Source organism: Heteronotia binoei, chromosome 10, assembly GCF_032191835.1.
Source record: "Heteronotia binoei isolate CCM8104 ecotype False Entrance Well chromosome 10, APGP_CSIRO_Hbin_v1, whole genome shotgun sequence".
Lineage (NCBI taxonomy): Eukaryota > Metazoa > Chordata > Lepidosauria > Squamata > Gekkonidae > Heteronotia > Heteronotia binoei.
The window spans coordinates 43,730,950-44,019,307 of NC_083232.1; the positions used below are offsets into that span (position 1 = coordinate 43,730,950).

Sequence of the window (288,358 nt, forward strand, 5' to 3'; positions counted from 1 at the left end):
GAGTCCCTGGACCCAGAAGCACCCAGATGCTTCCCCCACCCCCGCTCAACCTCTCCCAGGCTCTTCAAACCTACCTCTGAGCAGAAATGGCATCCTGGTCTACCTGGCTCACCTGGCAGTGATGCCATGGCCAAAATGGGTACCACCGACATGGCTACCTCTGCCTCATAGTGATGGTGATGGTGGCCTCCTTGCTTGTCTACCTGGGCTCTGACAGCCTTGCAGGGATCCTGTACCAGACACTGGCCTATCATGGCCTATCTGTCATCCTCACTCCCTATAGTTGACCTGAACAGGGGGATTCAGAAGTTATGGTTCCCCAAGGCTACGGGTCTATCAGTAGCTTTCCAGGTGGCCATAATGGCTAGTCTACTTCTGATCCTAGACAGAAAGGTTCAGGGGACAGATATTATTTTGTCAGGAATCGGTTCAGTGACTCAGCTGAGCTCCAGAGCCTCTTACAGCTCCCATTCCTTCCCTAACAATCCAGACAAAGACTGCAGGCACATTTCCTCCTCTATCTACCCAATGAAAAGTGCAAGAGACCTTTTTAATGAAATGAAAGCTGGGGATTCAGAGGGACAACATCATTTATTGAGAACACTGCCTGCATATGCCCTCTGTTGCTGCTGGCCTGCTGACCCTGAGGGGAAGTGGGGGCTTGGCCTCTCTAGTGGACATCAAACAGAGACAGGCAGCTGCCTAGCCTGAGATTTCCTGCATAGCAGGAGATGAGACTAGATTGCCTACAAGGCCCCTTCCAATTCAAAGATTCTAGTATAGGAAATAGCATTACCTTCCTCTGACAGGCAGTGATCTATACATGAAGATTTAGTCAAAAATCGATTTTTATTTCCTTTACATCCTCTGTAGTTGAATTTCTCACAACTCATTGTATTTAGGTTAAAGAAATATCTTGTAATGTAATGTTCACATTTTCCTTCATCTGGTTCCAGTCGGCATTTTTTGGGAACTCCTAAAATAAAAAGAATGTGTGTCAATCAAAAGCCCAGGTTAAGGTCAATTTATGAGCCATGCTGTCTGATTGGGCAAAGCGTCCACCCCTTAAGGCTTCGGTATGGCTGGTAGGACCAGTGGTCCATGGCATTCCTCAGTCCTTCTATCATCAGTCTAAACACAGTTACACTGGCATCTTCACAGACATGGAACACTGACCACATGCTAACCATTAACAAAAAGGTTATGAAAAGTACATGGTCTTTTAAAAATGGAAGATTGTGTTCTCAGTAGTCACAGGCTATTTATTTCTATATTTACCCTATTTTTTCTCCACAGTGAGGACCCATGATGGATTACAACATAGGGCTTTATTTGAACCCGCAAAACATCACTGTGAGGTAGTATCGTGCATATAGCCAGGAATATAGGGGAACAGTTATTAGACTTGACCCAAAATATCACAGAGCATGTTCTTTACAGAAATATGGATAGCCTGGCCTCTCAGTTACACATGCCAAAAAGGGAGTTCAGAGACCCAGCAAAGAATAGCTTTGGAGTGGGACAAGAATCAAAGTAGTAACACAATTATATGCCCTTGTGTTGATTAGAAGCTGCGGTATCCCTGTCGATATTGTTGAGGCCCAGGTGCAAAAAAGTCTGAGAATGGCAAGAATTTCCAACTTCACATAAGTGAACTTATGGATCAAAGATGGGATGTATTGGTTGAGGACCAGAAGATATGTCTATGAGACGACACTTGTAATCCTTGTTTTTAAATAGGCCTTATTAAAATAAACAGTAGCAGGGCTTTTTTGAGCAGGAACGCAGTTCCGGCTGGTCTGGTGCCAGGGAATGTGGCCTAATATGCAAATGTATCCCCACTGGGCTTTTTCTATGTGAAACAACGATGAAATCAGGGGGTGTGGCCTAATATGCAAATGAGTTCCTGCTGGGCTCTTTCTACCAAAAAAGCCCTGTGAACAAGCATCTCTTATACAGTATATTTTAAGAAGGCTTTTCATGTACAGATAACCTTGTATGGTGTTTGAAGGTATGTAGTTAGTGAAGAATGTGTGCCTGCATCATGTGGGGAAGCTAGCTTTTGTTAGGAGATTATGTTCAAAACCTACAAATATGGGATGCTGAATTGACTGAGTTTCTTCTCAGAAGGGGCTACTTGCTTGTGACCTACTTATATTTGGGGAAATCTCTCTTTCTCTCTCTCTCTCTCTCTCTCTCTAATTATTTGTGTAACGCTAATAGATGGTATAGATTTCTGAAGATTTGTTGTGAATGCATCATCACTTTAATAAAATGTTTAATAAAAGATTACCATGGAGGCATCTCACGTATTATGAGCAGAACTCCAAGACAGGAACTTATTTCTATCTGCTCTTTAGCACCCTAGAAATAGCACAGGACCCATAATTGGGCTGCCCTACTTATAAAGTTGGAAAAACAACAAAATACTATCCCCATGTACAAAACTATTTCTCAATGTAATATATAGTCACAACAATTCGTAATATTTTTACAATACAGATATGCAGTTAAATGTCTTGTGCATGACATAGCTACTGTCCATAAATTATAATATTTTCTGAATCCAGTCCGATGATAAAAAGAACCTGTCCAATTTCATTTTGGGTGTGGGCCACCCTTCTTCTAGGGGCCGTCTTCCAAATTCATAGATTCAGTAGACTTGTGCTACAACTATTCCTGGCTTCCTCTGGGTTTTTTTTTACATTTTATTCATATGAAATGAATGCCACTGTGAATTTCTATCTATCAGTACACTGACAACAATCCAAAATTCATTTGGGATCACAATTATAAAATTAGTTTACTTACTCTTGATCTCACCACACATCTGCTCACAATCTTTTTCACTTGGGAATTTATTTTTATTCCCTCCACATTCACCAAAATTAAACTTCTTACAAGTCTGTTTGTATCGGTCGTAATACCAACCAGTCCTTGGAGCATTTTTAGATCGGCAAAATGCTCTGTCTTTTGGCAGTAGGCAGATATCCCTGTTGTCTGTAAGAAAAAGGAAAAGAGAAGGCGCTTCAGTAAAATCTGATTGGAAGAAGGATATTGGATTTATATCCCGCCCTCCACTCCAAATCTCAGAGTGGCTCACAATCTCCTTTTACCTTCCCACAACAGACACCCTGTGAGGTGGATGGGGCTGAGAGGACTCTCACAGTAGCTGCCCTTTCAAGGACAACCTCTGCCAGAGCTATGGCTTACCCAAGGCCATTCCAGCAGGTGCAAGTGGAGGAGTGGGGAATCAAACCCAGAGTCCACACACTTAACCACCACCAGACTGGCTCTCTACTCCAAACTGGAGTGTGTTTGCACCTTGTAAACAGATCCCACTTCAACAAAAGCAGTCTTGGCAGCAGAGTACTATGGACAGTTAGTTCCCAAGCAAGAGATAATTGTCTCATGGCCATTGTGCACAGCCTTCCACCAACTTCCAGTTGCCCATCAAAAGTCAATTTGGCAGAGTGGTTACAGGGATGAGGGAGATGAAATTCAAATTCCCGCGCTCTGCCATGAAATTTGCTGGGTGACTTTGAAAAAGTCCCCTTCTATCTAGTTTACCTCAAAAGGCTGTTGTTGCCAATGAAAGGGTAATCATATGATAGAATGAAGGAAACAGAGGCAAATTTTTCTAGAAGTTTGCGGGAGGACAATGGCATAGTGGCAATCTTCATGGGATGCAGAAGTTCTTAGGTTAGGTACCCTGTCTCCCCTCCCCCCCCCACACGCACATTTCTAGCTAAAATGATCAGATAGTATAGCAGGTAATGTGAACGACTTCTCTGCCAGAGACCCTGACTAGTACTTGGCTGTGTCAGCAGAAAATGCCAACTTTGACAGACTAAGGGTCTGACTCAACATAAGGCCGCTTCATGTGTTGAGGGCTGACCTTAAATGGGACAAGCGTGACCGTTTGTAGCAGGTTAAACTAGGGGCAAGCTGCAAGTGTCCTATCTATAGAGATGTTTTTTTGTAGACTGGACATTTCACATCCGGGTTACTTTGGTTGTGGGAATTAATATGGGTAAAGAAAGACTGGCATGTACCATATAGACCCCTGAATATTGGGTTGGGGGAGTAGTTCTAGAGCAGTCGTCGAAGAAGGGGCGCTTCTCACGCTTCTGGTACGGAGAGGAAAGGAAAAAGCCGGCGGATGTCTGGACAGGAGCACCACGCCGTGCAAACGCACCGACCCGTCGGCGACTGCATCCCCCCTCGGTCGGTCCAATGAAGCAATGACCAAAGCAACCCGAGAAGAGCCCGGGAGGGCCACCGCGAAGCCGCTCCTCAAGCCAACACCATTCACGGGGTCCCTGAAGGGCCAGGCAAGGTGGCCCAGAAGCAGCAGCCAGAAGCAGCCTGCCAGCAAGGCGACCTGTCGGGGTCTGGGGCGCAGCGCCATCACGAGCAAAGAGAATCTGGGGCGCAGTCGCGTTTGCCGGCCTCAGCCCCGCTCAGGCCCTTTTATAGGGGCCCAAACTCGCCTCCCGCTCCGCTGGGGCGCAGGGAGGAGGAAGGCCGGTCATGACTGCTGGCTCCGCTCTTCAGCCGCTGCCTCAATAGGATTCTCTACTAAGGGGAAGGGGAGCGCGAGGATTGGGTGGAGGAGAAAAGGACACGCAGGTTTTTCACGCTAGATTTGGGGGCTGGAAAATACCTGAAAGTTTGGTGGCGGAGCTTAGGGAAGGCGGGGTTCGGGGAGGGGAGGGAGGCTCAGAAGGATATAATTCCATTGCCGTGCAATCTAGCTTCCAAAGCTGCTATTTTGTCTGGGGATCATCGGTTGTACTTTTGGACGATCTCCAGGCCCCACTTGGAAGTTGGCAACAACCATATTCTCTAGCCACACTCGTTTTCTCCACCACTTCCACTGAGGGAGTAGAAGTGTTCTGTCTTCTTCCAGTTCACCGTTCCCTAAATCTCATGGTTTCAAGATACTAAAAAGTATGTGTAATACTTAAAACTCTACTTTCTTGGAATGTTAAAGGTTAATCTTTATAGCTGCAGCTTGTCAGCCGTCAGAACATGATTCAGCAGCCTTAGATACTTTGGAAAGCAGAGGCTGAAGGGCTGACCTTGGAAGGTGCAACTTCTCTTGTTTTTATCCATGGGGATTTTGAACTGGGAGAGCTGGACATTTTAAGAGCTACCATTACAGACACAAACTGGCACACCAGAAATGGACTCAACACCCTCAGATCCTTTTGTAGAAAAATTATATTGGTTACTGAAAATGCTCAGAAGCACCTTTTCCAAATTTTTCCACAATATGGCGGGGGAAGAAAGGAGAAGCTGTGTTGCTGCAGCTTCAGTGTTCCTGAACTAATCCCAGTCTTGGATGCAGCAGCAGGCAAAAACAAATAGCAATGGGGTAAATCCTTTGGCAATTTCATTCTATGCTTCAAAACTTGACCTTCATTTTGCTTTCTGAGGTGTTTGATGAAGCAAAACCACAGTCAAGAGGGGTTGAGATAAAAATATGGAGCAGAGGTCCATCAGTGGCTATTAGCCACAGTGTGTGTGTGTGTGTGTGTGTGTATAATTTTTTTTTTTTGCCACTGTGTGACACAGAGTGTTGGACAGGATGGGCCATTGGCCTGATCTAACATGGCTTCTCTTATGTTCTTATGAAGATGAATTGACTGCCATTGGTTAGACATTTTGGATGATTATTTTTAAAAATGTTCATTCTCTTCAAAGCAGGGCCAATTTAAGACATGTGAGGCCTTAAATCTTGAGACACCTCGTATAGCATTAACCCTATAATGGAAATATAGTAATCTGTAAGGATTTTTTAAAATCCCTCATAACCAATATACTTTTGTGTATAAACCTAGCTGTGGTTCAAGTAGTCTCCATTCTCTAATGTAGGGTGTGTAGGTTATCACAACCCAATTTGACTGGCAATCCAAAATTTTGTATAACAAAAAACTAATTTATCCAAGGATCCTCAGATGGGAGTTCATTCAGTATAGTTGGGTAATCTGACACTTTGATAAAAGAAAATGTTAGATTAAATTAGAACAGTGTAAGAACATAAAAGAGATATTCTATTGGACTGTGATCCTTCCAGCATCCTGTTTCACACAGTGGCCAAAACAGTTGCCATGGAGGCCCAACAAATAGAGTGGAGAGGCCAAGGCCTCTTCTGATGATCCCTCAAGGCAATGGTATCCATAGCTTGCTTCTTCTGTGTATGGCACTTCTCTTTAGTCACCATGGTTAGTAGCCACAGACTGACCTATTCTCCATGAATCCCTTTAAAAAGCATCTTACACTAGTGCCCACCAATTACATGATTGAATGGTTTGACCTTGGCCTAGGATCTGGGACATACAGGTTCAAATCCTCATCGTATCATGCAAGCTTCCTGAGCCAATCACTCACTTCCCATCTGAACTACCTCACAGAATTGTGAGGATAAAATGGAGGAGGGCAGAATGTTGTAACCCAGTTTGGGTCTCCATTGTGAATAAAAGGGGGCATAAATGAATTGAATAAATGCATTCACTGGTCTGAATTCTACAATGTATATAAACTGTCTAGGATACAAGGAGTATCTGTGCAGGTGCAATAGCAGACTAATCTGGAGCTTTGTGGCACTTTAAAAATTAACACATCCTTGTTCCATCACAAGAGTATATCTGCAGAAGTGAACCATAGTCCACAGAGGTTTATGTTGTTAGTCTTTTAGATGTCATAAAAGTCCTGTTTTCTTCCATTGAGGCTAATGGGGCTATTCCTCTGTGAAATAGTTCTCAGTGAAATAGGATCTAGTATAACAGCAGAGGAGGAAGTTTGTGGACATTCATTTGCCAGATCAACAAGAACTTCTGTTCCTCCTCTGTTATGGGTATTTAAACCTGGGCGTGGCCAGAGGCATGAGCCTTTGGCATGAACCAAGCCTGTGGCATCTTGCCTGTGGCCTTGAGTGAGCCAAACTAGTATAAACAGTGCCAGCGATGGAACATTTTGTGAGGTGCTTTGAGTTCCCAGACAAATAGAATATGAATATGTAAAACTTGTGGTTCAGGTGCTGTTGGAAGCCATTATGCATATATGCTCAGAAAGGTAAAGGTAGTCCCCTTTGCAAGTACCTAGCCATTACTGACCCATGGGGTGACCTCACATCACAATTTTTTCATGGCAGACTTTTTGTTATGGGGTGGTTTTCCATTGCCTTTCCCAGTCATCTTTGCTTTACTCTCAGCAAGCTGGGTACTCATTTTACTGATCTCAGAAGGATGGAAGGCTGAGTCAGCCTTGAGCCGGCTACCTGAACCCAGCTTCCACGGTGATAGAACTCAGGTCATGAGCAGAGCTTGGACTGCAATACTGCAGCTTGCAACTCTGCACCACAGGGCAACCATGTTACAAAACAAGGGTAGAAATAAACAAGAGCATAAAAAAACCAGGTACTGGAGCACAGATGAAGTACTGAGATATAATATAAATAAACTTTCAATTTTATTTTGTAACTCATTTAAATAACAGGTTGACACATGTTGACATATTTACAAGGGAGTGAATTATATTTGCACTGAACCATTTAGTATATGACCTACACCTTCATCAACTGCTAATATTTTACCCGGTACAGGTGCAAAAATACTTGACACATGAAGACTTAGGGAGAGGGCAATAAGGAGGTGAGACAGGTGAGTGTTCCCTGGTTTAGAGCAAATATTCAATTTAGCATAAGGAGATTAACAGAGGCATGTATAAATGCATCTGTTAAAAAAAGAGATGTGATCTTATTTCCAGTCTTTAGGAATTTCAGTTTCCTATGTAGTTGCTTTGGATCTGTTGTTCCTCATTCATCACTAGGAATAAATTAATGATGAAGAGAAATCCTATTGTTTTACAACCAAAATCAAATGGTGGGGGAAAATGTAACCATTATTTCAGTCACCGGTACACAACCTTAAATAGCTTATTGGTCTTATTTGCTAATAAAAAGCTTACAAGAGCTAGATTTGAGTCTATTCCATTTAATTTCGAGAAACAACACTTTTGGAGATAACAGGCTTTGAAGAGTCAAAGCTCCCTTTGTCAGATACAAGATTAGCTCTGACTCTTGAAATCTCATTGGTCTCTAAGGTGCTACAGGATTCGTATCTAGCTTTTCTATGGGAGATGAACACGGCTACCCTCTAAAGGTAAGTTTAGAGTTAATTGTATTAGCAACACCCATGAAAACATGAACAAGTCATAATAGTTAAACATTCCCCCCTAACCTGACACAAACAGACTCAATAATATGATGATATGACTATTCCTTATCATCTTCATAAGAACTTCACAACTAAAAGCAGCAATATTTATTTTTACGGCCCTGAAAAACTGACTAAAAGGTTGGTGTTTCAGCTGTACAGTGCTTAAGCCCTTCTCCCAAAACAGCAGGACAATTTCTGTATGCCATAAAGAAGGCCATGTTACTACAAGTTTATTTACATTTAGTTTTAAACTTATGAAAATACTCACATACATTAAAAAAGACCTTGGGGATCTTTAGGTTCTGCAAAAGGATTCAAGAAAGCTGGCAATCCTATAAAGCAGTGACATCTTCTCGGCATGGCCTAATCACATATTAAGGCAGAAAGACAAGAGCGTAGCTCTCATTCCCCATATAACAGGATGGTGAAAAGACAGATCCCATCATTCAGAGCGTGGCAGAGAAAGGAGCATACGTGTGTGGAGCATGGTGAATGGAGTCCACTGGTGCCTACCAAGATCTCTGAATGGGGTTCAGCTACCCAGATGCAGGACCTTTGAGTCTAGCTTCTCCAGAAGCTAGGTCACACAAGATCTACTCCAGAACAATGGGTTACTTGAAAATTGCCCGGTCTGAATCTGGTTTGGAACAATCAACAACTGATCATACAGGAAAATTATATATTATCAAAATTATAAATTAAGTTGAAGCATTGGGTTGCTTCCTCAGATAAAAACAGTAGGTGACATTCCATCAGACTGTTGTTGAAAACACCTCTTCCTCATGTCCGGGGTTTTGGTTTTTTCCCTGCTAAAAAGAACAACAACAGAAATCAGATCACAATCCCACATATTTGAACACTCTATTCACTGTAGCAGCAGTTGTTGGTGGGGTGTGTGTGTGGAATTACATTGTTTCTGGAAAAAGACAATCCCACCCACTGTTTGACAGTGGATAGAAGGTGAAGTGAAATGAAACATATGCTTTTACCATTGGAAAAGTCATTAATGTGGCATAATTGCTGAAAACTGTCCAAAGCATGTGCTTTCATGAATAGGTGATTTAAATGCAAAGTTTGCTTCTAGTAGATTTGATTTCCTGCATAAAATGAGCTTGCACAATTTTGTATTTCTGGTAGACAACAAGTTTGACTCTGGTTGATTTGAAGGGGTGGTAGATAGCCAGTCCCCTCATTCTGCTTTACATTTCCCTTCCCAATCTGTCTCCCCATAACATTCACTGTCTTCTTCCTAGAACCACCTTGAGCAAGTCTGGAGAGGCAATGTACCAATTTTCTAGGGAAATGGTGTCATTTGCCCTGCTTCAAAGGACAAGATATTTTTCTGACTTCCCTGGAGCATCTAGCTGGATAGCATCTACATACAACATTCTCAATTTGCTCTCCATAAACTAGCTCAAGTCTGCTTCCACAAGTGCGGATTGTCCATGTTGCTTTCATCACTGTCATTGGTACTGGCAATGGCAGTTTCCATCCGTGGGAGTTTTCTATGCATGTTGCTGTATGTTTTTTTCCAACTTTTCCCCCTATATGTGCTGTACTGAGTCTCAAGAGCATGGTCATTCTGGCTGTCAGGGTAACTTTTTTCATGCATGTGCTACAGCACTATAATGGTTCTAATATGATTTATAACAGACACACAGAAGTAGATTGCTATAGTGCTTTAACAGTTACCCGGTTTTGTTCAAAATGCTGTTGGGTGGCACGGCATGAAAAAAATGCTGGAAAAATGGTTCCTGTGGTGGGCTGACAGTGGAGAAATGGTGATGATCTAGTCAAGAAATGTATACTATTCCTTTCAGATTACGTGCTAACATGCTAGGACTGCCTTTACAAAAAAAAAAATCAGTGTAAACCATGCTTGAGAAAGCACATAGAGAGGATGGGGGAAACTGAGCAAAAAACGATTGCATCATGGGGAAGCTCCCCCCCCCCCCAAAAAAAAAGCTAAGAGTGGAAACTGCAAGAACAGCACTAGATGCTGCTGCATGGGTGCTCAATTGTTCACCACTGGGGAAAACTTTCAGTCCTCCACTCCCTTACAGAATGGGTGGAGTGGTGATGGATAGTCATGTATTCATTACCCCCAAAAGTTGACCTATGATCGTCTTAACACTTTCTAGGGAATTAACATTTAACAGGTCCCTGTGCCATGGACAACCCACTCTTATTCATTTTTACAAGGAAACTAAGTCTCCATGGCTTGGATCCAGAATAAAATTTCTGCTTACACAAGGCGCTTTTGTCAGAGTAATGGAATGTTTCTGCCTTCCCCTGTACTGCAGCCCACTGATCTCCCTGAAATGTTTCTCCTGTGGCACAGGGTACCCTCAGAAACAGCACATGTGTCTAACTGGGAAGGGGGGGGGGGCGCTGCAACAGGAAGAGGGAATTGGTGGAAATTACCCCCATCCCTTCCATGAGCAGGAAATGTAATCTGAATACAACCCACTGAGTTCAACATGATAGCAGTATTTTTTTCCTAGTTGTGAAGCCTTTTTAGTTTCCAAAAATTTAATGTATCCCAAGCATTTAGATTTGAATAAATGACCATAACTCTGCTCTGACCTGAATAGCCCAGGCTAGCCTAACCTTATTGGAACTTGGAAGCTAAGCAGGGTGAGCCTGGGCTAGTGCTTGGGGGGAAGACCCCCACGGAAGCCTAGGGTTGCTAAGCAGATCAGGCCATGGCAAATCACCACTGTTTGTCTCTCACCTTGAAAACCCCAAGAGGAGTTGCTGTAAATTAGCTGCAACTTGACGGCATTTTATGTGCATGCACATACACACACAAATACACACACAAACACAAATGCCTATAACTAGCTATCATGCCCAAAGGAAAGCAGCATACCTTTCTTACAGACTTTGATACAATCTTTCATCCTTGCAAAATTGTTTTCATTCCCACCACATCCGCTATAGCTGAATTTTTCACAGGTTTTTGTCTTTCTGTTGTAGTAAAAGCGAGTTACTGAACTTGAGCACGTTCCTTCATCTTTAGGGCTATAGCAAAATGAAGGTCCATCTTAAAATTTAAAAAATAGATAAGTTGATGAGCATCTCTTTCTTTCATAGTGCATCCCAAACTTATTAACTGGTTGTGAGCCGCCCTGAGTCTGCTTTGGTGGGGAGGGTGGGATATAAAATCCAATAAACCTTAAGGAGGAAAAAGATACCCATTTTCTAAAATTATAAATATTTTCAGACATCTAACACTGGAAACATGGGCATACTGTTTGCCTGATAGTAAAAGCCAACATTCCAGCACAGACATAGGAGAAAATAACTTCAGATTTGAACTTAGGAAGGGCACATAACATAGAGTCAGACATGTGGCTCTATGTGTATACAATGCCATTCTCTATTTTTTGCAATAAGCATGTATGACTTTCTTACTGTACTAATACAACTAGGCTACAGAACCTAAAAGGTGGTACGCAGGAATAAGCCTGATCCTTAATTACTGGACCATCAAGAAGAGGCATTTTCACCTCCTACCCCAATGGAGTTCCCATAGGTAGCTCTTTTGTTTAAATGTTGAGAGAAAGAAAAAATTTCATTCATTTATGGCAGAAAAAAATTAAGCAGGGATTATATTACTATGGCATCAAGCCATAGCTCTGATGCTTGATGGCTCACATATCCTAAAGGGCAGGGCACAGAATGCTTGGTTTGAAATAACAGCTGACAACTCAAGTTTGTAAGGCAGGCCCAGCTGATTTTTAGTTTCTACAGCAGTGGTCTCTAAGATGGAGAGAGGGAATGAAAAAAACAAACCAATGAACACCCTCCAGTATCTCTTCCTTGCTAGCTTATAAATCTTTGAGACCTTTGTAGAGGACAGAGCAAGGGACATAGGAGGGGAGCTTATGTGGGCTAGAGTTCCATTTCTTCCCTACCAATCAAACTAGACAGGCCCTTGCATTGTATTTTTTAAAAATCCTTACTGTTCAGAGGCAGGCAGTAGTCCATACAGGAATCTTCACTGTCAAATCGGTTCTCGTTCCCAAGACATCCCCCGTAGTAAAATTTCTCACAGGCCATTGAACTTAGGTTGAAGAAGTATTTCGATATTAAAGCTCTGCATAGCCCTTCATCAGATTCCAGTCGGCATATTTTAGGAACTTCTGAAGTGAAATGAAAAGAATTTAACAGATCATTAAGATGGCAATCTGAATTATACTTACAAACAGGGCTTTTTTTGAGCAGGAATGCACAGGAACACAGTTTTAGCTGGCTTGGCATCAGGGGTGTGGCCTGATATGCAAATGAGTTCCTTCTGGGCTTTCTGTACAAAAAAAGCCCTGTCTACAGACCTGTGGAGTGTTTGTGCGGCTCAGTCCTTCTTCAAACAGAGGCTCCATCATCTTTCCAAGCACAGAACATTTTACCACATGCTGGTATCGTGTGGTTGTTAGAGTGATGAGGTCGGGGCAGGACTTGCAATGACTGGCTCAGATCCTTGGCTCAACCATGGAAGCCTGCCAAGTGACCTTGGGCCTGTCACAAATCACTCAGGCTAACCTATCCTCACAAAGTTGTCGTGAGGATTAAGAGGAGGAGCAGGAAACAAAGTGAAAGACTGCTTTGAGTCCCTGATCAGGGAGAAAAGTGGAATATAAAAGATAATAAGAATGATTTCATAAGTTCATGGTGTCTGAAAAAAGGGAGATTAGGTTGTCATCTAATATGTTTAGAACAGTTATTCTTGTAGTTTTTCTCATGACCATTTATGGTAATTGTCTCTATGGCTGTCTGAAGTAGCTTCCTTCTGTTGAATTAAAAACTGCCATTTCCCCATTAAAAGGCCTTTACTGCTTCCTGCTCTTTCCAGCCCCAAAAGCTTTCTTGAATTTCCCAGGGTCCTGCCCCTTCAGGTCTGCTCTGCAGTATTCTGTCCGCCTCCACAGACTTTGCCTGTGGCTGGATCTAAACATCCAACAAGAGGATAGAATCCTGAGAAGGTAGAAAATACAGCTTGGGGAGTACTTTCATACTTGAAAATCATTTTTTAATTATTTAAAGACTTAGTAAATGTGGAAACCAAGCTTGTTTATGTGTAGTGTACTGGAATCTGCCTCTCTACACACTGCTATTCCATTTCTGACCGACTCTCTTACTCATTCTTTCCCATAAACTCACACAAAGGCCCGTTTGAGGTAGTACAGTTCAGCTTACCACCCCATTATGGAGCATACATAGATGCAGGGATGGTCTCCCAAGTGCAGAAACAGGAACTTGTTTCTATCCTCTCTTGAACTCTCCATGCACATGACACATAGTTGGCCCACCCTAGTTTATGAGGTTCAAGGACATTTCAGGAGGTTGCAGAACACAGATTTAGAAACAGTGAAATAAAACGCTGCAGCAAAATCCTATTTCTGTAGGGCTGAAATTATACAGCATGAACATCTCGAGTATGATCAACATGCAAATGTTAAATAAGCAGTTTTCAAAATCTGGATTGGCACTGATCAGAAACCAGCGGTAATGTTGAATTAAGCAATGAAAACATCTCTGTGGTCTCAGAGATGGAAGAACATGTCAGAGATGGAAGAACATGTCAGCGGTGGACATGTCTCAAGCCAAGAATGCAAAATTCAGTTTTGGATCACAGTTCTCCAGTGGGGTGACTTACTTCTGATCATCCAGCAAGTTTTCTCACAATCTTCCTCAGTTAGGAAGTTATTGGCGTTCCCCTCACAACCACCATAGATAAAGTTCTTGCAAGTCTGCGTGTATCGGTCATAAAACCACCTTTCATGAAGAGCTCGACAGGGTCCTTTAAGTGGTGGCTGCAAGCAGATCTCTCGGTTGTCTATTGTGAAAAAGACAGAGAAGGTGCCTTAGTTACCACCTGGACCATCAAGGCTTTGTGTGGGTGAGAGGGGAATTCATACAACTAGATTCCGCTTCAACAACAGCATTCTTGGCAACAAAACAGTTTGGGCAAAACTACTAAATGACAAAGGGAGGGGGGAAGGACTATCTCAGACCCCACACAAAAACACTCCAGGAGAAAGTAAGTTATATGAGTGAAACATTCATGGGCTAAATTAGTTTGTAATTAACTTAGGCGTCAGCTGTTAGCCTAAACTTGCTTTTGAAAACTGGCCACTGCATATACCTGAATTTAGGAATAAGTACAGCGAACAGTGCTCCAGCATGCTATAAGTTTGTTTTCAAGAAATATATCCCTATATCTTTTTACTATTGCCCTTCCTCGCTTCAACTTCCATGCATATTTCTTGTTGGGTCGGGAGGAAGTGGAAAGCGCAGAAAGTTGTCTGTAAACGCGCATCGCGCCCTCAGTCCACCGAGCAAAGCAAAGAGAGAAGAGCCCCTTGAAGCGATTACCTTTCTTGACCGCCTGGGGACAGGCGTGCCCCAGAAGCAGCAAGAGGCAGCCTGCCAGCGACACGACCCGCGGGGTCCTAGAGGGCACCTGCATGGCCAAGAGAGGATGATCTCGGAGGGCGCCGGAGACGAAGAGGAGCAGAGAGCGCGTTTGGCGGCCTCTGCCCCATCCAGCCCTCTTTATAGGCGCAGCTCTACTGGCCGTCTGCGCCCTCCCTCGCGGGGACGGCGGAGGAGGGCTGATTCACGCTGCTTTCTGGAAGGCGATGCGAGTCCTTGGCGGCTGCCTGCTAGCGCCCCGCGCGTCATCGCCCTTCTTCCCAAAGTTAACGCTCGTTACTTCGGCTGGGAGCGGGGGAAGGCGAGGTCGAGGGGCAGGGAGAGGAGAGGAGAAGGGAGCCCGGGACAGCCCCAGCTCTGTTAAATCAAACCGGGGTCCCCCCCCCCCCCAGGACACAAAGTTTTACACACTTTCCCCTTTGCGTCTACAATTCCATCCAAGCTAGCAGAACTTGGGCGAAAGCGATTAAGTCCGCTTCAAGAGAATATTGGGCCAAGAATATCGTAAATGTATCAGATGCCATCGCTGGTCTTTTCTGGTAAAAGGTTCCGAGGGTGTCCACAGTAGACTCTCTTATCTGGAAAGAAGTCCCATTGAACACCGTGGAGTATTTCGCAACACTCCAAAGATGAAAATCGACAAGTCTCCATCTCAGTGCCGGCTCGTAGGCATTCTGAGTTCTCGGCTCCATCCAAGGGCTGTATTTACTTCTTTCCCCGCACTGGCTATGCGGTAGCCTAGCCTTCAGTGAGATGGTCACCCAAGAAGTCAGTTTTGATAAGGACAGTGTGCAGTGAATGGTTAGAGAGCCAGACTAGGATCTGGGAGAGAGAGACAGGTCTGAATCCCCAGCCTGCCATGGTGGTACCCCCTCAGTCTCTCTCTCTTAGCCCTACCTCACAGGGCTTTTGTGAGGATATAATGGAGTAGGGGAAGGCACTATTCTAAGCTGCTTTGGGTTCCCATTGAAGAGAAATGCAGGATATGCAGCATAAAGAAGTAAAAATGCCTAAAAAGATAAGCATTCTACAATCCATTCTTGGCATTCAGAATCTACTTTGACAGGTGCAATGTGTGAATCAGTAGGCTGTGCACTTATATGCCCAGAGATGTATGCTAAACGAAAGATGCATTTGCTTGGAAAATCTCTAAGATACCTCCTGGGGAGGGGGGAGTTAAAGGAAAGGTGACTGCCAAAAAGCAGAACTAACATAAAATAAGCACAGAAATTGACCAAGGATAGAGACCACAAAAGACAGACTATTGTAAAGCTAGAGTTAGTATATGAAAGTGGATTTATTTTTGAACAGGGTCAGGGTCCATGGATATTCGACTTTTTAACCATTGCAGTAGACTCCTGGTTAGAAGTTCTTGCACAGAAAATTTGTCTGTTCTAATCCACAGACTTGTGTCTTAGACAGTGTGCTTGCAGCTTTCAGTTACTCAACATGCACTAATATTTTAGGCTATAGGCACAGGACCATTAAGAAGGAGTGCTGAAAGTTTCACAGTGCTCATAGTTTTACTGAGAAATCTATGACTGACCATTATCAATTTAAAAAGTTAGAAATGTCATATTATAAGGCAGTAAGGGCCTGTCAGTTTGTATTATCATATATCTTGCATACCTGTGCCTGTATAAATAAAATAATTATGAAAGAAATACCTCTTATCTGTCATTGCTGTTTTATCTATTCTTGGTCAATTCATGCACTGTTTGTACTATATCCCTCACATTTGGCAGGAATTCAGTAATAGTTTGGAAGAGTATTACTTCATTTTTAGAAAGTGGCTATCAATGAAGATCAGATTTCTTTCTCAATAAATTCAGCCTCAAAATGCCACCTAAACAGCACACTGGAGTAAATGTAGTGGATTTCCTGTGAAATCTACAGAGCTTGGAGACTGCCCTGCCTGAGGCATCTCAATTTCCTCCTTTACTCTGAAAGACAATTATTTCTTTTCCTCTGACCTCTAGCTTCCTTGGAGTTGCTTCTTTCACAGGCTCCATGACGTCAGCACAATGCTCCTGGGACAAGACCACTGAAGGAGCTCCTCCCTGTGCCAGCACAAAACTCATTTTCGGAATATAAATCTAGGTGGGTAGCCATGTTAGTCTGAAGCAGTGGAACAAAGTTAGAGACCAATGGTACCTTTAAGACCAACAAAGTTTTAGTCAGGGTGTGAGCTTTTATGTGCACACACTCTTCAGACAGTTTCTGTCTGATGAAGTGTGCCATGCACCTGAAAGCTCACAACCTGAATAAAACTGTGTTGGTCTTAAAAGGTACCATAGGACTCTAATGTGTTCCATTTTCTGAATGCTAATGATGGGATAGAAAGCAGCTGCAATTCCAGAAATATCAGATTTTACCTCTATGTGACGTCTGATTCTGAAAGCTTAGATGTTAGCAGTAACTGACATCTCTTATTTATGGGTTTAAGTGATAGAGGATTTTATTAACAGTAGGTCTGTTAATAAAGTAATCCATTGCTTTGCAATCAGACTACCATTAGCCTAATACACAAATCTGCAAATCTTCATTTACTTCAGTCATTTACTTCACCTATCTGCAGGTGAATTAATTGGAAGACAGCAATAGCTACATATGGTTGTACCTAATATGTCTTCTGTCTGCATGAAGCTGGACGATCTCCCTAGAATTTAATAATCTCACTATACCTGAAAATAATTCATGGACTTTCTCAGTTGAGCAGGTCACTTAAGAAGAGAGAAGATCACAGTGTATGTGATGTTTATAGTATTATTATCATCACCATCCTTTTACTGCACTGTATTCTACCTTTGTCATGGATAGACTTTATTTTTTTTCCTTTTGTAATCCTAGTTCTATTGCATTGTTTAATAGAGATTCTTGGAGACTGATTTAAAAATAATTGTAATCCACCTTGAGTCTGACAGGAAAGGCAGGCTACAGATGAAATGAAATCAAATATAAATTATCTGCCAATTCTTTGGGGAGAGTTCTCCATACAGCCAGTTTGCTCAAGACATGCCACTAAATGCTCAGATCTTTGCTTTATCCTTTGACTTAGAAAACAGGAAGTGAACAATAAGGAAATTTGCTCAGTTTCTTTTTCTGGTAGACTTCCATGAAGCATCCAATATATTGGCCATCGCTGGAGACAGGAGACTGAACTTAACAAAAGGTGAGCCATATTATAGTTCTGCTATTTATGGAGCTAGGTATTGTTAGTCTTCCAGGAAGGCTGTTGAGCATACTGAAGAGTGTTAGAAGTTAACTCCTGCTGGTTCAGACCCAAAGTGCATCTTGTCCAGCATCCTGTTTCCCACAATGGTTTCCAGATGCCATCAGGAAGCCCACAAAGCAGGTCAAGAGCCATCCTTGCTGGTGCTCCTCCCAACCAGTGATACTCTACAAAGGCTCTACAAAGTGAAACATCTACTCTGAAGTGTCTGCACCCTTTCAACTGATTTGTTCTACTGTGCTAGGTGTAAAGAGTAGCATGGGCGTGAGGAATAACAATGAAAGTAGAATAAGTGGTGTACAAGCCTCAGTTATAAGTCATGTTAACAGGGCAGGAGGTCAGAACTCCTGTATTTATAATGGCCAGTTTAACAACACCAACAAAAGTGAATCCCTGAGAGTCCAAGCTCAGAGCAAGCAGAAGACAGATGGCAGGATATGACTAACTACATCTGGAATGGAATTCCTAGCATTAATTTCCCTAGAACAGATGATGACCTGAGTGAAAGCAAGGAAAGGGATCACAGTCATTCAGGCAAGAGAAGTCTCCAAAAATAACTTCTACAAGAGAATTCCCTGCTACCTCTCACCTTTAAAATGGTCTTTTTATTCTTACCTGCTCATTTTATCTTTCTCTCTCTCATTGCTCTGATCATTTGCCATGCATTTTTCAGCTTATTATCCTCTTTCCTATTACCTATTTGCTTAATTTACAACCCACCTTTCTCACTGAGATTCAAAGTGGATCCCACAATGAAAACAATGCAATAAGAACAGTATAACACACTCCACAAAAAGTGATAGAGCTGCATAACAAAATGGTTGCAACAACTGTCTCCCTTTTAAGGCTTTCTAAGATCTCATGTCTCCTTATTTTGTTCCTCAGATTTCTCCTTCTGTTATCTTTTATTCTCTTAATTGTGAATCCATTTGACCCCCTTTTCTTTTATGTCTCTCTTCCACTTCCATACCTTCCTTGTTATGCAACAGATTGGGTTTTTTTTTTAATCTAGTCAACAACAAGCTGGAGCAAAAACTGCTCTGCTGAAAAATTGCTGGCCATTCACAAAAGAGGGTTGCATAATGGTAACATGTGAAACAAAATGAAAAGCTTACAACCACAGTAGAGAACATCTACCAGGACCAAACAAGTCTGTGAGGTAGATCCAAGAGAGCAGCCGTGTTGGTCTGAAGCAGCTGAACAAAGCAGGAGTCAAGTGCACCTTTAAGATCAACCAAGTTTTATTGATAACATAAGCTTTTGTGTGCTCCCTAAGCACACTTCATCAGACGAGGGGCTCAGGTATTGTGGGCTGAAATACGTGCAGTTTGTTGTTTAAGAGAGCAAAGTGGATGTGGTCACATGATACAACAGTGTGGCTTGCCCATTTGGTCTGGATAGCCATAAAAGGTAATAACGTTCCCTGCCAATTGGAAGTCTGTGAGGTATAGGCTTGCCAATCCCGAGGTCCCAGCGGGGGTTCTTCCGCTTTCCCAGGCTCCTTCCTGCCCCCAGTCAGTTGGCCGGTGGGGGGAAGCCCCACCCCCAAAGCCACCATGTGACTTTCCCGCTCCGGAGGCTCCAGTCTTTGATTGGAAAGGCTTTCTCTTGGGATGGGGTGTCTGTGTTACTTGGAAGAAGTTGGGTGCAACTCGTGAGTAGAGAGGCCAATCCCTCACTTCAGAGTTGCCAGAAAGGGGGGGGTGGGAAACGTCTGCTGAGCACTTCATTATTCCCTATGTAGAGATTGATTCTCATAGGGTGTAATGGGGTATTGATCTGGAGGTTTTGGGGGCTCTGGGGGAGCTGTTTTTTGAGGTAGAGGCACCAAATTTTCAGTATAGTATCTAGTGCCTCTCCCCCAAAGTACCCTCTAAGTTTCAAAACAATTGGACCACAGGGTCCAATTCTATGAGCCCCAAAAGAAGGTGCCCCTATCCTTCATTATTTCCTATGGAAGGAAGACATTTAAATAGGTGTGCTGTCTGTTTAAATGTGATGACCAGAACTCCCTTGGAGTTCAATTATGCTTGTCACACCCTTGTTCCTGGCTCCACCCCCAATGTCTCCTGGCTCCACCCCCAAAGTCCCCAGATATTTCTTGAATTGGACTTGGCAACCCTAGTGAGGTATGAGGGCAAAACTAGCCAAGACCAGGCAAGCCATTACATGATTTTTTGGGGCCATTAATAAGTTTAGCTAGAATCTATTAATAACTACTACAGTGGAAGTGTTCATGTTTATATTCCATTTATTCCTAGAAAGTTCAGAGTAGCTTAAATAGGGCTTCCAATGTTCTGCTCTCAAGTAACTGATCTGCTGTTTAGTGCAGTCCTAAGCAGAATTATACACCCTGGTGGAACACTCTTCTGAGAGAGATCAGGGCCCTGCAGGCCCAGGATTTGTTGGAGTTCTGCTGGGCCTACAAAATGAAATTGTTCTGCCAGGTATATGGCTGAGGGCAGTGATCAGCTCCATCTTGATAGTTTCCGTCTTGGTTTGGTCTCCCCCCTTTCTCCCTCTCTCCCCTTCCACCTCCTCTTTTTCCTTCTAATTAGACAACTATTCCTTATTTCCCCCTGAGATTACACCATCTTTTAGCTGTATAGTGGGAAATATTTATTATGTATTTTATTGTAACTATAAATGAATTGAATGTTTTTACAAATGCTTTGAGCCTGATTTCAAGGGAGAGTGGGTTGTTTATCATCATCTTCATCTGACTGCACTGAAGCCTTAGAAGGGTTTAACTTTGCACTGCAAGTCCATGTTCATTTAGCTAATCATTATGGCCTTCTTCTTATTATTATTATTTAGAAAATGTGCATATTTCCCCTTCACACCAGCTCAAGGTAGCTTACTATTAAAACAATTACAGCAAAATGAAATGAGCAGTGATGAATTCCATAAAAACAAATCATACCAGTAAAACAAAAAATCCAGGTAGGAAAAAAATAAATGACAAGTCAATAAAAAACACCAATAAAAACTGATCAATAAAAGCCTTGAACAGTCAGAAATGATAAAATGGAACAGTCTGAAATGATACTGGTAGAACAGTTCTCAGGCTATCAGCACTTAAAAATTCAAAGTCTGGGTGTGGAGAAGTGTTTTGAGCTGGCATCCAGAAAAAAAATTTCTTCCCTGGAGCCTTGTCTGCATCTTAATACTAAACATTGCAGACGTGTTATGTTGTTGTGGTTGTTATCCCATCCTCCCCTGCAATCAGGCTCAGGGCGGATAACATACATAGTTAATAAAATGTATGATGGTGAACCAATAATTTAACAGAGCTCCCAGATACTTGCTGTATGTGTGCCCCAAAGGGCCAGCATATTGAGCAAGTGGGGGAGAACTGCCATCTATGGCACAGGTTGACATAGTGCACAACACAGGGGTGGACTGAAGCAAAGGAGGAAGATGTAATTGGGAACAAAACAAACCCCAATGGTATGCTCTTGGAAAGGCATTTTTGTTAGGGTTGCCAGACTCCAGGTGGGGCCTGGAGATCTCCCACCTTTACAACTGATCCCCAGGTGGCAGAGATCAGCTCCCCTGGAGAAAACAGCAGCTTTGAAGGGTGGACTCTCCCCTCCCAAGCCCTATCCTTTCCTGCATACACCCCCAATATCTCCAGGTATTTGCCAACACAGACCTGGTAACCCTAATGTGCGCTCAGTGCATGGATCAAGACAAATCAATCTTAATATAAATGTTGAAAGAACTAATGCATAAATATGCAGTTGCCAGAGGGTTTCTTGTCTTCTTTGGGAGAAAGTCTGCCCTAATGGTTTTTCTAGAAGCTTTTTTTTGTTTTGTTTTTTGGTAAATCATTCTCTGACCCTCCTCCAAGCCCTCCTATTGTTTGGCCTCTCCAAGCTGGCACACAGAAGGACCAGGCATTTCCTTAGCAAACCTGTTTCCTCTTGACCACTCTGAATGGCTAGCTTTCCCATTGTAGAGAAAGTTAAAAGCAGGCATCCTGTCTCTGACGGCTTTCCTCCATCCAGTCCCCCTCCCTTCACTCCACGCACTGCCAGCTCTGTTCAAGTACGTTAGAGATGATAGTGAGGATTTTTTTGCCTATAGGTGTACTAATCCCAGATTAACAATTCTAGGATTTCAGTGGATTGATCAATGATGCTCCCCAGAATCTTGCTGGTGATCATCCACTATTCTATGTAGTACAAAAACAGCAACCCTGATTCTTATGGTTGTACTTTAGGAAGGTTTGAAAACTTTTGGAGTGCTGTAGAGACAGAAGAGGATGGTTTTCCAAGCACGTGTAATAGCAAGGTCTGCTTGAGACAGTGGAAGGAGAGAGGTCAAACTGTGCGGTTTAATCAGCTTAAGACAGATTCTGCTGATGAATTAAAATCTTGTAACTAGTTACCAGGAGTCTGGAAAGCGGGTTGGCTGGAGAGTCTGCTACCATTCCAGGCAATCAGGAGACACTCACAACAAAAGTAAGGATTTGGGGCTAGGAGTGGAGTGGATGGAAGAGAGGGAGAAGGGGAGGGGGGCTTCTTATACAGCCAGCTGCATTCTTCAACCCACTGTAATGCCTCTGTGTGTGTCAACCAGCGATGCCGGCGATTAATATGGAAGATCTGAGCGAGAAGGATAAACTGAAAATGGAAGTGGAACAGCTCCGGAAAGAAGCAAAGTTGCAAAGACAACCGGTGAGTGCGTACCTGGCAGCGCTTTCCCCTAGATTTTGGAAGAAGTATTTGGAGTAGCTCCTGTTTCCCTGGCAGATTAGTCTCTGCTGGGCTTTTGGAGGATGGAAGGGGGGAAGAGAAGAGGCATGTGAACAGCTGAAACAAGAGTTGGGGATGTTGTAAACAGAGCTGGTACCTTTAACAATTTGAAGTAATTTGCCTGAAAAGAGGTTTGTTTTAGTACCATTTCCCTTCATTGCAAGCCACCTCCCCCCCCCCCCATAGTTTATTAGGAAAACTGCAGAACTTTCCAACTTTCTAGACTGATACACACAAAAATCTCCCTTTGCATATTAAGCTTAAAAAGAAGGGGTAAAGCCTAAGTTTATTCTGTTGTAGAAAGTGACCACAGCAGGGATGCTCTCTAATGAGTAGCTCATTAAATTCCAGAAATTGTGGAGGAGGGCTTTGGAAAAAAATGCAGAAAGGATTAATTTCCATACTAGGTTACCCATGTCCCCCTTTTTGCTTGGTTTCTGCCACCTCCTTACTTTCAGTGGTAAAACAGGAAAAAATGCAATAGGAAAATGTAAGTAAATGAAATACTACAGGAAGATTTTGTTCAGTGATCCTGCCAAAAAGACCAGGCTCTGTACTCCCAACATCCAATGTCAGGCTCTTTCTCCTTACTGCAGTATAACTCCTCCTACTGTTTCTAAATCTCTTGCAGTGCAGCTGGGGGGAGAGGTACCTCAGCTTGAAATCAATGGGTTTAGCCTGGAATAACTCTGCATAGTCTCACACTGTTGCTAATAACGCTGCCAAGCTTCACCATCCCAACCATTAGGCAGACTGTCTGTTATTTAACTTATTATTATACTTTTATAGCCCTGAGGGTGGGAAGAACATTGAATTGTCCTCACACACCAAGTGTCTGGTGTTATCTCCATCTACCCTTCTTACCTCCCCTCCCAACAGAAGCATGATGCTTGGGAACCACTCCTGAGAGGAAATGGCTATTGACATGAACTGTAGAGTTGATGGCAGAGCCTGAGGAAAAATAAAAAGCCTATAATTCCAAGGAAAGGGAGAAGCGTGAACAGGCTAATTGCGGGGTACGAAGGGCTACATTTGGAACCTTTTATTGCTGTGGTACAGCTCAGAGGAAATAAACAGTCTGATGACTCAGGAGGGAAAATGGGCACCTCTTGGAATTTTCAGCGCTGTGAGAAAATGTTTCCATATGGTACACAATATGGTGCATTTGTTGCTGTTGGATTTTTAGAAATTTGGGCAGCTTCCTGACATATCTACTTTACAGCCTTCAGAGAAGTAAAACAAACTGCAATTTTGTAAAGTTCATTAGATGGAATAGTGTGTAGCAGGAATGTCATGTCAACAATATGAAACACTATGATGCTGTGTCCCTCGAAGAACCAGGCACCACAAAACAATGACTACACCACTCAGTGTGTCATGACACATGACCCATTTAATTTGCGGGGAAAGTGCTGTCAAATCACAGCTGACTCCGTAGGATTTTTGAAGGCAAAGATGTCCACAGGTAGTTTGCCATTGCCTGTCTCCACATTACAATCCTGATATTCCTTGGAGGTCTCCCATCTAAATGCTAGCTAGGACTTGACCCTGCTTAGTTTTGGAAATCTGATGGAATCAGACTAGCCTGGGCTATCCAGAACAGAGCCTCTTTTTATTGTGTGTGTAAAAATGACATATTCCCACAACAAAAGCATTGTTTGAGAAACGTGTGAACATTTTTCCCAGCAAAAATTATGATGTAGCAAGTTCCTACTATTTAAAGTGTGTTCTCACATGTAAAGGAGAGCCAGTTTGGTGTAGTGGTTAAGTGTGCAGACTCTTATCTGGGAGAACTGGATTTGATTCCCCACTCCTCCACTTACAGCTGCTGGAATGGCCTTGAGTTAGCCATAGCTCTTGCAGGAGTTGTCTTTGAAAGGGCAGCTTCTGGGAGAGCCCTCTCAGTCCTACCCACCTCACAGGGTGTCTGTTGTGGGGGAGGAAGATATAGGAGATTGTAAGCCACTCTGAGTCTCTGATTCAGAGAGGAGGGTGGGGTATAAATCTGCAGTCTTCTTCTTTAAATAAGTTTTTGGCTGTTTCATGGCTGCACAGCAAGGTGTGCATACATGTGTGTATAGCTTTTGGTACTTTCATGAGGCATGGCAGCCAAAACAGCATGGGTAGGTACAGCCAATTTATGCTTTAACGCTGGAAAATTCTATTTTGCCTTCTTCCAGTGGAAAATGTTATCCCTGCATATAGAAACCAGATGTGTTTTTTCCCCCCTCTTAAGGTTTCTAAATGTTCAGAAGAAATTAAAAATTACATTGAAGAAAGATCTGGAGAAGACCCTCTTGTGAAAGGTATTCCTGAAGACAGGAATCCTTTTAAAGAAAAAGCAGGATGCATTATTGCTTAGAAGAACCAGACCACTTTGTAATGGGAATTCAAAATGTTAATGAAAAAAGAAATCTAGTCCGGGTTAAATTCCAGCAGTTTTGAATTGACTTTTTATGAGAACAGAAATGCTTGTTTATAATTTCATTTCTTGATGTGTTCCTGTTTCTTAATTTCCTGTACATGCTAATTTGAATTTGAAGAAATCTATTTGTATAACCAACTTCAGTGTTGTTTTGGTAATGCCAATTTAACATACATGATACAAAACCTTCCTTTTCTTTTGCAGAATACAGAATTTAAGTTCAATAGCATCACAATGTTGCACTGTATTTAAAAATAGGATTTTGTTACAGTAAGCCATGAAACCGTGACAATGTCAATCTGAAGAAGTGTATATGCAAAGGAAAGCTTATACTCAGAATTAAACTTTGTTAGTCTTAAAGGTGCCACTGGACTCAGACTTTGTTCTATTGTTTCAGATTAACACAACTACCCACCTGAATCAATGGGATGGTTATTTTTAAAACAATATTATTCTGTGGGGTATGAGGTCACCAATGCAATAATTGTCGGAAGAATATATCATTTTAAGGTTAGAATCTCTCAATTGCTCATATTAGGAAATCAGTGAAACTTGACTTCCAAATCTGATATTTAGGTAAATGTGCTTAGTTAAAAGTTACCAGTTAAAACGTCAATAAAAGTGTATCCATTAATTTAATGTATCATGCATATATTTTATTAAGCACTTTTTAATCATCTACATTACAGAAAATTATAAACATTTGAAACTTGCTGCCCAAAGGTATGCAATCTAAATAAATGAGATGTATCGGACAGAAGGGATGGGAGAGCAGAAAAACAAGTATGCAGTACAAATATTTGCCTCTGTAAAAGCCTATGACATTGATAGAACATGCCTGTATAATGCATAACTAGCAAGCATGAAAGGCCCATTGCCAGATATTCCCAAAATTATGCCCAGTATTGCAGCTTTAAGGAGGAAAACACAAGCACCAAGGTGAGAAGACTTAGGCTGCATCCTAAAAACACTTTCTCAAGAGTAAGAGCCATTGAATAAAATTAAGCCCTTTTCACACTCACCTTACGCCGCTCTCACGATCGTCTTCTCAGTGCAACTTCCTTCTGATTTCACACTATCTGCCCCGAGGCTGCAGCAAGCATTGGCATTTTCGTGCAGCAAACAGAAACCGCTAAAAACCAGTTTTTGTTTGTTGAGTGAAAACGCTGATACTTGTTGCAGCCACGGGCAGATAGTGGCAGATAGTGTGAAATCCGTAGGAAGTCCCGCTGGGAAGAGGAACATGAGAGCAGCGTAAAGAAAGGGGAAATCAGTCTGAAACTTACTTTTGAGTGGATCTGCTTAGAAGTGCTTCCATAAATTGAACTGTATGGTTTCCAACACTGCTACATAAATTAAAATTATTTACTGAGATGCATTGTTGTCAATTATGCAATTTAGAATATATATATTTGCTTATATTTCATAATTTTGCAAATCTTTTATTTTGACTTCACTACTCAAGAAGAGGGGCAAGAATGGTGCATGGCACAGAAACTCCACGCACTGTGACTCAGAAACCTATACTGTCCAATAAATTCAAAATCATATCTTACATAGCTGTGATACAAAGATCACAGGATCTTTGACAGGAAACAAAAACAGCTGGCTACCTTAAAGCCAGCGGAGCAGCATGCTGCCATTTCTCTAGGAGAGCAGTCAAGTGTTGTCAGACATGCTTCTTTGGCTGTAATCCTAACAACACTTTCTTGGGATGGGAGTAGGCCCCATTGAATAGCATGGGACATACATCTGAGTAGACCTGTTTAGGTTTACTTCCTTTGGAATTTAAGGTATCCTAAATTTGATTAAGGGTGCATTCCTAAACACATGTACTGAGAGTAAGCACCACTGAACTTCTAAGGAAGCATTTGCCTTGACATGCTAGCTTTCTAGATGTTGGTGGTTTCTTCTCATATTTATGTGCTATTCATAATATGCCTTTCTCACTGAGCCTCAATGTGGATCACACAATGTAAGTCAGAAGGCATGTTCATTTGGGTCTGCAGTCAAGCTATTTCTGTATGTTGAATCAGATACTGTCCTGCCGGTAAATGGTCAAAGGAGGAGCAAGAAAAACAAGCTAATACTTTGCTAGTTCTTGCTTCTCCATAAAGCAGATCACATTTGATAAACTTGTTTTTACATGGCACTCTAGGGGTGGTGATTCAAAAAAGCACACAAGCCCTACAAGAACTCTCCCCAGAGCTATCTAGCAACGTTTCTTTACTGTTATGTAGATTTCATTATCCATGTAATGAAATCTACATGCACTTGCTTGTATATCAAAGAAACCTCCACTTTTCTTGTTTTTATAAGATGCATATGTGTGTGTTGCAGTATGTACAGTGTATAAGTGAAATATAAAGTTAAAACAGACAAGTTCTCAATGGGCTATTGAGGTTCTCCTAGATAGACACTCCCTGTTCTTGTATGCATGAGGCAAGGTTCTTCTGCTAAAAATAATGAAAAGGGTTTTTTTAACATGTTCTGCCTGAGTAATGGCTTAAAAGATTTTAATCAACCAATCTAAATCTGCTGAAAAATAATTTCTTTTTTAAAAAGGAGAGAAGGAAGTGCACAAATTGCCACCTTCATAACCCAGTCACTCAGACCTGAGAGCTCTTTATGGAAGGCTATGTGTAGTGAAAACAGAGGCATATGATTGGAAACACTAAGTGATGGGTACAGATTGTTGGACAATAATACTTAGCATTTCATGCTTTCAGGGTTCAAAGTACTCAGTGCACATTTCCCTTGTAAGCATCCTATGAACTAGACCAGTATTATTCCCATACTGCAGATGTGAAATAAAAGATGAGATAAAGTAGTTTCCCTAAAGACACCATTAGTTTACACTTGAGACAAGATTTGAATTGCCTTTCCCTCTGCAAGTCAATGTTTTATAATGAGTACACAAATTCTCCACTGTCCACATTGCCAACTCTGGTTTAGGAATCTCCTAGAGATTTGTTGACAGTTCCTGGGAAGGGCAGAATTTGGGGGAAAGAGGGAACTCAGTGATGTTGAGTCCAACTTCAGGTGCCATTTCTTCCAGAGCAGGGGTGGGCAAACTGTGGCTCGGGAGCCACGTGTGTCTCATGGAGATTGAGGAGAAACTTAATGCAGCTTTACTGTCATGGAAGCATGCTCAACATCAGGACCTCAGTCAGCCTCTGAGTGGTGACCCATAGGTAGACAACTATTTCCACCGTTTGTAAAGCAGGGAAGGAGGGGGAAATAGACAGGCTTGCAAGCTCTTCTCCACCACAAAGGTCACCCAGAGACCTAGAGTGAGGAACAAAAACACAAGAGCTGAGGCAGCCCCTGGAAGAAGGGATGGGATTAAAGAGGGTAGTGCAGAGTTCCCCCTTAGTTTCATAGCTCTTAAAGGAGCTGTATTTATTAACCTTGATGTCAAGGCAAAGAGAGATGCATAATGATGCAAATAGTAGTCAGTGATTTATATAGTACATGTGTGTTTCCAGGGGTCGTTTTGTAGAAAAATAGGTGGTGGAGCTCATCCAGGGATTGTTATGCAGCTGCACCTACTATTCAATGGACAAGGAGGTGGAACTCTCAGGAGGAGGAGGAAGAACTCTCAGAAAGGCTCAGGAACTGTGCTCCTACGAGCTCCCACTGAATCCAAGTCCTGTTTGTTTCCTTCTCCCACAGGTGCAAAAAAAAAAAAATTCCCTAACCTTTCTCTATGTTAGTTTTATGGGGACTGTTATTTCCAACTTTTTTTTTTGTTTAAGTCTCCTTCTAGCATAGTTGTGTTGTAAAGTGCATCCATATGTATTTTATCTTCCTGTGCAAATAAAGTATTGAGTTTGAATAAAGACGTGTGGGTGATATTTGTTCATGTCTGGCAGCTCTCAAACATCTGATGTTTATCTATGTGGCTCTTACCTTAAAAAAGTTTGGCCACCCCTGTTCCGAAGGAACTGAACCCTGTAGTCTGAAGATCACTTAAAATTCTGGGAGGACTGGACTCTTTCAGGAGGTTGGCAACGCGGCTCCTAAGCTGAGCGCTACGACCCCTCCCTCGGGCCAAATTAGCTCCTTTTTTTGTTCAGCACCAACTACCAGTAACAAATATGTAATCAATAAATACGTTTCACGAGCCTCAGGTCTGAAACCCCGACGCCTTCGCCCTCCCTCTTCGTTACAAGACCTGTTAATTCAGCCAGGGGGATCAGCTTTGGAGACGCTGAAAAGCAAGCTGCAGACTCCTTGCCCTTCAGGGCCGAGATGACACCGACCTGATCTGGCTTTCGTGAAACTTTCCCACCCTTAGTTGGAACTCGGAAGTCACCTTTGCCACACATTCATCGTTGGTAAGCGAACAGCTCTTAAGGATGCGCGCGGCCGGAGTAAACAAGTTGTTTTGTCTGCAGCCGCGCATGCTCGACGTACTAAGTAGCTGCCCAGGCATGGCTTCGCGTTGGCTCGGTCTCCTCGCGCGCAAAGGGCAGGCGAAATGGCCGCTGCTGGGCTGTGCCTCTTGCAAGCCGAGCAGCACGGCCGCAGCAACAAACCACCTAATATACACGCAGGAACATTTCGCCCTGAGAGCGTCGCTGAGAAAGGTATGGGCAAGTGGCCTGCTCGGAGTTGAAAGTACAGCCGATTGGGTAATTGTGCCCGTCTGCGCTTTGGGACTCTGACTTCCATGCCAGAGGGGGCGGGCAAGCACATTGGCGAGTCCCCCGTTGCAAAGGCACGCTCGAGAGCCTGTCATCCGCTAGGATTGTATCAACCTAATTTTTCGAGCATATACGCATTTTCCGGGAACGTCTACGGTTTCCTTTTTGTTGGTTCAGTTTAAACATCCCAGCTGTTCACTGAGGAAGATAGCTCTCATTTCGAGAGGAGCTACACGCCTTTCACTAGGACATATTGTTAAAAGTTCTTCACGGCCTGGCTTGTGCGGAGTCCCTTGTTTACGCAGCAGTAGTTTATTGGGCGATAGTTTAAAAGTCAAGTTAAAGAGTTACCGTATATCTTATCATACCGTATATCTTGTATAAAAAAGTGCCTTAGCAGCTGTGGAGTTTGAAATAGTGGTCAGGTGGTTTATATGTAATGTGCTTTAAGAGGAGAAATGCCTCCACTTCTTGAATCCGGAGCAAAACTCTGAAGAATGAAAATGCGTGAATAAATTTTGACTCCAGTTAGAATACTTCCCTTGGAGTAACCTCATTGAATGACAGAATTTGATTAGACCTTTTTAGGATTGCTCTCAGAATTAGTTTTCAGGGCATGACTGGACTCCTGTTTCATTCTAGTTCTTTTTTTTTTTTGTACAATATACTTTTATTAACATATAATTAAAAATTACACTTACATTTATAATACAATGTATCTAGGAGACTTAAGGAGGTGTACTTTTCGTGTATTAATATATAATCTAAATAAGCAAATATCTCATTACTTAGTTCAATAAAGCTGTAATTAATATTTGGTATCTCAGTCCGTACATGTAAATATTCTAATATTGGTAACCAGATTGCTATAAAATCAGATTGATTTTCCACATTAGTTATTGGTTTCATTTGATCATTCAATTTAGCCATGACATATATATTCCAAATGGTTTTATACCAGAGGTTGATTGTTAATGTTCTTTCATTTTTCCAGTTACTCGCGATTACTGATCTAGCTGCAAATATAAGTAACATACATTTTTGAATAACGTTACATGCTTTAACTTCATTTCTGAGATTCAATAATAGTGATTCAGGTGATAAATTTATTTTTTGTCCTGTCATTAAATGAATTTCTTTTATTACTGTTTGCCAAAAGGATTGAATTTTTGGGCATTCTAGCCAACAGTGTATATATGACCGTATGTTGTTACATTTTCTCCAGCAATAGGGTTGAGCCTCTTTATTTAAATATACCAAATTCTTGGGAGTCATATACTAAAAAGTTAAAATTTTAAAAGCTTGTAGGCGTAAAGAAATAATTGAAGCTGTATGTTCCATATTATGCCATATTTTATCCCAGTTTTCTGATGTAATTGATGTTGTACATATTTTTCCCCATTTAGCTTGATATGTAAGACCTGAATTCTTTGTAGTATTATCCAATATTCGATAAATTTCAGAAATATTTCTTTGTTTATTCTCATTAACCAAATTAATCAATAGTTCAAAACTTGTTAATTGTTGTTTCATTATTTTTGGTAGTTTTATTTTCTTACACATATTTTGTATTTGAAGATATTGATACCAGGATAGTTTCATTCTCGTTCTAACCAGTGCACTAACAGCCCTTTACAGTTTGAGTCCAGTGGCACTTTTCAGACCAACAGTTTTATTTAAGGTATAAACCAGGGGTGGCCAAACTTGTTTAACATAAGAGCCACATAAAATAAATGTCAGATGTTTGAGAGCTGCAAGGCAGGCAGGCAGGCAAAGAGATAGGGAGAGGGAGAAAGAAATGCATTCTGTAAGCCACCAGCTGGCTTGGCTTGGAGGAGTGGTTTAAAGAGAGAAATGCTTTCTCCAGGCTGGTCAACAGGGCATTAGGGGCGTCAAGAACCACACAATATGTATGGAAGAGCCACATGTGGCTCCTGAGCTACAGTTTGGCCACCCCTGGTATAAACTTTGGCAACTGAACAAGGAGGCTTGTTCAGCTATCTGGACATAGGTGTCCCTGCAGACTTCAAGGTTCCCCCTCCCCGCCAATATCATATTAGAACTGGGGTATTGGTACATTAAATCTTCAAGTGTAGATAATAAGATTTTGTTTGCTTATACCTTGAATAAGACTTCGTTGGCTTGAAAGGTGCCACCGGATTCAAACTTTGTTCTGCTGCTTCAGGCCAACATGGCTACCCACCCAAACCTTTTAACAAGAGCTTATAAAGCCAGCAAAAACAGGGTCAGTTATTTACCAGACAGGAACCAGAAAAATGGGGAAAGTTGAAAAGAGAAGAGATTGGAGCAGGATTTAGGATAATCAGGTTCAGATCCCAACTCTGCCATGGAAGATTACTGTGTGACCTTAGGCCAGTACTATACTTTCATCCTAACCTTCCTTACAGGGTTATTGGGAGAATAAAATGGAGGAAAACTATATATGTCACTTTAGTCCTAGACTGGAAGAAAGGCTGGGTAAAATCAATACATAAATAGGGTCACCTGACAAGGTTTGCTAATTTAAAGCAGAGATACAGTGCCATCCTAAGTATACCGTCCTTTACCCTTCTTAGTTAATTGAAGTGAATGGGCTTAGATGGGTAGAACTCTGTTTAGGATGGCACTAATTGCTCTTTTGACCCAGCAGCTGAATTGTTAAGTTCCACTTGATACATGGTTATGTCAAAAGGCAGTGCACAGTGGCAGAAACAAAAGCTATTTTGTGTTCAACTGCATTGCAAAAGAACCATTGTAGTTTATAGCTAAGGCATGTATGAAGATTCCAATCATTGCAAAGTCTTACTGTTCTTCTTGCATATGACGACAACAAAGTTTACAAGCAGTCACCACTGAATGACCATTTTCATTACCAACTATGGCAAACTTCCCTCACACAAAGGATTTTCACTTCTGTCTTTTTTTCCCTGCTGAACAACCCCAATATATTTTCTTCTTTTTTTTTTCTGTGGCTGTCCCACCCAGTCACTTTATTATCTGTCTGTCTGTCGTCCGCTGACCCAGTCCAGGGTAGAAGAAGAAGAAGAAGATATTGGATTTATATCCCGCCCTCCACTCCGAAGAGTCTCAGAGCGGCTCACAATCTCCTTTACCTTCCTCCCCCACAACAGACACCCTGTGAGGTGGGTGGGGCTGGAGAGGGCTCTCACAGCAGCTGCCCTTTCAAGGACAACCTCTGCCAGAGCTATGGCTGACCCAAGGCCATTCCAGCAGGTGCAAGTGGAGGAGTGGGGAATCAAACCCGGTTCTCCCAGATAAGAGTCCGCTCACTTAACCACTACACCAAACTGGCTCACTTAACCACTACACCAAACTGGGTACTGAGGGAAGAGACAAAATCACCTTCTTCCGCTTTTGAAATGGCGCAGAAGAGGCTTTTGAAAGTTCAAAATAAACAAAATGTTTTATTTAACTTGGAGGAGAAAAGGGTCAGCTGGAATCAGTTGTAGGATGTATGAGGTGAACTGATAATAAAACTGAGGTAACTTTGTATTCACACAAATACCAGATAATTTGTTGCCAACAAATAAGTATTTCTGCTATTCTGCAATGTCTTTATCACTTTAGGAGAGAGTCCTTCTTTTGTGTTTCTGCTTAAATACTCAAGCATAGCTTCCTGAGTTTAACTGACATGTAAAATTAAGAAAACATGAATATACAGCCAAGTTCCCCAAATAGTTCTTTATACACAGACCAGGAATCACTCCTCTTCCCTAGAAGCTATTTTCCTTCTTAAGTGGGTAGGGATCATTTCTTTCCTAGAAGCTATTTGCCTTTTTGACTTGAATGGGGATGCTCCTTGATCCACTCACTCTTTCTTAGCCTCTTTCCCAGTCAACAGTCAGTGATTAACTGTCTTTTCTTCAGTTTTCAGTTCCCAACTGTGATTCCTTAACTGACTCACAACAGAATTCCTTTGGAATAACCTGTCACTTAAAAGTTCTCGGAATCAGGCATTAACTCTTGACAGTTATCATAAAAACATAGCTGAAAATGTGCACTATCTACCTTTGGAGGTTTTAGGACATTGTGATTTGGAGGTGTTTATAGTTACACTCACTACTGCTCATATGCTCTGTTGCCAGGGGCGGATTAACCATTAAGCAGACTAAGCATGTGTTTAGGGCACCAGGGCCAAAGGGGGCACCACAAAGTTGAGAAAAGGGTAAAAAGAAAAAAAATGAATGAAGATTTGTAAAAAAAAAAAAAAAATTGATAAAACTAGTGCAAATTGATCATGGTGCACCCTAGGGTTATCTTCTATTTTTTGTTGATGAGGTGCAGTGTCATAGCCTATGTTTAAAAGTAAAATGCACGTGTTTAAAAGTAAAATGATGGAGCCAAATTCAGTTGTCATGACAGTCATTTCAATGACCGTCTCTGCCCCTTTTTAATCTCAGCCCCATGTAAATGTCAAAAATGAAGTGTGTTCAGTTGAATGGTACGCAAAAGAGAAAACGTGCAAAAGAGAATTAGCAAAAGAATCTGTCTGTTGTAGCCAAGACAGGAAAGCTGACAGATTTCTTCTTACAAACTGCAGAGAAAGATGATCCAGATCAAAACCAGTGTCAGTCTTCAGAGACAGGAAGTGAATCAAATCTATCTCCTTCATCAGAAACAGGCAGTGTTGGTGCAAGGCCAGATTTTCATGATGACGTTGCATATGATGAAGTGCCACAACCTGGACCTATTTCCATGACAAGATGTGTAAATGCTTTTGAACTGACCAAGGATGAAATGAACAAATCTAAGGACCCAGGGTTATGGGATGAATTTTATGGTGATGATGTGACTTATTGGGTTGCTTGTGGACCCAGTAAATGCCAGCACCACGATGGGCCATTTGACAAATCGTGTCGCAATTTCATCAGTGGGAAGCCAAAGAGATACTGTTCACAGAAGATATTTTTTGGAATAAAAGCGAATGGTGAACACTACAAGAGAGAATGGCTGTTGTACTCTCCTTCAAAAGGATCAGTTTACTGTTTTGTTTGTAAACTATTTGTGCCCAAAGGGTCAACACAGTTTGCTGGTCTGCCAATGATGAATACATCTTTCACTCACATGGAACTTTACAACACAATTACAGAAGACAAACTAGAGAGTGCCTTTCCAAATGTTGAAATTGCCTTAAGAATATTTTTAACATTAATGGTCACCAACAGAAGACAAACTGCACAACAGGTTACCAACTGCACAACAGAGAGGTTTTTCTCACAACTGAAACATGTAAAAAACCCCAAATAGATCAGTTATGCTTCAAGAAAGACTCAGCCCACTGTGTATATTAACAATTGAAGCAGACATTCTGAGAAATATTAATCTCGTGGATGTTCTCGTGATTTTGTGAAAATGAAATGTAGAAAAATGCCTTTCAGGTCATGAATATTGGAACTTTGATACATTAAAGTGAAATATTAAAATAGATGTTGTATTGCATTTTTGTAGAACTTTATGTAGCCCAAGCTTGGCTTAGTTTGTACAGTATATTGTGTTATCATATGAATAAATTTTTGTTTTGCTGCAACCTGCATTGTATATCTGGTCGGACAGGTCAACAACTAATATGGACTGGGTCAGTGTGGAAAGGAGGGGGGCACCAAGATTGGTCAGTGCTTAGGGCACCAGTGAGCCTTAATCCGCCCCGTCTGTTGCTTATGCTGTCTCCAGCTTCTGCCAGCTCTTGAAATTAGTTGTATTGCAGAAATTCAGAAGTCTAGGAATCTATGTGCTTTCCTTATAGCTAGTGGTATTGGAGCATTCACAAGGCAGTTTCTCCTGCTCTTTCCTTGCTTTAGCCCCACCTCCTGAGTGCTTTTTAAAATGTATCAGCAATTACTGAATCATAACACAATAATGCTATAAAACCTATTGTCATAATCCACTAGTTCTTCATGATCTACTAATTCTAGATTTATTAAGTTTATAACTCAGCGGTGTTGAACTTGTTTGTTATGAGGGCTGAATCTGACATTAATGTCACTTTGTTCGGCTAGGCCATGCATGCCATAAAATGCAACATGAGGTACTAGAGAGATAAACTTTGTAAAGATGATTTCAAATGTTGAATGGCAATAGCAGGTGGATGACAACAGCAGGCTTGATTAGTGCGATATGCAGAGGGTTAATAGGCATGGAGATACCAGCATTGGTAATGAGACAGGAGACCTAGGAAACCTAGGTCTCAGTTATGTCCAGGAGGATTCAGTCCAGGAGGATGCAAAGAATAAATGGACATAAGTCTGATGCTAGAACATTCAGCTGCTGACCTAAGAGTAGCTGTGCTTTTAAAAAGGAATTTCAAAAGGAGATTAGAGACTGTTGAATTGTAATTGATAATTAAGCTGAAGACAGTGCATCCTCCTGGACTGAGAGCTAGTTTTCCTGTCTCCTTACTAATGTGTGCTATTATCATTTTAACATCTGAAATCACTCCACTCTCAAAGATATAAGGACAAATCCAAGTGTTCTGATTGCTAATCAGGATTTTTTTAAAAAGAAAATAAATCCAGATAGGAACATAGAAATCCATTTTTTTAAAAACAACATTTCAGAATAATCCAAAATAATTTCCCTAATATACATTATGCTTGTCAGAAAAATCCATCCAACCAACCACTCTCTCAACCTCCCTCCCTCTGTCCAAAGAAATGTGCTTGTACATAAAAGCTTATAGCTGGAATAAAAAGTTGTTGGTCTTGAAGCTGACATCATGGGACTCCAGCTTCGGTTTTTCCTCTCTCACTTTCCTCCCCAAAAGAGGAGGAGCAGCCCCAGAGAAGGAAAAGGCTTGTTTTTGTATCTCTCCCGAATGAAGCAGGAAGCAGCTATGGAGCTTTCTTACTGCATGGGCCAGATCCGTTCTGCATGTCACACTTTTGAGGCTCCTGCTCTAACCCCTTTTTAATAATAATAAAGATAGAAACATGCGCTCTCTCTCCCTCTCCCTCTGATTATTGAACACATATAAAGCCACCTTGCACTGAGTCAAACCAATGGGCTATCATAGTATCAGGGCTTTTTTAGTATAAAAAGCCCAGCAGGAACTTATTTATATATTAGGACATACCCCCTGACATCACCATTGTTTCACAAAGGACTTTTTTGTAGAAAAAGCCCAGGAGGAACTCTTTTTTATATTAGTCCACACCCCCTGACACCAAGCCAGCCGAAACTGCATTCCTGTACATTCCTGCTCAAAAAAAGCCCTGGCCAGTATTTGACTTGCAGTTGCTCTACAGTGTCTCAAGTGGGGATGTTTCACGTCACCTACTACCTGATCCTTATAGTGATTGAATCTGGTACCTCCTGCTTGCAGAGCAGATAGACCACTGAGCTAGGACTCTGTCCCATAACTTTATAATGTAATTGTGTTATACCCAACTAGCAAGTGCCATTTGTTGTTGTTTTTTAAAGTACCCCAGTGTTATCCAGTATAGGTAAGAAAAACGGTGTAGATGCAGGCAAAAAATGCATGTCTTCTCATGGCATGCAAAGGTTTTATGGATTATGTCATGTAGATGACATTGAATAGAACAGAATAGAAAGTGTTGTGGTTTGAATGCCAGAGAGGAGCAAAGCCTCCGTCTGGAAGCAACCAAAGCTGGTGAATGAAGGATTTAGTGCTGGCGGAAGCTGTAGCTAGGATGAGAAACAATTTAAATGAAACACTTTCCAATAAATGCTCAGAGAAGAAATTACATCACCCCAGTTACTGAGCATAGTGTGTGCTTTTCTGATGTTGAAAGGAGCTTTCACTTAAAAAGTACAAGAACATTACATTATTTAATCAGCATTAATGAATACGTTTATCATCCTACTCTCCCATTATTATTTTTGTAATTCTGTCATAAGATTAGGAAATAGTATTTACCTTGGTAACATGTTTCTGTAGGATGGAATTCTGAACTCAGCAGCATTTGTTATATTGAAAGGAAACAGCTACATATTTTCTTGCTCTTTGTATAAACATCAACATCGCTTAGAGCCCTGCTGCCTGGGAATGTCTCATCATAATAGCACATACAATATTGCTACCTACGATCAGGCAAATTGAATGGATTTTCATATTATTCAGCTCCTGGAAGACTTTGATCCAATTCCTGTATAATTGAAAGAACTCACATTGCATGAATCCAGTGGGACAAATGATGCGCCCCCTTAAAGAGCACATTGCATGCCACATCACACATGGCTTTTGAAATCCTTCAGATCAAGTGTGCCATATGGCATGAAGGGCTGTTGTCCAAAAGGCTGCTAGAATGCTGTGAGTTGAAACAAAAGACTTGTAAGGAGGCTTGTCAAGAAGCTCCAGTCTAGGGGTTCTTGACATCAGTTGGGAGAGCACAAAATTACAAAGCCCTGGGGTGTGTGTCCACGCACTCACCAATTCTGGTATCTACTACCAGCCCCTTGTACCATCCACAGTCAGAATCTAAGGGACAAGCTTGCAGTCCTGCTGAAATTAATCCAGAAATTAATCCAGAAAGTCAGCTCTGCAAGATAGGTCACTTGCAGAATGAATTTCCACAATTAACCTTAAGGACTGATGTACAAGATTGGAATTGAAGCACTTGAAGTATCAGACACATCAAATATGATCAAAAGATATTTATTAAAGTGTGTAAGAATACTTCAAAAAAACATAGCAGTAAGGACTAAAACAAAGAAGCTACATTTAAAAGGCCATCTTCACAGTAAGACATTAATTCAAAGTTACCAGATGTTACCTTCAGGGCTGAAGTCAGGCAGCATTCCATACCTCTCTGTTTAGAGAGCAGCTTGCTCCCTTCCAAGCTAGCTCACCACATCATGATAATTGGGGCTAGTTAAAAAAAACAAACCCAGAGTGGGCTTGGCCCCTGTCCAGTCAAAAATCAGACCGTTGATTATGTTAACAAGAACCTGTTATCTGCAATCTAACCCATCCTTTGTATAGTGTAAATCCCAGCACCAACTGAAGGATGCATTGGCACCAAGTCTTGTCCTGGTAAACAAATGGTTTGTCTCTGTACTTGAGTTGTTGTCCAAAAGTCAAGGTTGATTTGCCAACCCTTCCATATCAACAGCCTGTTATTTTCCCATTTGGTCACCCATTTGCAGGTCTGATGTTTGATTTGAGGCCTGGGTTTGCTGTTTAATGAAAGAACAAGGAATTGGGCTAAAGGTCCAATTTCTTGACAAGGTGAGAGCTACCATAACTGTTGGTGCTCAGGCACAGAAAGTAATAAGGGCACGTAACATTGACACCTGTGACAGTTTAGGCATATGGAGCTTCTGGAGTGGCTGGGTTTAATGTAACAATTGGAAATCGTCCTTTCTACCCTTATTTGGAAATGGGAGCAATAGAGAGTCAGCATTATATAGTGGTCAGACCAGGGCTTTTTTTGAGTAGGAAAGCAGTTCCGGCTGGCTTGGCATCAGGGGTGTGTGGCCTGATATGCAAATAAGTTCCTGCTGGGCTTTTTCTACCCCAAAAGCCCTTGGTCAAACTATATAACTAGGATCTGGGAAACTAAAGTGCAAATCCTCACTCTGCCATGGGAGTTTGCTGAGTAACCTGGGACTACTCTCTCTGATCCTAGCCTGTCATAATAATGAAATGGAGGAGGGGAGAATATTGTAAACTGTTTTGATTTCCTTCTACTGGGGAAAAATGCAGGGTATAAATATCATCTGCTTGATCTTCTGAGGGCTCTATCTTCATCCAAAGCCATATTTCAAATATTTCTAATGAACTTTCTGCATTGAAAGTGCCCCTCGTGTATAGGGCTATAAATGCCAAAGCAGACATGTGAGAAGATGATAATGTACCTGTGGTTGGTTGTATTTCATGTTTGGACTTAAGGTTTGAATTTTAATACAGATTTTATTATTGGTAGATTGTATTTTAACTTGGCTGACTGAATGAATCTGGAAAAGAAGAATACTTTTAAATAAGCTACAATTGATCTTGGTTCTCTGAGTGGAATAGCAGCTCTGTCAGTCATTATTTATTATTCTGGGCCCTTTCACTTCTGGAATTTCTCTGCAAACATTTGTGACAGGAATTTACTCTTTTGTATTTATAAAGGTATCCTGAAAATCTAGGCTTAACTTGGTTTCCATGCAACCCTCTTTATTTTTAGTCACTAAGACTTTGAGAACACTTTCCTGGTAGTGAGACCCACTGAATAAAATGGGGCTTACTGCTGAGTAGACCTGCTTAGGCATGTTCCCTAAGTAACCAGGCAGGTAATAGCTTAACTAAAATTGGAGTTGATTGGAAAATCTGTGTATTTTTTCCCTCGCCAGAGAACTGTAGGTAGCATATTTGTAATGGCTATTATGGATATAATAATGTCAAAACTTTAATTGTGCCAGTGAAGGTCACAGAACAGATGCTTGAACTTCAGATAACCCTTTATGTTAAATTTTCTCTTGCCATGAAAAATACTTTTGTTGGCTTTTTTCTTAGTACTTTCCTTTAGGCAGCACAGGAAGTTCATTAGCTATTGAGTGACATCTTTGTCATGTCTCTTATGTTCTTTTCATATGGTTGCCTTTGGCATCACAAAATGAGAGGCTGAACACATTATAACCAACCTTGACTGGTGCCTGTATATTGCTAGGAATGCCAGAACCAGTATTGTGGACTTTTGTCAAATCAGAACTAGGGCAAGGCAGATATAATAGTTAATGGGAGCATTCATCTATAACCAATGCTGGGCAATGGATGGTAGTCTGAAGTGGTCAAGTGGATAGGTTTGTGCTATACGATGAGCTTCCCTAAGTCAAAGTCAAAGGAAACAGTGTTTGAGATTCCCCAGGAAGTAAAGAAGCAAGACTACGCACACTGGGATGTACTGAACCATGCAGTTTTGCTAATGGAACGGCCTTTCTGATTGGGGGTAGTGGTGGTGTCTATTTTTGTTGATTTCTCCTTCCACTGCAGAGCTCCACTTTGCTCCCCCCCATGGTGTACCTGATTGTCTGCTGTGTATCTGCTGTCCCCAGGAACAGAATTTCAGGGAATCAGTGGGGACTACAGCAAGAGGGGGAAGCTGTAAAGTTCCACTCTGTGAAATGGTTTGATACATGACAACATTTGGTGTGGCTTTGAGGCAAACTAAACACAACAGTATCCACAGATCTGACCCATGGACACTGCTGCCATTTTATAGCCCAGGAGGTGATTTAAAAGTACCATTGAGGGCCTGCAGCGTAGCAGGATGAGCTCTCTTGTTCCTCCTCTCTACTCCTTTTCAAGTGTGGAAACAGCTGTAAGTTAGGCAAGCTTTGGGACTTGAAAAGGAGAAAGGAGGGGATAAGACTGCAGCCCCAACCGGGATAGGGCCCTTGCAGCATTTTTTAATCACCTCATTAGGCTTTAAAATGGAACATGGATGCCATCAGGGCTTTTTTTTGAGCAGGAACACAATTTTGGCTGGCTTGGCCTCAGGGGGTGTGACCTGATATGCGAATGAGTTCCTACTGGGCTTTTTCCTACAAAAAAGCCCTGTGTGAAGCAATGGTGATGTCAGTGGGTGTGGCCTAATATGCAAATGAGTTCCTGCTGGGCGTTTTCTACAAAAAAGGCCTGGATGTCATCATGTCTAGTCTGTCCCTTAGATGTTCTTTCTTGGTAAAGAGAGTGCCTTAAAGGTGTGTGAACATTTGAAGCAGAAAGCTTATAAGTAGTCGAAGGTTATGAAAAAGCTGGTTGGATAGGGTTGCCAAGTCCAATTCAAGAAATATCTAGGGACTTTGGGGGTGGAGCCAGGAGACATTAGGGGTGCAGCCAAGATCAAGGCTGTGACAAGCATAATTGAACTCCAAAGGGAGTTCTGGCCATCACTTTTCAAGGGACGGCACACCTTTCAATTCCTTCCTTGCATAGGAAATAATGAAGGATAGGGGCACCTTCTTTTGGGGCTCACAGAATTGGACCCCCTGGTCCAAGCTTTTTGAAAGTTGGGGGGTATTTTCGGGAGAGGCACTAGATGCTATACTGAAAATTTGGTGCCTCTACCCCAAAAAACAGCCCTCCCAGAGCCCCAGATACCCACGGATCAATTCTCCATGATTTTCTATGGGAATAAATCTCCATAGGGAATAATAGAGTTTCCAGCAGACATTTTCCTCCCTCCCCCCGCTTTCTGACGACCCTGAAGCAGGGGAAGGGCAACCAAACCAGGGGATCCCCTGCCCCCACCTGGGGATTGGCAACCTTATGGTTGGATCCTGGTTGTTTTTTCTGCTTTTCTTGTTACTTTTATTTTCTCTAATTAAAGTTCTGGCTTTAATTGTTTTGTCATGAGGATATCTTTAATTATTTTCCCTATTGCTTTTTTCTTGCTGAAGTTACAGGTAAAGCCAGAACCCAGTGAATATCATAACTAGGGATGGGCATGAACCAGGAAAATTGAGCTTCGTTTTGGTTCATGGGCCCCCACAAATCATGAACCTTCTCATTTACCAAACTAGTTCATTCTGTGTGATTCATGATGTGGTAGAACAGCCCCTTGCAGACTAGGGATGCCAAACTTGCAGCTACTCTGCAGCTGACGCTCATGTACCTGCCCTCCAAGTTTGGTGGGGGTATTGTGGGGTGAGTCATGGGCCCCCAAAGCAGTGGACCTCTCCAGAATGCCCTTCTACCTGCTCTCCAAGTTTAGTGAGGGGGGGTGGAGTAGCAGCTCCCCAAAGTAGGTGCCCCCCAGAAAGTGCTCTCTGGTGAAATGACAACTTCAGGTCCAAGAGGGTATAGAACAGAGCCCCTGGATGCCAGAGGCACCAAACCTGCAGCAGACCTCCCCAGAATGTCCCTGTACTTGCCCCCTATAGAGCAGAGTATTGAGATTTGGAGGGCTACTATTGGAGTTTCCAGGGGTGCAGAAATCCATCCCCCCATTCTTTGACAATTGTAATGTATCTGTGCCATACACCATCACAAACTGCCCGAACCTCTGAAAGCGACATGGAGAGTCATGGGAGGTTCAGTTTATGAACCTCAGCTCATGAACCACGAATCAGGTGATTTTTGTCACAAATTTAGGTTTATGAGCCAGTTTGTACCCATCTCTAATTATAACTCAAATGTACTGTATTTATTGGATTCCAAAAGGCGATTATGCATCTTATTGGTACAAAATCTCTGATTTCACTACCTTCTTTTGTCTTATACAAATGCTCAAGTGGTATTTCCAGGTATGAACAGCACTTGAAGAATCCAAATATGCAAGAACACTTCTGTAATCAATATCTTGTATGCCAGGTCACCACTGAAAATAAATTTAGGGTTTGATTCACTGGCATAAATATCTTGTACAGTTAATTATGTTTAATTATAGATAAGAGGCAGCACTTGTAGTAAAAAAATGTTCTGGTCTTTAAAATTCTTATTTCAGTTGCAACCTAAAAACTGACCTTTTTCATCAGGGTGATTCTGTATATAATATAAAGATTTATCCCAGCTTTCCTAATTCTTAACAATCTTGTGTATGTGTGTGTATTCATATATTCCATGCTTATTCAATAAAATATTATTTGTTTTGAAAGTTTGCCTTAAGTGCCATTTCAATAAAAATTAAATATAAGGCAAGACAGCGGCTGTATTTTCCCTCAAATTCCTGTGCTGAGTAAAAGCCTAAATCTCTCTCTCTCTCTCTCTCTCATCACTTGGATTCCTATCTAAGCAAAGGGTATGACTATTATATCTGTTGTTTATATATATAAAACAAAGGGTGGGACAGTTTAAGTTTATTTCAGTATAGAAGATAAACACGCTATGTAGGGCAACTCAGTCATTTTGGTGGGAAAATCTGCCTGGGAGCTGGGGCGATACAGATGTCCATCATGCCACATACACACAAAAAAGACTCACTAAAACTCCAGTTGTTAGTTTGCATTCTGGTTAACAGAACACCCACAGTTTGGCTTTCAGGGATGAGTACAGTTATATATTTACATTGAAAACCTGTAGTGGGGAACATAGTATATTCTGATTCCTTTTTACATCAAAGAACAGTGCAGTTCTACACAGAGTTACTCCAGTCTTAGGATCATTCATTCCATTGATCTTAGACTCAAGTTACTCTGCATAGGATTGCATTGTTTTATTGTTTCGCAGGGTGCAGTGTTGGAGGGGCAAACTAAAGGGTATTGATTGATTCTGCTTGATGTGAAGTGTTTTGTCATCCAGCTGAGAAGTAAATATGTTTCCTAAGCATCTACAGCAACTTACCGTCTCCGTGGAAGCTTCACATGGCTTCATCACCACCACTAATAAAATCTGTATTGAAAGAACAAACTGCCAGCTGCTTGAAATTAGAAATATCTGTTGCTTGTTAATTTGGGCTTGAGAGTGCAGTATGAAAGCAAAATAGAACAGTCTCTTAAGTCACATAGGACCCCCAAAACTGTCACATCAGTCCCCCAAATCTAGCATCTGTATTTGAAATTAATTGGACATATTTCTATTGCAATTAATTGGACATTATATTTCTATTGCAATATTCAGATTTTTATACCAAACTCTTATTAGTAGTGGCAGAGCTTTTTTTGAGCAGGAACGCACAAGAACACAGTTCCGGCTGGCTTGGCATCAGGATGGTCAAGCCTTGCCCTGACATACAATGCTAGTATACTAGCATTATATGTCAGGGCAAGTTGTGAATTATTGAACATGAACATATGAAGCTGCCTTATACTGAATCAGACCCTTGGTCCATCAAAGTCAGTATTGTCTTCTCAGACTGGCAGTGGCTCTCCAGGGTCTCAAGCTGAGGTTTTTCACACCTATTTGCTTGGACCCTTTTTTGGAGATGCCAGGGATTGAACCTGGGACCTTCTGCTTCCCAAGCAGATGCTCTACCACTGAGCCACCGTCCCTTCCCTATTGGACCGTTGCAACATACTTTGAATAGATGGAAAATGTTGATACTAGAGATTTATAAATTTTGCATTGTTATATTTGTTACTAAATAACACACAAGAAACAGAATAATTGAGTCATTTGGTATTAAAATATTTATTGCATAAGAAGTTGACAACTGTATATTGAGCATGGTGAGATTTTCTGGTCACTTTATATTTTCTTCAGAGGAGCTGATCTCTGACAGTTGGATATCAGTGGTAAAAGCAGATCTCCAGGCCCCACCTGGAGGCTGAAACCCTATTACAGAATGAAAAAAAACATTAAAGCTTATTTTAGCTGTATATACTGCTTGCTAAAGAGATTATGCTAACTACTCTTGTTGATATTAGTGCAAAGAAAAACTAATGCTTTCCTTTGGTCTTGCACTGATCAAAAGTACATTTGATGGAAGACATCAGGGAACTTTCAGCTAGGGATGCCAACCTATAGGTGAGACCTTGGGATCCACTGGAATTACAATTCACTTCCACACTGCAATTCCCCTAAAGAAAGACAATTTTCTTTTCTTTCAGCCCCTTCTGCCATCATTTACCAAATCAGAAAAAAACCCTAGAAATTAAAAGAACCCTCTAGCCTTTTAAAAAAAGTATTAGTTTTTAAAAAGTATCAGTGATGAGAGGCTTAATCCTCAGCTTGTGTAAATTAAAGCATTTATTTTAAGATATTTTAGGTGCACTGAAGATAAAGAAGACTGAACTAGTTATACGTTTTATTGAATGAAAGACCCAACTCTGATATCAGATCTGTCCGAATACTTACAATTCTATGGAACAGCCTTTTACTCCTTTTTTTTTCTTTTTCCAAATACAGATTATTGACAAAGAAATTAACCCATTTGTGGACCAATGGGAAGAAGAGGGCCAGTTTCCAGCACACCAAGTGTTTAAAACTTTGGGGAAAGCTGGGTTCCTTGGAGTGAACAAACCAACTGGTAAGGCAAGAGACTGCTTAATCTTTCCTTGTAAAGTAATGCATGACTTCTTAGCATTGGGTTTGGATACTCAGCAACAGCTGCATTTCAATTAATCGATTGGAGCCTTATTTATTTGTTTTATTTATAGATTGCCTAATCCTTACAGTTGTGGAGCTCTAGGCGATGTACATCATAAGACCAGTAATAACATAAACAAGATTTAAAACATTCAGTACATTAATTTAAGTTTAAAACAACAATAACTATTATTATTATTATTATTATTATTATTATTATTATTATTATTATTTACATCCCACCCTTCCTGCCAAAACAGGCTCAGGGCGGGTTACAACGAGTGGTGAGTTTTAACTTCCCTTCCAATTCCAGTCTGGGTGCCTTGTGGGAATGGAGGGAGGAAATTAAACAGTCATGAGGGTGAAGAGCTAGGGAGGGTGGCAGCCATGATGTAAACTATTGCTGTCCTCAGTCACATACCTGGCAGAACATCTCAGCCTTACAGGCCCTGTGGAGTTGCCTGAGATCCCACAGGGCCCTGATGTTACTCAGCAGAGAGTTCCACCAGGTTGGGGTCAGGACTGAGAAAGCCCTGACCCTCGTCAAGGACAGCCGGATATCTCTAGGGCCAGGGATCACCAGTAAGTTGTTACCTGACAATTGTAGCACCCTTCCAGGGATGTATCAGAGGAGGCAGTCCCACAGATATATTGGTCCCAGACTGCTCAAGGCCTTTTGACTTGGGGAAGAGGCAAACAGAAATATGTTGTTGGGTTCTGTCACCTTTTTTTCTACAACAGAAAAAAAAGAATGTTTTCTCTGGTTTTATTGCTTGCATCTTTTTTAAATTTCCAGACATGGAAGAACAATGTTTACATATCCTTCTAATGAACAGCATGATACTTCTGGATTACTATAGAAGCAAATAGCTGTTTAGAGGCATCGTGATGGATGCATCAGCATAACGTGCTGTGTGTTAGCCTGGATTGTAGAATTAACTTAATAACTGGTTCAGTCCCATGAAGCTGAGAATGCTTTTATTAGGGTATAGCGCCAGTATGGGATGTTGTCTTTTTGCATGCAAATCAGGAATACTGTACTCAGTCAGGTTCCTGCTCTTAGCAGAGACAGACTTCTGATAGACTGTCAAGGGTTAATGCCTTACAGAGTCTGAGAACCTTTGAGTGACAGGCTGTTCAAATGGAATTCTGTGGAGAGTGTCAGTTAAAAAATGACAATTGGGAACTGACAGTTGAAGAAGAGACAATTTAGCTCTGACTGAGGACTGAGAAGAAGGTTAAAAGAGGAGTGGGAAGATCACAGAAGATCCCCATTCAAGCTGAAAAAAAGTCAGACTTTATATAATAATATAATAGGGTGGGATAGCCATGGACCAGCAAATAAGAAAAAAATAGATATAGGGGCTGCTCAGCAAGCAAGCAAGAAGAAACAAAGGGAAAATCCTGTGTGTGAGGGAGGGAAGAGGGCAAGATCACCAAAGATATGTTCAAAACAGCATCCATTTATTACTGAGAATATATAGGGATGGGAGGAACTGGTTTCAAGATAAAGGAACTCATGCAGTCTACAGTACTAGCAGACAAGTCTTAGGAGCATGAACTCCACCTCATGACACTACACAAGTGCGCATAACTATTGCGGGGGGCAGACTGTTCCATACAATAAATATATCACAAGTAGATTGCTCAGAGCGTTGACTTGGACGGCCCAGGCTAGCTTGACCTCATCAGATCCTGGAATCAGGGTTGGTCTTGAGATTAGTATTTGGATGGGAGATCACCAAGAAGAAGATACTGGATTTATATCCCGCCCTCCACTCCAAAGAGTCTCAGAGTGGCTCACAATCTCCTTTACCTTCCTCCCCCACAACAGACACCCTGTGAAGTGGGTGGGACTGGAGAGGGCTTTCACAGCAGCTGCCCTTTCAAGGACAACCTCTGCCAAGGCTATGACTGACCCAAGCCCATGCTAGCAGATGCAAGTGGAGGAGTGGGGAATCAAACCCAGTTCTCCCAGATAAGAGTCCGCACACTTAACCACTACACCAAACTGGTTCTCCAATATGTCCTGGGCTGCTACACAGAAGCAGGCAGTGGCAAATCACTTCTGAATGTCTCTTGCCTTGAAAACCCCATGGGATAACCCTGTGGGTGGCAGCTTGAGAGCACTTTCCACCACCAGGTGGTTCAGAGAGAGTTGATAGCCAGGGGTTATATGAGGAGCAACATCTCAGTGTGCCATCCTAAATCTGTTTCTCCTTTTGAGCTCAAGAGGACAGCTAGCTTTAGGAAAGGCCTCTCCTCTAGAGTAAGGTAGATAGGCTAGCTTTGAACAGGAGAGGAGGAGAGCCTTTAACCCAGTGTGAAACATCTTAAGATCATAGTTTGAGAGCTACTGGAGGGATTTTAGGGTAGACGAGTCATTTGTGTTTAGAACAAGAACAATTATTTCATTATAAAAAAAGCAGTGGTGACTGAGACCCCCCTCCCATTGGAGTCAGTGCTCCAAACTACTCATCTGACCTGCCTAGCTGGACATGCTCAAGATTCCCCCCACCCCCAGCTCAGGAATGAATTTTTCAAAATCAGTGTTGCCCTTTCCATGCTTAAGTGATTCTGAAACTCATTCACAGTCATAATAGGCAGGTAGGTGAGTGACAGGGTACTTAAAAGGAGTACATGATGATTTAGAGGGCTTTGAAAATTATTTAACATTATCTCTTACTTTTCTGAGGTACTCTGCTATATTTGCATTTGAAGTGGCTAAAAACTTGATATATACAGCCCTTTTTGAAACTGATGCTTGGCACTGATAGACTCACAAAGAATGAATACCATGCTAGTCTAGCTAAACTAGTTAAAATGATTATATGCAGCATCACAGCAATTGGTATCTTTTGAGATCAAGATGTAAGACTGGTAGTACTGCTATAACTGTAATCTCAAGTATGTGCCTCTGATAATATGAATTAGATTGAACTGCACTAAAAATCTTAACTATTTGCTTGTTTCATCAACTCCACTACTATGAATTGCTGCTGTTTTAAACCACAGTTTTGACTAAAACATACATATGGGGTGGACAGATAAGTCTCTAATAGCACTTAATTTGAACCTTGGTAATTCCTGATGGACAAGATGAATCCTAAACCTATTTAACTCATATGTAAGTGCTCCTGAATTCAGTGGGACTTTCTTTCTAGTACATAAACATTAAATTGTAGCTGGAATCCTAGATTTAGGAGTTAATTGTATGGCTCGTGCTTAAAATTTGAGTTGTCAGACGTGAACACTTGTGTGTTTATGTTTAAGAAATGCATTTTTCTCTACCAAATTACAGAGTAAAATGGAACAAAAGCTTTGTAATAATGTGATGCTTATCTCTTCCTGCTGCTACTTTCTGGGTAGCGCAGCTTTTAGCATAATTTAAATGTTAGCATTACAATGTACTGCATATTTAAATTATAGAAAATTAGGATTCTGTCATTATCCTGCACCTTGGGTCACATTCAACTGCATAAGAATGACATGTCACTATGAAACTAGCAGTGAACACTCTGAAGATATTTTCAGAATTTATTGAGCTATGGCTACTTGCATGTTGTTCACATAGGAGTGTGGGGTTTTGTTGTTGTTTAATTGTCATGACATCCGTATGCTTTACAATGCAATCCTAAACTGAATGATTAAAGTCAGTGAGGTTAGAAAGGTGTAATTCTGTTTAAGATTGTGCTATGGGTTTCACTTATATTTTTAAATGCTCCAAAACTTGGCATTTGTGGCTGTGATGGACAGCTTAGACTCTCCCTCTCCCTGAGAACAACTGACGAGAGCTGATGGAATGTTGGAGAATGTCAATTGGAAAACAGCAGTTAAGAACGTCGTAGATAGTTGGCACAGCTAGGGAGCTGAGATGGAGAAGAGTGTGTCTGGCTTAGGGTTGCCAAGTCCGAATCAAGAAATATCTGGGGACTTTGGGGGTGGAGCCAGGAGACTATGAGGGGGAGGGTGGAGCTAGGAGCAAGGGTGTGACAAGCAAGATTGAACTCCAAAGGGAGTTCTGGGAATCACATTTAAAGGGACCACACACCTTTTAAATGCCTTCTGTCCATTTGGAATAATGAAGTATAGGGGCATCTTCTTTTGGGGGTCATAGAACTGGACTGCCTGGGCCATTCTTTTTTGAAACTGGAGGGGGGGTGTTTTGAAGAGAGGCAGCAGATGCTATGCTGAAAATTTGGTGCCTCTATATAAAAAAACAACCCCTCCAGAGCTCTAGATACCCACAGATCAATTCTCCATTATATTCTATGGGGATTTGCCTCCATAGAGTATAATGGAATGCCCAGCAGACTCCCCCCCCTTTCTGATAACCCTGAAGCAGGGGAAGGGCCTCCAAATCAGGAGATCCCCTGCCCCCAACAGGGGATTGGCAACCCTAACCAAAAGTGACCAAGAATGAAAACAAGACATTGGAGCTAAAGATAGCTGGAGAAAAGTTGCTTAGAATGGGCTGAAAGTAGTCAATTTGTAACCAAAGGATCCCAGTTATGGGAATAGAACCACAGTTCAAAAGTTCAAAGGAAATGAAACACTGTAAGTTCTACCTACTTTCTTCTGTGTCATCATGTTAACTTCTTGTTTTGGTTAACCCTATGGGCTGCAGGTCTAAAGAAAAGAAACACACACAGACACGCACACAGAATTTAATGTCTTGGTCTATATATGCAGGGATTTTTTTGTAGAAAAATCCCAGCAGAAACTAATTTGCATATTAGGTTACACCCCCTGATGGCAAGCCAGCCAGAACTGCGTTCTTGTGTGTTCCTGCTAAAAAAATGCCCTGTATATATATGTATTATAGGATATGAATAAATGGTGGCAACGTGTGAACCCCAATAACTGTAAGGGGGGGGGGGTACCCTGTCTGCAGATGTCTCTGTGAGTGAGAGAGGAAATAGTTAAGGCTCTCTATGTTTTAAAAGAGATGAGAAGGGTGTCAAATGTAATGTGCTGATCTACTTGTAATCCCAGAACCTGAGATAAAGAAAGGTTGTAGAGCAGAGGTTCCCAAACTTATTTGGCCTAATGCCCCCTTTTCAGAAAAAAAATACTCAGCGCCCCCCTGGAAATCTTCAGCTCCAACTAGCACAATGGGAAGGTGCCACTACCGAGCCTCTTTCAACCCAAAAGCAGCAGGTAGCCGTAAAATGGGGCTTCAAAGGAAGCCTCCGACAAGCACAGGCCATGTTTGCCCTGCAAAGAAAAGCAGTGGTGCAGCAGCGCCATCCAGGACTCTTGGCTTGCCTGCCGGCTGGCGCAATCGTGCCACATGGGAAGGGGAATAAGGTGGTGCCCACCCTAGATGGTCGCCTACCCCGCCTACTCCCACGCGCTGGTCCTACAGAAGACACTCTGTGTCTGGGGCATTGCAGTTGGCTGAAATCAACAGAAGCAACCACCAGTGGTAACCAGAGGACTGTAAGAAGCTTGACGCTCTGCAGAAAACCTTGTGAGGAGAAAACTGCAGATTGGAACTCTTCAGAGAAGTTTGTGCAATTGCCTCAGTGCTTCCACTGTCCTGACTTGAACTGTATTGCTAAGAGAGAACCTGCAAGCAACCTTGAGAAGCTGCTAGCTGTAGCAAGTATTGGCTAGGATAGACTAGTAAGGTTTTTTGTTTTTGTATTTCTTGTTTGTCTGTACACCTCTTTTTTTAAAAAAAAAATCTGTCTTGTAAATAAACTGCATCCTTCTTATATTTTAATTGGAAGGAGTTTTGGCCCTTATTACTAGTCTAATTGGGTGAATTCACACTAAATAGCAGACAAAAATGAACCCTCTATTTTTGTTAATTGGAATTTTTCTTTAATACCTCCCTCTCTTCTCTTCTCTTCTCTTCTCTTCTCTTCTCTTCTCTTCTCTTCTCTTCTCTTCTCTTCTCTTCTCTTCTCTTCTCTTCTCTTCTCTTCTCTTCTCTCCTCTCTCTATGCTTTCACCACCCCTTATTTTTATTCACCATCCCTCAATTGCACCCAAGGCTACTACCGCCCCCCTGGATCGTTCCAGCGCCCCCCAGGGGGAAATATTGCCCACTTTGGGAAACACTGTTGTAGAGGATAGTAGGCCCTCTCTGTGAGCAGAAAGGGATTGTCATGGTGCTTTCCCATTTTCTGCTCCCTTGTAAGAATTCCGTGTTAGTAATTTTTAAACTGAGGGTTCTTCAGCTTGATTTGACAGATTTTTAAACTGAGGATTCTTCAGCTTGATTTGACAAATTTTATATTGTCTGTGTGCTTATGAGGTTTCACAAATTCAATACATTTATATCCACTACATGTTACACTGACAAATTCATCAAGTATTTACATTTAAATGATTGTACTCTTTTAAAATATAAAAGAAAAAAAATAGAAGTACTCCCTCATTACAAACATTTCTTAAGTTTTCAGCACACAAAGTATTTTTATATACATTTTCTCTTGGTGAATACTTTGCTTTGTGTTGTATTTGTTCTCATTTTATTTCTTCTTTGGTTTTGTATTTCTTCTAATTTACTTAGTGAACTTTATGCATTGTGAATGATTTAAACCAGTTTTGTATTTTGAAGAAATAAATATATATACCTTATTGAGTCAGACCACTGGTCTGTCTAATAGTTTGCCACATCTTTGAATACTTACATCTGGTGACTGGAGCTATGAAGGGGCAAGACATATCTTTCTACAAACGTGAAAAGGGCTCCAGGTTTGCTGAAAAATGTGAAACCTTAAAAAAATTACTTTGGGTGGTTTAAAAAATGATAAAATTACCACCTGTAGCTTTAAGCAACAGATTCCTTCAGTAGCAATTGCTGCACAACCACAGAAACCTAGTTTCAGTTTCTGTGAGTAAAAAGGCTTGGGAAAAGGGCAGGCTCCTTTCCAGGCATATTTTAGCTTTTGAGGGAGGATTCATTGGGGCCAGGCCTAACTCGGGTCATCAGTTTCAGGTTGGGAATTCCTTAAAGATTTTTACCAATTTTCCACTAGCATTGCTCTGCCCCCAGGCTTCTGTTTTCCTTGGAGCAAGCCATTGATTTCCCATCGGTTGCTCCATGGGTGCATTCTGAGTCAGGGCAACCTCCAGTTCCCTGCATGGCAATGTAATCCTGAAAAGACAGCATTGTTTGATCAAGCATGGAACTGGAGGTTGCTGCAGCTCAAAATGCACCCACGGAGCAAATGATGGGAAATTTATCACTTGAGCAGGAGGAAAACAGAAGCCTGAGGGTGGAGCAACGCTAGTGGGAAATCAGTCTTTGCGTTAAAATCTGAAGAGTGCAGAGCTTGGGGAGGGAAAAGGCCTCAGCATGGTATAAAGCCACAGAGTCCACCCTCCAAAACAGCCATTTTCTCCAGGGGGACACAGATGTCTGGAGTTTAGTTGCAAATCCATGCGGATCTCCAGGTCCCACCTGGAGTTTGGCAAACCTTGGCCTTGCAGCAACTTCTGAGTGACTTGATACAACCTGACCTGCATGACTTAAGTAGGCCTGGCTGCTTACTAGTGTTCAACAGCAGCCACCTTATGAAAGCTTTCTTTACCCATCATTAAATTAACAGAAGATGATGACCTGCAGTCCTGCAGACTGAGATATCTTGATTTGGGGTACCTCCTTTTCTGCTGCCTTCCCTTATCTTTCCTATCCCTTTCCTTTTCCTCTTGTTTATTTGGATTGCAAGCTAGTTGAGCCTTGACTCTGTGTTTTTTTATTGTACAGCTCCTTGTTTCTAAAATAATATTGATAATTAAGATTCTGCTCAGGAAGAGAGTTCGGTTTTGGTACTTGCTGTTGTAAGTATGCGTATAGAATAACATGACCTAGAGAGCCAAATACAATGCTTGTATATAGTTTGTTGAATATTCCTGCTGAGAGTGGGAGCTGCACTCAAGAGCAAAGCAGCGTTTGAGATAACAGAGAATAGGGTTTTTCACAAATTTATCTTGCATTTTGATCAGGCCTCATTTTGGGCAGGAGCTCACAGGAGCGGAGCTCCGGAACCTCTGAATTCTGTTGTGCTCTTTCTTTCTTACCCTCCCCACCTTTAAATACTTGCTTCTGGGCTCCATTGTTCAAACCGCCTGTGATAATTTTGATGAACTGTAATATAGTGGGTCAAAGCATTGAGGAGACGAGGCAACAGTGATAACAGCTTTTTTTTTAGAGGCAGCATGGTATAGGGCTGCCAAACAAGACTGGAGAATGGGCCCATCATGGGCCAAACCTATATACAATGACTGGTTCCCACACAAGCACGTTATTCGGTCATTCAAACAGGCAGGGGGTCTGTGATTGGTGTAGGGCAGCAGGTATTTGTATCCTATGGTCCATTGTTCCCAAGTCCCCAAGCTCTGCTCTCATGGCTCCAATGGGCCAGACAGGAATCACATACTAAAACCATATACATAACATGAACTCTAAGATTTGATAAATTTTCTAATATCCCTCCCCCCCACAAAAAAGGGAAAATAACCAAAACATATAAAGCAGACAGAAGGAAATCTTCATCATGCCATTGTGGCCACACAGGAGAAAGTTATTTAAAAAGTATGATGGGAGTCAGGTTTTATTATGACAATTCTAATTCAAGTAGCATTTTAAGGTAGATGCTGAGCTGATATAATTTAGTACACCTTCCAGTGATGTCAGGGGTGTGTGGCATATGCAAATGAGTTATTGAAATGAGTTGTGCTAATGAGGTCTGGGCTGGCACCTCTGTTTCTACAAAATGACCCCTGATCTTGATATATATCAAAAGGGTATGAATATGTCCCTAAATCTTTGAGAAAAATGGTAAACCTAGGAATACTCATGGGCTGTGCCAAAGGATATGGAATTGGTAGCAATTTGCACACATTTTTGCAAGGCTTACACTGAATATTGCAAATTTTATAAATCTGAAATTTATTTTATAATAGTATTTTGCTAAAAACCACAACAGAAAACAACCTTTCTCCTCTCCCCACATGTACATGTAGGCTCTTAATTTGTCAATACATTATTATACCTTTTAAAGTAAGCTCCTGTAGATAGTTTACATGAAAATAACTATACTATGAATTGTTCATCACATAGGGTTGCCAACCTTCAGGTGGGGCCTGGAGATCTCCTGGAATTATAACTGATCTCCAGACTAGAGAGATAATAAGTCTGAGAGAAAATAAGTCTGTTAACTCTGGGTTATGAAATTCCTGGAGATTTTGGAGGCAGAACCTGGGAGGGGTGGGGTTTGGGGAGACTCCTCAAAAGGGTGTAGTGTAATTGAGTCCACTTTACACAGCAGCCATTTTCTAATAGAAAACAGAAATTATCTCTCTAGTCTGGAGATCAGTTATAATTCCAGGAGATCTCCAGGCCCCACCTGAAGGTTGGCAACCCTATGAGATGAACAATTCATAGTATAGTTATTAGTGCCTAGCAGTTTGTGTGTCAGATTAGGACAAGGGAAACCCATTTTCAAATTCCACTTGGCCATGAATCTCATTGGTTGGTTTTCATTCTATCAGAAAGGTCATATTTTTGTTTTTTGTTTGATCAAGCATGGTGCAAGTCAAACTCATCACATGATTATTCTACATGACTATAAATGATTCTCTTGGGAGACTGATCTTAATATCATAGCTAGTGTTCATTAACAAAATGACTTAGAAGTATGGTTCCTAGATCCCCTTGCCAATGCGGCAGGGGAATTTGGGGGGCATTCTGAGAAAGTGATGTCATCATGTTGGTGATGTCACACATGACACTGGTTTGTAGGCAAAACTCTGGGGGTTTTGCCTTCAAAACCATAGAGTTTGCCCAAAAACCAGAGCATCACCATGCATTTTTCCTGATGTGATGATGTCACCTGGAAGTGATGTCATTGCATTGGGGACATCGCATGGTGACATCCCTGTTTTGGGGTTGGTTTTTTGCCTCCAGCCAACTGGCTGGTAGTGAATTGAAGCCCTCAAAAGTGGAGGAATTCCGCCCCCCCAGGACTTTGTGGCTGGCAACCCTACGTAGAAGAAATTCAATCCTTGCAATGTATGTAAAAACTGTTTTAATTAACAATTTAGCTTGTTGTGATACATTCATTGTTAATTTATGTGATAAAATTCTGTTTTACATTATTTTTGAGCTACTTTATTGGATCTTAGCCTTTGGCTCAACCTAGGATTACCAGCCTCTAAGATCTGGAGCTCTCCAGAAATTATGGTTTCCCTGGAGTGGTTTCCCGGAGCAAACAGCAGCTTCAGAGGATGCACTTTCTCATACACCGTAGAGTCTCAGAGACATGGAAATTGTAGAATGATGTCACATTCCCACAGCTTCCCTCTCCAGACTACATTCTGCAGAGGGGAGTTGTTATCACGGTTGCTTCATAATGGTACTCAGAAAAACAATGGCTGTCAAGTTGTTCAAACAACATAGTGGTAGCCATCCTACCTGACCACAGAATTGTCTTGTAAATTACTGCAGACTTTTAGAAAATATCTGGACCTTCATTCATTTGTGTCTTTTACATGAATGTTGGAAGAGAAAATGAATAATAGATTTCAAGACAAATTAAATCAAGCATTGGTGCAATCTCTAGAGTATACAGTAATCTAGAAAAGGCCTGTGTTCATTAAAATTCCTTAATACCAACATGGTATGAAACCACACAAACTTCTAATTAGGGGAGTGATATAAGCAGAACACTTCAAGCTGAACAGAAGTGCACTTTAGTCTAAAATAGAAGAAGACTTCCCTGCTGGGTAATCACACTTACCATTGACCCAGATGTGCAAAAGCATCAGCAGAACCCTCATGAGAATTTCAGAAACAAAGCTTCATTTTTGAAACCTTCAGAAGAAGTGGCGATGAGAGCTCTTGAGAGAATATGAGCTGCAGTTTGCATGACCTCTAGCCCTTCAAGCTATTGTCAAAATACTGAAAATGTAAAGTCAACATCTGATTTAAGAGTGTCGCTTAATAAATACCAAAAAACCACATATATGTTTTAGCAACTTTGGAAACAAAGCTCAAAGCATTTGGGTGTAGGATTTTGTAACTCGCTATAGCCCATAATGATTTCAGGCAACAGTTAGGGGGCTTTAATCCTCTATTCCATGGATGCTTTGGAGTTTTGGAGTTTGGATTCTGTGGCATCCTATCCCTGCTTAGCTCTGTCTCCCTCCCAAGATTTCACCTTCCTCTGCCATCACATCGAAATCTTCTGGAATTGCTTGAGCCAGAGTTGGCCAACCCTATTGTAGCTGAATATGGATGAACTCTGCCCACTTCACTTTAGGGTTGCCAAGTCCTAACGGCAGCTGGCAGGGATCCCTTTTTGGGATCTTCTGCCACTCATGCTTTGTGCACATGATGTGATGACATCACCTGGAAGTGACGTTATTACATTGCCAATGATCTTGCTTTTGGGCAAAACTCCTTGGATTTTTTGCCTTCAGAACCATAGAGTTTGCCCAAAATCTAGAGTGTTGTGACAAGATGATGTCACTTCTGGGTGACATCATCATATCAGTGGCATGGTGTGGCAACATCCCTGTTGGAGGTGGGGTTTGGGGGTAGTTCAAAGCCCTCAAAAGTGGGGGGACCCCCACTGTAACCTAGGGGCTGGAACCGTACTTCACTTCCTCCTCTTAGCTCATTCTAGGAAACATAACTTCCAGAATGCTTGATGTTAATGAAGAAGGGGGCCCTCTAAGACTCTTAAAGTTCAGAATCTGAGATAACTGTACCACTGAAAAGAATTCCTTGTGTAGCAACATTCATTTTCATAACTATTTGAGTAATTCCATATAAACGGCACTTCCATGTAATCAAACTTTTGATTGTCTAAATATTTTGGAAGCTGCTCTTAAGTTATTTGGATAAACAAGCTTGTGCTTTATTCTAAATGGGAATTTGTGTTTTATCAGTATTTTTGTGTTTCTTCTTTATAACTTAAAAAAACCCAGACACCTATTTTTTCAGACTAATTCTCCATATTTAGTCATTGACAAGAATTAATGAAATGTATTTAAATGACTTAACATCTGTTAATGATCTATATTTTGTCTTTTCTAGGGATATGCCCTAGCCTCAAGCTATGCACTAGTTATAGACTTCATGAGACTTAAATTCAGTCTTAAGTAGCATAATTACTCAGCTGATTGCTTTCATAGAGTTAGATACCAAAGTTTAATGGCATTTCTGCATGGTTGTAGAATGGTATCTTCTTGTTTTGCTTTAGCAAAAGCTTTCCATGTTCTGTTGGCTATAGGCTTGTGAGTTTGTTTTGACAAAACCGTAAGATGAGGTTCAGCTTTCCTTAATAGATTAAGTTTGGAAGGTTAGGGTGGCGTCTTCCAGGATACAGCCTTATTAATAGATAACAAGATAGAAGCCCTACTAGGAGCACCTTATTAAAAATTACAGTTTCCCATTCATTTCAAATCTGCTGATCTAGCTATGTTGCTCCATACTAGTGTCACCTCTGGATTAGACTACTGTAATGTGCTCCATGAGGGGCTGCCTTTGTAGAGAGAAGCTTCAATTGGTACAAAATGTGGCAGCAAGTCTTGGGTTAGCAACTTAGAATCCTTAACCCAAGTTCTGCACCAGCTGCACTGGTTACCTATTTGCTCTGGTCCTAATTTAAAGTCTTTCATGACCTAGGCTTGAACTTACTGAACAATATCACACAATATGCTCCCACACCACAATTATGCTTTACAGAGCCTTCTTCTTGTGGCACCTCTCTTATTTATTGCCTTTCTAACCAATTCAAGGTCCTCAAATTGACAAACATTTCAAACATTAAAACATTTCATAACAGGGCACCTTCTCTTTGAGCAGGAACACACTGGAACGCAGTTCCGGCTGGCTCGCTGTCAGGGTGTGTGGCCTAATATGCAAATGAGTTCCTGCTAGGCTTTTCCTACACAAAAGCCCTCTGTGAAGCAATGGCAATGTCAGGGGGTGTGGTCTAATATGCAAATGAGTTCATACTAGGCTTTTTCTACAAAAAACCCTGTTTCATATTAATGAATATTTGAAATACAAATATGGAAAAAAATGTTTAAAACAATTAAACAAAATGAATATAAACACCCAGGCAGGAGGGCTAACTAACTACATTTAGGAAGAACACAAGAAAGTTTAAGTTGAGAGGTTTAGGGTTAGGATTAGGGTGGAGGATAAAGTGCTTTTGGCACTGGTTTGTATAACCCAGACTAGCTTGATCTTGTCAGATCTCAGAAGCTAAGCAGGGTCAAGTTGACCTGGTCAACCCTGGTTAGTCTTGGAAGGGAGACCTCCAAGGATGACTGTAGAGGAAGTCAGTGGCAAACCTCCTCTGCTTCTCACTGGGTTGGAAGCCCCTTGCTGGAGTCACCATAAGTCAGTCAGTGCATGAAGATTCCATGGAAGAGATGGTAACATTAAAGATGTCATGAAAGTGTAGTAAAAACTGATTAATAAAAGGCAAAGTTTGATTAATACCAGAGTCATGACGTGGAGGCAAACCAGCTTTGAACATCTCTTGCCTTGAAAACCCTACAAGTTCACAAGTCAGCTGTGACTTAACAGCCAAAAAAAAAAAATGCTGTGGTTTTAATTTGTGTGTTTGTTTTTACTGTGTTTGTTTCTAATCTTCGCTTCTAATCTTTGTTTTTCATTTTGCGTAGGTTTTTAATTTTAATTTTTAGCTTGTATTTGTTTTTATCCTGTTCATGGATTCATGTTTTTGTGGCCTTGCAACTTGTTGTTGTATTGCTTGTTGCCTTGAGTCTGAGGAGAGAAGGTGAGATACAAATGTTTTAAATCAGTCAATCAATAATTACATGAACAGTGTCCCATTTTGTTTCCAGGGTGTTATTTCCCTTATCATAAATTCCAGATAGCATTTATGTATGAACTAATGGCCTCTCTGAAGCATGCAGCAATTTGAAATAATGCAGCTGAAAAAACAAACATTGCAAATGTGGAAATATGTCACACAAAATACTACTAGTGACTTACAACCTGTCTCAGTAAACAATAAAGTCCTACAGAAAAATATATATAAATATTTCTATATTTACAGTATTAAACCTTTTCTCTGCCTCAGCATATTGACTGAGTTATTACCTTATATCTTTTACAGAAACAGACCAATATATATCTAATAGCTATGTGTGACCCCCCCCCCCATCTGTGCATGTGTAAATCTATATATTGGGACAATACCAAAAACTAAATGTATTTTTTCTGCAAACTTGGGGCATTTCCCAGGTTTGCAGAAAAATCCAAAAAGTCTGCAAAAAATTGGGGATTTAAATTCCCTCCAAATTAAAAAAAATGTGCATGCATGTACAGACAGTGTGCTTAGCTGTTGAACTGGCAGCCAGCCACCACTGGAATTGTCAACCATGGCAGAGGATGTGTTAGTGGACTCCAGGAGCAGCTTGGTGCCTGGCTGCAGTAGATACTGTGAGAGGTTCCAGGCCTGGCAGCAACGAACAGCAGAGAGGCTCTAGGGCCAGACATGGCACACTCTGGGAGCTGCTCCTTGCCTGGCTGCCATGGCAAAATGCTCAGGGAGCCACTCTGGGCCCAGCTACACAGAGGAGGACTGCTGGAAGCTGCTCTGGGCTCAGAGTGAGTCCCAGGTACCATTGCTGTTGCCACAGATGGGTGGTGGGGTCTGGAGTCACAATGGGGGAGAGGAGAGAGATGGGTTTTCCCCTTCCATGAGTCTCATGGGTTTCTCTGTCTTATGTTTCTGCAAAAAGGAGCTAATCTGCACTTGGAATTGCTTACCAATATTTTTATTATCAAAAGTGTAGACCAGAAATGGTTCTGTCCAAAAACTGTCAACAAGCTGTGAATCAGCAAAGTCAATATTTGATTAACGGTTTACATTTGAACAGCTCATTTTTTAGTATTGGTGTGGGGAAGCTGACTCTGGACATGCATATTCTCATATTGCTTTCCTTAGCAATGTGGCTGCCACCACCTCCATCCCAATCTGTCCACATTCTTCAAGCAGGTAAAATATTTACATTTCACAGTGAGTGATTTGTAGATGTGCGTGTGTGAGGGGGATCTCCTCCTCTGCCTGATTGCATGACCTGGTGTTGGTTGATATAAATAAGACAGACCTTCCAGATAGGGGATAATTTGAGCATGTGCTCTGTTGCAGCACTATACTACAACTGTTTCCTCCCCCAAACCATTTCCTGTCAACGAATCCAGTTCCTCTGCCCACAGAGCCAACAGACAGCTGGGGGCCCCTTTGCCTCCCCAGAAGGAGAAAAGGCTTTGACACACAACACTCAGCATTGCAACGCCATGCTAGATAGGGACAGAATTAAACTCAATCTGGTGTCTCCTCTTTCTTCCAACTGTGAAAGGAGGGTTGGAAATATCTACTTGCAAAAGAGGTCAATCTGTTAGAAACAGCCAGGGTTTTTTTTAGCAGGAACACATAGGAATGCAGTTCCAGCTGGCTTGGCATCAGAGGGTGTGGCCTGATACGTAAATGAGTTACTGCTGGGCTTTTTCTGCAAAAAAAGCCCTGGAAACAGTACCCTCCCAGAAAGCCTCGATGAATTCATCTTCAGGGCACTGGAAAAACATTCTTGCAATGCAATCCTAAGAAGAGTGTGATTCTGCTTATGACTATAACTATTAATTTGAAGAAACACAGTCTGAGCCTGGGAATTGACATGAAATGGACCATGCTGCTCTTAGCCATGGGAGCACACCATCATGAAATATAGAATGATGACAACAAGAAGATAATGTTTTCCACTGATATAGGAGGGTAGGTGAAGAGCAACCTCAGAACAGTCTTTAACAGGGGTGTCAAACATGTGGCCTGGGGGCCGAATCTGGCCCCCGAGCAACTGGCTGTCATTTGCTTCCTTCTCCCTCTCTCTTGCTTCATTCTTCATAACAGCTTGCTTTGCCAGGCTTGCTCAATCGCAGAGGAGCTACAGAGCAAAACCTATTTTCTCCATTGGCTGAGGCTCCTCCTTTTGAGAGGAAGGGATAGTTTGCTTTGCCAGGCTCTCTCAATTACACAGCAGAACTACTGAGCCAAGCCTCACTTCCTTCTATTGGCTGAGGCTGTTCCCTTTCCTGGTCCCCTGGGGAAAGAGCTTCCTTTGCCCAGTTCCCTGGATCCCATGGGAGAAATACGATGAAAGACCAATGAGTGCTAATGTTTTAAGCATGTTTTATTTTAAGCTTAAAAAAAATCTTTGTGTTTGTCTGTGTCCTTTATAAGGTTTATATCTCTGCTACCTAATCATAAATAGGTACACACATGGCTCGGCCCAACCCGACACGGCTCAGCCCAACAAGGTCTCATTTATGTCAGGTTTGCCCCTCATAACAAACGAGTTCAACATCACTGATCTTCAAACATTTTGTGTGTGGTTCCAATGTATTCCTTTCACTATAAAACTGCATCTCCAAATGGTCAATATTGTAGACATTTAAGGAACATGTTCTCCTATAAAAACGTGTTTTAAAAAGATTGCATTGGATGTTTTATATAATTTACTAATTTTTTTCATGCAGAATGGGATGTGCTTTCATAATTAGGAGAATAATTAGTTTAGAATTATAGGTCTAATTCTGTGTTCAGTTGCATCTACATATAGATAGTGCAAAGTTTTTCACTCATTTCTATCCATGTCACAATGGTAGAAATCAAAGTTGTTCTTGAACATAATAGTAGCGCAAATTTCTTTGTTCATCTCTGATCAATAATGCTTAAACCTATATTTATGTTTGTGATAGAAAGAAGTAACAATAAATAGAATAATGAAATTCTGACTTCATTATATGAGTAGATAGTTTCTCAGCTACTAAGTAGGATTCACTGTGCCACAGGGTTGTTGTTTATTCAGCCACTAGCAGGGCATTCACTCTGGAATCTATAGATGTAAACACTTTTTCTAAACTTTTCTTCCCATTGATCTTCTGAATGTTTATCCTCCTGTTTGGTACTTACAGGCTGCCAACCTTAGAATACTTTCCAGGGAGTAAGCTTGATTGAATAAAATGGGACTTGCTTCCTAACAGACTTGCTAACAGACATAGTCACTAATTGCTGGGACCAATGTACTTGGAAAAGGGGGGAAGAAAACAGTATTATAGTGTCTCATCCTTGTAAGGCCATTGAATTCAGTGGACTTAGGACTGTGCTCAGGATTGCATTGTTTGTCTTTCAGGCATCCTACCACATGTAGATAAATGCAGCAAATGTTAACTCTGAGGAATGAATCTGGAGCAGTGTGAATTCTGAAGACCTCTCTCTACACCCATGCAGCCATAACAGAAACTGAGTATGAGGCACAAACAACCCATGACATTCTAATGTCAGGGATTGTGTAGATTCTTGTGGAAACCAGAACCCATTTGTTATTTTCACACCTACTGGAATAATAGTTGAGCATCTATCTGCTACTCACCGCTGAACACTGAACATGACTACACAAGGAGAACCCATCATTTCATGAGATATACAACACAAGTGACAGGAAATCAATATTTCCAACTTTTAATTATCCTCATGGGAATCTTAGCAGGTTTCTAGAAGCACTTCCCAACAACAACAAAAGCCAAAGGCTTTTGTTTATGATTTTACTTTGGAACAGTGTGACTAGCTCTAACCTGTCTGCTTTGCTGAATCCAGCCTGACAAAGAGAAGAATTTGTCAACTGAAGGAAAATACCTGGGAGAAGACTGTACTTTTGGGGTTTCTTGCCCACCCCCCAATTACTACATAATATTATCAAATTTTTCACTGACTCTAAACCCAGAGCTTCATCAGTTTTGTTAATATAAATACTGCCACATTTTCTCTCTGCTGTTGGCCTTTTAAGGGAACCATGTGTTCTGTTTGGTACTAGTGGTCCATTGGAATGCCTGCCGGCTTTTATATTTCCTGCTGGGGGAATCCAGTTCTCCCTTTACAGAAGGCAAAAGTTCAACCAAATACCTGTGTGCCATGCAGCATCTTTTTATCTATTCAAATATGTCTGTCATTCTGTGCAAGCCATAAGATGAAGTCTTGGAATATCTGCTCCCATCCATTTAAGAAAAACTCCAGCCTGAACAGCTTGAAGACTTGCACACTATTTTGTGTTGTTTTAATTGGTCTTAAAATATATTATATGACTTTTTAAAACTGTACCTGCTGCTTTTGTTGCGATGTTCATAAAGACAATAATGGTCTCCATGATTACATTTATCTTAATGGCATGAGGGGAAGCTTGATGCCTGTAATTATACATATTTGCTGGCCACTCCACACTTTTGCTGGGAAATTCAGTTTCTTGAAAATTCGATTGACCTGTAGGATATTTAAGTGGAAACTGCAAGATTTCAGTGTTTGACATTCACCAACATGCAGATTGTTTGACATACACATTGGTTGACATACACTGACATACACATTGATTATACACTGTCTATTCTACAGGCCAGTACCCTAAAATCCATAGTAATTATCTGTGTTAAGTCAAGCAGTCTTTTCCCTGTGTGCTTTGGCAACTGGAAGCACGAAATGGCACTGCAGCTTAAATTTTTAATGAACACGGCCTTGCTGCAATGCTCATTAGTCAGCTTTAATATGCTTTGATTTGAAATTAATTACAACAACATGTTTGCAATTAATCATCAATGTCTGCTCAGACCAACGACAGTGAGTTAACTACAGGAAAGAGTTTGATAGTATTCAGTCTACCAGGAAGTACAAGTGTAAAGCAGACTTTGGTTTGCTGCTATCTGTGCCATATGTTTCATAATTGGCCACAGGGTTCTTTGTGCTCTGATTTTAAACACTAATATGACTAACAGTTCAATCCTAACAGAGTAAGAAGGGTATAGCTCTACTTAGGATTGCACAGTAATTCTTCTTTTGTTACTGTTGAGGCTGTGATTCCATTCTTAGGCGTTTTAGTTGCTTAGAATTGACTGCATACTTGCTAAACCTTTCAAACTGATGATTGCTGTTAATTTCTTTCCAGAAAGACTAATAATATGCATCAACTAAATGTGTGCCCTAATTCTGTTTTGATTTTTAAAAATATGCTTAAACGTCTAGTGTAAGTCTATGTGATGTTCTTCCTGAACATATTTTTTTGCAATACCCATGGACAGGTGTAAAGTTGCCTTTTATTTTAAATTTTTCTCATCCTTACATTTATTAGGAGAAAATGGTCGTTCTTTTCCTTCCTTGTTTTTCATATTGATGAAACAAACTGGCATTTTAGGTATATTATTTGTTTTATTTCTGTGCTGCCTCTTCAGAATACTGCTCATGGTGACTTACAATTAAATCAACATCACAATATAAAAAACAAGCCATTGGACATAAACAGTACAAAAATGATCCATAAAGTAGGAACAAACCACTAAAAAGCTGGCAAAATAAAACTCCTAGCTGAACACCTGACTAAGAGGATGTGTTTCAGCTTGGCAACTAAAAGTGAAGTAGGCTCAATGCAAGCCTCAAGACAAAATCCCAGACATGTATACTCTGAAGTTAGTTCTATGGGACTTTTCCTCTGACAATCATAAGAAAGTCTCTGACGTTAGAAAAAATGCACTGCTTATCCATTATCTTGGAGCAGAATTGCAACATATTTCCCTACCTTTGTTTAAGTATGAGGTTGCATTCACATTCAGACTAATTTCTACAGATTTTGTGTGTGTGCCAAAGGTGCACATGCTAGCTAATTACTACAAATTCAGCCACCATTTACAGAAATTAGTGGGACCCAAATTACCACTGATTTCTTTCCCTGAGAGACCATTTTGATTTGTGAGACTTGGAAATATGGAACACTTGCCTCTAGAACAAATCAGTCATTGGAAAAAAAAGTACTCATTATAGCTAGGATTGCCACTGGCAGGAGGGCTGTAGGCAGGGATGTGGGGGGTACATAAGTGACATTACCCTGCAAGAGGTGTAATGTTACTTACAGTGAGAAACTAGAAGTGGCATAGGTAGCTCTGGGAATTACTAGAAACTCTGAGCAAGGTGGGCAATGGGAGCAGGTGGCAGGGGATCCCCCACCGTGACTGGAAGCTTAGAGCCCTAATTACAGCTCAAATGGATACAGCTCTGGCAAAAGGCAAAATTACTTTGGATAGAGGAGGTTCAGTTTAAAGTGCAGATTTGTAAGAAATTCCAGTGGAACACCAAATCCTTATGATTATTAAGTGAATGAAACATAAATGGGGGGTGGGGGGTGGGGGGGCAGCATCCTGGATGAATTTTTTTTAAAAGAAAAACTAAAGTCTCATCTACCTACAGGAAGTTCTTATCATAGAGTTTCAAGCAATTTCTCAAATTGGCAGGAACTCTATGGTAATAATTTCTTATAAGTTGATGAGGCCTTAGTTTTCTTTTTAATTTTTCTCCTGCTTCCACCTCCAATGGCAGCAGGCAACAGGGTTTGGGAGCGGGGGATCTCTCACTCGTCTGGGAGCTTGGCAACTGTATTGAAACACCTCAGATCCAGCTACAAGCATAGACAGCTTCAAGAGGGGATTGGATAAACATATGGAGCAGCAGTCCTTCAGTGGCTATTAGCCAAAGGGTTTTAATGGAACTCTCTGGGGCAGTGATGCTCTGTATTCTTGGTGCTTGTGGGGGGCAACAATGGGAGGGCTTCTAGTGTCCTGGTCCCACTGGTGGACCTCTTGATAGCACCTGGTTTTTTGGCCACTGTGTGACACAGAGAGTTGGACTGGATGAACCATTGACTTGATCTGGCAAGGCTTCTCTTATGTTCTTAAATCCACTATTCAGAAAAAAATATATTTTGGGATAGGTTTGTACATCATTTTGTAAGCCAGGTTAGGATGTCCTGCAAAGGCTGCATGGGGCAATGACCATCAAAAAAGGCTAGATGTTTTGCTGAAGGATATTGAGGCAACCAGCCCAACACACAAGTACATGCAATCCAAGTGTTTTTCTGAGTGTGGATCAGTCCCATGTATATTAAAGAAAAATAATAATGTGCACTGTTGAGCTTTCTGCAACAGCTTCAGGAAAGGTTGTGTTATCACACTAATGTTAGAGACAATGACTGAGCAGTCTCTGAATTGAGATCACACACACTAAATAATGCACTTTCAATCCATTTTCAATGCACTTTCCAATTGGATTTTGCCAGTTCACACAGTAAAATCCAGTTGCACCAGTTGCACTGAAAGTGGATTGAAAGTCCATTATTTATCGTGTGTGATTACAGCCAGATTCAGGTGGCATAATCTGTGTTACTTTAGAAAACTGCTACATAAACTAGCCAAAACCATAACCAATGCAGGCTCCTTGGGTGCTTCTAAACTCCCTTTTACTAGTAGAGCCTAAGAAGTGGGCCCATGTAGTGATATCTTTGTACCAGGAGCAGCTGTAGCTACACTGGAAGCACAAGGACTTAAAAGTGAATGTGGTGAGTTGAGTGGGATTCTTACTGGTCCAAGCTGCACTTAGAAGGAATTCAACATTGCTGTGTGATGGCAAAAAAGAAAAAAAAGCATAAGTTAAAACAGCCCCTGTTAGGGACAGGGGATTCCTTGCGCCCAGCTTCCATTTTCAGAGAAAGAAAATTTAAAAGGCTCTTGGGCCAATAGTGTGACATCACTTTTGAGGAAAACCCAGAAGTTATGTTAGTCCTCTCTAGTCATCATTGGAAACTCTGTGGTTCTACCATAATGTTTCTGGTGGTTCCTAAAAAGGCATCATGGATTTTCCTGGAAAGTGGCATCACACCATAACTGATGGCCATCCTCCATGTCCCTCCCCAGTCTCTCCCTAGTTAAGACACTTGTTGAATTTAATTTGAGAGACCAGTGCAATTGTCTCCATTTCCTTTTTTTGGCTACCACAGCCAATGGAAAATAGAATTGCAGAGAATAGAATTGCAGTTGATTGCATCATCACCCCCCCCCCCCCAGGTGTCTAAAAGACGGAACAAGGAAATATGGTCTGCTGCAGGGCTGTTTCAGATGTTATAAGCATACATACTGGAACCCCACCAGCCACACATAATAAGTCAGGCAACATACATATTTATCAAGTGTGTACAGGCTTGGTACATGTTAATGTGAGTCCTGAAAAATCCAGTGATTAGTCATGTGAGTTAAGAGTACAGCAGCTAATATCATTTTTAATGCAATGACTAACAGAAAAAATGCACAATAATTAAACATAGCTCCTTTCAATACTTTCATATATAACCCTATTATATTATATTATAATTATATATATATAACCATCAACTTTCTGTCATGTTATCATTACTACTCTATAAAAGCACCACTGTTCTATAAAAGAGTACATTCAAATGAAATAAGTGGGAAGATTTTTATTTGAGTGAAATTTGAAATGTTCCAAATGGCCAAATGTTTCATTTTCAACTTAAAAGCCTTTCATTTTGTTTCCTGCCTTGGCACTTAAAAATAGAATGTATCTGACAGGTTCTTTTTCTTTTAAAAATGCTTTAGTAAGCTGAAGGAGAATGTGCTTGAATGTACTGTGTAATACATAGTGTGATATATATGAACAAAGGCCTTTTAAAATCAAAAGAGACCCAAAGCTATTTTTCTGGAGACCATTTCATGTAAAATTGTCAGAAATGTCATATCTGAATGGCTGTGGCAGACTTTATAATACACAAATAGGGTCAACCTACATCTTTTTTCTTGGTGTTTAATTATGGAAATGTGAGGGGAAGTTAATTGTTCGGACACCCTGCCCTATCAAAAAACTTCTGCAGCATTTGGGATTCTTAACAGTTTTAATTCTGTACAAAGGACTGCTAGAGAGATTGCAGGTGGTCCCTTGATGTCTGGCCTATGCATACAGCTAGGGTTGCCAGGTCTGACTCAGGAAATGTCTGGGGACTTTGGGGGTGGAGCCAGGAGTGTTTGGGGTGGACCCGGGTGCAAGGTTGTGACAAGCACAACTGAACTCCAAAGGAAGTTCTAGTCATCACATTTAAAGGGACCATGCTCCTTTTAATTGCCTTCTCTGTGTTGGAAATAGTGGAGGATGGGGATACCTTCTTTGGGGGCTCATAGAATTGGACCCCCTGGTCCAATCCTTTTGAAATTTGGGGTTTTCTTTGAAGAGAGGCACCAAATGCTATACTGAAAGTTTGGTGCCTCTGTCTGAAAAAAACAGCCCCCCCCCCCGAGCCTCAGATACCCATGGATCAATTCTCCATTATAGCCTATAGGAACCAGTCTTCATAGGGTATAATGGAGTGCCCAGCAGACATTTAATCCCTCCCACCCTTGCTTTCTGATAACCCTGAAATGGGGGAAGGACCTCCAAACCAGGAGATCCCCTGCCCTCCAACTGCAGATCGGCAACCCTATGCCCTCCCCAGGGTCCACCCCTAGACGTCTAGGAATTTTCCAACCAGGAATTTTTTGTAGACAAATTAACTCTGTCCTGTGGTACAATCACAATCAATAAACACTCCCTCTGAATTTATTTACCTCTTGAGTTCCACCCAGGAATGTGCAGTGTGAATTTAAAATCATGCTGCCAAGCTATCACCATAGAAACCTTGGAAGGAATGTAGAAAGACCAAATCCATCAGAATCGTCCCTAATTGTACTTTAGCCTCATATTTACATATGTTTTCCTCACATTTCTTGCTTGCACACATACTTTTTAAGCTTTACATATTGCCTTCAAAGTAAATCCACCAACTGTTCCTATTTAGCGGACATAGTGCTGATTTTCTGATATCTGGAAAATCACTGCTGCTATTTTTGCCATTAAGAACATAAGAGAAGCCATGTTGGATCAGGCCAACGGCCCATCAAGTCCAACACTCTGTGTCACACAGTGGCAAAAAATTTTATATACACACATACACTGTGGCTAATAGCCACTGATGGACCTGTGCTCCATATTTTTATCTAAACCCCTCTTGAAGGTGGCTATACTTGTGGCCGCCACCACCTCCTGTGGCAGTGAATTCCACATGTTAATCACCCTTTGGGTGAAGAAGTACTTCCTTTTATCCGTTTTAACCTGTCTGCTCAGCAATTTCATCGAATGCCCACGAGTTCTTGTATTGTGAGAAAGGGAGAAAAGTACTTCTTTCTCTACTTTCTCCATCCCATGCATTATCTTGTAAACCTCTATCATGTCACCCTGCAGTCGACGTTTCTCCAAGCTAAAGAGTCCCAAGCGTTTCAACCTTTCTTCATAGGGAAAGTGCTCCAGCCCTTTAATCATTCTAGTTGCCCTTCTCTGGACTTTCTCCAATGCTATAATATCCTTTTTGAGGTGCGGCGACCAGAACTGCACACAGTACTCCAAATGAGACCACACCATCGATTTATACAGGGGCATTATGATACTGGCTGATTTGTTTTCAACTCCCTTCCTAATAATTCCCAGCATGGCATTGGCCTTTTTTATTGCAAACGCACACTGTCTTGACATTTTCAGTGAGTTATCTACCCCTGACCCCAAGATCTCTCTCTTGGTCAGTCTCTGCCAGTTCACACCCCATCAACTTGTATTTGTAGCTGGGATTCTTGGCCCCAATGTGCATTACTTTGCACTTGGCCACATTGAACCGCATCTGCCACGTTGACGCCCACTCACCCAGCCTCAACAGATCCCTTTGGAGTTCCTCACAATCTTCTCTGGTTCTCACCACCCTGAACAATTTAGTATCATCCGCAAACTTGGCCACTTCACTGCTCACTCCCAACTCTAAATCATTTATGAACAAGTTAAAGAGCATGGGACCCAGTACCGAGTCCTGCGGCACCCCACTGCTTACCGTCCTCCACTGCGAAGACTGCCCATTTATACTCACTCTCTGCTTCCTATTACTAAGCCAGTTTTTGATCCACAAGAGGACCTGTCCTTTTACTCCATGACTCTCAAGTTTTCTAAGGAGCCTTTGATGAGGAACTTTATCAAAAGCTTTCTGGAAGTCAAGGTAAACAACATCTATCGGGTCGCCTTTGTCCACATGTTTGTTCACCCCCTCAAAGAAATGTAACAGGTTAGTGAGGCAAGATCTTCCCTTGCAGAACCCATGCTGAGTCTTCCTCAATAACCCGTGTTCATCAATGTGCCTACTCATTCTGTCCTTGATAATGGTTTCTACCAACTTTCCCGGTATTGAAGTCAGACTGACTGGCCTGTAATTTCCCGGATCTCCTCTGGAACCTTTTTTAAAGATGGGGGTGACATTTGCTACCTTCCAGTCCTCAGGAACGGAGGCAGATTTCAATGAAAGATTACAGAGTTTTGTTAGAAGATCCACAAGTTCAACTTTGAGTTCTTTCAGAACTCTCGGATGTATGCCATCCAGACCCGGTGACTTATTAGTTTTTAATTTGTCTATCAGTTGTAGGACCTCCTCTTTTGTCACCTCAATCTGACTCAGGTCTTTCAACACCCCTTCCAAAATTAGTGGTTCTAGGGCGGGCAAAAAGTTCTCGTCTTCCACAGTGAAGACGGAGGCAAAAAATTCATTTAGCTTCTCAGCCATTTCCCTATCCTCCTTCAGTAATCCTTTTACCCCATGGTCATCCAAGGGCCCCACTGCCTCCCTGGCTGGTTTCCTACTTCTAATATATTTGAAGAAAGTTTTATTGTTGGTCTTTATGTTTTTTGCAATATGCTCCTCATAGTCCCTTTTTGCCTGCCTGATCACAGTCTTGCATTTGATTTGCCACAGCCTGTGTTCCCTTTTACTAATCTCACTTGGACTGGTTTTCCACCGCTTAAAGGAGTCCTTCTTACCTTTTACAGCTTCCATTACTTTGTTAGTTAACCACGCAGGCCTTTTCTTATGCCTGTTTGTGCCTTTCCTAACTTGTGGTATGTATTTTATCTGAGCTTCTAGGATTATAGTTTTAAATAGCGTCCAAGCTTCCCCAAGGGTTTTGACCGTATGTACCTTTCCTTTCAGTTTCCTCCTCACATGCCTCCTCATCTCAGTGTAATTACCCCTTTTAAAGTTAAACGTGGTTGTGGCGGTCTTTTTGGACAACTCCCTATTTATACAAACGGTGAAATCAATAACATTATGGTCACTGCTCCCAAGCGGCACAATCACTTTTACATCTCTCACCAAGTCTTGGGCATTACTTAGGACCAAATCCAGGATCGCCCCACCCCTGGTAGGTTCTGAGACCATCTGCTCCATAGCACAGTCATTGAGAGCATCAAGAAATTCAATCTCTTTCTCTCGACCAGAACACATATTGACCCAATCAATCTGCGGGTAGTTAAAATCACCTATTATGACACAGTTTTTACGTTTAGCCGCTATCTTTAAGCCTTCCATCATATTATAATCGTCCTCTCTCTTTTGATTTGGTGGGCGATAACAAACTCCCATTGTTAAATTTCCTTTTGGGCCCTCTATTTCAACCCAAAGCATTTCTAAAAGTGAATCTAATTCTCTGACCTCAGTCTTACTGGACCATATTTCCTCTCTGACATACAGAGCCACCCCACCTCCAACCCTTCCCTCCCTATCCTTCCGATATAGCTGATATCCAGGAATCACCGTGTCCCACTGATTCTCCTCATTCCACCAAGTTTCTGAAATTCCCACAATGTCTATGTTTTCTCCCAACACTAAACATTCCAATTCACCAATTTTACTTCGAACACTTCTAGCATTTGCATACAAACATCTAAAATTTCCCAGGCGAGCTAGGCCCGCCACCTTCCTCCTGCCACCTCGAGACTCTGGCAGACAGTCCATATTGTTTGTCGCCATTGAGAAGAGCTTGTCAAAACGTTTTATCTGTCAGTTTTCAGGTTTCCATTTCCTCCTCTAGAAGTTAAATATCCAAGTGGGGAATGTGTCTTTTTTTTTTTTTTACTGCACTGCACATATATAAAAGTGTGTGTGATTACACTAACAGCTGGCACATAACTTTCCAGTACCAGTTTTCCAGCCTGTCAGGGTCATCCTATATCTTGTTTCTGTCTTCTTCTGTGTTTGCATGTTGGGAAGTACATATACAGAGTTTTGCCCTCAGCTCATTCTTGTAGCCAGAGGCAAGGAAGCCTTAGGTGCTGAAGGCCCTCATTGCTGGGAAGGGTGTCACCTTCTGCACAGGTATGCATCTAGTTTGGGTGTGGCAACAAAGATTCTTAAAGCTCTTTCAGTCTGTTGAGAAATCACAGCTTGTGAATTTGATAAAAATCAGCTACTAGAAGAAATACTAACTCTGATGAACTTTAGATCAAATATGAAATGGGTAGCTTACAATGAGAAGATCCTGGTTCATAGGGTTGTCATGTGCCTTTTGGGTCCTAGACTGCTGGCACTTCAGCATCTGGTCAGATAAAAAGGGAAAAAAAGGTCATCAGCGTTGATGTGATGATGCCTCTGGGAAAATTCAGATGTCACTCCTCTCTAGAAATCACCAGAAATTCTATGGTGTATCTTTTGGTGATTCCTAGAAAGGACTGGTATCACTTATGGGGAAAACTTGGACATGATGGGAGACTCTCTCAGAATTATGAGGACTCTCTAGAAATTGTCAAAATTGGTATAGTTTTACCACAGAGTTTCAGGTGGCTCCTAGAGAGATGTGGCATCACTTCCGGGTTTTCCTGGAAGCAACATCACACCATTACTAACAGCTGCACCCCAATGTCCTTGCCTCAACCAATCTCCTGCTGGTTCCTAACCATGCTGGAACTCTCCTTGTAGGGAGTGCCATGGTATGTAACTTAAATGAGGCAACACTAATTACTTACTGTCTTGGCAGGCTTTTGTCAGTCTTCAGTCTTGTGTAGCTGAGAGCAGAGACAGAGAGGGATAAAAGCAGCACTTTTCTAAAGCCAGCACGAGTAGAGAACAACCCTAATAAATTCTTAAGGGCCCAAGGAATATCATTTACTCTGTTGACTTCCTTGGCTATGTTGCAGTACCCTATGAAAGATGTTGCAGCTTTGCAACTAAGAATGAGTTTAGGGTGAAGATTCTTTCAAGTAAAACCCTTTTACTTTCAGGCACACAGAACAGCTAACAGGTACGGTGCAGACTTCTCTCCTGACCTTCAGCAGATTCAGCAAATATCAGCAGAAGGAACAATCAAAAGAGAATCTAGAAGAAGAAACTTCCAGGCCCCAATCAGTTACTAGATTACTTTGCAAGTAAATTAACCCTTTAAATACCTCTCCACGTCTGAGTGTGCAATCCATTGCTGTTGCTAACACCCTGTTTATAAGCTGCCCCATATGAATAAGACCACAGGCCATCTAGCTTAGTATTTTCCATTGGCAGCAGTTAGCACAGAGATTGGGGATCATTTTCAAGAGCTACACCCCTTCTCTGTTTGGCCAGAGCTGGCTGAATTACTTCATGACAGTTTCCTGTACAGATAAGCTAGCGGGAAAAGAAGGAAAGGTTTAGTAAAAGAAATCCTTTGATGGGACCCTTACATCTTTCAGAGTTTTGGTGGGTTTTACATTTAGAGGATTATTTTTGCTTTTAGAGGTTCTTTAGAAAAATATGAAGCGCTCTGTGTTAAACTTTAGGTGATTTTTTAATGGTTTCATTTGTTGTTCCAGATCAACCTTCTGGCCCGGTTTTTTCCAAATGTCTGTTAATGGTATGCTGTCCATTTCATATCTGATTGAAAAGTATGCATCTTTGGTTTACTGTACACAGTCAAATAAGGTTTCCTAACATGTTAATAACAGAGACCTTGATAGTCTGTTGAAGTCTTGATTGAGCAGCCAAAACCAGATTTTTGTGTGTGTGCTGGTAGATGGAGGGTGGCGACAACATTCAGTCTGATGGCTTCTTGATGCATTTGGTTTATCATCGTTTTGCTGGAAAAAAATAGTTGCTGTGTTTGGAAACTGCGGGTTGGACTTTCTGAGTCCCTTCTGCTGAGTAAAAGGAAGGCTTCCTGTAGAAGATTCTTTGTCCACCTTGAGTCCATTTGCAAATAAAGCAAGGGAATCCTGAGTCTGCTTCTATAAGTTTGAATAACAGTTTTATCATTTTAAACACACACTAATTTTTTCATATCCAGAATATGGCGGCCTGGGATTGGACTTTTCCTACAGCATGGCAGTGGCAGAAGAGCTGGGAAATATTCGCTGTGGAGGAGTGTCCATGGCCATTGGAGTGCAAAGTGACATGGCTACTCCAGCCCTAGCAAGGTAAATCTTTCCAACAAGAAACTCCAGCTCCCTTTTGTTTGCCTCCACTTAAGTATAGTTTTTCTTCTGGGGCTGATTCTGCACTCACCTTTCTCCGGGGCAGGCTTCCGTTTCTGGGTGGAGCAAACTGGCGATTTCACACCAGTTTAGTTTTTGTTTATTTAGTTTTAGTTTATTTATGATTTATATCCCGCCCTTCCCACCAAGTGGCTCAGGGCAGCTCAGTTGCTCCGCACCGGCATTTTGTGCGGGGCAAACCCGCAATTTGCCCCACTGCAGCCTAAACCTGAAACAACAGGTTTACACTGCGACGAGGCAAATCGCCAGTTTGCCCCACGCAAGATGCCGGTGTGGAGCAACTGGTGCAAAATCGCCAGCTTGCTCTGCCCAGAAACGGAAGCCTGTCCCGGAGAAAGGTGAGTGCAGAATCAGCCCTAAAGTCACAGGACTTCAGCCTCCTTGGAACAAAGGATAACAGGAGTTGTACAGTTTGGTTGTATGAAGAATAATAGGGACTTGACAGATTCAGCAAGAACTTGAAAGTCCCTGGTTCATCTCATTCGCTCTGTGACTTTTAAGCATGCCACTATTATTTCTTCCACACAACAGTTTGTAAAGTATTATATTGAAATAATGTATACAAAACACTTTGAACATGCAGGAAAAGCACTTTGAACTTGCAGGAAAAACATTAAATACTAAGCATTATGACTATAACTCCAGTACAATCCCTATACGCAATGAATAGCTTGATGGGGAAGTTCTTTCCTATACATTTTATGATGCAATCACATTTATATAATCCATCTAAAAAGATTCCAAATTTCTTTCTGAAGGCCCAGACAACATGTTGATCACAGGGATCAGCTCAACCATGGAAACATCTCCCATTCCCAGTCATATCAAGTATTACTCACAGCATGATTCATGGTTATTGTGCAGAGAATGTTTTCACCTCTGCTGGTATCCCCCATGACATATCAGGGGCTGGTTTTTGATGAGTAGCCATGTTCTGTAGTAGTAGAACAATTTTTGAGTCCAGTAGCAGCTTAAAGATCAATAAAATTTCCCAGGGTATAAGCTTTTGTGGGCCAAATCTCACTTCATCAGATGCAAGTGACAATGAAAATCCATCAGCCATTCTATCCAGCTCAGTGGATGGGAGGGGGTTGCAAAAAAGAGCCAGTTGGAGTCAGGATGAAAATGCATAGTGCAAAAAGTAATCAGCTTGAATACATGATCTCTTTGCTTTTGGTCTATTTAACGAGGTTGTTGTGAAGGCAAAAATGCAATGAAGGTCATAGAGCACTTTGTAAATGAAGCAATAATTAGTAATAGTATAGTACTGTTCCAGTATCTGAGTTTCCTGATTACTCTGTTTTTACTTTTTCAGAATAGCAAAAACTACTGTAGTTTTTCCAAACTTCTGCTTATCATATTTGGAAGTCACAGGCTGGTGAGATAAACTATTTATGGTATGTGTCAGTGAGATAAGCCAGCAAGTTAAAAATGAGCTCTTCAGTATATAATGTTACCACCAACTAAATGGAGGCAAGAACAAGATTGGATACTTGATTATAAAAGATGAATGGAAGTAATTCAATGAGAGAGATTAATTCAGCAAGAGAGATTAATTCAGCAAGCGAGATTAATATGCAAGTATCAGCAATTTAGCATTTAGACACTAAAATCAAAAAGACTATAAAGGAAAATCTCAACAGGATTTTTAGCATGCCATTTAGAAATTGTTTACCTAAGAATTAGTGTGTTAGAGAATAAGCCCTTCTATGTAAAAAAAAAAATAGAGCTAACTGCACGTTTACATAGAGATTCTGTGACTGGAAATCCCTATTTATAATTTGGCACCAAAAACAGATGTGGAAAGGCGGAATCCCCCATTCTACTGTCCTAATCCGTATTGGTAAGGCATTGGCTCCTTTGGTGGTGATGGTGGTTGGGATCAGAGTCAAATTGCACAGCAGGAAGGTCCAGTCACAAAACACAATGTGTAGTTTGGCCCAATATGATGCACATCCAACTTAGGACTGTCAGATGGCCATCTAGCCCCCTTAAAAAACCTTCAAGGAAAGAGAGCCCATCACATCCTGAGGAAGCCTGTTCCACTGAGGAACCGCACTATCTTATCAGGAAGCTATTCCTAATGTTTATCCATAAACTCTTTTGATTTAGTTTCAACTTGTTGGTTCTGGTCCGACTTTCTGGGGCAAAAGCAAACAACTCAACACCATCCTTTGTATGATAGCCCTTCAAGTACTTGAAGATGGTCAATGTATCACCTCTCAGTCATCTCCTCTCCAAGCTAAACATACCCAGCTCCTTCAGTCTTTCCTCATAGGACTCAGTCTCCAGACCCCTCACCATCCTTGTTGCCCTCTCTGGACACGTTCCAGCTTGTCTATATCCATCTTAAATTGAGGTGCTCAAAGCTGAACGCAATACTCTAGGTGTGGTCTAACTAGAGCAGATTAAAGTGATATCATCACTTGTCTCTGTGGAACTGAAGTAATGCTGGCTTGTGGCTCTGAGGTCCAACTGGAAGTGAGGAAGCAAGTGCCTGAAAAAAAAATTAACCGCATTACAAAATGTCTTTACAGTATTACCCTGCATGGACGTTACACCTGCCACAATTCTTCTGATTTTCTGTAGGAAACAGCATCACAGAGCACTGCTCTCCTCCCGAGGAAAAACTCTGGTTTTGTTGTTATTATGAGAATTCTATGGCATTTTTAAAGGACAGAAAATCAGCATCCTCATGCACAAGAGAAGAGTTTTATGGCTAAGTCACTGAACCCAGGTCTCTCAAGTTCAAGTCCAGTCCTCTAACCAGCACTGACATGCTAGATGTCAGAAATCCACTGTTATAAAGGAAACAAATAGCTGTTGACTGTAACACAACTGAGAGCTATATGCAGGATATTCTATTTCCTTCCCTGCTGAATTAACACCACACCTCACTGTTATCTGGACAAGGTGGAAATGGAGATACTCCTCTGTGATTTATTATGTACCAACCCTTAGTTCAGATAGTTGTAAACTTGAAGGTTTTCTCCTGAGAAATTGTTCCAAAGGAATATATATATATATTCCTGTGCCTTAAACATGCATGGAATAAACCTACTGGCCGCATTCGGGAGCCATAGTTCTACACTTAATCACCTTCTCCAGAATCATAGTCCATTTATTGCACTGCAGAGGATAAAATGGCAGCTTTATGCAATAGACTGTGGAAGGTAGTTCCCAGGACAGACTTTTATTATTTTTAATTCTTCCCTGTGGCTTTAAAATAAATCAACAAATAGCTGAAGCATGACTTAATTCCCCTTCAGTGTTTTGGCTTACATTCAAAGTGTTTTTCAACAATGTGGCAAAGACATCTTCTAAGATACTAATCAAAGCAATTCACCAGCTACACAAAACCATCACAAAAATGGTGACATTCGCTGAATACACTCTAGCATGGGTGAGACTAGGAGAGAAAAGGACACGGACCACCCATTTATAGGTACCTGGTTCCAATGCAAGGAGCTGTAGCTCAGTGGAAGAGTATATTCTTTGTATATTGCAGATCCCAGGTTCAATTGTGGCATCTCTGTTTAAAGAATCACAGCTATCTGGGCCAGCAAAAACTTCTGTCCAACACTATACATCATAGTAGACAATACTGAGCTAGATAGACCAATGGTCTGATGGTACAGGGCAGTTGGTACAGCCACCCTGAGCCTGCCCTTGCGGGGAGGGCGGGATACAAATAAAAAGTATTATTATTATTATTATTCATATGAGACAGGGATTTCTGCAGCAAAATGGCAGACTGTGTTGAGAAATGCTGGACTGAGAGGCTTATGGTGTTATGCTAGAACTCAGTAGTGGAAACTCAGTAACTCAATATAATATGACATTTTGTATGCCAGAGAGAGACAGCATTTCAAATGAGCAGTTCCTGTATATGAACAGTATATGCTGCTGGTGTGGATAAGAGTTTTAGCTCTAAGGAAGTAATGAAAATGGAGGCTGGAGAGAGTCTTGAGCCTTGGAAATATACTGGCTTTTCCCCTTGTGTGTAACTGGAAGAATAAAAATCTAAACCAGAAACCCCCCTGATCTATGTGGGGCTCCATACCAAATCTGGCTCTACAACCTCTGAGCTGTAGGCTGTAGCACCATCTCTGTGTATGAAGCATTCTGCAGTGAATGTTTTACTCTTCGTTTCTGATTTCCCTGAACTATTCAGATGAAACTAGAGAGTGTTCTGAGGAGGCTTAATATAGTCACTGGAAGCTGATGACCTAAAAGAGCACAATTAATCACAATGATGAGTGAACACTTTGGCAAATTAAGCAGAGAGTTATTGCTCATAGGCAAGCTAAATAAACAACCTTGGTCTTGGGTATTATAAGAAAATGCATGTCTTTATGGCTTGTGTTCAATGAGGTGTGGAGGGGGTATGGTATATGTAAATGTTTTAAGAAATGCTGGGTTAGGTCCAAACTAAATTTTCCATTAGCAGAATGAAACACTCCTGCCTTTCCCCCCTCCCACTACACCCCACTGATTTCCACAAAATGCTATTCCCAGGGATGCGGGGGGGAGTTAGCAGGAAGGGAGAATCAGTGGAAATTGCCTATTTTTGTTTGGATCCAACCCACCGTTAACTTCTTGAGGTAGCTTGCATTATATTCAAAGCAGTAAAAGTAATCAATTCATAGTTTAAAATAACCAAGCAGCAGTACTGAACCATAACAACTCACAAACCACCCGAAAATAACACAACCAGAAAAAGTATTTATTTATTTTTTTACCTTAAATTTCTATCCTGCCCTCTCCGCAAGCAGACTCAGGGTGGCTAACAGTCCGTTCAGACATTTATATTTGCAATTTAAAACCAATAAAATATGATTACAATTAAAAACATTCTATGGTGCTGCACAACTTTGATATAAGCAGGCTCTTTCCTGATGGTGATCATATAATAGTCGTAGCTTTTAGCGATGTGGGGTGGCAGTCCTCTCCCAGCTTAGATGTTAAAGGCCTGTCGGAACAGTTCAGTTTTGCAGGGCCTGAGGAAAGTAGAGAGATTCCGCAGGGCCCTTAAGGCCTCCGGTAGTAATAATAAGCAAGAATGAACAAAATAACAAAAATTAAAACATCCATAAAAACAAGACAGCCAGATAAAATAAAAAGGTAAAGGTAGTCCCCTGTGCAAGCACCAGATAAAATAGTGATAGGTAAAATCTGGGGCATGGAAAGGTGGCCATGAGAAGCTCAAACAAAAGCCTGGGCAAATAAGAATGTTTTTACCTGACACCTAAAAGACAATAGAATGGGCGTTTTCGCACTCACCTTCAGCCGGCACGACCCCCCTCTTCACCGCGCAGGATCTGCGCGGATTTCACACTAAAAGCTGCGGAGCAGCTGGAAGAGCCGGAAACTCCCAGCGCAAAAGCCGAGCAAACGGAAACTGCTTTTTGGCGGTTTCCGTTTGCGCCGCAAAAGCGCCGGGAGTTTCCGGCTCTTCCAGCTGCTCCGCGGCTTTTAGTGCGAAATCCGCGCAGATCCTGCGCGGTGAAGAGGGGGGTCACGCCGGCTGAAGGTGAGTGCGAAAACGCCCAAAATGTGCAAGTGAACCTTCAGTAGGAAAGCTTTCCATAGACATGGTGCCACAACTAAAGCCCTGTCTTTAGTTACCATCTCTTGACCTTTGTAGATGAGGGCACAGAGAGCAGAGCCTGAAATTAACACTGAGCTGTCTGGCCAAAGAGTTTGGCAGATGGTGATCCTTCATGCAATTTAGGACTTGAAGGCAATATAGCATGGCCAATGGCTGGGGCTGACGGGAGTTGAAAGGAAAAAACATCTGGAGAGCTACCGTTGGCCACCCCTGCAATATAGGATAAGATGAGAACTAATTCTATAATGGTCTGTACCCAACCCTTGACATTAACCTAGCTACAGCATTTGGTATTAATTGAACTTCTGTGGTTTTTATGGGGCAACCTCTTTTAGAGAGCATTAGAATGTTGTGACCTGGAGTAGATCAAAGCATGGGTCCAATTTTTGCCAAATTGCAACTGTGGTGGTATTTTTGATCAGCCTTGGTTATGTGCTATATGCCAAGAAATGCTGCCCCACTTGTATGTTTAGCATAGAGCATGTCCTGAAAGACTCAACATCTTCTTTCAGGAGGTCCTGTGACCAGAAGGGCAGGCAGAAGAGTGGTAGTGTTGAAAGGGGACATGCATAGCATGTCTTAATAAAATGAGCATAAAGAATCCAACTGCAGCTGTTCATACTTGATGCAACTATTTTAACAATATGTCAAATAAACTGTCAGTCCTAATTAGGAAGTTTTCTCCACTTGTAATTAATTAATTCAGTTATCTGACGTGCAGCAAATCTTCTTCCCCCCTGTGAAGTGCCTAAGAAGAATTGAGTACTATAAATTCCTCCCCCCCTCACCTTAAGAGAGTGGGGCGTTGGCCCCATTAAATCAGAATGAAGTGCGTGCATTAGACATGTTTTTATTCCGTGAGGGAAGACTCCCATCTGTCAGAAAGCAAATTGATTGCTCTTTAAGAGGAATTAAGGAAGCATTTTCCTTAGATGCAAGGATATTTAGATGCAGAAACTGAGAGTATCTCTAGTCAACGTAATAATGATGTTTAGACCCTGCTGTAACTGCCCCCCCCTTCCAGGCATTTAAGACTATTGTTGGAATTGCTTTGAAGTTTTGTTTTATTTAAGGTCAGTGTTAGTGTTATGAGGGTGATGCTGTCTGCTATACAAAGGGGAATAACTCTTCATAAGAGGGGAGAGAACTGGAGAGGCTGGGGCTCAGTGGTGGCAGTATGTAAAAGGCTTGGCATATAGAATGTCTCATTTTCAGCCCCCAGTGTTTCCAGCTAAAAGGATCAGGTGATAGGTAATATGAAAATCCTCTACCAAAGATCCTGGAGACCCACTGCCAGTCTGAGCAGTCAGTCCTGCTCTTGATGGATCAAGGCAGCTTCATGCATTCAACAAATGATTTTCCATGTGTGGACATGGTCTGACATTTCCTATTGTACAAAAGTCAGTGAACATTGGAGAAGTAATATATGCATTCATTAACAAAGACTACAGGAGTGTCTGGTACATAAAGAAGCAAAGTATAAGCCTGTTTCTTTACAGTAGTGTTTTATTTGTGTCTAGTTATGAGCAGGGGCTCCTTTCATTGTCCATTTTAGGAAGTATTTGATTATCTATTCTTTCTTGGTAGCCCAGAGTGTCTCTATTCAGTTTCTCACAAGCAGCTAGTGAAGGGGAGGTCACATTATGGTCAGCATATCTTTTATACCACAACGTCCCCAAAGTAAATAGAGCACTTTCCAGATGACTCCCCCTCTTTAAACCCCTTAGGAGCAATCCAGGATTAATAGTCTGTGAGCAGCAATCTTATGATTACTTGAACGTACATTAGCAAATGAGATGGTACAAAGGCTCTGTGAGTAGATTTGCTTGTACCAATAAGGTTGTGGGCTCTAGTATGAGTAGTTTCCAAGAACTCATTCCCAGACTACTCATTGATTGCAGGTCACCATCCTTTTCTTTAATGAGAGCTACTTCTGAGTAATGAAAAATATCCCAACTTACTTTGTACCCTGGAATGTTACCAAGTTTTGTTCTATCCTAGAAACAGCACCAGAAATAATGCCATCAGCGAAGTAGTACAATGGAAAATCCTATGAAACAAAAACTTTTTATAATACATATAAAAGCCTAGAGCAACTCTTTTGTGATCTTTATTGGAGTCTTCTAGGGGATGAGTGCTACTGGTGTGGTGTGCTATTGGTGGATCCCTACTTTAGAATATGCATTAGGAAAAGAAAAGTCTGTGAAACCCCTTTCTGTAATTCTTTGGCAAAAGTAGTACTCTGATGTCTGAAACAGACTATCAAACAGAGAATTAGAACTGACCTGTGGAGCTTGTGACTCATCAGACTGAATATAGCTCACCAGTCAGGTATGGTGGCCCATTATGAGCTCAATAAAACTATTTTTGCTACCTGTGTGGGACTGCAAACCCAGGAGATTCTTCAGGTATTTGGCAAGCCACAGTTCATGGTTGATGGGCTGCATTTGACTTAGAGGTCAGTTGGCTTGGAAAAATGGCAAATGGCTGCCCTTGACTCTGTTCAAATATCACAAGTGAATCTCAATTTGTTCATGTAAAGAAGCCTGAAATGCTTTGGATCACACACTCCCTTCATGCTTAGAGCCAAAATGGAAGATTTCCTAGTTTGGGAAATCATCAATGTAACAGTTTATTGTGATTTCCAAATCTGAGGGCTTTTAACAAATAAGGGTTGTTTCTTGTCCACAAACTGTGATTTCAACCACAGTTTGTGAACAAGAAATAAACCACAGTTTTTTAAACTTCCCAGGTTCAGACATAGCAAGGAACTGTAGTCAGTTGGAAAACTCCCTACGTGCGTACACACACACACACACACAATGTTCTGCAGAAAGCAGGGCAAGAGTGCATGAACCCAAGAATAAACTAAACTTCTGCTGTAAATATAGCCCTTGACTGACATTCTTTGTAATCAGATTGTGACTGTTATGATTTCTTCTGCTTTTTTAAATCTGAAGTAGTAGTTTTATTGATTACTGTTATTAAATGTAGGAAACATTGAAAGTGAAACATGTTGCATTTGTATTTTTAAAAAGACCCATGCAAATAATCCCCGCCCCATGTTTTTCTGTATGAAAAAGAGGCTACCAAAGAATTCCTGTTCATAAATCTTTCAAAAAATCAGCATATAAAATGATCTGAATATTTTACATTGCAGATTTGGCTCTGAGGAGGTGAAACAACAGTTCCTTGCCCCCTCTATTGCAGGAGATGTTGTGGCTTGTTTAGGGGTCAGTGAGCCTGAGGCAGGCTCAGATGTTGCTGGTAAGTGCCTAGAATGTGCTTAGAACACCATACATAAGTCACAGTAAACTTGCCCTGCAAACCCTAGAATTACTGTCTTCCATTGATTCCAGTACTGAACAGAGGAGGAGTGTTATGCAGGCACTGAGCTTGCTAGCTAAAATGCCTCTGATAAGTTTCCTTAGTTCTTCTACTATTGCCACTTTTAAATGCCTCCAGGAAAAAAGACAAAAGAGTCAGGGCTCCAGCATAATACTTCCATCAGAAGTAACCTCTTTTGTGTTAAGATAGATTCAGGGTATGATACATAACCCTGCTGCATAACAGCAAGCTCAGGCAGTCATTTCTAAGCATACCTAGGAGTTAGGGTTCTGCATGGCCTGTCAGCTCCGTGACAACCACGTAGTATGATTTAATTATTTGAAGCAATATGGATTGTATGGCCTGTCAGCTCCATGACAACCATGTAGTATGATTTAATTATTTGAAGCAGTTCATGTTTGGTTGGTAAAGAAACAGTGCTATCGGCTCACAGCTCTTGGCTTGGATGCTCTTGCAACCATTCTGACCTCTTATATCAATAGCTGTTATGGAGCTACAGTGCCAAGTGGTATCCTGAACTCAAAAACACTTAAGGTTTACCTTAGCTTGAGAGTTTGTACAGCAAGAGGTAGCATGAGCACTGTACAAGAGTGCATCCTTAATTTGCAGAATTTGAACTTATTGTATGTTGTCATTATATAGGTTGCAAAATATGGTCACTTGCTATTACAATGCAAATAATATCCAGTGCTCGGTTGTTCTTCATTGTTTGTTAGAAGGTGAATGATACATCTGCATGGAATAAGAGATTGCTTCATTTCCTATTTCACTCATAAGCATCAGTTAGCCAATTTAAAATTTATAGGCGTTAGACTTTCCCCAGATATCTCATTTGTCTTTGAATCCTTCTGGCAATAGAGCAGATTTGTGAAACTTTAACAGTTATATCTTCATTTGTGTATTCCTTCAGTATGAACTGGAGATGGTATCTTGACTTTCTGGCAGTGTCCTCTAAGCCCATAATAGGGATAAACCAACTAAAAAAAATTGAAGCCATGTTTTTTTTAGTTTCTCCATGCTTTAATGTAGCTGGAATTGAAAGGACCCTAGAAATTTGGCGTGAGAAGCTATTACTATCAACTGAGGTGACTCACACAGCCTCCTATGATTTTAGGGGAGATCAGGTTTATTTTAAGCTATAAACCTTCCACTCAGATATCAGAAGTTCTAAAGGTAGCGAGTGTCTAGACTCTAGGCTTTAGGGTTGCTGCTGTGAGGTGGCTTTTAAGGTGCAGAAATAGAATATGGAGGTCACTGAGGTGGGAATTATATATTAACCACAAAGATTTATTTATTTACAGATTGGTTTCCAGGGATAGATCAGCAGCACAGGTCTCCAGATAGGCAAAAGAGAAACCTGGCAGAGGCACATTAATTTAGAGAGTAGTTTCAATTTTCTTTAATACTTCCAAGCATAAACAGGTTTTTACCAATTAGCCACTAGGGTAGATCCTAACAAACACACAGGATTCCACCCATACCATTGCCCTTTCCCAAAAGTCAGACTAAATGGAACAAGGCCTGCCAGTTTGGTGTAGTGGTTAAGTGCACGGACTCTTATCTGGGAGAACCGGGTTTGATTCCCCACTCCTCCACTTGCACCTGCTGGCATGGCCTTGGGTCAGCCATAGCTCTGGCAGAGGTTGTCCTTGAAAGGGCAGCTGCTGTAAGAGCCCTCTCCAGCCCCACCCACCTCACAGGGTGTCTGTTGTGGGGGAGGAAGGTAAAGGAGATTGTGAGCCGCTCTGAGACTCTTCGGAGTGGAGGGCGGGATATAAATCCAATATCTTCTTCTTATTATTATTATTACCAGAGATGGGCCTAGGCAGGGTTGCAAGGTCCCACTCAGGAAATATCTGGGGATTTTGGGGGTGGAGCCTGCAAACTTACCCATTCCTGAAAACAAATACATAAAAATACTGCAGTGCAGGACCCCTGAATACAGTCTTCATTTCCTCTTCCTCTTTTTTTGCCTTTAGAAGGTTTCCCAGCAGCTGCTCTTCCACTAAATGAAAGTGTAATTTATCATACCTCACAAATCCCTTGTCAGGCTTTGGTCATACCCCACATACACACACTCCAAGCAGCCAAAATAAACAGTGAATCCTTTCCCAAACACCAATAATTTGCAAGCCCACACTTTTGTGATCTCACTCGAGTAATGGTATAAATTGCTTTACTCACAGGAGTTGCTGAATGTAACAATCTGCTTTATTTCCACCAGCATTTTCAGACTAACACAGAAAAATGAAAGTGAATAAGAGACCAGTCTAGGGAGTGGAGTTTTCCTCCATCCCATGATCAAGTTCTAGTTAACTCTTTACTATCCATTCATGACTTATGAAACAGATGCAAAACAAACAGAGGGATTATGCTCTCTTCTTCTCTTACACACTCACCAGAAGAGCCATGTTGCTCATGCTTGCTTGCTGCCCCAATGCAACTTTCATCCTGCTGCGATTTAAAGGCATGCACACATTCCCAAATACAGTTTGCAAACTTCTTCTAAAATGTCCTGCTGAGATTTAATGGCACATCATGGCTGTTGGGGCTGGCAAGCCTATCAATAGGGTACTGTGTTCTCTGTCAAAAGTAGAACTAAACCACTCTGTTACACTACCAGGCAGAGTTACCCTTCACTCTGTTTGCTGTTTTCCTGAGCCAGACCTGAATTCTCACTGCTCTCTCCCTGTGGCAGAAATTAATTTAGCCCCTGCTGTGTTTCACTACAACGTTCCATCCCCCTTCTCAAAGGGGATTGGATGCTGGAGTAGCATTCCCAAAGGTTCAAGTATGTGGCTGTTTTTCCTTTCAGGTGTGGGGCAGCCTTCTGTCCATCATATTTGGAGCAGACAGAAGCATCTGTGGGTACAAGTCAAAAACCCATGCGCTCAAGCAGATGCAGAATGGCCTTTTAACTTATAGTAAATTTCTGGGTGGCCACTGGAGGCCACTGTTGGCCAAGAGCAAGTTTCTTGGCCAGGGTTCAGTTGGTTTAAATCCTTTATCAGCAGCAGTAAGTGGTGTCAGTTCCCCAATTGTGTTTTCCTGCAATGGGTGAGCTAATGCCTATTGTTTGCACTGCTGAACTGAGCGACCCCTGCAATTCTGACCTGTAGTGCCAAGGCGCCTCTCATCATGGTTTTCTCCAAGGCCGTTTTCATCTCACAATCCTCTCCTGTTCTCGACACTGTAGTCCCTTTCAGATATTATGCCCGTTACACGTCCATTGGTGAACTCCTGGTATATATAATTGTAACATCTGAAAGGAAGCAAAATTTGCTCATTAGAACACTTTATTATCCACAGTAGAGACCAGGGAAGCCCCAAGCACAAGAATATGGCTTTTATGTCTCTTCTGTAATATTGAAGGATCATCAGAATTTTCAGATTTCTGACTCTAGAAAGAACCACCAACCTGTCTCTTTGCTGTCAAATAGGTATCAAGACCAAAGCTGTAAGGAAGGGCGATGATTATGTTGTAAACGGTGGCAAAATGTGGATTACTTCTGGGTGTCAGGCTGATTGGATGTGCCTGTTGGCAAACACGAGCGATGGACCACCCCACAGAAATAAATCTCTTCTATGTCTGCCACTGAAGCTACCAGGTAACAAAGCAAATGTTTTTATGAATGTTCTCTTACACATATTGCATGTGGGGTATATGTCTACCCAAGCCAAATGTCTTGTGATAGAAACACTCACAAAACCAAAAATGTTTGTGGTGGTAGATATTGTTATATTTCACAGTACTAAAACATCCAGAGCTTGGAAACACGCTTTGACATGAGACAGAACACCCTGAAAATCTTGTCAGTCTTTGAGGTGCTACTGGACAGAATGAGGCAGAATGTTTCTCTTGCATAGATTACCTCTTCCGTTTTGCATGTGGTTCCCTTACAAAACTACATTAAAAAAAAATTAAAATGCATAGCAAGTACTTCCTAATTTTTCCAATGATGATAGACTTGTCTTGAAACAATGTTCTCTTTAAGTAACCAAACAAATAGGCCTGGGAAATATTGGAGGGGGGGGAGGGTTTACAGGGACAAAAGAGATAGAGCAGGGGTGGCCAATGGTAGCTCTCCAGATGTTTTTTGCCTACAACTCCCATCACCCCCAGCCAGCATGGCCAATGGCTGGGGTTGATGGGAGTTGTAGGCAAAAAAACATCTGGAGAGCTACCGTTGGCCACCCCTGAGACAGAGAAACAAAAGAAAGAAACTACATGTTTTTCAGACCACCTTTGGTCTTGGTAGATTTAAAAATTATTTCCAGAAGATATCTCTTGGATCTTTCAGTTTGTAACCCAATGTGAGAACAGATGAATTAAGGAGCAGCCAAAGATAAAAATGAATACTTGTAAAAACATCATTTGAAACAGCCAAATAAAACTGAACAATAGCACAATCAATCTAGGATGTCTTAGTCTTGGAAGGAGTCCACCAAAGCTGTAGCCAGCTTGTTTCTTTTGAAATATACACTGTGAGGTCTTGCAAAGTACATGATGTTTTTATCTTCATATAAGACCTGGAAACCTAATGAAAATAACTATGTTGTATATTTCCAAAATATAGTTAAACTCAGGATCAGTTTCAGAAGATCACAAAAATACTTAGGATTGGGCAGAGACTGTGGAAATTGCTTGAGTAGTGGGTGGAAAGTATATAGGTTGCCTGTTGAATTTGACTTGCAAAGGTTCCCCCAAAATTACATAACTAAAGACGCTTACGGAATTACAAAATTACAATTTTTTTTGATAGAGAATTTGACTAGCATGGTGCATCACACCAGATCTGTCTGCTCTTGTTTTGTTTCCTCATATTCCCAGCTATGAAATGTTTATTTAAAATGTGTTTACTTACATACTTCTTTCCATATCCTTTGATGTGATGTCAAAGTGCAGAGAAGCCTGTTTGTGCATTCTGGGGAAAAGCAGTTGATCTCAGAAGTTAGTGATTCATGTATTGCAGCTGTTTAAATGACATATCTTTCTGCCTTAGTATTTCCCCAAAGTGGCTAATATTAAAAATCAAATCCAAAAATATGAATGATGAAATTCAGTCAAAAGCCACAGTTATAGCTGTTTTACAGCTGTTACATAAAAAAATAGGAAAGGATAACCAGCTGATTCTGTCATCAATATATTTCAAAGGCTTTCTGGAATTAAAAAAAAGTCTTCAGTTTGTTGTAAATGGACTATAGCGGGGTGACCAAACTGTGGCTCAAGGGCCACCTGTGGCTCTTTCACACATATTGTGTGGCTCAGATTCCCCACTGCCCTGTTGGCCACCTTGGAGAAGGCATTTGTCTCTTTAAATCACTTGGCCAAGCCAAGCCAGCCATTAAATTTGCTTTTTTCCTATGTTTCCTCCCCCCATCCAGGGGTCATTTTGTAGAAAAAAAGGTGCAGGAGCTCAGTAGCATAACTCATTTGCAGTATATGCAAATGAGTTATGCCAATGAGAGGATAAGAGAAAGAAAGTTATAACATATGATAAAGGAAGGAAGGAAGGAAGGAAGGAAGGAAGGAAGGAAGGAAGGAAGGAAGGAAGGAAGGAAGGAAGGAAGGAAGGGGGAGGGAGGGAGGGAGGGAGGGAGAAGGAAGAAATGAAGGAAGGAATGACGATGGAAGCTGCAGAGCCAAAAATGAAGGGAACTGGAACACCCTAAACCAGGTTATCTTCACAACGGGCAACATGTAACAAGAGAGCTCTTAGGCAACCTGCCACTGCCAGACCTAATACTCAGATCCTCAACCTGCCACTGCCAGACCTATTTCACAGAGTTGTTGTGAGGATAAAATGGAGGAAAGGAGAACAATGCAGCTTTGAGTCCCCATTGGGGAAAAAGACTGGGGATGACATTTGATATAAATGTGTTGAAGTGTATGCATAGGAACAATACTAAAATGAATCTGAAAAATTCCCCGTGATGAAGCTGCACACAAAATGCATAGGGGTTGTATAATTATTAAAGATTCTTTTTCCTTTGCACAATTTCATCATTTTCTTCTTCATTTGTATTGATCTGGCCCCCTTTCTTCAGACTAATTATGTTTTATGGCACACATGGCCTGGCCCGACAAAGTCACATTTATGTCAGATCCGGCTCTCATAACAAATGAGTTCAACGCCTCTGGGATGGAATATTGGAGACAACCTTGTTAGCAGGCAGCAGGCTGGCATCAGCCACGCTTGCTTGTTATGTTCCAGTGCTGGCTTGGTTCATGGGCTTAGCATAATCGGTTAGGCAAGTTTGCTTCAGTCTTTCAGAAAGCCAAGTCTAGCTGACAGAGTGCTCTTTACTGTACTCAGAATTCCCTGTGTCTCTAGTGGCTGCACTCAGAACTGCATTAAAAGGAAAATAGGAAGATATTCAGATGGATGCAGCATGACCCTGGCTTCAGGGGCCCTCCAGTTGACATGGGCCCCCAAAATATTTTCCTCCCAGCCCCCTCTCTCGCAGCCCTGGCAGATGGCAGTCAAGCATCTTACTTAAATACAGAGTCACTCAATTCCTCTCCACTGTTAGGAATCATATACTAATCAGGGGTGGCCAATGGTAGTTTTCCAGATGTTTTTTGCCTACAATTCCCATCAGCCCCAGCCAGCATGGCCAATAGCTGGGGCTGATGGGAGTTGTAGGCAAAAAACATCTGGAGAGCTACCATTGGCCACCCCTGAATACTTCATCAGAGCAAAGCCTTCTGAAGGTGCCACCCTGAAAATAGGTATGTGCCACCTTGCAAAGAGGTATGATTGGCAACCATCACACAGATTCTGTGTGTTGGCTGCCACATTATGAATGGTCTGCCTGAGGCTATTGCAAAGGCTCACATACATGTATTGCTTTGTAAAATGGGCGAAAAAAATTGTTCAGATGGACATTCCTGTACAGGGAGTAGAGCTGAGGTGTAATGGCTTTCTTTCTTTATTGTTTTATTGTTTTCTCTTGTTTAATTTCAATATATTGTTTTAACTCTGAACTGTATGTTTTTATTGTTGTACTGTATTTTGTGATCCGCCCTGAGCCCATTTACGGGAAAGGGCGGAATATAAGCCTTCTAAATAAATAAATAAATATTTTTTTTAAAAAAATGGATCACCTTGGGTACATGACCTTTTCAGTTTTTCATTCCCAGGCCCCCTGCATTGTGTTGTTTTATTAAGTATCTTTACTGTTAGCCTCAAAAGTTATCTTATATTGCTATACACTTGCTGATTGACTGAATAGCTCTCTTCAACTAGGAATCTTTGGTTTTGTCAGTAAATTATATTTTGTAATCCATTTGCTCATTAAACTTAATAGTTCTATCACATTTGTGATGCCCCATGAGTCCCAGTGAGAAAAGTGGACTGTAAATGAAAATAATAAATAAGGTACCACCAAGGAAGAGGAGCAGGTGGTAGTGAGAGGAATACAGAGGCCAGCCAGTGGGGGAAGCTGGCTGTAGCATGTCAGCATTTAGTTTTCTAATATGCTCCAAATAAATGTAGTTTAGAGAGATAGCTTTTGAGTATTTTTATGTAATGTGAGCTTCTTCTAGATGTATGCCTATCCTTCACCCTTGAATACTGACTAATTGGATCGATTGCTATTAGAATCATATTCTTGGAGCGAATGAAGGGTATTTTTGAACTTGGTTATTCAGATATTTAAATGAGAAGTTGAAGGCTGAAATGTTTCAGAGTAATTTTTAAAAAAATTCTTTGTCTTTATTGCATTATTGTTGTTTGTTAAGAAAGTGTTTTGCCATTCAGTAGTTACATGCAACCCTGATTGGCTTGACATTTGCAACTTTTAAAAGTCATTTTACTTTAAGTAAGAAATTATTCTAATTTCCTAATTAACAACAACAGGGATATTTTTATATATTAGATGGAAATGGAAACATTAACCTTACCCTGGAAATTTTAAGACATTTGCACAAATCCTGAAACGTAACATATTATTATACTAAACATAGAAAGGAGTCCATTACGATTATTTTGATGAAAACACACTTCCAATTGAGACTACTAATTATTTCTGGTAACTTTCTTGATGAACATTTATTCTTAGGTGTTCATGTTGCTAAGAAAATAGACAAGATTGGCATGAGGTCATCAGACACAGCACAAATATTTTTTGAAGATGTCAGAATTCCCAGGAAATACCTCATTGGGGATGAAGGAATGGGTTTTACATACCAGATGTTGCAATTCCAAGAGGAGCGCCTGTGGGCTGCCGCCAACAGTAAGTCTTTAGTTGCATCTTTGGCAGTGATACAAGCATGCCTCTTACATAATAGTTTTCAAAATTGATTTGGGTAGAGTAGAGCCATATCATCAAGTTGGCAGTTTTAAAAACCAGTTGCTTGCTGAATACAAACCTATGTAGACAGCTTGTTTCTCTCTTGTATGTTTCTGAGATATGTGCAAAAGACACACAACTGAATTGATTAACGCATGGAAATCACAGGTGGAACAAGGACACTATTGCAATATTAACTGAACAGAGCGGACATACATTTTCCAGGGGGATTTCTGAATATACCGGTAATAAAAATAGTTGTATATTTTGTCTGCATATTCAAAGGGCACAGTTTTCTTTCATTTGTTCTTAGTGAGAGCCAGTTTGGTGTAGTGGTTAAGTGTGCGGACTCTTATTGGGAGAACCGGGTTGATTCCCCACTCCTCCACTTGCACCTGCTGGAATCGCCTTCGGTTAGCCATAGCTATCGCAGAAGTTGTCCTTGAAAGAGCCCTCTCAGCCCCACCCACCTCACAGGATGTCTGTTGTGGGGGGAGAAGATAGAGTTTTTCCAAAAGCTCCTAGAGCAGCTGGCACACGACATCGCCGGCGCGATGACGTCACTTGCGAGTGATGTCATCATGCCAGTGATGTTGGGAAGGGATCCCTCCGCCAGTCCAATGAGAGCAGGCAGGTTGGGGACCTCCCGAGTGGGAGAACCCCCACCTGGCCCTGGAGCTTAGCAGTCTCTATTTCCTTGGAGGTCTCCCATCCAAGTACTAAACAGGGCTGACTCTGCTTAGCTTCTGGGATCTGATGAGATTGGGTTATACTTTGCCACTTTCCGCCCCCTTCATACATTATACATACTTGGGGGGGGATGTGTCTGTGTGTATAAAAATCCTTACTGGAAAATGCTAGTTTTACAGTTTTACTTTAGCAGTCAGTTATGATTTATTCTTATAATTAGTATAATAAAATATTACTTGGTTTCTACCTCTGCAGTCTAATAAGACTTGTTAATTTAAGCTTAAAGCTCAACTGTTTCTCTACTGAATAAAAGGTGAAAGGTGCAGGAATGAGGAATTGTTCCACTTACTTGAATAGCTGTTTGCCCTTTAAAGATCTAGTAGAAGGGTCCTTCAGAAGGTAAAAGTAGAAATTATGAAGTGAGCTAATAAATAGCACAGAAAAAGGCTGAGAAAATTTTCAAATGAATGCCTAGAAGAAATATTTTTAGCGGCTGATTTGTTGTATGAAAGCAACTTTTCCAACCGTTTAGGGACTAATGGAGTAAAGAGTAATGGAGTAAAGAATAATGGTGAAAGTCAACCAGATTTTTTAAAATAGTTGTCATTATTGATATATTTTAAGTCCACAAAGTAGTGTTTATAGCATCATGGTGAATTAACTAGAATTTTGCTCATTTATATGGGGTAATAATCATAATAATAATGCTGTGTTTGACCATGATCCAAAGTCCCACTGATGTTCTAATGCATTTGATCTCCCTAACTAAGACCGTACCATTTCCTGGGCCAAGTTTTACTTCTTGTATGCCTTCCTTCTGCACATATGGCAGTGCTTGAATTACAGCTGTATTGGTGGAGGGAATGCTTGGCCCTCCTGCCTTTTGTGATGGTTGTGGCTTAGGCCCAGGGGAGGCATGATTTGGCCCCTGCCTCTATTCAAGGCCCTGCAATGGCTCCACTCCCTGTACTTTTCCACCACATATTTCTTTGACTGTGTGCCTGGCTGAGGGGACAGTGTGGTCTTCAACTCTGCACTGCTTTGTTGACTGTATTCAGATCCACCCCCATGTTAAGATCTGAGTCAGGATCTTTCTTTAGCCAGCTTTACTATGCCCACACAGTTCTCTTGCTGTTTCCTCAAGAGTCCCAACTGCTTCAGAGTCAACTGTATACACTGGTGGATGGAATTTTCCAGTTGAGTGGAAAGTGACTTCCTTTAAAATTTCTGTTGTATCTGGGCAGAAGTCAGGAGTCATAAGAATCCTGGCCAGTGCCAAGGTGAGCAGCAGGCCTTGGATTCAGTGGAAGCTCACAGGAGCACAGCTCCTGAATCTTTCTGAGAGTTCCACCTCCTCCTTCTCACCTTGTCCATTGAATAGTAGGTGCAGCTGCATAACAATCCCTGGATGAGCTCCGCCACCTATTTTTCTACAAAACAACCCCTGGTGAGCAGTACATATCCAGAGCCAGTTTGGTGTAGTGGTTAAGTGTGTGGACTCTTATCTGGGAGAACCGAGTTTGATTCCCCACTCCTCCACTTGCACCTGCTGGAATGGCCTTGGGTTAGCCACAGCTATCGCAGAGGTTTTCCTTGAAAGGGCAGCTGCTGGGAGAGCCCTCTCAGCCTCACCCACCTCACAGTGTGTGTGTTGTGGGGGGAGAAGACAAAGGAGATTGTAAGCCGCTCTGAGTCTCTGATTCAGAGGGAAGGGCGGGGTATAAATCTGCATTTCTTCTTCATCATCCTTGAATTCTAGCAGAGGAATCAGTACCTACACAAAGGAGGACTGGGTCCTGCTTGTTTGTCCCTAGACCAGGGGTAGCCAAACTATAGGTCAGGAGCCACCTGTGTTTCTTTCACACATATTTTGTGTCTCTCAAAGCCCCCAGCACCCCATCAGCTGACTTGGAGAAGGCATTTATCTTTTAAAGTCTCTTAAATCACTTCACAAGCCAAGATGGCCAGTGGTTTAGAGAATGCATTCAAAGTTAAAGTTGGTTTCTTTCTACCTCCTCTATCTATCTATCTATCTATCTATCTATCTATCTATCTATCTATCTATCTATCTATCTATCTATCTATCTCTCTCTCTCTCTCTCTCTCTCTCTCTCTCTCTCTCTCTCTCTCTCTCTCTCTCTATCTCCTTCCTTCCTTCCTTCCTTCCTTCCTTCCTTCCTTCCTTCCTTCCTTCCTTCCTTCCTTCCTTCCTTCCTTTCTTCTCATCTCAGAGAGGCCTGAGAGGAACAGAACAGAGCAGAGCAGCTCTGATAAGCTGAGACAGCTGGAGAAGTTGCTAAGAATTTCTGCGTTTTGAAAGACTTCATTCTGAGGCTTGGGTGACTGCTGAAAAGGCTGAGTTGTGATAGCTGGGGAACTGCTGTACGTTTGGGTGAGTGGGCTAAAGGTGAAAGTGATTGATTGAGAGTAATTGTTGATGATTGCTTAGGAGTGGTCTGCTCCACCCTCTTTGCATTTTAAGCTGCGCCTGTGGCTCTATGCCTGGGGGCTTCCTAAGGACCAGGAACCCAGATCCCTGATTTCCTTGTTCTCCCAATAAGGTAAGTTGACCTTCCAGAAGGGGAGCCACGTAAACAACAGCATTTAAAGAGGACTGTATATTTAATATATATATCATGAAGGTAGAATGCCAGCAGGGGGGTGGGGGCTTTCCAGTGTTTTGCACTGAGTGTCACATATATGACTATCTGCCCACAGGACAGAAGTCTTGGGTGTGTGCTCGATGCAAGGAGCTCCTGGTCCTCAGGGAACGAGTTCGTACCCTTGAGGCCGAGGTGACTGCCCTGGAGAAGCAGAGACGGTCAGTTAGGCAATTGGGGAAGACTCTTGGGGGCGTATTAGATGAGCCCCACTCTGAATGTGGCAGCCCCGTTGCTGCCAGAGAGCGTGAGGGTCTAGAGGGAACAGGGCACCTTGCTGAGGATAAGGGGAATGCGCCCTCAGAAGGGACCTCTTCTTCGGTTGGTGAGCGGGTATCCTTTCGCGCCAAGGAACCATCCCTGGGCAGGGGGAGAGGGGGGGTCTTGGTAGTTGGTGATTCGATCCTTAGGCAAGTAGACAGCTGGGTGGCGAAACCGCGTATTGACCGTATGGTGACTTGCCTGCCTGGTGCGAAGGTAGCGGACATTACGCGTGTAGTAGATAGGCTGATAGACAGTGCTGGGGAGGAGCCTGTGGTCATGGTGCATGTTGGCACCAACGATGTGGGGAAATGCAGTCGTGAGGTCCTGGAGGAGAAATTTAGGCTGCTAGGTGGGAGACTTAAGGCCAGGACCTCCAAGGTGGCCTTCTCGGAAGTGCTACCTGTTCCACGTGCAGGGCAGGAGAGACAGGCGCAAATTAGAAGTCTCAATGTGTGGATGAGACGATGGTGTAAGGAGGAAGGGTTTAAGTTTGTTAGGCACTGGGATGCTTTCTGGAACAAGCCGGAGCTGTACAAAAGAGACGGTCTCCACTTGTCTCCGGATGGAACCAGGCTGCTGGCGCTTAAAATCAAAAAGGTGGCAGAGCAGTTTTTAAACTAAATCTTGGGGGAAAGCCGACAGGAGATGGAATGTCTCTGGTTCGGGAGGACTCGTCTCAAAGAGATGAAGGGTTGGCTTCTATTTTTCTACCGAGTAACGGATCAGAGTTGTCCACTGTGATGGTGACAAACAGTATGGACTGTCTGCTAGAGTCTCGAGGCGGCAGGAGAGAGGTGGCGGGCCTAGCTTGCTTGGGAAATTATAAATGTTTGTATGCAAATGCTAGAAGTGTCCGAAGTAAAATTGGTGAATTGGAATGTTTAGTGTTGGGAGAAAACATAGACATTGTGGGAATTTCAGAAACTTGGTGGAATGAGGAGAATCAGTGGGACACGGTGATTCCTGGATATAAGTTATATCGGAAGGATAGGGAGGGAAGGGTTGGAGGTGGGGTGGCTCTGTATGTCAGAGAGGATATACGGTCCAGTAAGACTGAGGTCAGAGAATTAGATTCCCTTTTAGAAATGCTTTGGGTTGAAATAGAGGGCCCAAAAGGAAATTTAACTATGGGAGTTTGTTATCGCCCACCAAATCAAAAGAGAGAGGACGATTATAATATGATGGAGGGATTAAAGATAGCGGCTAAACGTAAAAACTGTGTCGTAATAGGTGATTTTAACTACCCGCAGATTGATTGGGTCAATATGTGTTCTGGTCGAGAGAAAGAGATTGAGTTTCTTGATGCTCTCAATGACTGTGCTATGGAGCAGATGGTCTCAGAACCTACCAGGGGTGGGGCGATCCTGGATCTGGTCCTAAGTAATGCCCAAGACTTGGTGAGAGACGTAAAAGTCATTGCGCCGCTTGGGAACAGTGACCATAATGTTATTGATTTCACCATTTGTATAAATAGGGAGTTGCCCAAAAAGACCGCCACAACCACATTTAACTTTAAAAGGGGTAAATTCTCTGAGATGAGGAGGCATGTGAGGAGGAAACTGAAAGGAAAGGTAAATACGGTCAAAACCCTTGGGGAAGCTTGGAGACTATTTAAAACTATAATCCTAGAAGCTCAGATAAAATACATACCACAAGTTAGGAAAGGCACAAACAGGTATAAGAAGAGGCCAGCATGGTTAACAAACAAAGTAATGGAAGCTGTAAAAGGTAAGAAGGACTCCTTTAAGCGGTGGAAAACCAGTCCAAGTGAGATTAATAAAAGGGAACACAGGCAGTGGCAAATCAAATGCAAGACTGTGATCAGGCAGGCAAAAAGGGACTATGAGGAGCATATTGCAAAAAACATAAAGACCAACAATAAAAATTTCTTCAAATATATTAGAAGTAGGAAACCAGCCAGGGAAGCAGTGGGGCCCTTGGATGACCATGGGGTAAAAGGATTACTGAAGGAGGATGGGGAAATGGCTGAGAAGCTGAATGCATTTTTTGCCTCCGTCTTCACCGTGGAAGATGAGAAGTGTTTGCCCGCCCCAGAACCACTAATATTGGAAGGGGTGTTGAAAGACCTGAGTCAGATTGAGGTGACAAAAGAGGAGGTCCTACAACTAATAGACAAATTAAAAACTAATAAGTCACCGGGTCCGGATGGCATACATCCGAGAGTTCTGAAAGAACTCAAAGTTGAACTTGTGGATCTTCTAACTAAAATCTGTAATCTTTCATTGAAATCTGCCTCCGTTCCTGAGGACTGGAAGGTAGCAAATGTCACCCCCATCTTTAAAAAGGGTTCCAGAGGAGATCCGGGAAATTACAGGCCAGTCAGTCTGACTTCAATACCGGGAAAGTTGGTAGAAACCATTATCAAGGACAGAATGAGTAGGCACATTGATGAACACGGGTTATTGAGGAAGACTCAGCATGGGTTCTGCAAGGGAAGATCTTGCCTCACTAACCTGTTGCATTTCTTTGAGGGGGTGAACAAACATGTGGACAAAGGAGACCCGATAGATGTTGTTTACCTTGACTTCCAGAAAGCTTTTGATAAAGTTCCTCATCAAAGGCTTCTTAGAAAGCTTGAGAGTCATGGAGTAAAAGGACAGGTCCTCTTGTGGATCAAAAACTGGCTGAGTAATAGGAAGCAGAGAGTGAGTATAAATGGGCAGTCTTCGCAGTGGAGGACGGTAAGCAGTGGGGTGCCGCAGGGCTCGGTACTGGGTCCCATGCTCTTTAACTTGTTCATAAATGATTTAGAGTTGGGAGTGAGCAGTGAAGTGGCCAAATTTGCGGATGACACTAAATTGTTCAGGGTGGTGAGAACCAGAGAGGATTGTGAGGAACTCCAAAGGGATCTGTTGAGGCTGGGTGAGTGGGCGTCAACGTGGCAGATGCGGTTCAATGTGGCCAAGTGCAAAGTAATGCACATTGGGGCCAAGAATCCCAGCTACAAATACAAGTTGATGGGGTGTGAACTGGCAGAGACAGACCAAGAGAGAGATCTTGGGGTCATGGTAGATAATTCACTGAAAATGTCAAGACAGTGTGCGTTTGCAATAAAAAAGGCCAACGCCATGCTGGGAATTATTAGGAAGGGAATTGAAAACAAATCAGCCAGTATCATAATGCCTCTGTATAAATCGATGGTGCGGTCTCATTTGGAGTACTGTGTGCAGTTCTGGTCGCCGCACCTCAAAAAGGATATTATAGCATTGGAGAAAGTTCAGAAAAGGGCAACTAAAATGATTAAAGGGCTGGAACACCTTCCCTATGAAGAAAGGTTGAAACGCTTAGGGCTCTTTAGCTTGGAGAAACGTCGACTGAGGGGTGACATGATGGAAGTTTACAAGATAATGCATGGGATGGAGAAAGTAGAGAAAGAAGTACTTTTCTCCCTTTCTCACAATACAAGAACTCGTGGGCATTCGATGAAATTGCTGAGCAGACAGGTTAAAACGGATAAAAGGAAGTACTTCTTCACCCAAAGGGTGATTAACATGTGGAATTCACTGCCACAGGAGGTGGTGGCGTCCACAAGCATAGCCACCTTCAAGAAGGGGTTAGATAAAAATATGGAGCAGAGGTCCATCAGTGGCTATTAGCCACAGTGTGTGTGTGTGTGTGTATATATATATATATATATATATATATATATATATTTGGCCGCTGTGTGACACAGAATGTTGGACTGGATGGGCCATTGGCCTGATCTAACATGGCTTCTCTTATGTTCTTATGTTCCTTCCTTCCTTCCTGCCTGCCTGCCTGCCTGCCTGCCTGCTTTAGACATCTGATGTTTATTCTATGTGGCTCTTACATTAAGCAAATTTGGCTACCCCTGCCCTAGACATCCTGCTGGGGGGAGGGAGAGAACTACTGCTACAGGAAAAAACGCACACTTTCTAATGATTCCTGGCTTCTTCCTAATGACCTTGTTAAAGTCAGTTGGAAGCAAGAAGTATATAGAATATTAAACTAATGGTGCCTCAAACCAAGGTCTTACTGCATACCAAATACATTGCAATGACATTATGCCATAATTTCAGGCAAAAACATTAGCATTGTGTTGGGATTTAGCTATATGGATCCTAATACACATAAACATCATGGAGTCTCCTGTCCCCCTCATAGGCTAATAAATTTATTGTGGTAGAAGCTCTCATGAGTCAGAGTTCACTTCATCTGGTCAGTGATACATGCCTCTGGCAAAATAGACTCTTGCTCAAATAAAGCTTCTGCCAAAATAAATTCAGAATCAGAATCAAAACCTTTTAATGGCATAAAAGAATGAAACAAAAACAGACAGGATTTAAAATGGGTGAAACCAAGAAAAAATTACACTGACTAGAAAGGCAATCAAGATGAAACTATGGGAAAACCAATCAAATATTCATTGCCCTTGCACAAAATTATGATAGCCCCTATACAATACAACAGTCAAACACCCAGCCACCAGCTCCATCAGTCTGGGGGGTCCACCAGCGAGCAAACACTGGGCAACTCCCACTGGAGAGCTGGAAAGGTCAGAGGTAACAGGATCAAGAAGCTGCTGACGGATCTCACAAAGCACCCAAAATAAATTAATTAGATGTTCAGGTACCACAAGACTCTTTGCTGCTTTGGCTCAAATAGCTGTGCCTCTGGAATCGACATAAGTTATAATAATAATAATAATAACATTTTATTTATATCCCGCCCTCCCCGCCGGAGCAGGCTCAGGGTGGCTTACAACATCTTAATCCATACAGTAAATTATACAACAAATTTTAAAAACACATTCACCTAAAAACATTCCAATTTTAAAATTAACATTTCTGGTTCTATTCTGTTAAATATTATGGCGAAGTCACTTGAGGCGAATCCATCAGTCGTTCGGTTAGGTAAAGGCCATCCTAAAAAGGATGGTCTTGCAGGCCCTGCGGAACTGTTCAAGGCTCCACAGGGCCCTCACTTTTTCCGGGAGCTGGTTCCATAGGTGTGGGGCTGCAATGGAGAAGGCCCGTGTGCAAGTGTTCTTTAATTTTGCCTCCTTCGGCCTGGGGATAGTCAGTTGGTTCTTCCCCACTGACCTCAGTGCTCTCTGGGGTTCATATGGGGAGAGACGGTCCTTCAGGTAGGCAGGTCCTCGACCATATAGGGCTTTAAAGGTGATAACCAGAACTTTGTAACAAACCCGGTATACAACTGGCAGCCAGTGCAGTCCCCGCAGCCCCGGCTGTATGTGCACCCACTTTGGGAGCCCTAATAACAGCCTAGCCGCTGCGTTCTGCACCAGCTGCAACTTCCAGGTTCGGCACAGAGGCAGCCCCATGTAGAGGGCATTACAGTAATCTAATCTTGAGGTGACCGTTGCATGGATCACTGTTGCTAGGTCCCGATGCTCTAGGAAGGGGGCCAACTGCCTTGCCCGCTTCAGATGAAAAAACGCTGACTTGGCAGTGGCTGCTATCTGGTCCTCCATTGATAATGAAGGCTCCAGTAGAACTCCCAAGCTCCTGACTTGGTGCGCCGCTTTTAGCGGCACACTGTCAAAAGCTGGGAGAGGAATTTCTCCTCCCAGAGCGCTGCAACCCACACAAAGGACCTCTGTCTTCATCGGGTTCAACTTCAACCCACTCAGCTTAAGCCAACCTGACACAGCCTGCAATGCCAGGTCCAGATTCCCTGGGACGCAGTCAGGCCGGCCATCCATTAGCAGATAGAGCTGGGTGTCATCTGCATATTGATGGTACCCAAGCCCATACCTCCGGGCAATCTGGGCAAGGGGGCGCATGTAGATGTTAAATAACATTGGGGAGAGAACTGCTCCCTGCGGCACCCCACAATCTAGTGTGCGCCGCTGGGACAGCTCACCCCCAACTGCCACCCTTTGTCCCCGTCCCTTGAGAAAGGAGGAAAGCCATTGTAAGGTCGACCCCCTAACCCCTATGTCGGCGAGGCGGCTGGTCAATAACTGATGATCGACCATATCAAATGCGGCCAACAGATCTAGCAACATCAGCACTGCCACCTCGATCCAGATGCTGCTGGAGGTCATCTACTAAGGCGACCAGCACTGTCTCCGTCCCATGACCCGGGTGAAAGACGGATTGGCAGGGGTCAAGGATGGAAGCGTCATCCAGAAAATCCTGCAACTGCAACGCCACTGCCCTCTCTATAATTTTACCTAAAAATGGTAAATTAGAGACCGGTCGGTAATTTGCCAATTCGGCCGGGTCTGCTGTACTCTTTTTCAGGAGGGGACGGACCATAGCCTCTTTCAAGGATGTTGGAAAACGCCCCTCCGAGAGGGATCTATTTATGATGTCCCGTAAAGGACATCTAAGCTCCCTCTGGCAAGATTTAATCAGCCAGGAGGGGCAAGGGTCCAAATCACAAGTTGTTGGGTGTGCAGTCGAGAGAATCCTGTCAACTTCCTCCAGGCTGAGTGTGTCGAAGTGATCCAGAACTAAATCAGAAGACAGGCACAGAGCCTCAAGTTCATGTACTGTATCCAATGTGATAGGCAAGTCCTGGCGAAGCGACGTGATCTTATCTGCAAATTTTTTTGCAAAAGCCTCACAGCCTATCTCTAATTCTCTCACATTTGGTCTGCCTTGAGGCAGTGTAATAAGGTTTCCAGTTATTCTAAATAATTGTGCCGGGCGCAAATTTGCAGACGCAATCCTGGCCGCAAAGTAGTCTTTCTTTGTGGCCTTGACTGCCATCTCATAAGACTTCATAAATGTTCTATAGGATGTTCTCGTCGCTTCGTCACGAGTATGCCGCCACTGCCTCTTTAGCTGTCTGAGCCCTTGTTTCAGCTGTCGTAGCTCTGAGGTGTACCATGGAGCCAGCCTCACACGAGGGCGCAGAGGGCATCGGGGTGCGATCTCGTTGATAGCCCTGGATAGCTGGTTTTGCCAGGTCATCAAGGGAATCGCCGGGGGCAAGGGATCCCGTAGGGCCATTTGGAACCGTTCCGGGTCCATCAGGCTCTGCGGGCGAGCCAAAATAGGCTCTCCACCCAAACAGGGTTGAGGCGGCGTCTCCATATGGGCCTAAAAGATATAGAAGGACCAGAGAGGGAACTAATTTTGCTTCTTAACACATCCTACTAATGCTTTTAATTGGAGTCAGTTCACATATCTGCTGACAGTAAAGTGTTGAGTAGGAGTCCTATGGTATTCCAGCATATACCATGCCTAAGGAATTGGCTGTCACATGCTCATTTAAACACAGACCCTTATTCCAGGTTTTTTTTAGAACTTGTGGTCATTCTAACCTTGCCACTCTGTACCAGTTTAGAGAAGTTTTGCTGCAGTTTGTGTATATGTTTAAAAAGCATGACTTGGGTCACATGGCCACTGCAACACCTATTCAGGCATAGTTTATATACCTCAGCCCGCCTGCTTTTAGGGCTGAATGTATTTATCCCTTTCATGATTTCTTCAAAGATATATATTTTATTAACATTTTTTAAAAGAACTGAAGGTAATTCACTTGCCTGTTTTTGTCCTTGATTCCTATAGTTCTGGCACCACTTGAAAATGCGATACAGGAAACAATTGATTATACTCGTCAGCGTAAGACGTTCAACCAGCCAATACTTAATAACCAAACAGTGCACTTTCGTCTGGCCGAATTAACAACTGAGTTGGAGCTCCTCCGTTCCTTGTTATATCGGGCTATTGGTGGGTGCAGTACAGTTTTCTTTTGTTTGTTTTCCACATTATGATTGGATGTGAAAATACACATTCTTTATTAGAACTGGCTATCTTGATCAGCAGCTAAACATGATATGTGTTTTTATTATAGCTCTCTACGTACAGGGCAATGACGTGACCAAATTGGCATCCATGGCAAAACTAAAGGCAGGACGTCTTGCTCGGGAACTAACAGATAGTTGCCTTCAGTTCTGGGGAGGAATGGGATTCACAAATGAGGTGCTAGTGAGCAGACTGTACAGGTGAGTGAATGCTTAGTGACCAAGTAGAGAAGGCATCACCCCTGCTTCCATTTTTAACATGCATATATATATATATATATATATATATATATATATATATATATATATATATATATATATATATATATACACACACATATACACACACACACACACACACCAACTGAAATAAGATTTTTAGGTTCACTGAAAGGTATTGACATAGAATAAACTTTCTCTGCAGTCCAAAGAGTAGCAAGTAATAAATAATAATACTGTAACAATATTTATTGTTCCTGGCAGAGCCTCTTCCTAAGGTTTATTAAAATACGATTTTTTTTTGTCTGGGCCCAAGTGGCAACAAGACATACAAATTTTTGTCTTTGTTGAGCCAAGATCACAGCAGAGACTGAGAACTCCAGGGAAACCATATACTTGATATACAGACGGCAGATTCAGGATACTTCTTATGCGTAGGCATTTGCTTTGGCCATCCACTAGAGGAAAAGTCATTCTTCCTCAAATCAAACCATAGCTTTGGCTTCAGTTTTATTATGAATTATTAACATTTCATCTATTGAGTAACATTAAAAATACTCAAAGGAACTGCCAGGAAAGGCTTTCCCACAACTTTCCCTATTTTTGCTGATATTTCATTGCAATATTTTAACTTTAGCAGTGACGTTCATTCGACAGAAAGTTTCAGTCACCATAACTGCAGGTCATGTCCGTTCTGTCACACCCAGAGGCTGATCTGGCTACATAATCTTCTAAGGAGAGTTTAGTATTCGATGATACATAGGTCAGTTTGCTATTACAGCAACAAGAATTACACGCCACAGCATCTGTTGAATACATTCAGACTGCACGTTGCTTCATAGAGAAGGATTTTAGTCATGCCCATGCAAGTTGGACAGCTGGCTTAAACTTAGATGAACCTTCTCTAAATTACTTTCATTAGAAAAGTATTTTTCCAAATGCAGTTGGAGAAAGGAATGTACAGAAGGCAACTTCCTTCTAGCTGTCCATGCTCTGCAGCATTTTATTATGTAAGAACTTATTGCAATATATCACTTTTTACAATGCAATTTTTACTAGATAAATGACTTATGATTTTATCTCTACAGAAAAGAAGCGATTAAACTCATTCGCTGCAATATTTGCATTTTTTCCATGTACAAGTTCATATATGAACATTTTCACACATGTATTTAGATCTTTTAATTGATTGGGTTTTACAGTTACAAATTAATGAATGCCACATGATTCCACCAACTCCTAGTGTGGGGATCTCCCATTAATTTCATCTTTATCTATACTTATGTGTTTTTTCACCGTAATAAAATACATGTACATAATATGCTAAGATGCATATATCAGGGGCTTTGCATCAGGCTGTCTGTGTATGTAGTTCTGGATCTAATTAACTTCAAAAGTAAGGTATAACCACTATTAAGTCTCTTCTGTTTTTAGATATCTTCCTAATTCTGTTGCTTCATTAAATCCCTTCACAAATACTGGCTGCTTGCAGGATAAAAAATGACTGTTTTTGTTAAGGAGCAAACAGAAGTCATTTTAAGAATATTAGTGTCAAGTCTGATGTTTCAATAACGAGACCTTCTTGATAAAAAAGTTTCTAGTTTATTGTAACATGTTGCAAGACTGTAGAAGCAGATTGAGAGACTGGCGAGCATGCACAAAGAGCAAACATTTAAGGTATACATCAAAGGGATTCCTGAGGGTGGGGACACTCTATGCAGGGTACATTCACACATTGTTATTATTTTATCGTTCTCAAGCACCGGCTGGCCTTGAGGCGCTTTCTTAGCCCCGGCTATCTCTGAGAAGGCACCACAATCTTGTTCCCATATTCTCGTTTCCCGCTGCCTCCTCCAGCCACGCTAGGTCGGCCAGCTCCGCGGACAGGAGTACCTCCTCCTCCAGGAGTTCCTCTTGCACCACCACCACGCTGCTTTTCGCCGCATCCTTAGGGCGGCTGGGGGCTTTCTTCGGGACCGGCGTGGCGGGCTTGGGGGGCCCGGTTGGCACACGCGCCGGTGGGGGCTGTGGGCAGTTGGAGGCCAGGTGGTTTGGGTCCCCGCATCTGAAGCACCGGCGGGGCCCCACCGGTACTGCGGTAGCTGGTTTCTTACCCTTCGGGGGTTCAGCCTTCGCGGGGCTCTTCCTCGCTTGGGCTTTCCCGGACTGGTGCTGGCGCAGCATGGCCACCCGCTTGAGGTTGTTTTCCACCTCCCCGGCCAGCTGGATCCACCCCACCAGGGTAGTAGGGCGAGCCTGGGTGAGGGCCCGATCCAGGATGCTCGCGTTCAGCCCATTCGTGAACTTGTCTAACTCATCACCTCGTTGCACCCTCACACCCGGGCCACGTTGGCCTGGAAGTCAGTTGCGTACTCGCGGATGGACCTGGCCCCTTGTTGCATGTCGCGCAGGGCCGCCAATGCCCGCGACTCCTGCAGCGGATCTTCATACTGGGTCAGCAGGGCTTGTAGGAAGGTGTGCACGTCATCCAGGATCGGGCTCCTGGTCTCGCACAAGCTCACGTACCACCTTTTTGCGGCTCCTCTCAGCTTCGAACCCAAGTAGTCGACCCGGCTGAACTCATCAGGGAATGAGTGGCCCCAGTAGTGCATGTAACTGTTCGCCTGGATTCCAAAGTAGTTTACTTCCTCTGGGTCCCCATCGAAGGTAGCGTCCAGCTCTCTTCCCACGTGGCGCGGCCTGGCTAGTGGGGCCGGTGGCTGGGGGGTAGGAGCCACCGCGGCCCCTGCCCTGGCGGGGGCCGGCACCGCCACCGGTGGGCTTGGCTGGCTCCCGCCTGGGTCACCGTGGGCCTCCGGGAGGTTGCCCCCCCCAGAGCCCTCCCCAGCTGGACCGTCAGGTTGCGGACCTCGTCCTTCAGAGCCCCGAGGGCCCCGTCGATCTCTTTGCGGACCATCGATCGAAACATCTGGTAGTCCTCCTCATATGGGTCCTTGGGCTTCGGTTCCCCGCTGTCCGCCCCTTGGCGTCCCACTCCGCCATCCTCATCTTCCCCGACTCACACAACGAGGATGCTGTCCGCCTCGCCCATCTCCCCCGAGCTTGGGGTGGCGGTCTCCATCCCTGACCCCTGGGTCAGCCTGGTGTGGCGGTTCAGGATGGCTTCCCGGCGTAGAGGGGCCTGATCCATGATGGTGGTCGAGGTCCTCGGTTGATACTGCCGGGGGAATAACACTAGCTGGAACTCGGGGGGAGATTCTGCGGCTCTCCTCGGATCTAGGACGTGCCACGGGGTTGCTCACTCCAGACCAGTGTCGGGTGGGAGTTCTCCATTGTCCGGAATCTGGTCGGCTATTTGGCTTTTCAAGTTGCCGGAAAGGTTGAACTCCAAAAAGGGAGTCTCTCAAAATGTCAAGTCTGATGTTTCAATAACGAGACCTTCTTGATAAAAAAGTTTCTAGTTTATTGTAACATGGTGCAAGACCGTAGAAGCAGATTGAGAGACTGGCGAGCATGCACAAAGAGCAAACATTTAAGGTATACATCAAAGGGATTCCTGAGGGTGGGGACACTCTATGCAGGGTACATTCACACATTGTTATTATTTTATCGTTCTCAAGCACCGGCTGGCCTTGAGGCCCTTTCTTAGCCCCGGCTATCTCTGAGAAGGCACCACAGTCTTGTTCCCATATTCTCGTTTCCAAGCATTGCTACATAACAAAGGATGGGGGGGGGAGGAGAGTCCTAGCTAGCAGCATCTGAATACAGAATGGTTTTACCCAGGATCCATTTCCTGAACCAAAGTTACAGCTGAATCGCTCAGACATTATAGCAGACTTGACAATTAGCTACGTGAATGGTAAGAGAACTATGTGGCTCTGGCCTTTGGCATCGTAGAGGAGTATATTGTTGCCTTCCATTGCTCCAGTGTTACTCTGGATTATGTTGTCATTTAGCCAGTAGTTCCACCACTATCCAGACAAAATAAAAATGACAGAAAGTTAGTTCCATTTTCCTTTCTTGCCTGCCTCTCCACCCTAAACATTCAAACCTTTTCCATCTATTCTAATGTTAAAAACATGAATTTTAGGGGAGGAAAAGAAAACCTTACCAACTATTTCAGAATCCTTTTGCTCCTCTTCCAATGGCAACAATGAAAGGGACATGAATCAGTCACTATCTAGGAAAGGTGCTTTGAATGAATTCCCCCCTGTGCAGATTGCAACAGCACGTTATCTGTGAGGTTTAAGGGATGATCATCGTTCTCATCCCAATTATGGCTGACAGTGTTTAACTTTTATGTAAATTGTTTAGAAATTAAATTTGGCAGCAGAAACCCTTTACATAAATGATAAGCACCTGTGCCTCTTGTTTCTTTAGAGTTTTTTTGCTTTATTGGAATTCACAAAAATACAATTTGAAGATGGATCTAAAACACCAGTCATGTATAGGAACTTTTCAGTTGTGCCTTCCTGCTGGCAGCCAGCAGAATCAGAATAATCTCAACAGAAAGGGCTACTCAAAGTATGGATTTCCTAACCTGTGTGCTCATAGGCTGCTGTGGTTCCAGACTATAAATGTCTCTCTGAAGTCCCAAGATTGGAGAAATAGCCATATGAACATGCCAACATGTTTTAACTCTCTTGGGTATTACCAATATAAAGACTTGGGATATTAGTGTTTTCCATCCATCCATCCATCCATCCATCCATCCATCCATCCATCCATCCATCCATCCATCCATCCTTCCTTCCTTCCTTCCTTCCTTCCTTCCTGGCTTAAGCATAAGCATTACCTTGAAGACTACTCTAATTCAAATTAATACTTTAGGGCAGTTAGAGGCCAGGGCACACAAATGAAAATATATAGTCCTACATCTGGCTTTACTTGTAACTGTTTTTATTTTGTGTGCTCTGTTCCAGTCTAACCTGCCTAGCAAGAAAACAGTCCAAGGTCCCACTTATTATTCCAGTTACAGAAAGGATTAGTATTAGACTTCAGATTCTCAGCCTTAGTGAGGTTGCGTTTGCACGAACAGCGTGCTCAGTTGTGGAATCAGCAAAAGAGCTTCCGCATCTAGTGTAAGGTTATTTCGTGCAAGGAATATTTAGTCAGACCCACTGCTCACTGCATGTGCTAACTCCACTTTAGATAGTGCCCATTCCAACCCCCTTCCACACTTGACTGCTACCCCGCCTTTGCAAAGAGATACTAACCTGAGCCTGCTTTGGTGGGGAGGGCGGGATATAATTCAAACAAACATAACATACAATACCCAAACAGAGCATGTAGCATCAGAGTCTCATTTAAAGGATTCTGTGTGACCCAGACCTCAGCATGGTCTATCCTTCATTAGGATGATTGATCTTTCATTGTTGGTACTGTTTAGACATAATTAATTTAAAATGCATTTGGTGTGGTACATGGTAGAAGTGAGGCAGTCACTCATTTTGTCTCTTTTTTGCCTCGTTTTTCTATCTTGGCAGGGACACAAGATTGATATCAATAGGAGCTGGTTCTGATGAAGTCATGCTTTCTATTATATGCAAGTACATGAAGACCTTACCCAAGAAGCAGTGCCCATAAACCCTACGTTTCCTCATATGTAATGTGCATCAGGTGGATTGTCTTCTTGAGGAAACCATGTATGGTACAGCGATTCTGAAAGTCAATAAACTTGAATTTGATTACGGTTCATGTTGCAGGACTCTTGCATTGCTTACAGACAAGAGCTTATATATAACCACTTCTTTGTTGTTCAGTCGCACAGTCGAGTCCGACTCTTTGTGACCCCATGGACAAAGTCATGGCAGGCACTCCTGTCTTCCACCATCCTTTGAAGTCTGCTCAAGCCACTTCACACACATAAAAAAGCATAAGCAGGTGCCCTCTTTCCAGAAGTATGCTATTGCCTGTCACCAACTTTTAACTTCTGTCACACAGGGATGCAGCCAGTTTATGCCTAGGTTATTCTTACAGTTCGTTGCATCTAGCACAGAAGCGACCTCCCCTTTTATACTCAGTTGATAAAACATGCTGATCCCAAGCCTAGACTACTGTAGTGTACTCTATGTAGAGCTGCCTTTGAAGACAACTTGGAAATTGCACTTTGTCCTTACCATGTAAGTGCTCTCTAGCTACAACTGACCTGTGGCCATCCTAGCAAGATGGTCTGCCATTACCTTCTTCTGCTCAGAGGTCTCTCATTCAAAGTCTGCTTAGTGTCCAAGATCTGATGAGATTGAGCTATGCCATGCCACCTTCCCTCCAACACAGTTACTACCTGCATTTAATCACTTTGTATTCTTTACACATATTTTGTCCATTGGCAGCCTATTACAGAATTTTAACACCTGGTCTTCAGCACAGGAGAATGTTATACCAATCTACCCTGTGTCTCCAAGAATCTTATTACACTAGGGCCTAGAAGGACCAGTGAGACATGTCTGGGCTGATCAAGAGTCATTACTTATGTTTATTGTTAGTGCAGCAGCGTTCAGCATGGAAGTAATTAAGAAGGATAATTCACAGAATATATTGCAGAACAAACCTGCTAAAGTTCCATCTGGTTGCATAAATTAGTGTAATTTATTACTGACCACCAAGTAGTAGTAATTTACTAGCAGTAAGCTGCAAAGACTGGTTTGTGATAGACCCTATAATTTTACTCCATTGTACAGCAAGAACAAAGCCTTCCTGTCTCTAAGAAATAGGAGTTTGAGCCATGGAATTTCTGTAATTGGCAGTGTGTCAAGTTACATTTTCCCATTTGTGAACTATGTATTGAATCCAGCCAACTTTTTAATTCAGTGTCATCCAGTTTCCCTCTTTACTACAGCCACTATCACACATGGCTTTTGTCCATCCAGGTCCCACAATTCCCTACAGAGCATTTTTTACCTCAGTGGAGATCACCCTTCACATTTGCTCACCAGTGGTAAAGTTGTTGGATCGAACCCTGTGTCTTAAACCTTTTTTGCTATCTCAGCAGAATCTTGGGTGGTATTTAAATACTGTTCCCAGGTTCAGGTTTTTTCCCAGGTTCTATACCCTGAATCTCAGAGCTGTGGATTACATGTTTCTTACCTAAACTTAGCCACAGTACAAGATATGTAAATATGGTAGAAGTTTATTTGTTTCCTTACATAAGAATATAAAAGGCTTGATAGATCAGACCAGTGGCCAACTAGTTGCCCTGGAAACATGGCATGATGCTAAGCCCTCCTGATGTTGCTTCCTAAAAGTGGGTTTCAGAGGTTTACTGCCTTTGAATATGGTATAGTCCCATCCTAAAGTCGCCTATGCTAAGTACTATGCTGTTCCTAGACAAACAATTTTCACACCCTGAACCATAAACAGGTTAAGGGGCAACCCTTGAGTCTAGAGAAGCTTAGTATAAATTTCTACCTGCCATTTTTGAATACCCAGTTGTACAGTTTAGTTATTTATTGGCAGTCTTAATCAGAGATTTTGAATTATGGTACTTTATGTATGTTTTATAATAATTGTTTTATTTATATTGTAAGCTGCCTGGGGTTCCACAAAGTAGAAAGGTGGCTAGTGATTGTTTTAAAAAATAAATAAGTGGAAGTTACTATTTCCAGGCTTTCACTGATCATGAAACTGCAATATGTGCCAAAATCAGCTGCACTGGTGACTTTCTGCTGCACTCTTTCCTGGATTGGGGGTGAAAGTACTCTGTTTGGCTACCAGTGACTGAGTAGTAGGAACAACTACAGGGCTTCTACCACCCTTTCATAACCACATAGGAACTGAGGGAAGCAGGGATTGCAGTAACACTGTATTTACATAATCAAAAACTATAGGCAATTACTGCATGCAATTTCAAGCACCACAGTGTGTCTTAAATAGCTACTGCATGATTATTGGTTCTGTTTCTACTCTATATCCCGCCCTCAGCCTGCTTTGGCGGGGAGGGCGGGATATAAATTAAAAATGTATTATTATTATTTAACATGTTATTAAATGTCCACATTAACATGAGTTAACATAAGTGACAATTAATCAGGATTTGAAAACCATCTTCAAACCCTGGTTTCAGATTGTGGATGTTTATTATGGTTATCTCATATACTTCTGTAGTATGTCTCCTGATCTTCTGTATGAAATCTCCAAAATAGCTCACAAGACAACATTATCAATAGGAAAAGGTTCAAATACAAAAATAAAATACTACTAATTTAAATGAGCACATGTACCATTATAGATTTCACCGAGACATAAATCAGCAACAAAATGTAAGGATTAAAAGCACCAAGTAAAAAGATTTAACCTAAATCAACACAACAGAAGTATCTCAGAAATGGGTCTGGGGACAGTATACCATGAACAGCCTGATACCCATTCTAAGTCCTGAGGACAGGAGCATGCAGTGAAGAGCCTCTGAGGCACATCTCAAAGCTTGGTCAAGTTTGTGTTCAGCAGTGATGCAGAATGCAGATCTAACTCTACATCATGATTATTACTAAAAAAAGCAAAGAAAGGGAAGCTCTCAGGGTTGTCCATGTATCTTAATTATGGTTACATTACATCTTTATCATGACTGAGCCTCCACTGAAACTAGTATAAGTGGTAGGCATATTCTTGATAATACAGTTTCATGTAAATTGAACGTGGATTTTAATAATACATTCATGTTTGCATTTCTAAAACCTTCAATAATGAAAAAACGCATTTTCAGTAATAAATTCATACCAGCTAAAGATTCCATACATGTTTTTATTCTATAAGAGATGAGAAGTACAAATCCTGACATGTTTCATTAAACAGTATTTAAAGAATGTAGCCGAGTGTGACAGTAAGTCCTCATATTGTGAAAGATGGTGTTATAGTATAACAGCAGCATAATAGTTTTAATGCCTGCAGAATAAAAACATTCCATGTGGCTTAACAGGATACCAGTGGTCAACACAAGTATAGTAGCGCTTCTAATTAGAAGGCATCTGGTATTTTTCTGGCATCACAAAATATTCTTTAGTATAAAATCTGTAATACTATAGGTCCCTATTTTCAAAAATGCTTTCACAGTTATATGAATCAAAAATTAAATGTAAGGTCATCAATGATGCAGTAATCTTAATGAACTAAAAAAAGTAATGCACCTTAGCAATTGCAGCCATTTCCCCCAACCTAGATATATACTCACATTTCAGCTGGATTACCTGTTAGTGCTATCAAAACAGTAACCAACCTCACTATGCTAACACTAAGCACATCATCTTGGTTCACCAAGAGGAACCAAATGCAGGACTCTGGCACAAGACCAATGCTGATTCAGAAAAGGGGGGGGGGGGGTCACTAACAAAAGCTTACTTTCATGATAACCTCTGCTAAATTGGATTGAGTGTTGTCTCCCTACAAGCAATCAACCCGCAGTTTAAGGAACTGAGCAGTAGCAGTTCTGCCTCTCAATCATTTTTGTTAATTCAAAGTTAAGACAAATCCTAGCTGCAACTAAGAATAAGCCTCTGTGGGCACAAGCCAGCCAGAACCTTCATTAATTTCACTGAGAAAGTTAAAAGCACATGCTTAAATTTTCCACTGAACTCAATGAGGCTACTTTGCCTGGATCATGCCTAGATTTAAATCTAATTTAAATGAGATTGCTTTTTACAGTGCCTGTAACTCTGATAGGGAAAAAAAAATCTGCAATTGCAAAGTGGAAATTTTATCCCGGACAGGAACACACTCCCCTTTTTGTTCCTTTGCAATGTTAAAAAAACAAAAAATGAGACATCTCCTCCTGCACCACCCCAGTAGCTATTTTTGTCTTTAGAGTGCTCAAACTTGAGCAAAATTCAATGTAAGAACCCTAGAAAACAAGGATTTATTTAACAGAAAGGTTTCTAGTCTGATAAATACTAAGAAATTCATAGAACAGTCCCAGGTGTGTTAATATTTATACAAAAAAGAGTTTCCTGTTTTTCAGAAAGACCTTTCTACAAGTCTGGTGCCATGAATTAAAATGTCATAATGGAGAATTTGCATCACCTCAATTTAATAATCCAGTAAATTACAAAAAAGACAAACAATGAAAAGAGCATCATGTAGCACAAAAGTTTTGTTTGGCTTCCTCTGGAAAGAGTTTTTAGTCTACCCATTGTCGCACCAAGAAATCCACCCGTTGAATCAAAATCATTATCCTAAAATAAAAAAGGGAAAATATTATTTGCATTGTTACTTTATTGTAAACATTTTTATGCTGCTTTCCCACCAAATCAGGGTGCCTAACATAAGAACATTAACAATTTGAGCTATTAAAATGTAAAATATAAAAATATAAAATTCAGTTAAAAACACAGATAAATAACAGTAGAAAGAGGGCCAATAACCATTATTGGGGGTATGCCAGATGAAAAAAAAAAGTCTTTGAAACAGTGACAGAGGGAGACAAACAAATCCCACTGGGAAGGAAGTTCTAAAGTTTTGGTGCCATGATGGCAAAAGCCACCTGTCTAACCTCAGGTGGTGAGAGCAACCGAAGCAGGGCTCCCAAGGATGACCAGAGTGAGCAGGTAGGTTTATATGGGAGAATGTGGTCCTTAAGGTATAAAGGGCTTTAAAGGCCAATACCAGCAACTTGAATTGAGCCCAGAAGCCAGTGGAACAAGACTGGAGTGATATGGTCGCTGTGACCCATTCCAGTCAACACTCCAGCCAGCCCCAGGACCAGGCTGGTATTTTTTACTAGCATTTTCCTATTCTGGTCTATTAAACCCACCCCCCATTTGGGATTTCTGAAAAATCCTGGAGGGGGGGGGGCGTCCAATAGACTTGAACCAAAAGGTGCCGGATATAAAAAAAAAAAAGCACACCCCTAGGCACCTAGATGCAATCATGTCAACTGCCCAGGGCATCCACAGGAGCGCTGATCATATCAGTAGGAAAATACTCAATGCCACTTGAAAACTTGTTGGATCACTTAGACTATGCAGATGGATCACCTTAATCGATCCCTCTGTGGAATCTTGGTACCCCTATAAATCTAAATGCCAGAAAGTGATCTGTCCATGATAAGGCAACCATCTTCAATGCTTCCACCTTCAGATCACCTTCTGCCAGATCAAGAGTGTGACCTGCCCAGTGTGTGTGCCCTGTTACTACCTGAGAGAAGCCCATGTGTAACTTTATTATTGCTAGCTTAATGTAGAACCAGTATAATTGATGGTTGGCAAGTATGCATAGAGTGGACCTGAGCGTTGAACCAGACCGACCCCATATTGTAACCTTTCTTAACCTGAAGTGCCTGAGTAGTAGTTAACCCTGCCCCGATGGTATCCAAAGTATTTGGGGGCTGTAGACTGAATAATGTTGTATCTCTGTACTTTCTCACACTGACACCCTTTGAAGCCGAATCGTGTGGCCTTCAGAGTAAGGAGGCAACGTCTTTGTTGATAGCACTGGTGGGAAGACAGATGTGCCTGTAACGGTGTGAATTAAAGCTTTGTGGGTTGTTTGTTTTACTATATAAAACTGGGCCAGTGCTGGCTCTCGCCATCACTGTTATCTTGTACCTTGTATCTAACAGTTCTTAGTTCTCTCTAATAAAATCCTAGCTTGGAAACTAAGTATGGGATCTGCCTGGAGTTCTTAAGTTCTGACAGCCGCTCCTGACAAAGTGGCCTCAACATAGATGTTGAATTCTCCCAAGAATACCAGCCTAGGAGTCCTCAGCACCACATCCAAAACCACCTCTACAAGCTCAAGCAGACAGACGGTTGGACAGTGGGGGAGGCAATACACTAAGAGAATCCCAGTCCTTTACTGCACTCCCACCACTAAATACACATTCTCAAACCAACAGAATGGAGGCTGCCTGGGGTGCCACACGCCCTAGGGCCAGTACTGAGTATATTAGAAACAAGAACACATAAACTTCAGTAAGGCTACATTTGAACAAAGAAAAAAAGGAAATGCACTGAGAAGAAAACACATTCTGAACTCATAAAGCAAGTGAAAATGTGGACTAAATACATACCATTTCAGCTAGCATTTTATTTTGCTGTTTAACTTCTGTTCCAATTTCAATAGAAAGCTGTAATGGGGAGGGACAGAGAATGTAACTCGCACTGCTAAACAGAATATATTATGCAAAAAACATTTGGGGAGAACGAATCACAGCTAAGAAACTTCTAAACAATGCTTCCCACCTTAAAGAATCAGCTCATAGAAAAGTATCCAAAAAAGTATTCTGTAAGAGAATCAACAGCAGCCTATACTTCAGCTTTTTCAAACAAAAATTATATTTAAAAATAACCATTTCCCTTATTTTAGTTGTATATTTACTATATTTACAGCCCACCTTTCTTGCTGAGACTCAAGGCGGATTATAAAGTATAAAATAATGCAACCCAGTAGCAGCAGGCATCCAATACACAATGCAATAAGACTAAAATTACAAAATTTAAAAACAATGCAAAAAGTATCAGATATATGACACAAACATGGACTTACAAAAGTAGAAAACAAAGTAGGAGCAAGATAACACATTATTTTATTCTATTGCCTTTACCAAAATGCCCTCATGAATGATTCCATTTAAGTACAACTCTGTTTCACAGTGTGCAAATGACAGACATATGGGAATGTGCCTCTCCCCTCATCAGGCACGCCATTCCAAGAGAAAACGAGATAGCAATAGCTTTGCTCAATTTCTAGTAACAAGTATTTTGTTTGCATTCCTCTTTTTTAGTTTCTCTTTTTACTTTAAAACCGTATCTGTGGATATTGGAGAAAAGCTTTTTTAAAATTTTATTTTATTTGATTTTTTTAGCCCGCCCATTCCGTAGAACGAGCTCAGGGCAGGTTATATCATAGAAGAAGAAGAAGAAGATGAAGATATTGGATGTATTTCCCTCCCTCCACTCCGAAGAGTCTCAGAGCGGCTCACAATCTCCTTTACCTTCCTCCCCCACAACAGACACCCTGTGAGGTGGGTGGGGCTGGAGAGAGCTCTCACAGCAGCTGCCCTTTCAAGGACAACCTCTGCCAGACCTATGGCTGACCCAAGGCCATTCCAGCAGGTGCAGGTGGAGGAGTGGGGAATCAAACCCGGTTCTCCCAGATAAGAGTCCACACACTTAACCACTACACCAAACTGGCAATCAACAGTTAAAACCAATTAAAATATGTAAGATCTAAACTTACAAACTAAACAGTGGAGGCTAAAATGACAAATTCTGCCTCATAAGCATGGCCTATTCTCCAGGTCCAACAGGTCCTAAAGCACTGAGATGAAATGAAAGGGGGGGGAGGCCATTAGCAAGTGACATCCGCTGCCTTGGTGGAAAGCCTGGCAGAAGCGACGTTATAACACAGATTCCCACCTACTTATGCTGTGCTCAGCTGACTTGAGTCCATGAGGGAGACCACTGTGCTTCACAGCTGTGGAACAGACCAAGTGGTTGGTCAGACTCTACAGTTCTATTGTGTTTGACAAAGCCCACTGTACAGTTTGATTAAAGTTCAACTATGATTATTTCCATGGCATTGAAAGAGTCTAGTTTGATAGCACAACTTTCACTGGCCAGGTTTGCTACTGACCCAGTTGACTTATAACTCCCTGGGTAATGCAACGCCAGCTCACAGTGTGCCAACGAAGCGGAGCTTCTGCTGTGTCCCAACATGCAGCATGAATCTTGATTAGCCAAAAGGGCAGCTGGACTTCAAATCCAATTAGAGGAGGAATTTGTTCCATGAATGAATGAGCTAGGCTTTTTGATGGGCAATGTTTTGCCTGAATTCAATTAAGCAGTCTGAATTTTTACTATATTGCCGCTACAATGATTGAGCAAGTATTATGTACACCAATAAATTTTAATGCTGTTGCCATAATGATATACTTACTGATTTTATGGCAGTGACTTTTGAGCGCAAGCTTTCAGTTAACCTTTCATTTTCTTCCTCATAGACACTGTATCCACTATTGGCATAGCCATAATTGCCACTAGCCGTTCCTTCACCTGAAAAGACAATCAGTTTAGGCACCAGAAATAAAGTCAGAGCATAGAGATTCTGAGAAGATAATTCCCTTTCATTTTTACTAAGCTATTAGCCACATTTAAAAGATTAAGGGAAGTATATTGTTATTCAATATAAACTCCTAGTCACATTCACAAGTAAATGTACATAATCCACCAAGTTTTTGCTCCAAGACTTTCTATCTCTGCAATCTGAAATCCATTTTTTTGCTCATAAATAGTTTAAGAACAGCTGAACAATCTGAATCTTTCCTTAAACTGTCTTGATTTTCACAATGGTAAGCATTCAAGGAAGAGGGAATAAACACTGTTCTTAAACCTGGATCCTCTTTGTCACATAGAATATATCCTTGCTCATGTATTACAATTATTTCAGAGCCTTGTGTATGTGAAGAAAGTATGCACAGCATGAATTTGTATTTCCAACACATATGCAACAGGTCCGTCCTGTCACATCACACCATTCTACCAAATCACCTCTTCCAAACAGCAGATCTCATAAAGAAAGTCTTTAGGGATTCTGCTCTGGAGTTGAAAGGTAGTTCAGGGTCTGGCTTGCCAGAGCTACTGTTTAAATTGTGTTCTCATATTACATTTCAGTTTTATTAGTCTTGCAGTTTGTGATCCACTGCTTTTGGGACACAGCTGGAAACACTGCAAAACAAGCTGATTAAGAGCAGTGTTCCCTCTAAGCTGAGTTAGCGTGAGCTAGCTCACAGATTTTTAGCATCTAGCTCACACATTTTTGTCTCAGCTCAAGAAGGATGACCCCAGAGCACGCTAATTTATGCAGTACCTCACAACTTTAATGCCAGTAGCTCACAAAGTAGAATTTTTGCTCATAAGGCTCTGCAGCTTAGAGGGAACATTGATTAAGAGCGTATACTCCAACTTAAAAAAAAAAAGAAAAGTAAAGGTAGTTTGCTGTGCAAACACCAGTCGTTTCCGACTCTGAGGTGACATCACATCAAGACGTTTTCACGGCAGACTTTTTTATGGGATGGTTTGCCATTGCCTTCCCCAGTCATTTATACTTTCCCCCAAGCAAGTCATTTACACTCCCTCCCCCCTTCCTCAGCCTCGGAAGGATGGAAGGCTGAGTCAACCTTGAGCCAGCTACCTGAACCCAGCTTAGAACATAAGAGAAGCCCTGTGGGATCAGGCCAATGGCCCATCCAGCCCAACACTCTGTGTCACACAGTGGCCCCCCCAAAAAAAACAAGTGCCATCAGGAGGTCCACCAGTGGGGCTAGAAGCCCTCCCTCTGAGTCCCACCCCAAGCACCAAGAATACAGAGCATCCCTGCTGCAGGGATCGAACTCAGGTCGTGAACAGAGCTTAGGACTGCAGTACTGCAGCTTTACTACTCTGTGCCAAGGGGCTCCTGGCTCCCTGCAACTGCTCCCCAACAAATGAGAATACTTCTAAACAGACAAGGTTGATAGAACAGACTGGGCAAGAGATCAAGAGCACAATCCATCGAAAGTTAGTCATGACTGATATCCAGAGAAACCACTGGAATTGGACTGTGTTGCAGTTGGCATGCTGTCACTGGGCCTAATTAACAACCTCCTCTTAGTGAACAGTTTCCTACTATTTGGATCAAAAGGTAAAAGGACTTAGGTGTAAAAGTGATTGGCTGTCCCAGGATAACCTGCAGGGAATTATCATTATGTCAGCTAACACTGAGATGTCATCACTCCACTCTAATCAATTCCTAATGGTGACTCGCCTTGCTTCAGTGTCACAGGTGAAACAGAGGTAGCATCCAAGTGTCGTAAGTACACTTTGCATTAGACTGCAAGGGCTGCATATTTTCAGGTCAATGTTGGTCGTCTTTTTTTAACAACTTGTCTTTAAGGTGCTTCAAAGACTAACTGGGCAATCGGCAGGAATCCACCTGCAGAACCACTTCCATAGAAGGAGCCTACTGAAATAACCCTCATGTTTCCATCAACAGTTCCCTACCACATCTTCATTTTAAGTCCTGCCCTGTGTGACCCCATCTGAGGCAAGGCTGGTGGCAGCCCTAGACATGGCTTTTTCAGTGGTGGTACTCTTTTTAATGCAGGTTTTGGACTGTTTTTATGATTTTTAAAATTCATTTATTACATTCCGTCTATAGGTCACCCTTCCTTGGAGCAGGGCTCAGGGTGGCTAACAGCACGATAAAAATATGAGATCTTAAATAATTTTGTACTATTGTTGGAATAGTTTAAAAATTACTGACTGCTTACTGAAGAAGAGTTGGATTTATACCCACACTTCAGTCGGAGTCTCAGAGCGGCTCACAGTCTCCTTCCCCTCCTCTCCCCACAACAGACACCCTATGAGGTAAGTGAGGCTGAGACAACTCTCTTGAGAACTACTCTTAAGAGAACAGCTCTGCTGAGAAGTTTTTAATCAGTACACCAAACTGGCTCTCTGTTTTATTGGCATGCTGTTTTATCCAGACTTAATTTGCTGAGAGTTGCTTCAGGGATTTCTCTGGAAAAGTGCTTAAGCCATAAGTGATATAAATTAATGCCTTTCCTGACTCCCCTTTCCAGCTGCATTCTCTACGCCTCTTGAAAAGCTGCTCCCGTGGATCAGGGGACCATCAGAAATAGGGTGAGACGCGCAGGCATAACACTGGTAGTGGATTACAGGCCCTGTCCTGTAACACATGGTGCTGACAGCTCATCCAAACCCTGCCCTGAACCTCAAAGCCATCTCCTCCTCAGGAACTATTCATGTCCCTCTCCCCTAACTTTTAGCCTCCATGCAGCAGAAAGCTTTGATGCAGCCCCACCTTAATGCAGCATGGTAGGGGGAAACGTCAGGGGTTTTTTTAGCTAGGCTCCTTCTATTCAATGGGAGGCAGCTTGGAGTACAACCTCAAAATAAAGTGACACAGGTCCAGCCTAGGCAAGAATATTCCAAGACCTAATTGCCTTTGTTGCCAGCACAGTCCTCTTATACATGCAGTATTAACTTCAGATCTTTCTCATTACCTGGTATCTTTCAATTCAAACAATACAAATTTCAGAAAGTAAAGTTTTGTTGATTGCTGAATAGCAGCACTGTGTAGTTATGTTTTGACAAGAAAAGCAAAAGCTGTGCATAATGCATTGTTTCTAAATGTGAGGTTTATAACCTACACATAAAGTGGGAAAGATCAAAAAACATTCTTTACACTTTGCTAGATTTGGGAACAGTAAAGGAAAGCAAATAACTTGAAAAAGCTGTTTTACTCTTTTGGTAAGAAAACTGAGAAGGAGCTTTGCTTATTTAAAGAAAACATCCATACAAAATCAGGAAAGAAAATTAACTAGAGGAATCTTCTCATCCAAGTAGTCACAACAAGTGAAGTGCCAAGATATTACTCATGCCACTTGTACACCAGATCACTGATTTAGTCAGCAGGTCACATACGAAAGAACCGCTTGACACAATCAAAGTCCAGGAACTATGTCTAACACAGCACTAACAGTTGCCTGCTTGACGCAACATGCAAATGATGGTCCTGTTCTTTCCGCAGAACCAGATTCCACATTTTTTTAAAAGGACAATTTTTCAATTCTCTCATTCATGTGGGAATTAAGCTGGCCAATTCCTGGTCTATACAGACAATGACTCGAAATGCTGATACAACTGAAATTACAGGATTATTTCCTAGAGTGCTCTTATGACATTGGTTCTGTAATATTAGCTCTGAACAGCTGCAAGGAAATCAGCTTCCCAGCTCTTCCCTGACTTCTGACCCACACATCCAGCACAAAGATACCCTCCCCCTCTGTCCTCAGATCCACACTGAACTGCGTGGCCTGGAAGGAGCTGTATGAAAATATCCCTCACCCCCCCTCTTCTGTAGGTCACAGAAAATTCAGAAGAGTGAAGGAAGAAAGTTTCTCTCCCTGCTGGAGATGCAGCAGGCAGTTCCTACAAACTCTTAGTTTGTGAGAAAGCAACCACCTCACATTTTCTCTCTTATGGCTAAGTTTCTGCAGAGATACAGCTACTACTTTCTGCAAAAGGAACAGTGTGAGGAAGGAAAAAAAGACCCCTTCCTTCAACTTTTTGGCACTTGCGAGAGAGGAAGAATCAATGGCAACCAAAATGTATGGCTGGCTAATATCCAAGTCAAAATACATGGCTGTCCTTGTGAATAGCTGATCAATTTTACATGGCCCACAGCAGACAGAACTTTTGAAAAAGCAGCACAGAGGAAATATGGAAGACATATAAGGAAGAAGACCGATGGAACCAAAACCCAGAAAATCGATTGTTGGCTAAGTTCAAGTGCAGACAATTTTCTGTGTGGAATTTCCTAATTTTTCTAAAGGAAAGAAAGACTTGTAAAAACATTTCAGTTTTCTACCTCAGAGTGCTAACCTGAAGTTAGCCAGCCTCTGTACATGTTTCATAACATGATCACAGTGACCACGGATCTCCCACCTGATCCATAAAATTCAACACTTAGCAAAAGAAAAGGTCAAGGTCAGATAAGGGAAGTTTCAGGATACACTCTATTTTCATTTAGTGTAGTGAAAGATTCAACTGAGCTCAGTGGCATTTACTCCTAAATCAGACTAGGATCAAGTTTCTTGTAAGACCATTATGGATACTACACATCTGTTTCCCAAAATACTCATGGTTGCCAGAGCATGTTATCTGCCCATGTGACGAAGTGTATGTAGACCTTGTTATATAATTTGAAGTAACTTCAGTGTCTGCTACTTAATTTCTGTATCAACCTCGCTGGATCATCTCCTGCTCTTTGCTGTCCTTTTCAAGTGCAGCACCCTTCATATGAAATAACTCTTCACCAGGCTCTTCACCTGATGTTGCACCTGTTGAGTTTCCAATGTCAGTTAAAAGTATATTTACTTGCTCAGGCCTTTTGTTGAGTCATTATTAATTGATTTTATCATCTTTGATTAGGATGTTTGCTTTCTGTATTTTTTTTAAATAACCAGGTACATATGAATTGGTTTTATTTGGCTTTATTTCTCTTCTATCCTGCTTTAATTTTTTTAAATGCTGCTTACTGTTATGCAATATATATTTCAATTTGTTTATTACTGTTATTTATCTGTTGTGGGAATGGGATTGGTTCTTTTATAATATTGTTTTTGTTGGCTTATTGGTTTCAGCTGCCCTGAAGGCCTCAGAGAAAAGATGTCGGGTAGATATTTATCAAATTAATCTGTCTCCTGCACCAGAGACATTGGTACTTTCTTTTTAATAATACATGTGGAAACTGGTTTAACTAGCCTGTTAGGAAACTTGTCTGCAAGGAACAGCACCAAAAATCCTGGGGTAAACAGTGTTAAAACAGCAGTACAAATAGTCTTGGAATACAAAATGTACATGCTCGGCTTCCCAGAGGATGAAAAAAGTAGATGGTATACCAAGTAAAGCAGACTTTATGTCTATGGCTTCTATCCTACCAAAAATATCTGCTGATGGAAAGATTTCTGTCAACAGAGTGAAACTTTTTCACCTCTACACTCCTGCGGGAGCTCAAAACATTCCCCAAAATGCTGTTCTTGGGGGACAGGGAACAACATAAAGGAGGAACTGCAAGGGAGAACCAGGAAGGAAATCAGTCCTCCTTCCGTCCCCAGATATCTGTCTGATCCAACCCTGTATATTTTAAACAGATCTTCTCTAACATTGTTTATTGTCAAAGTCCAATTCCAAAACAAAACAACCAGTGATTATTGATCCAGAAAGTCTTACTTGACTTCTAGTCAACAGCATGATATAACATTCACACAGCCAGTCTTGGTAACTGAATTTGTTTTCAAAACTTGGTTAATACAATCCATGCAGCAATTACCGTAATTGCTTTGTTCTATCTTAATATTTTTTTATAGTTTTATGAAGCTGTATAACAAGAAAAGGTAAAAAACAAAGGTTGTTCACGTAAGGAAACTATTAGTAGAAGAATTACAGAAATGCAAACACATATAGGGATTTATCATTTGGTAGCTCTATATGCTGCTCTTCCAGGTGCTTTGTGACATCAGCAACAAGTAGGTCTTTCCTGGTTCTGTGGTGACTTTTGCTATGACAGTGGTCTTTTCATTTTGATTCTGTTGTTGTGCTATGGATCTGCTAGCATTTTATTTATTTGTGAAGTTAACTGCATATTGTGTTTAGTTGATCATTAGCCACTTTGATAGTCCTCAGACAGGCAAGTGAGGAAAAACACTTTCATTATAAATAATTAAATAAATATTTACACGTTAACACCAAAGATTGTTTCAATCATTTGGCCATCTTGTGATGAAGCTTAACGAAAAGGACTGCTGTCTTAACGGGGGCCTGGAAACATTAGAATTCTTTCAATATAAGTAATAAAGGAGTACCAGTTTTATTTACAACACATCTGATTTGACTTGTTCCTCATGAATTTCATACACATGTACCAAAATCTATTTTCCTTTTCAGAATGTGTTTGTGGCATGCTGGTGCCATAATGTGCTTGATACTTGGTTTTTATGGTGCAGTCAGGGCTGTGGCTCAGTGGTAGTACAGCATCTGCTTGGCATGAAGAAGATCCCAGGTTCAATCCCTGGCATCTTCTGTTGAAAGGGCCATACCGTAGGTGATGTGAGACCTCTGCCTGAGGCCCTGGAAAGCCACTGCCAGCCTGAGTAGATAACATTGACCTTAGCGGGCATTGATCTAATTCAGTATGGCAGCTTTATAGTGATCTGTGGGCACAGACATGTGTGATTTTAACTTCTATTTTGGTTCCATGCAAAAATTATAAGGATCCACAGAAATCCTTGTATGTATATGCATTTTTTTCTTTTTTTTGCACCATGCAAGCTACTGCAAAGTTCAGAATCCACACACACACACCCCCTCCGGTACTGCTGTCCATGTGATGTAATTTGACAGTGAATTTTGGGAGACTTCATATAGAAATCACAAGGATCCACACCATGGGTACACGTTTTCACAACATGAAGCACTATTTCTACGTTTTTATGGCAGTGTTCACCAATAAGCATATGTTTTGCAATATGGTGGTACTTCTACTGTTGTTAAATGTTGACAGTTGTCAAACTGCTCCTAGACTTTTATTCAGGATAGAAAATCATACCAATACCTGAGGACCCAAATTTTTCCCCAATTCTCTCCCAACAAAAGTTTACACAACTAAAGGAGCACGTTATTACACTATACCAATTGCCACAGCCTCCGATGCAGGGCGGAAGAAAGAAGTCTTGTCTCAACACGGCCCCTACCTCGACCGTACTAAGACCTTTTACAGGCTCCTTTCAAAAGATTTCTACTATCGCCGGCAGAGTGATCATTCATATCCTGTCCGAGTTCAGCCGGGAGAGCACAAACGTGGCAAGATGGGAGAGGGTCTGGTCCCTGACAACGAACCGCGGCCTTGGCAACAGGCCTTTTCCCTTGCGGTGCCTGCGCCGGCTTCCCGCATCCCTACCGGCCCCGCATCCCCAGCTCGCCCCACTTACTCAGCCCGGCCCGCCTCATCGCTGCGGTCCCTGAGCTGCCCCCTCTGAGCGCGAGAGAGGAGAGGAGAAGGGAGGGGGGTGTCTGATGAAACCTCTTCCAGCGACACCCGGCCAGAGAAGGGGAGCCCGCTAAGAACTCTGCCGGCGCCTAGCAGCGCCCCACAAACGCCACGACATCACTCCGCCTGCGCACTGCCTTCTGGGAGGCGTAGTTCTGGTTTCGATTTCGCACGGTCCTCTGGGTAGCGTAGTCCCTCACGAAAAGAACTTGATCGTCGGGTTTTCTGGGTAGTGTTGTTCGGAAGCACGGCTGGCGGCTTCTTACGTTGGAAGTATTGGTTTCATATAGAATTCGAACTAGGGATGTTTAGTTGTGGGGTGTAGTAGACCCGCGATTCGCTGTCTAAAAACCAATAAGTAAAAGCACTTTTTTTTAAAAAAAATGTTATTTATTTTAATCTCTCCCCACCCCTTTCTAAGCATCTGGATTTATTATTCAACATTTATATGCGCCCCCTTGCCCATATTATTCAACATCTATATGCGCCCCCTTGCCCAGATTGCCTGAGGTTTTGGACTGGGTTGTCATGGGGAGGGAAGGTGGCTCAGTGGTAGAGCATCTGCTTGGGAAGCAGAAGGTCCCAGGTTCAATCCCTGGCATCTCCAAAAAAGGGTCCAGGCAAATAGGTGTGAAAAACCTCAGCTTGAGACCCTGGAGAGCCGCTGCCAGTCTGAGTAGACAATACTGACTTTGATGGACCAAGGGTCTGATTCAGTATAAGGCAGCTTCGTATGTCCATATGACCCCTGAATAATTAATGAATACCTCAATAATAATAATAATGGGAAAAATGGTTGTGCCTTCAAAAGAGAATTTAGAGTGACTGTTAAGAGGCCCCTCACAGGAGCTTCTGCTAAACTGTTAAAACCAGACAGTCTTAAGGGTGTGAATCCAAGATAACAAGGGCCCTGCAGAGAAGGAGCGTCTTGCTGATAACACAGAGGGACAGAGCAGGGGAAAAGTACAAGAAATTACTGGAAGGAAAGCAGGAGGTGGAGCATTTGAATTAGATAAGAGGGGGCTTGTCTGCTTGTTTTGGGGATGAATAAAAATGGTCAGAAGGCTGATGATTTTAACTTAGTCATTTTGAGCTTATGCTGACAAGTTCTACTTTGATGTCAAAGTAAAATACCTCGCTTCAAACCAAGCAATGTGTGGGCCTTCATTATTTACCTGCTACAGTCACCAGTATGCTGATGACACTCAGCTCTATCTGTTGATGGATGGCAGTCCGTCTTCTGCCCTTGAACATCTGTGCGAGGCATTAGAGGCCATAACAGGATGGTTGCAACAGAGCCGACTGAAGTTAAATCCAACTAAGACAGAGGTCCTGCACCTGAATTGATGGGGGGCGGGTTTGTGCACCCAGCTCCCAACCTTGGACGGTGCTGTGTTAGTGCCAACCCAACAGCTGAAGAGTCTGGGAGTGATCCTGGATGCCTCACTTTCTATGGAGGTCCAGGTCACGGCAGCTGCTGGGTCTGCGTTTTTCCATCTACGACAGATCAGGCAGCTAGCACCATATCTTCCCCCCCAAGACCTGGCTACAGTGACCCATGCAATGGTCACTTCCAGACTAGATTACTGTAACTCGCTTTACGTTGGCTTGCCCTTGAAGCTGATCCGGAAACTATAGCGAGCACAGAATGCAGCTGCTCGCCTGCTGACTGCATCACCTGTATGGGTGAGCATGCGGCCTGCGGCCTGCGCTGGCTGCCTATAGAGTGCCAGATTCGCTTCAAGGTGTTAGTCCTGACTTTTAAAGCCTTACACAGCCTGGGACCAACATACCTGTGGGACCGTCTCTTCCCGTATATGCCCCGGAGGTCGCTTTGTTCGGCCTCCCAAGATCTTCTGACTGTCCCCAGCCCAAGAGATGCCTGTCTTGCCTCTTCAGTCCTGGCCCCAACCTGGTGGAATCTGCTCCCTATGGAGATCTTGGCCCTACCTGGCTTGCTAGCCTTTTGTAGGGCCTGTAAAACGGAGCTGTTCCGCCAGGTTTTTGGGTGAGGCAGCGGGCATCTACTCATTAGATTGGTTGGCCTCCCCTGCTGTACTATCCTACTGCACTGTTTTGCTGCATCATATTGTTATGCCATCTGGTCCTGCTGAACTATTCTGTTGGATGGTATATTGAAATGGTTTTAATGTAATGCTGTTTTATTGTTATGTTGATTTTATTGTGATTTTACTATTCATGTTGTACTCCGCCCTGAGCCCCTATGGGGAACGGGTGGAATATAAATAAATAGATGATCCTATGGGGAATGGGCGGAATATAAATAAACAGATGATGATGATGATGATGATGATGATGATGATGATGATGATGATGATGATGATAACTGCGAGTTCTTTTTTCCATATGTGCAAAAATTGCAATCCAAGATTGTCCCGAATAGCAAACAGAATGCAGTTGATAGGCTTGCCATCCTCAAGGTGGGGGCTGGAGATCTATCACTATTACAACATCTCCCTGCTCAAGAGATCAGCCCTCCTGGAAAGTGGGCTCCACCATTATAGCCCATTAAAGTCCCTCCCCTCCCCAAACCCTGCCCTCTACAGGCCTCCAGGTATTTTACAACCCAGAGCTGACAACCCTAGTTGGGAAATTATTTGTAGGGCAAAGGCTTATCTGTATTTTCACCATGATCTTACAGGGATGTCAAACATGTGGCCCGGGGACTGAATCAAGTCCCTGGAGGGCTCCTATCAGGCCCCCGAATAACTGGCCTGATAGGAGCAACTGGCTCTTATCTCCTTCCTTCTCCCTCTCTCTTGCTTCCTTCTGCATCTAAGCTTGCTTTATCAGGCTTGCTCAATCACACAGGAGCTACAGAACAAAGTCTCTATTTTCTCCATTGGTTGAGGCTCCTCTGCCTCCTGGTCTCTGGGGAGGGAGGGAAAGAGCCAGAGTTTCCTTTGCCCATTTCCCTGGACCCCATGGGAGAAATACAAAGAAAGCATCTTTAAGACCAACGAGTGCTAATGTTTTAAGCATGTTTTATTATTGTTATTTTTTTTAAAAAAAATAATCATGTTTGTCTGTGTCCTTTAAAAAGCTTTTTTGTTGTTGTTCAGTTGCACAGTCGAGTCCGACTCCTTGCGACCCCGTGGACAAAGTCACGTCAGGCCTTCCTGTCTTCCACCATCCTCTGAAGTCTGCTCAAATTTGTTTGTTACATCTTATGTCTCTGCTATCTAATTTTAAATAAGTACACGCATGGCCTGGCCCAACAAAGTCACATTTATGTCAGATCCGGCCCTCATAACAAATGAGTTTGACACACCTGATCTATACTTTTAATTATATTTCTGTCTTCAGTTTAGGGTTTCCAGACCCAACTCACAAAATATTTGGGGACTTTGGGGGTGGAGCCAGGAGCAAGGTTGTGGCAAACACATTTAAAGGGACCATGCTCTTTTTAAATGCCTTCGTTCCACTGGAAAAAATGGAGGATAGGGTCATCTTCTGTTGGGGCTCATAGAATTGGACTCCCTGGTCCAATCATTTTGAAACTTGGGGTGGGGATTGAGGATAGGCACCAGATGCTATGCTAAAAAATTGGTGCCTCTACCTCAAAAATAACAGCCCCCCCAAGCCCCAGATACCCACAGATCAATTCTCCATTATTCCCTATGGAGTTCAGTCAATGATATGCCCAGCAACATTTCCCTCCCCCCCTTGCTTTCTGATAACCCTGAAGTGGGAGGGCCTCCAAACTGGGGAGTCCCCTGCCCCTAACTGGGGAATGTCTTGCACTGAATGCTCATTATTTCCTATAGGCTTTTAAACAACTTCCTTTGTGACAACCTCGCTGGCTTTTTGTGTGTTTACTTAGGCTCGTTGGCAATCCTACTAGTGATAGATAGATAGATAGATAGATAGATAGATAGATAGATAGATAGACAGACAGACAGACAGACAGACAGACAGACAGACAGACAGACAGACAGACAGATAGATAGATAGATAGATAGATAGATAGATAAATTTATTGTCATTGTTCTCAAAAAAGAAAACGAGAGCAACGAAATGAGGTGCTCTTCCACAAACATACCAACACATCAACACCCACAAAAGGACATATACATAGAACATTTAAATGCATCTAAAAACACATAGTGCTGAAAACAGTGGCATCCCATTCCCCATAAAAGGGGACACTGCTTGAATGGCCCCTCATACCTGACTGAATGGTCTACTGGGACACCAATATTTCTCAAGACAAGTCTATGCTAGGAATAAAAAATGTGAATAGCATCATCATGCAAACTCCTCTAAAAATGCGCATGATAGCCAGGTCTCTCCTAGTTATAATTAAAGGCAACATTGCTGCAAGTAGTGCTATAACACTTCTGATCACTGTGTTATTAAATTCATAGTGGGCTTGGAATGCACCAAAATTAATTTGCAAAGCTGACTGATCTCCCACAACTTTCCTCCATGAGGAAGTTTTATGAAAATTGAGGTTTATCATCTTATATTAAGAATGTGACTCATTCCACATGCAACAGGATTATAGACTTATTTCCCCCAGGGATAACCTTGAAAGAAAAATACTGCATTTTTAAGGAGTGAATCACATGGGGACTAGTTTCTTCTTTTTATAATTTTGCACAAACTCTTACAAAACTGTTCTTATTAGTTTCTGTGTCATTCATGGCACAACTCAGTTTATTACCATTACAGAATAAAGATACTGGATATCACAATACAGTAGAAGTAAGCAGGGCTTTTTTTGCAAAAACTCATTTGCATATTAGGCCACACCCCCTGACCACCATTGTTTCACATAGGGCTCTTTTTGTAGAAAAAGCCCAGCAGGAACTATTTGCATACTAGGCCACACCTCCTGACACCAAGGCAGCTGGAACTGCGTTCCTGCTCCAAAAAAGCCCTGGAAATAAGCATACAGTAGGACACAGGGTTGCCAAGTCTGGGTTGGAAAATACTTGGAGACTTCCAGGGGTGGATCCAAGAGAGGGCGGGGTTTGGGGAGGGGCTTCAGCCATTTTCTCCAGGGTAGTTATCTCTGCCCGCTGGAGATCAGTTGTAAAAGTGGGAGATCTCCAGGCCCAACCTAGAGGCTGGCAATTCTAGCACACACACACACACACACACACACACACACACACAGACATAAAATGTAACTTGGCCATCTAGCTGTCCCTAGTGGAACTGACAGTCATGAGCCTTGTTTTTTTCACATTCAGGCAAAAACCCTGCATTTCTCTATTCCTTCCAGTTTTCCCCGCATTTAGGTTCCATTTAGCCATCATGGCTAATCACTGACGTATCCATGAATTTGCCTAATCCTCTTTGAAAGAAATCAGAATCAGTACTCGTTACATCTTATGGCAATAGAAGAGCAAAGTCTGAACCCAGTAGCACCTTACAGACTAGCAAGATTTTCAGGGTATGAGCTTTTGAGAGTCAAAGTTTCCTTTGTCAGATATAAGTCGAAGTCAGCATTGACTCTCAAAAGGTCATATCCCAAAAATCTTTGTCTTCAAGGTACTGGACTATATAGCTCAGGGGTGTCAAACATGCAGCCAAGGGGCTGAGTCAGGCCCCCCAGAGGATTCCTATTAGGTCCCTGAGCAACTCATTGTCATCTGCTTTCTTCTCCCTCTCTCTTGCTTAATTCTGCATAACAGCTTGCTTTGCCAGGCTTGCTCATTTGCACAGCAGCAACAGAGCAAAACCTCCATTTTCTCTATTGACTGAGGCTCCTCCTTTGGGAAGGAGGGAGAGCTTTCTTTGCCAGGCTCTCTCAATTACACAGCAAAGCTACGGAGCCAAGCTTCTCTTCCTTCTATTGACTGAGGCACCTCCCTCTCCTGGTCCCCTGAGGAAGGAAAGAAAGAGCCAAAGCTTCCTTTACCCAGTTCCCTGGATCTCATGGGAGAGATACAAAGAAAGCAACTTTAAGACCAATGAGTGCTAATGTTTTGAGCATTTTTTATTTTAAGGGGTGTGTTTGTGTGTGTGTATAATTGTTTTTGTCTGTGTCCTTTATAAAGCTTATATCTCTGCTATCTGGTATTACATTTTATGACACACATGGCCCAGCCCGACAAGGTCTCATTTATGTCAGATCCGGCCCTCATAAAAATGAGTTTGACATCCCTGATCTAGCTGTCCTACTGCAGACCAACACAGCTAGCCTCTGAAACCTATCTTGTGATGGTGAATTCCTTATGTTAACTACATAGTTTGTGAAGAAACACTTTTGTCTTTGTGTCCTAAACCTACTGCCCATCACTTTAATTGGATGCCCCATAAATTCTACTTCCATAAAATATTGTTATTATACTTTTTATTTATACAAAGGTGGCAATAACTTCTAAGCAGAGTGGCCCATGCAACAGTAATTATTGAGCCACTTCACAGCTTCACAAATCATTACAGTGGTACCTGAAAATATGAGGCAACAGTATAATAATTCCAATTTTTGTAGCCTAAACCACAATTCAGTTAAATTGAAATATTTAGATTTAAACATATATTTCAAAATAATTTCTTCCCCATCAGCTAAGATATCTTTAACAAAGAAATTGCATGCCTATGAAGTCAATTTTATTGCCCAAGAAAGCCCCAGAATACCATGGCCTCTAAAAAAGTGAACATGCCACTCTGTTTTTTCAAATTGCTGTATGTTCTCTTAACAATGCCTCTTCAGTCTGTTTTCCTCCAGTATATTACAGATGTTGGCTGACATCATTAGTGAGTTACCAAGCTGTTGTTATAGGCAATTATGTGGAGAATTCGAAATGTTCACCGGGTTTGCTTTTTTGTAAGAGACATTTCTTTCCTACCCGCGCCCCCCCCCCCATTTCTGCTCAAGACTTGCCTGTAAATGGGTGATGCATCAATGTAATTATATAATGGCTGACTGAGATTTTTATAAGCACAATCTATGACATCAGCCACATAAAAGCGAGGGCACATCCCTTTCAAACAAGCTCTTTCTCTTTCCAGAAGGGAATGATGAACATTTTCTTTTCTTCTAATTTAACATTGTATAGCTGTTACTAATAGAACCTGGTAATTGCAAACACATAAATCACTTGGTTGGTTCAATATGAATAAATTACCGTAATCAGCTTTAGAATGCTAGCTTCTGTGCTTTTTACTCAGGCATGATGTCCATTGACTTTGCAGCATTCGGTAGCCATTCAAATGATATTGGCTGCAGTCCTAAAGTAATTTGCATTGAAAGAGCCCTTCTGCCTTGAATGGAAGTTCTTGCTGTGGATAGAACAGAACTGTCTGTAACCTCCAAGAGGAATTCTGGGGCTTCTTGCTAACATATAAAATGGTGGAAATGTTTATGAAAACCATCTCTACTGCTCTGTTTTACCTTGATCAAAATGCTCAGTCTCCCCCAAATCTCTCGATTTAAAAAACAAAGCCATGAAAGTTTTCCATACATAAAAAAGAAGAAAAGAGTTAAGAGGGGGGAGAGGAATAAAAAGAGAGAGAAGGGAAACAGTCAATAATATAAAAAAATCAGACAAATCTTTAGAAATTTCAAAAATTTTCTCAACAACAAAACAAAATATACTCCGTTATTGTTACTATTACAGTACATACATGACCACTTACCCATAACTAACCCACCTATTATCCTTGTTTTCTAAAATTTGAAGTTCTCTTTACTCCTCAAATCCACAAATCATCAACTCACTTTTTTATTTGCATACAGAAAGTCCATGAGAGGCATCTAGCTGGCAATAAAGATAACCAAAGAAGTAAGTTTAGCCATTTCTGCAAGTTCCAGCATCTTTAACCCCCAATCTTCTACTGTGGGTATCTTTAAAGATTTCCAAATCAGGGCATAAAGTAGCCTTGCAGCTGTAGTCATATAGAAACAAAGTTCCATGTTCATAGATCCAGAGGAGTTAGCTGAATTAGTCTATTGCTGCAAAAGAGTAAAGAGTCGAATAGCACCTGTTAGACTAACAAATTTTATTGTAGCATGAGCTTTCAAGAAACAGAGCTCTCTTCATCAGGTGGTAAGGGGAGGGGTGTGTGGATGCAGGAAGTACATGCCATGTAAATGCAAAGCAGTGCAAAAGTCATGAAAAAGGTATGATGCACAATCCAGGCTGGGTGTGATCACTTCCTCTGTTGATGAATCTGAATGGAATACCTGAAAGGAAAAGGCAATTATTTCTGGTAAAAAGATAACCATCCAAAATCCCTATTCAATCAAAGTATTACTGAGTCAAATTTACATATGCCTTTCAGTTCAGCAGCTTCCTGCTGGATTCTGGTTTTAAAATGTTTCTGTTGGACTATGGTGACCTTTAAGTCCTTGATGGAAAGTCCTGGTAGACTAAAGTGTTCTCCTACAGGTTTTTGGATATTGCCATTTTTGATGTCAGATTTGAGTCCATTTATTCTTTTGCATAGAGGTTGTCTGGTTTGTCCTATGTACAGAGCAGAGAGGCATTGTTGGCACATGACAGCATATATCACATTGGAAGATGAGCAGGTGTAAGTGCCAGAGATTGTGTAGTTGAAGCCAATGGATCCTGTAATTGTATTTTTCTGAGTAGATGTGTGGGCAGAGTTGGCATCTGAGTCTGTTGCAGGGTCTGGTTCCTGTGCTGCTATTATTATTTCTTTTATTATTATTTGTATCCCGCCCTCCCCGCCTAGGCAGGCTCAGGGCGGCTAAAATCATTCAATAAAACATTATACAAAATACAGTAATTAAAACATCATTAAAATTATACATAGTTAATACATATCTTAAAACTAACCCAGCATATATAGTCTATAATTTAACTTAACAGCAGCAGAGATGTTCCGGGCGCTATTTATCCATTTACATATTTAAATAATGGCAAGAATCATTAAAGAGTTACTTTGTTGGATCCTCTATTCGGCCATCCTCTGTCAGCAGTCTGGGAAGGCCTGCTTAAAGAGGATGGTCTTGCAGGCCCTGCGGAATTGGTCTAAGCTCCGCAGGGCCTGCACCTCCTCCAGGAGTTGATTCCACAGGCACGGGGCTGCCACAGAGAAAGCCCGTGCCCGAGTGCTCTGTAATTTTGCCTCCCTTGGCCCAGGGACAGTCAGCTTGTTCTTCCCTGCTGACCTCAGTGCTCTTTGGGGCTCGTATGGGGAGAGACAGTCCTTCAGGTAGGCAGGTCCTCGGCAATATAGGGCTTTAAACGTAATAACCAGCACTTTGTAGCGAATCCGGTGTATAACTGGCAGCCAGTGCAGTTCGCGCAGCCTTGGTTGTATATGCTCCCATTTTGGGAGTCCTAATAAGAGCCTGGCCGCTGCGTTCTGGACTAGCTGCAGCTTCCGGGTTCGACACAAAGGCAGCCCCACGTAGAGGGCATTACAGTAGTCCAATCTTGAGGTGACCGTCGCATGGATCACTGTTGCTAGGTCCCAGCGCTCCAGGAAAGGGGCCAACTGCCTTGCCCGCTTCAGATGAAAAATGCCGACTTGGCAGTGGCAGCTACCTGGGCCTCCATCGATAGTGAAGGCTCCAGTAGAACTCCCAGGCTCTTGACCTGGTGCGCCGCTTTCAGCGGCGCACCATCAAAAACCGGGAGAGGTATTTCCCCTCCCAGAGCACCGCGGCCGACGCAAAGGACCTCTGTCTTCGTCGGATTCAGCTTCAGCCCACTCAGCCTCAGCCAGGTTGCCATGGCCTGCAGTGCCCGGTCCAAATTCTCTGGGACACAGTCAGGCCGGCCATCCATTAGCAGATAGAGCTGGGTGTCATCTGCATATTGGTGACAACCCAGCCCAAACCACCGGGCAATCTGGGCAAGGGGGTGCATGTAGACATTAAATAACATCGGAGAGAGAACCGCTCCCTGAGGCACCCCACAATCTAGTGTGCGCCTCCGGGAGAGCTCACCCCCGATTGCCACCCTTTGTCCCCGTCCTTTGAGGAAGGAGGAAAGCCACTGTAAGGCCAGCCCCCTAACCCCTATGTCGGCGAGTCGGTGGGTCAGTAGCCGATGGTTGACCGTGTCAAACGCAGCCGACAGGTCTAGCAACATCAGCACTGCCACACCGCCTCGATCCAGCTGCCGTTGGAGGTCATCTGCCAAGGCGATCAGCACTGTCTCCGTCCCATGGCCGGGGCGAAAGCCGGACTGGCAAGGGTCTAGGATGGAAGCGTCATCCAGAAACCTCTGCAGTTGCAACGCCACTGCCCTCTCAATAATTTTACCTAAAAATGGTAAATTAGAGACCGGTCGGTAATTTGCCAATTCGGCCGGGTCTGCTGTACATTTTTTCAGGAGGGGACGAACCAAAGCCTCTTTCAAAGGTGATGGAAAACGCCCCTCTGAGAGGGATCTATTTATTATGTCCCGTAAAGGACATCTAAGCTCCCTCTGGCAAGATTTAATCAGCCAAGAGGGGCAAGGGTCCAAATCACAAGTTGTTGGTCGTGTAACAGAGAGAATTCCGTCGACTTCCTCCAGGCTGAGTGGGTCGAACCGATCCAACACTAAACGTGAAGACAGGCACGGAGCCTCAAGTTCCTGTACTGTTTCAAATGTGGTAGGCAGGTCTTGGCGAAGCAACGTGATTTTATCTGCAAAATATTTCGCAAAAGCCTCACAGCCTATCTCTAATTCTCTAACGTTTGGTTTGCCTTGAGGCAATGAGGTAAGATCTCTAATTATACTAAATAATTGTGCTGGGCGCGAATTTGCAGATGCAATCTTGGCTGCAAAGTAGTCTTTCTTTGAAGCCTTGACTTTCTTTGAAGTCTCATAAGACTTCATAAACGTTCTGTAGGATGTTCTCATTGCTTCATCCCGAGTATGCCACCACTGCCTCTCTAGTCGTCTGAGCCCTTGTTTCAGTTGACGTAGCTCCAAGGTGTACCATGGAGCCAGACTCCTGCGAGGACGCAGAGGACGTCGGGGTGCGATCTCGTCGATAGCCCTGGATAGTCGGCCTTGCCAGGCCTCTACCAGGTCATCGAGGGAATCGCCAGGGGGCCAGGGATCCCCCAGTGCCATTTGGGACCGTTCCGGGTCCATCAGGCTCCGGGGGCGAGCCAAAATAGGCTCTCCGCCCTTACAGGGCCTTGAGGGCTAGGTGATCCGACCATGGTACCACTTCAACCACGATATCGTTCACCAGAATCCCGGACGCGAAGATCAGGTCTAACATATGCCCGGCCTGGTGCGTGGGAGTCGTAACAAATTGAGAGAGTCCCAGTGTCGCCATGGAAGACACTAGATCCATCGCCTGAGTGGAGGCCATGTCATCGGCATGGACGTTGAAATCCCCCAGGACCATAAGCCCTGGGTACTCCAATGCCCAGCCTGCCACCGCCTCCATCAGGGATGGTAAGGCGCTGGCCGGTGCGTTAGGCGGACAGTACACCAGCCAGATCGCCAACCCCTCTCCGACATCCCACGCTAGACCGGTACATTCAATACCTACGATCTTTGGGTCCGGGAGAACCCGGAGGGAGTAACCCTCCCATATGAACAATGCCACCCCCCCCCGCCCGCTATTCCACGATTGGTGAAAGACCGAGTACCCCTGGGGGTCATCTGGGTGAGAGCCACTGTCTCCCCATCTCGTACCCAGGTCTTGGTCACGCAAGCCAGGACCTCTAAATTTTATTGGGCCCTCAAATATACGCTTCTGGGCTCCATTGTTCAAACCCCCTATGGGAATTTTGCTGAACACTAAGATTTGACAAACTTTCTAGTATTTTTCCCCACAAAAAAATGAGAAAACAACCAAAACATATAAAGCAGACAGATTGAAATCTTCATCATGCCACTGTGGCCACATAAGAGAAAGTAATTTAAAAAGTGTGGTGGGAGTAAGGTTTTAGTATGACAATTATAATTCAAGAAGCATTTTAAGGTAGACACTGATCTGATATAATTTAGTACACTTTCTGGTGATGTCGGGGATGTGTGGCATATGCAAATGAGTTATGCAAATAGGTTGTGCTAATGAGCTCTGGAACATCTTTTTCTACAAAACAACCCCTGAGGAGAGGCAATGATCAAGTTCTCTATTTGAAAAACAACTAGCTGCCTTTTCAATGTGAATTCACATGTAAAATAAATATGAAGTAACTATTTTGTTAGATGTGATATAATCATGGAAATACTATAACAGCTTCATTTCCTTTTCAACATGTTGGTATCTGACAACCTTGGTATCTGACCAAATATGCTTGCAGGTAAATATGTTCATCACAGCATGCCATGAATCACTTGGTATGTTATTTCAGTATTTCTGCCTTCCACAACACTAACAGAAATGCAAGCAAGAAAAAGCCCAGCATATAGAAGAAGCATCAGTTGCCCCTCCCTGTTCTGCCTACTCTCCTTTCCTTGTGAGCCTGTTAGCTTTCCCAGTCCATGGCCTGTTAGCAACCAGGCCATGAGTTGTATAATTATTTCATTATATATTACAATGTAGTAGTAATATTAAGAAGATGACAACGACATTGGATTTATATCCTGCCCTCTACTCCAAATTTCAGAGTTTCAGAGCAGCTCACAATGAGAGAGCTCTCCCCAGAAGCTGCCATTTCAAGGACAACTCTGCAAGAACTATGGCTGACCCAAGGTCATTCCAGCAGCTGTAAGTGGAGGAGTGGAAAATCAAACCCAGATAAGAGTCTGCACACTTAACCACCATGCCAAACTAATCGAAATAAAGTGCATAATTCTATCATCCCAAAACCACCACCACCCCTAGTCCCTGGAAAAATTGTCTTCCACAAAACTGGTCCCTGGTGTCAAAAAGGTTGGGGACCACTGGTGTAAAATACAGTGGCTTGCTTGAAGGACAGGGTTCCTACTAGCAGATAATTGGCACTGTTTTACTTAAATATTTGTGCTCCCACTTTTCTTCTCAAAGTAGCTGATGTTACAATGTGAAAGAATACCAAAGAAATTAGCTAGGAAAGCAAAAGTCTGTGTCTTGGGCTGGTCCTGGATTCAGTGGTTGGCTCATACAAAGGCACAGGCTGAGAGTTCAGTGGTTGGCTCATACAAAGGCACAGGCTGAGAGTTCAGTGGTTGGCTCATACAAAGGCACAGGCTGATAACAGCCAAAAGGCCAGGAGCTTGCGCCTCAGCACCATGACCAAGCTTCATAGCAACTGCAACAGAAAGAGAAAAGCAAAGAAGTTACAGCTGGCAAAGATGTTCTTCCAGTTCTTCCTTCCCTGCTCTTAATCCTTCCTTCTATCACACACTAAGGCTGTAATCCTTGAACACTTTCATGGGAGTAAGACCCACTGAATAAAAAAGCCTTACTTCTGAAGAGACCAGTTTAGGATTGTACCTTGAGTTTTTTATATGTTATCATCATCCAGATCTTTTCCAAAAGTGTCTTGGTGGCACAATGAGCTTCACTTTTCCCCCCTCCTCATGTGAACTGATATTTGGGTGAACTGTTAGCTTGCTGGAGAAAATAGCTACATTACATGAAATGGCTGCATGCCTCCCCCCCTTTGGGGCGGGGGTATTTTCCCCATTAGCAGGTTTTCTGACAATTCACGAGTCATTCCAATTCTGGTATAATAGGACTGAGAAACTATAAAACATTAATAGAGTCATGTACCCAGTTTAATCAGAGGATTCCTATTAACCTTGGGGACACTTGATTGGCACACAATTTGACATATATATTATTTGTGAAAATGACGTGAAAATGCTCTGAACAGCATTACAGGAGAAGCAGTTTTAGTGTCCAAGTATGTCTCAAAACAGCAGTGGAGAGGAGTCCTCAGACTCAGTGCCATTCACTAACGTCCCGCAGCACATTGCTTCTATAGTCACCTCTTGTGATAAATGACAGATACAGAATTAGAGGTCCCAAACAAGATTCTCCTTTGGGGTACCCCTTACACCATGGAGACCCAACACAAACAAAAATATGGACTGTTGAGAAAACAAAATGGTTAAGCCAGCTTGGAAATAAAAATATATATATGACTTGCTCAGCTTCATAACAGGAGTGTCAAACTCATTTGTTATGAGGGCCGGATCTGACCTAAATGAGACCTTGTCATGTTTGGCCACGTGTTACATAAAATGTAATGCCAGGTAGCAGAGATACAAACTTTATAAAGGACACCAACACTCCCTTCCTCCCCAAGTGAGGAACCTCAACCAATGGAGAAAATAGAAGTTTTGCTCTGTAGTTCCTGTGTGATTGAGCAAGCCTTGCAAAGCAAACTGTTATGCAGAAGGAAGCAAGAGAGAGGGAGAAGCAGACAACAGCCAGATGTTAATTGTAGGAATGTTTCTTCATGTGTGACTGTTGTAGTATCTTTTGTACATACTGGCCATGGGCTGTTAATAAATCAATCAATCAATCAATCTATCACTCCATCTCTCTTCAGATTCTGTAATTGATCTGTTTTTCAAACAGGTTGTTAATTTTGCCATTACTACATAGTTTGCAAGCTTATATTTCCCATTCTTCTAAATTTGGACAGATGTCTAATTTCCATTTTTCTGCATAGATAAAACACTGTCACCATGTATTTGACTATCTCTTCCAAAAATGTTGGTAATTTATTAGGCAGTATACTTAAAAGCATATTCTTAGCTTCCATAGGAAATTTAAATTGTAATATGTTCTGCATTTTCCATGTATTTTCTTCAAATATCCTTTTAAAAAAGAGAGGAAGGTTAGCAGTTCCTTATATAAAATTATATTACCAATTGGCAGGCCTAGTTTGGATTTCACACTGGATTAAAAAAAAAAACCAAGCAAAGAATAGTAAAACTTGAATCAGCAGACCTAGATGAAGGCTTATACAATTATTTATGGTTTAAGAAAACAATTAAAATGAACATAATACAAGAAAGGAATGATAGAATTAGAGATGGACTTTTGAGAATATCGTTTACATACCAGAATTTATGAGCCCTCCAAATTCTCAGCTCATGTCCCCTGTAGAAACTTATCATGATAAGAACATAAGAAAAAAGTGTTTTTCTAATGTATGGCAATATGGTAAATGCTCAGGAGAAAAGAATGTCCTAGCAGGATATTAGAGAGGAGGAATAAACATTCAATGGTTGCTATATTATCAATCACTTTCAAGTCTACAGAAGATTATCAAAATGGAAGGTGGAGCTCTGGGAGAGGTGACTGTGTTTGAACAGCTGATTATAAAGCAAAAAGACCATTTACTATGATGGATATATAAGCTATTACTTCAGTTAGAAACAGAAGACGAACAAATGAAAAAAAGTTTGATTAAATAGATGAAGAATTTTAGAGAGCAGATAAGTATGCATCAAGGGGAATGGTTATTGAGGGGGGCGGATTAAGTTTATAGCCAGCCGGGTGTTAAGAAAAAACTTGTACAAAACGTTTTAGATGATATATATATACCCAAAAAAGGAGATTGAGAAAGTTTAAAAAAAACTGCAAAGGAAAATGCTGGAAATGTCAAGGTATATATGAAACTTTTTTATAATACTGGTGGAATTTAAAAAACTGAACAATTATTTTATCTGATCCAAACAGATAGGCTTGCAGTTCTTCTGAGCACTGGAAAGCACTGACCTTTCCACAGGTGAGATCTACAAATGGAGATTCCTGGAATATTCACATATGTGAGAAAAGCTGCCAGTTCCAATTTTTCCATGGAGATTTTCTGTTTTTTTTATATTAAGAATACATCAGCCCCTTGTCATCTTTCTTCTCCATCTGGTGGAATGTTTCCTGTGCTTCCAAATAACATTCTGACACAGCTTAGTTGTTTGAATGTGGGTTTTATAGCAGTAATTATTCATTCACTGGGGTTCAGCAAGCAAGAATCTTTGCTACTGTGTTATGGGCTTTGGGGTCAGAATATTTATATTCAAAATCCACAGGAAGCCACATTCTGATTGCTACCTAGTTTATACATAATGTTGTCCTTGTGTAACCTTAAAGTCACATTCAGATTGTCAGGTTTGACAGATTAATAATCAGGTGAGTGGGTGATATGAATTCAGCACAAGCCCTGAAGCTTGAGTTTTAATGAGCGCAGAGTTGAAAGAGGAGAAGGACTTGAATAACACTGACTAGCTTGTATAAAAGCCAGAGCCTGTGTTCAAAAGTGGTTCGTAATATGAGGGAAATGGGCATGTGTAACAATAATGCAAGGAACACACCACCCCAAATTCTTCCTGAAAGACGTAATTAAATCTTGACTTGCTAGTTTGACATCTGCTTGTATTGACCTTTGTTTTGATTGCTGAATTTCTTCCTTTTGAAAATACCAGATGTATAAATAAAGTGTTCAAGTGTTAACATATATTCTTGTGCTGGGGTCTTGTTACAATTTTTTTAAAAAAAATTGCATCTAAAAAAGTATGTATGAGTAAGAACATACAGGAATGTAGTTCCGTCTGGCTTGGCATCAGGGGTGTGGTTTAATATGCAAATTAGTTCATGTGGAGCTTTTTCCTATAAAAAGCATTGTATAAAACAATGGTGACACCAAAGGTGTGGCCTAATATGCAAATGAGTTTCTGCATATGAGTGAAGCAAACATGTGCATCGTATAAGTGCACTCATCAGACAACTAAGACTGACTGCAGTTCTCTGCCAAGGGTACACTCAGAGACATACCAGGCAAGATACTGGAAGCTCCAGAAGTAGAGTGTTCCTTTTTCTTTCAAGAGTAGGTACATGGGATCCAATAGGGTCTATGCTGCAAAGGAGAAGGGGGTTTAAGACTTCTACCCCATGCCGGTTTCCTGGTCAGAAACACTACAGTTTGCTCCAAACAGATAAGAAAATGTCATGGGGAGAAGGTTTAAACAGACTCATCTCTCATGTTATGGTCCTAATTCAAACTGAATCCTCCACTTGATCAATCGGCTATGTTCCCAGTTTTAGCCCCTTTGCCTCAGACAGTCATCTTTCCATTTTGGTCACAATTCTGTGCCAGCTCTTTTCTATGAGGGGCGGGGGGGAAGGAAGTGACAAAATATTCTTAGGAATGTGTTCAGTAATAACTGTACTGGCTTATGGGCTATGAGTACCAAGTTTCAGAAGTCAGGCAGGGCAGGGTCATTCAGACTAAAGTCAGGATTCCAGAAGTCAGACTAGGCAAAATTGTTCAGTCCAAGGTCAGATTTCCAAGAATTAGGCAAGGCAGAGTTGGTGACTTAGTGTCTATTGTACAAATTATGCCCATGCCTAACAGCCTCGCTTAGCTGGTTTTTATAGCTCCATGCCTAAGGGTCATGCCAGCCAGCTGCTCAGAAGTAATCCTGCAACTACTCATCATTGTCATCAGCAAGCAGCCGGCATTCTGCCTTCTTGCCTGTAGTTTATTCTCAGCTTTTTTCTGCGGGACTCTTAAGGAGATAGGAGATACTGGTGGGCTGGGTAGGGCTGCCAGGTCAAGAAGTATCTGGACTTTGGGGGTGGAGCCAGGAGACTTTGGGGATGGAGCCAGGAGCAAGGTTGTGACAAGCACAATTGAACTCCAGAGGGAGTTCTGGCCATCACATTTAAAGGGATGGCACTCCTTTTAAAAGACTTCCCCCTATTGGAAATAATGGAGGATGGAGGCACCTTCTTTTGGGGCTCATAGAATTGGACCCCTTTTTGAAACATGGATGGGTGGGTTGAGAAGAGGCATTAGATGCTATGCTGAAAATTTGGGGGCATTTACCTCAAAAAACAGCCCCCTCCCAAGCTTCAGATACCCAAAGATTGATTCTCCATAGGGCATACTTTTCCAGCTGACATTTCCCCCCACTTTCTGATAGCCCTGAAGTGGGTGGAGGGCCTCCAAACCAGGGGATCCCCTGCCCCCAACTGTGAATAGGCAACTCTAGGACTGAGAATGGCTAGCTGAGGGATGGAGGGTATTGGTGGCTCTGGACCAGCTGTTGGCTATGAATCCTGACAAGTCTGCATCTTGTTCTCTTGCTGGCCAACGTCTGTTAATTCAAGGCTGACTACACAGGGCTCCTCTTCTTCTGAGGAGTCTTCTCTATTGCTGAGACCTGGCTGACCCACAACAAACTGGTAACAGTTGGCAAAGCCCCCTTGATCTTAGTTAACATCTGGTTTCTCACACAACAACTTTTCAGTATATTTTGTAATATAATTAGGCTGTTTACAGAGTTCCCTTTCTTGGAATGGAAAATACAGCAACAGTATTCATTGAACAGAAGTCTGAGTCATTGTGACTGTCACCTGTAAAGCACAGAGACTGTCAAAATCCATGTCAATCCTGATTCTTGACAGGCAGCAGGAACTGAGTGGGTATTGCCACCCCAAAGTACCTTGGTATGAAATCCTTGCAGTAGGTATCATTTCTGGTTTGGCACTGAAGTGCTGTATCAGCCATGGAAAAGCTACAACCTGATCTTCCCACACACTGAGGTAACAATGAGACAAATTTAATTTTATCACATCAACATTATTTCATGGTGAAAACTGGATATGAACCCAAATGGGTGGGGTAAATGTGACAGATGAGGGAAACTTGTTAAACAAGGAGGGAAAACCAACAATGAAGATGGTCAGTTTCCATATAGAGGGTGAGAATGGTGACAGGGCAGAATTCTGAAAACATCTCTAGGTATACATAGCTTGCTGAAATCAATGAAATTATGAATTTGCTTGCAGATCTTTTGAATGGTTACTTATAATAGTATTTCCCGTTATCGTAATGATTTAGCAAAGTGATACCTTTCTATTTAAGCTAATGGTTTTAGGATATTCAGCTTAGAATACCTCTGTAACTGCGCAGTCCTGTCAAGAGTCACTCCATTATAAGCTCACTGAAATCAATATGTGGCTGTTCAACTGAAATCCCACTTTAATAACTTACAAAGTTGTAGAAGCTACATGAGGTGGAGTGGGAGTATAACACAGCTGAATCCATGGTGGTTGGAAGTATGATGCATTTGTAATTTCTTTCAGCTACTTGGTCCATCCTTCCCCTCACCCGTTTCTGTAATGTTCATCTACAACGAATTACAGCACTGCTTCTAGGAAGTTGATGCCTTTACACAGGCATTCCATGACTTACATGAGGCTGCTTTCAAAGGTGACAGCTAAATTAGATTTGAATTTTCCACATATGAGAAAGTGGTTGCCTGCATCACCAAAGGGCAGTAGATACCTTTTGCTCATGGCAGGCAGTGCTTTGTTGTTAAAGGATAGGACTCTTGCATTCTGGAGATTCAGACTCTCTCAGAGTGTGGCCTATGTGTAACTTTCTAGTTTCCTTTTTCATTGTTCTTGAGAAAATGTTTTGGAAAATGTACATTTAATTTTAGAGTCTTGTTGACTACATGCTGTGCCTTGTCTTCTCATGCCACATTAGCACTGAGAAAGGAAAAATTGCTTTTTAGCCCATAGTAAAAACACCTCTGTCTCTCTTTAGAGAGACAGTTTGGTGTAGTGGTTAAGTGTGCAGACTCTTATCTGGGAGAACTGGGTTTGATTCCCCACTCCTCCACTTGCACCTGCTGGCATGGCCTTGGGTCAGCCATAGCTCTGGCAGAAGTTGTCCTTGAAAGGGCAGCTGCTGTGAGAGCCCTCTCCAGCCCCACCCACCTCACAGGGTGTCTGTTGTGGGGGAGGAAGGTAAAGGAGATTGTGAGCCGCTCTGAGACTCTTCGGAGTGGAGGGCGGGATAGAAATCCAATATCTTCTTCATCTTCTTATATTTGAAAAGTGGTTGCTCTTATTTCTTAGTTAGTAAACCTAATTTTTTATCTATTGCATAGTGTTCCCATGGATTTACACTCTCTGTGCCCTATCTAGCCCTCTGGCTGAATTACTACTTTTTAAACTTATGGGAAGAATACACACATACACACCCTGGTGTCTCTATATACCTTGAAATGTAGATGAAACTCCATTTATATAAGATCACACTGGTGATCTTATATGGTGGAAAAGACTACTATTTTTGAATTCTTGTGACTGAGCTGGAAACTATCTGAAGTTGGACATGATAATAGCTTGGCCCATACCCTCTGGAAAAAAAATAAGACCAAGGAAAATCCCTCTGAAAGAGCTATACATCTTGAAATATGTCAGGCTGAGAAGAAAAATTACTTTTTATAACACCTTTGGATGCCTTCCTTGTTCTGTTACAGATTGCTGCAGCTGTCTTGCCTCTATAATGGGAGCCAACCCTAGTCTAAAAGCACTTTCTTTTATGCTTTCTGCAGGCTGCTGGCTCAATTCTGATAGAAATCATACTTCTCTAGTAATTGGCTGGCTTCTCTTTGCTTCTCAAAAGCCTTAGGATTTTAAAAATTATTTATTCAAACTTTTGTATGCTGCTTTTCTTCCTTGTAACAGCCAAAGTACAGAGTCAGTTTGGTATAGTGGTTAAAAGCAGCGGACTCTGATCGGGAGAAGCAGGTTTGATTCCCCACTCTTCCACATGCAGCTTTTGGGTGACCTTGGGTCAGTCAAAGTTCTCTCGGAGTTTTTTTTTTTAAGAGCAGTTCTGGAAAGAGCTCTCTCAGCCCCACCTACCTCACAGGGTTTCTGTTGTGGGGACCGAAAAGGAAAAGAGATTGTAAACTGCTCTGAGACTCCAAGTGAAGGGCAGGGTATAAATCCAACTCTCCTCCACCTCCTCCTCCTTCTTCAGAAACCCTCAGGAAGGTGTAACCAGTTTCCAGGCAGCAGAGATCAATTCATCTGGAGAAAATTGCTGCTTTGAAAGGTGGACTCTCTTGTGTTATACCCCATTGAATTCCCTTCCTTTCCCAAACACTGCCATCCACAGGCCCCATCCCAAAAACTTCTGGATATTTCACAACTCAGAGCTGGCAACCCTACACATCGGTGATCTTTCATATTCAGTATATTCACTCTTGTCTGTGTGCTTTTACTAACTATTTCTTTCTCTAAATTACAAAAATTTAACTATTACATTTCAATCTATCTTTTCTCCAAGACAGCTGCATTCTGTCTTCAGATCAGTCCTGTGGGATAGGTTAGGAATGGACAGAACACTAGGACAATAAAGAGACAGATGTCTTACACTATCTGCCTGCTTCCACTTAATAGAAGTACATGTTACTCTTTATTATTATTACTGTATATTATTATTTATAATATATACTATAACATTATTACTATAATATTCTGTATTATACTATAATATAAATAATATTATTTATTATATCAGAGTTACTGCTAAAAAAAATAATAGAATGACAGAGCTGGAAGCTGCCATACAGGCCGTCTAGTCCAATCCCATGCTCATTGCAGGATCAGCCCTACAGGTGTCTAGCCATTGTGTTCTTTGGCAACCTGTTTGCCACAGTTTAAATAGTAGGGGTATTTGAAATGAGATTTGGCATAGTAATAACTTCTTTGAAATAGTCAGTCAGGAATATGTCCTCTGTTGCTTTTCAAAACATGGTAATAACCCTATTATATCTCCTTAGCACCATATTATACAATACTCTGTCCAACAGAATGAAATAAATAAAAAAGTTTAAAATATAGTTATTACAAGGAAACAGAACAATTAGTTTGACATCAGACCTACCCTTCTAACCTCAATTAGAAGACAGAAGTCATACTATGAATCTTTCTCTGAAATGAAGAATTGTCAGCTACGTCAAGAGCCTTGGTAGAGCATTCTAAAGGTGAAATTGCTTTATGTCAATGACCCTGAGCTGAAACATGTAAGATGTGAAGAACAAGGAACAGCAGAGTAAATACACTGGTGCTATGATGCATAGCTGAAGCTGAATGACCTTAAATAAAATATGGAAGTTTCAGGACTAAAAAAAAAAAGTATTAGCTACCAAGGCTTTCTGCAGCCTTAGTCAAGTGAAATATATCATTCTAATTAATTTCTCTCCTGTGCCATATTATAAGAAAATTCCAACATTCTACAATGAATGGCATGGAGTAAGAAACACACCGCCCAAGGAAAGACTGAGTGGGTCAGTCTCCCTGTGGGGAATTGTCACACACCCCAGTCAAGACTTCATTCTGTGACTTCCTGAAATCCTCACATTTCCAGGTCAACATAGACAACTGCTGTTTGATTCCAGTCTAGTAGAACCTTAGAAATTGCTGTTTGCAATACAATAACCTTACACTGCATTCCACCTAATTCTCCTCATCCAATGACTGCCCTATTGGTACCCTCCACTTAGAATGTCAGTTTTCTGCCAATGTCAAGATTTATGATGCTCTTCTAAGCCAGCATTTTAGGTCTAGTCCTACCTTCTACCACCCTGGTAGGAGGAGGATTTTTTGGCCTGTCTCATTCTCCTTCCCACTTCAGAACTCTACAACCACATTCCCACTACAGGATCAAAAACAAACAAACCCTATAGCAGCGCCCGCCTCACTGGATCTCTTTAACTTAGTCTCTTCGGGGTATTTTACTTTGTTATTTGATGGAAACAGAATTCTCTTCGTAGGGGACCACAGCAGCTTTGCAGTTTTTCCCAAAAAATATAGGCTCTCAAGAACTTTAACTCAAACCACAGATTTATTATAACACAAAGTCTTAAACTGGGGATATGGGAGATATTTACACAGGCTAACACGCTGCTCAGTTGTTTCAGGCTTTACAAAACCTTTTTCTTCCTTTGAGGTTCTCAGTCACACATTTCACAGTTTCCCTATATCTTGCTCTCTCCACCTCTAGCCAAGGTCTGGCCTCTTGGGAATGATGTGCCAAGTCTCACCCCACGACTGGAGCCACTACTACCAGTCCTCCTGGTGTCTCAGACCCACATCCGCTCCCTCAACCACCTCTCTAGATCTTCAGAGTTGTCTATAGGTGTCTGTGACCGTTCAGGTCTTGACTGACTCACACTTGTTCCTCACACACAGCCCTCTTGGCTGGTTTTGTCGAGCTTGCAGCCTCTGGAAGTCTTTCCCGTCACTGTCTCAAGCTCCTTCACAGGATCAGCTGCCCTCCCAGCCTCGGTCAGGCACGAACTGACCCATTCAGTCTCTGTCAGGCCCCAACACTGACAGACTTCTGACAGGCACCAACTCTGTCAGACACCAACTGACTGAACGACTGCCTCAGCAGATTCTGTCACTCAACCACTTTCCCTCCCTGAGAGCTCCGAGCACTCTGCCCCCACCCTCAGGTCACCTGACGCAGGCCCTGTGCGTCTTCAGTTTCTGGTCAACCCCTAGCTTTCCGTCACAAACCCCAAAACCAAGCCCAGATTCATTCATAAACAATATACAGACCTGTCTGGATGGGCTTCTCATTTCTGAGGTGAGGGCAAAAAGCAGAAGTCAAAAGATGCCATGTAATATAACACCTTTTAAAAATCCTGTATCATAAATAAAAAATCAAGAAACACCCATCCCCACAACTCAATAGCACAGCACGTTTTGCATTTAGAAGTTCCTAGGTTCAAGTCATGGCAGCTCTAGTTAAAAGTTTCAGCCAGTGATGTGTCAAGAATGATCTTTCTCTGCCTGAGAACCTGGAGAGCCAGCACCTGTCAGAAAATACTGAGCTAGATTGCCTGGTGATATCTCTAACTTTTCTTGATTAAAAACTGAAATGGAACTCGGAAAGTTGTCAACAATGTACAGTTAGTTGCATTTGATTACATATAAAGAGAATACCTAAAAATACACCATTCCATTTGGAATATGTCCTTTGTATTCTTTAGAAATCCAGCAAGAACATGCTCAAATGTCTTTCTAAATGTCTTTCACAGATGCTGTGGTTGAAGAATAGTCATCAGCCTTCATTAAGAGAACCATGAATTCCTGAATGAGATGAGGGATGAGTTAGCTGCATTGTGCTGATTTGCTGTGAAAACCAAGCTCATTACAATACTGGCTCTTTTCTTTAACTTTCTGCACTGCCTTGCTAGCACAGGTACAGTGAAAGGGTTGACGCCCTTTATTTTTTTATTAGCACCTCATTCATTTCTGGTCCTTCAGAACTCCATTGTAATATTTCCTTTGCCTAGAAATATGGCATACAAATTGTAATTTGACTTCCCTTGTTCCTCTCCCTGCAATGTTTTGTTGAAAATGCTGTTCCTTCGGGTGCTACAGGATAAGAGGTAGATATTTATCTGTGGAATGGAAATGAGTGAAGCAAAACTGCATACAAGACTATATTCATGCCTGGCTCTCTGAGAGCCATTTTATACCTGACTTCAGTTATATGATTGCAGTATCCCATGGCCAGATCTCATGTTCCAGTGGTAACATCTAACCCTTGTTATAACATGGGAGGACCATATAAGATGTTACTGTCACATCTTACTGCTTTTTTCAGCAGTGTACTTTATGGCAGCTGTGCAATACTGCATGCCGCTGCTAATCATCTAAAAGAACACAGGAGGACACTAGGGATCCACAGATAATCAGATACAAGAATGACTTCATGGTTGTTGTATTACACCAAAGAACTGCAAGCAGAGTTCCACTGGTGGAAAAGATCCTTTCAGCCTCCTCATGTCTTCTGCAGCCCTGGTCACCAACAAAGCTGCACCTGAGGTGTAAAGAAATCTCATGCACAGTAGGGAAGCTGACTGCAGCTTGAGTGGAAAATTCCTGAAAATTGCAGTTCTTCTTGTGGTACACAAAGTGCGGGGGGGTGGGGGGTGTACTTGCATACCTGGAAGTCATAGTTGACTTCTTGTGACTCCTACTAGAGCTTGGACATTTTTTAGAGAGGTGGCTTGATATACCTGCCTCTGAATCCCAGTCCTGGTATTCCTTTGGAGGTCTTTCTTCCAAGTACTTGCCAGGGTCAGCCCTGCCTAGCTTTCAATTTCTGACATGTTCAGACTTGCCTGAGCTATCCAGGTCAGGGTAGAAAGTCACCTTTTGATCTGGCCCTCAGTTTTTTTTCTCCTGAAAACTTCCAGATCATTTTTGCAAAGAAAAAGTTCCTATTACTCCCTAAAGAGGTATAATACATTTCTGACCTAGGAAGGAAAATGGGAGATTTGGCTAGGATTACCAACCTCAAGGTAGGATCTAGAGTTCTCCCAGAATTACAACTAATCTCCAGACTGCAGATATCAGTTCCCCTGGAGGATATGGCAGCTTCAGAGGGCATTTGGCCTGACAAAAAATCTACAAAAAGCAACTGTCCTAGAATGCCATCATATGCTCACTAAGATCTCCCTCCCACAACTCTGCCTTCTCCAGGCCCTGCTATTCTTCTATTGTTTATTGGAGGTCTTTGCTGTCTGATTAAATTGCTTTTCATATTTGCAAACTGCCTTGAGTCTCAGTGAGAAAGAAGTGTTATAATTAATTTAATTAAAAAGAAATAAATCTCCAGAGGTGGTAACCTTAGAAGTGAACCACATAGGTTTATGTGTGCAAGAATAATGGCGAGGATGGATTTGAAAAAACAATACACAAAACTTTGTATCCCCTCCTATGTTGACCTCCAAAACCTTCTTTTCAGTCCACATGAATAAAATATAATCTGATCCATCGTTGTTTTAGGTTTTCAGTTCTGCATTAAGAGATTGCAATTATCAATACCTTAAAAAAAGTCTATAGCTAGATCTAACCATGTTGCTATATATGGATCATTTGCAAAACCGGGTGTACAGCAACAGCAGCATCACTCGGTGGATATTTGACAGGTTGAGGATCTGGCTACTCCAGAACTCATTTGTGTTATCACGTTTTCTTCTCTTGTTAGTCTGAGGTATGGGAGTTTGGCAGCTATACTGGACAGCTGGTGACCTGTTGCCCTCTGGAAGTTGCTGGCAAAGATGATCCAACAATTATACAGAGTTAATTGACTGCTGAAGAGAGTATAATTTTGGATGCTCCTAAATACCTTTTCATTACTGAATTTATATTACATTTTGCTGTGTGTGCATGGGGCTGTTTTTGAATTTTCCACAAATTTCTAGTTCATTTTGTGGCAGGTCCAGTCTTGAGCATTTTCTTTCAGTCCAAAGAGATACTATAAAGTGTGGGGAGGGGGGTGGTGTTATTCTGCAGCATGAATTTTCACAGGTGACAAAGCATCCATTCTGCTAGAAAGGAAACTGCAACATAGATCCTATGCAAACATTTAGAGCTTTTAATGTAATATATGCTCCATTACAGGAGCGTACATTTCCCAAGAGAAAGATCTAGGACAAGTGTTACTTTTCCTATTGATTTTAAATGGGTTGCTTAAATATTCATGTTTTGTATTTAAGCCTGAGCCAAACAAATCAAAGTAGAGGAATTAAAGTTGTCGTTGGGGCCATGGAAGCTGAGGTTTTTTATGCAGTCACCAAATTGGCCTGCTAAGAAGAGAGTGAACAGTAGCAGGGTAGATTCCTTCACTGCATTATGCCAGTTCACTGCTAGGAAATGCACCCTTCTTCCAGCCTCCAGTTCCTTCTCTGCTCTGTGCTGTTGTCAGTACCTTTTAAAATAGCAGGTACTAAAACTGATGAAAACGCATTGATCTTTCTCTCCTGGTTGGAGATCAGTTGTAAAAGTGGGAGATCTCTAGGCCACACCTGGAGGCTGGGGACTTACCTCATATACAGAAAATATATTGTTTTATGCATATTTATTTCTTTTCAGGGTAAACCTAGATTAAAACCTCAGCTGCTGAATGTCAAATTTGCCTTCCAACATATTTGGTCTTGCACATACTCATTATTTCCCACTTAGATGTGTCAGAAGGAATTGGCAAAACATTTTCCAATATACTGGTATCTCTGCGGTGAGCTTTATGGACTGTAATGTTAACAATTAGCATGTTTTGGCACTAATTGTTTCCGCAATGAGATTGCTAGTAAGTTCTTGTGTATAAACGTCAAATAAATCAAATTTAACAGGTTAGCTATAAAACCTCATATGTTCCTTTTTTTGCTCAAGCTTCAGCCGAGCAGCACACAAAACGATGGGAATAACAGGCAGCTAGAGAAGAGGAGGCGTTTGGCTAATTAAGAACGCGTACCATCAGTATGCACTCTAGCAGTACTGGAACTGGTGATATGTCTGTATTGGATTCAAAGTAACAGAAAAGTGAGATGGGTTGGATGAGGTTAAGAATACTTTTTTAAGCAAGAGGAATGCTCTTTTGTGGTACAAACATGTGAAGTTGCCTCCTGCTGAGTCAAACTATTGGTCTACCAGTACTGGCTATTCAGATTGGGAGTGTTCTCCCAGATCTTGAGCAGAGAGAGCGTTTTTTTCCTATCACCTGCTACTTGTTCCTTCTGTATGCAAAGCAGATGCTTTTGCAATGAGCCATGCCTCTTCCTCTTTAAAGATTCTCCATGGGTCTGTTTTCATTGGGAAATGATCCATTTACCGTCAGGGATGGTCAAATTCTGCCCACCCCATTTACATAGTGCAGAAAAATCCCTGTTCTCTTTCCAGAGAAATTGAAGCTCTGGGAATGATCAATGCATGGATGGGGAATGGGATAGTGTAATGCACACACACTCACAGGTCCGTGCAGAATGCCACACCCAACACATGGAGGTTGGCAGCACAATCAGCATGCTTCAGACTGACCCCACTTGCACACATTGATTTTTCTTGAACTGTGGCCCCTTCCCAAACTATTTTGCTTTGGGATTAATATTTTTTAAGTAAAGAATGTAGTCTTTTTGATTTGTGTGGAAAACAGTTTTTTACCATTTTGGACAAAAAACTGACAACTGGGGCTAGACTTGGCCTGGCTGCAGACTGTCATTACTCAGGCACAGTTATCTTCAGGTACAGAAAGGTGTAAGATGTGCAATATGTAACTGACAGTATGGGAGCATGGTGGTTGTGCTGCCAACCTCCATGTGTTGAGTGTGGTAGTATGGATTAACCAGGCCTGGTATTTCCCCCACCCCCCTATTTAAATACATAAGTAAGGCCTGGAGATCTCCTGGAATTACAACTGATCTCCAGAGGCCAGAGGCCTGTTCCCTGGGAGGAAATGGCTGCTTTGGAGGGTATGTTCTATGACATTATATCCCACTGAGGCCCCTCCCCTCCCCAGGCTCTACCTCAAACTCTCCAGGAATTTTCCAACCCAGTGTTGGCAACCTCATCAGTTGTAATTACAGGCTATCTCCAGGCCCCAGATGCAACCATCCAAAGTCCCTAATATGGAAGACAACATGGTCGAACTCTCTTGTAGTTGTTGCTGACAAGGCTTTGCCTGTGCAGTGGCCTCCTGTGTGATAAAAACTTGGAAAAGCTTGGCCTATGGGCAGAGATATATTGATGATACAAGCAGTGTTTCTGCTCCGCAGTCCTAAGCAGATGGTGCCCCAGGCCTTACACTGCCATGAAAAAGAAACTAACTCCCCTTCCAACATCAGCACTATGTAATGACTTCTGATTGGCACGACACAGAAGTACCAGTGCTTGCTGCTGTTCCAAAGCAGAGGATAGGAGTAACTTTCAATATCAGAGCAAGGGTCACCTAGCTCCATTGATGGAAATTTTGTACCTTATCTGAATACTTGTACAGGAAATGTGTGATTCCAAATAGTTTTGAATTTTGTAGCAATGAATGGAGGCAGAAAAGATTAAGAACAGGTCTGAATCAAAGGCAACTGGAGAGGAGAAGTTCAAGTTCTGTAACATGGTATTTTGACAAAGAAATTGGAAAACTTCTCCAAAGGCCAATGCATCATCAAATATGACACACAGTCCCTCAACTTATATTCAGCAGCAGAATAGGCTGAATGTGCCCATGGTAAAGCAGCCACCAACCACTGGAACATTCAATTTGCTTAACACATATTTTCCCCTTGGACCAAATGCAACTTTGGCTATGTCCATCAGTCCCGAGTCTCTTTTCTGGTTTACGACTCCAGCAATTACCATATGTTTGTTTTTATATTCTTTTCCAAGACAACTCTCTGAGATAGAAGTTTGCTCCCCTTAAAATTCTCAGGAAGGCATAGAGACTCACGTTTAGAAAAGAAACAAATGTGGTTTTCTAGAATGGAGCAGCTGGTTTACTGCATTTCATTCCTCCTCAAAAATATACAAGGGGCAGAATCACAAAAATAGCAACTTTGAATCTGAAATAATGTAATGAACTTTGCATCAGGAATGAATTTAACTATTAAAATTGGAGTGGATAATGGTAGTAGTGGGTAGGCTAGTATTTTGCTGCAGCTGGTCTTAACCAAATTTCCTGCTTATTGTTTGGCACAATGAATGTGTACTCTTATGAATTCATGAGCTGGATGAAGTACATTAAGAGAGTTTCATTATTCTCCTTAGTTCATAATGGCACTTTCCTTCTTCCGTGCAAGAGAAATCCATTTAATTTCCTGACTAAATGGGTTTAAAGGCATAGGTTCCATTCAGATTTCATGCCAAGCCATGATCAAGTGACCTTAAACAATGTTTGATATGACATCCATACTGAAAAAAATCCATACTTTGCAATTGGTCAGCAAACTAGAATCTGAAACCATGAGGTCTGAAGTGTTTCCAAATTGTGCTGGACTTTTATGTCTGAATGGATAAGTTATGTTCCTCACAGAAAATTATTAAGTAAAACCATATCGTAATTTTCCGTTCAGTTGCCTTGGGTATCTCCATATTAATATAGCTAGAATGTACTCATTATTTGGACAGGTCTATGTAGGAAAGGATACCTGTAATGGCCAGTTTAGAGGATTCATTAGTTAAAGTATGTCTCATGACACTGGCCGTTTTCGCACTCACGTTTTACTGGCGCCACGACCCTCCTCACGCCGGCGAATCTGCATGGATTTCGCACCAGAAGCGCTGGCGCACCCAGAAGCGCCGGCTACTTCCGTCGCTAAGCCAGCGCAAACGGAAATCGCAAAGATGCAGGAAAACGTTTGCGCTGGCTTAGCGACGGAATACGTGAGTGCGAAAACACCCAGTCAAGTCCAGTCAACTAACAGAATTTAAGCCACCATTCAGTTAGCTCTTTGAATGACAGTATATTTGTATAATTTCAAAGCTCAAACTTATAGCCAGCACTGTCAGATTTCTCATTGTTTACAGTTTTTACCAGGTTGAAAGGTTTTTTTTATTAGCACGATACCTCCAAGTCATCTTTAATCTAAACATTTTTTCAAGATATAGAAGCACATATGCATGCACCTCTTGAAAACAAAAACTCTTGCATTTAAAGATAGAAAGGTCCATCCTTAATTTTTAATTCCAGACAGTCTTGTTGCCATATATTGCTTTTGTAAATCTCCTTCTGTGTTCTACTTTGTGCCAAGGTTGGCTTAGCACATGGGAAGAGTGGCAGTGCCACCAGGGACTGGACTCTGGATCTCTGATTTACATCTGTTATTCTCATTAATACATCTAATTATGCTTGTTAGGGACTGTATGCCAGCCAAGAGCAAGCACAGAGCTCTTCTGGAATATTCCTAGTGTGCAAGCAGGGAAATGGCACCAGAACGTGCCATATAGCTTTTATGCTGGCCAAGAACTCTTCTATGACTGAAAGCATTTTATCAAGACAGTTACAAAAGAATTCAAACTGTTTTAGTGATGGATCTTGTCAGGGCTTTTTTTTTTTGTAGCAGGAACTCATTTGTATATTAGGATACCCCCTGCCCCCGATGCAGCCAATCCTCCTGGAGCCTCTGTACCAAGAGCCCTATAAGCTCTTGGAAGATTGACTACATCAGAGAGTGGCCTAATATGCAAAGGAGTTCCTGCTACAAAAAAAAGCCCTTGATCTTGTGTCTTTTGAAACATATTAGTGGAAAATAACATCTAATCACAGCTGATTTATGATAGCCCTATTGGATTTTCAAGGCAAGAGACAAAAAAAAAAGTGGTTTGCCGCTGCCTGCCACTCTATAGCAACCCTAAACTTTGTTTGTGACTTCCCATCCAAGTACTAAGGAGGGCCAGTCCTACTTAGCTTCTGAGGAGTGATGAGATTGGGCTAGCCTGAGCTACACAGGTCAAGGCTTGAAATAGTAGGCAATATCCATATGGCCCTTCATGCACTTTTACACTGCATGATCTACTAGAAGTGTGGGAAACGGCAGAGTGGGGATATTCCTAAATATAAATGGCAAATTCAGGGGGGGAAACTGACTGAGTTAACAATTTAATAATCTGGGTATTATATTTCAAGCAAATTTAAACTGGAAATTACATCTGAAAATTAAGCATAAAGCAAAAGTAACCAGTAATCCTGTTCACTTTAATTCAGTTACTCCCAGGATTACGTTTAAACATTCAGTTTCTTGTTTTCCCATTTCAAGTTCACCTGGATTCATACTTCTCACAGATTGAACAGCTTTGGAATTTCCTTTTGCATATCGGCCCTTAAATGTCCTTTCGGCTTCAGTTCAGTGGCATCATTAAGGACAATGCTATTTGTACTTGTCCTCTCCTCTTTCCCAGTAGCTAATTGAGTTCCATCCAATCTGGAAGTCCTGTCTTCCAGCACTATATATTTTCTTTGTTTTGGATTGTCTCATCATAGGGTTTCTGAGGTAAGAGATTATCAGAAGTGTTTTACAGTTGGCTTCTTTTGCACAGTACTAACCAAGGTCAGCTGAAGTGGCACTGATGTTGTCTATGATAGATCCTCCCAGGGCTTTTTTTGCAGCAGGAACTCCTTTGCATATTAGACCATACACCCCTTATGTTGTCAATTCTCCAAGAGCTTACAGGGCTGTTACTGTAAACTCTTGGAGGATTGGCTACATCAGGGGTGTGTGGCCTAATATGTAAAGGAGCTCCTGCTACAAAAAAGCCCCAGATCCTCCACTAGTGTTACTATTGCTGCCATCATTTCAAGGATTCTTCCATCCCATCACTATTGGAACTGTTCATTCTTTTCTGCTGATGTGCTGATTCATGAAGGAAGTAGATGCAACTGAGTCTGGTGTCTCAGCTTTGACCATACTGTTTTGAGTTACTCTGCTAGGAATTTAGTCTCTTGATGGAGTATAAACTACCGACAGTTTCACTCTCAGGTTTGCTGACACATTCAACCCCCTCCCCCAGCGTTAAGGTGTGAGTCCAAAATGGGTCTCATGTAGGGGTGTGCAAATGGACATCTCCAACCTGATAAAATGCCTGATATTTCAGGTATTGAATTAGATCAGTAATATTTTAATGAGAAAAAATTCCCCACTGATTCCCAGTTCTGTTATTTTCACTCCCAATCAGGGCTTTTTCTGAGCAGGAACGCACAGGAATGCATCTCCAGCTGGGTTAGTGTCAGAGGGTGTGGACTAATATACAAATGAGTTCCTGCTGGGCTTTTCCTACAAAAAAGCCCTGCGCAAAACAATGGTTATGTCAGGGGGTGTGGCCTAATATCCAAATGAGTTCCTGCTGAATCAGAATCAGAAATGTTAGAGAGGCAGCAGGAGCAGGGAAGGACAGGATGTGCGCCGCTAGCTCCCAGCTACTCCACAACCCATTGGCACTTTAAATTTAAGGGCCATTATTTTCTATGAACAGAAAACCTAGCTTCCACCTCTCATATACAGTAATAGCCTTATAAAATTTAAAGGGCCAGTGCATTACAGACTAGCTGAGGGCCAGGGTGCACTTCCTCCCTCCATCCTTGCTCCTGCTGCCTCTGAGGTGGGAGGCATATCAAAAATTATCATTTTTCAGAAAGGGCATAATTATGATTTTTACTGAATTGCAATAATTGTCCTGGTATCTATTAAAATAGATATTTTCCTGACCCAACTTGCCAGAACAATTACAATACATCCCATATATAATGCAAATTGTAACCATGCCCTCACTGAGGCTGATTCTGCATTTGGCATTTGCCCTCCTTTCGCTCCGGGGTTGTTCCATGCGAGCCAGATTTCCTGATTCCGCATTAGAGGATTTCCCCCGGATTCAATTCCCAATCTGTTCCATGTTTTCTGATTCCACATTACCGCTGCTCCCGGAGTTCCCCCTCCCTCATACGTTTCCCTTTTTTTTTTACACACGTGCGTGTTTGCATTACAACGTAATGCCAAAGGCATAATACTGGCAAAGTCACGTCTTTTCCTTTCGCCCTGCCATTGACAGGTTAAGCACCATGAAATCTGAATCGGCGATCCACCGTTTTTATCCACACATGCTGAATGTTAAGCACACAGTTTTCCGTTAAAACCTATAACAAATTACAAACAGATGCATGAAGGGGGGGGGAAGAAATATGCAGAGGGGTTAAGGGAGAAAGTTTCCCCAACCTATCAAAAATATAAAGCTGTAAACATAATCAAATTTCCACTCCCGTTTGAGGCCATGGGGTGGGGGGGAGATCGATAAAGGTGGCAATCACGCATGTTTAAAGTAGTTCGTGCAACATCGCTTTTTATTTAGTTGCGTTGCAACGATCTTATCTGGAAAAAAATGTAGCAGTCAGGATTGATTTCTTTCGGAGGGGGCAAGAACGTAATCACAATGCAATGGCACATTATCAAATTCACGTGGAATATAGTAAAGAAGGGGGACGAGTGCAAGTAAGTGATGCATTCTGAAAAAGAAAATAGCGTTATATCATTATATTGTTTTCGCGTTGTTACACGAAATGAGTTGTTTTTTTAAAAAAAAATTAATCCATTTCAGGAAAATATTGCATAATTTTCAAAGGGAGTAAAATTGCGGAAGTATGACGAAATAACTGGGCAGAATCATGGGCGTGGAGTTATGTGGGTGTGGTCTACTGATGCAAGAAGTTTGACAGCGCACTGGCTCGCATTCCGTACATAAAATTCTGAGCCTCGGAACCGCAGCAAAAGAAAGATCTGGTATTTTGCCGATCTCCTTAATCCGGGGCAGCACCGCTTCGGAGGCGGGTCAAACTGCCGCCCCCGGTCAAAATGTGCAGAAACCAACATCTGCCCCGGGGGAAACACAGCGTCGGAGCCAGAGCAAAGGCTAATGCGGAACCACCCTTATTATAATCTTTGATCTTACGCCCCTCATCCCACACTTGCCACAGTTACAGTCAGACAAATATAGATGGCCAAGATGTGGGAACAACATGAACTTTAGTTGATAATGCTTACTGTGGAGGATGAATGTACAAGTGATACATATAATAATATTTAGCATCTAAATAGTACTTCCCCCTTAAAGAACTTTTACTACATTTTCTCAGTAATTCTCTCAATACACCTGTAAGGAAGGCTGATGTTATTACATCTAAAGTATAGTTAGGAAAAAGGCAAAGAGGTGTGAAAAACCTCAGCTTGAGACCCTGGAGAGCAGGGGAGGGACGGTGGCTCAGTGGTAGAGCATCTGCTTGGGAAGCAGAAGGTCCCAGGTTCAATCCCTGGCATCTCCAAAAAAGGGTCCAGGCAAATAGGTGTGAAAAACCTCAGCTTGAGACCCTGGAGAGCCGCTGCCAGTCTGAGAAGACGATACTGACTTTGATGGACCGAGGGTCTGATTCAGTATAAGGCAGCTTCATATGTTCATATATATGCATCTGAAAGAGAGTGTTTGCTATGCAATGAGTTCCTAGCAAAGCTATGGTTCGAACTAAAGACAGACTGCTTTCATAGCAGGACACTTTGGCACTGCTCAGTTATTCTTGTTCGATAACCTGTTGCAAGCAAAATTGAAACTGAGCTTTCTTACTGCACTTATATCTAATAGCCAAGTATGACTCCTCCTGAAGATCAAATGCTCTGCAAGGGGTGGCAAACAGTGCTGTTTCTGCAGGTCTTGGGAAATGCAAAGTTTGCAAAAAAAATTAAAAATCAGTGGTGCTAAAATAACTTCCTGAACAGTAAAGGTCATGTCTGCACATGTGCAGGCATCATAGGGTGTGTGGCTTTTTTGGTTAATCTAGTAACCAAAAATAGTGTCAGATAGTGAAAGGACGTGTATAGGGGATAAACAAGGATAGGGAGACTAGAGGAGGAAAGGAGAAACCATTAGTGTTGTGAGGGGAGAAGAAGAGCCAGAAAGGTGGGAAGAAGTAGTGGATATGGTGACTGGCCAGGAGGAGGAATGATCAGGTGGGCAAAATGGAAAACAGTACTTAAACTCCTCCCTCCTTCAATACCAAGAAATGACAATTAACATCTGACTCAGTTATGATATGGCCATGATGATGATGATGATAAAAATAATTAATCAAGCTGTAAATAGAAGGGAAGGAGAAAACAGAACAAAGTAGGAATCCAGTAGCACCTTTAAGTTTTATTCAGAATGTAAGCTTTCATGTGCATGCACACTTCTTCAGACGAGGAATGAGGTACAGAAGGAAGGAGAAAATGTAAAGATTCATGTCTCCAAGAAAGCTCAGTACCCCTTGACTGTTCACACTAGACAACTGTGTTTTATATTTAAAATCATTACAAATCAGGTTTGAAAAAAAAGCATGGGAGGTTAACACTAGAGTGCAGAATCACTGATCAGGTTACCTGGATTGAGTGAGTGAACAAAGAATGGCAACTGTAGACTAGACAACTAATGCTTTCCATTTAGGTTCCCAAACTTATCACTGTGATATATCATCTCTATTATCATCTATATCCTTCTCTTTTCAAAACCTCAATTTATTTATGCACATTGAATCCTGGGAATCTTGTACCTTCCAGTCATTGTTTTGAAATCTGTGGAAGATTTGCCATTGATTTCAGAGCAAGAAGGTTTTCCTTCTTTGCCACCTTTATATGGTTTTAGGATAAGTGTCCTGCAGTTGACCCCAGCTGTTATTTCCAAAGGCTTTCAGTATCTGACAAGAGCTGGTCTTTTTATCGAATAGGCACACAGGAGCTGGAGTTCTATTAGTTTCATCCCTCTGACATTCTCTGTCAGGTTTATAGCTGTGACTTGAGCAGTGGACCCAAAATCATTGAATTCTGAAAGCACAGGAAAGAAAAAGGTGCAACACTGCAGAAGACACAAATCGTTGTAATGTGAAAGAAAGGGACATAAATTCCATTTTGAGGTTGTACTGGAACAAGTGTTCATTCTCTGCTTTTTGAGTGCAGTTTCTTCCAAACAATTCCGTAAAGGTTACTTTTAATTGAATGTGACTCATGGACTTCTTTGTATCCTAAAGCTGAAAAGCCAAAGCAATTTTCCTTTGGCTGAAGCAAAAATATTTTGTAACTACTACTTTTTGAAAACCTGAGATGTTTTTATTGTTTCTTGCATATTACAATTAGCATTTATTGGATGAGATGGTGGGCAGTATATCAATATGAGTATGCATGGTTGGTAGTTAATGCTTTGTCATATGCAAAAGCTTGGTGACAACCAGTGTCCCCCCTAAACTGAGTTAGTGTGAGCTAGCTCACAGTTTTTTAACCTCCAACTCACACATTATTGTCTTAGCTCAGGAAGGCTGGCCCCAGAGGAAACTAATTTATGCAGTAGCCAAATTGCTCACTCATAACTTTAATGCCGGTAGCTCACAAAGTAGAACTTTGGCTCACAAGACTCCATAGCTTAGAGGAAGCATTGGTGACAACTATTAGTATTTTTACAAGAGCTTCCTAAGAACTTAAGGAGATCCACTTTTGGGTCAGAATCAATGGTTCAACTGTTCTAGCATCCTATTTCCAACAGTAGCTAATCTAGGCTTCCCAATCCCCAGGTCCCAGCGGGGGATCCCCTGGTTTTACAGGCTTCCCCCCTCCCCCAGCCAGCTGGCCGGCGGGGGAAGCTCCACCCCCATAGCCATTATGCACCTCCAGGAACGATTCCCATAGGGAATGATGGGGAATTGATCCGCGGGTGTCAGGGACTCTGGGGGGGCTGTTTTTTGAGGTAGAGGCGCCAAATTTTCAATATAGCATCTAGTGCCTCTCCCCAAAATACCTCCCAAGTTTCAAAAAGATTGGACCAGGGGGTCCAATTCTATGAGCCCCAAAAGAAGGTGCCCCTATCCTTCATTATTTTCTATGGAAGGAAGGCATTCTAAAAGGTGTGCTGTCCCTTTAAATGTGATGGCCAGAACTCCCTTGGAGTTCAATTATGCTTGTCACACCCTTGCTCCTGGCTCCGCCCCCAGCATCTCCTGGCTCCACCCCCAAAGTCTCCTGGCTCCACCCCCAAAGTCCCCAGATATTTCTTGAATTGGACTTGGCAACCCTAAGCTAATCAGAATACTTTCAAGAAGTATACGAGTATGGTATGCATGCAACAGCCTTCCACTGCCACTTCCCCCCTACCAACTGGAATTTAGAGGCACATTTCGATCTCTAAATGTGGATGCTCCATTTAGTTATGTCCTATTTTAAAGCCATCTGAAACCACTGGCTTCATAGTCAATGGCGATGAACTATGTATTAGAGCTTTATTTGTTCATCCAGAATCTGTTGCTAATCAAGGCAGAGTTATCATACAGCGCAGATTTAATTCACTGCTACAATCCATTTCTATCTGTATGCAACAACAGTTATTGACCCTGAATGGAAAACTGCTGCCAGATATTACAGATTTAATTATTCACACATTCCAACGCCAATATCTCTTCCCCTCCTCATCTCAAGCACATCACCCCTCAGGCCCAATTTTTGTAGTAGGTTTCAAATCCATCCTTTTATCACAGCCTTATTGTTGGTGTCACATCTCTCTGAACTCGTTTTGCCCTATGGATCTGCCACATGTTTCTTTCCCCCTGTCTAGTCAGTTTGAGCTCCCCAAACAGCTTCTTGCCTGCTGAGGACAACCCTTCCTCCCTCCTCCCCCCTTCTCTTTAGGAACAATACATGAAACACACACTGATAAAAAGAAAACACTGCACCAGTCTAGAAACTAGTGTATAATGAAAATATGTAATATAAGTGAATAATATCAGCCACTCTACAAATAATTACAAAACTATATATGCAGTGGCAACAAGCAAATGATTTGGACACAATCATCCAGAGAAAGCTGTTGCAAGGTAAAATCTTAAAATCTTAAAGAGGAAGTCCTCCAACTGCATATGAAAATACAGTCAATAACAGCAGAAATCCATAAACTGTCATGGAGGGCTCCTTTGCACATTATGGCCCTGACTCATGTAGACCTATTTGGGTAACAAAGCAGGGTCAATACTTGAATGGGAGACAGCCCAGAAAGGCTTTTTCCAGGAAGGCAATGGCAAACTACCTCTGTTTCTCACTTTCCTTGAAAGTCCCTTGCTGGTGTTGCTATAAGTCAGTTGCAACTTCATGTCACATATGTACATAATTCCTTTCAGTGGGTTGGAGGCACCACTATTTTATCCTTCTCATCCTTCTCTCCACCCTTTAACCATCCTAAATTCCATAATTTCTTCTCTTGGTGGGAGGAACTGGAGTTATACAATGTGTAATTGGTCTGTGAATGGCTACTACATTACTTTTCCTCCTTTCAGAGTCTACAGCTGCAAATATTGTATTTGTTCTTTGATGTTCAGATTCTTTTATCGATTCTGCAGCATATCAGGTTGAATTACTATGACAGCCTGAGAATTGGTAGCCTAACACCTACAGTTCTGAATGGTTAGTTTCACTTACTTTTAAATACATTCAGATAATAGTGCTTGCCAATTCTTTGTGCCTTCTGTCGTGTAGGTCAGAAATTATTTCTCTGTGAAGTTGGCTTAAGGCAAAGGCTCAAAGCATTCATAGCAAATCAGGTCAATAATGCCTTGAAAGGTGGCACTGAAAGTGCCATTTTGGGTGGACACGAGACAACAGGGTCTGAGACACTGATCTACCTATCATTTTTATGCACATTTTTCTTGTTGGCTGCTTATAGAAGTACCACTGAGTCCATGGATGATTATGACAGTTTGACAACAGTCTACCAGATGTGCACTGTTATACTGTCAAACTGTACTAAGCACCTTGGGTGATCCTGTCATGGAGTTTGCAGAGTCATCTGTCATCAACATAAAGTGGTATTCTGTGTTCATTGAATCTCATTCTATACTCATGACATCTTATTAAATCTTGCCAGAGGGAGCTTAGGTATCCTATACGGGATATCATAAATAGATCCCTAATGGAAGGGCAATTTCCAACACCTCTTAAGGAGGCAGTGGTCCGCCCCCTCCTAAAAAAACCAACACTGGACCCGGCCGAATTGGCACACTATCGGCCGGTCTCGAATTTACCCTTTTTGGGTAAACTCATTGAGAGGGCAGTGGCGTTGCAATTACAGAGCTTCCTGGAGGATGCTTCCGTCCTTGATTCCCATCAGTCGGGCTTTCGCCCGGGTCATGGGACAGAGACAGTGCTGGTTGCCCTAGTGGATGATCTCCAGCGGCATCTGGACCGAGGCGGCTCGGCGGTACTGATGTTGTTAGACCTATCGGCAGCGTTCGATATGGTCGACCATCAGGTGCTGACTTGCCGTCTTGCCGACGTGGGGATTCAGGGGTTGGCTTTACAATGGCTTACCTCTTTCCTCAAGGGTCAGGGACAAAGAGTGGTGATTTGGGGTGAACTGTCCTGGAGGTACCCGCTGGATTGCGGGGTCCCTCAGGGAGCAGTTCTCTCCCCGATGTTGTTTAACATCTACATGTGCCCTCTTGCCCAGATTGCCCGGAGATATGGGCTGGGTTGCCACCAGTATGCTGATGACACCCAGCTCTATCTACTTATGGACGGCCGGCCTGCCTGTGTCCCAGAAAACCTGGACCTGGCATTGCAGGCCATATCTAGATGGCTCAGGCTGAGCCGGCTGAAGCTAAATCCGTCGAAGACAGAGGTCCTTTGCCTGGGTCGCCGTGGTCCGGGGAGGGAGATTCCCTTACCAGCCCTCGATGGTGTGCCTCTGTCAGCGGCGCACAGGGTTAGGAGCCTGGGGGTGCTATTGGAGCCTACTTTAACTATGGAGGCCCAGATAGCAGCCACTGCCAAGTCCGTATTTTTTCATCTTAGGTGGGCAAGGCAGTTGGCTCCTTTCCTGGAGAACGATGACCTGGCAACAGTGATCCATGCAACGGTCACCTCGAGGTTGGACTACTGCAATGCCCTCTACATGGGGCTGCCCCTGTGCCGAACCCTGAAGTTGCAGCTAGTGCAGAATGCCGCGGCCCGGCTGTTGTTAGGGCTCCCTAGATGGGAGCACATTCAGCCGGGGCTTCGGCGACTGCACTGGCTGCCGATAACATACCGAGTTCGGTACAAGGTGCTGGTTATGACCTTTAAAGCCCTTTATGGCCTGGGACCTGCCTACTTTAGGGACCGTCTCTCCCCACATGTTCCCCAGAGAGTGCTGAGATCGGGGTCTCAAAACCTTCTTACAATCCCTGGGCCAAAGGAGGCCCATCTGAAAGTGACCAGAGACAGGGCCTTCTCGATTGCAGCTCCCTGTTGGTGGAATCAGCTCCCGGAGGAGGTGAGGGCCCTGCAGAACCTTGAACAGTTCCGCAGGGCCTGCAAAACAGCCCTCTTCCGGTTGGCATATAATTAATTGTTATTGGAATGCCTGAACATTCAAATCTCGAACATCAGATTATTCAATACTGGAATATTGAAGAATTGTTCTAAGGAAGGTAGCATAGTGCATACTGAAGCGTGCTTTTATGTATTTTATATGTATTTTATTGCATAATTATAATTATTAATGTATTATTAATGTATTTTAAATTGACTTTGTTAGCTTTTTGTGTTGTAAGCCACCCTGAGCCCACCTCGGTTGGGATATAAATCGAATAAAATAAAACAAATAAATAAATAATAAATGTTAAAGGATAATTTCAGAATGTGACTCTTAGCTGCTATTTCACAACAGATTATGTTCTTTACAAAGAGCATATTTGATTTCCCATAAAATCCCAGCATATCTGATTTCCCATAAAATCCCTGCTGCGGCTGCACCTTCTCCCTAGGTACCAAAATCAGCTGAGGATGCTCTTCCCCTGAACCTTAAGAACTCAACCAGCTTGGTAAATGGGGAGGTTTGGTGTTTGTGTGACCTCACGAACCATGGACAAACCTCCATTGGCCCACGTTGTGCCCATATCTACTCCCAATTGATCCCTCATCAGCTAGGAATCTGGTTCTAGCTGCAAGTCACCTGTTCTTGTACATAAACATAAACAGATTGTGACCAGTGAAATGCCTGTTGATTAATTCACTCCCTGATCATTACTGGCAAACAGGAAGTGAACTGATTTGGCAGGTGTTTGAGCATTCCTAGGTACAGCCACAAATGAGGCCAGCACAGCTTGGTAGGCAAAAATTATCTTCCTTCTTCATCTCCGCCAGCATTCAGATGGTCTTTCTTACACGTCCCAGACATTGCACCTCGACGCATTCTTAGAAATGCCACAAACTTTCTATGCCACAAACTTCAATATTAGAAAAGGGAGTGTAATAACAATACAAAAATGAAACTATACAAAAGGTACTTGCCACCAGCAGAGACGCTCATTGACCTGAAGTTTCCATTCACAAGTTGCAATCAGCAGCATCACTGCCTATGTTCAAAGAATTTGCATATGCTCAGTCATCCCCTCCCCCCCCCCAAAAAAAAGCATGTTGTCATGCTGCTTTCCCACAGCTTCCTCTTTTATTCTGCAGCCTTTTGTGGTGGTGGTGGTGGTGGTGGTGGGTTACTTGTTTGCTGCTTTCATGGGCTTTTAAAACTGTATTTTCAGGATTTGAGTTTTGCTATCTGAGTTTTTATATCTGTAATTGATGGTGTTGCTTTGAGCACTTTCTGGGGGCATATATAGCAAATAAATTCATTTGTAGATTAATAGCCATAGGAACAGATTTTTGTCAGGCCATTTTGACAATGGAATTATTGTAGCTTTCCATAGGGAAGCATCATCATGCTCACAGTTTCCTAGATTAAACCATTGATCAATATGACAGCCCCTTCGCATGTGAAGGATGCAAAGATGCATGGAATGAGAACTGTAAAGTAATTTTCATATTGGGAATAGAAATGTGAGATCGTACTTTTTATCTGAGAAAGGTTCTGAAACTCAAGGAAGCGTATGTCACTGATATGCATTACTTCATGTTTGTTTAAACACCGCCATTATTTCATGTTTGTTTAAACAAACTGCAACAGCAGCAGTTACTGGGCTGTGTTGTCCTGTCATCCTCTTATGGCCCAAGCAGGAAAGGAGACAGAAGGTAGACAGCAGTGAAAGGCAACTAACCTTCGGGTGCAGCAGCCCGGAACAGGTGGTAAAGTGATGAGAAACAAACCACAAGTGAGGTGTAAAGTACCAGACTTGGAGACGAGCGTAGGGCAACATAGTTTATTCCATGGTACAATACAAGATGGAGAGAGCGAGCACGCGGGCCGGATCCCGCATATATACAGTTGCCGGACTATTCTCCCTGCGGGCCGGTCCAATGCCGACCAGCCGTATTTCCCGCCACAAGCTGTGATTGGCGGATCGTTGCGCCCAGCGCGGAGGCACCTGGATGTTTCTCAGTTACCTCCGCGGCTGGGGTGGACTGATGTCATTCTGCTGTTGTGGCCATTATGAACTGGTTGCGCTCAGCGAACGCCATACACTACACTCCTCCCCCCTTAGTTAGTGACATAGTCCTGGAGGTAGGCGGGAGGCCGGCGCTCCCGTGTTGAACGCCTAGGAGTTGCTTGTGGTGCCGGGGCTACTTCCGCATCTGGGGTTTCCCCGGGGGTTTGAGCGTTGGTGGGTTGTGGGTCGGGGTCCGAGGGTTGGTCCGCCTCTGCCGGTGTGTGTGGCCGTGGTGCCGGCGCAGGTGTCGTTGGGTGCCCCTCGGACCCTGCCTCCTCCCTCGTTTCCGTGGGTACCTCTGGGAGAGTCCGGCGGCGTAACTGGTCGATGTGCCGGTGTAGGATCTGGCCCCCCTCGGTGGATACCTCGTAGTGGCGGGAACCCACGACCCGTAGTACCCGCCCGGCTACCCACTCTGGGCCTGAAGCGTAGTTGCGGGCGAACACTGGGTCCCCCGCGAAGAACCCCCTAGCCACGTCTCTGACCTCCGGGGACCCTCGCACGTCGGGGGCTCTGTCGGGGTTTAGCCGATCTAGCCTTGTGGTGAGCTTGCGTCCCATGAGGAGCTCGGCTGGGCTGACCCCGGTGACTGGGTTTGGAATGACCCGGTTGTCGAAGAGGAACGCGGCTAGCCGGTGGTCCCAATCGCCTTGCACTATTCTGCCCAGGGCCTCTTTTGTTGTTCGGACCATCTGCTCGGCCTGGCCGTTGGTGGCCGGGTGGAAGGGAGCTGACTGGATGTGTCTAATGAGGTACCTCTGGAGGAACGCCTGGAAGTCCCCCGAGGTGAACGCTGCCCCGTTGTCCGAGACTATGGTGTCCGGAATACCGTGGGTGCACAGGACCCTGCGTAGTGCTCTAATGGCTGCTGCTGACGAGGTAGACCCTATGGGGATGACCTCTAACCATTTTGTGTATGCATCTACAATGATTAGGAAGATCTGTCCCTGGAACGGCCCGGCAAAATCAATGTGGAGCCGGGACCACGGTTTCCTTGTGGTCTCCCACCGTGTAGCCGGGGCGCTGGGTGGATCCGGCCGCGACTCCTGGCATGTGCTGCATCTCCGGACCCAGTTCTCTATCTCCCCGTCCATCCCCGGCCACCATACGTAGCTCCTGGCCAGGGCCTTCATTCTCACTATGCCTGGGTGTGTTTCGTGGAGTGATTCCAAGACCCGTTTCTGTAGAGGGGGGGGGGACTACTACCCTGCTCCCCCATAGTAGGCACCCTTTGTGGGCTGCGAGTTCCTCCCTTCGCATTTTGTAGGGTTTGAACTCTTCCCCCATGTCCCCCTCTGGCCACCCCCTCACCACCCAGTCGAGCACCCGTGCTAGGGTTTTGCTTTTTCCGGTGGCTCTAGCCACCTCCGCCGCGTGGAGGGGCTGCTCCGGAAGTGACTCGATCGACATGACCTGGTGTGCTGGGGCTGGATCGGGGCCTGTGTCAGGGAGCGGCAACCGGCTGAGAGCGTCCGCGTGACCCATTGCCTTGCCCGCCCTGTGTACCAGCGTGTAGGTGTACGAGTTGAGGAATTGATTCCACCTCAACACCCTCTGGGACAGGATTTGGGGAGTTTGGCGGTCTGGAGCCAACAGACCCAAAAGCGGCTTATGGTCCGTCGCTATTGTGAACCGGCGCCCATACAAATAATCGTTGAATTTATGGACCCCCGCTACTATGGCCAGGGCCTCCTTGTCGATTTGCGCATAGTTCCGTTCCGCCGAAGTCAGGGTGCGTGAGTAGTATGCGACCGGGACCTCCCGGCCATCCGGTAACTGGTGCCCCAGGACAGCGCCCACCCCGTACGGCGATGCATCGCATGCCAGGATGACCGGGAGGCGCTCGTCGAAGTGGTGCAGCACCGCGTTGGAGACCAGGACGTCCTTAACTGCCTGGAAGGCGGCGGCTTGCTTCTTCCCCCACACCCATGGAGCTTTTTTGTCCAGTAACCGGTGTAGGGGTTCGGCGAGGGCCGCCTTGTGGGGTATGAACGTGTGGTAGAAATTGAGGACCCCCAAGAAGCTCTGTAGCTCCGCTTTACACGTGGGGGCAGGGGCTTGAACAATGGCCCTAGTCTTTTCCTCGGTCGGGTGGATTCCCTCCACATCCACTGCGAATCCCAGGAACTCCACCCGCGGCACCCCCAGCATGCACTTCTCCCGTTTAACTTTTAGTCCAGCGGCTTGAAAACGGCGGAGCACCTCCCGGAGGCAGTTGCGGAATTCCTCGGGGTCCGGGGCAGCGATTAAAACATCGTCGAAAAACGGCTGGACTCCGGGGATCCCTTTAAGGAGAGCATCCATTATACTCTGGAAGATTCCCGGAGCCACGCTGACCCCAAACTGTAACCTGTTCACCCTGAACGCCCCCCTGTGGGTAACTATCGTCTGTGCCTCCGCCGTTTTGGCGTCCACCGGGAGCTGCTGGTAGGCTTGTGCCAGGTCCAACTTCCCGAAAATCTTAGACCCCGCCAGGGCTGCCAGCACGTGGCTGACCACTGGCACCGGGTATGGGTTGTCTTGGAGCGCTTTGTTAATGGTGCACTTGTAATCTGCACATATCCGCACGTCTCCATTTGGTTTGACCGGAGTCACTATGGGGGTCTCCCACATAGCGTAATCGACCGGCTCCAGGACCCCTTGGGCTACTAGGCGGTCCAACTCTGCCTCGATCTTGGGCTTCAAGGCGAAGGGGACCCTCCTTGCCTTGAGCCGGATCGGTCTGACCGTCGGGTCGAGCGGTAGGGAGATGGCCGGCCCCTTGTAACTACCCAGCGACCCATCAAATACGTCGGGGAACTCTCCGCACACCTCCCCGAACCCTCCTGCTGTGGCTGTGCGCGCCACCTCTATTCGGATTCCCAAGGGGCCAAACCATGCAAGACCCAACAGGGTGGTAAGCGGCCGCTTGACCACCAGGATGTCTAGGGGGCCTTTGAAGGACCCCCGCTCCACCAGCACCCGTGCCCACCCCGCTATTTGGACCGGGTTTTGCTGGAAGTCCCGCAATATGAAATTTGCTGGTCGCAGCTGCAGCCCCTGGCCGGGGCGTAGCCTTCTCAGGGTCTCCTCCGCTATTATGGAGATGGAGGAGCCTGAGTCCACTTCCATGGTGCAGGGGGCCCCGTCTATGAGGACCGCCATCGTTATCTTGTTGGGGGTTGTCAGGGGCAAATTCAGTACCTGAAGTGAGGTGGAGGCTGTGGAGTGGGACTCTGCGGCCTCGTGGTGTGCGGTCGGTCGCGGGCGGTTGGGCTTGGCTCGGCAAGCCCGCGCTATGTGGCCGGTCTTCCCGCAGCTTCTGCAGTCCTAGGTCCGGTACTGGCAGTCCCGCCGATCGTGGGGGTCGCCGCAGCTGGCGCATTTCGCCCTTTCGCTGGTGCGCTGACTCGGCCGCTCGTGGGCTCGGGGGCGCTGTGGAGCTCGGGCGGCGGGTCCCGCGTCGCGTCTGGAAGGCTTCTCCCTCGTCCTGGTGCTCGGGGTCCAGCTGCTCGTGGTGGGCGGTCTCGGTCTTGGCCCGGGGAAACGTCCTGGCGGTCCTCTCCCATGCTACCGCCTCGCTGAAGGCGCCCTGGAGGGTGAGCTCTTCTTTGGCGAAGAGCTTCTGCTGGAGCCTTTCGTCGCGGAGGCCCCACGTGAATCGGTCGGCCAGGGTTTCCTCCAGCTGGGGAAAGTTGCAGTTCCCGGCGAGTTTGCGGAGGGCCGCCAAGTAGTCCGCGGCTGACTCTCCTGCGGTCTGGTCCCTTTTGTGGAACATGAATCTGCGAGCCACCCGTGAGGGCTGCGGCAAGAAGTGGCCCGTGAGGAGCCTGATGATCTCCTCGTAGGATTTCTCCGCCAGGCGGGCGGGCGCCGAGAGACCCTTGGCGATCTCGAACGTGGCTGGCCCGCAGACGCTCAGGAGAACATCCCTCTTTGCTCCGGCGTCGGTGATCTTGTTGGCCCGGAGGTAGAACTCGACCCGTTCCGAGTAGGACTCCCAGCCCTCTGGATTTGCAGGGTCGAAGGGCTCAAGGTAGCCGGTGATTCCGCCCTGGTTGGCCATGGTGGCGGCGGCGGTCGTGTCCGGTCGTTCGTTGCCCAAGATCTCCGTCGTAGCCGATGAGGCTAGAATCCCATCCTCGTCGCCACTGTAAAGTACCAGACTTGGAGACGAGCGTAGGGCAACATAGTTTATTCCATGGTACAATAAAAGATGGAGAGAGCGAGCACGCGGGCCGGATCCCGCATATATACAGTTGCCGGACTATTCTCCCTGCGGGCCGGTCCAATGCCAACCAGCCGTATTTCCCGCCACAAGCTGTGATTGGCGGATCGTTGCGCCCAGCGCGGAGGCACCTGGATGTTTCTCAGTTACCTCTGCGGCTGGGGTGGACTGATGTCATTCTGCTGTTGTGGCCATTATGAACTGGTTGCGCTCAGCGAACGCCATACACTACATGAGGAATAGACTGTGAGGCCAGAGTTTGGGTCAGAGAAACAACCTGCATAAGACCTTGGATAACTCTAAATCAGCAAAGAAATGGTCAATAAGTGGCAAAGTCCTTATATCTTGGTACGGGCCATTAGTGACTGTCTCAAACTTGGATTTTAATCTGTATTGTTGGGGCTCCACACATACTGAACAGGTTCACTTAGTTTTTCCCATCGGGGCAAGCAACACCTCCTGAGCTCATTTCAGCTTTAGAAAATATTGTGAGGTGGAAAGTGTAAGGGTTGCTAGGTCACCTTGTCCATCTATCAGGGGGATTTGGGGGATGTTCTGGGGTGGGCGGTGATATCCCTGTTTAGGGGAGGGGTGGCTGGTGATATCCCTGCCAGCCAGCTGGTCCATGGTGGAGAGGAGCCATTAAAACCAGGGGGGGGATCCCCCACTGGGACCTGGGGGCTGGCAACCCTACTCTCCACACACACTCTAGCCTTGATCAAATTGGCCATTGCATGTCTGGGAATGATTTCCTAGGAAGGAACTCATAATGCATGTTTGACTGAAAGTCCTCACAGCTGACACAATCCAAAGACTTGTAAAATGGAAAATGAATAGGTTTGCCAGCCTCCATGTAGGGCCTGGAGATCTCTTGGAATTACCACTGATCTCCAGACAAAAGAGTTCAACCCCCCTGGAGAAAATGGCTGCTTTGGAGGGTAGACTCTATGGCATTACACCCTGCCTACCCTTCCTTCTCCAAGCCCCTTCCCAGATTCTACCCCCAAATCTGCAAGTATTTCCCAACCCAGAGTTGCAACACTAATGGATTAACAGAATTTAAAGGGTCTGTATTACTATGGTGCTCTGCAGCTTCTTAGTAGCCCTGTTAGTGCCTCAGGTGAGGATTTACAGGGAGCACAGGGCCTTGGCCATTTTGTGTGGTGTTTATTTGTTGGTATTTATATTCTCCCATTTATGTCAGTGCAACATATAAGGAAATAACAGTTGGTTCCCCATTGGGCTTGGGGCTTCTTTGCTGCCTTTCCTGACCCATTGACCCTGTCCACATTATTCCTTCATAGGCACATTACTGAAGTACTGTGAAAGAAGCTGTAGCGAAGAAGCTCCCACATATAAATAGTTTATTTGTGGATCAACCCTTAGACAACAGAAGTTCAGGATTTTTTTCCTTCTGTGTTTAAGCATTCACAGATTTTGCTGCTAGTGGGGGTTATATCAACTCTTCCTGTCATCTCTGGCAAAATTCTGCAAAATAACTTGACATCTATTTGCTATTTTTGTACCCACATTAGGACTGACTGCCTTTCAGCTTTGGTTTTGCACTGTCGTCTGAATGGCTTTCTGCAATGACACCCTAGTAATTTTTGTCTTTAACTTTTGAACACTGTGATCTCATGAATGTGCATATGCTGACATTTGAGAACACTATCCTTTGAAATCTCAAAACAACTAAAGTGGCCTGAGTCCTTCAATTAGCTGAGTTTTTTTTTCTCCTGTTAAAAATAATCACATAATGTGTTGCTATAATGATGTCATGGTGCCTTAATATATTACTGGCTAAATATTTATATGGGCAAAGAGACAAATCTTGCAGCCTGTAAAATAAGTTTATTTAAAACAAAACAGAAAACAAAACTATTTGGGGATTTAAAGACTCCCAGAAGTGCATCCAAAAATAGCATCACATTTCTTCCTACTTTGTAAATTAAATAGTGCAAGTAAAAAGATGTTCTCCATCATCATAATAGCTTCATCTAAAAAATGGGATGTAGAACTGTAAATATCACAAGTCTCGATGGCTCATTATTGTGGTAAGTCTTATGCACTGAGATTTACTATAAAAATAAATATTTGAGGGTTTAAGAACCAGGCTGAAAATGCCAGAAGTACTCTCAGTTTAAATCCATAGGCATGATTTGTGAGATCACTCAACACATGGGTTGTTTCTCCCAGCCTGGTTGCTGTTGGAAGGCTGATTCCCACTCCCTCCATTGTTCCTTAGCCATAGCATTGTAGTGCTTCTATTACAACTCCCCATTTCTCCTGTGAACTTTCCTCAGCCTACTTTACTGCAATGCTTTGGCACCTATGGGGATGTGAAAGTCCAGATCTTCCTGGTTCCACCTACAGTGATGCCATTTTGCCATCATCAGTTCACTGCAGAAGCCATTTTACCCACTATCACCACCACTGGAGATATATGAGAAAAGTCATGTCTCTGCAACAAAAAGAAGATACTTATTATTTTTTTAAAGAAAACTGGGAAGGTCATGGCTTGGTTTAACGCTATAGCACTATAATGATATATCAACTAGTGGTTTGTTTGGGGTTTTTTTTTATTAATAAAATAACATTTAACAATTCTTGGTGATATGTGTGGTGGTAACAAGCAGGGAAGATGCAAGGAAACCTGCTATGTGGGAGCCCCATTGTCACTGTGCTGTATAGACAGATGCAGGAGCAATGTTGAACCCACACAAGCTTGTCTCTCCATGTGGGAAACAGAACGCCATAATGAGCTGAAGAATGTAAAATTCATTCCCCACACAATATGGATCTTAAATATTTAAGCAGTCCCTCTTCTTCAGAAAATCTGTTTAGAATCCAAAGAAAATGCTAGAAATAAAATATGTCCTCTTGATTTTCCCTTTATTTACCTGAGATAAGTCTAAGACGTTATTAGAAATGCCAGAACATTTTTTAAAATCTATGACCTGTTTAACTTTCTACATGCAAAATTTCTTGCAGTTCAAGCAACTCAACCCCACCAAGCCTAGACCTGCTTGATAATCCCTCTTCAAGCACCACAAACCTGACTTCACAGTTTATGACATCTGTATAGTGCCTGACCTTTTTGTTTCGAAAATGCTGAAAGGTTTTTAAAATATAAATATCAGGTTCCCAATCATATTGCATCTGTGGGTACTTTTGAAAATGTGTGTGATGGACAGGAGGCTGTCCTGCTCCAGAAGTAGGCTTGCCAATCCCCAGGTCCCAGCAGGAGTTCTTCCGCTTTCCCAGGCTCCTTCCCACCCCCAGTCAGCTGACCGGCAGGGGGAAGCCCCGCCCCCAGAAGACCATGTGCCTTTCAACCTCCAGAGGCTTCACTCTCTGATTGAAAGGCTTCCTCTTGGGATGGTGTGTCTGTGTTGCTGTGAAGAAGTTCGCAGCAACTCATGAGTAGAGAGGCCAATCCCCTGCTTCAGACTTCCCAGAAACAGGGGGGGCAGGGGGGAGAAACGTCTGCTGAGCACTTCATTATTCGCTATGTGGAGCTCGATTCTCATAGGGTATAATGGAGAATTGATCTGGAGGTTTCAGGGGCTCTGGGGGAGCTGTTTTTTGAGGTAGAGGCACCAAATTTTCAGTATAGCATCTAATGCCTCTCCCCAAAGTACCCCCCCCCAAGTTTCAAAATGATTGGACCAGGGGGTTCAATTCTATGAGCCCCAAAAGAAGGTGCCCTTATCCTTCATTATTTCCTATAGAAGGAAGATATTTAAATGTGATGGCCAGAACTCTCTTGGAGTTCAATTATGCTTGTCACACCCTTGTTCCTGGCTCCGCCTCCAATGTCTCCTGACTCCACCCCCCAAAGTCTCCTGGCTCCACCCCCAAAGTCCCCAGATATTTCTTGAATTGGACTGGGCAACCCTAGCCAGAAGGGGGGAAAAAACCATGCAGCTGAGCCTGTGGGAGTGCTGCTTCAGCATCCAATCACTTTTCAGCAAAGGGATGGAACGTTGGAGGGAAGCACAGCCAGAAAGGAGTTCAGTTCTGCCTCAGGGAGAGAGCAGTGAGAGCTCAGGTCTGGTTCAGCAAAAGAGCAGACAGCGATGCCACTCCCGGAGTCTTGGGTATTCCCTAGAAGTGACATAATGCCTTGTACTGATGGCAATTTTTAAAATTGAGTTTTCACCTGTTAGTTGATGGAGCAATGGCAAATGCTGGCAGGAAGTCTCCTTCTATAAGGAAACCTGGCAACCCTATGAAAGTCATGCATTGTTCTGTGTCTCAGTTGTCTCAATCAGAACCAGGCCCATTTTATACAGGAGTTTCCACTGAAACTTGAACCTGCAATATGGCTATAAGTCCCCGTGATGAACTTGTGTTAAAAGTGACACCTGGTTTGACTATAGATCCAGGTGGGCAGCCATGTTGTATGAAGTAGTTGTCTGAAGCAGTTGTCTGAAAAGTTTTATTCAGGGTATGAACTTACATGTGCAGAAGCCCATACCCTAAATAAACTTTTGTTGGTCTTAAAAAAAGGTGCCACTAGTCTCAAAGCTTTTCACCTAGTTTGCCTCTAAGAGACGGAACTCAAGTGCTGTGGGGTTTGTGTTGTCTGTGGCTGTTGATGTCTGCTACATGGAGAGAGAGAGAGAGAGAGAGTTGGGATCCTTCTTGTACAACCTGAGGGTGGGAGAAAACAAAGGTTTTTGCCTTTCCCATATATTAAAAATCTTGGTTGTGAAAGAGATTTATTATCTCTGGGACTAGAAGGGGTAGCAAATGAAGATTTTCTGGGAGACTCCTCCTCCTCAGCTGTAGCAACCCTTGAATGGAGATGGTATGCACTAGGCTGCACCCACAGAGCTGGTAGTTGCATAGGTACAGATTCTTCTTTCTCATGTGAAATTCAGATTGAATTTTCCCTTATTTCTCTGAGGGGTTTTGAAGGTTATAATCACTACCTATTTGGCTTGTTAAAGTCTCTATTACAAAGCTATGTTTACAAACTTTTTATTATTTTTGAAGTTTCTCTATCATAAGAGTAATGTTTGTTTGTTTTTTACATTATTTATAGTGCTTTTGCAGCCTATTATGGCCTCAGAAAAATAACAATAGGGATATGTTTGTGTCAGCAAAATTAATAAGAAGTATTTGGATACATATTGTTCATATACTTTGTATTCAGTGCATGGATTCACAGTTGTTGTTTTTTTTAAATCCTGGAACAAAACCATTAGATGATGCTTGGTACAATACTGTCCATGAGTCTTTGTTGAAATGAATTTTTAAAAGGGAAATAACACACTCACTCTACAACACATTCCCTTTCTGTTCTAAAGCGACATTTGCTTCAAGCTCTTGGGTTGGATCCAGTCAGCTTCTTTCACTCAGTCTTGTCCAATACCCCTCCTTATTACAGACCCTGTTACACAGAGATGTTGTCCCTGCAGGTTCCATGAGCCCCATCAGAGCCTTTTTAATGGTGTCCCTCTTCCACCAGGGGCAAAGCTGCTTGGATCCAACCCCTCATCTAGTAATTCTACATTGAACACAATCTTTTTAAAAATTTTATATATATATAAATAATTTTTTAAAAAAGATAGACCCATTAATTAACACACAGAAAAATCATGCCTGCATAAAGTCATGACCAGATTTTGTGTGCATACAATATTAATGGACACATTAATGAAGAGTGTTTCCAAAGATGAGGCTCAGAAGCCCATTTCCTCTATAGTTCTCAGACTCTTACAAAAAGATTTTGTCAAGTATTTCATATGGAGCAATTTGAAGAGGTAGGAAAACACTGCCAAGAGGGAAAAGGAAGGAGGGCTGTTGCAAGATTCATGAGCCCCAGAAGGAAACTGCATCTCTGATGAGGGATGCAAATCTCACTTCATGAGAGTCACATATGCTCCTACTTTCAACACTTCTTTAAACCTCATCCTAGGCTGCTACAGGCTAATAAGCTCTCTATCAGCCGTCAGCCATGCAGTTCCAATTGAGGTAAACTGGAATAAATTGAGAGAGGCTGGCTTTGAATGGCAAGAGAATCAGTTTTGGGTCTTGCTTCATCATTGGTTTAAATCTTGCTTGTTCAAAGTGGCACAATGTGGCTATTCATGTGTGTGTTGTGTATGTGGGTTACTGGCAGATGTACTGAGACATCAAACAACTTTATCTGCCAGTTTTGCCAGGTGTGGAAGAAATGTAGATTTGCAATTAATGATTAGCTTTTAAAGTTTCTCTTTATCCAATCTGCTAACACTGAGCTCAAAGATGCTGATGCAGAGAACACTTTGTGAATAAACTGTAATTCCCCTACATTATCGAGGGCCATTCAGATATAGAATAGTTTTATAAATAATAAATAAAAGGAAACTCAGCCATGTGCATTCATGAATGATTCATGGTTTAGAAAAATGGCCAGAATTCATTGATAAAATATTAATTTAATCAGTTTCATTTTTAAAATTTGGTTTATAGTGCAGTCTTAAACAGACTTACACCCTTCTAAGTCCATTGACGTTAATGAGCTTAAATTGGTGTGACTCTGGTTAGGATTACACTGTTGTTTTTGCTTTTGTTTCTGTAAAGCATTTGATTTTCCTTCCCTCCTGGCAAGAATCGCAACACAGGCAATAGATAATTACTGAGTCTGGAATCAACTTGTATTTTCTATATTTTACATCTAATTGTTTTCAGTACTTCCCAAAGTTCCCATCATGTGTTGATTATGGCTACATAATCCCTCCAAATAGTCCAGTGAGTGTTACTATTCATGTAGATGACAAGATACTTTCAAGTCAGTGTTAAAGATTTTGCCTATATGTTGGCTTACAATCTTTGAGAAACTGCTGTCAATGGAAAGCTATATTTTGTTCTCAGACACCCATGTTCCTTGCCTATTTTCTAACATTTGGTGGAGGAGTGATATAACAGAGTCAGATTGCTTATGCCCAAAACAATAATGAAAGTCCTTACATAGCTATTCCGTAGTCTTCAAAAGGTTATACACTGAGAGCCCATGAATGAGCTATAATTGACTGAGGAACGCTCACCCTCTTCAGCAGTGAATCTCATTCAGCGAGCTTGAACTGGTCACCATCACTCCAGATGGAAAAATTCATTATGGGCTAGGTTTTGTGATTATTTGAGAAGATATTTGTTCACTTTTCTTTTTTAAAAAAAAAAATCCATGATGTTACTGTAATTTCAGTGACAGAAACAACTTGGCAACTGCTGACACAGAAGCCTGGTGATTCGCTGGAACAAGAGGACCAATCATATTACTGAGGCCTTTGAAGAACTACATTGCTCTGCCAGTTTATTTCCAGGTTCAGTTCAAGGTCCTTGTCTAAAGCTCTCTATGGCCTAACTAAGCCCCACATCTTTATTGGGCCACCTCACCTCCCATCCCCTCTGCAGGGAAGTTTAGATCTGACGTGGTTCCAACAATGGCTTTTTCTGAGGCAACTATATTGCTATGGAATGAGCTGTCCAATGAAGTGAAACCTGATGAAGACTTTACTGGAAGTAAGCCTCACTGAATAGACCTGAGTAGGATTCTTAGTAGATCTGCTTAGGACTGCTCTCTATGATATCTAAAAGCATGTAGAAACAGGTCCATAGTCTGGAGGTGCTCTTGGACCCAGGCCTACTACTAGAGAAGCAGGTGGCAAAATTATGGCAATTTCAGTATAATCACACAATGATGAGCAAAAAATTAAACACTGAAATAATGAACTATTAAACGTTCCTTAATAATCTAAGTGGTCTTGTCCATTTCTTAACAAATGTAATAACCTCAAATGCACACCTGGTTCCAATTTACATGATAGGCAAAATGGTTCCCTATAGACTGACTTAAAAAAATGCTAGCTACACCCTATGTAGGTTTAAATAGAGCAATACAAGTTTATTTCCATGCTCTATATAGGTTACTGCTAGCACTACAAAGTTCATTGTCCAAGACAAAGATCGACTTTTGATATTAGCTCCAAATTGGAAGCTGTAATTCCTTTGTACCAATATCAGGTATGTAGAGCAGAAATACATCCACAGAGCTGGTGGACAAGTGGCAGCATCAGCACACAACCTTCCAGATTGAAGATGGTTTTGTTTATACTTCTTCAACTTTCTTCCAAAAATGGGTTTGAATTCACAGATGTTTTCTCAGAACCCGGGCTGAGTCTGCATTATTAAAGTTGTATTCACATATTATTCTGTGTTTTGTACTTTTAAACTGCCTTGAGCCAAGAGCAAAGGTAGGATATACATATTTAAATAAATAAATACATAGCAACCTCCGTTTGGAGTATGGCTCTTGTTCTGTAGGACACAAGGTTTGTAAGTTTACTTGCCATGACTTTATGGAACTGAGTGAATGCATTACTACTACTACTACTTGTCAGACCCCAGAGTCAAGGAACATGCAGAAATTAACTTCAAACATTTATTCCAAACATCCTTAAGGCAGTACAAGAGGTTGCTGAAACTGGGATTCCAGCCAGTGGGCTCCACCTATATACCCTCGGTGGGCCGTTACTAATTCAAGCAAAGCGCAGCAAATAAAAGTGGGTACATTTAGCGGGTTTTCTATTCCCCCTTCAGTCCAGGTGTCTATCTATGAGCTTCTCCATCTCCTCCAGCGTGACCTTGGTTACCATGTTAACACGTCTCTAAGATAAGCAATTGGGAATGCGTTCTCAAAGCAAAGCAAAAGCAAGCACAAGCAGCAATTATATAGTTCAGATTGGAATGGAGACAGTTTCACTCATCAGTTACATTAGCTACACCAGTGTTCAGGGCCACTGACAACATTGTCTGAGCAATTCATGTCAAGAGGATGCAAGGAGGGGGTAGACTCTTGACACTACTACTACTACTACTACTTTGATATTGATCTATAATACTTCAGAATGTTTTTTTAGAAAAAAGTACACAAATAAATATATATTGCTCTGACACAGTTGCTGTATTATAGATATTTTGCATATTTTAAAAGCCATAAAGAAAGGCTTCTGTTCTTGTGTAGTTCTGTCAAGGGTAGCAGCTTTGAAGACACAGATCCAAATATCTTTGAAGTCTACTGAACTGGAATTATGAAATTATGGAAAATATGGATTGTATGACTCAGATTTATTAATGGATAGGCCAGAGGCTATTAATTATGCTCTGTGCTGTTCAGCAAATCCATAAATCCATAACTCATTGATGTATAGTTAGTAGCATCTCCCCTCTCTCAGTATCCTAATATACCCATTTGGGTTCTGCTTCTGAAACTGATGAATAAGATGAAACTAGTATAGCGCTAAATGACACCCCAGTTTTCTCATCACAGTCCCTCAGCATATTGAATGGTACAGATGTTCTTATCAGCATGATCTCTGCATTTGCCAGCCATGTTTCATTGCAACGATATTGGCACCATGAAGGCAATCTCATTTTTGAAATGCAAGTAATAGATTATGCAGCTTCCAGTCTCTCTAGACATGCCAAAACAGAGTTCTTCATTTGGGGAAACTTTTTTCACCCCCTATGAGTGAAAAAGTGATTTCAGCAGAGGTGGCAATTTATGCCTGATGACTGATAACAGTTATACATCTACTAATAGTAGGAGGTCAGATAAAACTCCAGCCCCATTTCCTTGTAATATTTCAGGTCTAGAAATGTAAAGAGTTTGTTGGAGCATGCAAAGTTCACATAGGTATGAATTTTTAAATTGTCCTCTTCCACTAATGTTTGGGAAAGCTGCTTCTGCTGTTTGGTGGTGTAATTGGACTCAAGGGAATGAAATGAAGGTTTGCACAAGAAGTCACTTCAGTCTAGAAACTATACTGGGGAGGGAGGAGGAAGAGACATCTGGTCATGGAATAACCTGTATAATTGGCCACAAATATTGAAGGGCAAAATATTACAAGATCTTGGGAAAATATTTAGTTGTTTTTTATTGACAAGAGGGAAGAATGAAACCTCTGTCTGTCTGTCTGTCTGTCAGTCTTTCTATCTATCTATCTATCTATCTATCTATCTATCTATCTATCTATCTATCTATCTATCTATCTATCTATCTATCTATCTTTAAATCAAAGGCAATGTAACTTACCCTTATTCTTAGGTATGTGCATTTTGGGTCACCTGCTCATAGCTTGTCCATGTATTTAAGTAACTGCAGGCAGATAAAACAAAGAAGTCTGTAGAGAAGAACTCAAGTTAGTGGGTCTATGTCAGTTTTGGCTATTACAGAAGTATCATAATCAACAGTGACATGGCAACACGGCTGTGGCATTCAGAGGGGTTTTAAAGGCCAGCACTGAATGGGGCCTGATAGCTTTGGAGAAGGTAAGACTCCATCCATGAATGATGGCAGGGTATAGAGGCAACACCAAGGAGGGAGGTCCCCAAGAACTGCTGTTCCAGCTACTGCTGGCAAATTCAAGTTATTCAGTACCTATCAATTCCTCAAAAGGCAATCAAACACATGGACAGTCATATGGATAATATTGTCAGTCAATCAGAAAGAAGGTATAGCAGTGCCTGAGAGTCTCACCATGCTGGCTGGGGCTGCTGGGAGTTGTACGCAAAAAAAATCTGGAGAGCTACTGTTGGCCACCCTTGGTATATGGTGATGAAGAGATCTGACTACTCCAGCCAAGGCTTTATAAAGGTAGTCAAGTGCTTACAAAGTGGGGCTGATACATGAAGGCTTGGGTTAAAATGAATGCATTTCTGATTCCCCTCCCCACAACCCACCTGCAATCTTGTGGACTTTTAAATGCTTTATAATATCTTAGAAACCCTTTTGGCATTTTCCTTGCCTTTTATTGTCTCATTATAAAGCATCTGTAACTAGATTTTTAGAATCTTTAATCTTCCTTGCTGAACTACAAAATGGGCCACCTGCTACCTATGATGTCCCTCAAGGACTGAAGATTAAAAAGTTTAATACTTCCTGAATGCATTTTTATTTTTAGAAATTGGTTTAATTTCATCCAGAAGGGAGAGAGCAAATAGCTAACATTTCATATGTCTAATGAAGCCCAGCAGGTAAGACAGGCTTGCGTGGCTTTCCAAGAATTTTACACAATTGAACACAATCTTCAGTTTTGTTAAGAGACAAATCTATAGACAAGTGTGCTGTTCTGCTTAAATTCTCTAACTGGCTTTATTAAACAGGTTGCTCTAGACTTTCAAGAACTGCTTAGCTTCATTCTGTTTGCTTATAATCATTTCCCATTTTTCAGCTCCTTTTCCAGGAAACGTCGGAGGAATCAAAATCCTTTTTCACTCCCATCCAGGCCCATAGCTACAAGGGGGCCTGTGGGGGCACAGCCCCCTGACTGCTTGGCAGGGCCCCCTGACTTGCGGCCCCTAACCAGCCTCCAGCGCCTTGGCTGCATCCTTCTCCATTCTGCCGTCGTCTTGCACTGTTGCTTCTGCTTGCTTAGGGGCTGGAAGAAATCTCTGACCCCTCAGCAAGCAGAAACAACGGGGCACTTTTGGAGCCCAGGACTGAAAGTGAATCTCCCTGTTGCTTCTGCTTGCTTAGGGGCTGGAAGAAATCTCTGACCCCTCAGCAAGCAGAAACAACTGGGCACTTTCAGCACCCGGGACTGAAAGTTAAGCTCCACATTGGGCTGACGTTGGGCTAGAGGGCGCCTGCAAGAAGAGGCCATTCTGGCCCTCAAGTGGGGTGGTGGGGGTAGGGGGCAGATGGCTCCATTGCAGACAGGACAGGGTAGGGTAGGTTGGCGCACACAAGTGGAGGTCCCGGGTGCAGTCCTGGGCTGGGGATCACTGGAGAGGTGATGTTCGCCTGCAGGGGTTTTCTGGCCTGGTCTCGCTGGCCACTCGAGCGAGGGTGAGAGCTGCGCTTGGGCAGCCTTGGCTCACCCTCCGACAGGAAGAAATCCAAATTGGAGGTCTTGTAGCCCCAGAAGTCAGTTGTGACTTGGTGGCGCCTTCCACTCCCCCCCCTTGTCTCGCCGGGCTTGTCTAGCTGGATCATGCTACAGGTAAGGGCAGGAGACTGTGTGGCACGTATCTAAACCTCTGAGTGGCTCCCCACCAGAGCTGCTGGAAGAGGGGTGGAAAGGGATCACCTTGGGGCAGCTGTGGGGAGGGGGAGGCTGTATGGCAGCAAGCTGGCAGCTTTCCTCCTCAGCAGTGGTAGGAGAGAAGGCCATGGAGGTTAGGGCCACTATGTGCCCCCTGAAAAAAATCAGGACCCCCCAATTCTTCAAACCTGGCTACGGGGCTGCTCCCACCCACATCCAAACAAGTCTGGATGCTATGGTATTAGATAGAGGATAACTTGGTCTCTTGCTGCAGTCTTCTACGCCTGCTTGGCATTGTGATCCTGTGTGTCAATGGGTCTCTAGGAACACCATGAAGGTTGCAAGTGGGAGGAGACAATTTTCATGAGTAGACATGCTTTCTGAGTATAGGTTCTGAGTCAAAGTTTTTAAACTACAAAGCTATATATGCATTCAATCACATCCCTGGATGCTGTGGCTTACCCATTTCCTGCTGTTGGCTCTCTAAAAGCCTCCTTTGGAAGAGGATTACTCCCTGGTATCAAAAACTCTTAAAAGCTGAGGAGGCAGCATGGGAAACTGAAGAAAATGGGATGCGATTCAGCAACTTTGCAATGGATCTTGCCTAATATATAGGATGTAGGCTAAAGAAGTTGTTTGGAAGTCTGAACTTTTGGCCTTATCACTCCAATCTAACTTTTAGAATTCTTCTGGTTCCACCAAGATATCTTTCTTGCTCCATAACTCAGTTTTTTGAGCTATTGATTTTTGCCTCCCTTTTAATCCCTTTAGTACGAGAACCCAGCCTCTGGATACAGACAAGCTACATCCTTCCATGTCAATTTTCTGGCTGTCTAACCTAACTGAGCAGGAGGTGGGTGGATTTATCATTTTTTCTTTTGTCTTCACTTACTTAAATTATTGACTGTCAGATGCAATTTAATAAAGACGGACTGTTTTTAGAAATGCATTCCAGCAGAGTAGTCAAATTTAATTTGGCAAAGAGCCCCGTGACACCTTGAAGACTAACTGGTTTATTGCAACAAAATAATTTTCTTATGCAACATCCTGCTTTGTCAGTTGAACAAAGTAGGCTGTGAAGGTTCCCAAGAGAAGGCGTGTTCACAGGGAAACATTATCAAAGAGTTTGGGGATTAGTGCAATAAATGCTCAAAAGTATACTCCTTTGTGCCAGTTACATTCTTCAAACAGACTCTTCTTTGAGGTGTCCTTCCTTAGGACTGTCTGTATGGCAAGATCATAGGCCTCTTCCATAGAGTCCTTCAGAGTGACCTGCCAGAAGGGGCAAGAAATGTATCTTCCATTGCTATATTTAGTAAGGCCTATAATGAAGTCCTATTAGGAGGAGACAAAGTTTCCCAACAAATTCACCTGTATGTTTCCTGATCCTATGCCCTTTAACTGTTGTTGGTTTTAAGTCTGATGGATGTTGAATTAGTCAATTGTGTATTTTAAACTGTTTATTTTTAATTGGACTATATAACATATCTTTGCAATCTTGATCTCCCCAAATTCCATCCCTAAATCTTGATGAACTTTCCAACCCAGAGTTGGCAGCCTTTATACATAAGAAAAGTAATTTTTGCATTTGTAAACAGGCCTGCATGTATCAACAACTTTAAAAAATAACATTAAAAGCATCAATCAAGGCTTGATACAACTGTACAGCGCTGTAGTGGTTAAACGTGGAACCTAGTAAGAAAAGAAATAGACTTGCTGATCAGCCGGCCAAAAGAGAAGGGAATAGAGAAGGGAATCAAGCCAGATTCCAACTTCTATTCCTGAACAACTAACAGGGCAATGCACATACTGCTTTAACATCTGGATGCAGGAGGGGAGGGAAGGAAATCATATGCATACTTCCCATGTATGCTCATGGTTTCTCACTAGCTGGGGACTTTTGCTTGAAAGCCTGAATCTTTACACGTGTGGGGGCTGAATTCAAGCAGCTTTTCCACTGGTAAAAAGAGGAGGACAAGGGCTCCTTTAACCATAAAAAACACTATGCTGGGGACTGTGACCAAAAGTTGACTGCGTCCAACATCTAGTTCCTAATTGGACAGGTACATAAATCAGTTGACAGAGATGCAACTAGGATTGCCATTTCTTGAACAGCACAAAATTGGCAGGTAGCATATTCTCCCCAGGAATGGAGTCTGGCCCAGGACCTGAGGGCCACTCCCTCAGAGGCAAGACCAGTGGGAATAAGGAGTAGAATTTAGTGATGTCAAGGAATGGAAGCCCCATGCCCTGGCACAGACCTGAGGAGGTCAAGGGACATAGCCTGCTAAAAATACTAATTAATCTGATGTGCAAAGCATCCTCTCTACATGAGTCTTTGTCTCTCTCCCCTGTCACTTTGTGAGGTGGTATCAAGAGGGAAAAGGAGGCAGAAAAGGCAGCTAAAGACAGGAGCCGGTTTAAAAGAAGCTGATTTTGAGGCACTGGAGAGTCCTCATACACAGTAAAAACAGGCCATCTGGAAGGCCGGGAAGCGCCTGGAGAGCAACCGGGGAGCTGCGGACAGGATGCTTGAGCTTTCCTGATGCTCCCTGGGTGCCCACCGCCTACCCCTTTCCCTGAGTGCTATCTGGAAGCTCCAGGGCGCTCTATTTATGACTGGCTTTATTTGGGGCGGCTTCAAGCCATCCCAAACCGGCCTTCTGTTATCACCCATAGAGTCTCAGATAATGGTAATCAGATCTTGTGTATGAAGTATTTGTTATGAATTGTACAGCACAACCAAAGCTACTCACTTAAAAAAAAATAGAATGAGTACACAAAACAGAAATCCAATGACAAATACATTGAAATTCATGAAAGAAAATATTGCAGATTTTTCATCCAACTCTGCAAGTGTTGGCAGTTCTGAATAGTAAATAATAACAAATTTCAGTTGTAATATTTGTATAATCTATTGGAATATATTAACTGCAGAAAGGCTTGTAGTGATACCACAGAATGTAGATGTATGAAACAAATACGATGAAACGAATGCCCTAGAGACGCACATACAATGAATTATTCTTTCAGTATTATATGTGCAAATTAGACCACTTAAGCTATGAGATGTGCGACCATGTTTCACTTCTAGATGCTAATTAACATGTTGATGGAGTCACTGATTGTAAAACTAATGCAAAAGCAAACAAGCAAAAAGGCAGCATAAAGCAACACATCATTTCCTCCAAAAAACACTCTCCGAAAGAACTTCAAAGACAGTCAACTGGTCCAAAAGAAGTAATTTGCAAATCAGTTGTATTCCAGATATCAGTATGACTGAACAAACCAAAAGATCATGACATGAGAACAGCCTCTTTAGGTACTGCACTTCCCTGTCTATTGTAATATATATTCTTATTAGTTGCCACCTGGTGACCAAGGAGTGTGTGTGTGTGGGGGGGGGGGGGTTGTTGTTGAACAGTCAGACAAGGCATGTTCCTGGAGAAGGTGGGGTTAGTTCAGGCCTTATTCCTAGATGAGTGCCTGGCTGAGACTGAACTGCTTAAGAGGACCTACAGATCCCAGAGGAAACATGATATACCATCCAGATTCCTGGAATCCAATTTTAAATCTTAGAAACTACTAAGTCTTGAAAATGTCTCTCTTCCATTAGATCTCCTGGCAACCTTGAAGGCAACCATTAGAGAAGTTCTAGGTCTACAATTTTATAAATTCTGGCATGCCTCCTAATGACTCACTCAATGGCACCAAGACTCTACCTTCAGCTGCCAGATTTGGAGATACAGAGTCTAGAACAGCCTGTGGCTGCTAGACACATGCATGAAGACATGAAGGTGCTTTATACTAATCCTGTTCACAAGTTACCCTGAACATATATAATCTGTGCAGAATGGATGCTTGATTTTTTCTTTATACACTTGTTGAATAATTGTCATATTACATTCAGTGCATGTACAGCTGAATGTGTGATTGAAACCACACATTTATCCAGGTACTGGAATGAAGTTGCATTTGGAAAATTAATGTGCGTTGGCACTTTCTTACAAACAAGTATATTTATGCATACATGAAAGATGCACAGGGTGTTCACTACTGAGCCAAATCATTGGTCTGTCAAGGTCAGCATTGCCTACTCTGACTGGCAGCGGTGAGTCTGCTACTCGATCCTTTTAACTGATGGTACATGTGCTGGGTGTGTGCAAGCAGAGGGAAGGTGCTTTAGAATTAAATCTCCAAGAAGCTTGTTGCTTTAGAAAATAAATGGATGCTCTGTATCAGGAATGTGAAACATGTGGTTCATGGACTGGAACAGGACCCCGAAGGGCTCCTATCAGGCCTGTGAGCAACTCACTGCTTCCTTTTCCCTCTCTTGCTTCCTCCTGCATCACAGCTTGCTTTGCCAGACTTGCTCAATCAAGCTACAGAGCACAGTCTCTATTTTCTCCATTGGCTGACCAGCACATGAAACAGCTTATGTACAAAAGTTTGCAATGCCCAGCCATTTCATGTTTTCCTCTGGGTCTTAGGCTCAAAGCATTGACCATGAGATTTCTGTAATGAATGTCAATAAATCGAAAATAGGTTTGCAACTTACAGATACACACCTGAACAACACCTGAACAGCTTACACAAGATTGTTACAACACAGACATTGTCTCCAGATTTTGATGCAATAATTCAGAGCAAGAGGAGTCAGTTATCAGAGACTGTTAAATAAACAAAATGTTGCAAGAGTGCTAATCTTTTAAACATGTTTTATTTTAAGTTTTTAAATCTTTAATTGTGTTTGTCTGTGTCCTTTATAAAGTTTCTATCCCTGCTACCTGGCATTACATTTCATGACACACATGGCTCCTCCCAAAAAGGTCTCATTTATATCAGTTCTGGCCTTCATAACAAATGAGTTCAACACCCCTGCTCTACATTAGAAAAATCCATACTGAGATAAAAGGATAGGCAGACATTCTAGCAGACAGCTATTCTGTTAGCCCATGGAGACATTATTCCGTTAGCCCACTAGGATGGAGAGAGATTCAGAGAGTGAATGCTGTTCTCTTGAAGGCTGGAAAGAGAGAACAGAGACAGGAGACTGCTGGAAAGCAGAAGACATATCCCTCCCTGTACTCTGAATCTCAGAGTCTCAGAGTAGTCAGAATCTCCTTTAACTTCCCTCTCCCCCCCCCCCCCCACACACACAACAGATGCCCTGTGAGGTAGGTGGGACTGAGAGAGCTCTCCCACAAGCTACCCTTTCAAGGACAATTCCAACAAGAGCTATGGCTGACCCAAGCCATTCCAGCAGCTGTAAGTGGAGGAGTCGGGAATCAAACCTGGTTCTCCTAGATAAGAGTCTGTGCACTTAACCACTACACCAAACTGGAAGCTCCTTGAAAATGGCAATCTGCATAACAGACAGCAGCCAAAGAGACAAGAAAAAGAATACATAAGGATCTGATCTAAAATTGAGTGGTGAGAGGGAAAAAAATGGCTGGAAAATGGTCTCCATAGCAACGTTCTGGGAATGTCTTTATGATCTTTACTGTAGAGATTGGGGGAAATTCCACTACATCAGTTAGAAGTGACATCACATCTTCCCCAAATTCTCCTCTTCCCAGGAACTGCTCTCAAAATCCCCAGGCATTTGCTGAGGCAGTGCTGGAAACCATAGGTCCCAGGAACATCCAGGACTCAGGATTGATCCTTGCCCATTATGGGGGGAAGTTGTAACCAACCCTAAGGCGGGCAAGGTTTTTGGAGAAATGGTCTTTTCCCAGTATGCATTTGCTAGAACTGCTCAGCCAGTTTGCTACTGTGGGTAGGAAAGTGCACTCTCATGCATTGGTTGTTTGGTTTGATCCAGGATCTGAAGCAAGGTAAAATAGGTCAATTTGGGACCAGTTCAAGCTAGTCCCGTTAAGAATTTTTTGTTGTTCTTTTCCTTCCTAGTTCCCTTTATTCTGTTAGCCCATGGAGATATTTCTCTTTAACCAAAGTTTATGTCAACCATTCACTGTTTTGAAAATTGCAAGTTGTTAACTTCTTGAACTTAAATGCAGGAAATAACATTCCTGTTCAACAATGAAAGCTTATTTCTCTGTCATGGCCAGGCAAAACATGAATGTGATTTTACTACGAAAAGATTCATGGCCAAGATGTAAAATTCTAATACTTACACCTCCAGTCATCTCCTACAACATTCAATGTCCTCACAGGTGAAAAATACTAATCTAAGCGATATTGGATGCTTTCCTTAAAATACTGAGCCCTTCAGCTCCACCCCACAGAAGAAGAACTGAAAGAACTCTTTTTTTCTCCTCAGTGTTTTGGAAGGTGGCCTATCTGCCACAAAGATCCTGAACAATGACAGCGTAGTGTCTGGGAATTGGAGGGCTGCACAAGGCCACGTTGTTGATATATAAATGGAAGACTGTCGGATAAACAATAAATCAAACATCTGAAGCAGGAAATCAGTTTGGCAAATTCACAATTCATATGGGTTTCTCCAAAAGCCAAGGACCATTTTTAAAAAATAATAAATTGTACTTTCTCAGCAGCACACACAATGACACCAGGACAAAACCATATTGTAAATCACAGCAAACAGCCTCTTGGCTTTTTCTCGTAGGATTTTAGAAATTGTTTAAGGGATTATGAGAATAATGACTCCGGAAATTAAAAGCAGCCGAACAAGAAAAAGAGAAATGTCATCAGGGCCAGGGCAATGGGCTATGGAAGAGTTTAGTTTGCCTTGTTTATTGTTTTCATTCCTCTTTGAACAAAGTCAGCACTCAAGACCAGCACCAGATTATAATAGTAAATATTACCACAGAATCCTAGGGTAGTTTCAGACCCTCATTTTCAAGTACATTGAGTAAATATTTTAACTGTTTTAACACTGAACAAAGCAGTGTTCAGATGGGGGGTGGCACTGGCAGAGCCTTAATAAAATCCACAAGCCTGCCCCCTGAATCCCATCAAGGCTGCCTCCACCCACTGGTTGTCAACCACATCTCTGTGCTTACAGGATGCTGTGGAAATTATTGTGCAAATGGTAGACTACATTTCATTATATTAAAAGTAGGAAGACATTTACCTGTTGTATTAAAAGTTTCCCCACATTGTTCTCACTAAGTTTATTTTACCTTTTAAAAATAGTTTTTCATACCAATGCAATACAATATATGATAAAGCACAACTGTACAGCGTACGTCTTATTGAGTCAGTTAGATTATAAATCAAATTCATATATCTTATCTTGTCAAGACTCAGTGAGATAGCAGCCTGTAAGCAATCAATTCATAGAAGGTCATCATAATCACCTAGTCTCAGACAGCTATGATATCACAGCTACATTGAACCTATTTTGTCTACCAAACTTTAAGGTACCCTTGCATACCTAAGACTGATGTTATAAGATTATTTTCTTTTCCCAGCCATCACAATCGAGCCATAACATTGTCATACAAAAACTGCACAGATGAAAACATCAAATTGAATATCCAGTTCTCTATTCCAAAAATAAAAAGGGGCTTCCAAGAATCAGAGATGCAAGCATGTTTACCTCCATCTCCTGACTGAATGAAATGATCATATTTCAGCTTAATTTGGGCTGGAAACTATTTCACTCCTTAATTCCACAATGGAATTTTCAGAAATTTGCTCTTTGCCTTCATCCTACAGCAGACACTGACTAGGCCTAATTCCCCCCCCCCCCTTTTCTGGCAGAAATTTTGCTCCTCCCTCCCCCAAAAGAGCATCCAGCCCCAACAGACAAAATCCAGTCCTCCTGTATTTGATTCCTGATGTCCACTGGAGATGGTCTTCCCCCAACCCTCTCCTATTCACTGTCCTGTAGGAATTCAAGTATGTGCACTGCTCATCTTGGAACTGGCCAGGTTCCTTTGGGCTCTTGATATATCCCCATATTTAAGTGCAGTTTGAAAGCAATTGGCAAGGCACTTTCCACTTGGCTGCAATGATCCCTTAACTAGCAGCTGGGGCTCTTGGAGTATAACAAAAGATTCTGATTGATAGGACAGAGTAATTGGCCAAACCAAATGTATGGAGGGAGAGGAGCAGGCAAGCAGCCACTGGCTGCAGAGAGATCTTATTTGGGATTATAACATGGGTAGACAAAGCAATAGTATTCCTCAGCCAGGAAGTATCCAAATCATGACCTTCTAAAACAGCATCTGAAGGGACTTTTCACAGGAGGTAGAGGACCAGACCCACTCCTTTGATAATGTGTGGACTGGAATAACAAAGATAAAAACAAAGCCCATGTAAACTGTGTTAAACAATCAACAATCTATATTGAACCCAAAGGTATTGTTTTAAATAACTCTAGTAAACATTAGTGTTTCTAGGCACAAAAGAAAGATATTTTAATTCCATGGAAGGCAAAACCCAAGGACCCCCAATCTCCTCACTGCATTTCAGCTAATACCTTTCATTTTAGTAATATTTGAAATGTGTTTTATCTTGACAGTTGATAGGTAAGTCCCACATCATAACCTTTTAACCACCACCACCGCCACCAAGCACATAATTCCAATCATTTATGCTGTGCAAAGATGAGCTGTGCTGAGAGTTACCATACTGATTTGAATCCATTATTTTATTGGCGGAGCCCTTCCATACAAGCAGTCTTCCTTGGGTGCAAGAAGCTTTCCTCCATTTGTGTACCACTGAAGGAGGAGTCCTTGTGTAATAGGAAGCCTCCATTCTTTAGTGAAACAGACTTTGTTGTTTTAGCTGGTCTTTAAGACTTGGATACTTTGAGGTTTTCCATTCTTGGAAATTTTCCTCCCTTGTTTTTCTTTTTAAAATGTCCATGGATTAAAGACACTCTAGCTGTCTTGGTGCATAGTGCATTATCAGGTTTAAAATATATTTCCAGACATTCTCTTTTCCCCTGCTAGCAATATTAGCTAATAGCTATGTTCTGACTATCATTTAGCATTCTATAATGGTGGGAATTTAGAGAACTGTTTATTTATAGGTCTTTAACTATGAAGTTATGGCTGCTGGCTAACTTTTGTTTAGCAATAGCCCTGACTGGTTATCTGACATGAATAAGAGCTAATGGTTGGAGACTGTTTTCAGATACGTGGGGAATCTAGGCAAAGTCTGGAGAAAGTGATGCTCATTCCAGCAGCTGAGTGGAAAGGTCTGTATATGTGCATGACTGTATTTGCCAGTGCACACACACACACAAATGCACAAAGAAGCATCAGTAGGAGTACTGGAAGAGAGAAAGAGACAATTGTGAAGTAGGAATATAGTTCTGTACCTTTAAATGCCAAGATAATGGTGGGATTTGTAGTTTTGGATACTGTAGGTTGGGTGGGCTTAATTAACCCCACTAATTGACTATTGTAGAAGGCTTCTATTCCTCACTGAGCCCAGGAAAAGTTAATTTATTGTTCATTTCCTTTCTTCTCAAGTGCATTTGTTATAATCACCCACTGGCAAGGAGATGCACCACAGCACTTTCTTTCCACCACAAGTGCCTAGATATATGGACTCAGGGGTGGAATTCTAACGTAAGCCAAAGCTCCCTCTTCATTCTATATTTTTATTTATTTATTTTATTTATTTTTATTTATTTGGGATTTATATCCCGCCCTTCCCACGAATGGCTCAGGGCGGCTTCCAACAATTAATCAAACTTAAAATTTAAACAATTTCAAATATAAAACAATTGAATATTTAAACAGTTAAAAACATTAAAAACAGAGTAATTCAGTTTCCTGTAAACAGATGGCTGGCCAGTTACCTCAAGTTGTTATCCTAGCTAAATATAGGCTAGGTATAGGCTAGCCGGAAGAGGGTCGTCTTACAGGCCCTGCGGAACTGCGCCAAGTCCCGCAGGGCCCTCACCTCTTCCGGCAGCTGATTCCACCATACGGGGGCCATAACGGAGAAAGCCCTTTCCCTGGTGGCCTTCAGGCGGGCTTCTTTTGGCCCGGGGATAGTGAGGAGATTTTGTGTTCCTGACCTCAGTGCTCTCTGGGGCACATGTGGGGAGAGACGGTCCTTCAGGTAGGCAGGTCCCAGGCCATATAGGGCTTTAAAGGTAATAACCAGCACCTTGTACCGGACTCGGTATATCTCTGGAAGCCAGTGCAGAGTCTGGAGACCCGGCCGGATGTGTTCCCACTTTGGGAGACCCAACAACATCATGTCTTCTGGCCTAGCTGCCAAGATGCCTGGACTTCCAGTTCTCTCACACTCAGGCATATGCCAAGCTGCCAGCTTCCTGCCAGGCCTATGTGAGCTGTTTGGGCCCCAGTCTTCAAGGCAATGCCCCCACAGACGGGTCCTAACACAGTAAGAAGGACTCCCAGCCTGCTATAATGTGCAAGTCCCCAGCTCTGCAAAATAAGAAATCGTGCTGCTACCATGAGCTGTCCAGCTACGTGGTTTTCAGCCCTCCTGATGGAAGCCATTACTAGGGCTAACAGCATCAGCAATCATCTTTCTGTATCTTTGGGACACCATGAGAGTGAAGCAGGAGCCCCACGTACTCAAGTTGCAACCTGAACATTTCCATAAGATCAAGCTTATCTCTGTATGTATCCTGCCGGCCATTCTAAGCCTGCCATCACACAAAAGACTATGCCAGCCAAGAAGAGTCAATGACAAAGACCAAGCCAGACCTGGAGACTAACACCATTGTGTAGGTTGGGTGTCGCTTTAGATAACAATTCGGCCTTATATTGTCACATTAGATAAGTTTGTTAAATTATGCTAAGCCCATCATCCCTGTTACTTTCCAAATGGAGCCTCCCCCTTTTCTGAGGTCACATGTCCCAGCATCATAGCCCACCTGACTCCTGTGTCACAGGTCATCTGAGCGCAATCCCCTGAGGGTCCAGGGTAGTCCTTAAAGGGTCCAGGGTAGTCCTTAAAGGGAACCCATGGTTCCTGCTGTATAGATTCACTCCCTAAAGCTGATCAGCTTTGGGTCACCAATAGTAAGATACGCTGGCCGTGTCTTGCTCCCCACTCCCTTTTTTGGTCACTATTGGAGCTTCACCTGAAGACTGCGATAGGTAAAGTATCACCTTGTCTGTGTTTCCCTTTTATGTTACCCCAATCAATTTCACCTCTGGTTTTCTTAGGTTTGTATGAGTGTTGAATTTATTTTCTTGTATGCTTGACTGATTTTATAATAAAAACCATTTATATTTTACCAAAGATTCTTCTCATTCTTTGGAGGGAAGTTCTGGAGGTCATCTCCTGTATACATAGGCTCTGCATCCCGCTGAGCCATAGTTGTCCACTACTTTAATTCCTCTACTTCTCATTAAGGGCAATTTGGCTCACACTAGCAGAAGCTCATTTGCATATTAGGCCACACACCCCTGATGTAGCCAGTCCTCCAAGAGCTTACAGAAAAGAGCCTTGTAAGGTCTTGGAGGATTGGCTACATCAGGGGGGTGTGGCCTAATAAGAAAAGAATTTATGTATTACATTTGCAGATTGGCCTTCCTTCAAGAAGTCTAGTATAAAATATTTATTTATATTTATTTTTCAGAGTGGGCTTAGGGTGGATCACATACATACATCCCCCCCTCCACATTTTATCTTCACTGTGTGGTTAGGCTGAGACATAGGGCGTTTTCGCACTGACCTTCAAGTGGAGTGACCACGCTCTTCACACCGGAGGATCTGCGCGGATTTCGCACAAGAAGCGCCGGCGCACCCAAAAGAGCCGGCGACTTCCGTCGCGAAACCCGCTCAAACGGAAACCACCAAGAAGCAGGAAAACGTTTGAGCGGCTTTTGCTTCTTGTGCGAAATCCGCGCAGATCCTCCGGTGTGAAGAGGGTAGTCGCTCCACTTGAAGGTCAGTGCGAAAACGCCCATAGTGACTGATTTAAGGTTCCCCATCAGCTTCATGGCAAAATCTATCCACTACAGCACAGGTTTTGGCCTACAGAGATTCCATGCTTAATTGTAGATCTATTTGTAATAACATTTGGAGTAGCAGGCTCACCTATCATGACAGTCTTGGCAGCCTAGATCCATCATGTATGCTGGAGTAATATGTGGCTTCCATACAATAGAATTTACCTTACATCAGTCTTCCATTAGAAGAGATTGTGCAACTGTTATTCTTAAATCTGCCTTAACTGCTGGCATTCCATTTGTGTACATAAATGATCATCACTTTTGTGATGACCTTTAAGATTCCTCTCCTGAGTGCAGTGAATACAATTTTGTTTCTCAGCTTTCCTCCTTCCTTGTATTTTCCTTTTCCAAAAGGGGGTATTTATGATGAGACCCTTTTTTGCAGATGCTCAATCATCAGCCCTTTGGATTAAGGCTGATCACCACCTAATTTCCAGTGATGAGTTGACTCAGAAGACATTGCTCATTTATGAAAAGTTCACATACAAACAGATTCTTACTTTTGAGGCTTGTCCAAAACAAACAAAAAACCAGGAGAGCTTAACTGAACACTGTGATCTCTGAACTTGGGCCTGCTTCTTTTGAAATAAATTATGTCTGGGTAGAAGACATGGGGAAAGGCATTTGCATCAAAACCAAAAGCATGCAATTCCTTTAATAATGACCAACCCAAAACAACAAAACTTTCAAGTTCTCCAGAACACTCAATCAGGCTGAGTGTTTTGAAGAGGGAGGGGGGGGAGATTTTTCCCAGCCTAATCTGAAAACTTTTCATGAGCATCTTTTATAGAGTGGCAGACAGTCATTAATAGATTAGGTAGTGGGTGAAGCCTGCTAGCATCTTTCACCTTTAGGCTACTGGGAAGGGAAAAAAATGACAGTTTAAAATGCAAAAACACAAGAAGCTGTAAATCTTTTAAAATGCACAATCAAACAGCATCATCCCTATCCATCCTACAGTCATCAGTCTCCCACTGTCACCCCTCTCTGATTCAGTTTCTTTTTGACGCCAGTGAAAGTCCAGGCTTTACCAGGCAGCCAGCTTCATCCTGCATTTCCAGATGTCTGAACTCTCCCATTGTGATCTCAAGCCATTTAAGAAGTCTGGGCCTTCCCTTCTGTTTTCACTCTTTAAAAAAAGAGTTAGTGATGTGTGCATAAGCAGATCTCAACCTCAGGGTCTTGAGGCACTGCTTGTATGTTCACATGCTGGAATGTTTTGTTTGGATCAGGAGTCCTTGGGGAGTGTTTTGGGGGGGACAAATTCAACAAAAAGCTCCCTTCTGATGTTTCTTGGGATAGGACAGTTGTGGAAATAGTCCCTAGTTAGGCTCCCATATCTGTAGCCACAATTCCATTGCCGGAATTTCTTTCTCCATGCTACATCACAGGTTTTATCTGGTGGGAAAGTCTCAAAATGGCTGGTGTTCGTGGTGTGTCATGGAGGTGGGAAGAGACTTTAGATTTATTAGCTCTTTGAGAAGAGAAAAAGGTACAGGATGCACAGAAATACAAGTGTCTTTGAAGAGATTGCCCACCTTCTTCTGAACAGTGTCAACCTCTGGAACTGATGCCATAGGACCATCAAGCACATTTGCAGGCTCCACACTTGAACTCCAAAATATTGTTCCTGAGGATACATCTCTCTCAAAGCAAGATTCAAAGATGAATGGGAAAGAGAGTTAGATTGAGTGGAGAAATACATTTGTGTGAGAACCAATGAGATCACAGGATGGAGAAATATATTTGTATGAGAACCAATGAGATCACAGTACTTGGCGGAGGGATTGTCAAAAAGGAACAGTGGTTCAAATAGGTGGTTCTTCACATGCATGAGGAACACATTAAAAAATTCTGCTTTGTGCTTCAAATACGCATTTATGTGCATGTGCAAACAACAAATTTTTTAACTGCTGTGTGGCATCTGGATCAATCTGGCTGAGCATGTGGTGAAGCCAGTTACAGGTGGATGTTTGATTGAAATTTTCCAACAAATAAAGAAACCTGTGGTATAGGCATTTAGATAATAAAGCAAGGCATATTGAAAAAACTACAGTTAATTGTATTATTTACCTCTGCTCAAGAAATACTTAAAGACATATAACATGAAATCCAATTTTAAAGTCATAAAGAGATTAGACAGGGAAATACAATGGTCCAGACGCAATTCCACACCAACAACAAAGTCAAATCAGAAGTGTTGTATGTACACAGTCTCTCAAATAGGTAACACAAATGCGGAGTTTTCATTCAAAGAGACAATGCAGAAGATTCCAAATTCAATGAAGAACATGACATGGCTCCTAGGTGATGCCAGCATTTTGTAAGTCTTCATCAGGAATTCCAATGCTAAGTGACCATCTATTGGTAAGACATTCTTACTCATCGATGTGCCAATCAACAATATTTAACAATGACCGCAGTTCAGAAATCTGTCAACTGGAAAATTTCTGAACTGCGGTCGTTGTTAAATATCGTTGATTGGCACCTTGATGAGCGAGAATGTCTAGTGCTATCTAGGTGGCCTTGGATTTAGTATTGTTCACACCAGAGATTTTCTTACACATTTTTGAAGTGGCACTGGCTAAAGGTAGCAGTTATAAAAACCAGAGGATGCTGGGAAGGTTGCCTGTAGGATTTAAGGGGAGCTGTGTCGGAAAATTATGCTTGGAATTTGGTGAGTGTTTAGTGGACAGGCGGCACTAGCTCCCCTGCAATTCTGGTCTCATTTGATTGAAAAACAGCCAATGCAGCTCCTCTTATGAAAAAGCCCCATAGGGAGTAACGGTTGCCATTCTGGCAAGCTTATTTTCCAGGGCAGAGCTTTTCCCCCTCTGCAAGAAGGATGGCTGGTAGAACATTGTTTGGAGTCCTGTAAAACTGGACCACCCTAGTCCAGCTCTTGAAACTTGGAAGTGTAATTTAATCCAGAGAGACGACTATGTTCTGTGCAGATGTGGTGCCATTATCTTTAAAGACAGGTGCCCAAGATCCTTGAATGTGCCCAAGACCCTTTCCCATATTTTTTCCAGGGCAGATATTTTCAATTATCATTGAAAATAATGACCCCAAAAATTCAGACACCCCTCCCCCAGCATAGATTTAAAACCTGAACCAGTAATGTCCTACCTCCAGGGGTGGCAAACTGTGGCTCGGGAGCCACATGTCGCTCTTTCACACATATTGTGTGGTTCTCAAATCCCTCATCACTCTGTCTGTAGGCTTGGAGAAGGTTTTTCTCCCTTTAAATCACTTCTCCAAGCCAAGCTAGCCAGCAGCTTGAAGAATGAACTTAAAGTTAAAGTTGCTTTATTTCTACCTCTCTTTCCATCCCCATCTATTTTCCTTCCTTCCTTCCTTCCTTCCTTCCTTCCTTCCTTGCAGCTGTCAAATATTTGATGTTCATGTCTTGTGGCTCTCAAACATCTCACATTTATTTTATGCAGCTCTTACATTAAACAAGTTTGGCCGCCTTGTCCTACCCTAAACCCAGCAAAATTATGGTAAAGTCCCCTACAAATCCCAGATTTGAAATTAGAAATTAATATATATTAGTGGCAAAACAGCAGCTGATTTACCTAAACTTCACTGCAAATATGAAAATCACACTGTGTAAAATGAGAGCCAGTTTGGTGTAGCGGTTAAGTGCGCGGACTCTTATCTGGGAGAGCCAGGTTTGAGTCCCCACTCCTCCACTTGCACCTGCTGAGATGGCCTTGGGTCAGCCATAGCTTTCATAGAAGCTGTCCTTGAAAGGGCAGCTGCTGTAAAAGCACTCTCAGCCCCACCTACCTCACAGGGTGTTTGTTGAGTGGGGGGGAAGGCAGAGGAGATTGTGATTGCTCTGAGACTCTGAGATTCAGAGTATAGGGCGGGATATAAATCCAAAATCTTCTTCTTCTTCAAACTCTGTCAAATTATTATTATGATTAAGAAAAGTTCAATATAACTGCAATCACTTTCAAAGAATTTGTTACAGTGCAAGCACTTAGTGAATCTTAATTGCTATAAATCCAAGTTCAATATTCTACATTCCAATTTTAATTACCCAAAAGTTCTTCTTATACTAATCCATTGACAGTAAACAGTCATATAATGCCAAAACAACTCCAGACAGACTGTGATGCTGATGTGCTGAAACTTGAAGATGTACAATTAATTAGTTGGTAGAACACTGAAGCAAGAGCCATACATTCCAGATGGGCTCTGACGCTGATGTGCTGAAACTGGGGGAGCCGGAGCAAACCAGTAGTATGCAAGCTGAAGCAGGAGCTAAAAGCTAAGATGCATGTCCAGATGCCAACTTTCATGTTTTGAAAAACAACTCCATCACTATCAGTTTTACATTCTTTCTAGAACCTTGCCTGTCAATCTATTCTTATTGTACTTTTCTTAATTGTAATGATAATTTGGCAAAGTTTATTTTACATAGCATGATCTTCATATTTGCTTTTCCCACCATTGTCCATTGTTTTCTCTGCATTACCTAAACTTCTCTTATCATCTACACTGAAGTACAAAGCTAGGCAACAGGGTGAACCAGATGTGTATTCTAAAGAAGTGACATCAACTCCCGATCCGAAGCAGCTTTTCAGTGTCTGATTGTCAAAGTACTGAAGTGGTGACAGCTGCCAATGGGTTTTGAATGAGTTGTGTGGTAATTATTAATTTACAGGTGATTTGTGTTTTCTTTGGCATGAAATGTTCTTTTCCTTAGAATATAAATGTTGCTGTTGCTAATTGCTGGCAATTTTTTCCCATGCATCTTAGACATTTTAATTACTGGGGTTTTAATTTAACTTTGCCCCATAGCACAGAGTGTTAAAGCTGCAGTACTAAAGTCCTAAGCTCTGCTCACGACCTAAGTTTGATCCCCGGTGGAAAGTGGGTTTTCAGATAGCTGGCTCGAGGTTGACCCAGCCTTCCATCCTTCCGAGGTCGGTAAAATAAGTACCCAACTTGCTGGGGGGAAAGTATAGATGACTGGGGAAGGCAATGGCAAACCACCCCGTAAAAAGTCTGTCGTGAAAACATTGTGAAAGCAACGTCACCCCAGAGTCAGAAACGACTGGTGCTTGCACAGGGGACCTTTCCTTTTCCTTTAACTACAGGCTGTGGTCGATTAAGTGAAAATATAATAGACATTTTTATTACTCCATATTTTAGATGTTAAAAGGGAATAAGAGATTCCTTAAACATCTCTGTTAGGGCCCAAAAGACTCGGCAAGGATTAAAAATTGCTTGCCCTTGCCTTGAAGAAGCCTTTCGTTCCACATCAGCTGCTGCTTTTGCATTATAATACACCAGTGATGGGAATAAATAGTAAGCCTTAGGGTGGCATCTCATTATATTGAATAATACAGCTGTGTTCTCTTAAAAGTTGTGTTGCTTGCAAGAGAACTTGTTAAACCCTTTAAGTGACTTTTCATTTATGGATTTAATTTTTAGATTCTTAGTCCACAGTCAAGTGTGCAAGGTATCCTTTGAGGTTTACACAAATTATTATCCATCCATGGAAGGGTTCAAATGAGATCATTCAGCTACCCTTACTTTAGCAAGGAGCCAGATTTGCAGCTCATATAAACATTCATGAAGTTCCTGCAGAAACGTATGCCACTGTGCTGGTTTTGGTTTTAGAAATGAAAATATGGCACTTCATCCTGATCCTTGGATGACTGGGAATATTCAGGTGTTCATGGGACTGACTACCACTTAAAATCAAAATTTACTAAGCATCACACTGGTGCACCTTTCATTCAGTTAACCTGGACTTCTACTGAAAATACAGATCACAGTTAAGACACCAGATTCATAGGGGAACGCTGATAGTTAATAAGATGATGCTGATAATAGTTAATAGGAGAGTTAATAAGTTGGTGATAGTTAATAAGGCTAGAAAACTGGGCTGCTAATAGTTAATAGGATAGTTCATAAGAAGGTGATAGTTAATAAAGCTAGAAAACTGGGCTAAAACAAATAAAATTAACTTTAACATGAATAAATGCAAAGTTCTGCATCTAGGTAGGAAAAATCAAATGCATAATTATAGGATGGGGGAGACTTGTCTTGGCAATAGTATGTGTGAAAAGGAGGGTCTTAGTGGATCACGCATTGAACATGAGTCAGCAGTGTGACACGGTAGCTAAAAAGGCAAATGTGTATCAACAGAAGTATATGTCCAGATCAGACAAAGTGATGATATCACTTTACTCTGCTTTAGTTAGACCTCACCTAGAGTATTGTGTTCAGTATGGGGCACCACAATATAAGAAGGATATAGACAAGTGTCCAGAGGATGGCAATGAAGAGATCTGGAGACCAAGTCCTATGAGGAAAGGCTGAAGGAGCTAGGTGTGTTTAGCCTGAAGAGGAGACGACTGGGAGGTGATTGTGATAATCATGTTCAAATACTTGAAAGAATATAGAAAATGGTGTGGAGTTGTTTTCTGCTTCCTCAGAGACACGCACCAGAACCAATGGGTTAACATTAAATCAAAAGAGTTTCCAGCTAAACATTAGAAAGAACTTCCTGACAGAGCAGATCCTTAGTGGAACAGGCTTCCTCAGAAGGTGATGGGTTCTCCTTTGGAGGTTTTTAAACAAAGGCTCATCTTTCTAAGAGTAGGATGTGCTATTAGTTATGTACTTTATGCATTTTAAAACAATTTTAATGTTTCTAATCATTGTTACTTGTTCTTAAAGAATAGATAATAACAGAAAATATTTTTAAAGGAATATATTTTAAGGGCAACATGCTAACAATATGTGGTTGTGGGCAAATATCTGGAATCAGGTTTTCTTAGCCATTTGTCAGAGAAAGTGTGCAGCCATGTACAGTAGCCTGGCCCAGACTATGGCAGTATATAATTTCCCTGTAACTTAACAACCTACAAGCCGTAAGTCAGACTATTTTATAAATGATTTGTAACTGCAAAGATAAATATGGCTGTCATGTGAATTTTTTTTTAATCTTGCCTAACAATAATAACTTTCTGTTGTTTTGAAAGCAATATATTGGTTATGAAATAAAACTGTTTTTGTATGTTTTTGTCAATATTGCTTTTTGTAAGGGCGGTTTTTATCAGTCATGTCTGTTGTTTACAGTTGGCTTACGAGGAAGCTGCAGGAGCAGCGGAACGCAATCAAAGCCAGAGTTTGCGTGAAGGCAAGAATTTTTCCTTCAGAAGCCAACAAGCAACGGAGGGACTCCTGTGGAACTTTATTACTGAGTCTTAGTACTCTATTTGGAAAATTAAGAGACTGTGAGGGGTCCTCCCTGAAACACTGTATTTGAGACTCTTGTTTGGCTTTAATTTTTGATTGTATGAATGTATGCCTACTTTTGCAGGCTGTTCATTATATGACACAATACAATTTACTGAATTTTGTATAAACTATTCAAGAGTGTATGTCTTGCACAATATTTTTGATATTTTTGTATGTACAGTAGCCTGGCCCAGACTATGGCAGTATATAATTTCCCTGTAACTTAACAACCTACAAGCCATAAATCGGACTATTTTATAAATGATTTGTAACTGCAAAGATAAATATGGCTGTCATGTGAATTTTTTTAAATCTTGCCTAACAATAATAACTTTCTGTTGTTTTGAAAGTAATATATTGGTTATGAAATAAAATATATGGCAGTATATCGTATGCATGTGGGTATGTGCCAGAGATCTTTTTTGAACAGGATGCATCCTGGACATCAAAAGGAAGGGCTCAATGGGTGCATTGTTTGTGTCCTGATTGCCTAAGTTCTGCAATGAATGCACATTCACTATATCTTATCCAGTGAGATCTTCTTATGGCTGGTACACCCTTTCTTATGTAGCAACTTGATTCCAGCTAGATCTTCTGTACACTCCAAAGAGCAGGACCCTGCATCCAACATGGCTCCCCCAACTGCGGAGCCAACCAGCATCTTTGGGTGGGGGCCACCCTTGCCACATCTAGGATGATGGGGCAGTGATGCAGGATGCAATTGTAATTGGAAAGAGGAGCCAGCAGGTAATATAGGCTGGCTCCTCCCTGTCCAGTTCCTCTTGGTGCCTCATGTTCATTTGATTATATCAGAACATTAATCTAAGATTTGCCCTGATCTTCCAGAATTTTGGTAAAAAAGCAGTTTCTAATGTGTCAGATTGTGTTCACAGTTCCACAATATATGAAGATTAGAATGCCCAAGACCTGTGGTACCCATGAATACTTTGTGAACACTGTAAATGGCTAAGAGCAGTCCTGTTCTATAATTTACAGAAACATCCATTCAAAAAGCTTTCAGAACATAGACTTCAAGGGTATGGAAGAGGCCATAGCTTAATTTTGCATGCAAAAGATCCCAAGTTCAATCCATAGAAGTTGTTCTTTTTTTAAAAGGATCAGGTGGTAGGTAATGTAAAAAACCTCTGCCTTGGACCCTGGAAAGCCACTGCCATTCACAGTAAACAATACCAACCTTAAGAACCAATTATCTGACTCAATGTAATGCAATTTTGTGTCTTCAAGGGTAGATTTGCACACATGGTAGATGGCTGACTATGGTCTCCTTTGTGTTGTGAAGTAGAGGGGGCAAGGGTTAGAAAGTTCAGTCTGTGAATCATTAATATCCTCATTTGTGACACTTTATTTGACATTGTCACCCATGCTCCAGGAGGCTTGGGGGCTTATTTCTTATTTAGACTCTCAGTTTGCTTATATAGACTCTGCCTTGAGCAAAAAAGAAATGAAGACATCTGCCTCTTATTACCTGCCTGTCAAAACCAAGCCAGTAAATACAAACACTAGTCACTTGTTTGTCTGATTTTATAGCCTCCTCAGGCTGTCTGATTTCAAATAGTTTCTGATTGCCGGGAAGCCATGGGAACCAGTACATAGCATAACATCTAGAGGGCACAAAAAGCTGAGTGAGCCAGGTCTCTTGAATGTTTCCAAAATGGAATGACCTTTGAGTTGATGAAGATGCATCTGCCTTAAATGGATAGGGACAGGTTTACCAAATGCTGATTCTTTCAACAGAGTGCCATCTACTGGAGCCTGTGAGAAATAATGGACCTCCTTTGCAAAGCCCAATTAAAGAGGTTTGGACAGTACATTACAACTAAAGTAGGTTAGCAGTGATTACACCTAAAGGGCCTCTTCCACATAACCCTTGAGGGATTGCAGCCACCAAGAAAAATGTTAATGTCTTAAAATTATCCAAGCAGGCAGCCGTGTTGGTCTGAAGCAGCTGAACAAAGCAGAAGTCAAGTTGCACCTTTAAGATCAACCAATTTTTATTTAGAACATAAGCTTTCGTGTGCTCTTAAGCACACTTCATCAGACGAGCTGGATTCCTCATCTGATGAAGCTTACGTTCTAAATAAAAATTGGTTGATCTTAAAGGTGCAACTTGACTTCTGCTTTGTTGAACTGTCTTAAAATTAAATTTTCAAAAGGAGCTGGCCTCATTTGAGGGTACCTAGCATCAGATAGAGTTGCTGTCATAGAGGAGGATAAGATCTAGCAATAGTGATGTGATTTTGCCCTGAAGTGCCTTCAGGGGCTTCACATCTACATGCCACTCACATAAGGCCAACCTTATAGACTTACAGCATCACACAAGCTCTCACCTGTCAAGAGCAGGTTTGTAAGTGACACTGCAGATGAAAAAGAAGCCAAGAGGGTGATTTTCTGTTACCATGTGGAAATCAAGACTTGTGAATCTTTCCCATAAAGAAATCTGAGAGCCCTGGCTGACTTCTGAAATGCATGGTTTTCCCTATGGTTGTAACTGTGATGTGTGTCCCACTTCCCATGTTAGAACAGAAGCAAGGAAAGGAAAAGCTAGAGTTACACCTTAAATCTTGTAGTGCAGTGAACGAGGCAGTTAGGGCCATTATCATTAATCAGACATGACAATTGTGCATACCAGGAGCCTGCCATCCGTGCATAGATACTCCCAATATGCCTGGTTGCCATGTTGGGTGAAAGGGGCAACATGCAGATTTCCAGCCTCCATACACACAGACAAGAACCTTCAAACATCAGTTGGGGTGTGGTATCATGTAATGAGGATGTGGAAGGGAAGGCAGCATGGTATGGTATAGCTCAACCGTGTCAGATCACAGAAGTTAAATAAATTAAAAATTATTGTATGGCATTGTCTGTGGAATAGCCAGGTGATCCTGTTTGGCTGCCTGAAGCTGAAGCTCTTTTTTGGCACCACTAGGTGGTGAGCTATGTTTGTTTTTAGGCTAAGAGTGTTGTGACTTTTCCAAGGTCACCCAGCTGGAGAAGTAAGGGACCTAACAAAATCTTCACGTTGTCTCTTTCAGACAACATGGCAACTGCACATTGTAGGTAGCACACACAGTTGCCATGTTCCCAGTATGTACGGCTGCAATGTCTGAAAAAAGCTACTATCAAATCAGAATATAGTTGTTACCAGGGTTTTGGGGGTAGAAAAACTCCAGCAGGAATTAATTTTCATATTAGGCCACACCTAGGGTGGCCATAATGTCTGAAGGCCAGCCAGGGACACCTTGGGGGGGGGTAGGTGTGCGCGCGCGCGAAGCGCGTGTGCGCCGCCGGAAACAGGAAGTGACGTCACTTCCGGTGACGTCACTTCCTGTGACGTCATGCCACCGCCAGGAGCAGGAAGTGACATCACTTCCTGTGACATCATTTTCCCCGCGCCACCTGCCGGAAGCAGGACGTGACATCACTTCCTGTGACATCATTTCCCCCGCGCCACCTGCCGGAAGCAGGACGTGACATCACTTCCTGTGACATCATTTCCCCGCGCCACCTGCCGGGAGCAGGAAGTGACATCACTTCCTTTGACAGCACTTCCTGTGATGTCATTTTCCCCAAATAAATCTGTGCATGGATTCCTGGCAACTAGCATAGAAATTTTTAAAATAAATAATAAATCAAACTCTTAACCTCTTTTTTTGTGTGTGCAAAGCATCTCTTATAAAGTCCTTGAGTCCCATCAAAATCTTAGCCTGCCAGTTCCTTCACATACTGGTTATTCCAGCATCCCAGTATGCCTTCAGTAAAAGATGTCATGTTCTTTTTAAGAGCCATACTTCAGTCACTGAGTGAGATCAGAAGCTAAGCAGGGTCAGCCCTAGTATTTGGATGGGAGGCCTCCAAGGAATACCAGGGTTGTGATGCAGAGGCAGGCAATGGCAAACCACTTCTGAACAAACCTAAGTCAACTGTGACTTGACAGCAAAACCTAAGTCAACTGTAACTTGATAGCAAAAAATAAGAGGAGGGGGGGGGGGTCTGCTCAGCATATTAACTGCCATATCTGTTCTCTGAACGGTCTGCATCACTGAAGTTCAACACATTAGTGCACAGCTGCATTAATGTTTCCAACATTTAATGTGGTGTTCATGGCACAGAACTGATCTGCTGCTGTCTTTTGTGCTAAAGATTTCAAATTAAATAAAAGGAGAGAAAAGTGCAACTGAAACGTCAGATCTCCTTGCAATTTGAAGTTTGGAGAATGAACATCCTGTTTAGATGTGTGTGTGTGTGTGTGTGTGTGTGTGTGTGTGTGTGTACAAGTAGATAGATACCGAGATCAACCCAACAAAAGTCTTATAATAATATTTGGGTCTGTAAAGGAAAAGTTGCGATCAGGACTGTAGGCATGTTTAACTGCACGTTGGAGCTAGTGAAGAGCAGATAAATTATTTATTATGTTTGGTATGTTTTTATCCTGCCTTTCGTCTAAGGAGCTCAAGGCAGTGTACATTACTCTCCATAGCAACCCATCTCTTCCTTGGTGGTCTCTCTTCCAAGCACTAACCATGTCCAGCCCTGCTTAGCTTCTGAGCTCTGATAAGCGTAAGCTATTCAATCAAGAGAGCAACTAAATTTACAGCCACACCTCAGTGGCATCTTGCACAACTCCCCAAACTTCTAAGGTGACCAGAATGCCCCCAGTTTTGTCCCCTTAATCCCTCCCTCTGGTAGTCCTGGAAATGAGCAAACTTTGAGGCAGTTCACTCAAAGGAATTCTGCATTTCAGTTATACAAACTTCCTCAACAAGTCAGAAAATTGTTCTGTGTGGTATACTAATAAGATTAAAGTGGCTGGTCCCACAACAATGAAGCTGCCCACTATTAGGGATAAACAGGCAGCCTGGTGCCTCCATCCTCTCATCTAGATGCCTGGTGCCTCAGTCCTCTCCCTCAGAGAGAGAAAAGCGAACATCTACGGCTCTCAACAACCAGGCGTTTTTGAGCAGAGGCTTCTGATGGGTCCATCACTACTCGTACAAACAGCTAGACTTATTGAGGCCGATAATTTATCCGTCAAGCCAAGCGGAATGTATGCTTTTAATCTGTTACAGCTCTTTAACTCCCTCTCCTATTTTGAACCAACATACCGTTTTAATCTGCCCCCCCACCCCAGTCTGGGATGCCATATGAGGTAGCAGATTGCTGGGCCCAGGATTTGCTGCCTCTTTGGATCCTTTTGAACCTGCATACATGTCAATAAAACAAAGACTACGAAGATGACACAAGTCTCCAGGGCTCTGCCTTCCAAACCAACCTGGGTAAGTAAGCGCTAGTCCCTGGAATTGCTTGGGCAAGTGAGGTGTGCATACATAATATGCATTCACCAAGCAATTCTACCCAGAATTCTTAGGTCAATTCAGTGGAGCTTACTTGCAGGAAATGGTTCTTAGGATTGCACTTAATCAACCCGACACAGCAGTAAAACTGCAGGTAACCCCCCAATTCCAATCCCCAAATACCCAATCTACCATTTCTAGGCTGGATATACAGAGGAACACACACACACACACACAAATACAAGGGAAGAAGTGCCTTACCTTACTCTTTGATCACCTTGGGTAGAGTGGAATCTGTTTTTGTTTAGTTCTATCTGCACTACAGATCTATACTCTGATACCAGTTTAATTCTCATGGCTTCCCTCTTGGGAAATGTAATTTAGCAATGATACTGAGTATGCTAGATATCTCTTGCTGCCCTCACAGAAATAAAACATCCAGGATTCCCTGAGAATTGGGAACATTAACTGATTTGTTTCTATAGTGTAGTTTCAGGGTTAGATCCAATCAATTTTACCACAGTCTTTCCACAGTGTTGCATATAAAATCCAATTTAAGATAAATTACAAGTTAAAATTTACGAATTATAACAAGATGGTAAAACATTAGAACATAAGAACATAAGAGAAGCCCTGTTGCATCAGGCCAGTGGCCAGTGGCCCACCCAGTCCAACACTCTGTGCCACATAAGAACATAAGAGAAGCCCTGTTGCATCAGACCAATGGCTCATCCAGTCCAACACTGTGCCACAGAAGAACATAAGAGAAGCCCTGTTGGATCAGGCCAGTGGCCCATCCAGTCCAACACTCTGTGCCACATAAGAACATAAGAGAAGCCCTGTTGGATCAGGCCAGTGGCCCATCCAGTCCAACACTCTGCGCCACATAAGAACATAAGAGAAGCCCTGTTGGATCAGGCCAGTGGCCCATCCAGTCCAACACTCTGCGCCACATAAGAACATAAGAGAAGCCCTGTTGGATCAGGCCAGTGGCCCCTCCAGTCCAACACTCTGTGCCACATAAGAACATAAGGAGGGAAGGGAAGGGAAGGGAGGAAGGGAAGGGAGGAAGGGAGGGAGGAAGGAAGGAAGGAAGGAAGGAAGGAAGGAAGGAAGGAAGGAAGGAAGGAAGGGAAGGAAGGGAGGAGGAAGGGAGGGAGGAAGGAAGGAAGGAGGGAAGGAGGGAAGGAAGGAAGGAAGGAAGGAAGGAAGGAGGGAAGGAGGGAAGGAAGGGAGGAGGGAGGGAAGAAAGGAGGGAAGGAAGGAAGGAAGGAGGGAAGAAGGGAAGGAAGGGAGGAGGGAGGGAAGAAAGGAGGGAAGGAAGGAAGGAGGGAAGGAAGGGAGGAGGGAGGGAAGAAAGGAAGGCCGCCCCCCCCCCGCTTTCGGCCCCCTTACCTTCTTCCAGGGCGGCGACGAGTCCGGCGGCGGCGAGGCCCGCGCTGGTCGCTGGAGGGCAGCGGCACAGCCAGGCAAGTCCGGGGATTGCTCGGCGCCTGGGCCGGAGGGCCCAGCCGCCGAGCAGGTGACGGGGGGCGTGCGGGGAGGGGGAAAAGCCGTGGATCGGGGGGGGCTCATCGGAGCCCGCGGCTGGGAAGCCGCGGGCCCCGATGAGCTCAGGAAGGTGACGGGGGGCGGGCGGGGAGGGGGAAAAGCGGTGGATCGGGGCGGGGGAGCTCATCGGAGCCCGCGGCTGGGAAGCCGCGGGCCCCGATGAGCTCAGGAAGGTGACGGGGGGCGGGCGGGGAGGAGGAAAAGCGGTGGATCGGGGCGGGGGAGCTCATCGGAGCCCGCGGCTGGGAAGCCGCGGGCCCCGATGAGCTCAGGAAGGTGACGGGGGGCGGGCGGGGAGGAGGAAAAGCGGTGGATCGGGGCGGGGGAGCTCATCAGAGCCCGCGGCTGGGAAGCCGCGGGCCCCGATGAGCTCAGGAAGGTGACGGGGGGCGGGCGGGGAGGAGGAAAAGCGGTGGATCGGGGCGGGGGAGCTCATCGGAGCCCGCGGCTGGGAAGCCGCGGGCCCCGATGAGCTCAGGAAGGTGAGGGGGGCGGGCGGGGAGGAGGAAAAGCGGTGGATCGGGGCGGGGGAGCTCATCGGAGCCCGCGGCTGGGAAGCCGCGGGCCCCGATGAGCTCAGGAAGATGGCGGCGGGCGGGGAGGGGGAAAAGCCGTGGATCGGGGCGGGGGAGCTCATCGGAGCCCGCGGCTGGGAAGCCGCGGGCCCCGATGAGCTCAGGAAGATGGCGGCGGGCGGGCGGGGAGGGGGAAAAGCCGTGGATCGGGGCGGGGGAGCTCATCGGAGCCCGCGGCTGGGAAGCCGCGGGCCCCGATGAGCTCAGGAAGATGGCGGCGCGGCTGGGAAGCCCAGGCCTCCGAGCAGGTGAGCGGGGCGGGCAGCGTCCTGGGCGAGGGAGAGAAGGGAGGAAGGAAGGCTTACCTTCTTTAGTGGATGGCCTCCCTTCTGGCGGGCGGGCCGGCGGGCCGGCGGGCGGGAGGCGCGCAGCAGTGGCTCATGCAGTGCTGCTGGCGGCGAGTGAGGGAGCCAGCGTCCCTGCACGTGCTCACGACGGTGTGGCGGGCCCTACGCATGCGCAGAGCCCGCCACCCCCCGTGCGCACGCGCAGGGACACCGGCTCCCTTACTCCCCGCCTTCCCCGCCCGTGCGCGTGGCCACCTGGCTAAACCGGGACGTTTTAATGGTCCCGGTATAGCCAGGGCGGGAGGCGGGAAACGGGTGGCAAAAACGGGAAAGTCCCGGGCAACCGGGACGGTCTGGCCACCCTAGCCACACCTCCGTTTCACCATTGTTTCACACAGGGCTTTTTGTAGCAAAAGCCCAGCAGGAACTCATTTGCATATTAGACCACACCCCCAGATGCCAAGCCAGCTGGAACTGTGTTCCTGTGCATTCCTGCTCAAAAAGAGCCCTGTTGCTGTCCTTCTATGTGATTATGTATTTGTTTGTTTCATTTATACTCCACCCTTCCAAAGGGGACCCAAAGCAGCTTACATTGTTTTCCTCTTCTCTATTTTATTCTCACAACAATCCTGTGAGGTAGGTTAGGCTGAGAGAGTGTAGCTCGTCCAAACTCACCCAGCAAGCATCCATAGCAGAGTGTTGACCCAAATCTCAAACCCAAATCTCCCATATCCTAACCCAACATGCAGACAACTGCACCACACAGCATAAAGGCCCAGCTACTATGATCGTTGAATTACAGAGCACATACACACATGGGATGCCCACAATACAACTTTCCAGATTCTCAGTTCAATACTTGTGTTCTCAGCCAGAAGCACATTAAGCCACCCAAAAACATTGCTTCAAAATCATATACTTTCCTCTTCAAGTTCACAGTGCTGCTTCTACCATCATGAATCATGCTGGAGAAATGCATGATTCAAACATGGGGGTGGGGTTAGTTAATGACTGTCAGAGGTACACTAGCAATGGATTTGCAATGTCCACTGCCACTTTTAAAAGGGTTGTCTTGATGAGTTGTTACACACAGAGAGAGCCTCAGATAATTACATCTCATAGGAAGGCACAGTTTAACTGAGGTCCTGTACTGTATCATACCAGATAACTGACTTTCTGTTTCCTTTTATCTACCACTCTGGTTACAATAAGCAGGGCCTCTTGAAGATGTTCAGCTTGGAATTCAAAATTTGAAGCAGGTTATTGAGTGCAACAACATAAGGTAAGATGGGGGGCTATATGTATGAACACAAAGAACATTTATGGTACCAAGAGGAGTGATCATTACCAGTTGTGTATCAACTGAAAAGAGAGAGAATCAATCTGATGTGGCATTTGATCAATAGTCTTGTACTTGTAGCTAGTGCTGTTCCATCTGAAAATTCAGCCACATAGTTTTCTCCCGCAACTCTGCACCCATGTAAGATGTAATCATGTCTCAGAATAGTAAAAGTAAGCAAAGAGAAATAACTGATGTGTTTCCTGCCCCCCCTTCTCTTGACTGGTCTGAGAAAGCCCTCTGGAACTGCGCTGTCTGCATACTGAGAACAAAGAGTCTGGAATGAATAAATTTTTGCAAATCTCAGGGATGTTTGGACTTGTTTTTATTTCTTTTTCCACAACTGAAATGGATATAGGAGATGAAATATAATTCCTTACATGTTCATTAATCAGCAGCTCAGCCAATTTTGAGTTATGTAAGGCAGAAAACGTACATCAGTTTGGTTTTTTTCCCTTTCCCATACTGCAGGGACAGCTAAATCCTACAATTCTTTGGAAAAGGGGAAGGGATGCCCATTTTCAAGTAAGGGAATAGGCATATTCACAAGTGCTAAGGCCTACTGGGTAACATATTTCAAGAACACAAACACAATCTATCTCATCTGCATCAACTTTCCCTAAATAAGCTAAGGACACATCTCCATGAAAAGTCAACTTTTCACCCTTCTTCCAGTTTCTTATTCAAATCCACCAACTTAGCCCATTCTTGGAAACAAGCATTCTTGCCAAACAGATCATGGTTTTTTTACATTTGAGTTTGGGAACTAGCTACTTTGAACCTTAAAGGCACAAAGATTCTCCAAAACCACATAACAAACAGAAGCAGAGCCAAATTCACCATCTTATAAGTCAAATTTGACATAACTCTAGAATGCTTGCTGGCTATGGCATTTTAAAAAATCAAATCAAAACAAATAATGGGGAAAATTCTGCTTATGAGATGGAGTTGTGGGGCAATCTTCTTGCCAGTGTGGTTTAATGGATAAGAGTATTTGACCTTGAGCCATGGCAACCCAGAACTTGCACCAGGGCATGGCCAGCTACAGGTTCCAAGCTGAAATATGGGAACAACAGTTACCCACTTCACAGAACTGTTAATTTTTAAACTCTTAATCCTTCTCACAAACATTCTTTGGAGGCATTCACAGTTGTGACTGCAAATACCATCAAAAATTCACCAAAACAGCTGCGGTGAAGAAAAGAAAAGGGGACAAAAGACCAAAGAAAATAAAAGAGGAGGAAGGGTCAGGAATGAAGTGATTTTCAAGGAGACATTCCTGATGATGGGGAGGGACGGTGGCTCAGTGGTAGAGTATCTGCTTGGGAAGCAGAAGGTCCCAGGTTCAATCCCTGGCATCTCCAAAAAAAAAAGGGTCCAGGCAAATAGGTGTGAAAAACCTCTGCTTGAGACCCTGGAGGGCCGCTGCCAGTCTGAGAAGACAATACTGACTTTGATGGACCAAGTGTCTGATTCAGTATAAGGCAGCTTCATATGTTCATATATATGTTCATATGATAATGAGAATCCTCTCACTTCATCTAGGGTGAGCAGGAAGATTACAATTTGCACAGGAAGAGTGTATTCCAAACACTTTTCATTGATTCATACAATATTTTAACAAAAACAGAATATGTTGTATATCTAATTTTGAACTGGGCCACAATATGAGAATTTAAAAATGGGGGGAGTAAGAAATGGAGATAGCTGGGAGAGATTTCTGTACAAACCTGAAGCCCCAGGTTTCCAGGAAAATCTGAAATCTTTAAGAAAAAAAAAGGCATGATTTATACATTATAGAGAACACAGGCTGAACTTCAATTCCTCTCTGCTTGTCTTATGTAATAGTCAATTGCAGGTTCTCTTCAATTTCGATGTGTGGTATTCACTTCACATTGTGACAGCAGCACATGTGGATAATGGGCATCAACCTTCCCCCTGCACCATTTTCTTGACCTAAAATGGCTCCTGGGGGTCCTGTGTGGCTTGTCAGGGAAACCCATGACAGTTCATGTGGGTTTCCCCTCAACAGCCAAACTTTGCACCTCCAGGACATTTTCCGCTTGGGAAAATGACACACTGGGAAGGGAAGACCAAAGCTGCTTCTCTCAGCGTGCCACAGTTATGGTCCAGGACACAGGGCAAGGGCCCAAGACACCACATGTGTACTTTGCAATGTGTGAATTGGCTTTTTGGATGGTGCCAAAATTCTCAACTGTCATCCTAAAGCACTAATAGATTTATTTCTCTCTGTGAGGGTCCTAGCATGAATGAAATGTCAGGGGCCAAGCCTGAAATATGAATAAATAGCACTTGAATGCCTGACTGGTAGCTTTGTGGATTCTCACAGCAGGAATCTAATTCTTCTTGCCTTGCCCCCTCCAAGCACTTATTCTGTGGGCGATATGGATAACATAAAGTTATAAATATCCTAGGCATCAACTGACATCATTTGTTACCAGATGAAAACCTTATTTTATTTTTCTCGTTTTAGATAGCAGCCTAGCAGTAAATATCAATGCGATACGGATCAGTATTTCAGGTTGCAATATGTGCTGAGCTGAACAGCGGTAAACTACATTTGGCCATCTGCCTGAAACACAAATTGTTCATTGATAGCTGAAGAAGCAAAATTAATCTCTCTTTCCTCAGAAAAAGTAAGTGATGTATAGTCATTTATACCAGCAGTGGTTTTGATTCTGGTCCTGTCAATTTTGCATAAGTTTTGTAATATTAAATCATGTGTTAAATATGAATGAATAACTAATGGCCCCATCAGTTGAGCCAGAGCAAGGGAAATGTGAATGTATTATAAGTTCTAAGGGTAAAACTAGATGTTACAAGGGGATGATATCTAACATTCAGAAGGAGGTGATGAACCTTCACACCAGTGTGGTTGGTCTCCACAATCTGTCCCTTGGTGTCTCTTTTTGTTCAGTCCAATTCTATTCTGGAAGTAAGTCCAGATGGGTTAAAAATCACTTTCGGAATGGTAAACTACAGACAGGGGAGCTTCAATGCACACAATAGCCCTATTCAGGCATTATGTTCACATGAACTAGGAGCTCTGGAGCTGCATGTATCAGGGACACTTGTCACCTTCCATGCTTCCATGGCCTGACTGCACCCCACAATCTCCATCAAAGTTTACCACTATAAATAGATCTGTACTTCCTCCAGTCACTAAGGTTTCTGAAATGTCTTTTATTGGCTGCTAGACTTCAGGGAATAGTGAAGGGGGGAGGACTAATTTCCCCAGTTAAAGAGGTCTCTTTAGGAATGCAAATGGATTAACTCTTTAGGAATGCAAATGCATCACACCCCAACCTATCAAAGCTTAAAGGCATGTGTTCCTGTTCCTGTATCACTTTCCCCTAATAGACAAACAGATAAAGTTACTTTCTCTGGAAAATAATTCCCTAGGGAGAGGAAAGGGATATAAAACTCTAGACTGCAAGAGAAAGGGGGCTTTCCTCCATTTTTCTATCCATTGGCCCAGACCTGAGCTGAAATCTATTTGCATATATGAGCTAGGGGAGACTTAAGTCACACCTAGAAAAAAATCTGATTCTTTTTTGGCCTTTTTCTTTCCTTGGAAAGATTTGCAAGAATCAGTTTTGAAAACCTGTGCGGGGCAAATGGTGTGTGTGTGGGGTGGTTCTTTCCCGAAGACATCTTGCAGGGAGAAGAGGGATGGAAAGTTGCATGCATTGCCCTAACTCAATTCTTTCCTACGCATTAATCTACAAAAAAGACATCTGTTTTGCGGCAAAGATTGTCCAAATTTGCACTTTACAGGAGGCAATTTTTCTTTGGCTCTGCAGAAATTCCATAAACTGAGAGGGTGTTCCCTATCGCAACTAAAAAAACAAGGCCAATGTGAGGAAAACTGAGCTCAGGGTGCGCACACACCTCTGGGAATGCATCCCCCAAAGTAAGCCTTTTCTTACTTAGGCACAGGGTGAGCTGAAGCAAACTGCTGGTCACTTTTCTTCCTTCTGGCTGTCAAGTTTAATGATTCCAGCTCCATGCTATCCTTATCCTTCCATGATTCCATGTGCAGTATTTGGTCTCTGTTCCTTTCATTGAAGATCAGGGAGGGGCTTTTCAGAAAAATCTTGCATTATTAATAGGTCTCCCCAATGCACAGGGAACCCTCTCTTTCTCTCTCCCTGTTATAGAGAGTTAAATCTTTTTTGCATAAAGGTAACTAATTTCTGAAAGCTTGGTAATTCAACCAAAGCAAATTAATTGGCAATGTTCCATTTTCAAGCGTGAGGTCTGGGATTTAAATAGAAAATGGGATCAGCCTATTTGCTGAGCTACTTTTAATGAAGTCAATGCCTTTCCTGAAAGGTTACTCAAGTTGTGATTAAAAGCTGTTATGTGTGCTCTGGGTAAAGATGAAAGGAAGAATGGGATAAAAAACTCAGTAAGCAGCAAAGGAATAAAACCTTTATAGAGCCCTCAATTGACCATGTGATGAAGTAATTTAGAACAAAAGCAAAAAGGCCAATTATGAACACCAAAGGAATTCTCCAGCAAAAGCATTGCAAAAGCCTGAATTGGAATTGCTGCAGGCTTTCTGGATGCAAAATGGGGTGTGTCCATTCATCTTCTAAGTGGCTCTTCCTCCAGTTTTAGTGGTTCTGCCTCCAACAGAAGAGCCACTCAAGACGGAGGAAGTTTCCTTTGACTTAGGAAGACCTCAAACTTCAGCCAAGAGGAAAGGTGGGGCACAAATATTTTAATAAATGAATAAACCAACTTTGTTCAGGTGATTAATAGGATAGGGATAGGACCTCTCCAACGTGAACAATAATGTCAGCTAACAGAAGGGCTAACTATTAGAAGTAATTCTTCTCTTAAGACATATCATTGTTGACTGTTTTTTATTGGCATATATGAGTGAAGACTTCCAAGTGAGTGAAGACTTCCAAGTTACAAACAAAAAACAAAGAAACCCTTCCACCTTCTGAATAGTTCTATGTAATGCCAAAGTTTGCGATAGCTTTCGTGACTGTATGTTGGTTTAATAAAAGACATCATTTCATTTATTCATGTATAGGATGAGCACAGCAACAACTACAGGCAGGGTGAGGAAATGCCAGACACAAATCAATGGCTACATAAAATCTATGAATAAATGTATCAATTCTTCAGTATTTATGAGACAACACTGGGAACACTGAAACACATTACAAATAATTGGAAGTGTTTTCTAGAACACTGGAACTCCTAAAATAACAATTGCAGTTTCAGAACATATCTTGTCTTTGCTGCAGCCATTCTTTATTGCGGGGAGGGGAACAATAAAGCACATTATATAAATTACGGTTTTCTTAGGTGTCCTTTATGATTCTTCTTTAAAGGCACTATTGTAGTCACAGCGAGGCTGACTCAAATGTCTTAGTACAACTGAAAACACTTACCTATATGTGACTTTGATTTAGTATGTGCTTGACCCAGCCTTGGACTTTAATTAGTGTCCTTCATTGTTGTAGAATAGAGAGTAATAATATTGCACTAATGTTCAGAGCTAATGTTGTTTACTAAGGATGCTGCAAATTTTGTCACGAACTTGTTTGACAGTTGAACTGAATCATGTTCAAAGGCATCAGTCAGATGTAAGCTAGTCATCCAACCTGCTTAGGGTTGCCAAGTCCAATTAAAGAAAAATCTGGGGACTTTGGGGGTGGAGCCAGGAGACTTTGGGGGTGGAGCCAGGAGACATTGAGGTGGAGCCAGGAACAAGGATGTGACAAGCATAATTGAACTCCAAGGGAGTTCTGACCATCACATTTAAAGGGACAGCACACCTTTTTAAATGCCTTTCTTCCATAGGAAATAATGAAGGATAGGGGCACCATCTTTTGGGGCTCATAGAATTGGACCCTCTGGTCCAATCATTTTGAAACTTGGGGGGTATTTTGTGGAGAGGCACTAGATGCTATACTAAAAATCTGGTGCCTCTACCTCAAAAAATAGCCCCCCCAGAGCCCCCAATACCCACGGATCAATTCCCTATTATTCCCTATGGGAATCGTTCTCCATAGGGAATAATAGAGTGCCTAGTAGACATTTTCCTCCCCCCATGCTTTCTAAAGGGGGGGAGGGCCTCCATACCAGGGAATCCCTCCTCCCTGCCCCCTCCCTCTCTCACACACACAAATACTTGGTCTTCTTCCAGCAGAACTTTGTTGGCTGTGAAAACGAAAGCAAGGCTGCACAGGAAAAGAAAGGGAGGGGCCGTTCTCCATGGAAACTGTTACTGACCCTTTCCCATGAAGCCCTTCCTGTTTCCTGTGCAGCCTTAAAGGGACACATTTTAAAAACAGATCAGAAGCTCTACAATAACATGATGCCTACAGGTATGTTCTCTCTCTCCCCCCCCCCGCCCCCAGATTTTTTGAGAGCGGGGGAGGAGGCTGCAAATTCGGGAGTCCCCCGCCAGGGCGAGAGGGTTGGGAAGCCTAAACCTGCTTGATTTTTTGTCAAACAGCCAGGAAGTTTGACAAACAGGTTTACAGTGGGCTTTTGCACACTAAAGGGTAGGATTTTATTAAAACACTTTTAAATGTTAGGAAATCCTTCCATTTGACAGTATTTTTTCCTCTGCTCCTACAGCCTGATGCTAAAGATCCAGTAACTGATGGCTGCTGTATTTTACTTAGTGGTCTAGAAGAAGCAGTTTTCATAAAAGTCTTCAACAAAATTGTTGAAATCATTTTTCCACTTCTATTTTATTTGTATACTCTTTCTTGTTACATGCACATATACATAGGTCACACCAGACAGTTGGCCATAGCTAGCTTAGAAACCTGGGCAAAATAAGGCCTATAATATTCTTGTACCACTAACTAGTGCCTCATTGCCTGCACACTGCACACCAAATCTACTTAAGATAATTTTGGGGGCAGGTTATAACAACAACACAATACCCAATAAAACATCTAATTGGATTCATTAAATGATTATAATTAAAATCAACTATACATGTTCTATGAACTCAGTAAAATGTGTGCTACAGTGCAATTCTAAGAAAACATTTGACCAGACCTCATAAGGATTCTGATTACACCTGCTCAGGATAGTTTACCAAAATTCTTCAAGAATAGTTTCAGAGTATAATACAGTAGCCTAATAAATGTTAACTAAAGTAAATTTGGCCAGATGTGGCCAGGTCATTATTTCATATACATGTAAGAGATACAAAAATAGGAATGGAGAGAAAGGGTGATACTAAAGACCAATATGAAGAGGAAGAGGAGTAGGAGGAAGATAAAGAACAAGAAGAATAAGAGTTAGTTTTATACCTCATTCTTCACTACCTGGAGAAGTCTTGGAGTGGCTTACAATCACCTTCCCTTCCTCTCCCCACAAGAGACACCCTGTGAGGAAGGTGGGGCTGAAAGAGTTCTGAGAGAACTAATAATAATAAACATTTAATTTATACCCCGCCCTCCCCACCGAAGCAGGCTCAGGGCGGCTCACAACATAATATAAAATACAAAGATTACATAATAAAACAATAATCTACAACATTATACAATTTCCTTAAAATTCCCTTAAAACCATCTAATTAAAACTAACAATTTCATACAATCGTATTTGGTGCTACATTTTCAAAATTTCCGATCTTACTCATATACAGATTTTTTTCATAGTGACAGTACAGCTGAATCTGCATTAAGAAAAGGCCAGCTGAAGGAGGGTAGTCTTGCAGGCCCTGTGAAACTGGGCAACACTCCTCAGAACCCGCACCTCCTCTGGTAATTGATTCCACCAGTGGGGAGCCATGATTGAGAAGGCCCTTTCCCTTGTAGTTTTCAGTTTGGCCTGCTTCAGTCAGGGGATTATCAATAGATTTTGTGAACCTGATCTCAGCACCCTCTGGGGTACATATGGGGAGAGATGGTCCCTAAGGTAGACAGGTCCTCGGTCATATAGAGCTTTACAGGTAATGACTAGCACCTTGTAATGGATCCAGTACACAATTGGCAGCCAGTGCAGCTCCCGCAGCCTCGGCTGTATGTGCTCCCACTTAGGGAGCCCTAATAGCAGCCTGGCTGCCGCATTCTGCACCAGCTGTAGTTTCCGGGTTCAGCACAAAGGCAGCCTCATGTAAAGGGCATTACAGTAGTCCAAACTCGAGGTGACTGTTGCATGGATCACTGTTGCCAGATCGTCACACTCCAGAAAGGGAGCCAACTGCCTCGCCCGCCTAAGATGAAAGAAGGCGGATTTGGCAGTGGCTGCTATCTGGGCCTCCATTAACAGAGAAGGCTCCAGTAGCACCCCCAAGCTCTTGACCTTGTGCACAATTACCAATGGCGCCCCGTCAAAAACTGGTAGGGGGTTTTCTTCTCCCAGACTGCCACAACTCAGGCAAAGGACCTCTGTCTTCACTGTATTCAACTTCAGCCTGCTCACCCTGAGCCATCCTGCCACAGCCTGTAACGCTAGGTCCAAATTTTCTGGGACACAGTCAGGCCTGCTGTCCATCAGTAGATAGAGCTGGGTGTCATTGGCATATTGATGACAACCCAGCCCATACCTCTGGGCAAGGGATCACATGTGGATGTTAAACAACATTGGGGAGAGGACTATCCCCTGTGGCACCCCACAATTAAGTGGGTGCCTCTGGGACAGTTCTCCCCCAATTGCCACCCTTTGTCCCTGACCATCAAGGAAAGAGGAAAGCCATTGCAAAGGCAACCCCTGAATCCCCGCATCGGCGAGGCGGCAGGTCAGTAATCAATGGTCAACCATATCAAACGTTGTCGATAGGTCTAACAACATCAGCACCGCCATGCTGCCTCAATCCAGATGTCACTGGAGGTCATCCACCAGGGCGACCAGCACTGTCTCCATCCCATAGCCCGGATAAAAACCAGACTGGTGGGGATCTAGCATGGAAGTGTCATCCAGAAAACTCTGCAACTGTAACTCTACTGCCCTCTCAATAATTTTGCCCAAAAAGGGCAAATTTGAGACCGGCCGATAATGAGCCAATTTGGCCGGATTCAATGTCACCTTTTTCAATAGAGGGCAGACCATAGCCTCTTTAAGAGGCATTGGAAAATGCCCTTCTGAGAGGGATCTATTTATGATATCTCATACAGGACACCTAAGCTCCCTCTAGCAAGCAGGTCCATGTCACAAGTTGTTGGGCGTACAGTGGAGAGGATTCTGTCAACTTCCTCTAGGCTAAGCATGTCGAAGCAGTCCAGAGATGGTCCAGAAGACAGGCACGGAGCCTCAAGTTCACGTACTGTTTCCAATGTGGCGGGAAGGTCACGGTGGAGCGACAAGATCTTATCTGCAAAGAATTCCGCAAAAGCCTCACAGCTGATCTCCAATTCCCTAGTGTTTGGTCTGCCTTGCAGCAGTATTGTAAGATTCTGAGTCATCCTAAATAATTGTGCTGGGCGCGAACTTGCAGACGCAATCTCAGTCGCAAAGTAAATCTTCTTTGCGGCTTTGACTGCCATCTCATAGGATCTCATAAACTCTCTATAAGATGTTCTAGTCGCTTCGTCTTCAGCCCGCCGCCATTTCCGCTCTAGCATCTGAGCCCCCGTTTCAGCTGCCGTAATTCTGGGGTGTACCATGGTGCCAGCCTAACACGAGGGCGCAGAGCGCACCGAGGGGCAATCTCATCAATGGCTCTGGAGAGCCAACCATGCCATGACTCCACCAGGCCATCGAGAGAATCGCCAGGGGGCCAGGGATCCCAAAGAGCCATTTGGAACCGCTCAGGATCTATCAGGCTCCGTGGGTGAGCCAAAATAGGCTCGCCACCTAAACTGTGATCCAAGGTCACCTAGCTGGTGTTATGTGGAGGAGTGGGGAACCAAACCCGGTTATCTAGATTAAAGTCTGCTGCTCTTAACCACTACTCCAAACTGGCTCTCTGCAAAAAGCCCACCATGAAATAAATCTAAATTACATTAGTGAATAATAGTTTATATTAAATATTTGCTCTGAAAAAAATGCAAAAGACATAAAAATTATTATAACATTTTTTTAAAAAACGCAGAAGAATCCATAGAGGAACTCTGGACAACTAATATAGCACCACAGCTCCTTATGAGGCATGTGCATGTGCTGAATAAAAGACTTTGAAACTTTGCATTTATAATATTGCATTGATGATTCTTCAGTTTGGCCCATGACAGCTTATGACATGTATTTCACCACTCTGCTCAAGTTTCAGCTTTTTTCTAACCCAGGAAAATTTCTTCCAGTTCCAACAAAAGAACTTCTGTTTATGTGTGTGTGTGCACGCACATACGTATTCACACATTTATATCCCGTTTTTCCTCCTGGTTTAAGGCAGCTTACAATAACTCTAGCCCCTCTCCCCTTAAAAGATGCCAGCTATTCAACTCCACTCCAAAGCCATGGCAAACAAGCAGTTTGGAGGAAGCCTTCTTGGGCTGGAGAAAAGCTTCATACTTGGCTAAGCAGAGTGGTGGGATACCAGCAGCTGCCATCTGTTAAGACTTCTGGTTTATGCATCATTAACTTTGACGCATTGTGGTTCAGTCCTGCATTTCTGGAATGTGAATCAATTTATAGGAATTTTCTCTTCTTGGGGTTTTATTAGTTTTATGTGGATTGAGCTTGGGTAGAATTCCAGAAGTTTTCCACTTGTATTAGAAAAAAGTACCCAATTTCACCCGATTCCCCTTCACACTGCATTGTATTTTATTTACTAGTCCAGACCCTCAGCAAAGGAATTCCGGAAGTCATAGCAGGTGCTGGGAAAAGGAAGGTGGGGAAAGAAATGCCTTCACAAGAAGAAGAAGAAGATATTGGATTTATATCCCGCCCTCCACTCCAAATCTCAAAGCAGCTCACAATCTCCTTTCTCTTCCTCCCCCACAACAGACACCCTGTGAGGAGGGTGGGGCTGAGAGGGCTCTCACAGTAGCTGCCCTTTCAAGGACAACACCTGCGATAGCTATGGCTGACCCAAGGCCATTCCAGCAGGTGCAAGTGGAGGAGTGGGGAATCAAGCCCGGTTCTCCCAGATAAGAGTCCGAACACTTAACCACTACACCAAACTGGCTCTTGTAGGAGCTTGTAGGATCAAACCCAGTGCATTTCAACACTTGTCAGATATTTTGTATTGCTTTCAGAGCTAGTTTCTACAGCAAATTATAAAGTGTGTGTTTATTTTATTGTAATGATTACTGGCTATAACTTGAAATGGGACTTTTTGCATGCTGTTGAGACAGTACACAGATCCATATATTGTATGTATATGAGGTATAAGTAATGGCAGTTTTCAACATATGGAGTTAAATCCAGGCAGGGTTTTTTGCTCAGTCTTGCCCAATTCACTTGTTACTGCAACCCCCATTGCACATGCCTTTTCTCCATGCAGATCTCATGATCTCTGGCAATGAGGACCCTCCTGCTCACCTCCCATGGAAAAAAACAATGGGGGAAAACCCAGTTGTAGCCATCCCACAAAGCAGGCTGCTAATCCCCAAATGTCACCTAATAGATTAATGGGTAAGGTTTTGAATCAAGCCCTGTAGCGCCTTAGAGACCAACAAGACTATTTGGGCATGAGCTTTTGAGAATAAACACTCCCTTCATCAGAAAATCTCATTGTCTCCAAGATACTACTAACTTTGAATCTAGCTGTTCTGCAGCAGACTACCATGGCTGCCCTCTGAAATGATGGGTAATGTTTTGTCATTGATGCTTAGGCTAAATGCCCATTCACATCTACTTAATATTCAGTTCACATAGGACAGCCTTTCCTGATCTGTTTGCATGGAATGCAATTAGAGGAATTAGAGCTGCTAGATCTTCCATGTAAATTATCTGGAAGCTGTCTTAACAGGCGCTTATTTCAAAGACACGCTCATTTGCTCCTTATAGTGGAGAAAATCTGTGCATGGACACTGAACATGACTTGACAGTTTCGGAGCATTTGAAAATTTCAAGCCTAAAACAACTTCCCCAACTTGTCCATTTGAACTTTCCAACCTGAAAGTGGTGGTACATTTCACTCCTTCTTACCAAGCTCTCATTAAGAAATTAATATTTTACAAAATGTCTGTCAATTTTTCTTAGGAGCAACTGGACCAATACTAATTTTATTGACAATATTTTAATCTCACCTTTCTACCCTCGCAAGGACTACCAATGTGATGAACAAATTAAACAAACAAATTAAAATCTCATCTAAAAAGCCATTGAAACCAGCACCGAGATATATGGTTAAAACAATTTAAAACCAGAGTTTAAAATAAGTACAAAAGATAAAAACAGGAGCTAAAACATTGGGGAGGAAGGAGAGCAGGAGCAGCCTGGAGCAGAGCTGGTGAAGGGGCAGGGGAGCATGGAAGAAGGCAAGATAATCAAGGGCATGTGCATGAGCACTAGAATTCAAGTGGAGCATTTGGACTGAAGCTTGAGCAGTTTCTGGCATGGCTGGTGAGTCATGGTGAGGAAGGAAGGATGAGATGCGGGAGGGAGGGAGATGGAAAGAAAGCAACTTTAACTTTGATTTTCAAATTTTTATTAAGTTGGGATATAAAAAGGAAGAATAATGCAGGATTACAGAAGCAAAAATAAAGGGGGGAGATACAAGATAGAGAAAAAAAAAACCCAGAGAAAAGCAGCAAATATATCTGTTACAGTTCTACCTCAAAGCATAATACCAAATTCCTTCTACCAGCAAGTCTTTAAATTTTTATCCATTGTTAACTATTAAATTCTACAGTCTTATTATTTCATTATATACTTTTAATTATTCTATTGCTTATGATATAAATCTAAACTATTCATCTTCAGTACATACAAGTGAGAAAAGCAGAAAAGTCAACCATGAAACAGAGCTAACTGGTTAAATTTAGCAATATTAAAAATAAGAGCTAACTAGTTAATTTAACAGTATTAACAATTAACATAAGTATAAAAAATAAATATAGTTTCTTTATCCTTAATACTAACTTACTTGTTTCTAGCAGAGGAAAGAAAAGACGAACAAAAAACACAATGTTTTGTCTATTTCAATATAAACAGTTTCTCCAGTCAGAAATATCAGGATCAGATCTTTAAGATTACAAAATATTTGTGCTGTCCACCTTATTACAAATTGACTCAATTTAATCGTTTGTCTACTTCGAATGTTTAAAATTCTTTAAAAAACTTTTGGAGACTATAACTCCTATTTTCATATTACTCTAAGAAGCACAAGTCTGATATCCAGTAACTGCCTCATCTCCCACACTTGTTTATTTCCAGATTTCAACGCCTCGAGCTTGGTGGTGGTCGACGGAGCTCATCTCCAACGAGGCAACTTTAACTTTAAATGCATTTCAAATGAGAAATGCCTGCTCCAAGCTGGTCAACAATGCAGTGGGGGCTTCAAGAACTATACAATATGCATCGAAGAGCCACATGTGGCTCCTGAGCTGCAGTTTGGCCACCCCTGCTCTAGTCATTCACTGTCCTAAGCCACAGTGAGCTTTACCCTTTTTCCTTGTAGCTGCAGCATCTATAATAACAACAGCCAAGTACGAAGGGAAGGGTTGGCTTGCCTCTGGGTCATTCTGCTCCCAGCAAGAGAGGTCTGAATGCCACCACTAACCCAATTTTGAGTCTTTGATATGAGGATGCCAACCATATCATATCAAATTGATATTTTGATAAATTCTGACAGGCTTCCTGTCCCATGGCTAGCAAGCATTGTTGAAGAGATCAAGACTGACTAACTAACTGACTCACTCACATGCAGTTTGTTTGTAAAGGTGCAAACCGGCATCTCATGCACAGATTTATCCTCATATAGCAACCATAATCTGGATGGGATTGCTCAGGATATGTAGACAATTTTAACATTTCTTTTGCTTGCTTGTTGTATTAGAGCCTTGTGTCAGAGAGTTTGGTCATGTTTCTCCTGAAATCTGATCAACAGTTTTTGAGGGCTCCTTTTTATCAGTGGTCACATATTTTGGCTGCAATGGGGGGGAGTATTCATATAAGCATGGCCAGCCAAACTGATTAGCAACTTTGATAAACATCTAGAAATGTGACTGCTGATATAAACAGCAATAAATGCAAATGACAATCAGTAAACAATCTGTTAATTAGTATTCACTTCGGGAAACATACCAACTTGAACCAAAACCAGGTGCTATGCATGTGCCGTAGGTAAATTTAAGCAGAAGGAATATTTATTTGGTACATTCAACTTTCAAGTTTATTAAGTTTAACAACCTATAGGCCATGCATTAGTTAAAACAGCAACTTGTTTGGTACATTTACAGTACAATTCTAAACAGAGTGATACCGTTCTAAACCCACTGACTTGAGTGGGTTTAGAAAGGTATAACTCTGTTTAGGATTGCAGTATTAAATGCCGCATATCTTTCATTACATTCAAGGCACTTTGCAAATCAAGCTAACTGTCTACAATACAGTAATTACAATGCAAAAGAAAAAAGGGAGACAGAAGAGGAGGAAACTGACTCTCAGATCTATAATAGTTTCATAACAACCTAGTTTCACCTAGTTTCATAACAACCAGGTGGAATGGCTGTGGATGGAAGTAGTTTGGAAAGTGAAAAGACATGTGCCAGTTGGCCCCCACCCAAATTAATTGTTATGTATGAGAGTCAATGTTGTGATCAATGGTGTAGACTGAGCTTGGGGACTGGGGAACAATGGGCAGCAGGATACAAATCCAGCCTGCCCTGCTTCAATCACAGGCCCCCTGCTGGTTTAAATGACCCAATAACGTGCTAGCGCAGGAACCAGGGTTGTATATAATTGGCCCAGCGGGCCCCGTTCTCCAGTCTTGTTAGTGCAGCCACCTACCACGCTTTACTCAATAAAGAGCTTGTTACCACTACCACCTCGCCTCTTCAATGCCTAAGAACCCACTATATTATACTAATAAAGAAAATAATTTTTGTCCTTCTTCCAAAGAGCTCAGGGTAGCCAACATGATTTCCACTTTGTATTACCGTAACAATCCTGTGAGATAGGTTAAGGAGGGGGGGGGAGAGAAAGATCATTTAATAAATATCATGGATGAACAGGGATTTGAACCCAGTCTGATTGAACAGCAACAGAAAAACAGTAACTGTGTTAAAAGGCAGACTTTTCAATCAAAAGCATGCTTATTTGAAGAATGATAAGGCAAGCTTGCTGCTTTAGGCATTTATTCAATAGAACCTATTTTGAGGTTAGTGCCCAAAGGACAGAGCCTCCCTAAACCATTTTGCAAAAGGCGAATATATTTGGCAGCTGTGTGACACCAAACTGCAGCACTGAAACCAGATTAGAGTAATAGGAAAGAGCATTCAAAATGTTGATCCTATTAAATCTGTAATCTATATACATTACTGGGTGGGTCAATTTCTAATGTGCTTCCTGAGCTCCAGTTACCACATCAAAGGTGAAGCTTTGATGTCCAAGAATAAGTTATAACTGTGGTGAATTGAGCATATTTAATGGTGACATTGATGTGGCATTGAGAATTTCGCAAGGGCTCCTGAATGAAATGTGGAGGGTATCTCTTCTACTCATGAATAATCTCTTCTGCAAAATAAAGTGGAATGATGAAGCTGCATCTCTACACAGTAGGATTTGCTGGTTAATTGTCACTCAGGAGAGACAGTAGGCAATTAAGGAATCACTGCTAAGTCTGCTGACAATTCAGGTTTCCTGAGCCACCATCACCACTGGCAGTACAATGAAGTGAAAGGTAGAAGAATGGCAAGGGGTTTGTGAAAGTTATCATCTCATCCAGGGCTTTTTTTGTACAAAAAGTCCACCAGGAACCTATTTGCATATTAGGCCACACCCCCTGACATCACCATTGTTTCACACAGGGCTTTCTGTAGAAAAAGTCCAGCAGGAACTCATTTGCATATTAGGCCACACCCCCTGATGCAAAGCCAGCCGGAACTGTGTTCCTGCTCAAAAAAAGCCCTGATCTCATCTTTCCTGTGACAGTGGTTTTAGTCTCTTCAATGATGTTCACATGTAGCTGGGGCTGGATTATACTAAGTACACATTATATTAAGTACTCTGCTGAAAGACATTCCAGTTCTGGGATAGTTAGCTTAGTTTTCATTTTACAAACATGTGTTGTGGCCAAACTGTAGCTCAGGAGCCACATGCAGCTCTTTCACACATATTGTGCAGCTCCTGAAGGTCAAGTAGGAACGTACTCTTAAGAAAGCATGCTAAACATCAGGACTTCACTCAGCCTCTGAGCACCGACCCATAGGTAGGTGACTATTTCCACTGTGTGTGAAGTGGGGAAGAGGAGGAAATAGAGAAGCTTGCAAACTCTTCTCCTCCACCATAGAGGTTGCCCAGAAACTGAGAGTCAGGAAAAAGAGTGTAAGAGCTAAGGGAATCACTGGAAGGATGGATGAAATTAAAAGGGTGGCCCAGGGTTCCCCCTCAGTTTCATAGCTCTTGTAGAAGCTGTATATACCAGCCTTGGTGTCAAGGCAACAAGAGATGCATAATGATGCAAACGATGCCCAGTGATTTATATGGTACATGTGTGTTTCCTTCTCCCACTGGTGCCAAAAATAATTCCCTAACTTTTTCCTGTGCAGGTCTTATAGGTACTGTTATTCCCAGCTTTTTAAAAAGTCTCCTTCCAGCATGGTTGTGATGTAAAATTCATACATAAGTATTTTATCTTTCTGTACAAAGAAAGTATTAAGAGTTTTTTAAAAGACATGTCAGTAATATTTGTTCATGTCTTGTAGGTCTCTAACATCTCACATTTCTATATGGCTCTTACATTAAGCAAGTTTGGCCACCTCTGGTCTACGTTGTTCATGAAGAATAAGGAGAATAAGACATACCCTAGGAAAAAACTATTTTGTGTAATCAGTTTGATAAGAAAATCATATTTTTCATGTCTTATGTGTGCAGCATTCACAGAATCTGATGTCTTAAAGCCAATCTGCAAACATTTCAGTGGCTCCTTCAGTCTTTGTTGATAATACATTCATTACATGGTTGAGAAGCTTTTGTTGAAAAATACTCTGAATGTTATCTCAAATGATGTTTTTTCTAGTACTCTCTACCTTTGATAGTTTGGTCACATATGATTTTACCCATCATCCACAAATTCACATTAAATGCTGAGCTCCTTGGAATGCTAATTAAATTGGTGTCTAGGAGACTATTAATGAGAATCTGTAAAAGATCTGATACATACATTACGATGCTTCCTAAACTGATGATCACCAGATTGGGACTACTTTGGAAATGCAATATATGCCCTCTGCTATCCTTCTTAGATATGTGTTTATAATGCAGAAAATGACTGACAGCATTCCATCTGTGTATGAGGCTAATTAAATCCAAATGGTTAACAGGTATCTTTAACATTACAGGTTTACAAAAATATTTGATACAAATTGTGGGGGGGAGTCTAAACTGGAAAATGCCTTGAAATGTTCATTCTTTTGAAGACTATGCAACTAATGGAAAAACATATACTGCTGGGTTCCAAACTACATTAGATTATATGCCCTATACAGAGCCATAATCTAGCTTCTACTGTTCTTTCTTTGTTAAACCATAGGCCTTGATCCAGTGGAAGAGTTTACAGAAAGCGTTGGCCAAGAAGATCTTTCCATACCTGCCTCTTCCCCTAGCAACCTGTCATTTGTTCCAAAGGACCTTGCAGATAAAATGTACCACATGACAGGGAGCTGTAGTGCCAAGCAAGAATCAGAGAAAATTACCTCTTTCTCCAGCCCCCAACTCTGTGGGGACCATGCGGTTGTAATGTTACCTGATCATCTGCACCCCACAAAGTCGCACCCCACAAAGTCTGAAAGCAGAAGAGTGGGAGCATAGGCTTTTTATAATCAACCACATTCTTATTCCCCTTCCACATTCTTGTTTCCCTTTCTTGACAAATGTATTTCTAGATGCTGCTAGCTGGTATTAATCTTGGTAGACTATGTAAACACCATCTCCTTATATGGAACAGATGTTTCCTGTTATGCTTTGTCCTCTACTATGCTGTAAACTGGAGTATTTTTGGTACAACTTGAATATGTATAAATAAAGGAAGCTTGCAGAGAAGGTGAGCTTTTCCCCTCTCCTAGCACATGTGTCGAGTGATCATTCTTACACAACCCCATGGTGAATTTTGCTTGCAAAGCTCTCCCAATGCTTAGAGTGAAGTTTTGGGACAAATGGTAGACGGTGTGGAGAAGGGAAGGTGAGGAAGAGGAGCTTCCATGAGATCCAACCCATAATTTGGGCCCTGTTTGCACACAAATATGATAACAGGCAGTGTACACACCAAGAGAAACAACCACCTTCAAGTAAGTTTGCCTTCTGCATGTTATAGTGGCTAGATTACGAGTATTTTAAAATTATATATTAATAGTTCTCATCTTAGTGAACTCATTTAAAATGGATACACTAAGCACAGATGCATGCTTAGTTATGTTATAGCTTTGTGATAAGTTTTACTGAAGGTATACTTAAAAACCATTTCTAAAACTATCTCTGATTAAACATGAGGAGCAGCAGAGCTTTATGGCCAAAGCTCTATGACTTTAAGAAGTTCCAGGGATTACATGAACAATTGCGAATTACATTCTATATTCTGAGGAAATAAAAGGTTTGAACAAAAGTTTAAACCAAAAAGAGAAATATGGGGGCAGCTTTTAACAATATGATGCTATGGTTTCCTGCACCACTCACAAATTAATTTCACAAAAGAAGAAATTGACAGCTATAAAAGAATTTTTTTAAAGCTCCAAGAGCCAAAGGACCACTGACTCTCATATGAGCCTACCTGACCGATATAGTCATCTTCCAAATCCCTGCTTCGGTGCCCCACCTTCTGAGATTAGGTAGTGGGCAACCCATGACAATCCTTCTGGCCATGATACCAAAACAATCCCTCAGTCATTCCTCCTTCTTGCTCATGTTTTAATTGCTTTTTTATATATATGCAGTATGTGCTTTTGTATATGTATTTTTCTTCTGTTTTAAATTATTTTATGATGTAGTTTTATGTTTGTTTTTGTTAGCTGCCATAGTAGCCCTAATTTTGTAAATAAATAAATGCATAGACTTTATGCCAGAGTTTAAAAAACTATATTATTTCTGAAAGTATTACAAAGTACTAACTTCGTGTCTTTTTTTAGATAATAAAAAGGCTTTTGACGGACTTGAAGGGAAATTATTTTCTCTAGCATTTGGTAACAATTTTCTAAAGTGGATTTAAATTACCTATAAAAGTTCAATTACAAGAATCACTTTAGGATCATTTTAGAATATTTGGAATGATCAGGCAATGATTAGGCAAGGATACCCACTCTCAGGTTTATTCTTTGTTATTTCCATTGAATCTTTTGTGTTTTATAATTAGGCAAGATGACAAAAAGCCTCTTGCTGAGGGTGAAAGAGGAGTAAAAAAATTGGTTTGAAACTACATAAAAAAAAACTAAGATCATTGTATCTGGCCCCATCATTCCTTGGCAAACAGAAGGAGAAGATATCTAAGTAGAGACAAACTTCACATTCTTGGGATCCAAGATCACTGTAGATGGTGAGTGCAACCATGAAATTAAAAGACACCTGCTCCTTGGGAAGAAAGCTATGGCAAACATAGGCAGCATAATAAAAAGTAGAGACGTCACACTGCCGACAAAAGTTCATGTGGTAAAAGCGATGGTATTCTAGGGTGGCCATAATTTCTGCAGGCCAGCAAGGGACACCTTGAGGGGGGAAGGAATGTGTGTGCGTGCGCGCGCGCCGCCGGAAACAGGAAGTGACATCACTTCCGGTGACGTCACTTCTGGTGATGGCATGCCACCGCTGGAAACAGGAAGTGACATCACTTCCTGTGACATCATTTTCCCCCGCGCCACCTGCCGGAAACAGGAAGTGACATCACTTCCTGTGACATCATTCCCCCCTGCGCGCCACCTGCCGGAAGCAGGAAGTGACATCACTTCCTGTGACATCATTTCCCCCAAATGACATCATTTCCCCCAAATGCCACTGCCGGAAACAGGAAGTGACTTCACAGCACTTCCTGTGACGTCCCCAAAAATCCCCCAAATATCACCGCCGGAAATACCAAGATTATTTATAGAGAGGGAAAGGGGGAAATAAAGTTAAATAAAACTCTTTTTTTTACTTTTTTCAAAGTGAGAAGACTAGAGAGAACGGGTTCCACGCTGAGAAGCCAGTCAGATTCCAGTGAGATTCCAATGAGACTGTGCTGCATAATGCAGCCTATTTATTTTGTCCTGTTTGCTCTGCTGGCTCTATTTATTTTGTCCTGTTTGCTCTGCTGGCCTCCAGCGACCAGCGCCGGCCTCTCTGCCGCCTCCCCGGCCTCCGCCTGCAGTGGAGGCCTGCGCGCGGGGCCCGGCGGCGGTGGCGGAGGCCGGGGAGGCGGCGGAGAGGCCGGCGCTGGTCGCTGGAGGGCCTCCAGCGACCAGTGCCGGCCTCTCCGCTGCCTCCCCAGCCTCCGCCACCGCTGTCGGGCCCCGCGCGCGGGTGGGGAAGGCGGCAAGTGAGGGAGGGAGCGTCCCCGCGCATGTGCAGAGCCCACCACAATTGCCCTGCGCACACGCAAGGACGCTCCCTCCCTCACTCGCCGCCTTCCCCGCCCGCGCGCGCAGCCCACCGGCTCTCTGGCTGGCTAAACCGGGACCTCTAATGGTCCCGGTATAGCCAGCCCGGGAGCTGGGAATTGGGGGCCAGAACCGGGACTTTCCCGGGTGACCGGGATGGTCTGGCCACCCTATGTATTCCTAGTAGTAATGTATGGCTATGAGAGCTGGACCATAAGTAAGGCCAAGTACTGAAGAACAGATGCTTTCAAACTGTGGTGCTGGAGAAGACTCTTGAGAGTCCCTTGGATAGCAAGAAGATCAAATCAGTCAATCCTAAAGGAAATCAATCCTCACTGTTCCCTGGAAGGTCAGATGCTGAAGCTGAAGCTCAAATACTTTGGCCACCAAATGAGAAGGGAGCACTCACTGGAGAAGACCCTAATGCTGGGAAAGATTGAACGTAAAACCGGGTTTGATTCCCCACTCCTCCACTTGCAGCTGCTGGAATGGCCTTGGGTCAGCCATAGCTCTCATAGCCAGGCCTGGCGCTGAGGTTTCCAGTGTCCCAGGCCGAAATTTGCCCCTGCCCCCTTCTTTTTCAGTTTTTCACAAACTTTCATGCACGGTCCAATGATGTCATGATGACATTATCAGGCTGTGCACAGTGCATGCAGGCCCTATTCTTGGCCCTCTCCCGCTTTGAAGCAGGAGAGACCCAGGCACCCCCCCACACCTTGCTGAGACTTGCAAAGCCTCAGCAAGAGCGGGAAGACAGTGGGCGTGCTCAGAGCCACTGGCTCTGAGTGTGCTTGCTCCCTGCCCTCCAATCTTGCCGAGACTTACAAAGCCTCCATTGCCCACCCCTCCAGGCTGATCCTTACCCCCCGCCCTCCCTCCGTTGCAGTGCTGCAAGCCAGGCCACTCCCCCCCACTGCCACCACTGCTGCCAAGGCTGGTCCTTACCAGCTTCAATGTGGCTGCACAAGGCTTAGATTAGTAAAACCAAAAAGAGAAAACATGGTCTGGTTTAGGATGGCTGGACTGAAGTTATGATTTAGTTAAACAGTAAAATTTCCCCCACCCATCTCCTTGTTTGCCTCAATAGTAGGAAATACAGAATTTAATTTAGATGGCCTTTTAGGCATCTTTGAGAGAAATCTAGAAATATAGCCTAGATAGTTATACAGATCAGATTCTAAGTGATAGTGTCATTTGTTGAGTATCAACATTTACAATATGCACAATACTTAATGTTGAATGTTAAAATGTGTATTTTGTGCTTTCTTTGTGCATTTATAAATATTTTGGTTGTGTAATGTGATGTATTTGATATAAAGGAAAACTAACATGGTACAATGTGTGAGTTGTTTAATCAGTCTACATCATGAAGTGATATTAAGGCCCTCCAACACATACACATACGAAGAATAGCAGCTGTGAACTCTCCTTTGATGCAAAAAATTAATCTGAACAGTTTTGATGTTATCTCAGCCTGCAAACATCATGGAACCCATGTGATGAATTTAAGGAGCAAGATCCCAGGAAGCATCCCAAGCAATTTACTGGTTGAGTGCAAAATAACTAGCTTGAGATGTCCACAACTTTCATTTTCTACAGCTGGATGGTCCTGGTCACTGGGGAAGGTGAAAGCAAGTGAGTAATAAATTCAAGAGGACATCACCCAAAGTTAAAAGGGCATCACATAACAAACCAGCTGTTATACATTCAAAGACATCTGCCTGTATGTATCAGTTTCTTCTCAAGTAGATAGGCAGCAGCTGCTAGCCTCTGGTCAGTTAGAATAACGGAAACAGAGAAGGCCAGGAAAACAACATCTAATTTGTAAGCAGTTGATTGCTTTGGGAAATGTTTTTTTCAGGGCCATGTTTATATGTATACATTGTTCTGCTTCTTCCTTGACTTGTTGGGAGTGTAAAGCAGTTTTTAAAAGATCACAGATTACATGTAAAACCCCACTAACAATCTACATAAGCATAACCAATGGTGTCCTCAAAACAGAACTGGGGTATGACCAAATCCCAAAAGGCAAGAAGAGCCCTTTTTCCCCAGTTACTGTTGGGTCTGGTTCAGGGCCATAGCCAGGATTTCAAGTTGGGGGGGCATGGGAGCATTTTTTGTTTAGCCAGGGCGCCACCCAGTCTGGCCACTGAGGATCCATCTAGCAGAGGCTTGTTTCTGTTCCAAGGAAGGCTTCCTTCCTCTGCACCCCAGTGCTTGGAGGGTCTCTCTTTCCCAGTGCTCGTCTGTGGCAGCGTGGCAAGGTGATCGCAGTAGCCTGTCCCTGGGGCATGAGCTTTGGATGGCTTTGGATTGATAGTAGGATGGATGGCTTTGGATTGATAGTAGGCCATCTGCTTAGTTCAGTTGGGGAGGGACGGTGGCTCAGTGGTAGAGCATCTGCTTGGGAAGCAGAAGGTCCCAGGTTCAATCCCTGGCATCTCCAAAAAAGGGTCCAGGCAAATAGGTGGGAAAAACCTCAGCATGAGACCCTGGAGAGCCACTGCCAGTCTGAGAAGACAATACTGACTTTGATGGACCAAAGGTCTGATTCAGTATAAGGCAGCTTCATATGTTCAGATCAGGAGGAGAGACAGCATGCTGTTCCTCCTAGTGCATGCAAGGAAGATGAAGGAAGAGGAGGAGAACAAGGAAGAAGGAAGTTCCCTGAGATTTCATCCTACTGGTTAGAGAGGGTGAGTGAAGCTGAGTCCTGTCCACTGGGGCCTTGTTGGAGCATGCCTGGCGCACAAGTCAGGAAGAAACTGCTGCCTGACCAGGGCGGCAGCGGCAGCTTGTTTGGAGTGATGTGGCAGAGAGAAGACCGGCAGCAATGCTACGGTAGCCATGCTGCATTTGTTTAGAGTGGCAGTGAGCAAAGGGGGCAGATTGAAGGCCCTCCAATGGAGGGACCATACAGATGGAAGGGGAGTTTGAATGGAGTGGTCTGGCCCTCAGGGTCCCCCTGTAGCTACGGGCCTGGTCTGGTTTAGGATGGCTGGACTGGTCAGGCAGCCGTCCTTCCCTTCCCTTAGTAGAGTGCTCTTTCTGAACTTTAGCGCAGCAGTGTGGTCTAGTCTAATGGTTACCACACTATCTCACAAATTGCACAGAGAGCTTTTGGTTTAAGTTAAGAAACCAATACTGGTGGATTTATAAAGAAACATAACATGTAAGTGTAGTGGAGAGAAAGAGAGACTATCTATTCTAGCTAACTATGGATGGCTTTGGATTGATCATCAGCTTAGTTCAGATCAGGAGGAAAGACAGCATGCTGTTCCTCCTAGTGCATGCAGGGAAGATGAAGGAAGAGAAGGGGAACAAGGAAGAAGGAAGTTCCCTGAGATTTCATTCTACTGGTTAGAGAGGGTGAATGAAGGAGACTGATATTGTCCTAGCTATCTAGCTTGCTCTATGGTGTTTTTAGTCTTGGAGGACTGAGCAAGAAACATCGCCAGTCTGTTATTCTAACAATTACATCACCACCATCTTTACTTTTGACAAGAAGAATAATGTAGCAAAAACCCCAAATTATCTTGTGCTTGAACTTCTCCAGATGTCAACGTTCTGTTTGGAGTAAACTGGAGATGAGAACGACCGGAAAGCAGCTTGGGTTCTCCATGCATGCATAACCAAATAATGTGTCATGCCTAGTGATACAGAAGAAATGCTGTTGATTCTTGGTTCAACCTAAATGACCTTTAATCAGTCTTAGAAATGGGTGAGTGCCCCCCCCTTTCCTTAGCCTGAAGTTCAAAGAATCTAAGTTCTTTCTTTACTGATAAATCAGGAAAAGGTTTTATGGCTTGGAACTTTTCTTCATCCCCTTCTTCATTCAACGTAATCCATGTATAGTTATTCAGAAGTCTCATTTTATTAAAATAGGCTTAATTCTTGGTAAATGTGCATTAATCTGCAGGCTCTCAGGGATTTTCCACACAGCATTGTTGCATTGGTTCTGGCCTCATAATACTTTGATTTATTCCCTGGTTTTCACATGTTCTTTTGAGCCCTTAGTTTTTGCATAGCATTTTTCCGGCCTCTCACTTCTGGTTCTTTTGGAATTGTTTTTAACTTCATTCCTCTCCACCCAGTGACCAAATATGAGTTATGTTTGTTCCTGTCTGAAATATTGCCTATGTTTTTGTCGGTTCCTCCCACTTCCTACCCACTTTCCACTGACTGGATCATAACTATGGGACAGGCTAGGCTTCCCAATCCCCAGGTCCCAGCGGGGGATCCCCTGGTTTTACAGGCTTCCCCCCTTCCCCAGCCAGCTGGCCAGCGGGGGAAGCCCCACCCCCACAGCTATTATGCACCTCCATGAACAATTCCCATAGGGAATGATGGAGAATTTATCTGTGGGTATCAGGGGCTCTGGGAGAGCTGTTTTTGGAGGTAGAGGCACCAAATTTTCAGTATAGTATCTAGTGCCTCTCCCCAAAATACCCTCCAAGTTTCAAAAGGATTGGACCAGGGGGTCCAATTCTACGAGCCCCAAAAGAAGGTGCCCCTTTCATTATTTTCTATGGAAGGAAGGCATTTCAAAAGGTGTGCTGTCCCTTTAAATGTGATGGCCAGAACTCCGTTGGAGTTCAATTTTGCTTATCACACCCTTGCTCCTGGCTCTGCCATCAATGTCTCCTGGCTCCACCCCCAAAGTCTCCTGGCTCCACCCCCAAAGTCCCCAGATATTTCTTGAATTGGACTTGGCAACCCTAGGACAGACCCACTGTGTTCTATCTTTCTTCCACATCAGTAATAAGGAATATGTATCCCCTTGCTTGTGCCTTTATATCCAGCAACTCTTTTACTATTTTTATTTTTTATGGGAATTTGATATTTTGTGGTTTGAGGGACCCATTATCACTTTCTAGTCTAGTGTGGACTGTCACAGATCAGCGTCATTGGCCTTCTTCATTGTTTCCCACCTGCTAGAGAAGTTATTGACTCAACATTAAGTATGGACTATTTGAAAGCAGTTGACAAGATGGGAAAGCACATTCTTTTGCATGGTAGAGGCTGCGGATCTTCCTTGGTATGGCAGTGTCAAGATATCAAGGGGTGTGCTTGCTTAAATGTTAGCTGAATCTTAGATAACAAAATGCCAATTAGCCAGACGGAGTTCATTTATCTAGTAGCAGAATTAAATTCAATAATATCATGCCAGCTCATGGAACCAGTACTCTATTTCAGTTAAAATGTAAAGGTATTGGCTTATTTTAAAAAAGGAATAAAAACAAACGTGTAGGGGGGGAAAGAGTGTACAGAATACAAAGGAACATGGACAAAATAACAAAACTCTCTGAACTTGCCTTACTAATATTTGTTTCTGGTTATCTGCTAATTCAAGGTTACTTCACAGATAGCAGCTGCTCAGCTGCACTGTTTATATTCATCTTAGTGGAAGTCCCAGAGGAACTGGCAAATAAACCTCCCTTTAGAGGACTCCAACCCACAGCCTTCCAGCTTAGTCTCCTGGCTGAGCATCCAGCTCCCTCAAGAGCTTCTTCTCTTGCTTGAATATGACGAACTGCCTCTTGCCTTGTATTTCTTCCTTTTAATGCTGACTGGGCTTCCTTTTATACCCAACTGGCTGTTACTTCTGAAATTAAACAGCCTGTGAAACAATTAATCCAAGATGATCTAGATCTTGAACTGTCACACTAAACCTTAGACTTAGATGGCCAACTGTCAATTAACTTGTCAGCTCCCAAGCAGATGATATTAGAGCTGTTGCTACCTTAGAACTTACAATGATCTTGCTACACGTTCAACAAATACTTACAGACCAGGGATATTGTTTTTTACAGACTTGAAGTCATGGGTACAAACAAACACATACAAGAGCATGATAACAGATCAGTTTCTTGACTGGTAGAGGCTGAGGACCTGCCTCACTATGTGCTGCATTGACCTCTGTATTGGGAACCTAGATATACATTTCTGGTGGCCATCTTAGCCAATCTGACCTGCAGCTGAAGAAAAAATTATATCCCTTCTTGTGAATAAAGACATGCAAAAATATAAACTGTTTTAATTGTGTGATCTTATTGTGATAACTGTTTTTATTCTTCCTATGTTTTATTTAGACCAAGTTTGTAATTTCCTTTGGCAACATGCAATAAATGTTGATTACTACTACTGCATACTGTTCAGATAGTAAACAGACAAGGAATCTGAACCGTTATGAAATGGCAGTATATCACTTCCCCATTCAAATAAATCTTCAGAGGTTGCATTCATTTGCTTATATTCCTTCCCAGATGCAATGGAAAGGCTAACAATTTGTTTTTACTTGTTTGGAAGGAGATATATGTTGCAATTAATACTTTTTTTGTAGAAACCCCCTTCAGGGACTCATTGCATATGATGCAATGACAAGCCAGCTGGAACGGCATTCCTGTGCGTTTCTGCTCAAAAAAGCCTTGGTGATATATGATTTTTTCAGCAGTTCTTGTATAATAAGTAAGGCTGCCCTTCTGCTGTCTTGTAATCAGGGCTGCCAGCTCCAGATTGTGACATTCCTGGAGATCTGGGGGTGGAACCTATGGAGGGTGGAGTTTGGGGAAGGGAGATACTTCAGACATATATAATGCCAGAGATTCTACCTTCCAAAGCAGCCATTTTCTCCAAGGGATCTTTGTAGTCTGGGGATCAGTTGTAATTCCTGGAGATCTCTACCCCCCCCCCCTCACCTGGAGTTGGGCAACCCCAGGGCTTTTTTTTTTTTTTTTTAGCAGGAACACAGTTCTGGCTGGCTTGGTGTCAGGGGTGCAGACTGAGTTCCTGCTGGCTTTTTCTATGAAAAAAAACCCTTGTGTGAAACAATGGTGACATCAGGGTGTGTGCAAATGAGTTCCTGCTGGGCTTTTTCTAAAAAAGTCCTGGGCAACCCTATGTCACCAGAAAAGCATTGGCCGTTTTCCCACTCACGTTTTACTGGCGCCACGACCATCCTGACGCCGGCGAATCTGCCTGGATTTCGCATCAGAAGCTCCGGCGCTCCCAGAAGCGCCGGCTACTTCCGTCGCTAAGCCAGCGCAAACGGAAATCGCAAAGATGCAGGAAAACGTTTGCGCTGGCTTAGCGACGGAAAGCGCCGGCGCTTCTGGGAGCGCCGGCGCTTCTGTTGCGAAATCCAGGCAGATTCGCCGGCGTCAGGATGGTCGTGGCGCCAGTAAAACGTGAGTGGGAAAACGGCCATTGACTACTTCTCCCCCTTTTGTTACCAGACAGAACCTCAGACAAACCTTTACAGAGCATGTGCAGGTGGGATGTTTATTGTTATGTGCTCCCTTTTACTTTCTTGAGGAGTAAGAAGTACTATAGGCTCCATTTAGAGAAAAGAGCCTGGAGACTTATCACATTGTGTACTATTTCCTTTTGTACTAATGCTTAGGTAGAGCAAGAGCCCTGTAGCGCAGAGCGTTAAAGCTGCAGTACTGCAGTCCTAAACTCTGCTCACAACCTGAGTTCAATCCCCAACGGAAGCTGGGTTTTCAGGTAGCCAACTTGGGGTTGACTCAGCCTTCCATCCTTCCAAGGTGGGTAAAATGAGCACCCAGCTTGCTGGGGGGAAAGTGTAGATGATTGGGGAAGGCAATGGCAAACCACCCCGTAAAAAGTCTGCCGTGAAAACGTGAAAGCAATGTCACCCCAGAGTTGGAAATGACTGGTGCTTGTACAGAGGACCTTTCCTTTTCCTTAGGTAGAGCATAGGTGGAAACAAAAGATTGTTGCTACGGGGCAGCAAATCTACTGCCCTATATCAGATTGCTAAGAGAGAAACCTTCAAGGTGCTTCTAAATTGCCTCACACAGACATCTTTGCAGTATTTCCACATTTGCTCCTTAACCTAGTGGGATACCTCTTCCAAACCCTGATGAGTGTTTGGACAAAGCAATTTCCTACCAATTAATACTGACGTAGTATTTGTGATCATTAGGAAACACGCCATTCCTTTTATCATGGACTCTGGCTTCCCCCAGACATGTCATTTTAGACCCAGCCATAGAACAGACTCATTCAGGGTAACCAGAGTCCAAGACTGCAACAATACCATCACTAGATCTAATCATACAGAGGCTGCTACCCATCCCAAGCATGAAAGCAGCAAACCTAATCCACCCCAGCGAGTAGGAATGTCTGCATCTTTAGAGGACTCCTCAGGTATGTGGGGGGAAATGAATGTGCAAACTAACCAAAAGAGAAAAACTGCTATGCATCCCAATGTTCCAGGAATGTTAAGAACAGCTGAGAAGAAAACAGTGATGAAGGGAAATTAACTGGCTAATACCCCTGTAAACTTAATAAATCCTTGAAATTAAGATTGCCCCCCCCCAAACAAAAATTTCTCTCTCCTACGTTTTCCTTGGGGGTCTCCAGTTCCACACACCCCCACCCCGTGCATCACCCCTGTTATCTTACCATGACTGAGTCTTGATGAGGTAGTATCTTGAGCAGACTGGGACTGTGTTATGCATACAAAAGATATATTCATTTTCAGAAATGCATTGTAATACACCAATAGCACTCTGGGACAAAGTAAACAACATACTCATCGAGCTAAATGGCTTTTAGATTGTCATGTTCCTAGCTGGCCAATGTTATAGTATATGAAATCTAATTGAGATAAAGATTAGCAAAGCGTAACACATTGATTACCCGATAAGCTTCACCAGTTCCCCAGACAGACCATTTCTATTTTGATATATCAATTAAAATGGCATTTGATGTTAATTCTATAATACCTTCTTGGTCCTGTACCAAAACCTTAGCAATGATACTGCAGTGTGTGCAAGAGTGGAGGGGAAGGACTTCAGCCGGGCACTCTCCCTGTGTGATTGTTTTGGTTTCCTTATTTGTCACTGAAACAAGTTACTCTTGGGTCCCTTCGAACATAATGTCATCCAGGCCAAGCAGCCTCTTGGCTAGCACAGGAGAAAAGCCCTATTTCAACAATGTCTACATAAATGAGTCCCTGAGGAAGCAGCAGATTCACAGGGTTGTATAAATGGCAGGGAGTGGTGAGGTCCTTCGAAAACTATTTTCTCTTATCCTTTCTGCCATGCTGCACAACTAATCAAAAGTGACATGATAAAATTGCCTTTTTTTCCTCCTTTGCCAAATTCCAAACCAGAAAGTAGAAGACAAGGAAAATAGCTGGGAGGGATGCAGCTTTCTAACCAGCTGACTTGAATCCATGCTTTTCCACCTGTCTGGCTATGGCTCATGACAATTAGACTTGTTGGTTTTGGCACCCTTTTGTTTACTCAAGTGGATATTTCTACAGTTACAGCTGAACTGGGCTGCATGATGATAAACACAACTGAAGCAGGGCTTAAACCTGGCTGGCTCTAACAAAACTAGCATCAGTTCTCTGACATTAGGCTGGGACAGATTATGGTATCAGAGAAATATACAAGCAGCTTCCATGACTCTTCAATGGGTTGCTCTAGTTTCTAGTTTGAAAAATCATCTGGATGGTCCTTGTAACATCACTGTGATGCCCAGAACCACACAGGAATCGTTTTATGTTCTGCTACTGCCTCCTAGAGGAGTTGCATGCCTGAAGAGATGCAAGATGGGACTACACAGCCAAGATCTGAGTAAGGAGACTCTGGAGTGTGGGTGTGGGTATCTAACGGAAGCCAAGCCTTCAAGTAGGCATTCCACCAGTACAGATATTCACACTCACCTTGGCAATATAGCATAATGAAATTATTTATACAAAGCTAAGAGTTTGTTTGTCCAAACATTTATGCCAGAATATGATTTGAATCAAAATCTGAGGTTTTCTTTTTAGTCATGTGTTCTTTTTCTCTTGGAAAGTGTTTTCTTGGAGCAGATACAATGTAAATACTGGCATGACTTGTGCTTCTTAGCTCACATCAACACAAATATGGGCTATGTGGTTTATGCGGAGTAAACAGTAGAGCTGCCTTTTGCTTGAAGAAAGCTCAATTAATCATCTGATCATTATAGTTGATTTACTGATTACATTTGCAAACACTAGCATATATTGATTTTATAATCAAAATTTCTGATAAAGAATGTTTTCTTTACTTTTAGGAATACTTTCAACCAATTCCCCTACTTATTACAGCCTCCAATCACACATGGCTTTTTCCATGCAGGACCCATTATGCCCACCTCAGTCCTTTTGGTAGTAAAAAGGGACCCCCTCCTCTTCCTTCCTCTTTTTCAACAGTGCAAAAGCTGGCTGGATCTAATCCATACTATTATTTAAAAATACTTCCTCCACAATGTCAGATATTCAAACCAGACAGCCTTATGGCTAAGTCAGCTGAGTAGCTGACAACAGGATATGAGCATGGTGGGCCATGTATGCAAATAATAATAATAATAAAACCAGGATGTTTATCCTCAAATGTTCAAAGTAGCACCTCGGTAAAGTGAAGACAAATAACAATAAACCATGTAACAGCTGCATGAAAACTGAATATGTGGTAGTGATACCCATATACAGACACACAGCAAGAGTTCATCTGTAGTCACCAGCCAAGAGTCAGATCCAGTATTCTCATATCATGTGGGGAACTTCAGTCACTGAGAACTGGTATTAACCAACTGACTAAAACAGCTACCATACTGGTTAGCAGTTATCTAGGACTAATCTTAGAATCTGTTTACTAGCGAGCTACATTTACTGTTCAGCACTACTCTTTAAAACTTTCACGGCATGAAATTGTCTAGTGCAGGGGTGTCAAACTCATTTGTTATGAGGGCTGGATTTGACACAAATGGGACCTTGTGGGGCCGAGCCATGCATGTCATAAAATGTAATGCCAGATAGCGGAGAGATAAACTTTATAAAGGATACAGATAAACACAATTAAAGATATTATTTTTAAACTTAAAATACAAAGATGCTTAAAACTCTTATGATATTTTGTTTAAAATGGAAAGATGAGGGATAGTGGGATTTGGCGATGCAATTTTAAAAATAAAACATGAAGAAAAGGCACAAGGATCACAGCAGAAACTAGAAATATAAACTAAAAATATAAAATCCTCTAAGCTTAGGAAAACATTAAATGACTGGGCATTGCAATCTTCTCCCCACACTCCACCCCATCTACTCAGATTGACAGTGTAATGTATTGGCTGAAATACGCGCCCACGCGCAGAGAGGGCTGGGTAATCCCAGGCATCTCTAGCGCGGGGCGCGGAATCCCCGCCTACCACATCTGCGGCGGGAAGTTTAACAGGTCAGGATTGGCCTGACCTGTACAGGAGGCTGAACCGGGTAAATGTACATAAGCGGGGCCCGGCCCGCGTGTTCTCCCTCTTGCAACGTGCTCCTAATAAACTATGTTGCCCTACTCTCGTCTCCGCCTCGAGTACGTTACAGTGGCGACGAGGATGGGATTCTAGCCTCATCGGCTACAACGGAGATCTAGGGCAACCACCGGCCACTACCGCTGACGCCGCCATGGCAAGCCAGAGCGGAACCACCGGGTCCATCGAGACCTTCGACCCAGCGAATCCAGAGGGCTGGGAGTCCTACTCGGAAAGGGTCGAGTTCTACCTCAGGGCCAACAAGATCACCGACGCCGGCACAAAGAGGGACGTTCTCCTGAGCGTTTGCGGGGCAGCCACGTTCGAGATCGCCAAGGGTCTCTCGGCGCCCGCCCGCCTCACGGAGAAGTCCTACGAGGAGATCATCAGGCTCCTCACCGGCCACTTCTCGCCTCAGCCGTCACGGGTGGCCCGCCGGTTCCTGTTCCACAGGAGGGACCAGGCGGTAGGAGAATCAGCCGCCGACTATCTGGCAGCCCTCCGCAAAATCGCCGGGAGCTGCAACTTTCCCCAACTGGAAGAAACCCTGGCCGACCGATTCACGTGGGGCCTCCGCGACGAGAGGCTCCAACAGAAGCTCTTCGCCAAGGAAGAGCTCACCCTCCAGAGCGCCTTCAGCGAAGCGGTGGCGTTGGAGCAGACGGCCCGGACCTTCCCCAAGGGCCGGACAGACGCCGTCCACCACGAGGAGCTGGACTACGACCGCCAGGAGGAGGGGGAGGCCCACCAGCTGCGCCGCCCAGCGGGGCCACCTAGCAGAGCAGCACCACGGCAGCGAGCGCCCGAGCGACCCCCAGCGGCAGAGAGAGCCCCGGCAACCAAGTGCGCCAGCTGTGGCGACCCCCACGACAGAAGAAACTGCCAGTATCGGACCTGGGACTGCCGGAGCTGCGGGAAGACCGGCCACATTGCTCGGGCTTGCCGAGCCAAGGACAACCGCCGGAGGCTGACCACGCACCATGAGTCGGCGGACTTCCACACGGCGGACTCAACAACCCCCCAGGTACTGAACTTGCCCCTCAACAGCCCCGGCAAAATCAAACTGGCGGTCCTCATAGAGGGAAGCCCCTGCCAAATGGAAGTGGACTCAGGGTCCTCCCTTTCCATAATAGCCGAGGACACCCTGAGGGGGCTGTGCCCCGGCCGGCGGCTGCAACTCAGGCTGGCGGACTTAATACTCAGGGACTTCCAGAGAAACCCAGTACAAATCGCGGGGTGGGCCCGGGTGCAAGTCGAGCGGGGCCCCTTCCGCGGGCCGCTGGACATCCTGGTGGTGAAGCGCCAGCTGACTACCCTGTTGGGACTAGCATGGTTCAAGCCCCTGGGAATCCGCGTGGAGGGGGTGGAGCAAACCCTAGCGCCCAAGGGGTTCGGGGAGATTTGCCAAGAGTTCCCGGACGTGTTCGATGGGTCCCTGGGGAGCTACAAAGGGCCGGCAATTTCCCTACCACTAGACCCCACGGTCAGGCCGATTCGGCTCAAGGCGAGGAGGGTCCCTTTCGCCTTAAAACCGAAGATAGAGGCGGAACTAGACCGCCTCACGGCCCAGGGCGTCCTGGAGCCGGTGGACTACGCCCCCTGGGAAACCCCCATAGTAACCCCAATCAAGCCAAACGGGGACGTGCGAATCTGTGCCGACTATAAGTGCACGATAAACAAGGCACTACAGGACAACCCCTACCCAGTGCCGGTGGTGAGCCACGTCCTGGCTGCTCTAGCGGGGTCTAAGGTCTTTGGAAAGCTGGACCTGGCCCAGGCCTACCAACAGCTCCCAGTAGACGCCAAGACGGCGGAAGCCCAAACCATAGTGACACACAGGGGGGCCTTCCGGGTGAAGAGGCTACAGTTCGGGGTAAGCGTCTAATGGACGCTCTCCTTAAAGGGATCCCCGGAGTGCAGCCATTTTTCGACGACGTTTTAATCGCCGCCCCCGGCCCCGAAGAGTTCGGAAATCGCTTGAGAGAGGTGCTCCGCCGGTTCCAGACAGCGGGGCTCAAGGTCAAATGGGAGAAATGCTTGCTGGGGGTCCCACGGGTGGAGTTCCTGGGTTTCGCCGTAGACTCCATGGGAATCCACCCAACAGAAGAAAAAACTCGAACCATCCTGCAGGCCCCGGCTCCCACCTGCAAGGCGGAGCTCCAAAGCTTCTTGGGGGTGCTGAACTTTTATCATTCGTTCCTCCCCCACAAGGCAGCCCTCGCTGAGCCCCTCCACAGGTTACTGGACAAAAAGGCCCCGTGGGTGTGGGGAAAAAGGCAAGCCGCCGCATTCCAGGCGGTCAAGGACATCTTAGTATCTAATGCGGTGCTCCACCATTTTGACGAGGGTCTCCCCGTCATCTTGGCGTGCGATGCGTCACCCTACGGAGTGGGGGCAGTCCTGGGGCACCAACTCCCGGACGGGAGAGAGGTCCCGGTGGCATACTACTCCCGCACGCTTACTCCAGCCGAGCGTAATTACGCGCAGATAGACAAAGAGGCACTGGCAATCGTGGCGGGGGTCCGCAAGTTCCACGAATATCTGTATGGGCGGAGGTTCACTATTGCCACTGACCACAAGCCTCTCCTAGGCCTGTTGGCCCCTGACCGGCAAACCCCCCAAATTCTCTCACAGCGCGTGTTGAGGTGGAACCAATTCCTCAACTCCTACACATACACACTGGTGCACCGGGCAGGCAAGGCCATGGGCCACGCGGACGCGCTCAGCCGTTTGCCGCTCCTAGAAGTAGGCCCAGACCCCGCCCCCGCACACCAGGTCATGATGATTGAGAGCCTCCCGGAGCAGCCCCTCCACGCCGCGGAGGTCGCCAAGGCAACACAGAAACACAAACACTGGCGAGGGTGCTCGACTGGGTGATGAGGGGCTGGCCGGAGGGGAACATGGGGGAAGAATTCAAACCATACACGACCAGGAGGGAGGAACTAGCCGCACACAAGGGGTGCCTATTATGGGGAAGCAGGGTGGTGGTCCCGCCTCCGCTGCAAAAGCGAGTCCTGGAATCCCTACACGAGACCCATCCCGGCATAGTCAGAATGAAGGCGTTAGCCAGGAGCTACGTCTGGTGGCCGGGAATGGACGGGGAGATTGATTTTAAACAATTTATTGGTAGCATATGGTTACAAAGCTTATCTATTCCTTAATTTTTTCTTTTTTCACATTAACCCATATGACATTTCCATCCCCCCTCCCTCCAATGTTGACTTCCCCGAGGTTATAAGTTCAAATCCATACTAAAGGCACTTCTGACTGCTCAAAGTTCCATATATATATTCTTACAACTAAAAAAATGTCCAATATTTCTTTACTTTCCAAGTTTTCTCCATATATCCTTTAAATTTTCTCCACTCCCTTTTGAATATCTCTAAATCATAGTCTCTTAGTGTTCTGGTTAATTTGTCCATTTCACACCACGATAAAACTTTCATGGTCCATTCCCATTTCTCTGGTATTTTTTCTTGCTTCCAAAGCTGCGCGTACAAAGTCCTAGCAGCTGATAACAGGTACCAAATTAAAGTCCTGTCTTCTTTTGGGTATTTTTCTAATTGTAATCCAAGTAAAAACGTCTCTGCAATTTTCTTAAAATCATAGCCCAAAATTTTGGTGATTTCTTGTTGTATCATCTTCCAGAATTCTTTCGCTCTTTCACATGTCCACCACATATGGAAGAAAGAACCTTTATGTTTTTTACATTTCCAACATCTATCCGACATTTTCTTACTTATCTTAGCCAATTTTTTCGGAGTCATATACCACCTATACATCATTTTAAAACAGTTCTCCTTAATGCTTTGACAAGTTGATATCTTCATTGAGTTCTTCCAGAGGTGCTCCCATGTTTCCATTTGTATTTCTCTATTCACATTAATTGCCCATTTGACCATTTGAGACTTTACTACTTCTTCTTCTGTAGACCATTTCAATAATAACTTATATACTTTTGATATCAATTTTTCATTGTCACCTAACAGGACTCTTTCCAGTTCTGTTTGTTCTCGTCTAATCCCCTCTGATTTTATGTCATTTTCCATCAAACTTTTAATTTGTTGCATTTGAAACCAGTCATAATTGTTATTTAGCTCTTCCGAGGTTTTTAATTCAATTTTGTCTCCTTGAATCTTAAGCAGTTGGTTATATGACATTTCTCTTTTTTCTTCAGAATCGGCTGTTATTTTTATTACTTCTGCTGGCACTATCCATAATGGTTTTCTCTCGTCCCCGTATTTCTTGTATTTTATCCAAGTATTTAGTAATGTATTTCTGACATAGTGGTGAGAGAAAAAACCATCCATTTTATTCTTCCCATAGTACATGTATGCATGCCAGCCGAATCCCACCGAGTGGACGGGGAGATTGAGACGTGGGTTCGCAGGTGTCACACGTGTCAGGAGTCAAGGCCTGAGCCTCCCAGAGCCCCCGCCACACGGTGGGAGTCCACCCGGAAGCCCTGGTCGAGGCTCCACATCGATTTTGCGGGGCCATTCCAAGGTCAAATCTTCATGATCATTGTGGACGCCTACTCCAAATGGCTAGAGGTCATTCCAGTAGGGTCCACCTCAGCGGCCGCCGCCATCAAAGCGCTGCGCAGGGTCTTGTGCACACACGGTATTCCGGATACCATAGTCTCTCATAACGGGACAGCATTCACATCGGCGGACTTCCAAGGGTTCCTCAATAGATACCTGATTAAACACATTTGCTCCGCCCCCTTTCACCCGGCCACCAACGGCCAGGCGGAGCGGATGGTCCGCACAACCAAGGAAGCCTTAAGCCGCATCGTTCAGGGAGACTGGGACCACAGACTAGCTGCGTTCCTTTTCGATAACCGGATCACCCCCAACCCGGCCACCAGGGTTAGTCCGGCCGAGCTCCTCATGGGGCGCAAACTCATAACACGGCTGGACAGACTACACCCCGACAGGACCGCTGACGCCAGCGGAAGTCCCGAGGTCCGGGACACGGCAAGGGGGTTCTTCGCAGGCGACCCAGTTTATGCCCGGAACTACGCTAGGGGGCCCGAATGGGTGGCGGGCAGAGTGTTACGAGTAACGGGGTCCCGCCACTACGACATATCAACCGAGGGGGGCCAGGTCCTACGGTGGCACATCGACCAGCTACGCCGCCGGACGCTGCCCGAGGACCCGGCGGACATAGAGGAGGCGGAGCCAGCCAGAGGCCGACCAGACGACGCGCCCCCAACGACGGCAGTGCTGATGCCCGAAGTGCAGGGACCCACCGAGCCCGACCGACCCGAGGAACCAGCCCCGCCGCCTCTGGCGGCACCACAACCCCCAGACGCGCCCGCCAGGGAAGCAGCGCTCCCCCCACAGGACCTTCCCAGACGGTCCACCAGGGAGAGCCGACCGCCCGCGCATCTCAAAGACTATATTCGTTAACTAGGGGGGGGAGGAGTGTAATGTATTGGCTGAAATACGCGCCCACGCGCAGAGAGGGCTGGGTAATCCCAGGCATCTCTAGCGCGGGGCGCGGAATCCCCGCCTACCACATCTGCGGCGGGAAGTTTAACAGGTCAGGATTGGCCTGACCTGTACAGGAGGCTGAACCGGGTAAATGTGCATAAGCGGGGCCCGGCCCGCGTGTTCTCCCTCTTGCAACGTGCTCCTAATAAACTATGTTGCCCTACTCTCGTCTCCGCCTCGAGTACGTTACAGACAGTGACTCTCCAGTGTAATATCCCCTTTTGACTGTGGGTTCCCAAGTTAGAATACCTACTGGGCACCAGTTCTCAGGTCCATTCAGCAGAGACAAGCTGTTTCAAAGCATCAATCCTTTCTTTACAAGCTGCTTTAACTGGCCACAAATGCTGCAAAAGTGAAAGTGCTTTAGGTGAAATATATTGCAGCACAAAGTTGCAAGGGAAACATGGAAGGTCTCTGGGCCTAGATAGAACAGTCTATCTGGGTGCAAAGACCTTAATAGAAAATCCATTCCATGTTTTCCTTGCAGCTTTGCAAGCCCAGAAGAGAATCCAAATGAAGCCAGCAAAGACAAAGCAGAAGGAGCTGGGAACCTGTTTGGCAGCCTCTGAGCTTCAAAGAATGAGAATAGGAGGAGAGGAGAGAGAATTGTCACAGGCCTGATCAAAGCCCTAGGCGGGCCGGTTCTGGCCCTTGGGCCAGGAATTTGACAGCTCTGGCTTAGTGTGTAGCTTATCCTTGGAAGCCATATCCTTCACCTTAAAAGTCCTCCCAACAAATACTTTTTGTATTTACTGCTGCTACACTGGTGTTAGTGTGATGTTCAGCCATGCATTCTGAAACACGGAGGAGCATGGTACGTGTTCCCTCAAAACACATGTACCAAATTGTTTATGAACATTCACCTACCTCTTGTAGTTTTGTATTGAATTGTGGCAAATGTTTGAATAAATTTTCATAAAAACAATTACATGATCTACAATAAATATGGCTTGATATAAAGGTAGTAAATACATACTCATATTTACATCACTTTAAAAATCCTCTATAAAACTATCTACCTTACAACAACTTTTTTTAAAAGTCTGTTTTGTGATTTAAAATTATACAGTAATCCTTCAGTGAAACGAGGAGCACATCCAAATCCATGTGAATATACTCACTTGGCAAATAGGAAGTGTTATGACACAGGAGACCAGAAATGCACGTTTACAATGACACTATTAAGTTCAATTACATTGTGTAATTTGATAATACATCCTGAGTCTTTGTGTTACATAATTTCCCTTGGAAAATTGTTACATTCTTTTTTTTTTCCTTTCAGGCTCCTAATGGGATGTGTTATCAACAAGTATTGCCTTGTCATGTTACAAAAGGAAAATGAATTTAGAACAAATTACTTTCGACATCTAAGTGCCACCCAAAAGGCATTTGTGTTTCCAGATCAGTTCTTCTGTATCTCAAAAGGTCAAACATAAGGGCATTATGAGTTCTGAGAAACTGTGTAAAAATTCATGGGGGTGAAGGAAATATGAACATTCACACACTTGGAATTTCAGAGATTTTACTAAGAGCAGCACTCGCTTGGACTATTTTCTCTTATGTTTTATTTATTTATTTATTTATTTATTATTTATATCCCGCCCTTCCCACAAGTGGCTCAGATATATAATAGATATATATCAATATATCTATAAGTTATTAGAGTCCCCAACTCTTTTATATCAATATATCTAAAAGTCAACATGCCCCCACCTTAAATCCTCACATTGCAGCCATGATAGGAGTAGAGAGATCTATCTACAACTTGGGAACACCTTCCAGGTTTGCAGAAAAAAACCCAAATGATAATGAGAGGCAGGTTAAAACAAAAACAGTTGCCTATGCTTGCACAGGTGCCTCTGAACCAATGCTGTGGGCAGGTAGGGGAGAAGAACCAGGACGCTTCTCTGCAAATCCCTCCCCAGATCCCCAATGCACTATTGATCCATGTGCCTCCACCACCATTTCAAAAGTGAGCAAGGAGGAATGAGACCCTCTGCTCCATCCTCTCCTCTCTGCTGTCATGGCAGCTGTTGCCACTGCCATAACTTGAGCCAAATTATAGGTTGGAAAATGGAGGGAAAGTATGCAGTTGAGTTGTTAGAACAGTGGACATGGGGATGGCTGGCACAGGCAGGCACAGTGGTGGAGAGGGGGTGGACAAGTAAGCCAAACTCCATCCACCACAGAAACAATGATGTCCCCAAGCTTGTGCTGCCAAACCCTGCGCCACATATCAAACTCATTGCCAACCTCCCTACCTCCACTGCCACTTCAGGGGCTAAACAAAAAGGACTGGAGGCCTCCACCATACTCCCACCATACACCCCTCTCCACCACCAATCCACTGCCATAGCACTGGCTGCCATCATCACCACTTGGGCAGCTTGAACAGTAGAAAGGGGGACAGTTGAGGCAGGCACAGTGCTTGTTAGAGGACAGGCAAACAAGTCAAATCCCCCTCTGCTGCTGCCTTGGAGGGTGAATCCCCACCAATGTGAACCAAATGGCTAGGCCACTGGGCAGGTGAGTAGAGTGGTGGGGGGTGGTCACTGGGAGTGGCTGTCAGCTGGGCACCAGAGCAGCAGAAGGGAGAGACAGCTGGGCAGGGAGTCAGACAGAGTGGCAGAAGGGAACAGGTGAGTGATCCAGCCCCAGGTGGGTCTCACAGGGAGAAAGAAAGAGCATGAGAAAGAATGACAGAGAAGGGGTGGGGGAGAGATAGAAAAAGCATGACAGGATAGCAGTGAAGAGAGGAGTGACATAGAAAGGGGGAGAAAGACAGTAGGAGTGAGAAAGAGTGACAGAAAGAGTAACTAAGGGAAGAAATAGGGGAGAGGGAAGGAAGCCAAAGCAGGAGGGGATGGGATGGCTCCTCCTTGCAAGTTTCTTGAGGGTCCCTGCTTGGGTGCCAGTGGGCAAGGGTGGAGACAACAGAGGTTAAAAGGGAGACTCCTGATGATAGTTTGGGAGGAGAAGCAGGCTTAGCTCAATGCTAACTGGTAGCTTCCACCTTTTTCTAAGTATGGCATTACACTTTGACTACACTTTATCAAATTAAGCTCATTTCTATCACGGCTTTAACCACAATCAATTTCTATCTTTATGATTTTTATCTCACCTTAAGAAGTGGTCCTTAGAAGTGCTGTTATTTAAAACATTTATTAGTCGCCTTTGTCCTTTGCAGAACTCAGGACAGCTTACAATATAGCCATCATAAAAAAACACATTAAACTGTACAAATAAAACAACAATTTTAAAAACACACAAAAGATCATAATTTAGTTTTAAAATCTCAAATCAGGTCTGCCAGTAAATAAAAGCTAAATCAATTGAAAGCAGGACTAAATGAAAAATGGGCAGCTCAATCCAGAGAACTGCCGTGTAGCTGTGCTCGAATGCAGAACTAGTGTAGGCAGCCACAGTCTGCTCCCAAAAGGGAAACGTTACGCCATGCATGGAGAGGGAGCGCGGGCCTGACGAGTGAGAGTGAACCCGTCGCCATGGTGATTCCATCCATGCGCACGCCATTGGCCCGCTGCCGAGGCGGGGGTGGGGAAGGCACAGGCTTTCGGGGGACCATGGTATTGGCCAGCCCGTTACATGTGACCGGAAGAGGGGGTGGAAAGCCCACACCTGAGAGGCTATCAATCCCCTCACACCCTCCTGCAGTCAGAGACTCTGCCAATGGCAGACAGATGGGCAGAGGCATGCGCAGAAACAGCTGAGGGAGTGGAGGGGGTGTGGAGTGACATGCATGGAAGCCTCTGTGTTGGATTCCCACCTGCAAAATGGAGACAGAGATCAAGAGCACCTGCAGGGGTGGCAGCTTGAGAAGCAGGCTGTGTTTCAGCTGGGCGTTCTCTTAAAAAGACAGTCTTTGACTCACCTCCCCACTTCAGGGCTGCTGTCCCCCCCCCCCCCCCGGTGCCCTGCCAGGAGTTGGGAACGTGGCTGAGGGCAGACCAAGGGAAGGGAGCAGGCAGCAGCACAGAGGGGCAGAATCAGCAAATGCCCCCTGCTGGAGCCCACTGCATGGTTCAAGTGCCAGAGACGCTCGCACACCAGGTGGTTGAGAGCAAGGGGAGGGGGAGGACAGTGGGGGTGCACAGTGGAAATTACCCAGCCATGGGCAACAGTCCTCACATGCAGAGCCTCCAAGAGCCTGGAACCTGTGAAGATCTGGAAACAAGAGCAGTTAGCCCCAGGGGAGAGACCTTGCTCTCCCCCTCACAAGTTAAAGTAACTGCACAGAGAAAACCCCATCACCAACATGCCTGCCTGTCCCTCACTCTAAGTCCATATGGCAAGGAGCTCCCCAGCAGAGCTTCCCACCATGAGAAGCTGTCCCTAACAACTGAGTTGTGCAAGGCCAGAGTGGAAGTATTTCTAGGAGGGGGGACTGCGAATGGGTGCTGGGGAGAGGGCTCGTCAGCCCGAGGCATGAGGGGATTGGTGAGTCAATCATGCTGCTCCCTAAGGGGCTTGTGAGCTTCCACGGCAGCAGAGACGACATTTGTTTTTGGTTTTAATAAGTGCCTATGGGACATGCCGCTGTTTTTGCAGACATAACATTGCACCTTTCAGGGGGGGGGACTCATGGCCCAAACTACTCAGGGAGCCACATAAGCCTGGCCGCACCCCCAACTCCACCCCCTCCTGCGCCTGAGCACCGTGCTCTGCTGCACTTCCACCAACGCTCGGGCATAGCCCTCAGGTACTGCTGCCCTCAGGCGGAGCGGCACTCTGGCAGCCCCACGCACACATAACTCCCCTCCACTGTGGCAGAGCTGGCCGCATGTGGGCACAAATGCTTCTTGCACCCACGCAGCGAATCGTCTGCTCCCAAAAAACTTTCCGCCCCCCCCCCTTAGGATTGTGCTCTAAATCCATCAAATGCAATCGTAAACTACCTCCTGAAGATCGATAGGGAGCTAAAACTATAATTATTTTGAAGAAGGACTAGAGAGACCTGGGTTCAAATTGCTGCTCATCCATGTCCCTTGCTGCTTGACCTTGGCCTAGTCACAATCTCTTTATTAAGGGTGCTGTGCAGATAAGAGAGGAGGATCATGTGTACTGCTCTGAACTCCCTGAAGGAAAGGTGAGATAAAAATCTCAAAGATAGAAATTGATTGTAGTAAATAAGAGCACTCATTCATAATAAATTTATAAACTTTATGCATAAGTACATACGACACAGAGAGATTAATGGATCTTTCTTTCTTTGAATAAGCCAAAAGTCAGGAAATCTGCCACCATGCAGGATAAAACAAGCCACATATGTAGGTAAAAAAGAAAATACATTAGTATAAAGCCTTTAGCATCCAAACAACTAAATTATGACAGATCAGGAAATTCCAAGGGGATTTTTAACCCCAAGAAGTCACTCTGAAGTCTGGTATCAATGATAATTTGATTTTATTCCCTTAAGATGGCAGTGCTTGGCAGAAACTGTGAGAAATGAAAGGTTAATGTATGGTAGAGATCAGTAGTTCTTTTAATGAGAATTATTGGCTTCCTAGGACATACATTCTCAGGGGAAAACAAGTATTCTGAATTTTGGATTAAATGTGCTCAGAAATTAGAATGTAACTGTGGATCTTTCCTGGTTCCTTCTTGTATATTGTGTTGTAACAGGTTAATACCGCTTACAGCTCTCTATATAGATATAAAATATTCATTAAAAGGGAAAACTAACACCGTGAGCTGTTCTTATAGTCGTTTTATTGACAGGATAGTTGTATTTATATCTGCACTTTCCCCTGTAGATTCAGGGTGGCTTATGGCAATTAGGTCAATCCTCAAAAGGCTCACAAGCTAAATGTTAAATTTGAATGGTTTAAGGAAACAGGGAAGGGCAAACAAAACACATTATTTTCTCTCTTATATACTATAATCAATATCTCACATAATTTACACTTCATTCTTTTTCCTTCCAGTCCCTTCCAATTTTCAGAGCACACATACGTAACAAAAAGGAAATAGAAAACACAACTGCCCCAAACACCCTCACCTCCCACATTTTTAATGGAAGGTAATCCTTAGTGCAATCCTTAGTAAAGATATATCCTTTCTAAGCTCATCGGCTTCAATAGAATTAGAAGGGTGTAATACTGTTTAGGATTGCACTGTAAATCCTCAGGTAACCAGTTATGAAACAGATTGTTTCACTCCCAGATAATAGTTATTACCACTATCTCTATCTGTTAAACTAGTCTCAGCAGAGCAAGATGGTGGTCATGACATTTTGCTTCCGCTTCTCTTCATAGGCCAGTTGGTCCTGACTCCTGAAGATGACCATAGTCCTCGCTGACAAAACAGCAACAGGTAAAATGGGGGCAGCCACACTTCACTTTGCTTGCTTCCCCTTCTGTTCACAAGATAGCTCTAAATTAAAACTGTGCATTCATTGCTGAATTCACACATTAGAAAGAGTAATTATCTTCCCCATCTCTCTGAAAGCTTTAAGCCAGCTATACTCGTCAAGACTCACTGTTCAGAATAGAATAAATGTCTTTTAACGCAATCATCAAGGTAATGGCTGAGGTCACCATCTTGCCCTCTCTCCCCATTCCCAAATTTATGAAAACCATGAATGGAATAATCCTTATTTGTTATGTCAATTACAGTAATGAAGATGAATGAGGATATTATTAAATAAATACTATTTGTTTTATTCATTTCATTTTCCTGGCTCTTGACAGTTTGGCTTAGAGAGTTCAAGGAGTCAGAAGGTGGGAAGAGGGTAATGGGAGATTATGAGATACGAAACTGTCCAATGAAGCTTTCTGGTCCTCAAAGTCAAACAGACGATGCAACTTCCATTCCACAGTGTTTTCACCAACCATACTTCTGAACAGCAACTAGCAGGTCAGTGCAGCAATAAAGCTAGATGAAATAAGGAAAAACAGCCAGTCAGAGAAAGAACATGAAGAATAAGAAATAAATTAAACCAACCAAGAAACAGGCCATAGAACTGAAGTTCCTTTTGAAAGTCCACTACTTAAGAGCAAGATACTGACAATGTATCATCCGCTCACCTCTGTACAGAAAGAACTGAAGGCAAAAACTTAGAGCACATTAACAGCAAAAAAGACAAAGATTCTCAGAACAGCAAGACTCACTGAAAGTATCTATGCAGTAATTGAAACAATTCCTACAACATCACTGAAACCAACCAGCTGATGTATAGTGCAGCAGTTGCAGTAACAAGAGAACTGGGAATCAACATTAAGTAAAAGGTATTTAAGGATTTTAAGGCAAAACCGAACTGGCAAATGAGATTGGAGGAGGCAAAATCAATGAACGCCGTTCAGACTTACATGCCTTAAAGGAATTAAAAGAAAGGAAACTCAAGAAGAAAAGAAGAAAAGCAAACCTCCGGAAGAAATATCAGTTAGATATAAAAGCAATAGCCCAAACTGCAGAAGAAATCAAATTGTTGCAATATCCAATAAGATCAAGAGGTACAACAGTAGAACATGGCAATCTAGACAAAACTTCCAATTCCATACTAACCAAAGACAGTTCTACAAATCACTAGAAGAAGATGAAAAAGTAGAAGTAAAGCCAGACACAGAAATGACAGCAGCCTTTTGCAAAGAACTCTGGGAAAACTCAAAAGAATACAATAAAAAACCACCTGGATCACAGTTGTCAAAGACAAATGAAAGGAAAGGAAATAAAAGATCTTACTATAACTCCAGAAAGCGTGCAAGAACTGAAGAAAAAATGAACAGTGCCTGGAAGAGATTGTCCACAGCTATTGTCTTTAAAAGCGGACATGTTGACACCCGTGATTGGTACAACAGCTCAGTGATGTGTTCTGTTCCAAAGCAGTAGAAGATTTGATAACAGTTGGCAGAACATATCTCATTCTGAAAAAGAGAAAGGAGTAGTGCCAATCAACTTCTATCCCATTACCTGCCTCCCAACAGCTTTTAAACTACCAACAGGAATTGTAGCAGATTCCATTCAAGAATATCTACAGTTCAATTCAATTTTACCACATGGGTAAAAAATAATTCTACAAAAATCTCAAGGCACTAAAGATCAATTACTGATTGATAAAACTGTCTTACAAAATTGTAAAAGATGGAAAACCAACCTGAATTTTGCTTTATTACAAGAGGGCATTTGATTCACTTCCTCGTACATGGATCCTGAAAACACTAGAACTGATAGGCACCAGCAAAACTGTAATAACATTTATTTTTAAAAAGTACATGAGTACATGGAACACCAGGTTGATAGTGTCTTGGTCTCCTTGTCAGGTTTGGATCATTGGCATTGTAATCTCAAGAGACAGCAGAACAGAAAAGAAAGAATAGGAGAAGATCACAAAAATCTATGAATAGAGTTATAGTGCCTCTGGAAGAAAAGGTTGCCATTGTGCCAATTGTCATTGGAGCCCTTGGAGCAGTACCTAGAAGTCTCAAGAAATACCTGGGCATTCTGACCATTGAGCATATAGCATCAGCTCATTTCCAGAAGACACTGTGGCTTGGAACAGCAAGAATCCTAAGATACCTCTGCATTTCCCAAAAACGTAGCTAGATCTCAAACTGCAGAATACCAATTCATCATGATTTTCATCATCATTTGTAGTATTTGTAATACTGTCTGGAATGTATACTCCATTTTACTATCTTTCTTTCTTTTTGGGAACGGCAAATAAGGTTTGATTCTATATCTCCTCTACCTGAATTTCTGTAGGTTGACTGTCTGCCACTTTCAAAATGCTGTCTCCCTGGTGCTTCAAGCATCTGTGCCTCCATTGTACTATTGTCAGTCGTTTTAGCAGAACAAGCAAGTAATCTGCTTTTGTGTCCTCTCCATAACTCTGTTTGCCTTCTTGGGGAATCCAGCACTTCTCTCTGCCTACTTTGTAATGCTTGGAGGTGCCAAATGAGAGCTACTTCCCACTGTAATTTTTTTCTGCTTTCTTAGATAGGTGAAACTCCATGCTGTGCTTCCTTTGCAATGCTGACTGCCTTCCTAGTGTGGTCAAACACCTCCCTATGGGTACAACCAGATGGGTAGGTTGGTGCAGCAGGATTTTGGCTTTTAAAAAGCTACTATATTTTGCACTGCTTTGCACTGGTGAGACGGCAGCTGCTTAGTCAGCATCAAAACCGTTGGGGGCCCATGGTTGGCTGTTCACATAATGCACTGCAAACATGGATTCCCTGCTGGGTTGGGTGTTTTTTAAAATCCTCACTGGGCATGCACAGAAGTAGTCAAATGCACACATGCTCCTGGTCAGTTCTGTGGGGGCACTGAAATGCATCACAGAGTGGGGGGAAGAAGGACACACCAGAAATGCCTGGGAAGCCACCCAAAGTTGCCAATGGATATTTAATCTGCATGGGAATAATTTTAGCGCTAGGTATGGGCAAGTGGGGTATGGGAGCCAGATGTGTACATGTGATTGCACCCATTTAATCCATAGGGGAGGGATGGCTCTGTAATGCTGCCTGATCTCTTCAGATGCCAAATATCTCCCTCTGACCATTCTGCCCTTGGGGCTTTAAATTTCACCATGATTAGATAAGCAGCAATCTCGATGCTATACTGCACCATTTTGTTTTAGATTAATGAGCTGTTATTATAATTGTCTATAGAATCAGAACCTCTTCTGGACTTTTCTGAAATTTAGCATGGATTATTTTGACACTACAGTCCCTGGAAATGTCAATCCTATTGGACAGAAAACTCAGAACGTATAGCCAGAAATTTGTTTCTCACTGAAAGCAATGGAAACAAAACAAGTGTAATGATAAAACAAACCCATTTAATGCAAATGTGGTAAAAATGAACACAGCTTGTCCAAATCTATGTGATCTCGGTGAGAAGAGGACAGGCCTGTTTCCAGCTGGTGAATCTAAGCAGGTGAAGCTGGCGGTTATAACAGTTCACCTTGTCATCTCCTCCTCCACATCTAGCACCTTGCTTCACACACACTTAAAATAAAAGTCAAAACTTGGTGACAGATTACACCATGGCATAGCATACGTTACAAAAGTGGCTGTTTATGCTTTTGCCCTCTATCACCTCAGTCTGTTAATCTGTCCAAACCTGTCACACAAATCCACAGAAGTGTCAACCCAAATGCCATGTTCTATGATAACTGCACTCCAGTTAACTCTGCCAGCAATGTCCATAAAGTCTCTGAGTGATGGGAAGTTCTAAGCAGCCTTCCTAGCACTCATTTCCTTCAGAAGAGAGCGCACTGGAATGTTATGACAGATGTAACTGATGGTGAAAACCAGGGCAATATAAAAGCAGAGCACATAGCAAATTCATCCACTGATGGGTGGGCCCAGTTTTACCGCTGAAATGACAGACAAACATTCCAGCAAATCAAAATGGTGGTTCAGCCACTAATCAGGTAGGCTTTTCACAATCTTTTTCATTTCCAAAAATATTGTGTGAGAGTTTAGGCAGTTATTTCATTTGCTTGTTTACTTAAATCATGCATTTATGCCAGTTTCCATCAAAAATTATTCACCACATGGCTGACAGATTAAAAAAAATATTAAAAAACACCCATAAATTTTTATTAAAAACCTTATAAAAATCCAACCTAGGAGTTGTGGGGAGAGGGAAGAATTTTCATCAAGTGGGGCCAGTCAATCAGCACCATAAACTGCTTTTACCTAGCCCAAAGTGTTGATTATGGGTACATCCTCAAAAGCATTTTTAACCATACAAAACTAAAGGAATTGGACAGTTCAGAGATCTTTAAAATACCAGATGCATGGAAGCACAGTGCCCCAAGGATTTTTGGCTTTAGGAAGTCAAATGTAGGAGAAACATACATTCAGTCTCTTTCCATGCTCTTGATCAAAGCACAGAATTGATTAAAGGCATTCTCAGTGGGGATAGCTCTATCAGCCTAGATACAGCATAGATGCATTCATCAGAGTTCCCTTTTAATCTTCTGAAATCCCTTACACCTTCTTGGTGTATTGCAACATAAATAATCAAAGCTATTTAGATTTTCTTTGCAAATTCAGTTCCTGGAGTACTATGATCGAGCCAAGAAGGAGATTTGGTCATCTCTCTGATACCATCAGCATATCTGTGTCAATCTTAACATCTACCCCAAATGCATTTTGATTCATATACTAGTGCCCCTGTTTCGATAGAACAAGAACTTCAGTCTGTCATAGCCCAAACTTTCCAGTACATACCAATAGAGTCTCAGATTCTGAGTCACATCATATCCCACCAATAATGGTTAGTCTCCATAATTCTGGACAAATGCCAGAAGAAATCTTGATATTGCACTAGTAGTTACTCTCAGGGGTCATTTTGTAGAAAAATAGGTCATGCAGCTCATCCAGGGATTGTTATGCAGCTGCACATACTATTCACTCTCAGGAGGTGGAACTCTCAGAAGGAGGAGGTGAAACTCTCAGAAGGTTCAGGAGCTGTGCTCCTGTGAGCTCCCACTGAATCTGAGGCCTGGTTACTCTTCCTCATAGACGCCCAAGCAAATTCAGGTGCATAAGAGAGGCTCCACAAGCCCTCCATTTTTCATAGCTGACTCCTGTGACAGGCTGTTTCTGAGGGAACCCACACTGGCTTCTATGATTCTGGTAGGGTTGTCAGGTCCAACTCAAGAAATATTTGGAGACTTTAGGGGTGGAGCCAGGAGGAAGAGTGTGACAAGCAATACCTCTAAATTGTGGAGTCTTGTGCGCAAAATTCTACTTTGTGACTATTGGTATTAAAGTTGTGAGCTACTGTATAACTTAGTTTGCTCTGGGGCCATGAGCCAAGACAAAAATGTGTGAGCCAAAGTTTAAAAAATGTGTGCTAGCTCACACTGACTCAGCTTAGAGGGAACACTGGTGATAACAAGCATGATTGAACTCTGAAGGGAGTTCTGGCCATCACATTTAAAAGGATTGTATGCCTTTTAAACACCTTCCCTCCATTTGGAAATAATGAAGGATGGGGCACCTTCTTTTGGGACTCATAGAATTGGACCCCTCAGTTCAGTCTTTTTTAAACTTGGGGGGTGTTTTGAGGAGAGGAACCAGATGCTATGCTGAAAATGTGCTTTGTTTACCTCAAAAAACAGCCGCCTCCAGAGTCCCAGATATTTATTGATGAATTCTCCATTGTACCCTATAGGAATTGGTCTCCATAGGGTATAATGGAGTGCCCAGCAGACATTTCCCTCCCACCCCTTTGGTAGCACTGGACATGTTGACTCTCAAGCTTGCTGCAGAAAAATGTGTGATGATTAAATGAAGTAAACATGTTTCCAGATCAGCCCCACTGCTCTGCAAATGTTCCATGTGTCTTGAGGCTAAGCATATCATCTCCAACTGCTGTTTCTCCCTCATTCTTTCACAGACTGGAATGCATAAACAGTGCAGCGAGGCCTAGAACAATGGTGTCACAATGTCGTTTTCATGAGCAAAATTTTCATATGTTTATTACAGTCTTTCCTTTTAACTATGTATCACCTATGTGTCATCCATCAAGAAAGAATCAAAATGGATGATATACATCACAAATCAAAAAAGGGTATAGATGAGAAGCCAGGTTAGTCCATCTGTAGCAGCAGAAAAGAGAAAGAGTGGTGCTACTGTACTTTTGCTCTTTTCTACCAAGAAAGGGCATACAGAATACCAGCAAATCTACAGAGAGCATAGAATGTATCATGATGGGCTGATAGGGAAAATGGAAATGGTGGTTTTAGCTGTGATTGGAAGTGCACAGACTGGGACTGCACTGTGGTTATGCTGCAACATTGTCCCTGGATAATAGTTAGCATTGCCTTGCGGAATTGTGATTGGTATGTCAAAATCCTTTATGCTTGTCAGTGGGATACTGTGGAGTTCTACTACATAGTAAAATCTCTGTAGCGTACATCCCAGGTGGCTCAATTTTTCTGCATTGCCTCCCAGTGAGACTCATTGACAAGCTGTTAAGAAAAACTTTTGTAATTCCTTTTTGGATTCTGGTTCTAATCAATTCAATTTTGATCAAAGGGAAATTTTAAAAGAAGAGCAGCAGGAAGGGACATTCTACAAAATTTCACCCCACAACTGCTCAGTCAGGCAATGCCTTCCCAGTAGGGTTGCCAAGTCCCCTGCTTCCCATAGTAATGACGCAATGACGTCACCCGGAAGTGACATCATCAAAATGGAGGTGCACATGCAGGGCCGCTCTAGGTGTTTCCAGGAAAACTCTATGGTTTTCCCAGATGCTTTAGCCATTTAGGAGGTAAAAACCTCCCAAATGGCTACAGCATCCGGGAAAACCATAGAGTTTTCCCAGAAATGCCTAGAGCGGCCCCACACATGCACCGCCATTTTGATCACTTCACTTCTGAGTGACATCATTGTGCCAGCGACATAGGCGGAGGTTCCCCCCGCTGGCCCAATGTGGGCTGATGGGTTGGGAACCTCTGGGGTGGGGGAAACCCCGCCCAAACCGGGGGCTTGGCAACCCTTCCTATCTTCCTACTAGAGCACCACCCTATGATGTGTAACATAAAACACATGCAAAGGCTGAATTCATAAAAGTGAGCACTGATTTCTCTTCAAAAAGAAATGAATGTGAGACCCTTCTTTTAAAAGAGAAAAAAAGAGAATAAAAGAAATCAAAACCTATATCTAAAAAAGTGAATTTCAGGAAAAGTAATTCCCCTTCTCATAACAGTGCTAGTGAGCACACTCTCCTTTCCTTGAACCACCACTCAGCAGTAGTCAGTCAGTTCACTTCATCCTTATTTGTCTGTTACTGAACAACTGGATTTTCCCATTTAATTTATGAAACAACTCTTACAAAGTTTAGTTTGCCGATATATAGCCAATGCCACAAAATGTCCTTTTCTAGTTATGGGTACATGACAGCTAAGTCTGAATTAACCCTTTATTTCTTCCACCAGTCAGCATTTGTTATAGACTAGAGTGCTGCACAAATGACAGGTTCTGCCTGTGGTGAACTGTTCAAATAATTCAATTTTCTTCGGTCGGAAAAATCTGGAAAAAAGCTGTCGTCAAAAGTGCCACAAGTGGGCATCTCCACTGGGTTGGTTGTCTATTAGTAAAATTTCCTTTCTCAAAAAGGGAAGTTCTCAAGCTAAAACTTTGTTTAATGGTCTGCCACTGTTTGTACTCTGTATAATTACATCATTAATGGCTGCATTCTATCATTTTACAGTTATGATTTGGTTCAGCTACAGAAAACACAATTTGCATAGCTATTTTACTGCAATTCTGGAATGAAGGATACCACTTTCTGCCTTACTTCATGGAAATGAAATGCTCTTGCTGTGCCTAATGTCCTCCATACACTTAGCAATTTCTATCAGTAGGGGAAAAGAATAGTCCATGGCTCAGCACAACTCTGTCACGTCTAATCTGTCAGGTTTAATGTCAGGCTTGGTATAGCTATTGGCAGTCTGTCTCCTTCACCCATGAATGTCTAGTAGAACACAAGAAGCAGAACCAAGAAAAACAAACAAACAAACAAAAGGAAACTTTGTTGGCATTAATCTGCCACAATGCTTGCATCCTCAGGCCTAGGAGCATGCCAGCTCCTATTGTACAATGCAGCATTGCTCACTTGCCTGAGACTGCTGGGTTTGTTTTATTACAGATGTCATAGGCATCTTCTGCAATACAGTGTTTCCTTCTCTCCCTTGTGGATCAATTTCATGCAAATTACAACAGAGTAGGTGGTAGATATATAAGTTGAATCATGATTCCACAGTGTGAAAAAAAGAGGCTAGTTTGCTTATTGTTTAGGATGTGGGACTGTCCAATGGGAAGGGTCTATAGCTCAGAGGAAGAACCTCTGCTTTGCATACAGAAAATCCAGACCGATTTCCCACTAGTCTTATGCCGCTCTAATGCTCCTCTTCTCCATGGGGCTTCCATTGGATTTCATACTACCTGCCCCAGGGCTGCAACTAGCTTCGCCCTTTTTGCTTGGCAAACAGAAACTGGTTTTTAGAGGATCTTGTTTGCTGCACAAAAGAGGTGGAGTGAGTTGCAGCCCCAGGGCAGATAGTGTGAAATCTGATGGAAGCCCCACAGAGAAGAGAAGCGTGAGAGCGGCATAAGGCTAGTGGGAAAAAGGTCCCAGATTCAGTCCCTACAATCTCTATTTAAAAGGTCCAGGTAGTAAATAATATGAAAGACTTCAACCTGCAACCCTGAACAGGCACTACCAGTCTGAGTAGACAATAGGGTTACCAGCCTTCTGGTACTACTGAACTCCAGCTGGCAGAGATCAGCTTCACTGGAGAAAATGACTACTTTGAAGGGTGGACTCTATGGTATTAGACCATGCTGAGGCCCCTCACCTCCCCAAACCCTGCCCTCTCCTGGCTCCACCCCCAAAGTCTCCAGGTATTTTCCAAGACAGATGTGGCAACCCTAGTAGACTATATTGACCTTGATCAACCAATGGTCTGATTCAGTATAAGGTATCTCTCGCTCTCTGTCTTTTAGCACTATATATTCCACAATATCATTAAAGGGCATAATTCAGCTCTCTCATAATTCACACAGCAGTTTGTTTCTGCTGACAGAAATTGCTAAGTGTATGAACATTGCATCTGCATGCAGCAGGATAGGAAGTGGTATCCTTAGACATAAATGATGTAGCCGCTGTCTTTTGATACATAGGTCACACAGACTGACCTCCTACTTCTAGATCTGCAACCCACAATGGAATTCAGCACATTTGGCCACCTTGGAATTGTTTATACAAAAGGTAGCCTAGAAATATATTACCTGCCAGGCCAGGCCCCATGAATCCTCCCTGAAAAGCCAAAACAGCCTTGGAAAGGATCCTGCTCCTCTACCTGCATGTTACTGACAGAAACCAAAGTTTCAACTGACATGACTGTGTGGTTGCCTAGCAACAGCCAAGGAAGTCATTTGTTTCTTAAAGTTACAGGTGCTGCTTCTGTTATGCAGGATGCTAACCCCCCAAAGATTTTGTTTGCTAGTTTGTTTTTAAATTTCAGATTTTTCTGCAAGGCTGGAACTTTTCTCAAATTCGTAGAAAGATCTGTCTTGCCTGTCCATGGCCCCAGTCTCTGGATTTAAGTATCCACAGGTTTGGCCATGCTGAGAATTAGTTATATTGATGATGCAAACAAATACACTATAAGTGTGTCATAATCAATGTCATAATCAATGCATCAAATTGAATGACAAAAGTAGAAGACAATGCAGAAAGAGCTAGATAATACATACAACAAACAGTGTAATAGTCCACAAAAAGAAATTAGTGAATCTCTGCAGGCCTCATTTTGGGCAGGAGCTCACAGGAGTGGAGATCCAGAACCTCTAAGTTTTACTGTGCTTTTTCTTTCTTACCACCACCCCCACTCACCAAAAAAAAACCCCTTGCTTCTGGGCTCCATTGTCCAAACCCCTTGTGAGAATTTTGCCGAACTCTAAGATTTGATTCACTTTCTAATATTTGTTTCCACAAAAAAAGGGGAAATAACCAAAACATATAAAGCAGACAGATGGAAATCTTCATCGTGCCACTGTGACTACATGGGAGAAAGTAATTTTAAAAGTATGATGGGAGTAAAGTTTTATTATGACAGTTATAATTCAAGAAGTATTTTAAGGCAGATGCTGAGCTGATATAATTTAGTACAGCTTCCAGTGATGTTGGGGTGTGTGGTATATAGAAATGAGTTGTGCTAATGAGCTCTGGCACCTCTTTTTCTACAAAATGACCCCTGATTCTCTGTATTGGCTTCTGCATTTCTTTCCTATTATTACTTCCTCACTCAATGAATGAAAAAAAAACCATTCAAAATGACTACCTGAAAATAAATTCTTTAACACTATGATGGAAGCAAATTTCTCCTACTTATCTGAAATACCAAAGTGGTTTTATAATGCTTCAAGATGACTGAAATTATGCTAGTGGGTTTTTCACACAATGTACAGGACATTTAGCAGCTAACATTTTTCATCATGAAATGCATCCTCTTCCAATAACATGTTCCATCAATTCAATTGTTTCCTTTTAGCCACATCAAAACAAGACAGGACAATTTTTTTCTATTCACCGGGCAGTTTCTCACTCTATTCATGCAGTATATTTTTCTTTTTAAAAAATTCAGAACAGAGTGGCACCTGTTAAATACACTTAATCATGTTAAAAGGGAAGACCCATGATAAACTGTACCTTACTAAGCATTCAGTGTGGCATAAATACTCTAAAAATCCTTCACCATTATTTATGGATTTGACCTTTTAACTTCTGTTCAGCGAAAAATTAGACCCCTTTTGCTAATACCTTTGAAATACTGGATGATAAAAGAAAAGGGGGGAAATGAATACTTGTGGAGGCCTGTTCTATACTAATTTGGGCCACACAAATAAACAAATTAAGAACGTAATTTAAGGAGCTTTCTTTTGTTTTTCAAATTGAATATGTCAGAAATACTGTTTGTTATGTTTGTGTTTAATGTGTGTATATGTGTATTGCAAATTTTAATAGTTATTTGGAGGTTGCTAAGCTATACATCTTTTTGTTTATTTAGCACATTTTCATTCCACCCTTCCTTCTAGGAGCTCATGTCAATGTACTTGGCTCCATTTTATCTTTAATTATATTGTTAAAAGCCACATGGACTACAACAGAACAAAGATACACTCAATATAAGGTTGAAAAAAACTTTGCCATACAGAAGGCAACATTGTAACCTGAATCTGAAAGAAGCCAACTAACCTAAGATTTGATTGTCATGCTAGACTCCGAAATTAGAGAAAATAAAGGCAAAATACATTTCTTCCTAGCATCAGCTCTCTACGGGCAGTGCTATGGTCTCAATTCTTTTGGAATAGTGAATCCTTGAATAATGTCCGATTAACACCAATGGTGGTAAAGCATCTTTTCAGACCATCCTAAAGATTAACTGTAATTAGGGGACTATCAATGTGTATAAATATTTTGGTGTTCATGCTGAAAAGGAAGTCCTAGTGCAAAAGGAGAGCAAACACATCAGGCATGAAAACATGTATTTTTTGTGATCTCATTGTGGCCATTAAATAAATCTTGGTATTTGCCTGAGTCACTAAATCTAACACAACTGCTTTATTGCAGCCAACTTCAGACTATCACAGAAAATGAAAGCAAGAAAAGAGAACAGTCTAGGGGGTAGAGTTTTCTTCCTTTTAGCCACATCCCTGTTAACTCTTTACTATCTATTTTACTGCAGTACTATTTTTGTCCAGTTTTAAAATGTGATCTAGGGTTCCCACCCACCCCCCGCCCTGCCAGGGGACCCCTGGATTAGGAGCCTTCCCCCCCCCTGATCTCCAAGAACGTGGAAGCGGGAGGGGGGGGACGGCACGGCCTCCCTTCGCGAGGTGCATGCTGGGACTTGTAGTCCTTGCATCCTCTCTGGCTGCTACAGGCGTCTCCTCGGGGAGTCTGGCCGGCGGAGGGGGGGAGCTCCGCCCCCAGAGGACCATGTGCGTTTCTGCCTCTGGAGGCTTCAGTCACTGATTGAAAGGCTTCCTCTTGGGATGGGGTGTCTGTGTTACTTTGAAAAAGTTGGCAGCAACTCGTGAGTAGAGAGGCCGATCCCCCTTCAGTGTTGCCAGAAATGGGGGGGGGGGAGTCTGCTGAGTACTTCATTATTCTCTATGTGGAGATCGATTCTCATAGGGTATAATGGGGAATTGATCTGGAGGTTTTGAGGGCTCTGGGGGTGCTGTTTTTTTGAGGTAGAGGCACCAAATTTTCAGTATAGTATCTAGTGACTCTCTCCAAAGTATCCGCCAAGTTTCAAAACGATTGGACCATGGGGTCCAATTCTATGAGCCCCAAAAGAAGGTGCCCCTATCCTTCATTATTTCCTATGGAAGGAAGACATTTAAAAAGGTGTGCAGTCCCTTTAAATGTGATGGCCAGAACTCCCTTGGAGTTCAATTATGCTTGTCACACCCTTGTTCCTGGCTCCACCCCCAAAGTCCCCAGATATTTTTTGAATTGGACTTGGCAACCCTAATGTGATCCTTGATTATTTTATAAAGCTTACTAGTAGGTGAACTGGCAATTTGTCCATTGGCAAATTCAGAGTAGACAACTTAGAATCCATGAGATTTCCAAACAATGATGTAAGTGAACCTTACAAATAAGTGGCAACAATCCAGAAAAACATTTCAGATTTAAGTGTCCTGACACAATACTTAGAGGCATTAATCTATGCCCTTGCCTCAAAAGAGTTTTGGCCCAGGTCTGCTGGTAGGACAATTTCAGCAACACATTTGGGAGCACCATAATTGTAAACAGTACCAACACCCTATCAGATTTATCTGTTATCCCCACAATCCCTTTAATCCAAATAGGTGCGGCATACAGCAACTGTGCTCCTATTTTTGCCACACAGGTTGCAATGGCTGCTGGGATATACTATCCACCATTTGTATAGAAAAACCATGAGATGACCACTGCTGATTGAATTGCCTGTATAATAGAATGTGCAACATGAGGATGCCAAGCAAGACGAGCATTAAACTGGACCCACAGTTGAGCAAACCTTTGATCTGAGTAGCAGAATTTGTTAATTTTACTATTCTGTCATTGTACCATTTTACATTCTAAACCACTGCCTACCAGATATTTTTACTTCACTGTCATTGGTTCTTAAATCTGTACCATGTTGCATTCTGGGCCACTGCCTACCAGCTATGTATGGCTCTGCTCAGCTGTGTATGGCTTTGCTCACTGTGCTGGATTCCTCGTCTGATGAAGTGTGCTTAAGAGCACACAAAAGCATACATTCTAAATAAAAATTGGTTGGTCTTAAAGGTGCCACTTGACTCCTTCTTTGTTCAACTGCTTCAAACCAACACAGCTGCCCGCTTGGAACTCCCTGAGCAGTAAAAGCAACAATGAAATACCTATCGTGGTTTTCTGATAGGATTTGAAATTGCCTTGTACAAATTTATAATCAGGATATTCAAGGACATATTGTTAGTTTCCCTGATGAATCCTTGGTTGTCTAATAAAATTGCCTTGCTGAATAGAACATCACCTTAAAGGATTGTGATTTTGTTGTTAATATAAGGATAATGAATTACCCAAAGCATACATGATAAGAAATCACAGCCCCCATATAAATGGAAGTAGATATGGTCCAGATATGGTCTAGCTATTCCCCCCTAGACTCTGCCATATGAAGCTGCCATTTTCTCCAGTGGAAATTAGATTTGTAGTCTGGCAATCAGTTATGAATCAGTTATGGAATTCACTGCTACAGGAGGTGGTGGTGGCTGCAAGCATAGAAAACTTCAAGAGGGGATTGGATAAACACATGGAACAGAGGTCCATCAGTTGCTGTTAGCCACAGCATATTGTTGGAACTCTGTCTGGGGCAGTGATGCTCTGTATTCTTGGTGCTTGGGGCGGGGGGCACAGTGGGAAGGCCCCACTGATGGACCTCCTGATGGCACCTGGGTTTTTTTACCACTGTATGACACAGAGTGTTGGACTGGATGGACTATTGGCCTGATCCAACATGGCTTCTCTTATGTCCTTATGAGAACTTCAGGCCCCACCTAGAGGTTGGTAACTTTATGTGGAAGGCTGCATTTTTTTAAAGGTTGCTCTGTGTGTGTTTATTTATTTATTTAATTCCATTTATATCCTGCCCTCCCAGCTGAAGCGGGCTCAGGGCGGCTTACATGCTCATGCGTATGCATGAGTATAAAACATATAAAAGACATAAAAAAAACATAAAACACTTTAAAAACATAGAAAAGTTAACATTTTGATGCTATGGTCTTAAATTCAGATTTATGTTATTTGTAGGCAGATCTTAGATGGTCCTTTCCACTGCTGCTACAGGGCAGCTTGCAAGAGGTGGTCTAGATGTTTCCTGAGGACTTCAGTGACCAGCAATCTAGTTTGCAAATGCCTGGTGGAAGAGTGCCATCTTACAGGCCCTGCAGAACTGTATGGCCCTAACTTCTTCCTGCAACTTGTTCCACCAGTGTGGGGCCACTACAGAGAAGGCCCTGGCTCTAGTTATCATGAGTCTGGCCTCCTTAGGGAACTGAAAGCAGATTTTGTGATCCAGACCAAAGTGCTCTCCGGGGAACATGTGGGGAAAGGCGGTCCCTAAAGTATACAAGTCCCTTGCCATATAGGGTGTGTTTGTGTGTGTGTGTGTTTTAAGGCAAGCAAAACCTTAGCACACCAGGAAGGACAGTTGTTAACCATCTGTTTCACTATTAAGCTAGTTATGTATTTATATAGGGAACATTCACAAAAATATCATTCTAACACCAGTCTGAAGCAGTACTACTCATCCCCACTCTCTGTCACAAGTCTAGAGCAGGCCTTTGTGTTCAAATATCTATGTAGGAAATTGTGATCCAGCTTTTCACAGGCCAGTAGAACAAGTGAGAGAGGTGGAAAAGAGTAAGGGCATTTTCGCACTGACTTACTCGGGAGCGACGTCCCTCTTCACCGCGCAGCGTCTGCGCGGATTTCGCACTAATTGCTCTGCAGAACCCGGAAGAGCCGCAAAGTCCCGCGGCTTTTGCGTCGCAAATGTAAACTGGTTTTTGGCCAGTTTACATTTGCGACGCAAAAGCTGCGGGGCTTTGCAGCTCTTCCAGGTTCTGCGGAGCAATTAGTGCGAAATCCGCGCAGACGCTGCGCGGTGAAGAGGGACATCGCTCCCGAGTAAGGTCAGTGCGAAAATGCTCTAAGAGTCCAGTAGCACCTTAAAGACTAACAAAATTTGTGGTAGCGTATGAGCTTTTGTGAGTTACTGCTCACTTCTTCAAAATAAGTGAGTCATTCTTGCAACCCCTTAGAGATGACAATTTTTTTTTTAATTCTTCCATTTTCAAAAAGTGGGTAGGAACAATTTGTTATAATGCTTAGGATTGTGTCAGACTAGCATTGGAGAGATCCTTGGTCAAATCCTCACTAAGGCTACATTCGCTCAGCCTGGCTCATTTTACTGGTCTATTGGACCAAAACATGGAAAGAGGGAAAGAACTATGTATGCTCCATGTGTTCCTTGAGGGAGAGTTAATAAAAATATAACAACAGAGACCTAACTGTAATCAGAAAACTGAAGAGGGAAGAACTGTTGTTGCTGCCCTGAGTTCCTTGGAAAACTGGCAGTAAGATAAAAATGTACGAGACACACAGAAACATCATTTTATAGGGGCATCACAGGTAAAGAAAGATGACAAATTAGAAAGGATATTGAGGTGAGATAAGAGGGTGGTGAAAATCCCAGGAGACAAATCATATGAGGAAAGGTGTAAGAAAGGGAAATATATTTTGTATTAGAAAAAAAGATGATTAATAGAATGGGTTACAGCAGCAGTTTTCAATATCCAAAGGGCTATCGGAATGCTGAAGGGATAGTTCAGGGTTTGGAATGGTGTGGTGAGACTGAAAAGCCGCCAGCCTCATTTAATTGTGGGTATTCTTTTTCTAGTAGCAGAGGCAGAATTAAACAGGCAACAGACCTGCATCTCAGCAATAGTTCAGTAACATCCATCTTTGCCAGCAGAGTGTGCAACTTTCCCGCCTACGACAGCAAAACACAGCAACAACACACTTAGCTAGGCAAACTTTATTGCCACCTGAAAAAACTGACAAAACTTCATACCTGCACTGCAAGAGAGAAGAACTAAAATTTTGCAGCAATAGCACTGTGCAAAGTAGAAGACTACACAAATAATGTAAACAGTGAACACCATGGCCTCAGAGAATGAGGGTGGGCACAGTTACTTAAAGAACAGCAGTAGGTCATAGTGGTGCTGTATGAAATACCTAAAAACTAACATAGCAATGCAGGTGTGCTCAAGTCTAAGGGAAAGTAAAGCAGTCAGGACTTGTTCTACACAGCAGTAAATACTTCACACATTAAAGTAGTACACTAAATTAAGAAGGGACTATGCATTGTTGTGCATTTGCAAAAACCTTGCTTTGAAAAAAATCACATCTACCTTGTTACATTTCACATTTAGGTGTGGTGAATTTATATTCTAAGGGTCACGGTTCATCAGATTCTCACCTATACATGATTTGTGGGGGATGCAGTCCAGACTATGAAAGGAAAAGGCAATATAAGACAGTCATATATGGCAATCATATATGCATAAAGGCATTTAATGTTATTTTGGCAGACTGGGAATTCTCTCCAGAGAAGGACATTCAGATTCCATTTCAATTCTGGTGTTTCTGTTTATATGACCACTAGAATAGTTTCATGTCTTGACAAAATAAGAGTTTATTCCTCACACATTTCTTCATCTGTAGGGTGGTAATAAACTGCTTCGCATGGATTGACTTGAATTACAATTGATTTGTTTCTAGCATTTTGTGCAATGGTTCTCATGTTTCCTGGAGTTTCTAGACTGGTGATCCCCAGATTGCAGCAAGGGGGAATAGCATGCCAGATGCATCCAGTACTCTATGACCCTTGGAGTGGTGAGATCTTCTATAGCATGGATCCCTGCTCTAGCTGAGACCCTGGGAAGCTGCTGCCAGCCTGAGTAGAGAGCACTCATCTCCATGGACAATAATCTGAATCAGTATACAGCAGCTCCATGTATTCATGTCCAAGCACACAGGGAATTCCAGAAAGTATTACTATTGCATGGGGGGGGGGGGGGCGGGAATCTAGGAAAATATACTAATTGAGTTATCCTTTTCCATTGTTCTGGGTCTTCATCATGTGTGACTTTAACACCATAAAAGGGCTTAAAAATCAAAACAGTTTAAAAGAGTAATGATGCAATTCTAAACAGAGGTGAAGAGGTAAGTAATGGTGCAAACCTAAACAGAAGCAGGATTACTAAATCCATCCTGTAGTATCACACTACAGGGTGCTTAGCTGATGTTAAATAGCAGAACAGAGGACTGCCACATTCCATAAGTTTAAGAAAATACTTGTTATTTTAGAGTTAGCTCTGGAAGACTTGTGAATGAAACAATATCACGTGTTTACTATCTCCCAGATGATGGTTTACAAAAAAGAGCTCATGGAGAGTCCTGTCAAGGACTGTGTGTATAAAAGAAAGCAGCAAAATGCAACCCAAGAGTTTGGTGGTTCCCAGGCTAGTCCAATCTAGTCAGATACTGGGAGCTAAGCAGGGTCAACCCTAGTTAGTATTAGGATGGGAGACCACCAAAGAATACCAAGGTTGCAATGCAGAGACAGGCAATGGAGAATCATCTCTGAATGTCTGCCACCTTAAAAACTCTACAGGGTCTCCATAAGTCAGCTGTGACTTGATGGTCCAAAAGAAGAAGAAGAAAATATTGGATTTATATCCCATCCTATACTCTGAATCTCAGAGTAGTCATAATCTCCTTTACCATTCCCCCGTCCCACAACAGACACCCTGTGAGGTAGGTGTGGCTGAAAGGGCTCTCACAGCAGCTGCCCTTTCAAGGACAACCTCTGCCAGAGCTATGGCTGACCCAAGGCCATTCCAGCAGGTGCAAGTGGAGGAGTGGGGAATCAAATCCGGTTCTCCCAGATAAGAGTCCGCACACTTAACCACTACACCAAACTGGCTCACCAAAAGAGGGTTATGAATAGTTGTCTTGGTGAGTCAATGAAAGTTTTGCCCATGTTGACTGACTGCTTCAGGCCATAGCAAAGTGGTCATGTTTTGGATCTGCAGTTGTTTACAAGACTCATGTCAGATTTAGTTTCAGATTGCCATTGCAATTTTTTTTTTCTTATATGAAAGTATTGCAGAGTCTGTCGCAATCTGACTTAATAACAGTTTGACTGTTATTTTGTAAACCTTCATCTGGGAGATAGTACCATATATTTCTCAACAAGCACACACATATGTTGATCCATTAAGTTATCTGTAAACTACTCAGTTTTTAATTCCAATTGACCAATATAGCATACCGTAATTTAAAAAGAAAAAAGAAATAAATCTACCTTTGCCATATGTGTCCCGCTGATAGCCCAGTCCAACAAAATCACATTTATGTCAGGTCCAGCCCTCTGAACAAATGAGTTTGATGTCTCTGATCTAGCTCTTCTCTCCCTCAAGACTCTGTGTCCCTTCTAGATGTCAGATTCCAGCCAAGGTGTGAGTTGACCATTTCACTCTCTTCAGCCAGAGTGGCTATTAGCATTTCCAGAGCTTTAATTATTGATATTTTGGTGATATTTAAAGGCAATTGACCCCCCCCCCCTTTTTGCCTGTTGTCTGCCAGGAGAGAGAGATGCTTCTTAACAGGGGTCGTTTTTGTAGAAAAAAAGGTGCAGGAGCTCAGTAGAATATCTCATTTAGATATGCCCTGGGATCTGTGTGCAGCAGGGAGAAAACTCCCCATTGCATGCAGACCCTGGCTGGAGATTCAGGAACTGTGCTCCTGCTGAATTCATGCCCTGATTCTTAAAACTATATAAATCAACTCTGAGAAAACTTCAGTCTGTAGCAAAACATTTTTTTTTCAGTGATAACATTGGATCCTCCACAGCTTTATATCTTTGAATCACAATAACTTCCTTCTTGGGATAACATTGTAAAAATAAAACATGGACTGTATCCGTGGGGAAATTCTTATTCATAGTCAGTTTATTTCAAAGGCATGGCTTACTTAGGGTAAAAGTTCATCTGTACTACAGGCAAGAGTCAACTCAAGTAAGGAAAGATTATTTTACATGTAATACTTTTTCTGTTACAAAAAAAACTAACCTGAAGACTATTGGCATAATTAATTAACATATGTTTTGAAAATCAGGACTTCCACACTGAGTGAACTCATTGCATTATTTCAGATTACCACCTGCACACACCTCAGTCTTGGCCGCCTTTGCAGAAATGTGTTGGGTGCAAAATTATCCCTGTCATGATATGCTAAGTAAGCAGATGACACTGGGGATGGATAAAGCTCTCTTAGGCAACTATGTTAAAAGCATGCATTCATCTTACATTGGCATTACATTTTCCAGGGTTGTAGCTGTGCACCAAATTGTGCAAATTAACTTATTTCAAAATGTAACACCTTGAGATATTCTTCACAGAGCACAATTATTCCTATTGAGTAGAGATGGAATCCAGACTTTTTTATAAAAAAAAAGCAACAAAACAAATTACAGAGACCAAAATGAACACTGCCTGCCACTACATCTACAAAAAAGACTTTGACTAATATTTAATAAAAAATGTAGGATGAAATGTGCTAATAATTAACTAGGATTGTAGAAGAATAGCACTTTAAAGCATGGAAATTCCTCAAGGGAGAATTTTAGTTTAAAACTTTAAAAAGTGCTCTTTTTCTCAGCAGGAAAATATCTTGCAACAGCAATACAGAATAGTGCAGTAAAAGCAAATGGTTTGACTTTGGTTTCAGAAAGGAAGCTGTACAATTCCAAGTGTGGGATCTGGATGAAGGAGATTGGTTGACAAATCTGCTTTTTAGTTCATTTTCCTGAAGCAATCCAATAATGAGCCCCATACTTTACTAAGCCTATGTGGGTGGATGGGGAGCCACTGGCATCAGAACTTTTTAAAAGCAAAGTTTTATGGAATGTTATGAGAAAACCCATTACTTAGACTGGCCAAAGAATGAGATTAACATGCATTTAAAATTCTCCAAGAAACTTTTCAGCATTCTTTACCTGCTTTTTCAAAGCCTCCAAGCAAACTTCACTCACTGAAGTGTGGGTGTAGATGCCTGCTCTGAGTAATAATTTTGCTTCCTTTTCTCAAGAGTGCGTTCTTGCCTAGAAGCAACAAAAAGGAGAAATAAACTTTTGTCAATCAGCTATAAAAATAGTTTAGGCTGTGCTGACACCTCTTGTCTTTTACTGAAGTGTTGACTGAAGCATCCTAGGAAGTAAAGTACCATCCAATGAAGTTTATACAAAGTACCCATTTTGTGTCAGGGACCTGCCCGCCAACACCTCCTCAGACGCTGCAGGAAGACCCACCAGACAAGGTAGAGACTTCATTGGGTGCAGATGGGGAGTCTCAGACTGCAGTCGGTGTGCCACACTGTCAGGTCTGCAGCCCAGGATCAGAAGCTGAGGTAAATGCCCTGCAGCTGCCAGCCTTACCCTCTCCCCTGAAGTCCCCAGAGCCCTTGGAACACCAGAGAAGGCAGGCCTGGAGAGAGGCAAAGAAACAGCACCATTGTGCATGCTTGGCAGCCTCATACTGGGCAACCTCTGCCCAAGAGCTGGAGTCAGGGCTGACAGTTCTATAGGCTGCTCAGCCAGTGAGGACTTGGACCTGTTCCTGGGTGATTCATCATGTTGAAGAGTTCCACTTGAATGACTCCTGATAAAAGCAGCCAGAAAAGGAAGAGCCAGCATGAAAACAACTTGTGAGTTGCTTTCACACTCACAAACCTCTGTGAGTGTCTGCGCTGTAGATTTCTGTGCCCTTTGATCTACTAGACCATGACCTGGCTTGTGCTCTTTGGATTTGCCCTTTCAGTTTGATGCTTGGACTCTGGACTGTGTTTGGACTTTGCCTCTTGCAAAGTCCAAACCAGGACATTTTTATAAATCATCCACCAAAAGGGATTAAGGATATAATCCACATCTTCAATAATGATAATCCACTTGCTCTCAGATTAAGGGTGATTCCGTTGGTCTGGGGCGGGCTTCCATTTTGGGGCAGAGCAAGCTGGCGATTTCACAGAGCAAGCTGGCATTTTGTGCAGGGCAAACCTGCGATTTGCCCCGCTGCAGTGTAAACCTGTTTTTCCAGGTTTACACTGCAGCGGGGCAAATCACAAGTTTGCTCCGTGCAAAATGCCGGTGTGGAGCAACTGGTGCGAAATTGCCAGCTTGCTCCACCCCAAAACGGAAACCCGCCCTGGACCAACGTGAGTGCGGAATCACCCTAAGTATTACAACTTCACTCCCCACCACAATGTTTCATAGGCAATGGTCTGGCTACTGAAGAAATGAAGAGGGTACATGGATTACCAGAGGCCACACAAAAGAAAAGGCTGATATACTAATTTGTGTGCAAACCAAATATTCATATATATGGTGCAAATAATACAGTGTGATTAGTGAAAACAGACCCCATATATAGTACATAATGCAGTGAAGTATTGTGGTTTCCCTTCTATTTTTGCTCTACTAAAGAAATGAGCCAGACACCAACTACAAATCACCATGCCAGCTGCTATCTTGTTTCTGATTGCTGTAAATACAATGTTGCTGTGATGGACTGCATTTTTAGAAGGGCTGTGTAAACAGATAAAGGACTGTGAAGGGCAATTCTTCACAGAGCAAGAGAGCCTTGAGTGACAGGCTGTTCCAAAAAATCTGTTTGGTTAGTATCAACTGAGCAGAAAAGACTTCTGAACTGATGCTGAAGAGACAGTCAGTCAGATTTCTGCCTTGACTTAGTTGAGTACTGACAGTGTGATTTCAGCCCAAGCTGAGAAGAGTTGAGTTTTGACAGTTTTGGAATTCAGCCTTGATTGAGAGCAGTTTACCACAGACAGGAGAACAGGGAAAGTTGGCAAGGAACTTTGGGAAGTAGGTAAAAACTCCCATTCAGGCCAAGGAAAAGGAATAGATCTTCAAGGGACAGAAGAAAATTCCCTACCCAGTCAAACAGGAAGTTAGCTTTGAAGAGTGCAGAGATCTCTGGTCTGGTGTGGTTAGAAACTGCCTATAGAAACCTTGAGTCAATAAAAAACAATGTTCCCTCTAAACTGTGGAGTCTTATGAGAAAAATTCTACTTTGTAAGCTACTGGCATTAAAGTTGTGAGCTACTACATAAATTAGTGTGCTCTGGGGTCATCTTACCTGAGCTAAGACAAAAATGTGTGAGCTGGAGGCTAAAAAATTGTGAGTTAGCTCACACTAACTCAGCTTAGAGGGAACACTGATTTAAAACTCAAGATGGTGTTTCAAGAGAAGGGATTTGGGTGCTTGAAAGAGTGCACCAGCCTTTTGGAAACCAAAGGAGAATATTCAAAGAAAGTATACTGGAGTGTTCGGAAAACACTGGAGCAAAAGCCTCTCAACATCAAGATTTAAGTAACTGTGAATAGCTTAAGAAACTCTCATTAGCCTGAAACATAAGAACTAAAGTCTGTGCATGTACTGGTTTTACCTCAGAAATTTCACCTGACCTTTCCTCCTCTATGTTTAATAAAATATTTTGTTAATTTGGAATATAAAAACTTCTCAAGTGCCATTTAAGTCATATAAGTTCCTGGATTGAGCAAGCAGCCAAAATATTATGCTGTGACAGGAAAGAAAAAAAACAGACAACTAGGGCAGCTCTGTTACATAAAGGAAAGGAAAACGGAGGGAAAATCATACCTCTGAGGGAGAGAAGGGGTCAGGAGCATCATAACTGCATACAGACAGTGTCATTTCACAGACAGTATCAGCTGTAGGCTGCTCAGAATTTAATGAGGTTTCCCTGTACATGCAACTTCTGGGAGAGGTCTCTGGAAGGAAAGAAGTTGCTTTTGCCCAGTTTTTCTTTCCTTGTGTATTATTTTATTAATTTGTATCTCACCCTTCCTCCAAGGAGCTAGGGGTAGCATATATGATTTCTACTCCTGCACATACACCACTTCTCATTTTCTCTGCAAGCAATACTGACTGGCCCAAGATCACCCAGTGAACATCACATCCAAAGTAGAAATTTGGATTTGTATTCTGTGGTACTAGCTTGGCAGTGTTAATTAGGTAGGCAAATATTTAGCGCTCCACAATGCCCACCTATAAAAAGGCTGGTTTGCCAACAAATAAAAGGAGGGAGGAGAGACCAGGATTGTATTTGACCTGACACATTAGGATTAACTGAACCAGAATGGCATTGTCAATGGCTCAGCCACTGGGCAGTAAACTGGACCTGAGTGCCAAGTGAAAAGGTGTGGCATGATCATGTTCAGTATGTGTTCCAGGAATTGCCTACCCCTGCTGTGAACACGAATATTGCACTGGATCAGCACAGTGGTAGTTCCAATTTTATCCTGGAAGCAACAAGACAGAAACCTGACTCTGGTTCTGATAAAGCTCTTACTTGGTTCACACTAATAAATTTGAATCCAGTAGAACCTTAGAGAACTAACAAGATAAAGTATACGTTTTATACACTTTTGAGAGTCAAAACTTCCTTATACCCTGGAAATTGTGCTGGTGCAGAGTGTTAAAGCTGCAGTACTCCAGTCCTAAGCTCTGCTCACGACCTGAGTTCTATCCCCATTGGAAGCTGGGTTTTCAGGTAGCCGTCTCGAGGTTGACTCAGCCTTCCATCCTTCCAAGGTCGGTAAAATGAGTACCCAGCTTGCTGGTGGGGGGGAAGTGTAGATGACTGGGGAAGGCAATGGCAAACCACCCCGTAAAAAGTCTGCCGTGAAAACGTTGTGAAAGCAACGTCACCCCAGAGTCGGAAATGACTGGTGCTTGCACAAGGGACCTTTCCTTTTCCTTTGCTGCTACTGGACTCTTATTCAGCTCTTCTACTGCACACCAACATGGCTAGTGGCTACCCTCCCAAAGCTTAGTTACACTGGTTATCTGTGAAATTATTGCAGAGTAGGGAAACCTGTCCTGTCCCAGTTATAAAGACTCTGAGAAAAAGTACTTGCACATGTACAATAATCTTTTCCTATACCACATTAGTGTTCCCTATGACAAATGTGGCATTAGGTCATGATACCTCCTTGACATAGTGAAAGACATTGATAACACTATCAGCCTTCTATGAGCTATTTCAGAAGATAGATTTACCCAACTCCAAAGTTTGCACATGATGAACCACATGATGATGGAATGGTTGTTTGACATGCTCATCCCAAATCATAACACATTTTTTTAATCTTTTAAATTGCCACAAGATACTTTGGGGTTTTTTGGCTGCAACAGACCAATGTGGTCTCTTTGGAATTTAGCCAGTCAGTCACTGCAAGACAAAGTCCCTTTATAACACTGAAGATTCATGGGGTAAGGGAAAGTTCACACGAAGGTCAGTGTGAACTAATCACTCGTCGCACAAACCTGTTCACACTTTATGCTGTCTCATCCAATATCAAGCAACTTGTCCAACAATAAGAAAACATGGTTACTGGACTGAACACATTGTTATAATTACTATAGGGTACTCTGTTAGATTCCTGCAAAATCATTGTCCTTTTGAGGTTTTGCTGAAAGACCACAAAACACCATCACTCTCTCAAGTGTTTCAATATGGACATTTCAGTCTAGAATTTACACAATAGACCCAGCTTTCCTTCCCCTGTGCCTTTGGCCTACTGTACTCAGACAAGAGCAATACTTTCCATCCTGTAATGAAAAGTTTATGAGTAGGTCTTGCATAGTTGCAATTACACAGTTGTAGCTATTTGAATGTCATTAACTGATTTTGTTTAAATAGAGGAACTAGATAAGGAATACTGAAACATTTCAGAAGCAACATCATGTGCAAATAATTCAAACATGTTAAACCTACAAGTGAGTTTTAGATGTAGCCAGACACATCCCTGAAATTGAATTTCCATGACGCTTAGTCCTGATTATGTCAATATTTAAGTCCATGGAATAAGAGCAATTCTGCACTCAGATGTCACTAACAAGAAAGAAGGGAAGTGATCTGTCCAGAATCATGAGATAAATTCTCTAACACATGAAAATGTGTTACCTCAACTCAGAATGGGGTCTGACAACTCACTAAAAAAAATGCCTCTTTTTTGTTTCACATCAGACAGAACATTAAAGAGTCTTAGGAGTAATAACACAGTGATTATTTTAAAATGAATGTAATCATATGAATACCAGAGGGAGTACAGTACACCCACATAGTGTAATTAAAATGCATTCGTTTAATTTAGGACAGCTAATTATATAGGAAGATTTCATTTTTTCCCCTTATAATTCATTTGCATTTAGGATAATAAGTAGTACAACATGAAATGAAAAATATGAGACTAAACCCTGTAAAAAGTAGTCTATATTTCAAGAAAACAGCTGTATACGGATCTGTGAAGGGGAGGGGGACTACAAGGATAAATTCTTAGAAGTCTATGGATATGGGCAAGTTTTGAGATTTGTTTCATATGTTGTTTGAGTTGGGTATGAATGAGAGAAAGTTTGGACTTTGGAAAGTTCTGAAACTGTTTATTAATTACTGTAGCTCTGAGGGGTTGTCAGTTAATTATGGAAAATCTAAAGTTGGTGATCTCAAAAGGTGGAAGAAGGGTATGTAAGACCTGGACCATAAATGGAACAGAAACAGAACAAGTGGCCCACTTTAAATATTTAGGTGTTACCTTTAGACATAATTCGGCATAGAAAACTCATATTTCCTCAGCTCAGAAAATTTCCAGTGAATATAACTGCCATATACTTTTTTTTTCTTTTTTAAAGGGGGGCAATACCTGCAGCTATTGAGACATTAAATGCTAAGGTACTCCCTCAAATTCTCCAAGAAATCCTGTGTGGGTAGAACTGCATTAAGAATGGAGTTTGCCCATTGCTCACTGGAATATAGGGCTTCGCTCTGTGCCTTTAAACTGATACTGAAGTCCCTTTTCCCAGCATCAAACTGCTATGGAGGTCTTCTACATTTTCTGAAGGAAAACACTTACAAAAGCGCCTGGGTTAAGCTGGTGGATAGCAAACTTGAGTGCATAGGTTTCTCCTTTACTATGATTCAAGATAGCGGTGTCCATGAGACACTGAGAGAGATCAAAATGAGGGCAATTAAACTCAACAGAATCAGCACCAAGTTTCAAGCGTGTTGGGTATGGGCCACCTTAGCTCTAAGAATCCTTCTCCCTGCAACTCTCCATCTATATTTAAAATATCTTACCACTCTGAGCAACCACCATGCCTTTATGCTCCGCAGGCTGAATGCTTTGCCCATAGATGAATTGAAGGGGCGATTTGTAAATACTTCATTATCTGACTGCCTTTGTCCCTGGTCCTCCACCATGATCAAAACCACTGGTCACATTTTATTATCTTGCAATCAGTGGTCCTCATTACAAGAACTTTGGATCTTGCCCATTCTGAGCAGATATCATCTTGCCACTGAACCCCAGGTAGTTTCTTTTCTGCTTGCTGATGTTAACCCTGAGGTGACGTGAGCAATGGCCAAATGTTTACAGTGTCCCTGAGATGGCTCTCTGCTACATATCAATGCAACAACTTGGAGGGGTTTATATCTTTTCATGCTATCTTATTAGTGACAAAGTTCTTTTTAATTTATTATTTATAAATGTTTCTGATGTGATCCATGTTTTAAATGTATTGTAAAGTTTGGCTCAAGACCTCAGAGAGTTTTTTGTAAATAAAGGAAAGGAAATAAAGTATTCAGTTTTAACCTAAATTCAGTCCAGCAACTGAGAATAAAATATTTGCATTTCAGAAGTAAACTAAAACAATTTGTGATGAACATAAACCATCATCTGAAATAAAACAGATTTCCCAAAAATACAATTCTCACAGCAGACCTGTAAATACTGGAGAAAACCAGCTGGGAGACAGCAGGCTTCTGGACTGATGGAAAAAATCCTGTACATAAAACTGTTTTCAAGGATTTAGGAAAACAGAAAGACAGATTTTGACAGTTACACCTTGGGGGGGGCAGTCTGTTTAATTCTGAACTCCTACAGAACTGCGTGCATTTTCCTAGAAAATATGTTATTACAAAGAAAGATAACAAGAGTCTGAGACAATGAAATCCAGTCAGCAAAGAAGACTACAGAAATATTGCATCACTGCAACTGGGTGTCTATAGTTTGGTTTTCAAGAACAGGTAATTTCTAAACCTTAGACAAATCTTAAAATTCAGATGAATTGTACACAGACCTTGCAGTGGGTTATCCAATCACCTTTTGTCTGATGTTGCACAAAATGGTGATATGCCTCTGAGCCTCAAAGAAAGGATGTAACATCTCATGGAATATATCCAATGTTTTGCCCTAAGACTTATTATAGAGATCTGCCTGTCAGATCAGCCCACATTTTTTTAAAGTATCTTCTTTTCTAGAGATAATCTTGACCTTTATCCAAACATCAGTTTTTTCTTGTAGAATAGTCTTCCAGAGGAAGATAAAGTACTTAATTAGATGTTGTAAGTTATGCAAGTCTAATAAAATTTAAAAATGACGTATCTCCAAAGTCCTGTTTGAAGTGCCTTAAACAAGGCATTGAAAACAAGCCATTGGTCATAAACAGAATAAAAACTATCCTTAAGACCATTAAAAGCCTGATAAAAAGAAGTTAAGTAGGTGTCAAGTGAGCCTCAAGGGGGAGGGAGGGCATTTGCCCTGACCCGGATAGCCCAGACAAGCCTGATCTTGTCACATCTCAGAAGCTAAGCAGGGTCAACTGTAGTTAGTACTTGGATAGGAGACTATCCTTGAAATACTGAGTCAGGAGGCGGTGGCAGGCTTATTCAGTCACCTCCCTGAATACCCTCCATACCTCCAGTAGGGGTCAGTCGCAAGAGGTCGACATGATTTCCATGTGCAGATGCACACGCAGAAACACATGAAAATACAAAAATACCAAAAAAGATGGGGCAGGCATTTGAAAAGCAAGGTGTCACCACTAGGCACAGACTGGCTCACGAGCCAAAATTCAGCACAAACTTGGGCCGATTTAGAGCCTCTAAACTGATGTTTGGGGAAGGCACCTTCTCTGAACATATAACAGACTTTTGTCCAGTTTGGCTGTTCAGGGCCATTTAAATCTCACAGCTGAGTGGCATGGGGTCCACAGCTGAGGTTTAAATGGCTGTAAGCCAGTGGTCCCCAACCCTTTTTGCACCAGGGACCCATTTCATGGAAAACAATTTTTCCACGGACCGGGGGGGGGGGGGGATGGTTTTAGGATGATACCTGCCCAGAGTGTAGCTCTTCCCCCCCGACAGAGAAAGTCCCTGCACTTAATGGGAATTCTGGGATCTGTACAGCCCTGCCTGGAAAGAAACTTGAACAAATTGCCATGCAAGTGAGTCCCGGGCAGTAGCTGGACAAGGAGGAGCTTCACCCTTCAGTCGTTTGCTCAGCTGAAGCATCCCCTCCTTAGATCCATCCCCTCCTCAGATCGGATAGACTCTCCTCTCCTCACAAAGTTGCTGTGAGAAGCAAGTTGGTGCTGAGTGTGAAGCGGGAGCCACAAGTAGGCAGATCAGGCAAAGAGGAGCTCCCGAGCAGTAGTGCTGAGTGGCGCCCCCCTTCCAACATCGGCTCACTTGCTCTCACCCACCCTTGAACTGCGCGGGCACCACCCCTGCTTACTGGTCGGGTACCATCCCGGTGGTTGTGCACGTCAGGGGAGGAAGCAAAGCATGAAGCCTGCCTGAAGGAGTAGGAAGGAAGGAAGCAGTGTGCGGTAAGAGAGGAAGGTGACAGGCACAGAGGCACCACATGCTCACTCTTGCGTGCTCTCACTCTGCACAGTCGCACTACTGCCCCCACCCCTAAGCATCCTCCTTGCCTGCACACAGGGCAGCATGCACTGCAGCAGCAGCCCAGCAATCTGAGTAATCCCAATGCCTCCTCCTGGCCACCAGAGATGTTGGTGCCTGCCCGACTCCTGGAAAGGGGGGGAAAGAGCCAGGCAAGGCTCTGCAGCCAGACAGGGCAACTGGGCTCAGAGATTCATCCAGTCGATGCAGAGATCTCTTCCCCACTCCTAGATTCAGCCATGCTGCTCACCCGCCACTCACCTCCTGTGCGGCCCGGTTATTGAACAGCAATGGACTGGTACTGGTCCACGGCCCGGGGGTTGGGAACACCTTCTGTAAGACATTTCACTTGTTGGTTTTGCTTCCCCCTGCTTCAAAGAACTTGCAGATGTAATTTCCAAGCCTCTGGCCATTATTTTTGAGAATGCTTGGAGAACAGGTGAGGTGCTGGAAGACTGGAGGTGGGCAAATGTTGTCCCCATCTTTAAGAAGGGGGAAAAGGAGGATCTGGGTAACTACCAACCCATCAGCTTGATAACTATACCTGCAAAAGTTTTAGAAAAAATAATCAAGCAGTCAGTGCTTTAACATTTAGGAAAAAATGGCTTACTAAGATGATTACTAAGATGATACTAATGATTACTAAGAGCCAGCATAGGTTTCTCAAGAACAACTCATGCCAGACTCACCTTATCTCTTTTTTTGGGAAAGTTACTACCTTACTGGATCAGGGGAATGCTGTAGATATAGTTTACCTTGATTTCAGTAAGGCTTTTGATAAGGTTCTGCATACTATCCTTTTTCGGCAAGTTGGTAAAATGTAGTTTGGATCCTGTTACTGTTAGGTGGAGCTGTAACTGGTTGATAGATTTCACCCAAAGAGTGCTTGTGTATGGTTCCTCATCCTCCTCATCCTCCTTTTAGAGAGGAGTGACAAATGGAGTGCCTCATGGATTTGTCCTGGGCTTGTTTTGTTCAACATCTTTATAAATGATTTGGATGAAGGAATAGAAGGAATGCTTTTTAAATTTGCAGATGATACTAAGTTGGGAGGGGTTGCAAATACAATAGAAGACAGAAACAGAATACAGGATGATCTTGACAGGCTGGAAAACTGGGCTGAAACCAATAAAATGAATTTTAACAGGGATAAATGTAAAGTTTTGCATAGGAAAAATCCAATGCATAGTTATAGGATGTGGCAGACCTGTCTTAGCAGTATTATGTGCAAAAATGATCTAGGGTTCTTAGTGGAGCATACAATGAACATGAGTCAGCAGTGTGATGCAATGGCAAAAAATGCAAATGCAATTGTTGGCTGTTTTAACAGATATATAGTGTCCAGATCATGTGAAGTGATGGTATCGCTTTACTCTGTTCTAGCAGGTCTGGCTCTAGAGCCTTTTTCACCCTAGGCAAAACTAACTATTTGCACCCCCCATTCTATCCTATGAGCCCATAGGATAAAATGAAGTGATCAGGAGCCTCTGCGCCACGACACCAGAGAAGGGGTTTAAAGTTTAAATCCCCTTCTCTAGAGTCGCGAAGCTGTGGTGGCTAGTCCCTCCATTCTATCCTATTGGCCAATAGGAAAAAAATGGACTCCATTCTTTCCTTTGGACCATAGGATAGAATGGACGCTCACTATCAAATAAATGAACACAAGGCAGGGTCAGAGTATGTCAGTCTAATGCCACTTGCCACTGAGGAAATGCTTGATTTCTCTGGTGTGTTATATAAAAAGTCTGCACTTGAAATGAGAGTGAAAACTGGATGGTGTTTGTATTATATTAAGAGGTCCTTTAATTCTGAAATTAAGAATTAACCACATGTATACAGTCATCCTATCTCCAGCCCACACTACTGTTCATGTGAAAAAAGAGACCCATAATAAGTTACTTCTCTTTGATGAATATACAACATTGTAGAGTTAACAGGGCACAATTAAAATGCAACTCAAATTCACATGTATAAATAATGCACCTCTCTCAACAGATGGTAGGCTGCCATTATCATTGCCAACTTGATGCTAAATTGCTGATGATTTTTTTAAACCTGTTGGTAAAAAAAGAAAAGAAAGACATGAGCTATAATGCTGCACTCAGGCTGTGAAAACTCCACTGAAATTAATGACATTTGAGCAATCATGCTGACTGTATGCATGATTGCAGCTGTAACATTTACAGAATTGGTGAGAAGAGCTAAGGCAGGCTCAGTAAAAGTCATCAACGAGTTATATAATAATATATAATCAAACAGCAAAAAGCAAGCTTGAGAAAGCTTTTGCATGGAGAGGTTTCAGATTCAATCCCTGGCATCTGTACTTAAACTATTTATTGACACCTCTGAGTAAAAGGCAGGCTTGCAAAAAAAACCCAGCACGACTCAGTTTTAGACAGTAACTTCTAAGTATTCCTGGCTGATATGAGTTCAGGGTGCAACCAAATACTTTGACAGAGGAAGATAATTTCTCATTGGACGGCCTAGATTTACCCAAAAATATCTTGTCCCTTTAATGGAAACTTAATGTGTATAAATGAGTGGGTGAAACTTTTCAAGGATTGAACGTAAATGAGACCACCTGGTCAATAACAACCCATTAAGCCTCTATTAAAAAGAGCAGAATTTTACCTGCCCTTCACCAGCTGACCCAGAAGTACAACTGCAACAAGATGATCTTCTACACCTGCCTGCAACAAGTGTGGCCACACCAACAACCTATGCGGCTGTGCCCCAAGAAGAAGGTCAAGTAAAGAACATGAGAGGAGGCCCCAGGTGGACACTTGTCTTTTCCCATCTGGTTCTAGCGCCCTTTCAGCAAAACGTTGCATCTCCTTGTCTCTTGGCCTGTGGCTTTTTTTTGCCTGCTCCAATAAAAACGTGTTGATACACCAAAAAAAGAGAAAAAAGATTTTTTCTCCAGGACTTTTAGCTGTCCTTCTTGCATGTGGAAGGCTCTAAGTCCAACCCTTGGCATCTCCTATTGAAATTATCAGGAGTAGCAGAGCTGAGATTGACAGACCCACTGCCTAGGGCCTGGAAAAACCCCAGAAGAAACAATATTGAGACCAAATGGTCTGACGCCATCTAATTAATTAATTAATTCATCCATCCATTCATTTTTCAGATTTTTATTCCACCATCCCCAAATGGGCTCAGGGCAGATTCCAATGAGCAAAGGTACTGGGTATTCTAGTCAACTTTTAAATGTGTTCCAGTGAACATACATTGTCATAAAATCTTATTCTAAGCCCTTGACTCTAAACTTCCATCTCTCACGTAGAGCATTGAAAAAGTATCCTTTCCTTATGTTTTAGAAATATGTTCTCTCAGAAGAGCACTTCTCATATCTACGGCTGCAAGGAGCCCTACAGTAGTTTTGACACTGAAGTCAATGGGTGGTGGACTGCCCCATCAATTAGCACCATTTTTATTTCAAACCTGTTGTTTCAGCAGGTTTGAGTAATTCAAGA

At 42.8% G+C, this 288,358-nt stretch overlaps 4 protein-coding genes across 4 annotated transcripts; 2 read left to right on the forward strand and 2 right to left on the reverse strand.

The window, feature by feature from the left end:
• Positions 1-8,813: 8,813 nt before the first annotated feature.
• On the reverse strand, positions 8,814-14,697 carry LOC132578124 (tissue factor pathway inhibitor 2-like). The gene is made up of 5 exons (XM_060247978.1): positions 14,604-14,697; positions 13,885-14,064; positions 12,194-12,373; positions 11,098-11,271; positions 8,814-9,034 (listed from the first exon to the last, which is right to left on the reverse strand). The coding sequence occupies exons 1-5, from the start codon at positions 14,695-14,697 to the stop codon at positions 9,006-9,008; spliced, it is 657 nt and encodes a 218-aa protein (XP_060103961.1). The 3' UTR covers positions 8,814-9,005.
• Positions 14,698-21,909: 7,212 nt separating this feature from the next.
• LOC132578467 (guanine nucleotide-binding protein G(I)/G(S)/G(O) subunit gamma-11) lies at positions 21,910-25,444 on the forward strand. The gene is made up of 3 exons (XM_060248497.1): positions 21,910-22,361; positions 22,480-22,577; positions 24,892-25,444. The coding sequence occupies exons 2-3, from the start codon at positions 22,482-22,484 to the stop codon at positions 25,015-25,017; spliced, it is 222 nt and encodes a 73-aa protein (XP_060104480.1). The 5' UTR covers positions 21,910-22,361; positions 22,480-22,481; the 3' UTR covers positions 25,018-25,444.
• A 4,009-nt stretch (positions 25,445-29,453) lies between these two features.
• On the forward strand, positions 29,454-109,402 carry LOC132578472 (probable acyl-CoA dehydrogenase 6). Its single transcript, XM_060248510.1, has 9 exons — positions 29,454-29,672; positions 45,478-45,598; positions 74,690-74,819; positions 83,669-83,775; positions 87,297-87,464; positions 91,921-92,094; positions 103,292-103,453; positions 103,578-103,728; positions 109,194-109,402. The coding sequence occupies exons 1-9, from the start codon at positions 29,487-29,489 to the stop codon at positions 109,291-109,293; spliced, it is 1,299 nt and encodes a 432-aa protein (XP_060104493.1). The 5' UTR covers positions 29,454-29,486; the 3' UTR covers positions 109,294-109,402.
• A 3,026-nt stretch (positions 109,403-112,428) lies between these two features.
• BET1 (Bet1 golgi vesicular membrane trafficking protein) lies at positions 112,429-125,420 on the reverse strand. Its single transcript, XM_060248511.1, has 4 exons — positions 125,189-125,420; positions 117,574-117,689; positions 115,706-115,762; positions 112,429-113,870 (listed from the first exon to the last, which is right to left on the reverse strand). Exons 1-4 carry the CDS (start codon positions 125,205-125,207, stop codon positions 113,715-113,717), a joined length of 348 nt encoding a protein of 115 aa, XP_060104494.1. The 5' UTR covers positions 125,208-125,420; the 3' UTR covers positions 112,429-113,714.
• Between the last annotated feature and the right edge of the window lie 162,938 nt (positions 125,421-288,358).

Bases quoted from the DNA above. Each gene is read 5' to 3' on its own strand.
- BET1 (XM_060248511.1), bottom strand. The intron at 115,763-117,573 runs GTAAGTATATCA...TCCCCATTACAG, and splicing joins AAGTCACTGCCATAAAATCA to CTTTCTATTGAAATTGGAAC. The intron at 113,871-115,705 runs GTATGTATTTAG...TTTTTATTTTAG, and splicing joins ATAAAATGCTAGCTGAAATG to GATAATGATTTTGATTCAAC.
- LOC132578467 (XM_060248497.1), top strand. From the start codon at position 22,482: ATGCCGGCGATTAATATGGAAGATCTGAGCGAGAAGGATAAACTGAAA. The intron at 22,578-24,891 runs GTGAGTGCGTAC...CCCCCTCTTAAG, and splicing joins CAAAGTTGCAAAGACAACCG to GTTTCTAAATGTTCAGAAGA.
- LOC132578472 (XM_060248510.1), top strand. From the start codon at position 29,487: ATGCTCGACGTACTAAGTAGCTGCCCAGGCATGGCTTCGCGTTGGCTC. The intron at 74,820-83,668 runs GTAAATCTTTCC...TTTACATTGCAG, and splicing joins GCTACTCCAGCCCTAGCAAG to ATTTGGCTCTGAGGAGGTGA. The intron at 83,776-87,296 runs GTAAGTGCCTAG...GCTGTCAAATAG, and splicing joins GGCAGGCTCAGATGTTGCTG to GTATCAAGACCAAAGCTGTA.
- LOC132578124 (XM_060247978.1), bottom strand. From the start codon at position 14,697: ATGCAGGTGCCCTCTAGGACCCCGCGGGTCGTGTCGCTGGCAGGCTGC. The intron at 12,374-13,884 runs GTAAGTCACCCC...ATTTCACTTCAG, and splicing joins AACTTGCTGGATGATCAGAA to AAGTTCCTAAAATATGCCGA. The intron at 9,035-11,097 runs GTATGCTGCTTT...TGTTCTTTTTAG, and splicing joins TATCAAAGTCTGTAAGAAAG to CAGGGAAAAAACCAAAACCC.